The following is a 226917-nucleotide window of genomic DNA, read 5'->3' on the forward strand; positions in this document are numbered from 1 at the left end:
AGCCCCCAGACACACACCGGCCGGCCGTGGCCAGTGTAGAGTTTGAGCCCCTGTCTCTTTGTTAGGATAGGAAGGGCCCTGCAAGGGGTAACGCGGCTCTGCACGGCGCCTGGATGGCAAAGCGCCCTTGTCACACAGGAGGCTGATTTTAAGGGAACTGTTAAAGTTTCTCTCTCTGGGGAATAAACATCTTGCTCCGTGAATCAACGAGCCATTGGCAGCCTGGCTTATCCCTTTTTAACTCTACCTCGTTCACTCTGGTGGACCTTCTACTAGTACAAAACAACCAAGGGACACAATGATCACATGAAATGCTCCTTTAAAAATAATGGCTGCACTCTCGCATACAGTTTTTTTCCTCTAAAAGCTATCAATACTGCCATTGTGGGAGAGCAAGAGGAACTCTGCTGGAACAGGCTGGAGGGGTTAGGAGACTTGGGGATTTGTTGTTTGTCTGAAAGGCAGAGTGGGAACTAGTAAATATTTTGCTCAGAAAAGAGACCTTTGACTTATAAGCAGGGCTGCCAACTGCCAGACATCTGATTTTGACTTGTTGCATGTCTAATCCTGCTTTGTATTGTTGGGCTCACACTAGAGTCAATGGTGAGCAGTGACAATTGTAGTAGCAGCCATAAACCCCCCCATATAGGCTGCAGCATGGCTGGACCAGAAGGCAAATCAAAGTAATGCATTATTTTTTGAGGCCTGATTCCTTGATGTTTAAGGGCTGGCAATTCTGAAACTGACACAAATATAAACTGAGGGCTGATCTACTCTAGACAGTGAGGTCAACCTAACTATGTTGCTCAGGGGTGTGAAAAATTCACATCCCTGAGAGATGTAGTTAAGCTGACCTAAACCCAGTGTAGACAGGGCTAAACTGATGGAAGAATTATTCCATCAACATAACTACAGCTTCTGGGGGGATAGATTTACTGCAGTAAAGAACCCTTCTGTCACCATAGTATATGTCTGCACAGCATCATAGCTGCAGCGCTGCAATTGTGCCGCTGTAGAGTTTCTAGCATATACGGACCCTGACCCTCCCAAAGTGCCCAATACTCCTCTGAGGGATGTCTATGCAAGTATGTCAGCCACTCAGACTATGTCCACACTAGAAATGCTGCAGCTGCAGTGCTTGCTGTAGTAAATTCACCTCTCTAAGAGGCAGTAGAAGAATTCTTCCATTGACCTAGCGATGTCAACACGGGGCTTTGGTCAACTTAACTAGACGTTGAGTGCCGTGAAAAATTTCACACCCTGTTCAATGTAGTTAATCTGACCTAACTTTGTAGCGTAGACCAGCCCTTGGTTTCTGCAGCTCTGAGGTCTCACTCTGCCTCGTCTTGCCCTACACTTTCCCCAGGTTTTGCTGCTGGCCTGTAACTCCACTGGTTGACAGACCTCCACAGCCTTCTCTCAAGGTTTTCCTGGCCTCACATGACTTTTGCTAAGTACCATTGCTCTCCACAATCTATCTTTCACCCCCACAGTTAGTTGCATGTTTTAGTTTAATTCACATAAAAGTAACACTAACATGGCTGCTACTCTGAAATCTCTCCTGACATAGGTTACCTTCATACTAAGGCTTTGAGAGACACTGGGTCCAACTGCGAAAAGGGAACAGATAAAGAGAAGTCATTTTGAGAAGCTGGTTAAAAGAGTTTAGGACTGACAGCATGGAATATGTTTTCTCTAAAACGATCAGCAGCATATACTGGAATCTTTGGAACTGATTTATTGGGAAGTAGGGGAGACAGATGATACATTTCAAATAAGGATAATAATTTATGTTTTCTTGTCAAGAGGGGGGTTGGTGGAGACACCAGGCAGCACAAAGGTTTTCACCATTCTAGAAAATGTATGTATCTATTCCAGACCCGATCAAATTAGATAAGGCTTGTATTTCTGCACTGCGAGTTCTTCCGAAAGAAAAACTGTACACCTTTCTGCTTTCTCCCATGCTGTCCCTCACCCATGGGAGGAGCTCCCTGTAAACATCTGCAAAGCATCTCATTGTCCTTCCAGTCCCTCCTTAAACTGTCTTCTGACATGATGCATACAAAAACAGGACAGTGGTTAGGCATCCGCTGTGCTGTGTGACGACTGTTTTCCATTGCTGACCAGTATTGTCTCATTTTGTGGCACTTGTCTATTTGTTGTAACCACTTGTCTCTTTAGGTCAGGAATAGTCTCTTTATTCTGTGTTTATACTGCACTGTGGGGCCATGATCCACGATAGGGCCCATCAGTGCAATCACAACGCAAATGATAAGTATGAACAAATTTTAACATAACCAAAATGTGCCACTGATGTATCTAGTAGCCTCTTGCCAACATTAAGAATAAATATCTGTACTAAAGAAATGGTATTCACCTCATAATATGTCATGCTGTCTGGAGTGGTTCAAGATCATGAGTGCCAACTTGAGGGCAGACTGTCAAAAAGCAGGGCAGACACCCCACTCTGGTGGTGTGTTCTATTATTAGATTTCACCAACCCAGTAACAAATGTTAACTCCTGGCATAGGTGCCAACTCTGTGGGTGCTCTGGGGCTGGAGCACCCATGGGAAAAAATTGGTGGGTGCTCTGCACCCACTGGCAGCTCCCCGCCCCACCCCAGCTCACCTCTGCCTCCGCTCCGCCTCCTCCCCTGAGCGCGCTGCCACGTCCTGCTTCTCCCCTGGCTCCCAGTGCTTGCGCTGTTTTTGCAGCAGCAAGTGCTGGGAGGGAGGGGGATGAGGGGCAACGCAGCATGCTCAGGGGAGGAGGCGGGGCTGGGGCAGGGATTTGGGGAGGGGTCCGATAGGGGCATGGAGGGAGCGGAGTTGGGGTGGGGACTTTGGGGAAGGGGTTGGAATGGGGGCAGGGCAGGGGTGGAGTCAGGGTGGGGCCGGGGGGGGGGGGCACGAGCACCCACCAGTGCTGGGAAATGTTGGCACCTGTAACTCCTGAATCACTGTAACAGCTTTACCATCGAGTCAGAGACGGTCCCCTTGAACACTGCAGTATATCTTGCCACGCAGGCAAGATGGACATAATGATAAATGGTCACTTACTCCAAAAATCAGAAAATACTTGGGTTGCTCCCAGTCTCAGGAGACCAGTCACTTTCCCCAGATCAATTTGTACCTGAGATCTCACATCAAAGACAATGCTGGTAGCCAATTCTATAGTAAACCATTTATTAACTAGGAAAAAGAAATGAGAGAGTTATTTATAGGTTAAAGCAAACAACATATAAACACAAGATGAGTCACAGTCTTATGTTCCAAAAAGTGACAGAGATGTAGAAACTGGAAAAATACGCCCCTCTGGCCGACACCCTGAGAGCGAAGGGCTACGAGGTGCAGCTGGACGCCCTGATTGTCGGAGCCCTGGGCGCTTGGGACCCCTGCAACGAGCGTGTGCTGCGGACCTGCGGGATCGGTAGACGCTACGCACGACTCATGCGGCGCCTCATGGTCTCGGACACCATCCGATGGTCCAGGGACATCTATATCGAGCACATCACCGGCCACCGACAGTACCAGGAGGAGTGAGCCGGTACGACACTGTGCACACACTGTGGGAAAGAGACTGAGAGGCCTTCCCCATCGGACCGTATGAACTGGAACCGTAAACCCGCTGAACATTAAACCCCACCATATGAGGGTAGACCCATCCCCACCCCCGGATTCACTCACTATACCCAGCATACCAAATGTAGCTGTTGTGTGGATAACTTACCCCATATCTCGATGTCTGTACTCTGACCGGTTAAACTTTTCCCCCAGTCGGGGAATTTGCAGATTATTATGTGATCCTTGCTCCACCAGCTCCTAAATCGCATTTTGCACCCCTCGATAATCTGTACTTATCCCCTGACGACCAGAAACTCCTATGCTTGAACTCTGTACCGTTCCTTATTTCAACATTATCTCAAATAAAATTATTAAGTCTGTCCTCTGAGTGTCTTTTAGGGCTAACCCAGGTTGATCCTCGAGAACTCTTCTTTTGTTTCTTTGCTCCAGCCCTTGTGAGAGTCCAAACAGCAAAGAGAGAACCATTTCTTCTGTGAGCATCTTTATATGCCCTTCCCCCAGAGTTCAAACGGATGGAAGGAGAGCTCCTGCCCATAACTTTTTCATGGGTGAATGGGGCAATCAACAAAGTTTTTGTCCTACAATTGCCCATTTAGTCTTGATAGTCCTTCTTGATGGGAGGGGGAGAACCACTCTTCCTGCCTAGGTTCACAAGCTCAGAGTAGGCATTTTTACAATTATAAAGCAAAACATTGATATTACCTTATAGCATGGGATACAGACATTACAAGTAAGATTAATGCATGCAGCAACTTATAATGTTTTATAGAGACTACACACATTTTTACAAGTCTAATGCCTATCTTGAACAATATTAACACAGGTGAGCTTCTCTGGTTTCCAGCTATGAATTTGTCAGTGCTCAGCTAACACCTACAGCCTTGACAAGAACAGGCACCTCATTTACCAGCATCACAATATAAGTATCAAATTAAATACATTTAAATTTCCTTTTTGTTTTGGAATTTGGTTTGGTGTTTCTTTTTTAATCAGTGTTTGGAAAATAGAAAAAAACATATAAAAAGATTCCTTTATAATTACAAAGGTAATTCAGGACCTATTATCCCAAATTAAAGGATAATTTTGCATAGTATTCAGACTTAATTGTTTTAATGCCTTTGTAGCATACATATTGTCCACCATTACTTGGGAAAGGCAGGTAAAGACTAGTAGTTCTGTAGCATAAATATCCTTCAAGACCAGAAAAAGGAAAGGAAAAAAAATAAGCATATTTGGTTTAAGTATCAGGGGGTAGCCATGTTAGCCTGTATCCACAAAAACAACAAGGAGTCCGGCGGCACCTTCAAGACTAACAGAGCTTATACCCTAATAAATCTGTTAGTCTTTAAGGTGCCACCGGACTCCTTGTCATATTTGGTTCAGGTATTTTACATATCAGTGTAATTTCAAAGCAACATTGTCAATTTTTTTTTTAAACAGGAAATAGTGAAAGAGCATCATTATTAAAAAAACATGATTATTTTAAAAAGTACATAACATAGGAAATAAAGTATATACAGATCAAGGTGCAAGACATAAATCTACTCAGGAAATGAAGTAAAATCTTGTTATTTCACACACTGTAATTTGCACAAAAAGTAGTACTCTTCGCTTGTCTGCAAAGACTTATTAGCAGTGAATTGCAGCAAACTCATATTACAAAGATTTTTTTCCTTATAAAATATACTACACTTTGTTTACTGTTTATAGTACTTCACAATATACTAAATGAGAACTTAAATTGTCAGAATAGATCAGCAAGATTAATTTTGCGATGTCCTCTTCTTTCTTTTTTCCTTCTTTCATTTAGAGCCAGATTCAGATACCAATAATCATGTCAAACAGTACCTTGCTCCACAAATAGTCCCATTGACTCCGGAATAAACTGTTACCCAACAGCATTAAAGGTATGAGAATTGGGCCCTTATTTTCTAATTTGCAAAGGGGATCAGCAAAGATTCTGCTGTATTATATGATATTTAGGGCCTGATCCTGCAAACCCTTTAATCTCTACTTGGCTTCAGTAGTCAGGCAAAAAATGTTTTTAGGTTCTGCCCCTCAGGCTCTGATCCCACAATCATTTCTGTGATTAGTTCCAGTGAAGTCAATCAAGGGCAATGGAACAATTCAAATGAACAAATGTTCCCAGGACAGGTTTTTTAGTTTATACCCTTTTCCTCAATAATGTTATCAACCTATTTTAGTTTGGTTTTATTTTCTTTCTAGTCTCCGCTTAAAGGATAAAGGAGGGGGATATATGGGGAGCTGTTGAAATGATTAACATTGTGAGCCTGCTGTTTTCAAGATTTAATGTGTTCTAAGAACAGTTCCCAGATACCTATAAATGTATTTATTTTCATCGCTTTGTAGTCAGCAGTCTGCTCTTTCATGTGAGATTACTTCTGCCAGTGCAGAGCTCACTCATTTTCTGAGTGTTTTAATTCATCTTTAGTGTCTGAGTAAGATTAATTTGGCTCTCACAAATGATGCTGGAAACACTCTGGCCCCATTGTGAAACACTGAGGTAGCAGATACACTGCTGGCATGGCAAACTTGATAGTTCCCATTACCAAACATTTATTTAAAAATGCTATATAACTGACAGGTAAAATACTTAGTCTCATATATCACTAGCGGGCCTGACTCACCTCCACAGAAACAAATGGGAATACTTAAATTTTCTGATGTAGGTTTGAATCAGGCCCTTCATCTGCTCTTGGTTGAGAGCAGCACCAGCATTTACTTTACTCTCATTGCAATATAAATGGTGTCTATTATCAATTCTGCAATAATTGACTGTATCAGCTTTAGATATGACTTGGACTATACTGAGTGTCAGGTTCCAATCAGTGATGGAATGGTATCTTTGGAAGTACAAGCACTGTAAATCCACTTCTTGAAATATATTAAATAAGGGAGGAGAAGGTAATGATGGCTGCTTGGGTCTCAATGAAGTTCAGTAATTTATAAAAATTGTGTGTAGACAAACAGCTCTTGTGTTTTTATTTTTCATAGTTTTTCTACCTTCGTTCAACTTTAGTAATATAATCCACTTACTCTTTGATCCTGGAATCAGCAGTTCTTAAGGCAATATCTTCTATTTATAGATGCCCACACTGGAGATATCTTAGTCTGAATCAAACCTCTAAGAAGTTTGCAATAAGGCGTTAAGGGGTTGGTCGCAGATCTCCTCTTGCCCACTCAGACTCAGGGAGTCAACTGCATTTGCATCCTGAACTCTGAGGGGATGGGGTCTGTGCTGCATTAACTGTTCTATGCTCCTTCTCTTTTAGCCCTGGTCTACACTAGGACTTTAGGTTGAATTTAGCAGCGTTAAATCGATGTAAACCTGCACCCGTCCACATGATGAAGCCCTTTATTGTGACTTAAAGGGCTCTTAAAATTGATTTCCTTACTCCACCCCTGACAAGTGGATTAGCGCTTAAATCGGCCTTGCCGTGTTGAATTTGGAGTACTGTGGACACAATTTGACGGTATTGGCCTCCAGGAGCTATCCCAGAGTGCTCCATTGTGACCGCTCTGGACAGCACTCTCAACTCAGATGCACTGGTCAGGTAGACAGGAAAAAAACCGCGAACTTTTGAATCTCATTTCCTGTTTGGCCAGTGTGGCAAGCTGCAGGTGACTATGCAGAGCTCATCAGCAGAGGTGACCATGATGGAGTCCCAGAATCGCAAAAGAGCTCCAGCATGGACTGAATGGGAGGTACGGGATCTGATCGCTGTATGGGGAGAGGAATCCGTGCTATCAGAACTCCGTTCCAGTTTTCGAAATGCCAAAACCTTTGTCAAAATCTCCCAGGGCATGAAGGACAGAGGCCATAACAGGGACCCGAAGCAGTGCCACATGAAACTTAAGGAGCTGAGGCAAGCCTACCAGAAAACCAGAGAGGCGAACGGCCGCTCCGTGTCAGAGCCCCAAACATGCCGCTTCTATGATGAGCTGCATGCCATTTTACGGGGTTCAGCCACCACTACCCCAGCCATGTTTTTTGACTCCTTCAATGGAGATGGAGGCAACACGGAAGCAGGTTTTGGGGACGAAGAAGATGATGACGATGATGAGGTTGTAGATAGCTCACAGCAAGAAAGCAGAGAAACCGCTTTTCCCGACAGCGAGGAACTGTTTCTCACCCTGGACCTGGAGCCAGTACCCCCTGAACCCACCCAAGGCTGCCTCCTGGACCCGGCAGGCGGAGAAGGGACCTCCGGTGAGTGTACCTTTTAAAATACTATACATGGTTTAAAAGCAAGCATGTGAAAGGATTAATTTGCCCTGGCATTCGCGGCTCTCCTGGATGTACTCCCAAAGCCTTTGCAAAAGGTTTCTGGGGAGGGCAGCCTTATTGCATCCTCCATGGTAGGACACTTTACCACTCCAGGCCAGTAACATGTACTCGGGAATAATTGTACAACAAAGCATTGCAGTGTATGTTTGCTAGCGTTCAAACAACATTCGTTCTGTATCTCTCTGTGTTATCCTCAGGAGAGTGAGATATCATTCATAGTCACCTGGTTGAAACAGGGTGCTTTTCTTCAGGGGACACTCAGAGGAGCCCGTTCCTGCTGGGCTGTTTGCCTATGGCTGAACAGAAATGTTCCCCGCTGTTAGCCACGGGGAGGGGGGAGGGTTGAAGGGGTAGCCACGTGGTGGGGGGAGGCAAAATGCAAACTTGTAACGAAAGCACATGTGCTATGTATGTAATGTTAACAGCAAGGTTTACCCTGAAAAAGTGTAGCCACTGTTTTATAAAATGTGTCTTTTTAAATACTGCTGTCCCTTTTTTTTTTCTCCACCAGCTGCATGTGTTTCAGTGATCACAGGATCTTCTCCTTCCCAGAGGCTAGTGAAGATTAGAAAAAAAAAACGCACTTGTGATGAAATGTTCTCTGAGCTCATGCTGTCCTCCCACACTGGAGAGGTGGCGGGCTGAAGAGAGTAAGTGGCGGGTTGAAGACAGGGCTGAAGCTCAAATGTGGTGGCAGCGTGATGAGAGGAGACAGGATTCAATGCTGAGGCTTTTGGAGGATCAAACCAGTATGCTCCAGTGTATGGTTGAGCTACAGCAAAGGCAGCTGGAGCACAGACTGCCACTACAGCCCCTGTGTAACCAACCGCCCTCCTCCCCAAGTTCCATAGCCTCCACACCCAGACACCCAAGAACGCGGTGGGGGGGCCACCGGCCAACCAGCCACTCCACCACAGAGGATTGCCCAAAAAACAGAAGGCTGGCATTCCATAAATTTTAAAGTTGTAAACTTTTAAAGTGCTGTGTGGCATTTTCCTTCCCTCCTCCACCACCCCTCCTGGGCTACCTTGGCAGTCATCCCCCTATTTGTGTGATGAATGAATAAAGAATGTATGATTGTGAAGCAACAATGACTTTATTGCCTCTGCAAGCGGTGATCGAAGGGAGGTGGGGAGGGTGGTTAGCTTACAGGGAAGTACAGTGAACCAAGGGGCGGGGGGTTTCATCAAGGAGAAACAAACAGAACTTTCACACCGTAGCCTGGCCAGTCATGAAACTGTTTTTCAAAGTTTCTCTGATGCGCACCGTGCCCTCCTGTGCTCTTCTAACCGCCCTGGTGTCTGGCTGCGCGTAACCAGCAGCCAGGCGATTTGCCTCAACCTCCCACCCTGCCATAAACGTCTCCCCCTTACTCTCACAGAGATTGTGGAGCACACAGCAAGCAGTAATAACAGTGGGAAGATTGGTTTCGCTGAGGTCTAAGCGAGTCAGTAAACTGCGCCAGCGCGCCTTTAAACGTCCAAATGCACATTCTACCACCATTCTGCACTTGCTCAGCCTGTAGTTGAACAGCTCCTGACTACTGTCCAGGCTGCCTGTGTACGGCTTCATGAGCCATGGCATTAAGGGGTAGGCTGGGTCCCCAAGGATAACTATAGGCATTTCAACATCCCCAATGGTTATTTTCTGGTCTGCGAATAAAGTCCCTTCCTGCAGCTTTTGAAACAGACCAGAGTTCCTGAAGATGCGAGCGTCATGTACCTTTCCTGGCCATCCCACGTTGATGTTGGTGAAACGTCTCTTGTGATCCACCAGAGCTTGCAGCACTATTGAAAAGTACCCCTTGCGGTTTATGTACTCGGCGGCTTGGTGCTCCGGTGCCAAGATAGGGATATGGGTTCCGTCTATGGCCCCACCACAGTTAGGGAATCCCATTGCAGCAAAGCCATCCACTATGACCTGCACATTTCCCAGGGTCACTACCCTTGATATCAGCAGATCTTTGATTGCATGGGCTACTTGCATCACAGCAGCCTCCACAGTAGATTTGCCCACTCCAAATTGATTCCCAACTGACTGGTAGCTGTCTGGCGTTGCAAGCTTCCACAGGGCTATTGCCACTCGCTTCTCAACTGTGAGGGCTGCTCTCATCTTGGAATTCATGCGCTTCAGGGCAGGGGAAAGCAAGTCACAAAGTTCCATGAAAGTGCCCTTACACATGCGAAAGTTTCGCAGCCACTGGGAATCGTCGGACCTGCAACACTATGCGGTCCCACTAGTCTGTGCTTGTTTCCTGAGCCCAGAATCCGCGTTCCACAGCATGAACCTGCCCCATTAGCACCATGATGCATGCATTGCCAGGGCCCATGCTTTCAGAAAAATCTGTGTCCATGTCCTGATCACTCACGTGACTGCACTGACGTCGCCTCCTTGCCTGGTATTGCTTTGCCAGGTTCTGATGCTGCATATACTGCTGGATAATGCGTGTGGTGTTTAATGTGCTCCTAATTGCCAAAGTGAGCTGAGCGGCCTCCATGCTTGCCTTGGTATGGTGTCCGCACAGAAAAAAGGCGTGGAACGATTGTCTGCCATTGCTCTGACGGAGGGAGGGGCGACTGACGACATGGCTTACAGGGTTGGCTTCAGGGAGCTAAAGTCAACAAAGGGGGTGGCTTTACATCAAGGAGTATTTCAGGTAGGACTTCACGGAGGGTTCCAATAAGAAATGGTGCACCTAAGTTATTGTTTTTATTGGAACAAGGAGGTTAGTCTGGCCTCTGATTGATACCTGGCTAGATTTACCTCGCTGCACCTTCTCTGTGACTGCAGTGTGACCTAGAGGAATGAGTACCCTAGATGGGGGAGGGGGTGGAGGCAAATGAATACAAAACAAATCTGGTCTATTTCTTGTTTTGATCCACTCCATCTATCTTTTACATCTTTGTCTGGCAGCAGACGGTGCAGAAGGACTGCATGCCATCCACATCTCATGGCTGCTCGGCAGAAGATGGTACAATAGGACTGCTAGCCATTCTCATCTCTTGCCTGCCCGGCAGAAGATGATGCAATAGGACTGCTAGCAATCCGTATCGTCTGCCTGCTCACCATAAGATGGTTCAATAGGACTGACTGCAGGACTAAAGAGAATGACTTGATCAAGTCACTCCAAATTTAGTCCCTGCGCCCATGTCTGCCCAGGAGCACCTCGGACATGACGATGACAGCTACCAGTCCTATTGCACCGTCTCCTGCCACAAGGCAATGGGTTGCTGCTACTGTGTAGCAATGCAGTACCGCGTGTGCCAGCACCCAGGAGACATACCGTGACAGTGAGCTGAGCGGGCTCCATGCTTGCCGTGGTATGGCGTCTGCACAGGTAACTCAGGAAAAAAGGCACGAAACGATTGTCTGCCCTTGCTTTCACGGAGGGAGGGAGGGAATGGGGGCCTGACGATATGTACCCAGAACCACCTGAGACAATGTTTTAGCCCCATCAGGCATTGGGATCTCAACCCAGAATTCCAATGGGCAGCGGAGACTGCGGGAACTGTGGGATAGCTACCCACAGTGCAACGCTCCGGAAGTCGACTCTAGCCTCGGTACTGTGGAAGCACTCCGCCAAGTTAATGCACTTAATGCACTGAGAGCATTTTCTGTGGGGACACACACACTCAAATATATAAAACCGATTTCTAAAAAACTGACTTCTATAAATTCAACCTAATTTCATAGTGTAGACATACCCTAAGTGTGTGTGTGGTCTGAGGCTGCATTAAGTGTTCTGTGCTCCTTCCCTTTTAGAGAGAGTGTGTATTTGCACACAAGCATGCACACTGCAGGGAAAGTCATCCTGCCAGAGAGACAGAGGGGAGGAGTTTCAGAGTAGCAGCCGTGTTAGTCTGTATCCGCAAAAAGAAAAGGAGGACTTGTGGCACCTTAGAGACTAACACATTTATTTGAGCATAAGCTTTTGTGAGCTACAGCTCACTTCATCAGATGCAAGCAGTGGAAAACACAGTGGGGAGATTTTATATACACAGAGAACATGAAACAATGGGTGTTACCATACACACTGTAATGAGAGTGATCAGATAAGGTGAGCTGTTACCAGCAGGAGAGAAAAAAAACCTTTTGTAGTGATAATCAACGTGGGCCATTTCCAGGAGTTGACAAGAACGTCTGAGAACGGGGGGGGGGGGGGGGTTGAGGGGGGGGGTTGCGGGGAGGAGAATAAACACGGGGAAATAGTTTTACTTTGAGTAATGACACATCCTCTCTCAGTCTTTATTCAAGCCTAAGTTAATGGTGTCCAGTTTGCAATTCAAGAGGTGGAGGGAACTCACCACCAAACTAAATCATCTGGGGAAAACTCCGCAAGGGGGATCTGCAGTTTCCTCCCTCCCCAACGAAGCCCCTCCTGTAGATTCTTCCATGGGTTAAGCACAACGCACAAAGCAATATTCAAAAGACAAATGTTTATTAGATACACAGAACTTAATTTAAAAAAAAGAGAATTATGCAAGAAATACATTTAAATATAACAAGTACATAACATGTTATTGAAATTCTTTGCTACATTACAAAAAGGCATCTTTTTCCACTGCCAACATAATATGAAGATCTCTAAAACTGGGTTTGTGCAAGGTAATATTCAGCTGATTCTGGTACATGTTAAGTGGTCTGTACTTTTGTTCAGATCTGATTTGTGCTGTACCAATTTGTTCCTGAAAACGACATTAGCTCTTGGAGGAACAAAATGTTTTACTGTTCTGTACATAAGGAAACTGGCCAAACTCCCCCCACCCCCCACCAAAAAAAACCCCAACCCAAGCGAAAACAAAACAACAATGAACTGCTTCCAAAAAGGAAAACACAAAACATAACCCCAGGTGAGGAAAATATATCTGTTGTTTAATGGGTGTATTCTCTTTCCCTGGAGAGGTAATGCCTATTAATGTGATTCAAAGTTATTATGTGGGTGTGCACTGAAAGGAGAATAGACCCTTATGTCATGTGCTCACCCATATGAAATGCATACCAATACATCTTATTCAAGTCTCTTGGTCTCACTTATTGCCATGCTGCATTATACAGTTGCTTCATATTACATTCTTTGGGGGGGAGAGGGGAGGGAATTGTGTTGTCCTAAACAAGATATTTCTGACAGAAATTTCAGCCAATGTCCTGAACTAAGATACTAATAAAAAATGCACTGTACACATTAAGGACAGTTGGCTAAAAACAGCAACATTACTCTCCTTTGTCACAGTGGGAGTTCTGGAAACAGAAAATAGAGAATGGAAAAAGCACACTATTACATCCCCCCATCAAATAAATCCCCCATCACTTTTTAAAAAAACAAAGTTTACATATTCTGCATAAACTGATTTAATTGTGCTTTAAATTAATGAATGTATAGATTGCTGTCATTGACAAGGACATTACTATTCTGGGCAGTAAAACTGACAGTCACAAAATATTCAGCAGGAACAATATAAGCTCAGACTGAAAGTAGATGAAATATTAGTGAGTTCAAGGCACACATATTTTGGTAACTTTAAACACACTCTTTTCTTTGGAACCAGTAGTACAAAAGAAGCTGCAATTACATATCTGCCACCATCACTTAAGTACAGCTACTTACATGCTCCACACAGTGACTTTACCTATTTATCATTTTTGTAAAAGATCGTCATAAGCAGTATCATAAAATGATCAGAAAATGTAATCACACACACATAATACAAACACACAAATCATTAAAAATATTGACTGAAGCATTATGATATGATAAAGAGGAGAATTTCCTGTAAATAAAACTCTCAGGCAATGTTATCTATGGATACACACTCCTAAGTTACCTGGACTCTTGTACGTAACATCAGTTATGAAAAACTGCTGCCATGTGTTGTTAGTGCCTTAAGAACTTGTGACTGACAAATCTGACCTGGAGGGACAATGGGAGGCTGGCTACTATTTTTGCATTAGTATTGATTGAATCTAGACATTCAGAAAAAGCTAAGATTGCAGTGGATTTTTATAGAGGCTACCTGAAGTCTAGTCTATGTAAAAAAAACCCCAAACTTGTATGTAAGACGTGAATATAAATATTTGGCTCCATGCCAGATATCAAACTTCTACATAAAATTATACCTTGCCTAACAGATTCTCTTTCAGTACATAGGACAGAGACTTTTTAATCAGACACACCAGCCAATTTAATTTGTACCTTCTCATGTGCAAAAGAGTCTAAGTTCAAATGAAAACATCTGCTTTGCTTCTGAATGACAAAGTCTAGCAAGTTTTATAATCCTCTTGAATTGGCTATTGCCATCTTCAACAGTAAAGAAAATGTTGTCAAAATTGAGCAAGTAAGAAAACTCAACCCTTCTGTCTTTCCTGAGCTTCATCACTACAAGGATCACAAGTATATGAACATGTGCATCTTTTTCTCCGAAGCTGAAGATAATGAACAGCTAAACATGATGCCATTTTGTTAAATGAGTCAGTATCTGAGATCATGAACTGTAAGAATGTCTAGAAAGTCCTGGTTAGAGCAACCTCAACTACCAAATGAATGCACTGGAATTTATCTGTTACCTCTCCCACCCATCTATTCAGATTCTATTAATTTTCTTCTGAACTGGAAAGAGAATTAGTTTATAACTCCATCGCCTCCCCTTTATGGTAGGGAACAATGAAGGCCCAGTGCACCATCAACTCATTGTGGAGGAGGAGAAGAGTCTTAAATAGTAAGAAATTGATTATTTCTCATCTTGGGTCCTTGCACTTATCCATTTAAGCAGGATAACCTGACTAATCACACAAGATAAGGCAGTGAACTCAGTCTGTCTTCTAGAATAGCTAACAATCATCAGTGTCTCCTGCTTTCAAGCACAGATGTCCAAAGTTTCCTCTTTGAACTTCTCCTCTGTGAAGATGAACACTTCCTTTTCCTCCATCGTCAGCCTTTCCCTGAAGCTGCAGAGTGTTGAAAATCCTATAAAAATTCTGGGTGAATTAATATAGGAGGAGTCCATATCAACCTCTCCTGAGTTAAAGGCATCTGTGTGCCAAGGACTAAGAATATCAAAGCAATTTTTAATGCTGTTGTATTAGTGGATGAGTCAAAAATCAGTAATATGTTGAACTCCCACTGTTAGAAGAGAAAACATAGTGCTTAATCCTTGGATCATATAGGATGCATACACTGCAAGATGAACTATCAGATGGTACAAATGGAAGAGGTCCCACAAGTTCAGCCAACCCTGAAGGCATATGGGGTATGAAGGAACCGACCAGAACACGAGCAACTGCTAGACTCTAGGAAATGTAACGTGCTGATGACTATAAAACTGATGTCATGCATGGTGTGTTTAAAAGCAAAAGGTTGTAGACCTCTCTAGGATGCACTACTCAAATTATTTAGATGGTACCTTCTTGACAGTCAAGTTGCAATTAAGTACCAATGTTCTTTTCAGTCAATGCCAAGATTCTGAAGATTGGCGTGACAAAGCTCATGAACATCAAAACTCAGAAGGAAAATATTTAATCTAGCTTCTTTTAAAGCTATGAGAATTTAAGGAAATTACTTATCTCTGTTAGCTAACTATTAGGTAAACTCTTAACAGTGAGTTTTTAAATAGCTGGAACAGCTAGAAAAGATTTTGCCTTGCTTCCCAAGCATAGCTATTTTGAAGTTATATCCTTGAGCAGATCTCATTCCCTGGGAGCTAGCACAAGTTGTGACTTTTCATCATGAAGAGCTTTTGATTACACTGAAAGGCACTTCAGTATTTTCTCTCAAGGAATGCAAATCGATTTTTTTTTGTCCATCAGGGCACGTAAGATCCAATCCAATGGGTTTGCATCATGGTGAATCTTTGAATCCATCTGTCCCTAAATGAAATATCTTGGAGAACAAGTGACCCAGGAAAGTGGTTCCATATATAATAGATCCCTCTAGAACATGTTAGATTTTCAATAACAAGTAGTTTTCTTTTACATTTTAAAAATTATTTTGACAGAATGGGTGATAACTTCAACTATATTTGTACTGAGTCAAAAATATAAAATATTGACTGTTCACTTAAAAGAAATTACTGCAAAAATAACTTCTGCCATTTTAGCTATACTCAACACACTAATTCTTCCATTACTGGTACAGGGTCTAAAAAGCTGCATGCAAAAAAGTTTCTTCTACATCTAAATGTCTGCATTTACTGGTACAGTAAACAGCTACTTTCAAAATTAATATGTAACAGTAACAAGATACATGTAAACAGTTAACATAGAAAAGACAACATTCTAGACTATACACTGAATCTTCATACACATGGAAAGCAATGTGTTTGTATTTACAGAGTCTTCTGAACACAAATCAAAAGTAATCGCCACACAAATAACATTATATATCTACAAAATAAAAAACATTTCAGAACAGCTTACTATAAGGATCAACATTCAGTATCTTAATACAAAAAGGAAGGAAGTTGGGGGAAATGGAAATCTATCTTATTTCTAATCAGGTGCTCCTTCCATAATTACATTTTCACTTACAATGATGCACAAACTATTTACCATGTTACTACAAAACAGTTACTGTGCAACTACCATTGCTGTCAATGGACCTTATTCACGGGTGCTGGAATTATATTTTCAAAGTCAGGCTTGGTGAACCGGGAGCCAAGAAACCCAGAAAAGGATTCATTTATCTGATTCACTTTTCTTACACTACTCCATTTCCTCCAATTTAGGACCACCTGGGTGTATATACTTATGGACTGATTCGCTAGTTACCTCAGTAATATGCTGTGACGTTACTGACATAAACTGGGACCGTATAGATCATTGTTGCAACCAAGGTCCTGTAGTGGCACCAAATATTGTATAAAGGGGGTCAAATGAGGTGTCTAAAACAAGGTTATGGTTTGCTGGTTATGATTATGTGATCTATATGCATGTATCATTTTTGTATTTAAAGTTATAAGTATTGGCTCTATACTGTCTGTATTTCAAACTTGTGCTCTGCTTCTGGGTGATATCTCAGACAAGTTGGTGTCAGCTCTGCCTCGCCTGTTTGATGGCCCATTAAGGATCATCAGATATACAACTGACCCACTGAGAGAAGGCAGACATGCCATGGGACTCAGCAAGGTATGCAGGGACATGCCTATCGACTGAACTCTGAGGTTTTTCCATGCCATATGATGGACAGCTTGTCTTTGGAACAAAGAAAGAAAAATCACATGGCAAGAGATTATAAAAAGCTGCTGCAGCTCCTCCATCTTGTCTTCAATCCTGCTTCATACCTCTGGAGGAACTTTGCTTCACTGAAGATTTGAACCAAGGACTGAAAGACCCATCCCAGCTGTGGATGTACTCCAGAGACTTGATTTGAACCTGAAGTTTATTCTATCACTGCTGCAAGCCTGAACCAAGAACTTTGCCATTACTGTATGTAATTGATTCCATCTAACCAATTCTAGCTCTCATCTACATATTTTCCTTTTATGAATAAACTTTTAGACTTTAGATTCTAAAGGATTGGCAACAGCGTGATTTGTGGGTAAGATCTGATTTGTATATTGACCTGGGTCTGGGGCTTGGTCCTTTGGGATCGAGAGAACCTTTTTTCTTTTACTGGGGTATTGGTTTTCATAGCCATTTGTCCCCATAATGAGTGGCACTGGTGGTGATACTGGGAAATGGGATGTCTAAAGGAATTGCTTGTGTGACTTGTGGTTAGCCAGTGGGGTAAAACTAAAGTCTTCTCTGTTTGGCTGATTTGGTTTGCCTTGGTGTGCACAGAAACCCCAGCCTTGGGCTGTAACTGCCCTGCTTTAAGCAATTTGTCCTGAATTGGCACTCTCAGTTGGGTCCTGCCAGAATCAGCATTGTTACATATGCATATAATTTTATTTAATCAATATACCTAATATACACTATCAGTGTTTGGTATTTTGCTAGCAATTGAAGTCTGCATACATTCCTGAGGTTACAAAAGAAATGGCACAATGCGCAGTTAACCGCTCAGTGCTCCTTTATAATGTCACCACTAACTCAGTACTGAAAATGATGACTCTCTAAAGGAGACATATCCACACCAAGAGCCAGAATACCCATTTAATGGAAAAACGTGTGGGAAGGAGATGGAGAAGAAATTCCAAGGAGAACAGATTATGTTCCAGACATGTGGTTTGCTCCTATTTCCTACAGACTGAACAAAGAGTTCAGAACCTATAAATCTCCTGGGTCTGCTAGAGATTAGGGTTGTCCTTGAAGAGGCCCTTTGTGTTCATCTGCTCCAGTATTGTCTGTTTTCCCGGCTGGCAGCTATCCTCACAATTCCTCATAAAGGGAGTTCAAGGTAAAGAGAGGCTTTACGGGGATAGAGGATATGGTGTCACTCCCTGCCTTCTGGTAGGAAATTGGTGCATGGAGCAAGTGCCCCTTCCACATGCAAACTCCAAAGCGCTATGTACAGATTCATGAATTTGTGCCCCAACTATACAAGCATATAGTTCTGTTACAGAGATCTAAGTAGGAATTGGAGGAATATCTTCAGCAAGATTTTCAGCTTCATTGAAAAGCAATGGGCCAAAATTTGGGAGGATATTTTGGAAGTCTCTAAGCCTTCAAAATTAAAACAAGTAAAAATATGCTACTTTACAGTCATTTGGCTAAATGGACAGGTCCCTGGGTAGTGTTCTGGTGATGTGGGGGAACTGTCAGGTCCACACATGCCCCCTATAGGGTTTACAGGAGCTCAATAGCGCTGGAAAAGGTGATTGTCTGAAAAATCTGTAGAAACAGAGTTGGCAGATATCCTGGAACTTTGCATAAATGAGGTACCACAAAGATCAATTTATAAAACAGCAGAGTTAGAAAGACCCAGGGACTACAGGCCTATCAACACAGAGTTTACACTGTAGAATTCATGAAGTTAGAATATCCCCTTGACTAGGGGTCTATTCATGCAGAAGAATGATGAAAGGTACCTTGCAGTTAGCAAAGAACGATACCAGGAATTAGCTGACTTCAGCTCTACAATTTAAGGAGGTCAGAACTGGGATATAAAACTGCTTCACAAAAGTGTGCCTATGCTGCAAGGGTCATTATTTTTTCCATATGCATGTAGTCCAGTATTTGTAGGACTTCTAATAAATTATTAGCAACACTAAGGTCTGTTACTATGAAAACGATAGTTACTGAAACTTTTTGCAGTAGCTCAATGAACAACCATGATGCCACTGTATTCCCTATCCATTTACAGAGGAAAATTATTTCTCAAAGGTTTTAATATTTATTTCCTATGAAGCATTACATTAAAAAAATTCTATAGTAGTGGGTGATCATGAAATAAAGTCTATTTGGTAAGCCAAGCAATTTTCTGATAAAAGAACATCAAGGTGGGTGAGATAATATCTTCTATTGGGCCAACTTCTCCTGGCGAGAGACAAGCTTTTGAACTTACACACCAACAGAAGTTGGCCAATAAAAGATATTACCTTCACCCACCCTGTCTCTCTAATATCCTGGGACCAACATGGCTACAACAACACTGCATCATGCCTGTTAATCAGAATGATATGCACTCTTTTAAACTAGCACATTTTTTGTAGGTCGACTTGGTTAAATATTTTCAGTTAATAGACTCTGAAATAACTGAAAAAATAATACAGACATCAATCCTTAAGATATAGGCACAGCTACTTGTGAAGGCACATTCCCTACACAACATACAAGATTTTAATTACTGATCACAAAGAAGGGGAAAACAATGTAAATATTAGTTCACGGCTATCATGCGAGAAATGGCTGAACAGTTCATGGATATGTTTGTAGATTTTTTTTACCTTTTAATTAATTGAAAACATTTTGTTTTAAAAGGCACATGGATATTTAGTTTCATATGGCACTGAGGGAAAAGCCAGTTTCCCATTTTAGGAATCTTTGAAATCCTGTCCTGTACCAAGGCACTGCATTCTTTCATAAGATTTCCTTTCTTTACAGTTTAAAGCCTTTTTCATTGTATCTATGAATAGTCACACAGCCATGATACGATACTGGCCTGGGCATGGCTGCTACTCCCGTGATGATGCCTGTTGCAGGATCATAACAAAGAATGGTGTCTGTGGCTTCTCCATTTTCTCGTCTTCCACCAAGGATATAGATTTTGCCATTACACACAGACATGCCACAGTTTTCCTGTTTATCAAATACACAAACAAATGCATGACTATTTACAAAACCCAAACCCTATTCAAGGTTGGAGAGATGGTACAGCATTTTGGCTACCAAAAGGAGATAGCTTGGTGCTATATTATTTCCTTCTGTTACTGCCCACTGGAGAAAGCAGGACCTTTGCTCTTCTGGGGGAAGTAGCAGCATGATAATCCTGAAGACTTGGGCTATTCAGGCATCAGGCCTATGAAGGGTTGAAGCAGCTAAGTGTGGCTGATTCAGACTCTGTACATGAGATATCCAGCATTTGGGGATAGTACAATTAAGCAGCTAAGATAAGAAAACAGTGGAGAGAATGGAGGGATTGAAAGAAGAGAGAAAAGTAGAAAGACTAAATGTAGCAAATGTGGAATGGGAACAGGGAGAGAGGTTAAAGGAACAGAAGTAGGTAACAATTAGTGGTTAGAAAAAGGGAAAGGAAGACAGACCCAGGGATAGAGTAAATAAGAGACAAAGAAAGGAGATGCTGGGCTCTAGAGGAAAAAAGGGAGGCTAGGAGTTATTTTTTCCTAAAGGAGAGACAGAAAGAGGGAGTCAAAGCAAAAACACTATGCAGAAAATGGTAAAAGGAAGAGATAGAAAGTGGGGGGAACGGGCAGAAGCAGATCTCTTTTTCCCCTCCATTTTTCATTAGCAGATTTTCAAAAAATATGAAAATATGATGAAATTTATTGCTAAAGCATGACATATAAATAGTATCCCAAGGGGAAGGACACACACTGAAATTCTGTTCAGAAGGCTCATTCACACATTGCTGTGACACTGCTCTCTGCTGCTTTTAGATCTAAACAGACCAGTTTTATGCTCTCTTTAAAACATTTTCCTACAACATTTTGTAGTTCTGATCAATTTCAAGGAAACAATATTTTGACTAAGCGAAAGGATCCAATTTAATTTAGTATAAATCCATGTTTGGATGTGTTAAATTGGGGTAGTGGTTTCCAATCAGTAGACTGCCCATTCTAACATACTGGCACTCACCTGAAGTGTTACTTTTAGATATTTCACGGTTTGTTTGAGTGTCTAGCCTATAATGAGTAAGGATACAATTTTGTCATGGAGGTCATGAATTCTGTGACTTTAACAGACCTCCATGACTTCTTTGGCTTCAGCCCCCACCAGAGCAGCAGGGCTGAAGCAGCCATCTGGCCCTGCTGCACGAACAGCGCCAGGGCTGGAGCAGCAGCATCCAGGGTGGACTTCAGGGCTGGAGCAACCACAGGGGCTGGGCTGGAGTAGCAGTTGGGGGCTGGAGCAGTAGCTGGGGGCTGGGTGTGGAGCAGAGGCCAGGACTGGGTCCTGGGCTGGAGCAGTTGCCTGGGCTGGAGTAGCAGCTGGGGCTGGAGCACCGCCCAGACTAGAGCAGTGGCCAGGGCTGGTTCAGCCCCTTGGGGCTGGAGCAGTGGCTGGGGCAATGGCAACGGCTGGGGCAGCCACCTGGGGGCTGGTTTCAGCCGCCAGGGGCCAGAGCAGTGGCCAGGGCTGGAAAGTCAGGGACAGGTTGTGGGCTTCCATAACTTTTTGTTTATTGCCCACGACCTGTCCGTGACTTTTACTAAAAATACCCATGACAAAATCTTAACCTTAATAAATGAAAAGCTAAAACTAGTGAATCTGAGAGATGTAATTTAACAGAGTTTCATATCAAACTCATTTCATATTAAATTATTAATACAAGGAAGATAAAATACATTTTTTAGACGTTTCCAAGTATTTTTAGTGTTTATTACCTGTCTGCTGAATGTATTCTGTACATGCATCCAATAATCCTCAACTGGATCATAGCAGTAAATTGCCTTGGTGAGCCCTCCCGCAACATAGATTAGATTGTTTAGAGATACAGCTGTTATGCATCTCTTTGCAATGGGGATAGTTGCACGGAGCAACCAAGAATTAGTATCAGGATCATATGATTGAACCTGAAAACAAGTAAACACATTTTAGGTTTAACACCGCAACTGAACAAAAATCAAACTTATTATCTGAGGTACACACAGAAGTTTTGATTCAAAGAGATTAAAGGTAACTATCTATTTGGAGTGCTTCACAAAAAACCCAAAGTAACTCAAGATATTGCTATGTCAAAAACATACACCTTGTTCCTATTGTACATCTACAACATTAAAAACAAAAAATATTAAACAGCAGTAGCTTACATAATAAATTATATAGTATATTACATTATTTACTTAAATATGCAGTTTCATTAAGAACTTGAATAGCTCTTAATACACAAAGCGAAAGATGATGTGACTATGACAAAGACTGTATTAATGGCATAACTGTGCTTTATTTAATTAGCTTTTTCTACTGTGAGATATATACTTTGCATTCAGACAATAGACTGGGCCGGGAGATTTGTAATTCAGTTGAAAAATCTCTCTGTATAATTTACATTTTTAGCAGTATTATTAAGATACATAGAAAGGAAATAACTAACTTTGTCAGAGCACGTGTTGTCATCAGGACCTCCACCAATCACAAACAATTTGCCTACACAGCTGGTTACTGCTGGAGAACTCACTGCTTCTTTAAGTGGAGCTACCTCTGTCCATCGATTGGAAAATGAATCGTAACATTCTACACTGCTGAGTCGACTTTGCCCATCATACCCTCCAACTACATACACCTATGCAAAACAAAGAGAAAATAGCATCTTCTTTATCTTTATCTTCAGTTTTAATTAATCAAGTATAGGATTAAACTCATTCAAAGCTTCAGTGCCTCAGTTCTGTTTTGCTGTCTTTTTGAATGCATAGGTTTTCCCCCCAGAAAACTTCTATGCAGAAGAAGAGGAATATTGCCTTTTAAGATACTGAGCTAAAGAATCTCAAGAGAGCAGCCATACATTGGTATGTAGGGATACTGGAGCCAATGGACACCTGAACATATGTTACAAATATGGACATTAGATTCTTACTTGAACATGCTCTATAAGCAATCTCTATGATTATCTTCACTGATATTACAAATTATATTCAGAAATAAAAAAAACTCCATGTTAACTTAACGCTTTTTTCCTCAATTTTTTACTTCTTACTTTCCTACTGTCTAAAATGACATTCTTTCCTCTGATTTACTTTTTGATCACATATTTTCTTACCTGGCTGCCTATCACATAAGTTTAAGAAAAAGAGACTCATAAGAAAGTAAGAATGGCCATACTGGGTCAGATCAAAGGTCCATCCAGCCCAGTATCCTGTCTGCCGACAGTGGCCAATGCCAGGTTCCCCAGAGGGAGTGAACCCTAACAGATAATGATCAAGTGATCTCTCTCCTGCCATCCATCTCCCCCTCTGACAAACAGAGGCTATGGACTCCATTCCTTACCCATCCTGGCTAATAGCCATTAATGGACTTAACCTCCATGAATTTATCTAGTTCTCTTTTAAACCCTGTTATAGTCCTAGCCTTCACAACCTCCTCAGGCAAGTTCCTTGCGCTGTGTGAAGAAGAACTTCCTTTTATTTTAAACCTGCTGCCCATTAATTTCATTTGGTGGCCCCTAGTTCTTATATTATGGAAATAAGTAAATAACTTTTCCTTATTCACTTTCTCGACACCACTCATGATTTTATATACCACTGTCATATCCCCCCTTAGTCTCCTCTTTTCCAAGATGAAAAGTCCTAGCCTCTTTAATCTCTCCTCATATGGGCCCCATTCCAAACCCCTTTTCATTTTAGTTGCCCTTCTCTGAACCTTTTCTAATGCCAGTATATCTTTTTTGAGATGAGGAGACCACATCTGTATGCAGTATTCAAGATGTGGGCGTACCAAGGACAATAAGATATTCTCCGTCTTATTCTCTATTCCTTTTTAAATGATTCCTAACATCCTGTTTGCTTTTTTGACTGCCACTGCACACTGCGTGGACGTCTTCAGAGAACTAGCCATGATGACTCCAAGATCTCATTCCTGATTAGTTGTAGCTAAATTAGTCCCCATCATATTGTATGTATAGTTGGGGTTATTTTTTCCAATGTGCATTACTTTACATTTATCCACATTAAATTTCATTTGCCATTTTGTTGCCCAATTACTTAGTTTTGTGAGATCTTTTTGAAGTTCTTCACAGTCTGCTTTGGTCTTAACTATCTTGATTCATAAATATATTAACATTATCATATTGACAAATATACTGTCTCTGCTCAATTTGTTCACCTCAGGTCAATCCCAACTTGAAGCAGGTGCTGTTATCTTTAAGAAGTTACATACTACACTTAACTGATAAGCGTATATATCACCACTCACACTCATGAATGAAACCTGTTCATAAATAAAATAGGCCTTTGGAAATGCAGCAAGAATAAGAGTTTCTTTATTGATTTATATTTTGATTTAAATGTTCAATATACATGCAGAATATTAAATAAAAAGGCCCTGATATTCTGCTAAAGTCATGATCAATTTGAATTAGTGGCTGCATAAGTGAAGGATTTGCAGATAAAAATGTCTGAGGTCCAGTTTTATTTTATGTATCAAATCACTGTTGGACACATGCTTAACCTCTGTGTTTATGAAGAGGTGTAATTTGCTGCTCATTTGTACCCATAACATTTAATCTCCTTTTAGTTCTTCCACAATGTACCAGAACAGTGCTCCATTGCAAAACAAACAAACAAAAACAGTTACTCAGCTTCTCCTAACTGTTGTTCTTTGAGACGTGTTGTTCATGTCCATTCCAATCAGATGTGTAGAATGGACAAGAACAACACATCTTGAAGAACAGTTATGAGAAGCACTTCTTCGAGTGCTTGTTCATGTCAATTCCAATCAGGTGACTCCCAAGCTCCACCCCGGAGATGGGGTCGGAGTTAAGGAAATGCTGATTGGAGCACGGCTCTGCCAAATGCTGCATCATCTCTAGTGTGCTGGGTAATAGTATAATGAGCGGTGAATGTATGCACTGAGGACCACGTTGCTTCCCTGCAAATTTCTTGTTATCGGGACCTAGGCCAGGAACGCTGTTGACGAGGCCTGTGCCCTCCTGCAATGTGCTGTAAGTGCAAGGGCTGGGACCTTAGCCAGCTTGTAGCATGTGTGGATGCAGGACATGATCCAGGAAGATACTCTTTGAGATGAGATAGGGAGCCCTTTCATCTGGTCTGCTACCATTACGAACAGCTAGTTCAACTTCCTGAACGGCTTAGTGTGCTCGATGTAGAATGCTAGCGCTTGCCAAACACCCAATGAGTGTAGCCTCCGCTCTCGACTACTGGCATGAGGCTTAGGATAGAAGACAGGTAGAAAAATGTCTTGGCTAGTATGAAAGAGTGACACTACCTTGGGAAGAAAGGTTGGGTGAGGCCTGAGCTGCACCTTATCCTTGTGGAAGATTGTGCAGGGTGGATTGGAGGTAAGGGCCTTTAGCTCTGACATCCTTCTAGCTGATGTGATGGTCACCAGGAAGACTACCTTCCACGATAGATAGAGAAGGGAGCAAGTCGCTACTGGCTCAAAAGTGGGCCCCATTAATTTGGAGAGGACAAGATTGAGGTCCCATACTGGGACAGGCTGTCTGGTCTGAGGATGTAGGTGTTCCAAACCCTTGAGGAAACGGTCTACCATGGGGTTAGCAAATACCAATCGACTGGACGCTCCTGGGTTGAACGCTGAGACAGCAGCGAGATGTACTTTGATGGATGACGCTGCCAGTAATTCTTGTTTCAGGTACAGAAGATACTCTAGAATGAGTGGTATAGATGCCTGTAGTGGTGTATGCTGCTGGGCACACCAGCAAGTGAACCTTTTCCACTTAGCTAGATATGTGGCTCTAGTAGATGGTTTTCCTACTGCCAAGTAGGACCTGCCTTACTGGTTCTGAGCACAGAAGCTCCATGGGGTTTAACCATGAAGCTTCCAGGCTGTGAGATGGAGGGACTGGAGATCCAGGTGGTGAAGGCAACTGTGGTCCTGAATGATCAGATCGGGATTCAGAGATAACTCAATGGGATAGATACAGTTCCAGTTCCAGGAGGGTGGTGTACCATTGTTGTCAGGGCCACCAGAAATACCCCTGCTCTATCCCTGCAGACCTTGAGAAGTATCTTGTGCATGAGAGGAATCGGGGGAAAGGCATACAACAGGCGGCCTCCCCAGGGAAGCAGAAATGCGTCCGTGATTGAACCAAGACTGTGATGCTGGAAGGAGCAGAACATTGGACACTTCCTGTTGTTCCTGGTTGCAAACAGGTCGAACTGGGGAAACCCCCACCCTTGGAAGATGGAGTGTATTACATCTGGATGGATGGACCACTCATGATTTTGGAACTATCTGCTGAGGTGATCTGCTAGTTTGTTCTGCACTCCTGGGAAATAGGACGCCTCCAGGTGAATGGAGTGGGCTATGCAGAACTCCGACAGCTGGAGGGCTTCTTGACATGGGGGGAAGAATGGGATCCACCCTGCTTGTTGAGGTAAAACATGGCAGTGGTGTTGTCCGCCATGCACTGACCTCGTAGCTGGGCCTGCAAGGTTTGGCATGCTAACCATACTGTCCTGAGCTTCTTGATGTTGATATAAAGGGGAAGCTGCTCCCATGACCATAGGCCCTGTGTTTGTAGGTCTCCCCATCCCAGAGCCAATGCGTCTGTTACAAGGGACAAGGAGGGCTGGGGGCTGTTGAATGGAACTCCCTTACAGACTGCCCGGGGGTCGAACCACCATTGGAGGGACTTGAGTACTTGCCCTGGCATCATGAACACTACATCCAGACTGTTGCGTCCCAGGCAGTAGGCCGAAGCGAGCCACTCCTGGAGTGGCCTGAGCCTTAATCTGGCATGGTGGATCATGTAAGTGCAGGCTGTCATGTGGCAGAGGAGACTCAGGCATCCCCTTGCTGTGGTGGTCGGGAATTGCCTGAGGCCTTGAATAATGTCTGTCATGACCTGGAATCAGGTCTCTAGCAAAAATGCTATTGCCCATACTGAGTCCAGCAGCGCCCCGATGAACTCTACTCCTTGGGTCGGTGACAAGGTTGACTTGTTCACATTGAGGAGAAGACCCAGTCTGTTGAAAGTAGATCTGACTAATTGGACTTGAGACTTCACCTTCTCACTGATGTGGCCCCTGAGCAGCCAGTCATCGAGGTTTGGGTATACCTGCACCTGCCTCCTTTGAAGGAAGGCTGCTACGATGGACATGCACTTAGTGAACATTCAGGGGCTGCTAACAGGCCAAAGGGGACAACTGTGAACTGATAATGTTTTTGGTCGACCACAAACCAGAGAAATCGTCTGTGTGCCGGTCAAATGGCTATGTGAAAATAGGCAACTTTCATGTCTAGGGCAGTGTACCAGTCCCCCAGATCTAGAGAAGGGATAATTGTACTTAGGGAGACTAGGCGGAACTTCAACTTTATCATTAATTTGTTGAGTCCTAGCAGGTCTAGGATAGGTCTGAGACATCCCTTGGCTTTGGGGATTAGGAAATAATGGGAATAGAATCTCTTGCCCCTTAGCTCCTGAGGAACCTTCTCCATTGCTCCTGTTGCAAGGAGCACTTGCACCTCCTGGATAAGGAGTTGCTTGTGTAAAAGGTTCCTGAAGAGGGATGGGGAAGGGGGTTGGGAGGGAGGAGCAGAATTGGAGAGAATATCCCACCTCTACCGTGTGAAGAACCCAGCAGTCCGATGTTATTTGGGACCACACACGGTAAAAGTAGGATAGACGATTCATAAAACAGGGGGAAGGATCCAATGTCATGGTGAGTAAGCCATCCTCAGGCATCCCTGCAAAAGGCCTTTTTAGAGCCAGATAAAGGTTTGGTTGGGCTTTGGCCCTGCCCTGAAGTGGGACTGGAAGGTTTGTGCCTGTTGTTCCTGCCCCTATGCCTATGAAAATCCTGACTCGGCCGAGGAGGATATGGGCTATGTTGTAGTAGTTGGCGCTTGAAATGCTGTCGTTGGGTTGCCGGGGTGTGCATACCCAACGACTTCATAGTCGTCCGGGAGTCTTTGAGACGGTGCAGCTTGGATTCTGCTCTGAAAATAACCCTGTGCCTTCGATTGGTAGGTCCTGGAGGCTTTGCTGCAGCTCCAGGGGCAACTCGGTTGCCTGTAGCCATGAGTTCCTCCTCATGGCTACTCCTGAGGAAAGGGTGCGGGCAGCTGAGTCCAATGAAGCCTGGAGGGAGGTTTGCACCACTGCCTTCTCTTCATCAATGATAGCCGAGAACTCAGCTCTGGAGTCTGGTGGAATCAGCTCCTTAAGCTTCAACATGGAGGACCACGTTGTACCTGCTGAGGATAGCTTGCTGGTTAGCTATCCTCAGCTGCAGGACCCCAGTTGCGTAGATTTTCCTGCCGAAAAGGTCCATCCTTTTCGGCTCCTTAGATTTAGGGGCCGGCTCTTGCTGCCCCGTCTCTCTTTCTCATTGACCGCCAATACTACAAGGGAGTATGGTTGTGGGTGAGAGAACAGGTATTCGTATCCCTTGGAGGGAACGAAGTACTTGTGCTCTACCCCCCCACTGGTGGGTGGGATTGAGGAAGGAGTCTGCCACAGAGTCTTAATATTGCTCTGGATAGATTTTATTACTGGCAGACCTACCCTGGACGGTCCCTCTGGTGCAAGGATGTCGACCATGGGGACTTCGGGTTCGACCACCTCCTCCACCTGTAACCCCATGTTACGGGCAATCCTTCATCGAAGGTCCTGGTGGGCCCTGTGGTCAATTGGAGAAGGGCCCGAGGTTGAAGATCCCGCCACCGCTTCATCTGGGGATGAAGATGAGGAGACCAGAGGTGATACGGGATCCTCCTGACTCTCCGGCTCCCTGACCTCCTCCTCTTCAGCATCTGGGGCCTCTGTGGCGACTGTAGCCTGGCCTTGCAATGGGTTGTGCCTCAGAGTTGCCTTGGTGGCAACCTGGGCCGGCTGTGGGGCTTGCGCCAAGGTCGCCTCGGAACCACGGAGCATAGGCCAACCTTTGCCTTTCTGGAGTGGTCTGGGCTCCGAGGCCACCAAACGGAAGCCCCTGGAAAAGGAGCCCTGTGCCTGATGGTAAGCCCAGGGGGTCCAGAAAGGCCATTGCGCCAGAGGCCTCCCATTGGTGCCTCCCTCCAACGCTTGTCAGATCTATGCCTACTGCGATGGAACTAGTACGAGTCACCATCTGAGTCCAAAGACATGGATCTCGACTGAGATGACCAGGGTGGTGCTGCATGATACTGCGCTGGGGACCTGTGCCAATGATGCAAGGGACAGGTGTCGAGATTCCCAGGCTGGGAACCGAAACCAGGAATCCAGTGTCAGGGGGTCCAGTGCTGAGGGACCAGTGCCGAGAGTCCAGTGCCGATTTTCTCTCGGAGCCGGAGACTGCTGCTCCCTTGTTGGTGCCGGGGAGCGTTGTGCCGCTGGTGCTGGGGAACCCCTCATGGAGTCTGGTGCCGGAGAGCGGTGCCTTGAGGATGGCGATCTGGAGCCATGCCGAGGCGAACAGTGCCGGGCAGGAGAGGGTGACCGCTGCATCATGGCCGGCTTGCCTCTAGATGGCAACTGTCGTGGTGATGCCGGGGGCTTATCTCTGAGCACCAGGGGCTGAGGAGCCGTCATCATTAGTAAGTCTCTGGAGGCTTCAAAAATGTCCGGGGTGGAGGGTAACTCCAACTCCTCCACCTGGCACTGCCCATCCCAGGAGTCGCTGTGTGCCAGACTCGACAGTCCCCTCATGGGAACTGAAGTCGATGGCACCCACTCTTGCTGTCTGTATAACGAGAGCTTCACGGGACGCCCTGGTACTGTGCCTGCAGGTCCCGCTGTTTTCTGCTCTGGGGAGCATCCTCTGTCAGCTTTTCTATGCCGCTTGTGTGGCATTGGTGAATGTGAGAAGTGCCGGGTTGTCTGTGCATCCTGAGGTGCTGGAGAGCTCTTAGACGAGAGTCCTTCCTTGAAACTGTGTCACGTACTGATTCTGGGGCACTCCGTATGGATGCACTCGGTGCGGGGTCCTGGCAGTCTGCAGCAGACTGGGGATGAAGGGCAGTTCCATAAGCAACTGCTTCGATTGGAATTCTCACTCCTTTTCAGTTCTGAGGTGGAAAACCCTACAGATTTTGCAACTTTCTGTCTGGTGTGCCTCCCCCAGACACTTCAGACATGAGTTGTGGGGGTCGCTTGCTGGAACAGGCTTGCTGCAGGTTCTGCAGGGTTTAAAGCCTTGGGCTCGCGGCATGCCCTGGAGCCCAAGGGGGGGGAGGAGTTTTGGGGAAACCCCGCTCCCAAATCTCACTATATACAATATATACACTAACAACTAAGACTAACTACAACTAAACTAGGCTAAGCTAACTCTACGAAAGAACGCTAAGGGAAGCACTTGCTAAGCAAGTGATCGCAGTTTCAGTAACGGTCACTGGTGGTAAGAAGGAACTGAGGAGGGGCTGGGTCGGCAGGGTCATATATTGAGCGCCATGAAGGTGCCACTCCAGGGGGCTCCACAGCCGACCCAACGGGAGCTGCTAAAGGAAAACTTTCCCACGACTGTGCATGCGGTGCACACACACCTGATTGGAACTGACATGAACAAGCACTCGAAGAAGAATCAAAAGTTCGGGAAACGTCAGTTTAACTTCTATGGACACTGCCAACCTGACTGAGCCCATAATTCACTGGTTATTAAAAGCAATAGAAGTTGATGGGGAATGCAGTCTAACTGTAATAGTTACACATCGTTTTACATTTAAGTTTTGCTTATATTTGGGAAATGTATTAGCTACAATAAGTAATAAACTTTTTCTCTTACTTTACCAAGAAGGACAGCCATTTTATGACGCCATCTGCCTTTGTTTAGGGAAGCAACTCTGATCCAAATGTTAAGCTGAGAGTTATAAATCCACACATCACGGCTGTTAATTCTTCCACCTTTAAAATTATGAAAAAAGACAGAAAAAAAACAATGTATCTTTGACTAAGGAAGTTATTAAATAAGAGATGCTGGATACTGACATATTCCTCTGCAGTAGACCATGGAAAATGTCACATCCTATACATCTGATGTAGACTCATCTGTAATTATATAAATTTCAGTAGATAAAGGTTTTCAGATGTTCTTGGTCACTGTGTAAAGGAAGTGCATCTCTTATAAAGTGAAGTCTCCCAAAACAATAATCTCTTCCAACCCCTTCCCCCAAAATACCATCTACCATAATGATCTACACCATTCTTCTCCCCACCCGCTACAAAGTACAATCTCCCATGATCTATCTCAAATAAGGCACCTATCACTGTGGTATCTTCATGCTGTACAGAAATTGGAGAGATCTGTTTCCTAGATGGCAATTCTCAAAGCCTCCTTTGTTTCTGATGTGCATGTTTGTTTGCTCTTGCCTTCTATTTGCTAGTTGCTGGTGGTTCCTTAGAAGATGTCACTGCTGGAGAAAAGTCTAACAAAGAGGCAAGGCCTGCATTTTAATCTAAATAACCACTGTCCTCCACTTTAAGACAACAGATCCTTTGTTAATTATAACTTAGACAAACAATTCTAATAAGTCTCTCACAGATAATTAATACTAAAAAGTAACGCTTTTATCTTAATTGTTAAGTCAGTATTGAGAAGGATATTATCAGCTATTTTTGACACTGGATCTCATTCTGCTGTGTCATAAAACATTACATTTCAATAAGGCAGTTGTTCAGAAGTAGACTGAGAGGTAGACTCAGCAAACATCATTCTGAGATGTATTAGCAGGAGTGTTGTAAGCAAGACACGAGAAGTAATTCTTCCACTCCACTCCGCACTGATTAGGCCTCAAAAGGAGTATTGTGTCCAGTTCTGGGAGCCACATTTCAGGAAAGTTGTGGACAAATTGGAGAAAGTCCAGAGAAGAGCAACAAAAATGATTAAAGGTCTAGAAAACATGACCTATGAGGGAAGATTGAAAATATTGGGTTTGTTTAGTTTGGAAAAAAGAAGACCGAGAGGGGACATGATAACAGTTTTTAAGTACATAAAAGGTTGTTACAAGGAGGAGGGAGAAGAATTGTTCTTCTTAACCTCTGAGGATAGGACAAGAAGCACTGGGCTTAAATTGCAGCAAGGGAGGTTGCAGAATCTCAATCACTGGAGACTTTTCAGAACAGGTTAGACAAACATGTCAGGGATGGTCTAGATAATACTTAGTCCTGCCATGAGTGCGGGGGACTGGACTAGATGACCTCTTGAGGTCCCTTCCAGTTCTGTGATTCTATGAAATGTTAATATTAATAAATATTTTCAAACATGAAAATACACGAGAAATACATCCCATTGTGCAAACCTTTCAAAATAATATGCTGAGCAAAATACATGCATTTTTTTGTGATAAGACATCACACAAACAGATTTTTTAATGTTGGGTAATATTTCAATGACTTTCTCCACACTCTTTAGACTTCTTTGAGCACCACTGCATGGATGAACCACTGGAAAGGAAATCTTTAAGATGTATATGCTATGAGGCATGTACATAATACTGGCTGTTTTCCTCTACAGGGTTCATGCATATGTCCCCCTCTCAGTTTTACTGTCTGTAATGGGGGAAATAGATAGTTCCAGGACAGGAGTTAGTATCCAGTTAAGCCTGTCACCATTGGTCCAGATGACAGACATGGACCCAAATAACTATTTTTTTGTCTGAACTTCAGAGGTGCTGAGCATCTACAACTGCCACTGACTTCACTGGGAGATGCAGGTGCTCAGCATCTCCAGGTCAGTATTTAAGAAGGGTGAGGTATTTGCCTCTACTCTGTATTTCTATGCTGAAAAAAGGTTTGATCTGTTTTCACTGCAGAATCTGAGCACTAATATTTAAAAACTGCATACTTAACTGGTATGGAGGAGAACATATTGGATTGTGGGTCAGTTCATATAGTCATTTAGCTCTAAGCTCCACTCATATCAATATTATATCCCCAGATCTCCTTGATGAAACTTCAGCCGTGGCTGTAATAATTAATGATTAAAAACAAAACAATAAGAGAAAAATATCTGTGGCTACCAAATATAGGCACAGGGTTTATGCTCAAGACATACGGAGGGAGATGATTTGGTAAGCAACACATAGGCTAGAGGGGGTGAAATTCGTGAAATTTTCATTTCAGCAGCTTCTGGAAATTCAAAGCACAACGATCTCCTAAAGAACTGTAAACTATCCAAGGACGTTCCTGCTGTCATCACGATACTAAGCTTCCTGGAATTATTTACCTGAAACAAGAATATCGTTCCGTAAAGCACACACTGCATATTCAGACTTGGTAAATTCTGGGAGCTTAGCCAGTGACTTCCATTCTCCTGTCACAGGATCGTAGCATTCAGTGTATGGCAGATTAAACCCCCCAACTCGTTCACAACCTCCGACAATGACTATCACCTCAGAATAACCAGTTGATCTAAAAGAATGAAAACAGAAAGACAAAATAGATGCTTATTAAAGCATATGTAGCGAACAATATCAGCTTGAAAAACCAAGGTCATACAGTTTTAAAATCTGAAAATCTATTATTTAATGTGATACTGACTTCTACAGCAATAATTATTTCCTTACAAAATGGTTAAGCGTTTTCACTGTATTTCCAGCCGTCCCACTGTGTGCCAGGTAACCATGCCAATAAGTAACCTTTTTTTTTTTTTTTTAATAAATGGTGGAGTTATATTGTATGATTGTTCCATGAAAAAATCAATTTTAAAAAAAGAAAGCCCTTAAACTTGAAGATTGTTTTCCTCCTCTGACTGAAAATGCAGAAATATCAGAGGTAAAGCTGAAGCCATGTGTGAGAATTTTATATATGCAGTTTTGGAAGTTTCATATAAAATCCATCATATTGAAAACAGTCTTCTGCAAAATTACAAATATCACAAAGACTCCTATGACAGTTTACACCACATTAATATTTCACAAATTTAGAACTAAATATCTTCCAAGTGTTACAGAAAATTTCTTTTTAAAAAAGTTTTAAACTTATGGATCAGATAAAAACGTTATTAGACAGGATGTATGGTTGCAAATACGTATCAGTAATGTGAAAGTGGGTGTGGTAATGGAGGGAAACTTTAAAGAAGGTTGAAATAATAAAACCAAGTACCAAAGCCAGCAAATTCAAAGTTAATGTTACACTTATCCAAAAAACAAAATAAAATCCAATATCAAATCCAAACATTTGAAAATATGGAAATGCAGAGTTAAAGAAGCTTAGACATTAACTCTTCTCCATATTCCTGCTCACTTTCCAGTCAAATTCTTAAGAAAACCTGGTACCTGCAGATTATATTTCTATAGTTATAATATAAAATAAACATACCTCACTACAATATCTCATTCCATATATGAATGGATAGAAAGGACCAACCAGCTACTATATATGAGCCTACCAAATCATTAGTCCCTCCCTCAAATTCACTTTTGCTCATGAGCCACCTATAAAAACCTCTCTCCATTTAAGCTTCTCTAGTTTAGGGAAATTTGCACCCATGTAATTACATCAATGCAGGGGCTGCCTGAGTTGCCCGGGGCTAAGCGCACCAGCCACTGCAGAAGTCACAGAGGTCATGGAATCAGTGACTTCCATGACAACTGGCATCCTTATACAGGATTGCAAATCTTTTTTAAATTAAGAAATAAATGAGCCAATATCCGTGGTTCGAAAATACTGCCTGAGAGGGGTGATGCATAGTTTTGCTCTCTCTGAAGGAGAATTGATTTACTAAAATATTTTAAATCCAGAACTGGATTTAAAAATAAACAAATCACACCTCTGGATGGTCACACGTGTGGAGATTAGGGTCTGATCTACACAAGAAAATTAGGTTAACATAAGTACGTCATTTAGGGGTATGAAAAATCCACACCCCTGCCAACTTAATTATCTAGTGCAGACCAGGCGTCTGTGTAGACAGCTCTAAGCTAGGTCAATGAAAGATTTCTTCCGTTCACCGAGCTACCACCTCTCAGAGAGGTGGATTACCTACATCAAAAGGACAATGCCTCCTGTTGGCATATTCAGTCTCAACACTGAAGTGCTGCTGCTGTAGCATTTCAAATGCAGACAAGTCCCAAGAGGCAGTAGCTAGGTCGACAGAAGAATTTATCCATTGACACAGTACTGTCTACACTAGGTGTTAGGTCAGCTTAACCACACTACACAGAGGGGTGGATTTTTCGCACCCAAATCCACCCCGAGCTACGTACTTGACAACTTAATTTTCTAGTGTAGACCAGACCTTAGAATTTTTTGCAAGTAGGACAGTGTGCTGTGAATAAAGATAATAGGGATCACATTCAAAAATAAAGAGGCAAGCACAAAATACAATTAGGCATAGGCTGTTAATAGTAACAGTTAACTATTGAAACAAAATGCAAATGGAGGTAATTAGAGCTGTGGTTCTCAAACTGTGGCCTATGGACCAGCAGTAGTCCAAAGATTCCTTCTGTCAGTCTAGAAAATGAAATACTGTGAGAAGCAAGAAGGGTGGGCCCAGGAGATGGCATGGAAGGTGGTCCATGAGATCTCTGTCATTACGTGGTCCCCAAAATAGAAAAAATGGAGAACCACATTACTAAAGTAACATTCATAGATACTAAGGTCAGAAGGGACCATTATGATCATCTAGTCCGACCTCCTGCACAACGCAGGCCACGGAATCTCACCCACCCACTCCTGCGAAAAACCTCTCACCTATGTCTGAGCTACTGAAGTCCTCAAATCGTGGTTTAAAGACTTCAAGGAGCAGAGAATCCTCCAGCAAGTGACCCCGTGCCCCATGCTACACAGGAAGGCGAAAAAACTCCAGGGCCTCCTCGAATCTGCCCTGGAGTAAAATTCCTTCCCGACCCCAAATATGGCGATCAGCTAAACCCTGAGCATATGGGCAAGATTCACCAGCCGATACCCAGGAAAGAATTAAATCCAGTGCTTTCACAGAAGAAATTAAAAATCAGATTTCTGATGTACTTCACACAGGAAACTATACAGCTCTCATGACATTATTTGAAGAAGCTGAATTAAACAATATAGACCAACAAATGGCTGCCTGGGTAGCAGTCCTTTAATCAGTTCAAAGAAAATCTGTTAAAAAAAAATTAAAAATTTCCACAGACAGAAATTCTGAGGTATTTTGAAAAATCAGGAATTTTGTCTGTTAAAGCATCCGCCATATTTGGGTGCTGCATAAAAAATAATAGCCAGCAGTGCAGTAGTTAAATACAAAGTAATTCACTTAAGAGCAAAAAATTACTGAATTCTTACTTTAAAAAAAAAAAGTAGTTGAGAAGAACTGGTTGAAATGGATAATATGATAATAACCAATTAAAAGTACATCTGGATATATTTTTATTAGATAGGTCTAGTGGGTCTGTGAACTGAAATAAGCAACAACTGTAAGACAGTCTAAAGATATTCAAAGCTTATGGTATGCAATTCATATTTTGTTTTGAATACACAGGAGTCCACCCACTAGAACAGGGGTGGACAAACTTCTTTGGCCTGAGGACCGCATCTGGGTATGGAAATTGTATGGTGGGCCATGAATGTCTAGTGGGGGAGGGGGACTCTATGGGGTGTAACGTGGGGGAGGGCTCTATAAGGGATGTTACCGAGGTGGGGGGAGGAGGGACTTATGTGGTGTCGTACCAGAGATTCCTAGGGGCCCTGCCAGCAGCGGCACCAAGGCGGCCATACCAGGCCTTGCCATGGGTGGAGGCACCCTAGCTGAGATGGGTAGGGCTGCTGAAGACCGGGAGGGGATTGGGCGTTCTGCTGCATTGGGGGGGCTGCCGCGTAGGGGCGGGGTTCTGATACCGGAAACAGCATAGTGAAGTCACACCTGCACAGTGTGGCTCTGCGTGTTGGAAGATGGTGCTCATCAAGCTGGGGAGCGCCGGGTGGGTGGAATGGGGCATGCCCCCAACCCTCGGTTGGAGTGCCAGAGTGGGCCAAGTCCATGACCATGCTCCCTGGCGGGAGCTTGAGGGCCAGATAAGAACATCTGACGGGCCGGAAGCAGCCTGAGGGCCGTAGTTTGCCCACCCCTGCAACATAACCACTAGATGTCACTGAGAAGCTTAATGGAAATATGAGAGACAACCTCAAGATGTCAGTGCAACTGTATTCAGTTATCTGGCTCTCACATCCCCACTTTGTTCTACAAAGAAATCTTAGGGCAGGAGTAGTCAATAGGCCAACCGCAGGCCAAATCCTGACAATCAGACACTTTTGAACAGAATCCAAAATCTTTATTTACTTATTATTATCATTATTGTAGTTATTTTTATTATTTTTCTTCCCTGGAGTCTGGACCTTCACTATACCTTGACCAAGAAATTTGGGCCTTGACAAAAAAAAATTGACCACCCCTGGCTTAGGGGGCATAAGGGACAAGAAGGGAGGATCAACAGCTATCAACCCAAGTGTCATAAACATAAAGGGAAGGGTAACCACCTTTCTGTATACAGCGCTATAAAATCCCTCCTGGCCAGAGGCAACATCCTGTTACCTGTAAAGGCTTAAGAAGCTCAGCTAACCTGGCTGGCACCTGACCCAAAGGACCAATAAGGGAACAAGATACTTTCAAATCTTGGGCGGGGAAGGGCTTTTGTTTGTCCTCTTTGTTTAGTGTTTGTTCTCTCTTGGGACTGAGAGAGGCCAGACAGAAATCCATCTTCTCCAACCCATCCTAATCCAAGTCTCCAATATTGCAACCAGTATAGGTAAGCCAGGCATGGCGGATTAGTTTATCTTTTGTTTTATGTGAATTTTCCCTGTGTTAAGAGGGAGGTTTATTCCTGTTTTCTGTACTTAACTCTAGCTATACCTGAGAGTTAGGAAAAAAAAACAAAAAACTTGTGAATTTCCCTGCAGGTGGTTAACTACCCTGCCTTTAGGTAGAGAAAACTCCAGCTCAAAAAGAAAAATCCCTTTGTAAAAAAACTAACACCTCTGTCTCCAGGCAAATAGACAGAAAACCCTCTAGCTGCTCTCAGCGTAAAAAACCAACCTCTTCAGGTCTGTGCTTTTGGTTCAAAATGATCTCTAGTTCAAAATGATCCCACCGCTCTGCCACCATGTCAGGGTTCCTTCCCCACTCTGAACTCGAGGTACAGATGTGGGGACCTGCATGAAAGACCCCCCTAAGCTTATTCTTAAGAGCTTAGGTTAAAAACTTCCCCAAGGTACAAACTTTGCCTTGGCCTTGAACAGTATGCTGCCACCACCAAGCGTTTTAAACAAAGAACAGGGAAAGAGACCACCTGGAGACAGCCCTACACCCCCTTTCCCCCTCCCTAGGGGACTACTCATTACCCTCTGGGCAAAACCTTATAAAGTTACAGAAAAGAGGAAAAAACCTCCCTCTTAACACAGGGAAAATTCACATAAAACAAAAGATAAACTAATCTGCCTTGCCTGGCTTACCTATGCTGGTTGCAATATTGGAGACTTGGATTAGGATGGGTTGGAGAAGATGGATTTCTGTCTGACCTCTCTCAGTCCCAAGAGAGAACAAACACTAAACAAAGAGCACAAGCAAAAGCCTCTCGCCCCAAGATTTAAAAGTATCTTGTTCCCTTATTGGTCCTTTGGGTCAGGTGCCAACCAGATTAGCTGAGCTTCTTAAGCCTTTATAGGTAACAGGAGGTTGCCTCTTGCCAGGAGGGATTTTATAGCACTGTATGCAGAAAGGTGGCTACCCTTCCCTTTATATTTATGACACCAAGTTTTAAACGTGCAGTGACATCAGACAATTTTTCAAATTTTTCTTGCTTCAAAAGAACTCAGACCAGAATCCCACAGTTTTTGAACAGCTAGTCAGAAACCAGTTTAAGTATAGAAACATACTGATACATATGCACACACAATCCCCAGAAAAGTTCGCCAGAAAAGTTTGAGTAGAAACATTAATTCTGGTATATAAAACTTTCAGTCGGTTCTATGCTTTTTCCTCACTAACAAAGTTTACATAAAAGCAAAGCAGGAGAAAGAAGAGGCAGCAATACATGGAACATAGGGAGGGAATGGGGAAAGGAGCTACCAAAACCCCATTTTAGAAGAAATAGAAGGGGAAAGCATGGAGGAGGCTGGGAGGAATCTGGTAACTTTATCCATTTTTGCATCAGAATCAAATGACAAGGAACTATCCCTTGACAAGGAACTATCTCTTGAATTTAATAATAGATACAGAGAAAAATCATTGCTGGGAGACCAGACAGCTTCTCTCTTTATAAATTACTCCTCTTGTTGCTGCATTCATGATTCAGTGTTTATTTTCGTCTTAAATTTAGTAACAAAAACCCTGCTCAGAAAATGTCTCTGTTAAACATAAGTAGTGGAGTGGAGGTGGGTGTCTCCTTTTTCAGTTCTCCAGTGCAGCATTACAGGTAGCCAACTAACCTTCTCAAGTACCTATGTTATGTTTGGCAGAATTTCCAGGCTTAAACATTTTAGTTTTCCTTCTTTACCATTCTTTCAAGAATGTAATGTTTTTAGCAATTACCTGGGAAGGTATATGGCAGAATCCAAAAGAAATCTCCATAACCAACAGTTCCCAAAATACCACCATTGGCATTTTTTCTCATTTCCTCCTGTAGCTTACAGCAGCAATTTCCAGTTTTATTATGGGATAGTAAGAAGTAATGTTTTCAAATAAAAAAAAACCAGGTTACAATATTTAAACTTAAAATATTTTCTGTAGCTACTATGTAATTCTGTAAATATATATATTTGTTTTGTTATTTCATCTCTAAATCTGTTATATAATTCTAGAACTGTATTACTAATCCTGTAAAGTGTTTTATTAAACCTGTAAAGTGTTTTGTGGTGTAACAATGGGATTTTCAAAGCAGTCGCTGTTGCCCTGACTGAAAAATGCCACCCAGCTCCTTGATAAGTGTACAATACATTATTATTTTACACTGTAAAAATGAAATAATTATGAAATGTAGTGGATTAATGGCTGCATTGTAATGAGCTGGAATGAAAGCTGCTGCAAGTGGCTTAACTGGGCAACTAGTGGAAAGGGCTTAGGATCTCATCCTGCCAACATCTACACCTGTGAGTAACTTACTGATGTAAAAGTCCCTCCTACTGAATTCTAGGGGACTACTCATCAGTAAAGTTACATATATGTGTGAATAAGATTACTCAATGGCCTACTTAAAGTTAAGAATGTGAGGTGACCAGGCTTTTGTGTGGATAAGGCAGTAAAAATGCAGAACTCAGTAACACAAAATAAAAGACACTTTCAAATTTTTCTTCTCTATGCTGCAGTCTTGGTTACAGTTCATATCCACTAGACAAACAGGTAAAAAAATCTGCATACAAACAATGTTCTTCTAGGGCATATCAGAAAAACAGTAAAAAAACCCTCTCACCTGCGTGGTCTAGTTCTTGGGGACATCATTTCATTTCCAAGTATGTGGTATCTTCTTGCTTCATGCAGCAGCTGATAACACTCTGGAGAATTCTGAATCAGCTGTTCCACTTCCACTGTCTGTACAAAATAGTTAGGATGTAATAAAGGGAGTCTCACATGCGTCAGAAGTTCCTGTAACACTGGCCTTCTCAGATCAACAGCACGGTAAACCCAGCGCATAACTGCTTCAAAAACCATCTCTTCTTTACTAATCACCAACTCATCACTACAAATATAATCAATAAGCTCATCTTTCCCAAGCTCGAGAAATTCTTCATGCTGAGAAACATCCTCAAATGTCTGCAGTGCAAAATTTCTGCATTTGGTGAAGAGTGTCTTTAGTGAGTGTGTATCAGCAAAACGCTGGATTCCCAGGCAGTTACAAGGATCCAGCTGCTCTTCCAGGAACTTGGCACAAGCATCACGCAGAACACTAATTTGAAAGAGACTTGATGTTTCAAAGATATATTGCACATTTTCTGTCGTGATTTTCACCTTGCCAGTGTACACGTACTGTAAAAAGCAATCCATAGCTTCAGCAAAAATGCCATTGATCTCCACTAACATTTCTCTGCTTTCTCTGTGATCATTGCAAAACATAGCTCTGAAGTAGCTACTGCAGGCTGAGAGAACAGCTCGATGGCAGGGAAACTCTCTTCCTTCCACACAGATAATTACATCTGTGAACAAGCGGCTGTCTCTAAACTCATTGAAAATCTGGAGTATGCTTTCAGCATGGGATGATCCTGAAGAGAAGTCAAAAAACTCATGACTTGATAAGGACTTTGGGTCCATTTCAAAAACTTTACGTTTGGTTGCAGGGGAATCACGGACCCCGCTATCCTCTCTATTCAGTCTGCGGCCCAGTATTAGTACCATTGTTACATCCGTTGACTATAGAATCATTGAGAAAAGATTTCTGAGTGTCTTCTTTACGGTGCTATGGCTAGAAGAATTAAAACATTTTAGTACCCAACCAATCAATTCTGACAGTTAATGCCATGAAAGAATTATGAAATTTATGAAACTTACATAATACAAAACAAATAGCCTGATCAGTCTAAAATCAGTGTAACTTACACTACTCTAGTAAAGGTCAAAAGTTGTTATTTGACAAATGATATGTGACATCATGCAATGCAGTGAAATATATCCCACTGTCATGCATACACGCAAAGAACAGAGTTAAGGCTGCTGTGGGAACCATAATTATGAATACCCTAGCCTTTGTTTACTTGAAGTATCACCCTTATATCAAGCTTAAAAATGTCAAGAGGCTAAATCCTAAATTCCTTACTCAAGCAAATCTCTCGGTTGGTATCAGCAGGAGTTTGCCCAAGTAATGACCTCCGGATTTTGCTATACAGATTTTTAAACTGCTTCTTACTATGTGTTTACACAGCCCCTAGCACAATGTAACTCTGATCTCAGGGCCTCCAGGTGCTCCTGTAATACTGCTAATAAAAGTAATATTAAAGAAGACTGAAAATTTTAAACTAGAAAAATTGCAGAGGGAGGCTACAAATCACATCTCCATCTTCAGTATACATCAGTACCACAATGCAATCTATGGAGTTTAATGATTTTGTTTTCCAAGTGACCATTCTTGATCAGCAAAAGCAAATGTCTTAGCTCTTCTTTCTAATCAGCAAAACAATCAGTTAATCAATATGCTAAGGTGAAATTAAAAATTAATACAAGTTGCTAATGTGCATTTTGGAAAAAATACTTAAAATTCATGTTGAAGCATAATGTAGATACCGCAGAAAAAAGGCAACGACGTGAATAAGTATCAAATAATAATTATGTATATTTGTGAGAAATCCATTATGCAAGCAAATGAATAAGGAGTCTTTGCATCTGGAAGTAAGAAGTGGGGGCTACCTAGTGAGTTAAAGGAGAATTTCTGTTTTCTGACCTTAGTTAACTCCTATCTAAAATTTATAAGCAAAGACTATAGTCGAAAGCATTGTATCATCATCAATATATACAGCTCTCTCACTCAAACGCAAATTATGTTGAAAGAACATTATTAAGATTGCGAAGTCAAACACTCAAAGGTTAGGAAATGAATTAAGGTAGCCTGTGAACATAATACGATTAATTTGCCTAGACATGGTGAAAGTATATATGATGATCATCCCTATAAGCATAGCTCAATTGGTATATCTTTTGATTCCCGATTTTTAAAACCAACTGGACTAAAACCCTACCAAAAAAACCCAAAAAACAAACAAAACAAAACAAAAAACCCCACGCCCCACTGGGAAGCACTCCTGCACTAACTTCCATAATTCTAAGTGCATGGATTTATTTTTAAACTTCCAGGAAGATGTGTCTCAAATTATTTTAAAACTTGTGCAAAAAGGTTCTTTAAAAAAAAAAAAAGGATTCTAAGAGATTATGTTAATTTCCTCTCATTACCCAGAGACAGTACAGAGACAGTAAATGCTGTTTCTAACACTAATTTTATTTCCTGACTGCCCAGCATCTTCAGAGCTGCATATTACTGGACCAAAGTCTGGCTACACCATCTCTTAATATAGAACAAAATGAACCATACTTTTTTTTAAACAGGCTTTTTATAAAGCCTTTTTAGAAGATACTATTCTTGACTGTATTCTGTAGTACAGTTTCCTCACTCAGACAATTTTAAAAAGGAACACTATAAATATACCAAACATGTCATACTGTTGCTTTTACATAGGGCTCAAATCTATTTCAGACAGAATTTAATGAAAACCTTTAGAAATTATTTACAAGGTAGAAAATACTTTTGATAAAGTCATATCAAGGCTACAAAATAATTATCCTTAATTTGGATTAACACATGGATTACATGTCAATTTATTGCCTAAAGAATACTGTTGAATTCAATGTAACATTTTCAATAAAGCCTGCTAAAGCACGCAGTTAATATTGTGTCACTTGATATTCTAATCTGTATCTCTATAGTCTATCCAATTTATTTTGCACGTTTTACCCAGTAATGACATCTCCTGGGCCAGATGAAAATATTAAACTCACCAGTTATACTGTTTTCTAAGGAACTAAAATATGAAATTGCAGAACTACTAACTGTGGTATGTAACCTATTGCTTAAATCAGCATGTGTACCAGATGACTGGCAGATAGCTAATGTAACACTGATTTTTTAAAAAGGCTCCAGAGGCAATCCTGGCAATTACAGTCCAATAAGCCTAACTTCAGTAGCATGCAAACTGGTTGAAACTATAATAAAGAACAGAATTATCAGATGCATAGAGGAATGTGATTTGTTGAGGAAGAGTCAATATGACGTTTGTAAAGGGAAATCATGGCCCACCAATATACTAGGATTCTTTGAGGGTGTCAACAAACATGTAAACAAGGATAATCCAGTTCATTGATAATCCTGAACTTTCAGAAAGCCTTTGACAAGATCCCTTACCAAAGGCTCTTAAGCAAAGTAAGCAGTTATGGAATAAGAGGGAAACTCCTCATGTATTAGTAATAGGTTAAAAGATAGGTAATAAAGGGTCGGCATAAATGTCAGTTTTCACAGTGGAGAAAGGCAAAAAGCGGGGTCCCCCAAAGATCTGTACTGGGACCAGTGATTTTCGAGATATTCATAAATGATCTGGACAAGGGGGTAAACATTGTGGTAGCAAAGTTTGCAAACAATTCAAAATTACTAAAGATAATTAAATCCAAAGCTGACTGCGAAGAGTTACAAAGGGATCTCAAAAAACTGGATGACTGGGTAACTGGACACTGGATTTATGGCTAAGGCTTCAAGTTTGTCACGGAGGTCACGGATTCCATGACTTTCCATGACCTCTGCAGTGGCTGATGCACCTGGCTCAGGGCAGCTCAGGCAGCCCCTGCGCCAGCCGTACCAGCTGGTGCTCAGGCAGTCTTGGGCCACTGTGCCTCCCCCTGCCCCCGCCCACCAGCAGCAGAGTTTGGGTGTGGGAGGGGGCAGGGGCACAGGACAGGGTGAGCCAGGCTCTGGGCAGTGCTTACCTGGGGGGTTCCCTGGAAGCGGCAACATCCCCATCGCTCAGCTGCTACGCGGAGGTGTGGCCAGGAAGCTTTGCACCCTGACTCTGCATGCAGGCACCACCTCCGCAACTCCCACTGGCCACGGTTCCTGGCCAACGGGAGCCACAAAGCCAGCACGCTGGGCGGAGGCAACTCGTAACCCTCCCACCCCCTGCAGCACTAGCGGGGGTCCCAGGCTGTGTGCCGCTGTCTGCCCCACTCCAGCACCCAGGCCACCCTCCCCCAGTTTTAGTCACGGGTATTTTTAGTAAAAGTCATGGACAGGTCACGGGCAGTGAATTTTTGTTTACTGCCTGTGACCTGTCCGTGACTTTTACTAAAAATACCTGTGACTAAAACGTAGCCTTATTACAACAATCTGTAACCCAGTAATCCCCTCATTTTGTCCTATGACTGCAGAAGTTTTAACTGGCCACTGTACCTTCAATGGTCCCTTACAATATGTGCTAACTACTTATGCTAAACAATCTTTTCCCATTTAGTTTAGTTTGGACACTCGACATATCTTTCCCAGACCTCAAGAAGAGCTCTGTGTGGCTTGAAAGCTTGTCTCTCACCAACAGAAATTGATCCAATAGAAGATATTACCTCACTCATCTTGTCTCTAATATCCTGGCACCGACATGGCTACAACTACCAATGGGTAACCAAATGTCAGATGAAATTGAATGTTGATAAACTCTTGTGAATTGGAAAACATAATCCCAACTGTACTTACAAAATGATGGGGTCTAAATAGCTGCTAGCAGTCAAGAAAAATCTTGGAATCACTGTGGATAGTCCTCTTAAAAAATCTGCTTAAAGTGCAGCAGCAGTCTAAAAAGCTAAGAGAGTATTAGGAAAGGGATAGATAATAAGATAGAAAATACCATAATGCCATTATATAAATCTATTATATGCCTACACCTGGAATATTGCATGCGGTTCTGGTTGCCCTATCTCAAAAAAGATATATTAAAATTGTAAAAATTACAGAGAAGGGCAACAAAAATGATTAGGAATAATGGAAGAGTTTTCAGATAAGGCGAGATTAAAAAGACAGTGTTCATCTTAGAAAAGAGATGACTAAAGGGGGGAACGTGATAGAAGTCTATAAAATCATGACTAGTGTGCAGAAAGTGAGTAAGGAAATGTTATTTACTCCCTCACATAACACAAGAATCAGGGGTCACCTGATGAAATTAATAGACAGCAGGTTTACAACAAACAAAAAGGAAGTACTTCTACACACATCACACAGTCAACTTGTGGAATGTTGTGAAGGTTAAAAGGATAACTAGGTTAAAACAAATTAGATAAGTCCATGAAGGATAAGTCCATCAATGGCTATTAGCCAAGATAGTCAGGGATGCAACTCTGTGGTCTGAGTGTCCTTAAATCTCTGACGGCCAGAAACTGGGACTGGATGACAGAGATGGATCACTTGCTAAATTCACTTGAAGGATCTCGCACCAGCCAATGTCAGATGACAGGATACTGGGCTAAAAGGACCATTGGTATGAATCAGTATGGTTATTCTTATGTTCTTATATTGAGGGCCTAATCCTGCTACATTTACTCATATTGGGACTAATTGTACAGTAAATTCAGGCTACTCAGCATAAGAAAGTGTGGCAGAATTGGGATTTACATCAGCAGTAAAAAAGGAAAGTGCAACTGTGAGAATATAACTATAAACCTAAAGGCCTGATTTTGATATAACTGATGTAAATAAGAAATAACTTCAAAGAAGCTGGTAGAGTTATACCAAGGTAAAACTAGCATGTAAACAGAATCATGGCCTTCGTGTATAGCATAACAGGGTAAAATTCTGTTCATCTTATTCCTGTGAGCAATCTTATTGATTTCAATGGAATTATTCACATAAGTAAAGAAAGCAGGATTTGGTTCTTATTAAATTGACAATGTTAAGTTTTAGCATGCAATATGCCGTGTAATTCATAATACTCGTTAATTGCTTAATAAGGGGCATTGTGTTTTCAAGCCATATACCTCAACCAACAGTTCTCAAACTTCATTGCATCGCAACTCCCTTTTGACAACAAAAATTACTATACGACCCCAGGAATGGGGACCGAAGCAACCCACTTTGGAGTCCCGAAACACAGTTTGAAAACCCCTGACCAAAAATGTTCAATCCTTGAGGAAGGCAATGTGTCTCTTCTATACTTTGTACAGGGATGAGGACAAATGTCAGCAATCAATTAGTAAAATAATAATAATGTGATAAATAATAAAATACAGCTTCATAAAAGTGCATGGTACTTTAAAGACATGTTCTCAAGAGCTACCAGACTTCTTTCATTTTTTTAAAGTACCATACACTTTTATGAACCGTATTTTATTATTTATCACATTATTATTAGTAACAAAGTATATCACACAAATTATACCAAAGGGGGGAAGAAATTAGGGAGAAGAGCAAATTACAACAAACAAATATTAGAATTCACTGCTTTTAAATGTATTAGATTGCAATCCTTGTCCTGCTGAATTAAAAGGCTATATTTCCACTAACTGCAGTGGGAACAGGAATTAGTTCCTAGAATTCATACGTACTGTCCTTTCTATGGCCTTGTTTAGGTAATATCAGAAAAATACTCCCATTGGTGCTACCACCCATTCAGTTGCATTAGTGTTAACAGGGAGAATGGGGGTGGGCCCTAAGGCTTGTCTACACTTGAAAGTTAACATAGGTAAATTAGGGTGTGAATGTGAAGTGCAACAGCTGTTCCTGACTAACTCCATGTTACTGGATTCAAAGTGGATTAAACTAAACAGGAACAAGGCACTATTGTTCCTGAATAAACCTAGGTCTACACTTAAAATTTAGATCGACCTAGCTACATCTTTCAGGGTTGTGAAAAATTCCCACATCTAAGTGCCAAAGTTAAGATGACCTAACCCCCGATGTACGTGCAGCTAGGTCCACTGACCTATCTATGCTGCTCAGAGAAGTGGACTAACTTCTATCACTGTAGCGCCTGTAGTGTAGACATGGCTTAAGAGTGACCACACTATTCCTGAATATCTCCATGTGTACACAAACCCTAAGTGTTGAGTTTCAGGTTCTCTGCAACAAATTAAGCTAAAGAGACAGAAAAGAACAATCCCACAAAGAGTGAAGTTTCTAAGCAGCCCCTACATCTCCAAAATGACACTATGCAGAGAAGAAAATAATGGCAAAACCTTGTGTAAATCTTTATTTACATGGAGCGTCACATGGAGGTAACTGGACTACTTGTGAGAGTAAAGATGACTTGCATGAGGAAGGTTTGGCGAGACTGGGCCTTAAACCAGCACAAAGAAGGTATGTTCATTTATTGAATCAGAAAGAACAATCAATTTTGAGGTCACTTTAATATTTAGGCCTGATCCTGCAATAAGCTATGTGTAGGCAAACCCCGGAGCCAGGCAGAGCTCACTGGAGAACCCAGCTCATAAATTTTCACTGTTCCAGTACAGCAGTCTTTCATGTCACTTTTATAATCCCGTGTTATGAAGTGCACTATACATCAACTGTAAAACGCTGCTTTGGTTTATAAGATTTGTGTAGTGGGTTAATTTTTTTTAAACCACATTTTAATCCATAATTTGGATACGCTTAAAATTATATGAAAGGAAAAGTTTGACAGATGTAACATACTTTTTGTGCTTCTGTAACTAAAACTGGCAAGAAAGTTGCTCCCTAACATAATCTTAATTACTTGTATTGCACAAGGGGACCTAAAACCTTGAAAACCCCAGGTACTTCATAATAAAAAAAGTTTTACTTAAGCCTAGCCAAAGGTTAACTGAAAAAGGCAAAAAGCTGTTCCAACTTGTTTTTATCTATTCATCTTTGGTATTCATATAGTACCAATCACTGTTGTAGCTGGCATTTTTCTGGTGGCCCTACCATTTTCTGTCAAAAATAAATACTGTAAATGTTTAGCCTTACAGTTGTGAAGAAAACTTCTGGAATGTGAACCACTGTGCTTCTTTTCCTGAGTCTGCAGACAACCTGAAACAATAGATTGGAGAGATGTGAATTTCCCCATTCGTCTAAACTCTTTGGGGCAGGGACCATCTCATACAGCTCCCCCATAAGCTTCGATTTCACTACATTAGCACATATTAAAGTCTGTGCTGTCTAAGGGCTATGTTACACGTGGCCTGATTTAGGAACAACTGTTCCTGAATAACTCCATGGGGTAGGCCTGATCTCTACTACAAATTTACGCCAGCATAATTATATTGGCTAAGAGTGTAAAAAATCATACCCATAGCCAATACAGCTATGCTGGAAAAAAAAACAGTCCAGTGTAAACCCAATTATTCCAACCAAAGAGTACTTCTGTCAGCACAGCTGATGTTGTTCGGGGTGGTGGTATTAGGGCTGGTCTACACTAGAAACAGGTTGACCTAGCTACATTCATCAGGATTGTGAAAAAGCCACACCCTCAAAGATGTAGTTAAAACAACCTAAGCCCCAGTATAGACAGTGCTAGATCAACAGAAGAACCTGTTTGTTGCTATAGTAAGTGTCCATAGCTATATATACCCTCCCTAAATGGTGTAAGCTACACCATATGAAGATTCTTTTGCAGGATAAACTGCATCTACATGGGTTTTTTTTGCCAGCATGTTGGCTAGGGGGATGATTTTTTCATATTCTAACTGACATAAGTTGTGCAGGCAAAACTTTGTAATGTAGACTTGGCCCATGTGTAGACAAGCCCTAAGGCCAGGTCTACATTATAAAAGGTTTGCCAGGTTGACCACTAAGCCCGACCTGATCTTGGAAGTCATTGAATAGGAGTTTCTGTATTGTTATTCATATGTTAAAATAAATGAAGCTGCTTAAGAAAAGTTTTTATAAAGGTAGGGGACACACACTATAAGGAATTCTTTCAAATAGGCTTTGCTATCAGCAGTAGACCTACTGAGACCTAGCAGTTAGCATAAGCAGTTGACGTAAGTTAGCTTGAGTGTTTGGTTTAGGTTATAAGGACTTTTGCAACACAGATCTTGTAATAAATAAGTAAACCGCAAAAGAACAAAAACTAGGGGGACTTTTAGTATGTGTAGTCATAAAGTTAACTGCATTCATGCATTAGAAATATTAGGAAATGTACTGAGGCATATGGCTTGTGTCAACAATCAGAACCCCAGTTATGGTTTTCTGGATAGCTCTACATGAACCTTAGGCTGGAAAACAATCTAAATATGGTTCCTACATGTGTGGGTGCTCAAGGAAAAGGAGTATAAAAAAAGATGTATGGCCAACCTCTGGTGTGTGCATCAGGGTGATCAGATGGTGGAAGCCGGGAGCATTACACCCCACTTATGATGTTCTGCACTGACTGTTTCTGCTATCTTCACCAGTCTCTGTTATATTGTGAAAAGAAAAGGAGTACTTGTGGCACCTTAGAGACTAAGGTTAGTCTCTAAGGTGCCACAAGTACTCCTTTTCTTTTTGCGAATACGGACTAACACGGCTGCTACTCTGAAACCTGTTATATTGTGAGTATGTCAGCAGAGACTACTTTATTCTTTATACGTGTTTTCTGTGTATTAATGCTTATTAGGGCTGTTGATTAATGGCAGTTAACTCACACAATTAAAAATTAATCACGATTAATAACATTAATCGTGATTAATCGCCGTTTTAATCACACTGTTAAACAATAGAATACCAATTTAAAATTATTTCATATTTTGGATGTTTCTTCTACATTTTCAAATATTTGATTTCAATTTACAACACAGAATACAAATTGTACAGTGCTCACTTTATTTTTGATTACAAATATTTGCAGTGTAAAAATGATCATAAAAAGAAATAGTATTTTTCAATTCACCTCATACAAGCACTGTAGTGCAATCTCTTAATTAGGAAAGTTGAACTTACAAATATACAATTATGTACAAAAAAACCCCTGCACTCAAAAATAAAACAAGTCCACTCAGGCCTACTTCTTGTTCAGCCACACACTAAGACAAACACGTTTGTTTACATTTACGGGAGATAATACTGCCTGCTTCTTATTTATATCACCTGACAATGAGAATAGGTGTTCACATGGCACTATGGTAGTCGGCATTGCTAGGTATTTAAGTGCAAGATGTGCTAAACATTCATAAATGCCTTCATGCTTTGGCCACCACTCCAGAGGACACGCTTCCATGCCGATGATGCTTGTTAAAAAAATAATACGTTTATTAAGTTTGTGACTGAACTCCTTGCGGGAGAATTGTATGTCTCCTGTTCTCTTTTACCTGCATTCTTCCATATATTTCATGTTATGGCAGACTTGGATGATGACCCAGCACATGTTATTCGATTTAAGAACACTTTCACTGCAGATCTGACAATATGCAAAGAAGGTACCAACGTGAGATTTCTAAAGATAGGTACAGCACTTGTCACAAGGTTTAAGAATTTGAAGTGCAGTCCAAAAACTGAGAGGGACGAGGTGTAGAGCATGTTTTCAGAAGTCTTAAAAGAGCAACACTCCGATGAGGAAACTACAGAACCCGAACCACCAAAAAAGAAAATCAACCTTCTGCTGGTGGCATCTGACTCAGATGATGAAAATGAACATGTGTCGATCCGCTCTGTTTTGGATCGTTATTGAGCAGAACCTGTCATCAGCATGGACGTGTCCTCTGAAATGGTGCTTGAAGCATGAAGGGACATATGAATCTTTAGCGCATCTGGCACACAAATATCTTGTGGCGCTGGCTACCACAGTCCCATGTGAATGCCTGTTCTCACTTTCAGGTGACATTGTAAACAAGAAGCGAGCAGCATTATCTCCTGCAAATTGTAACCAAACTTGATTGTCTGTAGCAATTGGCTGAACAAGAAGTAGGACTGAGTGGACTTGTAGGCACTAAAGTTTTACATTGTTCTAGTTTTGAGTGCAGGTTTTTTTTTGGTACATAATTCTACATTTGTAAGTTCAACTTTCCTGATAAAGAGACTGCACTACAGTTCTTGTATGAGGTGAACTGAAAAATTCTATTTCTTTTATCATTTTACAATGCAAATATTTGTACTAAAAATAAATATAAAGTGAGCACTGTACACTTTGTATTCTGCATTGTAATTGAAATAATATATTTGAAAACGTAGAAAATATCCAAAAATATTTAAATAAATGGTATTCTATTATTAACAGAGCAATTAATTGCGATTATTTTTTTTAATCGCTTGACAGCCCTAATGATTATACTTGGATTTATTTGGATAATTCAAGTTTCTATTGTGACCTACCAATCTCGTAATTAATAATTTAAAGTAGCCATCTGACTAAAGAACCTGTCATTAGTGACTTGTATAATCTGCAACCCAAATTAATGAAAGACTACGGTCAGTATACCTCTACTGGCAAACCCATTTAGTGTACATACAGCTTGCCCTGGCAAAAATTGCTTTTGTCAGAATAGCTTATACTGGTTCCCTGAGCAAAATAAGACACATGGGCAAAAGCACTTTTATGCCAATATAACTGCATCTACACTAGGGCTTTTGCCAGCATAGAAATGTCATAAGAAAAAGATCATACCCCTACCAACATTACTACATTGGCAAAAGTTGCTAATGTTAGGGTGATCAGATGTCCCAATTTTATAGGGATAGTTCCAGTATTTGTGGGTTTTTCTTATATAGACACCTATTACCCCCTACCGCCATCCCGATTTTTTACACTTGCTATGTTGTCACCCTAGCTAATGTAAACATGGCCTGAAGCCTTGTCCTTACCAGGAAAACAGGTGTTTTTTTACCACATTACTATCACATGGTAAAAACAAACAAAATCCAAATCCAAGGTCTGGCTGCACCCTAGGAGTTTTGGGACATGTGTAGTACTAGGTGTTATATAACCTCTTCTAATAACACACCTTTAATCCTAGTCAAGATAAAGCTTGTGTGTTTGTGTAGCACCCTCCCAGTATAATGACCTGGGTTGGCCTCTATTGTAATACAAATAAATAAATAATAAAACCACCCGTGTTTACGCTGAAGCCTAATAACTGCATTTTAATTCACATTCTAATTATTTTAATGATTATTTTAACAAACACATCCAGTGGATGTGCTTTATTCCACATTGTTGGACATCATAAATCACATACAGAAAAGACAGTTCATCTACTCCATCCTTCTGACCAAATAGGATTGTCCCTGCAGTATATTCTCTAACTTTTGTTGGGTCTACTTTTAAAAAGTGATGTGCAAAAGGGGGGAAATGTTTCTTTTTTTTTGTTTCTGTGTGACATAAGAAAGGTCTAAAAAGTTTCAGGGATTTTTAAGAGTTTTTTTCTGCTTGTTATTTTATACTAGAAATTCAGGTCTTGCATGCTCTTGAAAACAGTGACTGAAGAACTGACGTGCAGTACACTAAAACCACTCCTAATGCCTTAGTTCAATGGGATTTCCTTATGTCACATCCTTATGTGGTAGTTTTGAGCGTGTAACAATGGGAAGATTGGTTTTAGACATATGCTTATACACTTAAATATTTCTTTGTTAAAAAGATCCCATAAAAACAAAGAAATAGAAAAAAGATGCACTGTACCATCAAGGCTGTAAAAATAATGGACAAACGCCAGGAAATTGAAGGCTGATATGGTCCTAAATTTACACTGTTGACTTTTTCCTGTTTACAGCCACTTGAGTCAATGGGGGAACTTGAGTTACTGGCTTTTGTCTAAAAAGCTACAGCTCACTAGCTCACGAAAGCTTATGCTCAAATAAATTTGTTAGTCCCTAAGGTGCCACAAAAAGAAAAGGAGTACTTGTGGCACCTTAGAGACTAACCAATTTATTTGAGCATGAGCTTTCGTGAGCTACCCATCCGATGAAGTGAGCTGTAGCTCACGAAAGCTCATGCTCAAATAAATTGGTTAGTCTCTAAGGTGCCACAAGTACTCTTTTTGCGAATACAGACTAACACGGCTGTTACTCTGAAACCTGTCATTAAGATGCCACAAGCACTCCTTTTCTTTTTGCGAATAAAGACTAACACAGCTGCTACTCTGAAACCTGGCTTTTGTCTGATTGCATCACAGCCCTAATGTTATTTAAATACATATTTTGCATATGTTATAAATGTATTTCCTGAAACTTGTGTGCTATTTCATCAGGTATTGTCAGAAGGATTCTATTTATACTTTGTGCCCTGAGGGCTAACTGCTTACTAGCAGTTACAATCGAAAAGTGCTTTAAGGTTGTTGTTCCCCACCCCCTTTCCCCATACACACACACACACAGACACGCACACGAGTGAAATGTCAAAAAATGCTACAAAGTATTGCAACATAAAGGCCTACCGAGGTCAACTGGAGTTTTGCCTAAGTGAGTTGTGAGGCCCATATGGCAATATTCCCAGGCTGAGGCAATATACTCATAACTTGTTTACTCTATGTACTGTCAGTATGAATAATACTACAAAAATAGAAGTCTGGTACCAGTCTTCCCAGTGCTTGATTTACCAGGCTCTAGATTATTTGCAATAGAAACAATATATATTAAAGAGACACAGTTGTGTTGCTGTGTCACTGTCAACTAAGTGACCCCTCTGTTCTAATCTCTGTGATTTGGAATTATTTAGGACAATCAGTGTGGGACAGAAATCATTTAACTGCTTTGAGAAGAACTGCCAAATATCTCACGTTAGTACTCTTTTAATCCCACTTTGGACTTGTCTATACTAGAAATTTAAAAAACCCTTTTTTAAATAGGCACAGTTGTATACGTTTTTAAAATGGTTTAAATGGCATTTCAGACCTAACAAATGCATTTCCAAACTAGTTCAGACTAACATGCAATTCAGGGTCTGTCTATATCGGAGAGATTCTGTTCTGCAAAAGAGGGTCAAGGCTTTACCTAGGGCACGTCTTTACCAGCAACGTTAAAGCGCTTTAAAGTGGCTCGTGTAGTCGTGACACAGCGCTGGGAGAGAGCTAGTGCAGCACAGTGCTGGTAGCTGTTCCCCTCCTGGCGGTGGTTTTTTAATAGCACCAGGAGAGCTTTAACGTTGCTAGGGAAGACGTACCCTAGATTCTCCACAAAGAGTTGTTCCAGGTCAAAGAAAGCCATGTTTGCGGAGTTTCTAGTGTTTACCTCGAGCTAGGTAACTGGCAATCTGTTACCTGGAATCAGAACACAGGGGCGCTTGCAGCTACAGGCGCTGTGCGCGTACCACTGCCGGGGCCACAGGGGGGAGGCACAAAGGGGACAGCAGCCCCGGGCCCCCCTACTTGAGACGGCCTCCACAGCTGGCACTTCCCGGCCGAAGCCCGCTCCACACAACTACTCTAGGCGGTTTGGGGGGGGGGGGGGGCTACTGCCTGGCCCGCCCGCCCGGCCCCTTCCCTCAGGCTCCGGGTGGAGACCGTCCGGCGGCGAACCAAGGGGATGGGGGGAGGGGGCGCCTCAGACTGGCGCCAGAGACGATAACCATCCCGACCTCCGCAGGCCACCGCATGGTGTGCGCATGCGTATTACCACAACGGGCTCCCTCAAGGCACCACCAGCATCATGAGCTGCCACGTATGCGCACGCGCGCGCCCTCCAGCTCACCTTCACCCGAGGCAGCCTTAGCGACAAGCCACCTCCCCTCCCGAATATTTCTACCCAATCAGACCGAGGCAGCACCAAAGTCCCGCCTCCTGCTCCCTTTTTATCCAATCGCCAGTACCTTTAATCCCCCCCAACACTATTGTTATTATGAGAAGGAGGACAAGGAAGGAAGGATCCAAAGTACTAAATACCAGGGGAGGCAGCGCCACCCCTTCCCTCCGTTGTGGTTTGCCCCAGTCCACATACACCCAGGGGCGGGGAAGAAAAAACGTTACTGCCCTCTCTAGGCCCTGCACTACCCTGGCCGGGCCCGGAGGGGTTAATGTGATGGGGGGACAGTACCCTTCCCCCAGAGAAAGGGTCACCCCCCTGTGATTGGCTCAACCACAACGACTCCCCCACCGTTCCCGGCCGCTGTCCCGCCGCGGCTGACACAGCCGGCGCAAGGTGGCACCGGGCGCGGAGCCCGGTTCTCTGTGGCCCCGCGCCTGGGGTCAGGCGTGTCCCCGTGCGGCCGAGCCCCGCGCCCCCTCCCCGTCAGGCTGGGGACCGCTCCGTACCTAGACACCGGATGCTGGGGAAGGGGAACTTGACACCCACCTGTGGAGAAGGGGGGACGTTACTAGGCTCCCAGAGAGCGGCCGGCTCAGCCTCCTGCTACCTTGGCCATGATCTGTGGGGTTAGGGGTCTGTTACAGCAGTGGATGGGCGAGGCTCCGTGGCCTGCCATGGGCAGGAGGTCAGACAAGATGAGCATGATGGTTCCTTCTGGGCCTAAAGTCTATGGTCCCTGCCCCAGGCTGCTTTACACCCGTCCCCGCTGGCAGCAGGCAACCTGGTGTGCTGTGACAGGGCCCCTGGCCCCATCCCCTAGAGCCCCCCCAACACACAGGGTGACTGCCGCTGTGATTCGCTGACAGCCACGCACAGACACCCGTTACCTCTCTCAGTCCTGCCTCCCGCAGATTTCCTGGTGCTGGGAAGTGGGGCTGCTGCTTGCGCTCTTGCTTTGCCTTTTTTGTTTTAGATCTGTGTCTCTAGCTCCAGCTCAACTCAAAACAAAGGAGACCCTGAGAAACATGTGACCTGCCAAAGCCAAAACACATGATGTCAGTGACACGCCAGCCAGTGGGATCACAGCGGCAGAAGTACTTGGGAGATGTAGTTCAAAGAGACCACAGCGGTGCAAACATCCGTGTCACGTCGTTTGCCTGCCCATTTTAGTCCATGGTCAGAGTTGAAGTTGCTATTTTAAACCATTAGCAACTATCAAGGGGCCAACTTCCCGAAAATAATTGCACCACCCACCTAAAAGATAGATACACCCAGGCACTTGTTGGCATGTATAATTTACACATTAATTTTCTGAATGGAACCAGAACTGAATAGTCCTAACTGCAGTGAGAATTTAGTCCTTAGTTGTAACTTGAGGTAATATTTTCAGAAGGCCACTTCCAAAAATGAGCCCACAATCTTGGTGAGTGCAACCATCAATGCTCACAAAAGTTCTGATTTATGCCCCTGGGCCCTTTTTCATTTATTCAAACTTTTAACATGTGGAGGAGACCTTCAGTAGTTTGGCTTTTTCTGTCTGTTAAAAGACTACTGACTGTTTAGGACATTATATATTGGGAAATGATTGATATGTGAAATTTTTAAACTAGATTTCTTGTTCGATAGTCAATGTTTCAATACTGATTTAGTTGAAAGAAGAAAAAACTAGTGAAGAGGAAACTGGAAACAGAACAGGCAAGAAGAAAATGAGAGGCTCAGTGAAAAATATTCTCCAACAGCCACTGATATACAGTGTAGCAGCCTTACAAAATTATCGTGTAATTATAGCAGCCTAAATTCAAAATTTACTCAACTCCCTTTATCAAGATTATAATGAAAAAACCCAACAACTTATATTTTACTCCTCTGACAAAAAAAATTAACCTTCACCCCAAGTACAATTTTGAAATATGACAGTACTGTATCTTTCAAATTAAAGCACTGTTTTCTCTTCAGCTGTTGCATTTTGTATCTGATGCTTTTGTGTCCCCTGAAATCTACAAATTTACTTTTGGGGCCTACCCAGTACATATTAGGAAAATACACATCTGACTAATGAATATGGCAATGTCCATGCAACTGTCCTCTCATAAATAGGCCCCCAAACAGGAAATAGTTAATAAAAAAAAAAAGAGAGAGAGAGAGGATCCTTACTTCATCTACTCCAGCTACAATTTCCCCTAATTCCTCTCTGTTCTCCAATATACAAAGTGTTGTCAGTAGGGTTGATTTACTTGTGTTTAACACAAATTTCAGGATTTTTCTTTCTTGCTCACTTCAGGAAAAGCTGTAATTTTGGCAAGGTTGGCTCCAAGGACAGTGTGAGAACAACACTGCCCTGATACTGTTGGATTTCTAAGGCACCTGAGTGCATAGCTAGTTCACTGCATGAGGAAAACAGGGGCCAAGGTGTTACTCAGACTCTCCCTCCCACTCTGTAGAGATGGGGAGAAGAGGAAATAGTATAATTCCTGGTCATATATAGGTAGTAGTTTCTTTGCATGCTCAGCTCTTCACAATCTGCCATGTCCTCACCTCCTACCAGTGCTAGTGAACCAGTAACAGCCGAGAGATGTGCTGGCTGCGGCTTCCCGCAGCCTCCTTTGGCCTGGAAAGGCAAACTGTGGCCAGCGGGAGCCACGATCAGCCGAACCTGCGGAATCGGCAGGTAAACAATCCTGCCCGGCCCGCCAGGGAGCTTACCCTGGCAGGCCGCATGCTAAAGGTTGCAGATCCCTGGGCTAGCTATACCTTGCAGCCAATTAGCAGGATCTTGGATCCTTATCTGGTATCTATCATCTGGGGGTTAGAAGGGAAAGATAGTGTACTTCCCTATCCCATGATGCCAGTGGATAAAGAAGAGAAAAGAATAAAGTAAACAGATAACAGCTTTATTTCAAACAAATAACTTAATAAAAGATAACAGTGAGTTGTGGTTTGACAGTTTGGGTCTAAAACCCAGGCCCAACCAAATAGGTACCTTGGCAATAAACAAATAAACCTAAAACAAAATACCCCAGATACTGCAGTGTTTCTAGGTGTCGATAGGCAGTAGATGGGTACTAAACCGTTATCACAGGCAACTGATGAATCCTGGGTCTCAACCACTTCTTAGCGGGAGATCAACAGGATGTGCTGATGCTGAAGAGAGGCCTGGCTCTGTGATCACTCGAGGGTGAGCGATCAACAGGACCTCTGTACCTTTCTCTGAAAATGATGTGGAGTTCAGAGATTGGTAAGCACAGTCTCAGTTCTTAATGCTGATGTCTTCAGATGCTGATCTTCTGGTCCACGTGGCTGCGCAAATACAACAATACCATGGCTGTCTCTAGGACGGACAGCAGCTAGGCAGCAGGTCCACAAGCGCGCCAAAGTTCTGAGGTAAAACTGGCAGCTCTCCTGCTGGAACCTGTTTGAACCAGTTCTATGCTGACCGTTGGCTGCCGTTCCTGCCAAAGTTCCAAAAGGGTGCAAAACTTCAACAAGAAGCTAAACAAAGATGGAGTCGAGCTGTTGTTTGGCAGGCATGCCATTTTGAATTTTAGGCTCCATATCTAATACATGGTCAAATACCTTAACCAAATGTAAAGGCATAAAGTATAACTTATTCTAAAGCACAAACAATTTATAATCTCTATTTCATATACAAAAACACGTTACAGTATGGAGGGTATCTGGAGTGTGGCAAGAGGGCAGGCTGACATCTTTCTCTTGCCCCATTCTCCTGGGGAGAGAGAGAAGCAAAGTAGATTCTCCTTCTCAACAGGAATAAAAGGGGACTGAATTCAACCTGAATCACACACACGGCAGATCAACTGATGCTTCTCCCTAATTTCAGAAATCACAGGACCCACAAGCAAGGGGTTTGAGGTGTGCCTGCTGTCTCCTGCACAGTGAAGGGAAGTGTTGCTGAGTGTAGGTAAGGTTATTGGCTGTGCTAATATAAAATCTGCCTCTTGAATGAATAAATCTATAGTGATTTTCCTGGCCCACGAACAGTTTGTGAATAATTTGAGACAGGAAGGACTCTGGATGAAGGAGTCTTTTGTTCTAGTTTTCCTCTTGTTTCCTTCTGCTACTAAAGTAGCTTTTCCAGTGCCCCCCTGCCCTTCCTTCACAGTGACCCTAGTGCCTGATCTCTCCCATTATGGGAACATAGTTCCTGCTGTCAGGATGATTCCGCTGGGCTGCAAGAACCCAAATGGGAGGCATGATATGTCATTCCAATGCCAGGATTATTTGGTTCTAAGTAACTGTGAACCACCCTTGAACCTGGTGTTAAAGGACCACATAGATGGGACAGATTATACAGTGTTTGCTACCTCTGAAAATATTAAATGTTTCCTGCGTGGAGACCCTGGTCATTTGAGAGGTTCCTGCCCATGCACTGCCGGCTTGGGGGCGCCTGGTAAGAATGTGGGATCCCGGGGTAGTGGAGAAGAGGTTGGGATATCAAGAAACCAGCAGGAGACAGAGCCTGCATCTGTACCGCCAGATTCTATCCTCCCACGCGCCATATGTGATCTGCTGTTGTCTAGGGAGCAGCCTCCCCAGAGGAAGCCTCTGTTGTGATCCCATCACTTGTGCCTGGAAAGAAGCAAGTCCTGGAGGTCGAGGAGCACCTCCCTGCAGAGGAGGCAGAGACAGGTTCTAGAGATGGGGGTGAAGAGTACACCGATGAGATGGATTTATGTGGGACTGTTTCTAAAGGGGCTAAGACGGGTGGGCAAACTTTCTGGCCCGAGGGCCACATCAGAGTTGTGAAACAGTATGGAGCGCTGGGTAGGGAAGGCTGTGCCTCCCCAAACAGCCTGGCCCCCGTGCCCTATCCGCCCCCTCCCATTTCCCACCCCCTGACTACCTCCCTCAGAACCCCCGACCCATCCAACCCTCCCGCTCCTTGTCTCCTGACCACCACCTCTGAGGACCCCCCACCCTGACCACCGCCTCTGGGGACCCCCACCCTATCTAAGCCCCCCTGCTCCTTGTCCACTGACTGCCCTGACCCCTATCCACACCTCTTCCCCCGACAGGCCCCCCAGGACCCCTGACCCATCCACCCCCCACTTCTTGTCCCCTGACCGTCCCCTCCCAGGACCCCTGTCCCTAACTGCCCTCCCCAGGACCCCACCCCTTATCCAACGCCCCCTGCTCCCTGTCTCCTGACTGCCCCCCTTCCTGAACCTCTGCCCCATCCAACCACCCCCTGTCTCCTGACTGCCCTCCGGGATCTCCTGCCCCTCCCTCTCCCCGCCCCCTTATCAGGCCGCTCAGAGCAGGAGGACTGGCTTGTTGGAAAGCCTGGGAGGTGGGTGGGTGCAAGCCACTCTGCTCGTGTGGCAGCATGGCTATGGGGGAGGGGGAACAATGGGGGAGGGGCCGGGGCGAGCCTCCCGGGCCGGGAGCTTAGGGGCCGGGCAGGACGGTCCTGTGGGCTGGATGTGGCCCGCAGGCTATATGTTGCCCACCTCTGGGCTAAGACTTTGGAGGAACAAGAGATTCTGATAGCGATTGAGGATGGAGCTGTGTGCCCTGAGAAGGAGGATAGCATTGTGCTAGGGGATAGCTCCATGCCTAGAGTTCTCAGTGGGGTGCTGTCTTCCCCTCAGATGGTATGTCCTCAAGTCCATGATCATGCGTACTGCAGAGATGACACTATGTTCCAGCCTGGGACTGTACTGCCTTTCACTCTTGGGAAAATGGATACGCCAGATGCTCCTACTGAATCTCTCTCCTTCGCAAATGAGAATTTTACAATATTAGCTCAATGTTCTTCTGAGCTGGCAGAGTCTGAGGGAGATAGAAGAGATTGTTGATGATCTATTTGACTCGTCACTGGTTCCTGATGCCCCAGCCAGTCAGCTACCTAGGAAGGGTGCGTAGAGTATGCAAGAGATTAGTGACCTTTTGGATAGCACTAAAGGAAAGTGGAGATTTGAGGTTGAGGCCTATTTCCCTGATTTCCCTAGCCTCTGTTTGCCAGAAGCTTCCACTGGCCATGGTTCACCATTCTAGGCCAATGGAGGCTGCGGGAAGCAGTGTGGCCGAGGGATGTGCTAGCCACCACTTCCCATAGCCCCCATTGGCCTAGAATGGCGAACCACGGCAAGTGGGAGCTGCAATTGGCCAAACCTCCGGACGCGGCAGGTAAACAAACCAGCCCAGCCCGCCAGGGGGCTTACCCTGGCAGGCCCCATGCCAAAGGTTGTCAATCCTTGACTTAATGATTACCTGTTCTGTTCATTCCCTCTGGGGCACCTGGCATTGGCTACCGTCAGAAGACAGGATACTGGGCTAGATGGACCTCTGGTCTGATGCAGTATGGCCATTCTTATGTTCTTACGATTTACAGTACTTTGTTCACTTAGCTGCCCTTGTCTTGAAAGATACCTCTGTTGATCGCAGGAAATGTTTTCTTCTCAAAAAGTTGTTGAGCAAGGTAAGGAAGTATGCTGGGATTGTTCAAGATATATTGGCCTCCCAGTGGTTCATTTTTTCCCAGATACTTCCACTTTCCAATGTTTCTCTCTGCTCTTTGACTCTCTCCATCCAGTCTTCATGGTGCTGCTCTACCTTGCCTCTCTAAATATTAATGGTTGCAGGGGGTCATAAAAGGGCACAACTCTTTGAATTTCTCAGACAAAAATGGCCTGATCTGGTCCTTTTGCAAGAGACCCACTCAGACCCTGATAATCAGGGGAACTGGTTGAAGGAATGGAAAGGGGAAGTTTTCTTGAGCCATGACTCTAATTTCACTGCTGTGGTAGCTGTTCTCTTTTCCTGGGGAGCAGGGGCGCAGATCCTGTCTGTAGAGAAGATTGTGCAGGGCTGGTTTCTCCAGCTGGGGAGACATACTAGCATTGTTTTTAATCTTTTTACTGTGTATGTCCCTACTGTGGAGTGAGATTGTCTCTCCTTTCTGCAGACACTTGCCCATTCCATGCTTGGCTGTGAACCCGATACTATTATTGTCCTGGGAGGAGATTTCAATTGCTATGTAGATTATGTTTTAGATAGGAACCGTGAGGAACTACACCCTGAGGCAACCAGGGAAGTGTGTTGTCTCCTGCAGACCTTTGGGCTAGTAGATGTTTGGAGGTTCTCTCACCTCACTGTTAGGCAGTACTCTTGGGTGAAGGCTACTCCCAAACACAACTCAGGTGCTAGATTAGATCACTTTTATACTATGAAGGACAGTGTGAATGTTTGTTTGGTCCTTGGTATTTCCCACTCACTTGTCTGATCAGTGTATTTCTCCCTCTTCCTGCCTGTGCTTCTCAGTGGTGCTTTAACAGTAAATTATTAAAGGACTTGAATTTCACCCAGATATTCACTGTGGTTTGGGAGCTTGGCGGCAGCAAAAGCCCCTGTACGAACCCCTAAGACAGCCGTGGGGTGTCGAGAAGGTCCAGATACAACTGTTCTGCCAGCAGCATATCCAGGCCTCCACATGGTCCTTGCATCAGGCCATGAGTTCCCTGGAATGAGATATCTTGGACCTTCATGACAACCTTGCAGATGGCAACCATGGTGACCTTGGAACAGATTCACCAAACTCTAAATGAGATGTACTGACTCCTGAGATAGTTGTTGGAAGAGAAGATGCAGGGGGTCCTAAGATGGGCCCATTTTATCCAGCTACATGATACTCATGTTCCCAGAAGGTTTTTTTTACAGGTTGAAGAAAAAAGACAACAGACCATCAGCAGATCTCTTGTCCTTGGCTGCTGGATGGTCATTTGATGACTGACCCTGCTGAGATCCAGAAAGCAACTGTTTCCTTTTACAGTACTCTGTATTCGTCCGAAACCTGTGATATGCTGGTACTGGTAGAGCTCCAACAGCTCTCTACAGGCAAGGCCCCAGGTATTTATGGGCTGCCATCTGAATTCTACAAATATTTCCGACATCTTATTGGTCCTGACTTTTTTCCACTGGTGCTGGAGTGTATCCAGGAGAAAGAGCTGCCTCTCAGTTGCCCCAGAGCAGTGATTTCCTGTTGCACAGAAAAGGGAACCTCTGTGATTTACAGAATTGGAGACCTATTTTCCCTTCTCTGCTCTGATTATAAGATTATATCCAGGGTCGTAGTCAACTGACTGAAGGACTGCCTGGACTCTTTGATACACCCTGATCAAATATATCCTATTCCTAACAGCTGTATTTTTGATAATTTGTTCTTAATTCATGATGTTTTTATTGTTAGCAAACTTTCTAATCTGGATGTAGGGCTTGTTTCAGTGGACCAGGAGGAGGTCTTTGATAAAGTTAACCATAGTTATCTTTTAAAAATGTTAGACACTTTAGGGATTGGGCTAGTGTTCATGTCATATTTTTATTGTACCATGACTTTTTTTAGTGTCTTAATGATTAATGGGGGTCTTAGCTGCTGCTCCCCAGTCTGGAGGGTCATATGTCAAGGTGCCCTCTGTCTGAGAAGTTATATTCCTGGTGTCTGGAGCCATTTCTGCACCTCCTTAGAAGCTGTTTGACTGGCTTGATCTATGCCAGGGATGCTGATGATTTCCTGGTTTATCTGTTGGCCTGTGCAGACGACATCTCAGTTTTCATCATGTCTGAAGGTAACATGCAGGCGCTTTGTGCTTGTTCACAAATATACAAACAAGTGTCCTCTGTTTTAATTATCTGGAGTAAGAGTAATTAGATTTTATGGAGCTCTTGGCAATACAGCAGTCCCTGACTGCTGCCCCAACAATTACAATGGGGCACCTCTGGGATTAAGGTGTTGGGGATTTTGTTTTGATCTGAACAATACATGGGAAGGCGCAGAGGAGAAGATGCAGGGCTACCTGCAGAGATAGCATTGGTTCCTTCCTGGACTCTCTTTTCAGGGATGGGTTTTGATTGCTAACAGCCTTGACACCTCCCCCAGGTCTCCTGGACCAGATTCAGAAGCATGTGAATCACTTTTTTGGGGGTCTGTTCCACAGCTGCTGTGCTCTGACTCCCTTGCCCTCTCTCCTCCACCGTGCTGGGGGAATGGGTTTTGACCTTTACTTGTTTTTGTTAGCACCTGGTCAAGTACAGAGTCTAGATTTGCTTCCATTCTTTTTTTAGCCTGTGGCTCTTGGAAGAGACACTGTTTTTAATCCACTTTCCCCACTCTGAAGCTCTTTCCTCCAGGAGGCTGCTTTTTCTTTCTTTACTCAAGGTGGCTTGACCAAGCTGTCCCACCTGATTGTTCCACGTGGGTCATGCTGGAAATTGGCAGCAGCTCTTGCTGCTCAGACCAGAATCTGGACTGTGTGTATTTTGGATAAGGTTCTCACTAAATTCCAGGCGGCGCTCCCTCAATGGGCTGCTCTGGTAGTTGCAGGGAGTTTTTGCAAGGACTGTCCTTTTGCGGGGAATCCTCTGTTCCCCTCACTGATTGTTTCCCCTTCCACCGAGGAGATCCTTGTGCAGCCAGGCAGATTATTGTCCTGGAAGGGTCTGGTAAATGTTCCTTTTGTAGCCATGACCAAGCAGCAGCTTTACGGTGTGTGTGCAAGGTGCAGCATTATGCCATCATCTGTGATCTCCCCAATACAACCTGGAGGATGGCTCTGTCCCTGAGTGATTCTATGGCCCTGGCTTGAAGTTTGCTGTAATAAACCTCCTTTTGTCTAGGCACTCCGAGTGACTTGCAGTGGAGGGTCCTGCACAGCATTGTAGCAACCAATTGTTTTGTGAAACCATATCACCCCATAGTGTCTGCACAGTGCCTTTTCCGTCCTGCTTCAGAAACGATGTTTCATTTTTTCCTTCATTACCCACATTTGATTCCTCTTGTTGATTTTTTGCCCAGCTTTGCAGCAGTCTGTTTGTTCTGGGAGCGAGATACAGTGCTGGTGTTCAGCTGGTTTCCTGTCTGGCTAACTTTCTGCTAGATCAGGCAAAACTAATTGTTCTGAAATCTCACCAGAACAGAGTGACTGAGATAGAAGGGTGTGACGTGCTAGGGCTATTCCATGCACTGATGGTGGCCCAGCTGTGAATTGATTACACCTTTTATAAATTGACTTATAACCTGTACACTTTTCAGTTGACTTGACATCTTAACAATATTTTGAGTAAGATGAGTGATGACAGTGGTTTAGTGATCCATATCCAATGTTTGCTTAAGATGTGTTTTGTTTTATTTCATTCATATCTTTCTTTATGTATATTCTGTGACAAAGCTCTGTCCTTGCCTCCGTGGGTCCCACATTTCCTGGCGGATTTCGCTAGCCTCAGAGGCTCACTGTGACCCTCCATGTAACCCTTCTCTCTCTAGAGGCAAGGGTCACAGTCTACTGGGCCATTTTCATCATAAGCCAGTGAGGGAGGTGAGGAGAAGTTATCCTTCCTTGCACAGTCTCTGTTGCCTCCCAGTCTCAGTGATTAATCAGGGGGCAAAGGTGTGGGGGAGTGGGAGCCTGGGCCCACCCTCTACTCGGGGCTCCAGCCCAGGGACCCTAATAGTATCAGCTATGGTAGCTGACCTTTTAGAAACATAACATGTACAATTCCCTGGGCTACTTCCTCCACAGCAGCCCTCACTTCCTCAAGCTCCACTTCACCCTTACCTCAGGGCCTCCTTCCTTGTGCCTGATATGGTGTGTACTACTCAGCCTTTCCAACAGCACAACTTCCTCCCACAGCTCCTGACATGCACACCCACCTGACTAACTGGGAGGCTTTTAACTAGTTTCAGCCAGCCCCTGATTGGCTTCAGGTGTCCCAATCAACCTAGCCTTCTCCCTGCCTTCTGGAAAGTTCTTAATTAGCCCCAGGTGTCTTAATTGACCTGGAGCAGCTGCTATTTCACTTATCCTAGTACCAGGGATTTGTTTAGCCTGGAGCTAATATATCTATCTCCCCCTACTTTTCCATAGCCATCTGGCCTTGCCCCGTCACAATTCATAGAATCATAGAATCATAGAATATCAGGGTTGGAAGGGACCTCAGGAGGTCATCTAGTCCAACCCCCTGCTCAAAACAGGACCAATCCCCAACCAAATCATCCCAGCCAGGGCTTTCTCAAGCCTGACATTAAAAGCTTCTAAGGAACGAGATTCCACGACCTCCCTAGGTAACGCATTCCAGTGTTTCACCACCCTCCTAGTGAAAAAGTTTTTCCTAATATCCAACCTAAACCTCCCCAACTGCAACTTGAGACCATTACTCCTTGTTCTGTCATCTGCTACCACTGAGAACAGTCTAGATCCACCCTCTTTGGAACCCCCTTTCAGGTAGTTGAAAGCAGCTATCAAATCCCCACTCATTCTTCTCTTCCGCAGACTAAACAATCCCAGTTCCCTCAGCCTCTCCTCATAAGTCATGTGTTCCAGTCCCCTAATAATTTTTGTTGCCCTCCGCTGAACACTTTCCAATTTTTCCACACAGTACTCCAGATGAGGCCTCACCAATGTCGAATAGAGGGGAACAATCACGTCTCTCGATCTGCTGGCAATGCCCCTACTTATACAGCCCAAAATGCCATTGGCCTTCTTGGCAACAAGGGCACACTGTTGACTCATATCCAGCTTCTTGTCCACTGTAACCCCTAGGTCCTTTTCTGCAGAACTGCTGCCTAGCCATTCGGTCCCTAGTCTGTAGTGGTGCATGGTATTCTTCCGTCCTAAGTGCAGGACTCTGCCCTTGTCCTTGTTGAACCTCATCAGATTTCTTTTGGCCCAATCTTCTAATTTATCTAGGTCCCTCTGTATCCTATCCCTACCCTCCAACATATCTACCACTCCTCCCAGTTTAGTGTCATATGCAAACTTGCTGAGGGTGCAATCCACACCATCCTCCACAACATTAATGAAGATATTGAACAAAACCGGCCGACCCGACCCTTGGGGCACTCCACTTGATACTGGCTGCCAACTAGACATGGAGCCATTGATCACTAACCGCTGAGCCTGACAATCTAGCCAGCTTTCTATCCACCTTATCGTCCATTCATCCAGCCCATACTTCTTTAACTTGCTGGCAAGAATACTGTGGGAGACAGTGTCAAAAGCTTTGCTAAAGTCAAAGAACAACACGTCCACTGCTTTCCCCTTATCCACAGAGCCAGTTATCTTGTCATAGAAGGCAATTAGATTAGTCAGGCATGACTTGCCCTTAGTGAATCCATGCTGACTGTTCCTGATCACTTTCCTCTCATGTAAGTGCTTCAGAATTGATTCCTTGAGGACCTGCTCCATGATTTTTCTCGGGACTGAGGTGAGGCTGACTGGCCTGTAGCTCCCCAGATCCTCCTCCTTCCCTTTTTTAAAGATGGGCACTACATTAGCCTTTTTTTAGTCATCTGGGACCTCCCCCAATCACCATGAGTTTTCAAAGATAACGGCCAATGGCTCTGCAATCACATCCGCCAACTCCTTTAGCACTCTTGGATGCAGTGCATCCGGCCCCATGGACTTGTGCTCATCCAGCTTTTCTAAATAGTCCCGAACCACTTCTTTCTTCACAGAGGGCTGGTCACCTCCTCCCCATGCTGTGCTGCCCAGTGCAGCAGTCTGGGAGCTGACCTTGTTCGTGAAGACAGAGGCAAAAAAAGCATTGAATACATTAGCTTTTTCAACATCCTCTGTCACTAGGTTGCCTCCCTCATTCAGTAAGGGGCCCACACTTTCCTTGACTTTCTTCTTTTTGCTAACATGCCTGAAGAAACCCTTCTTGTTACTCTTAACATCTCTTGCTAGCTGCAACTCCAGGTGTGACTTGGTCTTCCTGATTTCACTCCTGCATGCCCAAGCAATATTTTTATATTCTTCCCTGGTCATTTGTCCAATCTTCCACTTCTTGTAGCTTCTTTTTTGTGTTTAAGATCAGCAAGGATTTCACTGATAAGCCAAGCTGGTCGCCTGCCATATTTACTATTCTTTCTACACATCGGGATGGTTTGTCCCTGTAACCTCAATAAGGATTCTTTAAAATATAGCCAGCTCTCATGGACTCTTTTCCCCCTCATGTTATTCTCCCAGGGGATCCTGCCCATCAGTTCCCTGAGGTTGTCAAAGTCTGCTTTTCTGAAGTCTAGGGTCCATATTCTGCTGCTCTCCTTTCTTCCTTGTGTCAGGATCCTGAACTTGACCATCTCATGGTCACTGCCTCCCAGGTTCCCATCCACTTTTGCTTTCCCTACTAATTCTTCCCGGTTTGTGAGCAGCAGGTCAAGAAGAGCTCTGCCTCTAGTTGGTTCCTCCATCACTTGCACCAGGAAATTGTCCCCTACACTTTCCAAAAACTTCCTGGATTGTCCGTGCACCGCTGTATTGCTCTCCCAGCAGATTTCAGGGTGATTGAAGTCTCCCATAAGAACCAGGGCCTGCTATCTAGTAACTTTCGTTAGTTGCCGGAAGAAAGCCTTGTCCACCTCATCCCCCTGGTCCGGTGGCCTATAGCAGACTCCCACCACGACATCACCCTGTTGCTCATGCTTCTAAACTTAATCCAGAGACACTCAGGTTTTTCTGCAGTTTAATACCGACCTCTGAGCAGTCATACTGCTCTCTTACATACAATGCAACTCCCCCACCTTTTCTGCCCTGCCTGTCTTTCCTGAACAGTACTTCAGTTCAGTACTCCAGTCATGTGAGTTATCCTACCAAGTCTCTGTTATTCCAATCACATCATAATTCCTTGACTGTGCCAGGACTTCTAGTTCTCCCTGCTTGTTTCCCAGGCTTCTTGCATTTGTGTACAGGCACTTGAGATAACTTGCTGTTTGTCCTGCTTTCTTAGTATGAGGCAGGAGCCCTCCCCTTTCACGTTCTCCTGCTCTTGCTTCCTCCCGGTATCCCACGTCCCCACTTACCTCAGGGCTTTGGTCTCCTTCCCCCGGTGAACCTAGTTTAAAGCCCTCCTCACTAGGTCAGCCAGCCTGCTTGCAGAGATGCTCTTCCCTCTCTTTCTTAGGTGGAGCCTGTCTCTGCCTAGCACTCCTCCTTCTTGGAACACCATCCCATGGTCAAAGAATCCAAAGCCTTCTCTTCGACACCACCTGTGTAGCCATTCGTTGACTTCCACGATTCGACGGTCTCTACCCAGGCCTTTTCCTTCTACGGGGAGGATGGACAAAAACACCACTTGCGCCTCAAACTCCTTTATCCTTCTTCCCAGAGCCACGTAGTCCTCAGTGATCAGCTCAAGATCATTCTTAGCAGTATCATTGGTGCCCACGTGGAGACGCAGGAAGGGGTAGCGACCCGAGCGCTTGATGAGTGTCGGCAGACTCTCCATCACATCGTGAATCCTAGCTCCTGGCAAGCGGCAGACTTCTTGGTTTTCCCAGTCGGGGCGGCAGATAGATGACTCAGTCCCCCTGAGGAGAGAGTCCCTGACCACCACCACCCACCTCCTCCTCTTGGGAGCGGTGGTCGTGGAACCCCCATCCCTAGGACAGTGCATCTCATGCCTTCCAATCGGCGGAGTCTGCTTCTGTTCCCTTCCTTCAGATGTATCATCTAGTCCACTCTCCGCATTAATACCTGTGGAGAGAACATGAAAACGGTTGCTTACCTGTATCTGTGCTGCTGGTACATGGATGCTCCCCTTTCTTCTTCTGGAGGTCACATGCTGTCAATTTTCTTCACCGTCCTCCTGTCCCCGCTGCACAGCCTGCTCTGAATCTTCAGAACATTGTGCCCGTAGAAGCGTATCCTGACGTCTGTCCAGGAAATCTTCAGTTTCTCTTATGCAACGCAGGGTCGATACTTGTTTTTCCAGACCTTGAACCTTCTCTTCCAGTATGGAGAACAGCTTGCACTTTGTACAGACAAAGTCACTTCTGTCCTGTGGGAGAAAGACAAACAATATTGTGATTTTATAACATTTTAAAATAGTTTTCAATGTGATTTTATATGAATAAAGGTGATTTTCATTTCATCTCTCTCTCTCTTCACATACACACACACCCCTGTCAGAAATTACAGCTGCTTGTCCTGCGGTAAATATCTTGTTGGGTTGCTATTAGCTGCTGTTAGCCTTTATTATTGCATTACCAAGCTTGTTTGGCATTTCTCAAGCTGTCCTTAGCATTTCTCTCAAAATAAGTTTTTGTATGTTGCCTAAGAAGTTGAAGTCAACGATTAATAATTACTCATTTCTATAATAGCTTCATTAATTATTATTTTTCAAAGATCTAAGTAGGTGCTAAGCACGTAGGCCAACATTTTCAGAAGTTACCACTGATTTTGTGGCTGGCCAACTTGAGACAGCTGGATATGAAAACAACAAAAATCAAAGCACAGTAATGATACTCCTTTAGCAATTTTTTTTTCTGGTTAATTACTGAAACCAATACTTACCTGCTTTTGCACAACAGTATAATTGGTTGATTTATGCAATCATAATAAACAGGTAATTCCAAATCAAACAAAATTCTCAACCTGACCCAGTTTGAGGGTACAGTTAGGGTCCAGAAATGCATTGAAGTAATGGGATTTAAGCACCTGTTTTGCTGAATTGGGGCCTTAATCTGAATGATTCCTGGGTGCAAAATATTTCCAAGGAAAATAATAGTCTGCTTCCCTCAGTTCCCTTCAAAATGCAGGGCCAGATCCTAGTCACTTCTGGACTTCACTCTTGAATAAAGCTTTGTAATATGAAGAAAGGAAAGAAAATAGCAGCTACACTGATCCTAGAAAAACACATTTAACAAAAGTGGGAATTTTGCCACTTTTAATAGACAGAATTTGTGTTTTACTGTCTGATTCTACTCTTTTCTCAGATCTATCCAATACAAAAGCAGCCTAATTTGGCAGAAAAATTTTAAAAATAGTATTTGTGAGACAGTATGGATTTCTGACAAAAAACACTACTTTGTGCTAGCTCATTGTTCACCGTATGGCTTTTCCAGTATAAATCTGATCACTATGTTGCTGAATCTATAGAAGGAAATGGAAGATAAAAAATTGTTATCACTAGGTGCATAGAACTCCTTGGCCGTTTAAGCTATAGAATATTAACTTTTATGTACATGTGAAAGAGGAGTTTTTAGTAGTTTTAGAAGGATAGGGGAAGTGAAATGAAGAACAGGTCATTACTGTAGACAGGAAGCAATAAAAAGGCAAATACAAATGGCTTTGTTATGTCTTCTTTCTTTAGATGGTTGTAGTTTTATTTTTGTTATTTCTACAAACATATTTTTGAACAAACAAAATATAAAAAAATCTAATAATGTCCATCTCTTCTCCTATGAGGAAGGGTAAACAGGGTGGGAATCTATCAGCCTGGATAAAATTCTCAGACTTTCCAATCTCTCATTGGAGACAGCTATCATAGAAACGGAACGTCCACTAGAAGACTTTTTTTTTTTTAAAAAAAAAGCTCTCCCTCTTACTTTTCAACAGGAACAGTATTACTTTTTTAAAAATCAATTTAAGTTAGGAGGAGAATGTTTTTAGCATTTTTTAAGTATGGGACACATGGATTAGAAGTGATGAGCCCTTAGATTTTATAAGCATTTTCAAGCCTCTCATGACTTTTCGGTCACCATTCTCTCTGGAATGAAACTCCTCAAAATCACACCTACTCAGAAACACCGCTGATCACTTCAGAGCATCAGCAACTCTCAACATAGCCAGCTGGGCTCCACTTTCATGTACTCCTGGAGAGATCCTAAGTTTAAAACAGGGACCGGCAACCTTTGGCACACGGCCCGCCAGGGTAAGCCCCCTGGTGGGCCAGGCAGGTTTGTTTACCAGCTGGTGTCTGCAGGTTTGGCTGATCATGGCTCCGACTGGTCGCGGTTCGCCGTTCCAGGCCAATGGGGGCTGTGGGAAGCAGTGGCCAGCACATCCCTTCGCCCATGCCATTCCCGCAGCCCCCATTGTCCTGGAATGGCGAAACGCGGCCAGGGGGAGCCATGGTTGGCCAAACCTGTGGACGCGGCAGGTAAACAAACCAGCCCAGCCCGCCAGGGGGCTTACACTGGCGGGCCGTGTGCCAAAGGTTGCCGATCACTAGTTTAAAAGTTCAGAGTACTTGCAGAGCTCCAAAACTCCATAGTCTTTCCTTGACTTCTGCAGCTGTCCTAGTGCCCCTGTTTACCTCCCTACAGGCTTCTTGATCCACAAAATCTTTAGTGGAGTCCCCATCAGGTCCATAGTTCCTGCTGACCTACTAAGATTCTGCTGAAAACCTGTGGACTTCAGTAGGTCCACAGGGAAGCCAAGGTGGGAGGGAGGCAGAACAGGAATTAAGCTGTGGCACTTGTGGGCAGGCATTCTCATATATTGTATGAAATTCTATAGCTTGTGTTATGCAGGAGGTCAGACTAGATGATCATGGTCTCTTCTGGTCTTGGAATCTATGAATCTATAATATCCATTGAATAAAAGCCTACATTTATGCTCAACTTAGGTTACTCTAATCAAATTAAAACATATAAATAATGCCTTACAATCTGAGAAATATAAAGTTAAGGAATTCTCAAAAAATGTCCTTTCTATGTCCAGAAATATTTCAATCTTTTTCAGCAATTCTACCTTTCATTTTTGTATCGGTACACTTCCTTTAATGATACTAACTACTGAATTACAATATATTTCCAACAATAAGTCAGAATTATGTATAATCAAGATAGTAATATTTCTATTATTTTGATAATTGGTAAGATTTACATTTCCACAGTGTATCCCCCACACAGAATAATATAAAAATGAGTGTATGTATATATGTTAGGGCTGTCAATTAATTGCAGTTAACTCACACGATTAACTCAAAAAAATTAATTGTGATTAATTGCACTGTTAAACAATAGAATACCAATTGACATTTATTCAATATTTTTGGATGTTTTCTACATTTTCAAATGTATTGATTTCAATTACAACATAGAATACAAAGTGTACAGTGCTCATTTTATATTTTAGTACAAATATTTTCACTGTAAAAATGGTAAAAGAAATAGTATTTTTCAATTCAACTCATCCAAGTACTGTAGTGCAATCTCTTTATCAGGAAAGTTGAACTTACAAATGTAGAATTATGTACAAAAAAATAACTGCATTCAAAAGTAATACAATGTAAAACTTTCGAGCCTAAAAGTCCACTCAGTCCTACTTCAGCCAATCGCTCAGACAAACAAGTTTGGTTAAAATTTGCAGGGGATAATACTGCCCGCTTCTTGTTTACAATGTCACCTGAAAGTGAGAACAGGCATTCGCATGGCACTTTTGTAGCTGGCATTGCAAGGTATTTACATGTCAGATATGCTAAACATTCGTATGCCTAACCATTCCAGAGGAGATGCTTCCCTGCTGATGATGCTTGTTAAAAAAAATAATGTGTTAATTATATTTGTGACTGAACTGCTTGCGGGAGAATTGTATGTCTCCTGTTCTGTTTTACCTGCATTCTGCCATATATTTCATGTCATAGCAGTCTTGGAGAATGACACAGCCAGCACATGTTCATTTTAAGAACACTTTCACTGCAGATTTGACAAAACGCAAAGAAGGTACCGATGTGAGATTTCTAAAAATAACTACAGCATTCGACCCAAGGTTTAAGAATCTGAAGTGCCATCCAAAATCTGAGATGGACGAGGTGTGGAGCATGCTTTCAGAAGATTTAAAAGAGCAACACTCAGATGTGGAAACTACAGAACCCAAACCACCAAAAAAGAAAATCAACCTTCTGCTGGTGGCATCTGACTCAGATGATAAAAATGAACATACATCAGTTTGCACTGCTTTGGATTGTTATCGAGCAGAACCCGTCATCAGCATGGACGTGTCCTCTGGAATGGTGGTTGAAACATGAAGGGACATATGAATCTTTAGCGCATCTGGCACGTAAATATCTTGTGGCACCGGCTACAACAGTCCCATGTGAACGTCTGTTCTCACTTTCAGGTGACATTGTAAACAAGAAGCGGGGAGCATTATCTCCTGCAAATTGTAACCAAACTTGTTTGTCTGAGCGATTGGACTTGCAGGCTCTAAAAGTTTACATGGTTTTATTTTTGAATGCAGTTTTTTTGTATATAATTCTACATTTGTAAGTTCTACTTTCATGATAAAGAGATTGCACTATAGTACTTGTATTAGGTGAATTGAAAAATGCTATTTCTTTTGGTTTTTTACAGTGCAAATAATTGTAATAAAAATAAATATAAAATGAGCAGTGTACACTTTAAAAAAAGAAAAGGAGTATTTGTGGCACCTTAGAGACTAACAAATTTATTTGAGCATAAGCTTTCGTGAGCTACACCTCACTTCATCGGCTGCATACAGTGGAAAATACAGTGGGGAGATTTTATATACACAGAGAACATGAAACAATAGGTGTTACCATACACACTGTAATGAGAGTGATCAGGTAAGGTTAGTGATTACCAGCAGGAGAGAAAAAAAACCTTTTGTAGTGATAATCAAGGTGGGCCATTTCCAGCAGTGGACAAGAACGTGTGATGAACAGTGGGGGATGGGGGGGAATAAACATGGGGAAATAGTTTTACTTTGTGTAATGACCCATCCACTCACAGTCTTTATTCAAACCTAATTTAATGGTGTCCAGTTTGCAAATTAATTCCAATTCAGCAATCTCTCATTGGAGTCTGTTTTTGAAGCTTTTTTGTTGAGAATTGCGACTTTTAAGTCTGCAATTGAGTGACCAGAAAGATTGAAGTGTTCTCCCACTGGTTTTTGAATGTTATAATTCTTGATGTCTGATTTGTGTCCATTTATTCTTTTACGTAGAGACTGTCCAGTTTGGCCAATGTACATGGCAGAGGGGCATTGCTGGCACATGATGGCATATATCATATTGGTAGATGTGCAGGTGAACGAGCCTCTAATAGTGTGGCTGATGTGATTAGGCCCTATGATGGTGTCCCCTGAATAGATATGGGGACACAGTTGGCAACGGGCTTTATTGCAAGGATAGGTTCCTGGGTTAGTGTTTTTGTTGTGTGGTGTGTGGTTGCTGGTGAGTATTTGCTTCCGGTTGGGGGGCTGTCTGTAAGCAAGGACTGGCCTGTTTCTGAAGATCTGTGAGAGTGATGGGACGTCCTTCACTTTGTATTCTGTGTTGTAATTGAAATAATATATTTGAAAATGTAGAAAACATCCAAAAATATTCAAATAAATGGTATTCTATTATTGTTTAACAGTGTGATTAATCGCACGATTAATCGTGATTAATTTTTTTAATTGTGCGATTAATTATGATTATTTTTTAATAACTTGACAGCCCTAATATATATATATATATATGTGTGTGTGTGTGTGTGTATTTTGGTTTAATTATGGTACTTACATTTCTCCAAAAACTTTAGGAAGTTGTGAAGTACTGCATTTACTCTGTCCTTTGTTGCACTGTTTTCTTAGTGTAGAGTCAGAGTTAGGGTTATAGGCTCAAATCCACAAAGGTATTTCAGGATTTAATGGAAATTAGGAGCCATAGATACTATGGATGTATGATGATATTCCGGTAATGAGCACATGAGGAGTAACAATGTAACCCAAGGTCAAGTCCGAAAGTGTGTTAGATTCCTTGCAAAAGGGGGACAAAAACAAAGCCCTCTTCAGCAAAAACATTTATTTTGCAACAGGTATTATAAACTTTCTGGAACTTGTTTCTTTTTGGAAGTCATATAACCCAAACACCCAAAATCCACAATTATCCAAGAATGATAATCTGTTTTCATTGTATTAAGTTATTATGATTATTTGTATTTTCCTAGTGCCTAGGAGCCCCTGTCACTGGACCATTCTCTTCACTGTCGAGTTGAAGATCTTTAATGCATAATGTAGTGCTAAATAAAATAGCTCTACAGGCAAAAATAAAGGGAAATATGCCATAAATAGAGAATCAGACAGACACACAAATTAAAAACAGCACTTCTACCAAGAATTATCTGTTTATTGTTTTAAATATTTTAGGCTTCATGGCTGGACATGCACCCCTTCCCCTCTTTGCTCCTGTACTTTCCCCCAGCGATGACACTGCTGCAGCTTTCAACAGCCAGTCACCACAATTACGAAGCTTGCAGTTTTCACTTTTTATTAAATCAAAAAGGGAAGCCAGAAGCATTAAATAGCCAAAGATTTGATTGTCCAACTAAAAAAAACCTGACCAAGCATGTTAATATCTGGAGAGCTGGTCTTGTTTCTCAGAGAATGAGGCTGGAACTATGTAAGTGATCCCGAGTTAGCTAGCACCACAAGTTAACTTTACTCCTACTGGAGACAGCAATTAAATATAATTAATGATGATGAAATTGTACGTTATCATTAGTCACAGGGGCTCATGGGCCTGATGCTATTCTTGTTGAATAGGAAAACTTCCATTTGGCTTCAGTCATGTGGGATTGGGCTCTATGTGACCCTTTTCTTTGGTTTTGGTCCATGTGTGTTTGCACCAAGGCAGATTCAAGCATACACGGCCTGGATGTTGGTAAGTGTGATATTCTGATAGCAAATGGAGCATTGCATTGGCCTCCCTTCTTCTTGCCTCCTCAGCAAATCAAGGTAATTGTAAATGTGTCTAAATAGCCTGTCGGAGTTGGAAACTTTTGTTATAAACTAATGAAATTCTATCAGCTGGCAATGACAGACCCAGCATTTCTGTGACACCATTTAAGCCTGTGGTCACACCTTTGGGCCAAATGAACCCCCAAAATCAAAGCAACGTATAGGCAAAACTTCTGAGTTTCACTTTTGATGTGAACTCATCTGTCAAGTAGGTTTACTCACAACTGGCTGAGATTTACGAACAGTAATAAAACTTGAAACTCAGCACAGGATTGATCTGCAGGTCTGCCATGAAATCTGAAACTGGGTATGTTTCCTGTGGTTTGGGGTTCCATTGCACAACTGCATGTGAAGTCCCATACCCAGCTAGATTGCACAAATGCTCCCTGAGCCACTCATGAATCACACAGAGAAAGCAAATCACCAGCAAATCTCCCAAGCCCCGAGCCTTGCACACCTGGAATATACCATCTTGCCCTGCTCAGAAACCCGACCAGTATAAATTTATTACCCCATCCAACCCTCCCTCAATGTGGCAAGGAGGCACACTAGCCTTTGTAAAAAAAAAAAAAAACAACAAAAAAAAACTTAGCTGAGATTTCCCTAGCACTTCAAGCAAAACACACGGTTTTAGGTAAAATATAAAACAGATTTATTAACTACAGAAAGATAGATTTTAAGTGATTTTAAGTGGTAGGCACAAAAGGTTAGAGGTAGTTACCAAAGAAAATAAAAGGTAAGTGCACAGTCTAAAACTTAAACCTTATTACACTAGGCAGTATTTAGATCAAGCAGTTTTTCTCACCCCACTGGATGTTGCAGGTAGGTTATAGTTCTTCATACACAGGCTTCCCCTTTTAGCCTGGGACCAGTCTCCTCAGTTTGTCTTTGTCTTCCCAGCATTCTTGCTGCTTCCAGCATAGGTATGGGGGCCGGGGAGGGGGGGCAAAGAAAGGCCAAAGCATGATGCCATTGTCCCCTATTTTATATCCTCAGTCCATGTGCCTGGAAAACACTAGCCCAGACATGTCCTGGTGGGCTTTGCTGAGTCACAAGGTTGAGCAATCCTCCATTGTGTGATGCTTGGGCAGCCCTATTACAGTATTTTAAAGCCCTTGTTTACAACTCCCCTGCTGATTAGTGGTCACTTAACATCCTCCTGGGAGTGGATCACCACCTAGCAGTAGAGACTCTCAAACTTACAACATATATTAGTAACAACCATACAGCAAAATCTCATAACTTCATACACACTAACGATATACATATTTGGACAGAACAATGGGTGTCAGCAGATCATGACCTTCCATATATCTTACATGGCATGCTTTGTATGAAATATATCATAATTATATTACAGGGGTGAATATGGGGGTTCCAAAGTGCTGCTACGAGGTACAGAGTGGTACACAGGTAAGTTTGCTCAGAATCGGCTGAGGTTTACAAACAGTAATTAAACTTAAAACTCAGCATAGGATTGATCTGCAGCTCTGCCATAAAATCTGAAACCAGGTGCGTTTCCTGTGGTTTGGGGTTCAAGTTCCCCTCATTTACATCACACTCCCTCTTGAAATGTCAAACATTCATATACTTCATCACAAACTGCAAGCACCTCCATTGTACAGCTTTCTACACATACCATCTTTTATTCATCTGAATAGGGTGACCAGATGTCCTGTTTTTGAAGGGACAGTCCCGTATTTAAGCTCTACAGCAGGTGTCCTGACTTTTTCTTAATAACGGGCCAAATATCCCTATTTTCTGTCTCCTCACCGCCCCATCAGTACTGGTGGGTACTGCTGCTGGCTGGATCCCTGCTTGCCAGCTGCCATTCCAGCAGCAGTGAGTGGGGGTGTCCAGTAGCTGACGATGGGGGTGGGTGTGCAAGGCTGGTGGTGGGGCGAAAATGCCGCGCACGTGGCCAGCCACTCCTCTTGCTGGTCTGTCAGCTCAGCCCCCGCTGCATGCCAGCTCTCGGCCATCAGGGCCCTTCCCCCCATCCCATTTCCGGATGGCACTGGCTGTGAGCTTTGGTGACTGGTGAGTGTGGGCAGGCGCCAGTCAGCAGCCAGTTACATTTCACCTCTGCTACCCACTCATCAGCCCTTTATGTGTTCTGCCTCTCACTATCCTCTCCCTGCTTTGCTCCTCTGCCCTCCAACCCTGCTGCTCCTACAGATCCCCCCCAGCAGGGCATGCCCTGCTCCCAGCACTGTGCAGAGAACCAGCCTCTGGTTGGAGCACTCAGCTCACCAACAGCCTGGCAGACAGGCTCCTTCCTTCCCCCACTGCCTCTGGCTGGGCAGGTACCCCGGGAAAGCCCAAGACCCTGTGGCCTGGGGCGCTGGTCAGGAGGAGCCAAGTCCTACATGTGCCAAACCCCTGCACAGCGCTGGCGTGGGGTAGCCTCTCTGCCCCTCAGCTAAGTTCTGGAGTGGCGGCATGGTGGGGGAGGGGTGGCGTGGTGGGGAGAGGAGAAGCTGAGCCACATCTCTGGCCAGGTTCCCTGAAGCCCCTGCAGTCAAGTTCCCTGGGCCCTAGTGCACACCGCATCCATAGGGCTTCACCCCTTCCTGTCTGCGCTGTAGTTGGGGGACAGGAGGCGGCTGGGTTATGTCAGTGGTCAGCAGCAGCCTGGAGGTGTTAGCTGCCTTTCAACATGTGTGGGCAGGAAGGGACAAGCTGCTTCCAGCCACAGGAGATGGGGGGGGGGGGGGGAAGTGGGGGAAGAGATGAGCTCTGCAAAGACACGGGCCAGGTCCTCCCTTCCCCCCTCCTCCCCGTGTGAAACCGAAAGCCTTAAAGATAAGAAGGTAAATAAAAAGAATCCAACTACCGTAGTATTTATTTTTAACAGGGGCTCAGCCAACTTGATGTTAATTTGAACGTTTGCACTGCATAGTTCTGATTGATTGCTGTTGAACTTGCATGAATACAAGTAATTTTACCAGGTGTCTCATATTTAATATAGGGAAATATGGTCATCCTACATCTGAAGAGCTGCGGTTCCTGTTCTGGTGAGCGTGGTCTACTCAGTCACTAAACTGGTGGCAAAGCTGTACTTACTTTCCTTATTGGAGCTACCTTTCTGACATTTCACTCTTGGGGCCAGAACCAGACTTCAATGAAAGTTTGAGGTGCACAAGGAATACAAAATCAAACCATTCTTGAGGACAACCGTCCTCTTTTTTCCCAGTGTGGCCTCAACTCTTTCTGTCCACTTATAGAGATCAGAGGTGTCATTTATTTGGAGGAAGAAGTATTCAAACATAAGTGGCCATGCTCCAGCAACCGGGAGAGAAACAGCTGCTTTCAAATCCAAATAGATGCCATGGCAGCTAGCACTAGAAAAGCATCTCGGATTGCCAATTTTGGTTGGCTATATTCCTGGAGGTTTCATCACATGACATAATCTTTAATTAAAGATTAATCTTTAATTCCTGGACCCTTCAGGACAATCCTGGAGAGCTGGGACCCCTACAAGTGTCCGGGACAGCTTGTTATTTATGTATTTAAATAAATTAAAGCAGGAGGGAGCCTGATATTAAAGAGAGAGCCTGTTTGTGACTCACATAGTGCAGAAATTGTTTGAAGAGCCACCTTCACGTTGAGGACTAGTTTAAAACAAAAGATGGCTGCACTCTTTTTTTAAAAGTGGCCCTCACTTTAAGGGTCTCATTTCTCTTCCTGTTTTCAAGTACAAGGCCCACACAATTAGACTGTCCTATCTCAGGGCGACGGGGACCCCACTGCTGCTCTTTCTCTTTTGAAGACCCAGTGCCCTAAAAGACCGAGGGAAGGGGAGCATCTATGTCTCCTCCTCAAGGATCTGTAGCAAGTCAAAGGAATAGAGGAAAGAACCTCCTCCTCCCAGGAGAAGGGACAGACCACTCTGTGGGGAAGGCTGGTAGGTAGGGACATCTGCAGTCATATAGTTGGTCTATGTTTCTTATTACTGTTTCCCTGATCTACCTCCGCATACCCCTGTTCTTTCCACCAACTTGTTGCATCTTCTCTTAGATGGTAAACTCTTCAAACACAGAGTAAAAGACTTTGACTGTACAGCAATCAGCACAATGGTCCTCAGGGACAATTTCCTGGTGCAAGTGCTGGAGGAACCAAATAGGGGCAGAGCTCTTCTTGACTTTCTGCTCACAAACTGGGAAGAATTAGTAGGGGAAGCAAAAGTGGATGGAAACCTGGGAGGCAGTGACCATGAGATGGTGGAGTTCAGGATCTGACACAAGGAAGAAAGGAGAGCAGCAGAATATGGACCCTAGACTTCAGACTTTGACTCCCTCAGGGAACTGATGGGCAGGATCCCCTGGGAGAATAACATGAGGGGGAAAGGAGCCCAGGAGAGCTGGCTGTATTTTAAAGAATTCTTATTGAGGTTACAGAGACAAACCATCCCGATGTGTAGAAAGAATAGTAAATACGGCAGGCGACCAGCTTGGCTTAACAGTGAAATCCTTGCTGATCTTAAACACAAAAAAGAAGCTTACAAGAAGTGGAAGATTGGACAAATGACCAGGGAAGAGTATAAAAATATTGTTCAGGCATACAGGAGTGAAATCAGGACGGCCAAGTCACACCTGGAGTTGCAGCTAGCAAGAGATGTTAAGAGTAACAAGAAGGGTTTCTTCAGGCATGTTAGCAAAAAGAAGAAAGTCAAGGAAAGTGTGGGCCTCTTACTGAATTAGGTAGGCAACCTAGTGACAGAGGATGTTGAAAAAGCTAATGTACTCAATGCTTTTTTTGCCTCTGTCTTCACGAACAAGGTCAGCTCCCAGACTGCTGCACTGGGCAGCACAGCAAGGGGAGGAGGTGACCAACCCTCTGTGGAGAAAGAAGTGGTTCGGGACTATTTAGAAAAGCTGGACAAGCACACGTCCATGGGGCTGGATGCGCTGCATCAAGAGTGCTAAAGGAGTTGGTGTATGTGATTGCAGAGACATTGGCCATTATCTTTGAAAACTCATGGCGATCGGGGGAGGTCCTGGACGACTGGAAAAAGGCTAATGTAGTGCCCATCTTTAAAAAAGGGAAGGAGGAGGATCTGGGGAACTACAGGCCAGTCAGCCTCACCTCAGTCCCTGGAAAAATCATGGAGCAGGTCCTCAAGGAATCAATTCTGAAGCACTTACATGAGAGGAAAGTGATCAGGAACAGTCAGCATGGATTCACCAAGGGCAAGTCATGCCTGACTAATCTAATTGCCTTCCATGATGAGATAACTGGCTCTGTGGATGAGGGGAAAGCTGTGGACGTGTTATTCCTTGACTTTAGCAAAGCTTTTGACACTGTCTCCCACAGTATTCTTGCCAGCAAGTTAAAGAAGTATGGGCTGGATGAATGGACTATAAGGTGGATAGAAAGCTGGCTAGATCGTCGGGCTCAACAGGTAGTGATCAATGGCTCCATGTCTAGTTGGCAGCTGGTATCAAGCAGAGTGTCCTAAGGGTCAATCCTGGGGCCAGTTTTGTTCAATATCTTCATTAATGTTGTGGAGGATGGTGTGGATTGCACCCTCAGCAAGTTTGCATATGACACTAAACTGGGAGGAGAGGTAAATACGCTGGAGGGTAGGGCTAGGATACAGAGGGACCTAGACAAATTAGAGGATTGGGCCAAAAGAAATCTGATGAGGTTTAACAAGGACAAGTGCAGAGTCCTGCACTTAGGACAGAAGAATCCCACGCACTGCTACAGACTAGGGACCGACCAGCTAGGCAGCAGTTCCACAGAAAAGGACCTAGGGGTTACAGAGGACAAGAAGCTGGATATGAGTCAACAGTGTGCCCTTGTTGCCAAGAAGGCTAACGGCATTTTGGGCTGTATAATTACGGGCATTGCCAGCAGATCGAGGGACGTGATCGTTCCCCTCTATTCGACATTGGTGAGGCCTCATCTGGAGTACTGTGTCCAGTTTTGGGCCCCACACTGCAAGAAAGATGTGAAAAAATTGGAAAGCGTCCAGAGGAGGGCAACAAAAATGATTAGGGGACTGGAACACATGACTTATGAGGAGAGGCTGAGGGAATTGGGATTGTTTAGTCTGTGGAAGAGAAGAATGAGGGGGGATTTGATAGCTGCTTTCAACTACCTGAAAGGGGGTTCCAAAGAGAATGGATCTAGACTGTTCTCAGTGGTAGCAGATGACAGAACGAGGAGTAATGGTCTCAAGTTGCAGTGGGGGAGGTTTAGGTTGGATATTAGGAAAATCTTTTTCACCAGGAGGGTGGTGAAGCACTGGAATGTGTTACCTAGGGAGGTCGTGGAATCTTCTTCCTTTGAAGTTTTTAAGGTCAGGCTTGAGAAAGCCCTGGCTGGGATGATTTAGTTGGGGATTGGCCCTGCTTTGAGCAGGGGGTTGGACTAGATGACCTCCTGAGGTCCCTTCCAACCCTGATGTTCTATGAGTCTATGATTCCTGGCTCTGAATGTGGCTTGTGGCAGCTACTTTGCTACAAGTACAACAATTAATAATGCTATTCTGCTTCTTTAAATGTGAAAACAATATATTTTATTTCTATAGCAGTATTTCTCCCCACCCAAAGTGCTCTGGGTGCCATACAACTGAATAAAACAAACACTGTGAAATAAGAACCTCTTGAAATACAAGCATAAACAAACAGATGGGAAGGAAAGGGAATACAGGTACGGCTGGGAATGCTAATTTATACTAAAAAAAAAAAGTTGTGTGCTTTTCAAAAGTGAGGAGGGGGGGCCAAAAATGAGGTGCAATTTGGGGCAGAGCGAGTTAGGGCCCGTACCAACAAAAGAACAATTGCCTGACAACTTCAGACAATGACCAGAGGAATGGTGCAGACACTATCTCAATACAAGGCTCAAGGATGGGGTCATAAAATGGACAGTGACTCCAGGTTAGAAAGAGTAAACTATGAAAGGACTCCAAGATGACTCAGACAAGCCAATTACTAGAAGTTTGTATAAAGCTAGGTCCACAAGTGTCAAGTGTAATTTTAAAAACAATTCCCCTACAAAAATCCCATGTGTCCCCCTGGTTAAAATGGAGACTTCCTATTTTCAGCTAAAAGAAAAGGAGTACTTGTGGCACCTTAGAGACTAACCAATTTATTTGAGCATGAGCTTTCGTGAGCTACAGCTCACTTCATCGGATGCATACTGTGGAAAGTGTAGAAGATCTTTTTCTCATGAAAGCTTATGCTCAAATAAATTGGTTAGTCTCTAAGGTGCCACAAGTACTCCTTTTCTTTTTGCGAATACAGACTAACACGGCTGTTACTCTGAAACCTATTTTCAGCTAGTGGATGTTGGGTCAAACCTACTGAAAACACAGGCAAGGAACTCAGCAGTTCTTGAGTATTGACAAGATCATCTTAGTTTCCACCAAATTAACAGGTTCATTTAAATGGCAATTAGTTAATTCATGAGAAAAGAAGGACTGCAGCCAGAGCAAGTTATGAAGGCCAAAAAGAGAGCGCTCTTTTTGGAAGCCATTACTAGAAAGTAAACACAGAAAGAATGGGCCAGGATTAAGGAATAGATCATTGTAGTGGTCTAGGTCACATAACAGGGTCTCATTCATTGAAATTACAGGTGATCTGTTAAACCATTAAAAACCAGCCTGTTTTAACGAGATCAAAGCAAAACCAAGTGTCTGGATGGCTTCAGATATCTTAAAAATGGTTCTTTGATTATTTTGTTCCGTTAATCTACAGTAATCTGTTACTGTGTAACTGCCTGATGATGCTACTGCCCATGCAAGTAATCACAAACCACGAACAACCAATCACTTAATTTGGTGTGAATCTTTCCTCATGGACCAAGGGATTCTGGCACTATTAAGCATTCCTACAAAGGCAGACTCTTACTGTGATGAGGAAATAGAGGAGAGCTGCTTGGTAGAAAAGATAAGATTTGTAACAGTTGAAGATACAGCACATGTGTTGGCAATGGCATAGATGGAGATAAGACTGGTATAGAGATACCAATCAATGTTAGTGCAATTCAACACCGCCAAAGCTGCTGGAGCCTTCCCCGTGTCACCCATACTCATTGGTGAGCTAGTAACATCACTGTTCTCCACTGACCTATAGCTATGGCATCGTTTCATTTTGTAGTGTTAATGGGACCCTAACCCAAAGGTCGTATTCACTGCTGCCCATCCTGGCAATTTAACTCCAAGTTTGCTGTTTTTCTTAAAGCTCCAGCTCCTGGGCTCAGGTGCTTACATGAGAATCTCAGCTTTCATTTTAAAAGAAAATAAAGTTTCTAGCCCTCATGGTATAGAGAAAAGCATGATAATGAGAACCCGAAGGGTCAGAAACCAGAAGGTAAATAAAAAGAATCTAACATTTATTATGGTTAAAATATCATTTTTATGGGACTGACTCATGGTTTTTGAACATATGGAGCTGGCAATACTGCGTATTAGTGACACGGATGGGGCCTAAGTGGAGAGGAATTCACAGCCACAAGAAGTAGCAACAGCAACACCAACCTCTGCATTTCTGCTCTGAGATCATGAAGGAGCAAATAAAGAATGAGTAGAATTATGCAGAAATGACAGACGATGAATGCAGCAGACAGGGGAGAAGAGGAGGGAGATTTCTGGCTTCCTTTCTCTCCACCCTTGCAGCCTGCACAAGGGCCAGTCAAAATCTAGCCCTATCTCAGCACTACTGTTCGTTTCCCTCCATTTGTAAAGTCAGGCTCCTTTAATAGCATGGGCCCAATTCTCCAGACCTTGAAAGGAGAGAGAAAAACAACTAATGCATTTTGGAAACCTAAAACTCTAAACTCTAAAAGCTCTAAAACACCATTTCTGTAAATAACATTGTCACAGATTCAAGGTGTGCTTATCACGGTTAGAAACATTAAAATGGAGGATTTCCCAGTTCCCCGTGGCTATAAAATTCCTAGTTGAGATTTTCCAAAGCCAATGACAGGATTTAGCCACCCAGCTCCCATTACTTTCAACTGGATTCTGTGGCTAAATCCTCTAGCTAGCTTTCAAAATCTTTCTTTCTGTTCCTAGTCGTTGGATCTTAAACCTGTCAAAGTCTAAGGCCTAATATTGCCTGTCCTGCATCTCAAAGCAGTAATTTTTGGGGGAATCTATTCCACATTGGAGAGGAAAGAATGAAACATCTCTTTGGAGTCTGCTTAAAGAGGCTCAGAGGTTTGGAATTTTAGTAGTAACTCTGGCAGAGATGGATTGGTGGACAGAGTGCTGGTCAGATAATCAAAGCAATGCAGTTCAGTTTCAATTAAAAGCACAGAATTAAAAAGCAGATTTTTATAGCAGAAGTCTTACAAACAAAGTAGGTTTCTCAACCTATAACCCTTACCAGTCTTCATCTCCTTGTTCATGAAGGCCTCCAAAAAGAAATGCCATTCTTAAAGTTCTTCCCATTAGGGATTCTAATGTCTAAGCATCTTCAGGCCTTCTCTTTAGAGCTGAACAAAAAAGTAGGGGGGAAAAAATCCAAACATTTTTGAAATTGTTTCCATTTTGCAGGGTTCAAAACTAAACATTTTTTCCTCAAAAGTTTCAAAAAAGTTTCCCATTTTAATTCCCCCCCTTCCTGGCACCAACAGAATAAATTATGTATAGGGTTGGATTTTTCATTTTTTTCAGTTTGCTACTGTTTGTGATGCTTCCTCAACTTTGGAAAAGCTTAAGTAGCAGAAGGAAAAATGGAAGAAAAAAAAAATCCCAACCAAAAGCCCTGGACATCGCTCACTTTATTGTATTCAGTGGAAAAAGGGAAAATTTTTCCTTTCCCAGCCAACTCTATCTTTGACCTTAGCACAGACTTTGGATAGAAGGACAAGTGAAGAACACAGAGGGGATCTGTGTAGCAGTGAGTCTTCTGACTCCTTTCTTCCTCAGCTTTTTTCTATCCTGCCCCAAACCCCTTGTGTCCTGTGGGGCACAGAGTTGCATACAGTTCAGCTCCTGGTGTGCACCCCATAATCCTATCCTCTCCTGGGGGGTGAGGGGGAGGCCACACCCATATTGCTGTCAGGTGCTACAGAGGCAGGAAAAGAATTTGTCTCTTACTTGGTAACTCAAAATAAAATAATTCTCAATGAGACTCCTCCGTTGCTAGAGGAAATTAGTGAACTTCTGGTGTATTTACTGAATCAGAGAATGTATTAAATGATGATGACTCTTCAAACAGCACCTGGAAAAAGGAAACTAACTCTGGTACTGTGTAACTTTTCAAACCTTCCTCCACTTTGGAAAAGCTACTGTGGCAAAAGAGAAAAGGAAAAAATAGAAAACCCCCTAGACACCATTCATCCTATTGCATTCAGTGACAAAAAGGAATAAAGAAAAAAGGAAACAAGGGGGAGGAAGGTGAAAAAACAAAATACTAAAATTTCAAAAATTTGAAATTTCAAAATGTCAAATTCTAAAATTTATTGGTTTTGACAAAAGAATTAAAAAAACTAAAAAAAAAAAAACAACCAAAACCAAAAACAAACAAACAAACAAAAAAAACCACCCCAAAACCCACCAACAAAGCTTTTCAGAAAAGTTTTCAGTTTTGGAAAAAAGTCTCTTTTTCATCAAAAAATGCTGTAAATGAAAAACTTCAGCCAACTTTACTTATCTGGTTCTTGTTCCCTCTTGGCTGGACTTCTGGGCTCCTCTGGTGTCCCATGATATGCTAAAGCAAGAAGACACACTGAATGTATTAATCTGTTCCATCACTTGCCTGACAGCTTGACTAAGACTGGGACTCTAGGATTTAGTGATTTACTGCTCAACTAGTTCCATGCTCAAAATTCATCCAAGTATCTATCATTCCTGCATTATCCTATGGGTGGATGTAGCCTCCCAATTCAGCGGGTGCACGTCTCCTCTTGCCTTGCTAAAGGGGAACCAACCACCTGCAGCAGTAGCCTATGCCCTGACAGAGCACCCCTAATCCCAGCCCAGTGGGGAGGGGAGGGCCCGGGGAAGGAGAGATTGAACCTGCCCTGCACTCACTCCACAGCTGTGCCTTCTGTCCTGTGAAGCTAGACCCAGCTCCTTACTCCAGGTGTTGTGCCTAGTGCACAGAGCCACAACACCACTCACTCAAATTTGGCCCGGCCAGCTCTCCATCATGATGGAGGGGCAGCTGGGCCAAGCGTGAGATGGGAGCCCCATGGAAATGCACCCTCTGCACATTGGTTAATCCAGGACTGATTTCTGTGGGTGCAATTGTACTATGGACCCTCAGTAAAGCTGCCAGTGTATTATCTCCTGTGTGACTCTGAAAAGGAAAAAAGACTTGGGGTTTCTATGTATCTAGAAGATAGTGTAGTGTGAATACTTCCTTTTGGAGGGGTTGAGGGGTAGTTCTTTTGGCAGTCCTTTAATAAATGATGATTTGAAACCAATACCACTATTTATAGTGAAATAATAACACTGTGTGTGTGTATCTATATATACAATTATTGGTATCACCATAGCACGTGTGAGCCCCAGTCATGGACCAGGACCCCCCTGTGCTAGCTGCTGTACAAACACAGAACCAAAAGATGGTCCCTGCCCCAAGGAGCTTGTAATCTGGGTATAAACCAGGAGACAATAGGTGAGTATAGGCAGATGAGGGAACACAATGAAACAACAATATTTGTGTGTAAACTCTTCAAGTACTTTGCAAAATATTAAGCTTCAACAGCCATGAAAGTTAGGTATTATACTCATGTTACCAATGGAGAAACTGAGGCACAGACAGGTTAACTAACTTGCTCAAGATCTAATGGCATGTTAGTGGTAGGGTTGGGAATAGAATCTACAAGTTCCAATTCTTTTCTTTACTTCCTTTTGTAGATTTATCATCATTCTTCAGATATTTGAGTTAAGTGTCTCTTATCCAAGGGTATGAGTCTACAGTGAAGGAGGACAGCTGAATAAGAATTTAAAGATTGTATCACAATGAAACTAAACAGCTATTCCATGGCCCAGCCCCGCAGCTTCATAATAGCAAAATGTAAAGTGAGGAATCTATAAAGTGTAAAAATACTGGGGGTAACCCTTTATTGAGATTTTCTTGTGCTTTATGGGCCAGCTCTTCAGTTCACCCAGTTCCACTGATTTATTTAGATTTATAAAAATGCTAAAAAAAGCATTTAGGGGGCGTGGAGGGAGTGCCACACAGCTCCACTCTGCTCCCAGCTCTGCTCCGGCTCTGCTCCCAGCCACGGTCCCAGCTCCCAGCCCTGTGCCCGGCACGCCCCATGCCCCCAGCCATGGCCCCTGACTTGGCCATGGCTCTGTTCCCGGGCCAAGACCCACACCCAGCTGAGGCCCCAACCTCAGCACCCTTACCCCTGTCCGTGCCCCCCCAAGAACTGCAGCCCTGCTCCCAGTCCCAGTTCGGGTGTGGGGGACATGACCCTGAAAAGTGTGGGGACCACTGCTTTAGACACTGTAGATATAGTTTAAAAATCCCTCCTAAGTGCAGCCATTTAAGATAACCTACCTTAGCTCTCCCTCAGAGAGTTCCTTATCCCTACAACTGCAGTTCTCCACCCCCAGCCCCCATTTTCAGATAGCTGAAGGGAAAAAAAAAAGAGATAAGACACAGTTTACCTTGAAGATCATCAGATATGTGCTATTTGACACTGTCCATTGACTTTGAGAGAGCTATGCCAATTTATATCAACTGAGAATCTAGCTCCATATATCTCGTTTATTCAAATGCTTCTTCACATTGAAACTAAAAATGAAATATTGCTGATGTACAGCATCTATTACCTAATGAGGGGCAGCAGTACCCATCAGCTGGTATTTTTGAATATGTGAGTATAAAGTAAACATGTTATAGATGGCAGCTCAGGTATTAGCATTTAAAATGATAAATTGTATAATTGTAAAAGTGAGAATTTCGGTCTGACAACAGAAGTTTCACACTGACAGCACTCACTGCCAGTGGATGGGACCTTGTATCCATAAAGTGCATCTTTCATTTTGGATAAGTAGATCCGGATAATAATAAAGGGCCAGTTTCAGGATGGAGAGAGGTCTTCCCCATCACTTGTAATCTTCTCACATTCAGAAGCATCTTAAGTCTTTTCTAAGCATGTCGATATTGCCTGAAATTCACAGAACCTTCCCCCCTCCACAGCCTTTGTTTGTGTTAACAGGATGAGAAAGTGCAAGGCTTCCTGTTATGTGTGTGTGACAGCTGTAGATAAGCGGAGAGCCCTGGACAGGAAATCCGCTTAACTTCGGCAGTGTAACTCATCTGAAGCTTAGGAACTCTTTTAGAGCGAAGCCCCAACGGAATGACACGGTGCTGGTTTAAACATGGGGGACATGGTGGAGAAAAGTTCTGAAGAACCTTTGGTCTCTTTGGACAATGAGTGCTCCAGGAAGATGGGGGAACTTGTGGAAGTCTCAAGTGGTGACAAGGTTAAGTTTGATGACACTGGGCTCTCTATGGTGCTTCAGAATGGCCTGGAGAACCTCAGGCTGGAAAACTCTCTTACAGACGTCATCCTGTGTGTGGACAGCATGGAATTCTCTTGCCACCGTGTGGTCCTTGCTGCAGCAAGCAATTATTTCAGGTAAGGCAGTTTTAAAAACAAAAGCCTTTTTCACTCAATACATTTAGGCTGGGAATTTCCAAGGAGCCTAACGTTGGGTGCCCAGCTCCTACTGACTTTCAGTGGGTTTTGGACCCCTAACTCCTTTACCTCCTTTGATAGTTGGAGCCTTAAACTAGGAAAGCAACAGTGTCAAACATTGGATTTTTATGTATCAACATTTGTCACGTGTACTTGAGACAGACAGACGGAAAGAAAACAGTTGGCAGGTGAAGCGATGGAAAAATAAAATCAGCCATATATTCTGACCATTGTTGGTGGTTACCCCTCATTGAATGTGGCCATGTATCAGGCAAAGAGGAAGATTCACTGCGATCATGGGGTAGTTTTATTTTAGTGTGACTTCATTTCTGGAAGTTGTCTTTTCCCCCCACCCCACTATTACTATGCAGTAGAGCACACATTCTGTAAACCCATTGAGAAGGAAAGAAGATGTGTGTCCTATATCCTGTCTTTTCCAGGATTACTGTAAAATCAATTGAGAGATGGAAACCCCCTATGTGGAAGAATTTTTAAAAAAACAAAGACTCCACCTTTAGTTCTTTTAAAACCACAGTGAACTGCCCACTTTACGCTACTCACTGAAAGAAACAAATTTGAGACCTGTGGAGAAACATAGTATTGGATATCACACCTTTTCCATCATCATTTAGACCTTCACATTTGCATGACTGAGAATTTTTTTTTTTAAACTGTTGAGATGGCCTCTTGACTGACTACAATGGAAACTGGAGGGAAACAAATCTACGATCATTTGTGATATGAGTAGGAAGTGCCAGTTTCATGGAGGCTTAGTAAATTTTACTCACAGAGATCATAACAGAAGTGCTATTTTAGGGATCTGATACTAAAGCTAATACAAAATAATATTTACATGTGAAACTCATGCAGCTAAAAGCAGTGCCCCAGTGTTTCTCACAGTAGGGCCATATGGAAAAGGGAAAATAAACAAAGAATTAAAATATGAATTAAAATAATGTAACTGAAAAAATGGTTAACTGTTAAGAAGTATTATGTGTTATCGGGGGACAACAGATCCCTCCAGCCAGAGGGATCCCCAGTGCAACACGAGCGGCTGTCAGCATAGAACACAGCTGATTGCTGTCAACCAGTCACCTGCTGTTGGCCAAGGACTCTGGGAGGATGAAATGCCCCTTGGGTCTATGATGCCCCCTCACCCCTTTGGGACATTTCACAAGATGACCCAATGAAAAGAGGGTGGATACTGACTGGGTGCTGTCATGTTAAGAGCAGAGACAAATACCCAAAGAAACTAAAAGCCCATGAGGCCTTTGTTGATGTATCTCACAAGGGTTCATTGGATGTTGAATGTCTGCAGGGAACAAATAGATCCCAGAATTATTCCTATGCTGGGATTTCACTGATTTGTCATGCTGAATTGGGGTCTTTAGGTCTGTACAGGGCCTAGCACATTTTGGGTGCTAACATAATATAAATAATTAATGCTAAATTCACACTTTAAACAGGAGTTGAGCAGAGGCCAGGCAGAGGTATCAACCTTCAGTCCTTCCTCAGTTATTATTGAAGAGCATACATAACATAATGCTTCTGATGGAGTCCTGTATCCTGAAACATGCCTTAATTCTGCACTACTGCTGCGCAAAGTTAATGATGCAAAGAGGGCACCAAATCAGAAGAGTAGCATTTTACACCTGATTTGCACGTGGTAGTGAAGAAAGAGGTCCACAGAGGTTAAGGTCAACATTTTCAGAAGCACTCAGTAGTTGGGGGAGCCCAAAATTTGCCAAGGTTTTTGAACATGGGTGCTTAATCTTACACTTGCAAATCCAAATTTAGGCACCTAAGTGGTTTGATATTCAAAATTGCTGGGCAGACTGCAGTTCCCATTTCCTGGGTATTTAAATTTGGACTTGGAAGCTTTACTTTAGACATCCATTTTTGACAATTTGAGTCCGAAGCAGTGGCGTGCTGTCCATGTCTGTCAGGTATGCCCTGCATTCCCAGTCAGGAGTGCATTCTCTAGCTGGTAGCCTGCAGGATGTTTCTGTCTGGCCCCATGGAGGACACCATTTTGTAGAACAAAATGGCATCCTTTGCATCACATGACCTAGCACGCACCGTATTCGCGTGAGGCCATGCCACATGGAGGATGCCATTTTGGACAGCCTCAGGCATGCAAGTGAGTTGCTGCATGCCTTCCTGTAACTGTCACAGCATGTCACTAGTCCTACGGCTTCATTTACTTCTGAGAGGGGCTCAGCACCTCTGGAAGTCAGGCCTCTGATGGCTCACTGGGTTGGGCACCAGAAAAGAGAGGCATCCTTCCTTAGTGGCCACTTCTGAAAATTTGGTGTTAAGTGACTTGGCCAAGGACACAGAAAATCAGGACCATGGTGGGGGTTAGAATCCAGGTGTTCTGATTTTAAATCATGTGCTCAATCAATGAAAGTGCCGCTTCTCCTGCATATGTACATCTGCGGTATCTATACATGCACACAGATATACAAATACCTACAATCATGCCCCCCCTGCCATGTAATTATGAGGCAAATCCTGAGGTATAAGTTAGCCCTTCAATCCCACAGAGGGGAGTTCTGCACCAGCCTGATCCATGCTGAAGAGCCTGAAGACGATGGTATGGAAGGGGGTGAGGAGCAGGAGCTCCGCAGCTGGAACCTCCAAAGCAGACAGGAATCTCAAACTATCTATGGATCCTGAACTTCCTCTCTTCATCCCTACCCAGGCCCAGTGGAAGTTACTGCCCTGGGGCTACAATGGACCCTGCAAGTGAGGGGGAGGCAGAGTTGCCTGGGAATATGTCTCCCTTCCTGTCAGTCAAGCAGGGAGAGACTGGCCACAGTAGGAGTGCTGTAGGAAAGGCCAGCAGTCCTTTAGTTACATCCCTTTCTCCCCGCCCCCTCCCCCTCCGGCCATGACTTTCAGGGAGGAGTGATGTGGTTTTGCCCAGTGCCTTTCAGCTCAGGGGCTCAGCACACATCACACACAGTGAACAAGTCTCCTGCCCACCTCCCTCATGAGGCAGATGGGGGAAGTATTATCACCTCCATTTTAAAGATTAGAAAGGTGCAGCAACTTGTCCAAGATCAGCGAGTCAGTGTCACAGCTGGGGCAAGAATCCAAAAGCAAGATCCTGAACTCACCTATGGGAGTGGAAAGCCACTGTAACTCCACTGAGTTACTCCAGTTTCATTATGATGATGTACGTGAGATCAGAGCTGTGTCTCCCCTGACTATCAGGGCCATGAACTTACCACAAGACCGCAGTCACAGATCTATGAGATAAAGGAGTGAGGGCACAGAACAGCTGCATCCAAGGACAACAGCCAGTTTCTCACTCACATGAGAAGCATTTCCACCACCCACACGTGCAGTATGTGCCCCTTAATTCTTTACCTTTTTGTACAGAACTCCTCTCTCTGTAGTGTGTGCTGGGTGCTTTTGTTCTCAAATGCCTGCCTGCTTGGAACACCCCAGATTTAGTCTCACCAGAGTGCAGCACCCTGCTATAGAATGACAGAGTGAAAAATATAGATGTAATGAGAGCCTAATTCCAGCTCCTGTTGACATTAATGGCTGTTTTGCCATTGACTTCAATGGGAGAAAGATTGGACCATAGTAGAAATCAGTGAACAGAAAAATGCTAAATAGCTGTGATGTCGGTGCAGTGAAAATGAGAACGTGGCCATTCCTTACAATATCATATCTGCCCAAGCCTTCTGCTCAAAGGCTGTGTCTTCCCTGCCATACACAGCAGAATAACTAACGTGGGTTGACTACCTTGCTGTAAAATCCCAGTGGAGACAAGGTGCTAGTCATTTTTACTGCAATGTATCTAGGAGAGGTCAACAGCATAGTCCCTGCCTGTGGCTCACCTCACCTAGGTACTTTGAGGTAAAAACTACAGCGCCTTGTCTCCACTAGGGTTTTACAGAGCGATAGATAATCTATGTTCGTTATGCCCCTGGAAACATACACCTTTTCTGGCTTGAAGACTTTGGCCCGCAAGACAATTATTCACTTCTCATGACACACTGTCCTCCTAACATTGCACTGTCTGTAGTCCTCACTTATCTAGAAAGATTTGGCATTCAGGGTTAACAGCAGATAGAATTACATTTGAGACTCACACATGTTTTCCTCTGGCTCTAGGCAAAAGCAGGCTCTGGTACTTCTAATCTTACTGCATCTTCATATCTTCTACTTATTGCATCTTCTTTGGAATCTGGCACATGGCCTCTAAATGATATCTGAACTCAGTGATCAAGATCAGGATAATCAGCAGGTATTTAAGGTCCATAAACCAGAATTACACGGGAGTGAGAAACCATTCACTGGTAGTAAATTCACCCTACAGAAGAAAATTGCTGGAGGAGAGGCTCAAAAATAAAAGATGGATTAAAAAATTAAAGGAAGATAAATGTATCATCAAACAGCGATGAGGAAGCAAAGCGCATCTAGATGGCTCTTAGGTAATTCTGTGGCTTATATCCCTCACAAAATACTCTAAGGATTGAGATTGTACAAGTGTCTTTCCCTTCAAACCTAACATCAGTGACCTAAGGAAATTGCCATTTAAGGCAATACTAATAGCCAAGCCAGCCACAATTCAGATTCATTACTGTCCACATACCCTTATATCCAAACACACAGACCTCTCAACTCCACAACAAACTCCATGATTGTTACTCCCGGGGGGGGGTAACAGTATATGTGTTTGGAACTATATGATGGGAAGTTAGAGTGAGGCAGAGTTATCAATGAGACTGGGGTTTAGTGCTGGAGAGTGAGGCTGATTACAGCAGCTATCAATGGGGCTCCCACCTGACACCTGCTGCCCACTGAGTCCACACCTCTAGTGAAGAGGCCAGTTCACTGGCCCAATGACAAACCTGCTTCCTTAGTTCCATGGGCCCACCTCCATTCCCCAGCCCTTTAACTCGTTGCCTGTCCCTCTCCCAGGGATGGAAGATGACGAAGTTCCTTGTGTCCTCTCCTCCTTCTGGACCAGGCACAATTTAGCCCTTGATGTTTGTGAAGTGTTTTGGTGAGCGTAGATAAAGAATTATCATCATTACCATTATGATTTAACAGATCTATTCTGCCCATTTCATTTCATCTTCTGATGCACTGGCAGGCCATTATTTTAAGAAGTTTACTCCTGAATCAAGTGTCTATTTAAAAAAGCTTCAGTCTATTTCTGCAGACTGTATGTTTCATTTTACAGAATAGAGAGTGTGACCCTTTAGCAGCTCTATGCTTTTATCATCAGATATTCTCTGAACTGGGCTCCATTGTATAATAACCAGGCAAATATATATTTTAAAATCTAGCACTACAATGGTATGAAAATAATTGACAAAGAATTTTCTTTGTAGTTTTGCTACAATATTAATTGTGTACATACAAAGCAATCAGAAGAATCCTGCATTGATAGAACATATTGATACTGGTAGGTTCAAACCTGGTAGCTATATTTTTTTCAGAATGCGTGATCCTTCTTGGGTAACCAATGAACAGCTGTTGTTTCAGGGCCATGTTCTGCAATGATTTAAAAGAGAAGTATGAAGAAAAAATCATCATTCAAGGAGTTGATGCAACAACCATGCAGATGCTGTTGGACTACACTTACACAAGCCAGGTGCTGATCACAAAGCAAAACGTACAGAAAGTCTTAGAAGCTGCCAGCCTTTTTCAGGTTAGTGAAAAAGCACCTTCAGCACATGGACTAATGGAAACACATTGTTTCAGTCATTGCTTCCAGGATGCTACAATTCAGCACACATGATCAAAGCGCTACACACTTCTTTGATTTGTCACACCCGTTAGAGATCTTCGGCTTTCATATTATTTATTTGTATTACGGTCGCATCTAGGAGCCCCAGCCATGGACCAGGACCATTGTGCTGGGCTCTGTACTAATGGACCATTTTGCTGCCTGAAAGCTCATGGTATTATACCCTTAGTGCAGAGGTGGGCAAACTACGGCCCGTGGGCCCTGAGCTCCTGGCCCAGGAGGCTCACCTGCGGCGCCTCCCTCACTGTCCCCCCTTCCCCGCAGCCTCAGTGTCCTGGCGCCGGTGCAACGCTCTGGGCGGCCGGGCAGTGCAGTTGCAGAGCCGCAGCCTGACCCGGTGCTCTGGGTGGTGTGGGTGTAGTGTCGCCAGCCACCCACCGGTGCTCCAGGCAGCGTGGTAAGGGGGTAGGGTGGATAGAGGGCAGGGGAGTTCGAGGGGGTGGTCAGGGGGCAGGGGTGTGGATAGGGGTCGGAGTGGTCAGAGGGCAGGGAACAGGGGGGTTGGGCGGGCAGGGGTCCCGGGGGGCAGTCAGGAAGGAGAGGGGGGGTTGGATGGGGCGGCAGGGGGCAATCGAGGCAGGGGTTCCGGGGGCGGTCAGGGGACAGCGAGAAGGTGTGGTTGGATGGGGCAAGGGTCCCGGGGGGCAAGTCAGGAATGAGAGGACGTTGGATGGGGCGGCAGGGGGCAGGCACGGGTGGGGGGTCCAGGAGTGGTCAGGGGAAAGGGAGCAGGGGGTGATGGATGGGGTAGGAGATCCTGGGGGCCGTCAGGGGACAGGTGGAGTTGGATGGGGCAGGAGTCCCAGGGGAGCCGTCAGGGCATGAGAAGCGGCCAGTGGGTGGGGGGGGGGGGGGGAGGAGAGTGTCAGATAGCAGGCGGGGGTCGGGCCACGCCTGGCTGTATGGGGAGACACAGCCTCCCCTAACTGGCTCTCCATACAACTTTGGAAACCCGATGTGTGGTCAGGCCAAAAAGTTTGCCCTGCCTTAGTGGGACTACATTCTAATCATGATGCAGATGGATCTATAAATGGGCTGCATTATTCACAGCAGGTCAGTCTAGATGATCAAAATGGTCCCTTCTGTCCTTAAAACCTATGAATCTCACAAATGTGTCCTGAGATTAACCAATTACCTTTAGAATAATAGGAGCTGGTATTTACTCTGGAGAGGTGTGCTTGTTAGGAAAGTACCTCCACACAGCAAAAGGTAATTTAATTTCAGTAAAAGGCAATTTTTACTTCTCATCCCTCTCTCTCTTCCCCGCAACCCCATGGCCTGAGTGGAATGGCCCATAGATGTTTTCAGCATTCCAGTATTGCAAACCCCAAGCATTACAAACTCAGAACATTTTAAAAAAAATTCTGGGCTATTTTTATTCTTCTTCTGTTTTTTTGATCTCTCAGGGTCAGTTTTCAGGCTTTACTCTGAAACCTTGAGGACACTTTTTTTTTAAATGAAAGTTTAAGGGGCTTTAAGTAAAACACCAAATATCCTGAGACTTGTGGTAAAATCCTGAGAATTGACAACGCTGTAATATCCTCAGTTCCAAACTAGAATGTTTAACGGACAGTATCAGTCCTGGCACTGGCCTTTAGAAGAAATTCTGCTACATCCTGCAAACCTGCTGCAGCATTAATGTACACTGATGGGCGCTGGACTGGAGAATACTCCAGTTCTGTATAAGAGTTAACACAATGTGTTGCTTTTGTCTCTCTTTTGGTATTGTCCCAGCCCCCCAACAGCCTCTTCGCCCTCCAAGTCTGTCCCAGGCCCTACCCCTTATCTCACCGCAATGTACAGGACTATGAGCAGCTGGTAGTTTTATCTGCGTGTTGCTGTCAGAGCCTCGGCTGCCCCTCTGTGCTGTGATAGAAAGCTCCTCGTCACCCAATCTCCCTGAGCATTGATCTTAGGGCCCCTGCCAGCCTCTCCCTGCCCCTCACTGTACCCAGCAGGCATCACACCTCTCTGTTAGAAGGGCTGGGAGCAGGTGTCCTTTCTGCTCCCAACAGAACAGAACAGGGAGCTGTCAGAGAAGCTGCTGCTGTGCAGAAGCAAAGAAAACAACCTTATCTCCGAGGGCAGAGGTGGCTGAGGGTGGTCCTCCTGATTACCCTGGGTACCCACTTAGCCTTGGGGAACTACAGTGTCCCCAAGAAGGTGGAAATTGATGTTTTGTGGGATTTTTCTTTTAAATTAAGGCTTAAGTGAAGGTGCAAAATCCAGATGGCAGGGTTTGGAGCAATGGGGAGCAGGCAATCCTGGTTGAAATAATTTTGACCTGTTGAAGATTTACAGTTTTCTCCATTCCTTGTGTGTGATTTGCTTTCCCTATATGCACCACACACTTCTGCAACCTTCTGTCAATAGATGCAACCACACTGTATAATTAACAGTGCTCTCCACCCACACATGAGCCTTTTAGGCCCAAAATATAGACCATCCTATTGACATCACTTTTGTGCACTTGTGTGCATATCTACGTTACACTTAATAGGCTATGTATAAATAGACTGAGCATAGTTCAGTGGTTAGCCCACAGGCTGGGGAGTCAGGAGTTCTAGGTTCTTTCCCAGCCATATGAGTGACTTGATGAGTAATCTTGGGCAAGTCACTCATCTTCTTTGTACCTCGGTTTCTCCCATCTGTAAAATGGCGATAATACTTACCTGCCCGTTGGGAGGTAGAAAGCAGGGGAGGCTGTGAGGGTTAATCAGTATTTGCAAAGTGCTTTGAGATCTTTGGAGGAAAGCACTACTGTAAGTGGAAAGTATTAGTATTAATAGACAGTGATAGGCCAATGGAGAAATTCAATAGCCCTGGGACAGACAAGGTAACACTGAAACTATAGACCTCTAGAGTGGCGTCATGGCACACTGCTGACATTTTTAGAACAAAAGCTGTAGCAACAACCACAGTATTTTGATTTTTAATGTAGCCCTGTTCATTAGTCAGTTGCGTTTCTCCAATCTCTTGACCACATGTAAATGCAAAACAGGAACCAGATATCTGTGACCAATGCCTGTAATTTTTCAACTTTAGTAAACAGTCTACATATGTCAACAGGATACAGGTCTGCCCAGAAAATTCTGCCCTGATTACTTAAACAAATCTAAATACGATGCCATTTAAAGGTGGGTTTACTGTGTTTCACTTCTCTTTCTCTTTCAATTACAGTTATAAAACGCTCCCTACAATGGAGAACAATAAAGTTAAAATGGCCAATCTATTGCCATTAAATAGAAAAAAAATGAGGACACTACTTTGAATTATTCATAGTATCTCCTTTTATTTATCTTTTCTGCACTCATTCTTTATCAGAATGATGTTAAATACCAGGGTGCTACTTCCCTTTTAAATCAGCTAGGCAAGAAAAAGCAAAGCATGAGGGTTATTTGCAATCACTTGTGCTCAGAAAGGGTTGTCCATTTGTTGAGCTAATCACCTGGAGACTAATCTTGCTCACATCATAGTCAGTGGATACGGAGATTAACAGGATTGGGGCCCTAATGTAATGGTAATTAGCAAAATCAAAAGGCATCCGTCATAGCAGTTCTGATGCTTTATTTACTGAATCATCCTTTTGATTTAAAATGTCAACTAGAAAATCGTATTTCTGTCTGATGTTTTTTAAATCTGTTGAAATGACAACACTTAGAGGTTAGTGTTTTCCTCAGGGCGTCTACTCTGTGCCTTTGACAGCCCATTTTGTAAGTCAAGGTCACTGTTTTGCTGATGTTTAGTCTCGCTTCCTGTCTCATCCACCAGCAAGATGACATCATGCTCACTCGGGGCTGAGAAGGGAGTTCACAAGCTTGCTCTTCCACTGGCCTAGCAAGACCTCCCCCCCACTAGGACTATTAGACAAAAGTTTCCCTGCAAGGCAGCAATGGTGGGAGTACTAATATAGGCAGGGTGTTGGTGGCCACCTGCATTTCCACCCCCACGTCATCTAGACCTGCTCTGAGCCAAGGGCCTAGAAATGCCTGCAGCCCTGGGAAGCTCGACCACACTAACTCTCCAACAGGCGGAGAGGAACTGGTGGCAGCAATGGTGGGGAATCTCTCACAAAAGTCTAGTGTAAACACAGCCCAAGTGGAGGTTTTTGCCAGTAACAAAGCAGCAGAGCTGCTACTATTTCTGAGCTTAGGATCAGGAAGGTGACTCCTTCTCTTGGGACTGCTGCATGGAGCAACAGGAGCCAGGGAAGGTGGTGACTGGGAGAACCCCCTTCTTTACTTCCCAGACCTCTGCTTGTGGCTGGAGAGCAATGGAGACAGGGTGGAGCAGGGAGCCTTCTTTATTCCTGGATGGGGAGAGGAAGCAATTAAAATTTGGGGGTGGTGGGGGAGATGAGGAGACCCGCTCTTCTTCCCCCAGCCTCCTGCAAAGGGAGCAACCGGCATGTGGGGCTGGGGCAGCGCAAGACAAATGTTTCCACTCTCTAAGACTGTGAAGATTCTAGGAGGAACTCAGAGCTGGTCTACACTGAAAACGTACACTGAAAAATCCACCCCCCCCGAGAGTAGACAGCGCTCAGTTGATGGAAGAATTCTTCTGTCGACCTAGTTGCCACCTCTCAGGGAGGTGGATTCACTACAGCAGTGGGAGAACCCCTCCCGTCACTGTGGTGTCTACAGTGACGAACTGTAGCATTTTAGGTGTAGACATGCCTTCAGTGATGGTGGTGCTGCTGTTGATCAGGCAGGCACAAGTTGTGCTGGGGAAGGTGGAGGCCTGAGGAACATCTGCTAGGGTTGCTCTTTGGCCCCATCTATTTTTGCCTCCCTGAAAAGACCCTTCGGGACATCAGCAGGGGAGCAGAGAAACCCCCAACACTTTTTTTAAATTAAAAAAAAATTCAGGGCATATTATTTAATGGGCGATCTCTCGGAACCTGGGATTTACTCTTCAATTTGACAGTGTCCCTTTAAATTACAGTGATTCTTGCATGGTTAAAACAGAGCTGAAGCCAGGTAGGAGAGGAAGACCATATGAAAGTACTGCTGTAAAACAAACAGCAGTTTCAGAATAATGGGTCAGATGGTGGTAAATAAGAAAGTGTTATTTACTTCTTCATAACAGAGCAACTCGGGGTCACCAAATGAAATGAATAGGCAGCAGGTTAAAAACAAATAAAAGGAAGTATTTCTTCACACAACGCACAGTCAACCTGTGGAACTCTTTGCCAGAGGATGTTGTGACGGCCAAGACTATAACAGGGTTCAAAAAAGAACTAGATACATTTATAGATAGGTCCATCAATGGCTATTAGCCAGAATGGGCAGGGATGGTGTCCCTAGCCTCTGTTTGCCAGAAGCTGGGAATGGGTGACAGGGGATGGATCACTTGATGATAACCTGTCTGTTCATTCCTCTGGGGCACCTGGCATTTGCCACTGTCAGAGGACAGGATACTGGGCTAGATGGACCTTTAGTCGGACCCAATATGGCCATTCTTTATGTTTTTATGTACTCCATGGGTGTAACTGAGATCAGAATCAGTCCCACTGCAGACATTTTTTTAATGTCTCATGAAACACTGTCAAATAAAGTTCAAAGACTGTATGGCTTCCTCCACCCAGATCCTGGCTGTAGTCCGAAGGGACGTTTAATTTGATGGCCTCATCACCAAACCACCACAAAAGTGACAGAACTGGATCAGCACAGGATGTGTTACTCTCACAGGTCCATCTGCACCTCCCCGATTCAGAAGCCCAATTTATATCCTTCTCTTATGCCACTACCAATGCCTGGAGTTCTCTCCCTCTCCTTGTGAGCCAGTTGGTCACCTTCTGTCCATTTAAATCTCCCTTCAAACTCACTTCCTTTGGTAAGGCCTTACATACGTGATGGGCCTGGATTTTCAGAGGTGGTGAGCACCAGCAGTTCCCACCAGCTTTAACTGGCATTGTCTGCACTCAGCTCTTCAGAACACTAGTCCCTAAACACCAATTTTTGTATCTCATAGGTCCAAGCTGTATTGTCTGCGCCTGATTTAAATCATTAGCTGCTTACCAAGCATTCTCACCAAGTAAATAAACAATGATAAGGGCAGAAAGAATGGTCTAATGGATAGGGCCCTGGACTGGCACTCATGAGACTCAGGTTTAATTCCTGGGTGAGCCACAGACTCCCTGTGTGACTTGGGCAAGTCACTTAATCTACTCTGTGCCTCAGTTCCCCATCCACAATATAAATTGGAGTATACAATATAAATGTAGGGATAAATACTTCCCTACATCACAAAAGTGTTGTGGGAATAAACTCCACTCATGACTATTAGGTGCTCAAATTCTGTGGTGCTGAGGGCCATATATGCTACCTTTGATTATCCTCCTTAAAAGTCTCCTTTGTTATGATACCTACAAAAAAAACTGGACATTGGTTAGGCTGCTGGTGCGCTCCCTGAGACCGCTGCTTGTCCTACTGTATTGTCTCATTCTTTCCTTGTGCTCATCGGTCTGTCTGTATCTGGATATTATCTAGTGTTTTATACTCAGATTGTAAGCTCTTGAGGGCAAGGATCTCTCTTTGTTTTGTGTTTGTCCAGTGTCTATCACAAGGGGGGCCTGGCCCTTAACTGGGGCTCCTCCATGCTACCACAATACAAATATAAAATAACTGCACAGTACCTTACATGCCTCTTGTGTCTGTAGTTTCTGCGGATGGTGGATGCTTGTGCCAGTTTCCTCACCGAAGCCCTCCATCCGGAAAACTGTGTTGGGATTCTGAGGCTGGCCGACACTCATTCTCTGGAGAATCTGAAGCAGCAAGTCCAGAGCTACATTATCCAGAACTTCGCTCAAGTGCTGCACTGTGAGGAATTTCTGGAGATCCCCGGTGACGTTCTCTACAACACGCTAAAGAGCGATGACCTCTATGTCACTGAAGAGGCACAGGTTTTTGAGACTGTTATGAACTGGGTTCGATACAAAGAGTCTGAACGGTTTCATCTCCTACCCTACGTTCTTGAGAATGTCCGGCTACCGCTTCTGGACCCTTGGTATTTTGTAGAGACAGTTGAAGCCGATCAACTCATTAGACAGTGTCCTGATGTCTTCCCTCTGCTTCAAGAAGCAAGAATGTACCATCTGTCAGGCAATGAGGTAAGTAACAAATGAAAATACTTAGTAAACGGGAGTTGGGGGGAACTGAACCAATTCTAATTAAGGAATATTTCAGATTGGCAATCACAGAACTCAGTATGGATTTTGGAGGTGGAAAAAGATATTTACAAGATAGTTCACAAATTACTACTTCTGAAATATAAGATAATCACGATCAGTTACCGTGGAGATTTAACTGTGAAATCTGAGAGGTTTCCAGACAGCTTATTTTAACATAAAAGCATTTCAGAAAATGTTCATGAATCTCTGAAAGGAGAGAGAACCTCTCACACACAATTCTGTCCGATACCAAACTAAGGTTAATCAATATTCCTTGATGTGTTCCCTAGTAAAAAGGCAAATCAAAGGTATTACTTTGGACATTGCTTTCTTATTTAATATTGGTATCCCAATTAAAATAGTCATCTATAACATCAAATATTGCTAAGCATTCCAATGGATCACTTAGGGTAAGCAGTACCATACTTACATAAACAGTTATCTATGTCTACTTTCCCTGCTAAAATTTACTCTCTTTATAGTTGTACTGTTGAGCCTAAAGGTCCAATTGCCAATAAAATTTTTATGGGTTTGATGCAGCAGTTCCTGGCTGAAATGATCTGGTCTGGGTTATGCAGTAGGTCAGACTAGATGATAATAATGGTCCCCTCTGGCCTTAGAATGTAGGAGCTATTAAAATATAAGAGAGGAGGAACAGCCTGACTGGAAATACGTATGAGCTAGGTTTGTTAAAGCATTCCCTGTGTTCTTGAGAATGACCGTCTGCCGATGCCTTCGCTCATACCCTCTATCCAGACGGAATCTCTTGAGTATGTTATTCTTCACATCCCCTCCTAAATAACTGTTGTGTGATGTTATGGATGTAGGCTGACACGTGTGCTCCACCTCAAAGATGGCTTTGCTTAGTGTTGGGTGACGTGATTCCCTTTCGAAGCATGCTGTACGCTGCCTGTATACTTGGGATGGGGGCTGTATAAATCAAGTATGATTCTGGTAACTTTTTAAAAACCTGCCGCTGTCCGTGTATGTATTGTATATCCTTGTACTGATTAGAGTGTGTAGCACATCAGCTCAAGCAGTGCTAGCTGTCTTTATAGCACAAAAAAGGCTCAAGTGTAGGGCCGCTATTCAAATTTGCTCTGAAATGATCCTGCGCAGGGCCAGCTAGACAGAGGCATTCAAGAATTTCAGTGTGGGTGTGAGAAGATGCAGTGTCTACCTTTATTAGTTACCAGGGAACCTTTTAAGGAAAGGAAAAACCAGCTCTGAAAAACACAGGTTTGATCTCAGGGACAGAATCCTAAACAGAAGTCTGTATAGCCTATTCATTAGCACAGGATGTGACATACGCTTGTGCCTAACCTGCAAGCCACAGTCCCATACCCTGTTCCAGCCATGATCCCACCTCAGCCCAGGTGTAACAGGCAAAGGTGGAAAAGGAATTTCCTAATTGATCCCTCCCCAACTTGGAAAGTTACGCTTCAGTCCTATTTCCTGGCCCACAAAAAGGGGTCATCAGCTGTCAAAATTTCACAGTCAAGAATGAGAGAGACAGTGTGCTTGTGATTCCCCACAGCCTGAGGAGTGTCAGGAGAGGGCAGCAGGCTGTCAGAGGTCTGTCACAGGTGCAAAGATATTGGTGGAACCCTGTGTTTGGAGGGGAAGGGGCTAGATAGGCTCCCTGGCTAGGAGCCTGCATAGGGCATTGCAAAACACAGGCAGGCCCTGACTATAAAGGTGATTAGCAATTCAGGCCAGCCAGCAGGTGACCCAATGGCAGTGCCTTGTACTGCCTTGCTAGAGATCTGGGTTCAGTCTTCAGTCCCAGTGTCTGGCTGTCTGAGCCAGCAGTCGATGGCAGTGCTGTTGGGCCAGTGGGGTTGTGCAAAGAGAGTGGCACCCATCACTCAACAGGTATTTCCCTGGATGCTGAAGGGGCAGAATGTGTGTGCTCTTGAAAGTCCCGTCCAATGCTGATGGCTAAGATGAAGGACTGTGAGGCTGGCAGAGGGGTTAAAATAGGGATTATGAGGCATCCACAGAGCTCTGACTCAGATGCTGAGACTTGCTGACAGTTTAGTAAATTATACTGAGCAAACACAGAAAGGAATTTTACATCTGCAAGACCCTGCTTTTTAATTTAGATTGTTTATGCCAGTTTATAGAAACACACCGTAAATTAGTTTTAAAAGTCCAAGAAAAACATCGAGTGTTGTTTGACAGGGCAGAAATTTCAAATAAATGATAAATTCCTGTATGCTATAAAAAGCTTTCCTTGAAATTTCCACTGCATTCATTCCAATATGACTAATGGTGTATCTACTAGGAACAAAGGAAGTCATGCCACCTGCACTTCAGTGAGACGCAGCTAATCAATAACACCTCTCAACTTAGAATCGTGACTAACTCCCCTTGTAAATATTCTCCTAGGAACAGCAGAGAGCTTTGACGCTTTTATCGTTGACACAGGAACAGTTTACTAGAACCAGGATCACTCTGCAACTGCAACACAGCATTTTAGATTTGTGCACTGGCTGTAGAGAAGCAGAGTGGTTAGTGCTCTAGCCTAGGACTTGGGAGCCTTGGGTTCGATTCCCCGAACTGCAGCATACTTCCTGCGTGACCTTGGGCAAATCATTTGGTCTCTCTGTGCCCCAGTTCTCCACCTGTAAAATAAGAATAATAGTACACCCCTACCTCACAGAAGCGTTGAGAGAACAGATCCATTAAAGACTGGGAGGTGCTCAGGTATCACAGCAATAGGGACCATATAAATACCTAAGATAGGCACTGACTAATTTTTTCAGGTGGGTGGTCCACCCCTGCTCTGCCCTGATGTCCTGCCCCCACTCCACCCCAGGCCCCACCTTCTCTTCACCACTTCCTGACCCTGCTCTGTCCCCTCCCCTGAGGCCCCACCCACACGCCACCTCTTCCTGCCCTCTCCCCCCAAATCCTTCCAGTCCCTGAACAGCTGATAGGTGAGTCGCCAAACCGCTGTGGCTGGTGGGTGCTGAGCACCAACAAATTTTTTGCATGGGTGCTCCAGCTCTGGAGCACCCCCAGAGTCAGCACCTATGGATAGAGCACTGTGCTCCTGGGGCTGGCTAATACCGTGTGAGAGGAAGCTCTTTTCAATGTGCTATAGGCAAAATCTGGCCAAAGAACTGAACCAATGGGAGCTAAATTCGTGAGCTCCTCATGCCACAGGGTATAATGCTGTTTTTAACCACACATGTGACACACCCTGAGTATTCATTCTATATTGCTTGTGTCTAGATTATTTCAGAAAGAACCAAGCCCCGGATGCATGAGTTCCAGTCCGAGGTGTTTATGATCATAGGTGGTTGCACAAAAGATGAAAAATTTGTCGCAGAAGTAACTTGCCTGGATCCTTTGAGGCGGAGCCGTTTGGAGGTGGCAAAATTACCAATCACAGAACAGGAAATGGAGAGTGAGAATAAAAAATGGGTGGAGTTTGCATGTATTACGCTAAAAAATGAAGTCTACATATCAGGTAAGGAGCAAGATAATGCCAATGGAACTAAGAGAAGAGAACACAGGAGTCTTATAAACAAGGGAGGGGAAATAGGTACAGCTTTTATGAAGACCAGCAGCTCTCAACCTGTCCAGTCGACTGTACTCCTTTCAGGAGGCTGATTTGTCTTGTGTACCCCAAATTTCACCTCACTTAAAATATTATTTGCTTACAAAATCAGATATACAAATACAAAAGTGTCATAGCCATACTGTTACTGAAAATTTTCTCATTTTTACCATATTGGTATAAAATACATCAATTGGAATATAAACGTACTTACATTTCAGTGTAGAGTATATAGAGCAGTATAAACAAGTCATTGTATGTGTGAAATTTTAGTTTGTAGTGCCTTCCCTAGTGCTTTTTATGTAGCCTGTTGTAAAACTAGGCATATATCGAGATGAGTTAACGTAGCCCCTGGAAGACCTCTGCGTACCCCCAGGGGTACATGTGCCCTTGGTTGAGAACCAGGGATGTAGAACATATACTATGCTTTGTAAATTGACATAAACAGCTAGTGTTAGAGCATTTCAGGGATTGCCTTTGAAAGGGGCTCCTCACATACATTGCCGTGGTTGAGGGACAGGCTACTGAGAAGCACTGGGTTGAGTAGTGGCAGTGCTGAGCCTCTTAGAATATTAACATGGGTTCAGTTTTCAAACAAATGCAAAACGATATTTGACTGGATTGGTGTGCATGCCCAGTGTTGGCATACCAAAGTGTCAGGAATGATAGTTACAGAAAGGCCTCTTACAGCTGCATACGCAGCATACAATCAACAGTAGCTACCGCAAAGCTTTTCTGGAAGACCCCCAATAGGAGTTCTGCATGAATAAGCAACAGTTGATAGTTTGCAAACAGTAATGGTAATTGTGTTGCTTGGGATTGAAAATCCTATTTTCAGGAGCACTTCAATAGTGCAGAAGGTGGGACTCTAAAAAACAATCATTTACTGAAAGCAAAGTTAATTGCCATTACCGCCGTGAGGCCCAAGAGTCCTTGTACAAGGCAGCAGTGTGAATGTGTGATTGTGGATCACAGTTTGAATGGATTCAGAAGAGAAATGTAACTTCTATAAATACCTGCTCCATACTAACCCCTATGAAGACAAGGAAGACTCTGGCTTGCTTAGGGGATTGGCAATGGAATACAGAACCTTGTATTTCAAACTCACAAGTTCAAAGGCAGGTCAGCTTGGTAGTGACTCGTTACCAGCTGGCAGCTATTTTGATGACCTATTGGAAATGAATTTGGTGATCTCATTCCATTTCCTAGGGGAAAGGTGCCCACTGGCTCAAAGCCACCCTCACAACGGCCACATCCTAGTTGCCAGTCCAAGTGGAGAGGTTACAGAGTGAATGGAGGCTACAGGTTTCCACAATGTGAGATGAAGGGTGGGGCTGTGCGGGGAAAGTTGAGCAGCCAATGCCAATACTGTCCTGGTGCTGTGGGTAGGAGACATCATTCTGCAGAGTTCTCAATCAGGCAGCTTTCCCAAATGCAACCTTTACTTCAAAAATGAGTGAAGTAGAATGGGGGGAGAGAGTGGGGGAGGGTTGGGGTGTCAAATGGGAACATTCTGCCTAGAAGATGATGCTGGTCTAAAATATCTCCCATTGCAGTCTGCATTTAGGACTACCTGGATTTTAACAAGCTCGCTCCAACTAAGGGCTTGGCTACACTTGCAGATGTAGAGCGCTGGGAGTTAAACCAGCCTTCGTAGACCGCGGCAGGGAAAACGCTGCCGTGTGTTTACACTGTCAGCTGCAAGCGCACTGGTGTGGCCACATTAGCAGCTCTTGTAACGCCACAGAGAGCAGTGCATTGTGGTAGCTATCCCAGTGTGCAAGTGGCTGCAGCGTGCTTTTCAAATGGGGGGGTGTGGGGAGTGTGACAGGGAGTGTTGTGTGTGTGTGTGGGGAGAGACAGTGTGTTTTGGGGGACAGAGAGTGTATCAGCATCCGGTCTTGTAAGTTCAGACAGCAGCAGACCCCCCTCCCCCCGCCTTTCTCTCTCACACACACTCACAGCAGCAGCATTCCACAGTAATGGTTTGCTTTGTCCCAGAGCAGATAAGCATGACGGCTGTCAGAAACGGAGCTTTGAAAGGGGATATCCGCATGCCTGCAGCCGAGTTCAAAACAATGACCAGAGTGGCCACTTGACTTCAGGGGATTATGGGATGTTTCCAGAGGCCAATCACAGCGCAGTAGTGCAACATGTCATCCATACTGACACCTGGGCATTTCAGCCAGGGCACAGCAAGCTTTATGCTTCTTATGTAGGTGGATTACCAGGAGCGCTCCAGCTGCAGAGTCTAGGCGCTCAAAGTGCCTTGCAGTGTGGACACTTCAGGAGTTAGGGCGCCCAGGCCTGCTTTAATGCTCTATAACTTGCAAATGTAGCCAAGCCCTTAGTCTTTATTAAATCTCCTTGTTCTGGGGCCAGGATTCATTCTCCTTCACTCCCCATTAGTTTAAGGAAAGGAAGTTCTCTTTTCATCCTACCATTACATTCTGCTCTTTATTTCTTCAGAGCTTCTCCCTTTGTTCAGTAGTCCTCAGCGGGGGCATCAACGCCAACATTCCAACAGGGAATGTTTAACAAACACGTCCCCCCAGTTCTTTGCACCTGTTGCACTCAGAGAGCTCATTACTGGCTGCCTTTAATCTCTCAGTCTGTCCCCTTAGCCCCAGGCCTTTTGCCTCCCATCATCTCTGGCTTCTTCTCTCATTCTTTCTATCTCCTAAACTGAACTTTCTCTAGACATGCCTATAGATGCCCTACTATGAAAGAACTGCTTACTTTGATCAGACTGGCACTCTAACTAGCATCCCTCCTCCCCTTCATCTACTCACTTCCTTGACCTCTTCACCTCCTTGGTCCCCTCAAATCTGCTTTTCACCCTTTCTACTCCAACCAAGCTGCACTGGCCAAGGTTATTAATTGTTTCCTCCTAGCTAAATCAAAGGGGGGCACTTATCTATGCTTATTCTTCCTGATCAGCCTGCTGTCTCTGACACTGTTTATCACTTTCTACTTCTCTATTTTCTTCCTTCTCTTGGCTTCTGTGACTTGGTTCTTTTCTACCTTGCTATCCACTTCTTCAGTATCTCTGCATCCTCATCCCTCTACCTGCTGGTTTCCCTCAGGGCACTGTTGGAGGTCTCAGTCTCCTCATTTACTGCAGTTACTGCTCTTAATGAAGAGAGAATATCAATGCACCATTTCCCATAAAGTTTAGAACAAGGCGTTTAAATACCTACAGTTCTCTCAAAAATCTCACCCTCCCCCATGATGTAGACAGAATTCAAAAGCATGGTTTAGTTCAGATTCCTGTCAGGGCTGTTTTCTAATGCAGGAGAGAACAAACTGTAATGTAAATGGGAAGGTTGCGACAATGTGTGGTTGGAACACCTGCTGTCTCTGAAGACTACTGCAGATAAGAATTCTGGCATTCCGCATTCATACACTTCACCTGCTTGAGCGCAAATAAAACAACATAGATATATGAAAAATTCATAGACAGAAAGGCATTACCAACGAATCTTTCTAGCATGCTAATTATCTCCTATTCAATCTGTTATTTGGCCCAGAGATGAGTTCCATCAATTTGCAGTGATCTGGCTGTGGTACAGCATACAAATGAGTGCAGACAATTCTGTAATAGAATATGAATCCTCCTTGTGAAATGATTGCATAGCTGGACTGTAGGTTATGCAGTGAAGCTTCTCAGACTGTGCAATGGGTTTCACACTCAACTAGTTCTGTTTGTATTCCGGTTATGAATAAAAATGACACGGAAACTAACGTACTGGCGAAAATGCTGCTAGGCTTTTTGAATGAGTGAGACTCATTTGCAAACTTACTCTGGGGATTAAACTATTGGGCTTGATTCTGGTCTCCTGGTGTAAATAAGGAGCAATTTCACCGAAATCATTCTACTCCTAATACTACTGAAGCCAGGGCTCTGAGACCCTCCCCTCTTGCCAGGTGTCAGAGCCCGGGCTATGTCTACGCTCCTATTTGTAGTCCAGAAGTGCAAGTCCGAGTTACTTGACCTGAGCTCTGAGGCTCGCTGCTGCGAGTTATTTATTTTTTTTGCAGCGTAGCCAGCCCCAGAGTCAGATGAAGAGACGTGAGATCACAGCCAGGCCCCTTCATGTTCAAGAAACAATAGACCCAATGCTGAATTTTTCACTCTGGAAAAGCTTCCTGGAAGACTTCAGTGAGAGAATTTCATGGAGTACAGGATCAGGCCCCCTGTTCGTATTTTGGAAGTCAGTGGACCAGCTGGCTAGATCATCCCTATGTAATAGCAGCTCCACCAGTGCAAATCTGGTTTACCTGTCCCCAGCAGGACCTTCTTGGCCCAGGGGGATTCTCAAGTGGCTGACTATGTGATGCAGAGCTTTAGTTTTTTAATTGATATCATGTTTGTTTATTCACCAATTCTTAACAAAAACAAGGCTGAGAGGGGATATGATTGTTCTCTATAAATACGTTAAGGGGTAAATAGCAGGGAAGGTGAAGAGTTATTTAAGCCAAAGGAAAGTGTTGGCACAAGAGCAAATGAGTATAAACTTGCCATCAACAAATTCAGGGTAAAAATTAGAGGAAGTTTTCTAACCATCACGGGGGTGAGATTCTGGAATAGCCTCCAAGTGGGAGTTGTAGGGGTAAACAACTTAATTAGTTTTAAGAGAGCTGGACACATTTATGAATGCAATTGTATGACAGAGTTGCTTGAGATGGTGATGGTGGTGGTGCAGGGGGACTCGCTTCTGGTTTGTGTCTTATGTTCCTAAAGCTCATGCTTCAGGGTTTCAGCTAGCCCCTTGAAAGTGGTCAGGAAAGGCTCCCCCTCTTCCCATTTATTATGCTTTCTTTGTTTTCCTCAAATTTCCTTCCTCTGAAGCATCAGTGATGGCCATGGCTGGAGATGGGACATAGGACGGTGAAGGCCAGGTTTCTGAGCTGGTACTGACCATTCTCTCTCTCAGGTGCTTGGCTGGCTGGTTCTTGATCACATGCTCAGGGTCTAACTCATTGCCATATTTAGGGTGGGGAAGGGACTTTCCTCCAGATCAGATTGGCAGTGACGTTGTGGGTTTTTTGCCTTCTTCTGCAACGTGTGGGTGTGGGCCACTTGCCAGGATTATTTGGCTATGGTTTACTTAATACATTTCCTGCCACTGAGGGGGCCTCAGCAGTGGTGCACATTGGTCCCTATTCTCTGCCTGTGGCATAAAATAGTCTAGTCTCTTGTGGGTCTCAGTTGAGTTGTTGGATTTAGTGTGCAGGTGCTCGGGGTGGGGCGGTCTTGCTGGCCTGCAACATACAGGAGGTCAGACTAGATAATCTGGTGGTCCCGTCTGGCTTTAAACTCTATGTCTAACTTTCTACAATCAGGAACAAGTCTCATTCCTGAGATTCTTCTGCACATCATTACAAGCCATCGGCCACTGACTATATTAAAGTTACAAACGTGAAAGAAAAGGTGGTAGGACAGCTGAAACATGAATAGTGATTCATGTCTGGGAAAGAGATGACTTGTAAAATAACCCCCAGGAATTTCTCTGCCCTCTCCAAAGTATAGTAATGCAAATTTAACCAGAGGAACTTTAAGCTTGCAAGTTGTCTTCCTTTAAAGCAAGTACTATTCTGCTGAAGATGTGCTTCCAGAGCAAATGCCATGAACCAATGGTTTTTGTTTCTTGTATGACAAATAGAACATACTAGAAGTTCTGAGCAAACACAGGTCATGCCAATTATGTCACTTACATGTATTGTGTACCTCGCAGGTGGGAAAGAAACACAACATGATGTCTGGAAATACAATTCCTCCATCAACAAATGGATCCAGATTGAATATTTAAACATCGGGCGATGGAGGCACAAAATGGCTGTGCTAGGCGGCAAAGTGTACGTGGTTGGAGGTTTTGATGGCATACAGAGAATCAACAGCGTAGAAACATACGATCCTTTCCATAACTGCTGGTCAGAGGTAAAATACAGTCACACTTTTCTGTTTCATGCAACACTAATGAAACAAATTGAAATCAGGGAGTTTTATTAGGTATTTATTGTACCTCAAAATAAATGAGCTAAATTCTACTACATACCTCCCCCCAGAATCTAGTAGTTGCGCATTCAAGTTGAAAATGCAGACTTCAAGGGAAGGAGGATCAAAGAAAGAATCAGTTCTGCCATCCTGACTCCTGCTGAACAGTTTCTTATACTACAACCATTTCCTTGAAGCCAATGGGATTACTCACAGAATAAAATAATACTCAGAAGGCATCAAGGTGGCAGAATTAGCCCTACATCTGTGGAAGACACCAAGCAGGTGTAAAGGAAACTACTAATCGGTTAGCTCTAGAAGGGTATATGCAGACCAGCATCTCATACATTTCAACACAAGTGTAAAACAGGCTTGGGGATTAGAAATAATCTCAGAGGATAAACATTATATGGGTCAATTAAGGAGATATCGGAACAAGGAGGAGTTGCTGGTAGTGGTGAAACACAGACCCAGGAAATGATTAGCAGGAAGGTGCATTACAGCTGCATTGTCCAGTGTAAGTTTAGGAGAGAGACCAGAAGGTATCCAGTCGTTTTTATGTATGACTTGCTGGGGACCTCAGTATTTGACTACGCGGAAAATTACTAGTGCTTTGCATTTTTATTGTGCTTTCATCTGAGAATCTCAAAGCACTTTACAAATGTAAAGGACCTGATTGTGTTAAAGCCATGGCTTGTGCTGGAGAGGGGAAAGGAGCATATTGCATTGTAGAGGGAGCCATCTGGAAGAATTCTGGCTGACTCATTTAGAATTCCTCTTGAGCTTCCGAGGGAGCACACATTGTAGCCACAGCTCTGCCACCCTTTCAACGGATGCTGGATATGCATCCCCTACAGCAGCCCAAATCTGCTGAGTGGGCACCAAGCCCTCTTTTGAGTCAGGGTCAGGGCCTTTGCTCTCCTATGGGCTTGTGCCTGACCCTTGCAGAGAGATGCAAAGGTGGAGGAAGCCTCCTTGCACTCTCCTCTACTGCCTGTCCCCCATTTTTGCACCCACACAGGATGGATAGCACGGAGTTTTGGTTAAACATTGAGATGGTGGTAAGAGTCCAAAGAGACAAGGAAGGCCAGTGGGTTCAGCTGAATAGAAAGGGAGTCAGATCTGTGGCTACTTAGGAAAGCAGAGACGGATAATGGGACAGGACTAAAATTTTCAAGATGATAAAGATGAGGGTGGACATAACCCAGGGTAAAGCCAAAGCACTCAGAAGACAAAAGGGAAAAGAAGCAGAAGATAAAGCAAATTTGTGCTGGGCCTTTCAACCCAGAACATGTGCAGCACACGCAGCTCTGACCAAGTCCAAGCTGAAGCAGAGGAGCTGTGGGACAAGAGCTTTCAAGAAATCCCCTTAGATAGAGTGACCACTTCACTTATGTAAATGTACGCTGCCCTGTAAGTAGTGGTTGCAACTGACTGTGGGCAGTTGGTAGGATGGGGTTGTATTTTAGGCCTGTATCTCAAAGGCCCAGAACAGATGTTAAATTTCCTTGAAAAAGAAACTGCTATAAGTGTCAAGTCCCTTGACGCTCAGAAATGGTCACTTGTTCTACTTTTCTTCTTTCATGCTACTCCTTAAGGGATGAAAGAAAAATGTTTTCTATTTAAGGAAATCTGTGAGTGCTCCAGTTTTGCTGTTCATACCATTAGTATATTTGAGGAGATGAATTAACAGGCCCAGTAAATCACACCCAACCACTTCCCACACAGATTGGGAACTGGTCATTTGTGTAACCTGGCTCTTTTGCACAGCGAAAACACAGGCAATCAGGTTATTTCTTGTGGTAGCTGGCCTCCTGAAACCTGCTGATACTCCACTGTAGGTCAAAGAGAGCTGAGGGTAAGGCTGGGCTAATGGCTTGAAGACCACAGACTAAACTGAACTCAGCATGACAAATTCAAACTTGATGAAATCAAAGCAGTTACCTTGCACCACAGTAGCTTGCATCCATGGGCGGTGGATATTATAGGCTGGGGGAGGCTGTGCCTCCCCAAACAACCAGGCATGGCCCCGCCTACACTTCGCCCCCAGACTCCCCTCCACGGCTCTCCCATGCGGTGGCCCCGGCTCAGGCTGTGCAGCCTGGAGGGGCCAGGGCCGTGCCGCCTGCCCTCCCGGCGATCGGCAGGTGCTAGCCTGGGGCAGGGGCTGGCAGCCGTGGCGGGGGGTTCTGGGCTCCAGTGGGGCCGTGGGCAGAAGGGGCAGGGCTGGGGGCTAGCCTCCCCCAGCTGGCAGTTCATGTGCTTCCATGCCGGCATTGCATCATCATCCCAGTCTGACATGGCTCCAGAGGAGCTCTGCTCTCCAGAAATATGTTCCCCTGCTGCTTCCCCATGCAGCTAAGCTCTTCTCCCGCCACCTACTTTCCATTCCCAGGGCATGGGGCAAGTATGACACTGCACTGAGGATGACGACGGAGGATGCAACAGTTTCAACCTCTGAAAACAATTACTTTACCCATACTGCACCAGCTTAATAGTCCCTCCAGCTAGGGTCCCAGTGGAGTTCACTCATTTTCTAACAGGTTTAAAAGGAAAACGTTTACTGACGTCAGTTTAAAACAAGAACACAATAATCCACGCAGACAGCTACAGTATTTCTGTTCAAGAGAGCAGAGGAAATTCCCCTGCCATTGCACATGGTACATTATGTAACTGGAGATGCACCTATAAGGCACTTTTTACAAACTGCACCTCTCCGAGTCAGCATGGGCCACAGCTCCCCAGGGGGAGGACAGGTAATGTGTCCACTATTGCCGTCTCAGGGGTTCCCCTTTCAGAGAGTGCATCTACACGGGGAGCTGGATGCTGATACATCCCAGGAAATCAATTGGGCTAAGGGTGGGTCCAGCCGCTACAGTAGGGATGCGCCAGATCAGTGCATTTCCAGCTGCTTAGCTATGCTCCTCTGCTCCCTCCACACCACAATGGGGCAGCATGTCCATGCACCATTGCAATGCAATCCCAAATGCTGAAGCTGCACGTTATAGACTTTGGCACCCTAACTTTTCATATCTGAACAAAGTGTACCCTTTGCAAAAGGGACACCATCAAGGTTGACGGGCCTAAAATCAGACCTCTCTCTTTTGTGTTAGGTTTTAGGCAAAGCATGTGCTCATCAGGACGCCCCTCCCATTCTGTTTGCTCCCTCTCCATTCCTGCTAACATACAAGGTCTTGGCACCGCAATTCCGCTCCCCAGGGTGATATTGTTTTAAAGTTAGTAGCTTCTTGATACACTGGGAAGGAATGGAATGTTTCAGACCCAGTCTGGACCCCAGCCAGAGCTAGTGGCCCAAAAGTCAGACTTCCAGGGAGTGCCCTAGTTGGAGCTCCCTATTGCCCCTCTTCTCTCTGACAGCAGTACAGACACGCAGCTCAGTGGTGTGAGTTCCTCTCAGGACGAATGCATGGCAGCTTCTAGGAACATCAATGCATGGTGGGCTCCGAGAGAATACAGAGCAATGCATGACTATCTACATTCAAAAGAAAAGAAATCACCAGCCTATAGGACATGAAATCCAAATGACTATTCAGTGGGTTGTTAATTATTTGTTTTTTAATGGTGACCCAGGCAGCTCCCCTCATGGTCAATGTGAGCTCATTTGCTGCAGCCAGCTACAAGAAGAAGCTCTATGTGATTGGGGGAGGACCCAATGGAAAACTAGCTACAGACAAAACGCAATGTTATGACCCAGCTACGAACAACTGGAGCTTGAAATCACCCATGCCAGTTGAAGCAAAATGCATCAATGCTGTGAGTTTCCGTGACCACATCTATGTTGTGGGTAGGTAAACCAGTGATGTTCTTTTTTCTCTAGACTGAGTTCAGCTTATTTTTGACTAATTCCTGGAACCCTACAGAGAAGCATAAGCAAATGATCATTACCCTGTGCTCTTCTTTAAGATTCTAGATGGGAGATGGGAACCCAGAACACTCAGACACTGTTACTCCTACTCTAGTCTACAGTTCAATATAGATGCAGACAGTTGGTTACAGGAAATGTATTGCGCAGGAGGTGCATATTGGGCTGTGAATTTTGCTATGGGCTTCAATGGGATCAGAGCCAGGAGGACCCAATGCTCCAGCTTTCATCACAAGATTACATTCCGGGTTGATTACACTAATTAGCAGATTTGTGATGTAAGTTGAAAAAGGATCAGCTAAACTGTATATCATCCTTAAATGTCAGTGGGAACACTCCAAACTCATATTGCAACTTCACTAGCAGCCAAAGAGTTCAGTACGCAGACATCTGGGCATATCTATGGGAAGATGGGTTACCCCAGAGCACTGACCAGTCTCCTGTGACAGCCGTCCCACTGCAGGAGATGAGGAAGCACTGCTGCATCTAGCATTACAGAGATTGCTCCCTTCTGGGCAAAGTCGGTAGAGGATGGGGGAGCTGTCAGTGGAACACAGGGAAGCAGGAGAGTAGGAAAGGGGGATACTTAAAAAATAATGTGACTGCTTTTCTGGGCAGTCTCCAGCTACCTCTTCTAGCATGGGTACGCAGAACAGAGCGCTACTGAATCAGCGTGAAATTCGCCCCATACAGAGGCCTAGCACAAAGCCTGCGGCATCACTGAAGCCCTATTTTGTGGTCCTAAGTAGGATTTCAGAGGTGCATATAGAGCCTTGGGCTGTGCCTATGCACCGGTATGCAATTCACCCTCTATGAGCAGGAGGGATGAGAGAGACAGACAGCAGGTCTCACCAGTTTGTGATGAGTTGACATCTTTGTGCCTCTGAGTTAAAATTCAACGCCAAGTAGCATAGGATCTTGCCCACAAACCAACTGTTTCAACCTGTTATAGCATGCTAATTACATCACAGAAAGTCCCCAAAGTACCACAGGCTCTGAAGTGAAAAGCCATGTGACAGATCAACCCCCCTGCCCTCCCAGGCTTTTGTGGAAAATTGGCTAAATAAGAAAAGCAGCAAGCACTTGCAAAAGAACCTCCCTCCCCCACTAACCTTCCGCAGCACCAATTAAATCAGAAACCCAGTAGAGTTTTTATTTGGGACAGAAATCAGCCAACACTGAGGGATTCGGGAGGCACGTTGTCTGTTAGGCTGATTTTGTCACAACCAAAATCATGTTGTCATACAATAGAACTGTTTATAAATACCTCTCTCACCCCTTTCCCTACATGAAGGGTTCAGGACATTGCAGGACAATAAAACCCAGACTATCAGGTCTACCTACCACTTCCATATAGAGCAGTTCTGGAGAAAGCGCACCATTCCTGAAAACAGCAAGGCAGGACCCCCAGTGCCTTTTAAATGGAATGGTACCATTGTCTTGAGAGGAAATATGGCTCCAGAGCAAGGGCCGGAAAACTTTTTGGCCTGAGGGCCGCATCGGGTTTCTGAAATTGTATGGAAGGTTGGTTAGGGGAGGCTGCGCCTCCCCAAACAGCCAGCCGTGGCCCAGCCCCCACCCCCTATCCGACCCCCCTGCTTCTCGCCCCCTGACGGCCACCCCCCCCGGGGACCCATGACCTATCCACACCCCCTGCTCTCGGTCCCCTGACCACCCCCAGAACCCCCGCCCCAGACTGCCCCCCACCGCCCAATCCAACTCCCCCCCTTCCTGACTGTCCCCCGGAACCCCTTCCTCATCCAATCACCCCTTCTCCCTGACCGCCCCCAGGCCCCCACCCCTAACTGCCCCCCACCGCCCCATCCAACCCCCCCTCTCCTTCCTGACTGCCCCTCCAGGACCCCTGCCCCCATTCAACCCCCCTGTTCCCCACCCTTTGACTGCCCCGACCCCTATCCACATCCCCGGCCCCTGACCACCCCCGAACTCCCCTGCCTTCTATCCAACCCCCCCTCACTCCCCACTTACTGTGCTGCCTGGAGCATCGGTAGCTGGTGGTGCGCTGCACCAGGACAGACAGCCGCGCCCCGTGCAGCACAGAGCAGCGGGTCAGGCCGGGCTCTGCAGAGCGCTGCCCCAGGAGCTCACAGCCCTGCCGCCCAGACCATTGCACCGGCGGTGCAGTGAGCTGAGGCTGCGGGGGAGGGGGACAACAGGGGAGGGGCCGGGGGCGAGCCTCCCGGGCCAGGCGCTCAGGGGCCGGGCAGGACAGTCCTGGACTGTAGTGTGCCCACCTCTGCTCCAGGGCCTGCCTTGGATACTTGGAGATTAGTTGTCAGAATCCTTTCAAAAAGGAGTTGAAAAATGAGAAAGGGTTCAGAAAAGAGCTACAGGAATGATTAGCGGTTTGGAAAACCTGCCTTACATTGACAGTCTACAGCAGCTCAATCTGTTTTGTTTCTTCGAGAGACGATTAAGAGGTGACTTGATCATGGTCTATCAAATACCTATATGAAGGAAGAGTACGATATGTACACAAGAGTATGATAGTACACAAGTCGTTAATTTAGCAGAAAAAGGTGTAACAAGATCCAGTGGTTGGAAGCTGAAGTTAGAGAAATTCTGACTAGAAATAAGACCAAAAAAAAAAAAAAATTTACAGCGTGGCTAATTAACCATTAGTAAAACTTTCCTAGGGACATGGTAGATTGTCTCACTGGCCTGTGTTATGCAAAAGGTCAGACTGGATGATCACAATGGTCCCATAAAATCGATGGAGCTATGAAAAATAAGTGGCCCTTTGTAGGTCTTTCAGAGCAGTCTTGTTTTGCCCTGTAGTCTTGTTTTGACTTTACCTTGGGGGTAAAGTGTTCTCATAAGTGTCAGTGATGGAACTCTGTTGAAATGTCTAATTTGGATAGGAACTAGAGGAACTAATGGCAGGAGCAAACCAATTTCTGTTTCTGTTGCAGGTGGGGCAATGAAAGCACTGTACTCGTACAGCCCCCTTCAGGACACATGGTGCCTAGTGACTCAGTTCACTCATGAGAGAGCAAGTTGCGGGATTTCCCCTTGCAACAACAAGTTGTTCATCACAGGGGGCCGGGATGAGAAGAACGAAGTCATCGCCACGGTGCTGTGCTGGGACCCCGAGATCCAGAGGTTAACAGAGGAGTGCGTCCTACCTCGTGGGGTGTCCCATCATGGCAGCGTCACCCTGAGGAAGTCCTACACACACATCCGCAGGATAGTGCCTGGAGCAGTTTCTGTCTGACTTTGGGAGAGAAAAGAGAACCACAGATGATATCCAAATACCTCAGTTCCCCTAAGGAGACAATGGCTGAATAAACTGCATTGAAAAGATAATTTTAAATGCAAAGAGTGTTGGGTGGAACTACTGCTACTAGGGTCCTTTCAGGAAATAGCTGTATATGTCCTCGGCCTCCTTGAAATCAGGAGGAAATCTCATTTCCTCTGTACAGGACATGCCTTAAATTATCTTAATTCCTTCCCCACCCAAAAAATGATGGGATAATCTGGAGTTTACTCTTAATGTACAGAACCTCCAGGCATACACGGAAACATGATCGGTAGGTGTATGTCTGCCTTTTATCCTACTGCAAGTAGGATAGTCATGCCAAATTTCAGCCCACCTCTGGCCTGATGTTGCTATATTATTTATTACTATTAGCCTCAGACTACTGGACTTGCAGCATCACCCAAAGAAAAGGAGAAGTTGTATATGGAATGGAAGAGTTGCATCACTAGCAAAACTCATGTGGCTTCCTTGTAAGTTACACTTCTTTTTGATGGATGGCACGTTACATGCAGCAAAAGGATGTCATTTTAGAAAAAGATATCCTTTCATTTCACATCACCAAAAAAATCTAACCCAGCTGACATCCCTGGCTGACAATCCCAGCTGAGATACCAATAAAAGCCACAACAATGTATTTCACCTCTGGATTTGTTTACTCTTCTAGCTAAAAAAAATCCCAACAAAATTAGAAAGTACATAAAAAACAGGCCACAAACAACCCAGAATGGCAACTAATAAACAGACCTAGCATGGATAACAGTAACAACAATGATCCCGTCAGGTAGAAGGGCACAAGACAGGACAGGTGTTCCTACCCGATGGTATGGACTGCGTTTAAAAAGTACGAGATATCATTTGATCCTTCCCCACCAGTGTTTAAAGACAGATTTGATCAGATTCAATCTAAAACCCTTGTTGCTGTTCAGTGATTGCTAGAGAGGAATTCACTAATAAGCTGGTCTAGGGGGTTGAACCTTAGACCAGGTGCAGGGAGAGTTGTGACAAAAGACAATGCAGAGGGTGTGGCAGATGAAACAGCAGTGAGTTTCTCCACTCTTCACTAAGAGCTGAAATCACTAAGAACCGGGCTCAGCGGCAGAACCTCAGAGTACAGCATCGCCACTAGAGGCTGAAACTGCAGAGATGACAGTGATAGCGGTGGGCATTGGCATTGGCATTGCTCGCCTCCTGCTTTCAGGGGTGGGTGCTGAACCCCCATGATGGCACTCCTGAATTCTGGGACTTCACTGGCCTCAGATAACCCACTGAGATTGGGGTGCAGTGAAGGGAAAGGGGAGTGGCATGTTAAGGGGATGTTCCTCCGTCAGACTTTCACACTGCAACGTGGGAAACAGACAAAAGACCACTGCCCAAGCTATTGTGGGGCAGGTGTTTACTTATTGTTTGCATACTTTTGAATCGTTGTCAGGATGTTTTCCCAAACTGATGCTGTGTTCCCTCTCCTTTTAATAAAAGTTTTCTTTTGTTATACACAGACTCATTGCTTGCGAGTAGGGAAACATTGGCTCGTCGAGGTGCCCAGGGATGGTGCTTAGTTTTCTCAGATTTCTGGCTGGGGGCTCAAGACAGTACTATCTTGGAAGGTTAAGAGAGACTCTTAGATACTGAAGCTGGCCCTTGCTGCCCCCGACCCCACCTGGCAGAAGGATTGTATCTGTAATTCACTCACTCCCACAACAGAGTCTACATTTGTTAAACTTCAAGACTTACCTTTCTATGACCATCATTTTGCCAAGGGCACTGAATGCTGATGGCATTCAACGGGAGGTTGGTTGTTTTTCATGGGCTTTTGTTTTTGATCTAGAGGTTACTGGCCAGGCAGGCTGGCTGTGTTTAATTCTGTTTGGGGGCATTATCCCGGTTTTTCTATTTAAATTGGCTGAGTGGCATCAAAAGTTGCAGGCCCCAAAGGACAGTATGTTTTAGGGATGGAACACTGCATGGGGAGGAAGCAAGATTATATACTCAGATAAAAAGCTATGTTAATATCCTTGAATGCAAAACAACCCCCCCTCGTCTTTGTTTACCTTCCGCTCTGTGCAAAAACTTTCTTGCAAAAACTCCCCCATCTTTCTCCTGAGTGCTGTTTCTTCCCCTTGCCCAAATGTCCTTGTCTTCCCACACCCTGCCTCCCACATTCCACTAGCGCTGTTTGCTCACAGCACCACCTAAGCAGGAAGAGAAAGAAATGCACCAGCTGGGCTTAGTGCAAGGTTTCCTCTCCCCTTGCAGGTCGCAGAGCAGGGCGAATAGAAGGGGTAGGCAGTGGGACTTAGCTGGAGAGACATTCAGAGGGGGCAGGATGCTGCTGGCAGGGACAGTGGCATTGTTCCCTTTCCCGACGGGCTGGAAGCTAGGGGACAGGAACCATTTCCTCAACTCCGGTCTTCCCCTATGATTGCACTCATAGGTATGACTTTAACTTCCAAATGAATGGGCAAATATTTGCAACATGTTAACATGGGGATCCTGGCTTCTCCAAAATGGATTGTTCCCTCCACTGTAGTCGCCCACTCCTGTACATTTGGATTTTCTGTCTCTGAGCTGCTTCCATCTCCACATTTTCCCCAGTAGGTGGCAGCATTACACCAGGCTTTTGCTTCCCTGTAGGTTTTTATTTCCTGGAATGCAAAGGAACAGAACAATCTGTTGAGAAGGAAAACAATTCTACGGATCTGGATGCGATTTCCAGGAGATGGAGAGATCATGCACACAAAAGGCAACAGGCAGCACTGACAGGTGGGCCAGAATCTCTCAGGCACAGCATGCCGGCCAGTTCAGAAACAAAAACAACTATGGAAGGGGTCAGGGCTGGGTTGGCTCCTAGCCAAAGGCTGGGAACATTTTCAGATTGTTTTTCCCCTGCTGGAAACAGCCAAGTCACAAATCAAAAAGATACAAACATGGAACAAAGCAAACATTCTGTGAAATACTATATTAGCAACTACACTGATAGCCACCATCCTCCGGATTAAATGTCTTCTCTCCCTGTCCCCCCTAAACACTGCTGTGCCCTTTTGTTTATTTCTGCCCCTGTTTGTCTGGTAAACCCCTAGCTGCCAAGGATGCAGAGATGTCACTGTGCTGGAAGCTTGCTTGGAACCTCGCAGTCACAGCAGGGGAATCCTCTTGCTCCAAAGAGGCAGGCCTCACCCTGGAGCTAAAGGAGACACAGCCTCTTCTGGTGTGAGCAGCACAGCCTGGCCCCAGCTGAGCAGTTAGCTCTGTCCCAGGGAAGGCAGCAGCGCGCACAAGCACACACACAGGCCAGTTCACTACAGTATTTCCCCTCAAAGTCTGTTAGAAATGTTCATTTTCTTCCTAAAATCCCCCTCCTCCCCTCAAGACTCCCTTTCTGCAATCCCAACTCTCCCCCAGTATTTTCACCCTTAATGCTCTCTTCTTTCTTTTCTATTCCACTCTCTCTCCCCGCATCCCTACTTCCTCTGGTCCCTTTCTTTCTCCAGTGTCCATGGGAGCTCTCTTCCCTCTTCACTCCTTCCTCCCACTGTTCCTGTCTCCTCTGCCAGGCACTGTGCTCTCTGCAGGGAAGAGGTAGCAGCACCAACCTGCATATGGTAAACCCTCTCAACCCCCTCACCCATATGGCCCAGGATCCAGTCGGGGGTGGGGGCTGCCTGTTCTTTAGCGAGCTTGACGAGACCATAGCCAAGCACACGGACTTGGCCTTACCTTAGTGTAGGCAGTGTGGCTAAAACATGAGTCTCCCATATTGGCGCTGGGCTCCATTCCCAGCTATACCAGAAGTGACCTTGTGGGACTTCTGTAGTCCTCACTTATCCCTGCAGCAAGAGGCTGGGAACGATACGTCCCTCTCTCTGAGGGCAGGGGCATGAGGCCTTGCTCGATAACACAGGCTCTGAAGTACAGAGGGTTCTTAATGCTGCTTGGTGACCGAGGTGCCATTAGGACTCCTGGCTGCCAGCCTATCACTCCTTCCCCCAGGCAAAGGGTATTTTTATAGGAGTAAGTGGTTCAATGTGTGGGCAAAAGAAAAGGAGTACTAGTGGCTCCTTAGAGATTAACCAATTTATTTGAGCATGAGCTTTCGTGAGCTACAGCTTTCTTTTTGCGAATACAGACTAACACGGCTGCTACTCTGAAATGTGTGGGAAGTCTCCCTCTGGTGGGGACTTTTCCATTACTGCTCCCAGTCCTCCGCTAAGTGCCAAGAGAGCTTTCCCCGAATCCTGCGTGGGCTAGGGGTAGCTCAATTTCTCCAAACTTCTTAGCTGGTTAAGGGAACCCTCACTAGGCAGGGGGACCTGACGTGGGAAGAGGCAGGATAAGCTGGAGTCTGCTTACAGGTGGAGCAGCATTAGCATCTGACAAGTGACATGGTGCCCCTGCTGGGAGCTCCCCAGCTGCCCCTTGGCTCACCCTCCCCTCCAGGGGGAAGACCAAAAATTAAAACTTTTCATACATTGAAGCTCATAAAATCTGCTACAGTGCAGGAAACTGCACTGGGCATTACACTTTCCCAGGTAGCCTCCACTCTACCCAGATGCCATTTTCATTTCTATTGACTTCAGTACAGATCCTCTCATCCTGATCAAGGCTAAAATGTTGGAGTTTATAGAACTGGGCTAGGAATGATGCACAGTCACACCCAGCCACCCACCCGCACTGACGTTGCTTGACTGGCAGCTGATCTGCTGCTTAGGAATTTAAGTTCCTTTCAGATACACTCTCTGGTCCATTTACACTCTGCACTGATTGTCCTGGTATAAAAGTATAGATAAGATAAGAGAATGGGAACATCTAATCTCAGTGTGTTGCATCCCTTCACCACAAGATGATGCAACTACATGTCATCACATGAGGCTGAGACCTACAACAACAGACACCAGTCTGTGCTCCTTTTTGGGTCTCCTTCCACAGCACCCCTTAGGTCAGAAGCTGTGAAGTGTCTCTGTTTAGCTCACACTGTGCCATTCTGATAACAGCAGCAACATTTGGTTGTGTAGAAAGAAGCTTCCAGACAAATCCCAAAACACATTCATTTCTCACTCTGTTTAGCAGACAAGAACAAAACAATCCCCACAAAACACTATTTTTAGCAAGCTGTAGCCTGTTTAGTTAAAAGAAAAGCAGTATTTGTGGCACCTTAGAGACTAACCAATTTATTTGAGCATAAGCTTTCGTGAGCTACAGCTCACTTCACGAAAGGTTATGGTCAAATAAATTGGTTAGTCTCTGAGGTGCCACAAGTACTCCTTTTCTTTTTGCGAATACAGACTAACACAGCTGTTACTCTGAAACCTGTTTAGTTAATGATTCTTCTGTTCCTCACTGGTATAATGATAGACAGGTTGCCATGGGGAAACATCCCTGTATTAATATAGACCCTGCCACAATCTGGTTTATGAGTTTGCTATTAGCTTAGCTGTGTGTGTCAACAGAACATTATAAACGCACATATGCACCACTGACTGAAATGGATTGACCAAAAATGATTTACCCTTCCTGCGCTGCAGTTTGATTCTTAATGTGGTTGCGGAAACTAAACTATTTTACAAAGGATTAGAGGATGAACTGGCTATTTATTTTTCTCCTTCCCACTAATGGACGATATTTTTGTTATTGCCTTGAAAGGATTCTTTGAAGCGATACAGTAAGTAATCCTTTCATTCGGATGTACATTTTCTTTGGTGCAAGTGTAGGGCTCAGTTCTGCTCCCACTGAAGTCATTGAGATTTTCGTTTTGATTTTAATATTATTAGTGGTTTCACAGCACCTAGAAACACTAGTCCTGGAGCAGGACCCTTTTGTGCCAGGAGCTGTATAAATGCTGCAAGGAGCTTACAATCTCAGTAGAAGCAGGCCCTTAAAGTAATATTTGTCCATTTGTGTGTGACGCTGATGAACACAGGTACTTACCTTAGCTGAAAATCTAATTTTTTTCTAATTTAAAAACCTAGAGAGTTTTATTTTGTGGGCAGCAACTATACAGCTAGATAGAAACAGATTACCTACGCTATGTTCACACAGAGTCAATGTGAGGTGTGTTATATTAAATCTCCCTTCAGAAGTTAGACAGCAGATAGAGTTAGCCATTCAAGGAACAGACACACTTAATGTAAAGTATCAAACCTCCAGGAGTTTAATTAGTTTAACGGAGCAATTAGCAAAATTTTAACAAGTGTATTTTTTAAAATACTATATGATTGTTTACCTATATGGCTATTATTAACACCACATGACATTGAAATTGATCTAAATTTGAGACATTACTCCAAATACTAATTGGATTATTTTTCAAGTAATGGATGACATAAGATGACCTCTAGGAATTCAAGTCTGACCTCATTCAAAATTTCCACATTATATATAGATAATAGTCAACTGCAATATAAATTTAGGAAGAAAAATCTCTCAAGTAAAAATATTCAGATGTATTGTTTTAGGTGTCCTGGAAACTTTGGCTTTATTACTGAAAAGCACAGTAATGTTATGTGAATTGCATCCAGCTATAGCAAATTATTTGAATTAATTGACTAGTGTGAAACAGTGGGATGACTGGCTTCCTTTTATCATCCCATGACAGCAGGAACACTGAGTGGTAGAGCCATCTCCATGGTAGGAAAAAAAAAATCACATAAAGCACTCTTCAGCTAACATAAATTGGGCCCAGTCCTAGCTCCTTTAACTTCTTCTGATCCCATTGTGGCCCCATTGCAAAGTCACCTCCACCAATACTTGCACAGTAAAACAAAGGAGCTAACACACAGAGTTCAATACCCAGTGTGAAGGCTCTTCATCTGCTCTTAACTTGGCCCCCCTCACCACTGTCATCTTCTGCCAGCTGGTCCTCCAGGAACCTAACCTCTTGGCACTCTCATCCTCACCAGCCTGGTGTGGCTTGTTTACCAGGGTAGAGCCTAGCTCCTCACAGAAGAGGTAGGTTGTTTGGAAATCTCAGAAGACAAAGTTTATATTTTTAATCTGAAGATCTCGAAGCTCTTTACAATCATGTCATGAATTAGGTCTCCTAACATTTGTATGGTAGATAGGGATTTCCTCATGTCCCAAACAGGAGACTGATCAGAGAAATGCAGTTATTTGCCCAAAATTACATGCCTAGGAAGGGCCTGATTCTTTTCTCCCACCTCATGTAGTCATTTACACCAGCTCAAAGTGATTTGGTAGCATTTTACACCCACTTTGCATGGGTGAAAATGATTGCACATGGTGCAGAGCAGTGCAGAATCACATCTTACATCTCTGGCAAAGCCAGGAATAAAACCCAGTAAAACTGATCGTGCTCATACCAGTTTGGAAAGTGGACCAACTATGCAAAACCTATTTCCAAGCTGTTTTGGGGGGTTGGTTGGTGAGGTTTTTATTTAAAAGGCCTGTTCTTTATTTATCATTAGTCTTGGAAGGATTGGCTTTTTACTGGAAGGTGTCTGTGAACGTTGATTTGACTGTACACACGCACAAAGAGGTGAAAGAACATCTCCATCGATAATCACAATTCACAGTGAGGCAAAGAAAGAAAAATGCTGCCTGAGAACTTAGTAAAGTTTGATTTAAGGGTATTTACTTAGTATATTTTGACCTGGGATGATGATAATTTGTGTTTTAATTGCTATAAAGCTTTAAATCTTTGAATCTCAGTGTCTACTGTCAATAAATAATTGTCTGACACCCCCCCCCCGACCAATTTCCCACAACTCTGAATATTGAAATCCATTAAAAATGCTAAAAAATAAGCACTGATCTTATCTGTCAGAATCACAAGAATCAAAGCCTGGCAAGCCTCTTTATAATGTACAGCAAAACCCAAGAGAACCTAATGAAAAAGTTAAATTTCCCCCTTGGGACGCTAATAGACCACTATAAAAATCCCCTATAAAAAGCCAGACAAACCTGGAGCAAAACAATGTGTAGCTAGAGAGAAAAACACTTCTCCCCAGATACATAGTAAAACCTTCACACTACCACCCTCTTATTAGGGTCTCTCCTGGATTCTGTTAATATTTAGTGTTCAGGAGATTCTGATTTAAAATATGTGTTCCACCCTTACTGCTCACATTATTGAAGAACTTGGTTCCATATTTAAATGACAGTCTTTCTACAAATGTGGCTAGTACAATAAACGTCTATGGGATCTATAACTAAGGAAAAATAAAAGCATTCAGCACAGAGCATATGATAGGCAATTTTTTTTTATTGAAAAGCTTACGCAAACAGATATTTGCAGTGGACCCAGTACTTGCGATTTTAAAGTTCAGTTTTGGACAAGATACCCAGAGAAACATGCAGCCATCAATAAAAGAAACTCTGCTATATCTTAGAGTTTATTCACTTCAAAATACTTTGGGCCTGATTTTCCACTGCCTCACCCTTGGTGTAGTCCTTTACAGCTGTGTCAAGTGAGTGCAAAGTACATATTAGTCATGTTTATTCCAGTGATTAGCCCTTAGAAACTAAGAATGGGACTGCATGGTGCTAGGCACCCTACAAACACAGAGTAGTAGATGGCGCCTGTCCGAAGAACTTGCAATCAAACAGACGCTGAACACACAAGTAGAGTGAACAATGTGATGGTAAACATTGTTTGTTTGTTTGGTGTGAGTTTAGATAGAAGAGATTCAACTAAATGGAAAGAAAAGGAAATGGGAGGAGAGGGTAGCAGGGACAGGTCTGAAGTGAATAGACTGTCAAGGAGGGGGCAGGGAAAGGGAGAAGGTTGGAGCAAATAGGCAATCTGCACAGGGCAGAGGAAGTCCAGTCAAAACTATTGAAAGTTCTTTGAAGGTCCAGAAGTCCCTGCTTGGGCTGCTGCTACTCTAGCAGCTGGAGTCTCTGGCTGTAAAATGCTACCACGCTGCACTCTTTTTGCATTAGGGTCTACAGAACTACAGAAAGTGGAGAATCTGTATACTGATACAGAGACAAGTGACACACAGAGTGTAATCAAGGTACAGTGTTTTAAAAGCCAATCAAAAAATTGTGGTGTACATAAAATTTAAAAAGCTCAAACAATATAATCTTTTGAAATACTGGAAGCTTTTCACAGAGTTCGATAAACAGAGCTTCCCCACACTGCCCTCCAATGCTTGTCTGCTTAAGAGGACTTGGCTTCCCTTGAGATCTGAAATACCATCCATTTATTTTATCCAGTAGTCAGTCACCTGTGCACTTCTCTGATGAGAAAAGAATTAAAAGACAGACTGACTATTGTAGAACATCATTGCACATTGATTACTGTCTGCTAGATGCTGATCCAAGACCATTCCACTTCTGTACGACATTTGATGAAAAGCCATTGTTTTGTACATTGTTAGACTTAATCCATTTGACTGATAATGCATTGACATACGAGAAGTAGCATAGGATGTCATTGAATAGAGCATTTGTCATACCCAAGGTATTTTAATGTGCTTTACAAAACAGTCAACTGGATACCAGTCTTGCAGTAACTCCTCTGAAGGTGAATGCAATAGTCATTATGCACACAGCACCAGCACAGGGTATGTCTACACTGCAATGGAAGCCCATGTTTAGTGGGACTTGAGTCAGCTGACCTGTGGTTGAGTGTCTACATCATATTATGTTGCAGTGTACATGTTCCCTCAGGCACACACTTGGGCACTCACTTTATTGAGGGGCAATGTTGGCCAAGCCAGCCAAGATTAGCCATTGGTCTTTGTTGCACTGGCTTTTTATTTTTAACTTTGACCCCTCCAATACAGATGGGCAGAAATGACCTCTGTTTAATGTCTCCTCCAAAGAATGTCACTTCCAGCAATGGAGCAAGCTCTAGTTCTACATGCAGTGCACTGAGTATGGTCCCATGTTGTGGTGTAGTCAAGATGTGCAACCTTCTGATAGTGAGGAGACAGTAGGACTACCCCACCACAGCAATGCCTTTGACACCTGCAAATAAAGATCTAGGTAGCTGGTGAGATGCTTACCTATTGCGAGAGGGCAAATACAGCCCCTTTCAACTTACTCTCGTGTAGGTACATTCTGCCTCTCTTTATGGCGATGCAACAGGTGACACAAGACTAAGGCGCTTCATTCTGAAAATGAATTTGAGAGAGGACGATATCTCCCTATATCGAAGCCCATATAGATAAGGCAACAAAGCTTTTGGCAGAACAATCAGGACATTGCAGATTGTTAGAGACATCCATATTCCTGTCCGTAGTCCAATGACAGCATTGATGTAAAGTAATGTTTCCACCACAAGGGCCAGAAGTGGAGAGAAGTAAAAGAATAATATAGTGTGATGCATCAAGAATGTCACGCTAGCTCTAGAGAAAATGCTTTCCCATATGCCCGATTGTCTTGTTTTAAGATACAGGATAATATAACAACCATGTATTAAAGCCAAGCAGAGAAAGAGGACAGCAACTGAAAGCACATAACAGAGCTTCACAGCATCGTCTCCATTCAGAGTCATGACCAGTATTATTGGCACAGAGCATGTGTTCATGGGACACGGTGTGGGCTTTTGAGTCACCATCAGCACCAAGTAGATGATCCCTGGGAAAACCCCAGAAGAGAGCCATATGAGTATGATCAGTTTTTTCGTTCGTGAAGGTGGCAAAATGGCAACGTAGCGCAAAGGAAACAAAATGGCCAAAAATATATCCAGTACCATGGCAGCAGCTGTGAGCAATCCCCCGCAGTAAGTCACCGCCAGCAAAAACAACAGAAGCACACAAGCATACTTGGGGAGTGTAAGGTTCTCACCACTGAGAACGGCGGAGAGGGTGTAGAAGATTAAGTACATCAGATCACAAAGTAAAGTATTCCCCAGCAGCAGGTACCTTGTTTCCTGGCGGATGCTGAAGCTGGAGAAAATCACAAACAAGATGGAGGGAATTACCAGGATGGCTGCCACAAGGCAGACAACTGGTGGGATCAGGAACATTTTCATGTCTATATATGGAGGGGAGATAATCCATTCTTGCAACATGTATGTGGAAGGCTCATCCAAATCCAAGGTCCTGTTGGAATCAATCTCCCTCAGGGTTGCATTCAGAATCTTTGCAGAGACGCAGGCTAAGAAGTTCATTTCCTTAGGATTTTTTGGAGGACTGATCAACTTGGACAAACCAAGCTCTGCGTTGAATCTAACCTTGCAAAAGCTGATGCAGTGGATGTAATGAGCCTGGAAAAGCAAAAAACCTTTTGTAGACAACTCAATACCAGCATCCCCTGGTAAGACCCAAGGACAGATTGCTGAAATTCTGTAGTGCCCAAAGGTGCTTCCACAAAGTGGAATATTTTCTTTTCTTTCTGCAAAAAGTAATGGTGCGTAAGGAAACAAAACAAACTTTCCCGTGCTTTAAACTTCAAACCCTCTGTGAGCTCTTTGATCAGGAAATATACGGGTTGCTTGTTATTAGCAACTGGAGTTTGTTCTCATTCTATTACCACACCAAAGAGACAGATGGACTAGAGCTTGATTAAACAGATGTGATAGTGACATTCCAAGTGTACTGATGTACTAAAGTCATAAAAGTGATCAGATGATATTTTGTATCAATTCACAGGGAACAGCACAATTGACTGATTTGAGGGGATCAGTAAAAACGTCTCTCTTAGCTCCTGTTGTAAAATAGCGTCAAGATGGGTGTGTTTAATGAAATCATCTTATTTATAGATGGTACACATTTTTGACTGGCAGCTCCTCAGACATGTTTTTGTTAAGCATGATACAAAGACTGCGTCCTTTTCAGTTATCACAAACTTTCAACCAGTGTGTATGGTTGATTAGATGTGTAGTTTTATAAATAAGCAGTATCACATGCTCACGTGCCATACAATATACGGACATCATTGCAGCATGCAATCCCAAAGTCCATTTGGATGCTAATTCCTGTTTGTTGTTGCCCCACAGAGCATTGCACTGCCATTTGTAGGGCAGAAGTACTATTACTGATCTCAATCTCATTTATATGGTCTTGGAGTGCAATGAAAGCAGAGCATATGGCCCTTGGTTTGTGAGAAGGGAACCCCTCATGTTTTTTTCCAAGAGGGCCTCACCTGGCTGAAAGAGCAAAAGCATCCATGAGGTCTGAGTGGAGTATTGTTCAGTCATCTCTCCTCTGTCAGAAAGACTGCAGCTGATAGGTGCTGTTTCAGGTTGTGTAGTGTAAAGCGGGGACAGGCCTGGTGGGGGCAGGCTGTCCTTTGAGCATAGAAGTTCTTCATCTCCTAAAGGAAAATTGTGTGTGTGTGAGTGTGTGTACACTGTATTTTATATTCAGATGCCCTAAGTGGCAGTAAGCAGTCATAAAAAAACCCCCATGTATTGTTATGACAGGGCAAGATGTCAATGGGGATGGAAAATGTCAGAAAGAAAAGAGTGTACTTGTTAAAAATCTTGTCTCACTAGGACCCAGAGCTCAGAGAAAGGCGAGTCAGAGTCTCCTTTTCACGCCAGTGTTTGGAGACCTCCCAACTTTCGGAGAAGACTGAACAAAGGGTCTCAATAAGGCAGCTTACCTTGTTACCTGACAATGAACTGTGGCAGTGCCTAGGAGCCCCAATCATGGGGCAAGATCCCATTGTACTAGGCTCTGTACAAACACAGAACAAAGACAGCTCCTGCCCCATAGAGCAGAATGGCTTCCCAGTTCAGACTGGTATGAGAGGGACTTCAGAGTGTCTAGCCACTCTGACAGGGTATAGAAAGTGAAGGTCTGGTTGTCTCTCAGCTTGAGTAAACCACAGAGCATGCAGGGAAAGAGGTGGAGTCTGGCGGCCTTAAATACACAGTCTCAACTTTCCATTTTGGGAGGAGAACTGGGAATAGCAAAGAGGATGCAGGTGGCTGGATGAGACAACTCTGGGAAGGAAAGTTAAGTGGGGAAGAGGGATTAAAATAGTTGGGGAGAGAAAAAAGCCTCCCCAGTATTATGTCTATTAGTAGGGTACATGCTACTGGCTGATATGCGCTATTTATTAGGGCCATTGGTATGTTTTATTTGGACTAGTGGCCTGACTCACCACTGCCATGCAGTCATTTACACCTATGCAAAGTAGGACCAAATGGTACTAAATCAGAACGATATAATACACCTGCTCTGCACAGGCATAAGTGACTGCAGAATGTACAAGACAGGGGAGAAGCACGGTGCCTAGCTTCTCTTAAAATCTTGAATTTCCTGGTGATTCATTTTAACCCCATGTGTCTATGGTGAGCAGGGGCAACCTGAGACATTGGACTCAGTGCCCTGTGTGTGACAAGATTAAAGGGTAAAGATAAGACTTAATTAATCATGAATGTGAAAAGAACATGGGCAATATTTAGAAAAATGGGTACCCAAATGTAGGGGTTTTAATCGACATTTAGGCACCGAGATAAGTAGCCAGTGAAAACTGCTAGCTGCTCATTGTCATCTCAGCTGATGGAAAAAACAACACAAATTTGAAATAAGTTGAGCTGTTGCACATGCACACATTTACAGGGCTGCCTTTATCAGCCTAGTGCGTCACGGATTGATGGTACATATCAATCAAAAGTTGTATCTTGGGGAGTAACACCACAATATTATTACTTGTATGCAGTGTTGTTGTACCTTGTTGGTCCCAAGATATTAGAGAGACAAGGCAGGGGAGGTAGTATCTTTTATTCAACTAATTTCTGTTGGTGAGAGAGACAAGCCTTTGAGCTTGTACACAGACCTGAAGAAGAGCTCTGTGTAAGCTTGAAAGCTTGTCTATTTTACGAACAGAAGTTGGTCCAATAAAAGATATTCCTTGTACTAACTTCTCTCTCTCCAATCTTATTACTTGACATCCAGGGCTCTAAGACCCATATTTTTCCTGTAAATGCACAGTTCGGCCTTCTGAGCCTAGCTGGTTTTTCACCTGACCCTTGAAGATGGCATCCAGGTAGAAGACCTGTTCCTCTCCCCAGTGTAAAAAGCTGTATATGTTTTGGGCTAGATGCTCTGCATTATCTGGCCACTTTATGCCACTCAGGTGATGCAAAGTGGCTAGAATCAGGTTGTAAAGAGCAAACAGAGTTCGTCTTGTGGAAGGGAGCTCTACTGGCTTAAATATATGCTGAGACAGGAGGCTGCTTCCACCAGACTGTCAAAGCAGGGAAGAAAAAGTGGGTGAAGGAATATTCTTTGTTGGACCAACTTCTGTTGTTGAGAGAAACAAGCTTTCGAGCTACACAGAGCTCTTCTTCAGGTCTGGGAAAGGTACTCAGAGTGTTACAGCTAAATACAAGGTGGAACAGACTGTTTAGCATAAGTAGTTAACATATATTCTAAGGGACCATTCAAGGTGAAGTGGTTCAGTAGCAACCCTGAAGTCAAAGGACAAAAAAAAAAAAAAAAAAGGAGGGTTAGTGGGTTACAGATGGTTGCAATAAGCCATAAATCCAGTGTCTGTGAGAGCAAGATTTTTAATGTCAAGCAAAGTTATTAATTTAAGCTCCCGGGCTCATCTTTTGAAGGCTTTATGAACTATGAACCAAGAACCACAGAAAACCCCTGTGTGGGGTTTGAAGGACTGTTCACTTGCCAGAGCCCTTGTTGGGGTTGAGGTGATCTCCGGTAAGCTTATTAGCATGTGCGTAGGTCCTTTTATTGTTCTTAATCTGTGTTCTCTATCATGCTTTTACCTTCAGAATAAATGTGCTTGCTTAGAAAGAGCTGTGTGGTAATTTAACTGTGCGAAATTGCACTGTTTATAGGTTCTGAGGAGAAAAAGCAAAGCAGGCCTACTTATGCACTTTGACCTGCTGGGGAACTCACAGTATAAGCACGGAACAGAGCAGCCTGGAAAAATCCTGGTCAGGAAGGGGAGAGACGCATATCTCCACCCAAGATAGGTAATGGCTGGGGAACTGGAAGCCTGACAGTGGGTGCCCTCGGTGGACCATAGAGGGGGAATACAGGTGCAGTTGCCCACATCTGTGAAAGGCTGTAGTGCTTTAACTAAGCCAACGTAGTTAAAATGGCACAACTTGTGTGTTTAGACAAGGCCTAAGTTTTGCAAAATTGGGAAATAGCAAATAACTTGAACAATCAGACTCAGGTCTTAGCCCAAGTCATGTAACTCAAGTTTTAACAGGAGTCCTACAATTGCCCAATGCATGACTGCTGGATTTTTAAAACCTTGTGTGCCTTGACATACAGGTCTGCAGATATCTTAGCTGGTACCTGAGCCTCTTTGACCATCAGTGGATTTCCTTAAGCTTAGATGTTATTGCAGTATGTTGCTTGACAGACCAAGGACACAGAGGCACTGAAGACTGTTCCTGTAGAAGATAATGAATTTTGGAGGCTGCCTTGCCATTGTGTCCCAAAATACCATACGTACTGCTTGTGATTGAATGCTCAATATTTTGTGATGCCGACCTGAATGATTCTCCCCATTTCCTGCAATCCTGGCCTCAATGTTCTAGTTATTGATTCATCTGTGTTACTCTCCGGTAAATTTATGTTATGCAGAAGCACTTCCTATGTCTCTGCCTTGTTCAGAACAACCAGTATTAAAGATTCTTCCCCTTCTGGCTCCTATTTTACAATCTGTATTGAATTGCACACACCATTAATTACTTTATTTATTGGTAATCTTACCTGAGTCTCCAGTAGAAAGCCAAGGTGAACTGTGCTTTTGCATCGTTCTTGCATTTTCAAGTCAGGAGCTAATCAATAGGGTTGAATTCAGGAGGCCCATGCAAAGTAAAGTGTATGATAAGCAACACTATAATTCAAGTACTGGAGACAGTGCAGTATATTTATATGCTGTTGCCATGTAATAAGATGCTGCTACATAGAATACAAAGAACTATCCATTATTATTCTTTGTAGTACAATAGTGCTTAGAGATTGAAGCCCTATCGGAGATTGAAGCCCTATTGTTCTAGGCACTGGACAAACGCAAGATAGTCCCCTGCCCCAGGAACAGCTAATTTGAGTGAACGAGACAAATAAGCACTCTCTTTTCACACCTGTTCAACCAGTTTCTCAACTATGATGGAATAAATGCATCACAGTTCCAGTGTATTTTGGTTCACTGCCTAAAAATTAACACTGGTAGCACTACACTAGTTTGAATTCAAGGCTTCTGTGACTCAAGAACCCCTCAGTGCCAACTGGCAAGGGAGTTGCAAGAATGTCCTAATTCTGGTATGTAGATTCTAGTTCACCAAAGAATGTTGTGTGAGGTCTTAAAATGAAAGCCAGGATCATGCTGGTTGTTAATATCATTGTGAAATTATGCATATAGATACTATGTAGCAGTTATTTATGTATATTGAAAATATGTTCTTAGGTTGTGGGTCACAGCAGAGGTGGAGAAACAGATTTTCTGTCAGACAAAAGAGGTTTATTCACTTTTGCATTAAGCACTGTTAAGCAACACAAGGGAGGCACATTTACATATAATGTCAGCAGAAGGATGTGAAATCAACAGGGAAGGAGGAGGATACAGGAAAAACAAGTGACGGGAGGGGGGGAAGTGTCTGACACTCTGCCCCATATTCATCATAGTGGTATGATTATAATATGATTATGACAGGGCCGCCTGGAGGATTCAGGGGACCTGGGGATAATTCTGGCGGCGGGGGTCCTTCCACTCCGGGTCTTCGGGGCACTTCACTGAAGACATGGAGCAGAAGGACCCCCTGCCGCCGAATTGCCGCAGAAGACCCAGAGCAGAAGAAGCAGCGGCTGGCCATTCACTCCGGGTGTGTTCGGTGGCACTGAAGGACCCCCTGCCGCCGAAGTACCACCGAAAACTCTCATGGGGGCCCCTGAAAACTCTCGTGGGTGCCCCTGCGGGGCCTGGGGCAAATTGCCCCACTCCCCCCCACCCCGGGCGGCCTGCATTATGACATAATTATGATGCATTTTGAGCAAAGTGTGTCACGTAAGGCAGTGGCTCTCAACCTTTTCAGTCTACTGTACCCCTTTCAGGAGTCTGATTTGTCTTGCGTACCCCCAAGTTTCACCTCATTTAAAAACTACTTGCTTACAAAAATCAGACATAAAATACAGAAGTGTCACAGCACACTAGTACTGAAAAATTGCTGACTTTACCATGTAATAAAATAAATCAACTGGAATATAAATATTGTACTTATATTTCAGTGTATACTATATGCAGCACTGTAAAGAAGTCATTGTATGCCATTTTAATTTGTACCAACTTTGCAAGGGCTTTTTATGTAGCCTGTTGTAAAACTAGGTAAATATCTAGATGAGTTGATGTACCCCTGGAGGACCTCTGAGTACCTCTGGTTGGGAACCACTGATGTAAGGTGTCTATGGAAAAGTTATAATTTGCTGAATATGATTATCCTAGTTGTATGTAGGTATCATTTTTGTGTCTGGAGTTATGAATATTGACTATGTATTTGTATTTCAAACCCGCTGTCATGTTGGATTATAACAGGGCCTGAAGGGGCTGACTATGTGTCACCAGCAGAGCAGAGGGAGAGCCCAACCCAGCCGAATAGTTAGGGGGCACAGTGGTTCCAACTGCTTCCAGGATTCACCCCGGGGGTATAGCCCATCACAGGTTTTTTTTTTTTAAATTATCTGAATACGATGAATTTTGGGGATATAAGTAGATGGCAACAAAGATACCCATTATCCTGCACCTAGGAAGTAAGTGGACAGTGTGGTAATGTTCATGAAAATGTGATCTCAATGCTGCAGAGGATACCTGGGGTGAGATAAAACTTCTTTAGACAGGAGGTTAGCCTGTTAAGTTTAGTCTCTAGAAAGCATAGTACAATTTTGTTTTTATATGTAACCTGTTTTCCTCACTCGTTATCCCTTGAATCTTTGATAAACTTATGCTTGTTTTCACTATAAATATATCTCAGTGCTGGGGTATTAAGCCAAGTGGTGATCCTGAGTTGAATCCTACAAGCTGGTGTGTACACTGTTCCCCTGGGGACAGCAGACCTGGTATTTCCATGAGTGTTCAGTGGAGAAGGTGCTGGACACTACAGGGGAATGCTTCAAAGGAGCTTGGGAACTGGGATGCACCAATTGTTAACCTGTAAGGCACAATAAGGGCTGGCAGAAAGCAAAGGAGAATGCATGAGTGCTAATAAGCTGGTGGCGTCAGGGATCTGACACCCAGTTAAGCACAAGCCAGTCTCCCTCAAGGTGGAGGCAGGGGGCTAACAAAGTGACTCATGGCCCTGGGTACCCTGAGAATTACCATGACAGCTTCTGATTCAAAACATCCACACTGCCATATATCAAAACGTATTCTACATGCAGAATGAAGGAACAAACTGGACTAACATCATAATCCAGTGGTGTGAATCAGGGAAGTCACATGTTCAGTGGTTACGTGCTTAGATTGCAAGCTTTTGAGGGCGGGGCCCTTCTCTTTTATGTGTTTGTACAGTGCCTAGCGCAATGGTGCCATGGTCTCTAGGTGCTACCGCAGTATAAGTAACAATGTTATAAGGGCCTGAGAGGCTAGTTAGTTCTGGGGGGACATTGTGAGATGACTATTATATAGGAGTGTTTGGGTGTTGGAGGGATGATAGCCTCTTTGGGCGAGGTGTATGTCAAGGGTGGTTATGCTGCCACCTTGCAGGAAACCTACCAATGCTGACTCCCCCAGCCCCCATACACTAAAGTTTACAGAGCTTCCAATAGGTCAGTGGGGGAACACCCTAATTTAGGGATAAATCTTCCTCTGACTGGCTACCTTTCCCCTGAGGAAGGGAAGTTAATCAGAACAATGTCAGGGCTGCCAGAGTCTCCTTGGTTCCAAGAGTCTGGGGAAAGGGAAGCTGGCTGTAGGATTGAATGGAACATTAAACACAAAGCAATGCCTTGAGCTTTTGTGCTTAGTCTGGGCCCAGTCCGTTGAGGTACTGGGTAAAACATGCTCAGAACTCTCCATTACAATTGAAATCAAGAGGCAGAGTCTTTCTATGGTGACCAGTCCCACTGAAGTTACTAGAGTTGCAGAATCTGGTCCAACTGAAGACTCTCAGCCCCTTGCAAGGTTGAGAGAGGAAAATGGAGGACTCAAACAGCAATTAAATGCCAGTTCCATTAGAATGCTGAGACAAAGAATTAACCTGAACAGAACTACACTTCTGCTAGGTTCCAAATTTGTTTTCAACGGTATGAGATTTCCCCTGGAAGAACTTTGGGACCTGCTCTCTAGGTTTCACTCAGTGCTCACTGAGGCAAAGTTCCTGGTAGCTTGACAGAGGATTTTGCTTGCAAAAAGGTTGAGGGCAGCAGGGCTATATGCTCTTTGGTGGCTGGACTGTCTCTTGGTACGTTTAATAGGGTCCCAATCTCAGTGGAGGTCTCTAGGTGTTACTGTACTACCAAGAACAATAAGAAATGGACTATTGCCAGTGATCGCCACCTTTTAGCTAGCTCTGTCTCCTGTTGCACCCAGAGGTACTGAAAGCTGTTCAGTGTCTCATTTGTCATTCTGTGGTGAGAAGATCTTAAATCTACAGTGGCCCACAAGCTGTTCCTGCAGCTGTACAAAGTCCAGAAACCAGGTACAATTGCTGCTAAAAATAAAGCAGCAAAGAAAGAGGTGTGAAAAGTGGGTCCAGGTTGCAATGATTTTAAAGGTCAAGGAACTTGGAACAAAGAAAGAGAAAAGGTGGGGAGGACTGGCTTGAAGATGTTTTGATGAGGCTCCAAAATGAAATGGGAGACAGCATAAGGAAGAGAGGATGATTCAGAGAGAAGCCTCTGAATAATTTTTAAATTCCAAATACCACAGGGCCATAATAGAACATGTTATTGTGAGTCAGAAAGTGAAGGTAGGTCTTGTGGAAGATAGACTCTGCAGGTGCAAGATTCAAGGTTAAACGGGATATCTGGGTAGCAGAACGAACAAGAATATTTTGAAGTCTTTCAAAAAGATTTATATAAAGGAAGAAACAATGGGGTCAGAGAAATAATCGTAACTTGAGGGGGAAAAAGGAACACATTTGGTTCCAAACAGTTTACCCTCCTACTGCAGGGTCACTGCTAGGAGCTGCAGCCATGTAAACAACTTCATTTCCTGCCCCACACAATGAAAAGCAAACCTGGTTTCCTCTCCTATCTTTGTGCTTCCTTCAGTGTGAAATGACTTACATGATTCAACCAGCAATGCTTTATTATGAGTCAGGCTTCAGATACTTCTGGAGGTGTACAAAAACAAGCAGATTTATGTGGTCATATTTTTTACACAAGTAATTACAGTGCCTTATGAGAAATCATTCTGGATTTTTTCCCGCTTTGATTTAATAATCTTTCCTTCCCTCCTGCCTCCTATAATGAGGTATTTATGCAACAGCCAGGAATGACTTGGGTAAATAATGCCAACTTTTAAAATATTCACAAAAAGAAAAGTAGTACCTGTGGCACATTAGAGACTAACCAATTTATTTGAGCATAAGCTTTCGTGAGCTACAGCTCACTTCATCGGATGCATGTTGTGGAAAGTGTAGAAGATCTTATTATGTACACAGAAAAAGCATGAAAAAATACCTCCTCCCACCCCACTCTCCTGCTGGTAATAGCTTATCTAAAGTGACCACTCTCCTTACAATGTGTATGATAATCAAGGTGGGGGTCCAGTCCACACAAGAGATCCACTTCCTGGACACCACAGTGCTAATAAACAATGGTCACATAAACACCACCCTATACCGGAAACCTACTGACCGCTATTCCTACCTACATGCCTCCAGCTTTCACCCTGACCACACCACACGATCCATCGTCTACAGCCAAGCTCTGCGATACAACCGCATTGGCTCCAACCCCTCAGACAGAGACAAACACCTACAAGATCTCTATCAAGCATTCTTAAAACTACAATACCCACCTGCGGAACTGAAGAAACAGATTGATAGAGCCAGAAGAGTTCCCAGAAGTCACCTACTACAGGACAGGCCTAACAAAGAAAATAACAGAACGCCACTAGCCGTCACCTTCAGCCCCCAACTAAAACCCCTCCAACGCATTATTAAGGATCTACAACCTATCCTGAAGGATGACCCAACACTCTCACAAATCTTGGGAGACAGGCCAGTCCTTGCCTACAGACAGCCCCCAAACCTGAAGCAATACTCACCAACAACCACATACCACACAACAGAACCACTAACCCAGGAACCTATCCTTGCAACAAAGCCTGTTGCCAACTGTGCCCACATATCTATTCAGGGGACACCATCACAGGGCCTAATCACATCAGCCACGCTATCAGAGGCTCGTTCACCTGCACATCCACCAATGTGATATATGCCATCATGTGCCAGCAATGCCCCTCTGCCATGTACTTTGGTCAGACTGGACAGTCTCTACGTAAAAGAGTAAATGGACACAAATCAGATGTCAAGAATTATAACATTCATAAACCAGTCGGAGCACACTTCAATCTCTCTGGTCACGCGATTACAGACATGAAAGTCGCTATTTTACAACAAAAAAACTTCAAATCCAGACTCCAGCGAGAAACTGCTGAATTGGAATTCATTTGCAAATTGGATACAATTAACTTAGGCTTGAATAGAGACTGGGAGTGGCTTAGTCATTATGCAAGGTAGCCTATTTCCCCTTGTTTTTTCCTACCCTCCCCCCCAGACGTTCTTGTTAAACCCTGGATTTGTGCTGGAAATGGCCCACCTTGATTATCATACACACTGTAAGGAGAGTGGTCACTTTAGATAAGCTATTACCAGCAGGAGAGTGGGGTGGGAGGAGGTATTTCTTCATGCTTTTTGTGTGTATATAATAAGATCTTCTACACTTTCCACAGCATGCATCCGATGAAGTGAGCTGTAGCTCACGAAAGCTTATGCTCAAATAAATTGGTTAGTCTCTAAGGTGCCACAAGTACTCCTTTTCTTTTTGCGAATACAGACTAACACGGCTGTTACTCTGAAACCTTTTAAAATATTAGCTCTCTTTTCTAAAGCAGCTTAATTTGTATAAAGAAATTATTTATGTTTTTAGGTTTCTAATGGCACTGCAAAAATCAATCAATCCCATGTTAGTGCTAATAGGAAGCACCTGTATAAATCCTACATACACAAGAACTGTGGGACTAGAACCTGGGATTATGGGTTGATGATGCTTGTGCCTTCTGACTGGAAGCTTCAGTTAGGTTTCTGCTGGGGGAGCCTGTGAAGGTAGGCACTGCAGGAAGTACTGTCCCGTGGGATCTGAGTGACAGCCCCCACTGCCCATTGACTGGCTTATGCTGGCATATAAACCATAAAGCCATCACCGGGAGTGGTCTGAGCCACAGTGCGGCTTGCTTCCTTGCATCTGCTCCAGACCTTATTTCACTATAGACCCTAGAATCTGGCTTCTGACCCTGGTTTGTCCTCAACTTTGCTGTTTGCGTGGTGTCTATAACCTGGTGCCTGACTGACTTCCTGGTATCCTGACCTGACTTGGCTCCAACTCTGCTGTTTGCAACTTGATGCCTGAACCTGAGTTCCTGGTATCCTGAGCTGGCCCAACTCTGACTCTGCTATTTGCTTGCCACCTACAAAGCTGGTGCATGACCCTGATTTCCTGGTATCCTGACCCTGCTACTCATCTCCAGACTGCAACTTAGTAGCTAACCGGTGCACACAGGCTGCCCATGGCCTGGCCCTAACAATATGCTTTGTAGAGATGACAACATCAATTTGTCCATAGTGGAAGATTATCACCCATTTTATATGGTTGAATGCTTTGCCAAGATCACACAGTGAGTCAGTGACAGCGATGGGATCAGGAGGTTCCTGTCTACTGCTCTAATCACTAGTTGATAATGCTCTTCCTTCCAGCGAGAGTTTGAGCTAAGCTGGTGTATGCATACAGCTATGCCATTACAGCGCTTTTCCTCACAGGCCCTTTCATTATGTAGATGGCTAGCACCTGAGCTATTCCAGCTCAGCCCTGCCTCACACACAGTGGGGGTAATCTCCAGCATCCACTGGAAGGGAAGCATGGGATTGTTACAGGAAGGCTCCAGACAGAAGAAGGATCCCGTGCAGCCTAGCATTGGCCTATTTTGTCTCTCTTGTAATGCAAGACAGGATGTGCTGCAAGGGTTGGGGTTGTCAGGAATAAGATTTCCCAGCAGGATGAAGGCTTGGCAAGTGGGATGGGTGACTGGAAGATGGATGAAATAGCCTGGGTGAGAAAGGATAGGATTAATGTGTAGAAGGAAAGGTTGAGTAGTACTGGTGGTTTAGTGGCCAGGTCACCTGACTGAGGCTTCTGACTCAGACACAGATTTCCTGGCTGACCTTGGGCAACTCACTTAATCTACCCTGTGTCTCCATGCCCCATGTGTAAAATAAGGATACCACTTCCCTCCCTTACAGGGTTGTTGAGAGGATAAAATCCATTGATGACTGTGAGATGCTCAGCTACTACAGTAGATGGGGTCCCAGGAGCAGACAAAAATGGGGAGAGGAGAGAGAAAGTGAGCGGAAGAAATGGAGGGAAAGAAAATACTGGAGAATGGGAGAGAAGAATCCAAAGCAGCACAGGGTCTGTAGGACAGAAAGTGCCGCCACCAGAAGAGGCAATGCAGTGGCTTGGAGTTGTCCTGGGGAGGCTCACCTAAGGGCAGGAAAATAGAGACTGATTAAAGAGACAAATGATATAAGGTTTCCCTTTTCAAAGGGGAGGGAAGGCTGGTTAGAAGGTTCCATTTCCAGACCTGGTTTTTCACTCTCTAAGATAACGGGGTCGTAAGGCAGCACTGCAGTGAGTGCCCAGAGGTAAGGGAAGAACTACTCCACGGTGACACCTCCATCCAGTGAAGGAGTGATGCTGGACTTCAGACAGCATCTTGCTGATCCTCTTCAATGGATTGTAGTGTGGAGAGGGGGTTTCTATATGCAGACCCATGAAGGTTAACAGGATGCAGAAGGCCCCTTGTGTGAGCAAAGCTCGCTCCCTTGGAGCTGTGGGCATGGTGATTAGGGAATGGGGAAGTACCACCTCACAGTTGCTGATGGAGTACCATCTATGCGCAGCCCCAGTCTTATATCCAATATCCAGGCACTACAAGACTGGGAGGGAACAGTCCCATTGCTCTGAGACACCGTTGCAGTAATATAGTAATGTCTCTTTAAGGCTCAGCGGCAACAAGGGGGAAACAAAACCAGGGGATGCATCAGTGAAAGCACAGGAAAGATTCCGACTGTGCAGAATCTTCTTGTCAAGCCCTTTCACATGATGGATTGTCATCAGATCAGTTCAGTGTGCTCTGCCTCCCTTCACAGCACGAGTGAGATACAGGCGGAGCACCATCAAGTTACGGATGGCGTTTCACTGCTACAGCCAACATGCTGATTTCTAGCTCACAGCACTGTGCCTGAGGACTTCCATGGTCCCTGGACAACAATCTGAAACCCCGTTGATGCTCCAAATGATCTACACCCATTGGCTGACAATGACCTGGCCTCATGCTGCTGAAGCAGGTGCTAGGTATGGCAGCACATATGGTGTGAAAGATTAATGGACAGAGTGTGCTGAGAATCACAACTTACATTAACATCAAGAAAGACTCCACACTGTGGGAACCTTTAGAATATCTAGTATTGCCCACAAACATACAGTAACTGCTGTTTCTTCCCAATGTTTCCTGGCGAGTTTTCCACTGCTTGTGTATTTAGAAATGGGATTTTTTTCCAATCACAAAACCCGTCGTCCCATTGGCCTCTGAATGTAGCATCTGTGCCACTGCCCCATAGGTACTGTCAACCAGGAGATTTTGATTTCATTGCAGGAGCAGCAGAAGTGGATGCTAGGTTTGTGAGGGAAGAAACTTATTCAAATGCAAATGTTCCCATAGTAGCCAAAGAAATACAGAAGATTTCTTGGCAAAATAAGTCCACCCAGGTGTAACTACTTGAATGATCTGCTCTCCCACCAACCAGGTCCTGCTTACACCAGCACAGCTTATGTCAGTCATTTACTGCATTTCTTGTCTGTTGGTGAAATTGTAGCTGGTGACAGATGGAGACTGAGCCCAAGTACAGTGTTGCTGAAAGCAGCTCACAAACATGGACATGTGCTAAATGGATTTGTTTTTATTTTTACTTTACTTGGTGATTTATTCTGATTAAAAAAAGGCACCATGGGCTTGTTTGGATCCGGATACACAAACACCTCCTCTCTCTTCGCTTCCCTCTTCCTTTGCTACTTATTGTTTGTATCACATTTATACCTAGTGGCCCACAACAAGTGGGACCCTGATGTGCCAGGTGCTTCAGACAACATACAGTTTGTAATCTAAATAGCCTGTATCAGGGACAAGACGGACAGGAAGTATCATCTCCATTTTGCAGCTAGGGAACTGAGGCACAGAGAGATTAAGCGATTTGTCTACGGTCACAGAGAAAGTCTGTGACAGAGCTGGGAACTGAACTCACCTCTGAGTCCCAAGCCAGGTTCTTAATCACAAAACCATCTTATTTCCATTTCAGTCTCTTTACAACTTGATACTTGTAATAAGCGTGCGACATGCATAGAAATACTTGTTAGAAATAATCTGTTTCCTGGCCCCCATTACACGATCTGACTCAGGATTGTAAAGGCAATGCCATAAGAGTTGTCAGTACCCATTAACACCAGGGGCTAATTTTACAATTTTTGGTATCTGCTTCTCCAAACAGTCTCGCTGATTTCAAAATTCATGTACTAGAGTAGCCTTCTCCATCAACAATCCAGCAGTCCCTTTCTCTGATGAGAAAGTGCTGGAGCTAATGTTCCCTGTGCCAATCCAACAGAAATGAGAACAATTGCAAACATTCTTGCAAATAAAGAGAATTTAAAACTCTTTTATTCGTCTCAATTTCCATGATCTGTGAAACACTGAGGGGAGAGGGGACAGTCCTTACTGGTCAATTCAATACGGTTTCAGAGGTGCAAACTCTTCTGCAGGTTCTGTCCCTCTTTTGTGGCTCCGGTCTCTGAGCACTGCCACTAGGGCTCTTTGCATTCAGATTGAACTGCTCATACGAATGCCACCTGCTCCTCAATTTCTCCTCTCTTGACATGCTTAGTTCCACTGGGAAATGTCAACTCTCCACCACAACATTCAAATCACCACCATTCATTAGTGCTGGCTATGGCATTAGAACAATGTCTGCGGAATTATCCGCCCTGTCCCTAAAGATATAGCTCAGCCTTTCCCGTCTACGTCTGTTTATCTGCTGCCGACGATCATGCTGACAGCTTTGGTGTAACATTCACAATTATGCAAAAAGGAAAGGAGGATTTGTGGCACCTTAGAGGCTAACCAATTTTTTTGAGCATAAGCTTTCGTGAGCTACAGTCAAGCCTGTCATTGTATCAAGCAACTGGAGATTCAAAACAAGGGGTAGCTTCTGTACTTCCATTGTGTGACCCCAGTACAGAGCATCAGCTAGCTCAAGCTGTGCACACCATCTGGACATTTTGTAAGTCACATACTATTCACGTTAGCTGATCTAGCAGTAGCATATTGTGAGGTCAGGGCTCAACTCTCAGAATGAGTCCTTCACCCTCATGGTACTGGGAACTAGAAGCATAGCAAATGCAGTGCTGAGCCCCTGCGGAGAAGGAGACTTGACAACATGAACATAAAGAACAGAGGGTACTGGAGGGTCTTCTGAGAGGGCTGCCGCTGCCGCTCCCACACCAAGCTGTCAACTGGCAAGATTGCCAGGTCAGCCAGCTCACTGAACCTCAAGTTCTTTCCCTTACTGCAATACATATAGAGGTCCTAGGGGTAATCAGTCTCTGATCATCCTCAGTTGAGGGGGCGGGGAGAGATGTACCATGATCATTAAGCCAATCCTTTCTTCCTGCATGCGTGTCAACTGCAAGGGACTTGAGCCACCAGTTAACACTCTCTCTGTGTGCCAGATCCAGAATAGAGAAGGACTCTACGCTGGCACACAATGCTATAGATTTTTTAAAAAAAACATTTTGTGGGGTCCTTTCCTATCACATTGAAACCCTTGGGGGCTTTCCTTGTGTTCTGCTTTTTTAGCACTTCAGGTGTTAAATTAATATAATAGTTTTGCCAGAACAGCTTCTTTGATAATGCCTGCATGTTCAAGGCCTATTTCCTAGCAGCACAAACAGCAAACACAGCTCTGGGCTATTAACCAATTCATTACATTTGCTCTCAGAGAATATGTTAACCTAGCAATAAGCAACCTGATCATTCTAGTTTAGACTTAAAAAAACCTGTTAAAACACTTCTGCAACAGATCAGAAGCCATCTTGTTGGCTAGCAAGAAGAGCCAACATTGCTTCTGAACTTATTGCACTTTATTTAGTACATGTTCCAGAATAGCTTTTATTACGTGTACCAGTTTTATCAAAAAAAGAAAAGGAGTACTTGTGGCACCTTAGAGACTAACCAATTTATTTGAGCATAAGCTTTCGTGAGCTACAAGATCATCTGTAAGTCACATATATCTATAAGCCTCCCAACAGCTTCCACTACAATAATTAACAGCAAAACAGAACTTTTAAGTGCACATTTTCAGAGTACAGATAAAAGCTAAGCCACTAAGTGATATTCATATCCACGACATGATTGTTATATTTAAAGGTGACACTGAAAACAATCTTTAATTTTGAGCGCCATCTGGTGGAAAAAGAAAAGGAGTACTTGTGGCACCTTAGAGACTAACCAATTTATTTGAGCATAAGCTTTCGTGAGCTACAGCTCGCTTCATCGGATGCATACTGTGGAAACTGCAGAAGACATTATATACACAGAGACCATGAAACAATACCTCCTCCCACCCCACTCTCCTGCTGGTAATAGCTTATCTAAAGTGATCACCCTCCTTACAATGTATATGATAATCAAGTTGGGCCATTTCCAGCACAAATCCAGGTTTTCTCACCCTCCGCCCCCCCCCCCCTCCAAACTCATTCTCCTGCTGGTAATAGCCCATCCAAAGTGACCACTCTCTTTACAATGTGTATGATAATCAAGGTGGGCCATTTCCAGCATAAATCCAAGTTTAACCAGAACGTCGGGGGGGGGGGGGGTGGGAGTAGGAAAAAACAAGGGGAAATAGGCTACCTTGCATAATGACTTAGCCACTCCCAATCTCTGTTTAAGCCAAAATTAATAGTATCCAATTTGCAAATGAATTCCAATTCAGCAGTTTCTCACTGAAGTCTGAATTTGAAGTTTTTTTGTTGTAAGATAACGATCTTCATGTCTGTAATTGCGTGACCAGAGAGATTGAAGTGTTCTCCGACTGGTTTATGAATGTTATAATTCTTGACGTCTGATTTGTGTCCATTTATTCTTTTACGTAGAGACTGTCCAGTTTGACCAACGTACATGGCAGAGGGGCATTGCTGGCACATGATGGCATATATCACATTGGTGGATGTGCAGGTGAACGAGCCTCTGATAGCGTGGCTGATGTGATTAGGCCCTGTGATGGTGTCCCCTGAATAGATATGTGGGCATAGTTGACAACGGGCTTTGTTGTAAGGATAGGTTCCTGGGTTAGTGGTTCTGTTGTGTGGTATGTGGTTGTTGGTGAGTATTTGCTTCAGGTTCGGGGGCTGTCTGTAGGCAAGGACTGGCCTGTCTCCCAAGATTTGTGAGAGTGTTGGGTCATCCTTCAGAATAGGTTGTAGATCCTTAATAATGCGTTGGAGGGGTTTTAGTTGGGGGCTGAAGGTGACGGCTAGTGGCGTTCTGTTATTTTTTTTGTTAGGCCTGTCCTGTAGTAGGTGACTTCTGGGAACTCTTCTGGCTCTATCAATCTGTTTCTTCAGTTCCGCAGGTGGGTATTGTAGTTGTAAGAATGCTTGATAGAGATTTTGTAGGTGTTTGTCTCTGTCTGAGGGGTTGGAGCCAATGCGGTTGTATCGCAGAGCTTGGCTGTAGACGATGGATCGTGTGGTGTGGTCAGGGTGAAAGCTGGAGGCATGTAGGTAGGAATAGCGGTCAGTAGGTTTCCGGTATAGGGTGGTGTTTATGTGACCATTGTTTATTAGCACTGTGGTGTCCAGGAAGTGGATCTCTTGTGTGGACTGGACCAGGCTGAGGTTGATGGTGGGATGGAAATTGTTGAAATCATGGTGGAATTCCTCAAGGGCTTCTTTTCCATGGGTCCAGATGATGAAGATGTCATCAATATAGCGCAAGTAGAGTAGGGGCGTTAGGGGACGAGAGCTGAGGAAGCGTTGTTCTAAATCAGCCATAAAACCCATAACTATCTTACCCATAAATATTTTACATTTGGGGACAAAGTATACCTTCAGATCAGCGGCACTGCTATGGGTACCCGCATGGCCCCACAGTATGCCAACATTTTTATGGCTGATTTAGAACAACGCTTCCTCAGCTCTCGTCCCCTAACGCCCCTACTCTACTTGCGCTATATTGATGACATCATCATCATCTGGACCGAGTCAGTAAACTGCACCAGCGCACCTTTAAACATCCAAATGCACATTCTACACCATTCTGCACTTGCTCAGCCTGTAGTTGAACAGCTCCTGACTACTGTCCAGGCTGCCTGTGTACGGCTTCACGAGCCATGGCATTAAGGGGTAGGCTGGGTCCCCAAGGATAACTATAGGCATTTCAACATCCCCAACTGTTATTTTCTGGTCTGGGAATAAAGTCCCTTCCTGCAGCTTTTGAAACAGACCAGAGTTCCTGAAGATGCGAGCGTCATGCACCTTTCCCGGCCATCCCACGTTGATGTTGGTGAAACGTCCCTTGTGATCCACCAGTGCTTGCAGCACTATTGAAAAGTACCCCTTGCGGTTTATGTACTCGGCGGCTTGGTGCTCCGGTGCCAAGATAGGGATATGGGTTCCGTCTATGGCCCCACTACAGTTAGGGAATCCCATTGCAGCAGAGCCATCCACTATGACCTGCACATTTCCCAGGGTCACTACCCTTGATATCAGCAGATCTTTGATTGCGTGGGCTACTTGCATCACAGCAGCCCCCACAGTAGATTTGCCCACTCCAAATTGATTCCCAACTGACCGGTAGCTGTCTGGCATTGCAAGCTTCCACAGGGCTATTGCCACTCGCTTCTCAACTGTGAGGGCTGCTCTCATCTTGGTATTCTTGCGCCTCAGGGCAGGGGAAAGCAAGTCACAAAGTTCCAAGAAAGTGCCCTTATGCATGCAAAAGTTTCGCAGCCACTGGGAATCGTCCCAGACATGCAACACTATGTGGTCCCACCAATCTGTGCTTGTTTCCCGAGCCCAGAATCGGCGTTCCACTGCATGAACCTGCCCCATTAGCACCATGATGCCCACATTGCCAGGGCCCGTGCTTTGGGAGAAGTCTGTGTCCATGTCCTCATCACTCACGTCACCGCGCTGACATCGCCTACTCGCCCGGTATTGGTTTGCCAGGTTCTGGTGCTGCATATACTGCTGAATAATGCGTGTGGTGTTTAATGTGCTCCTAATTGCCAAAGAGATCTGAGCGGGCTCCATGCTTGCTGTGGTATGGCGTCTGCACAGAAAAAAGGCACAGAACAATTGTCTGCCATTGCCCTGATGGAGGGATGGGTGACTGACGACATGGCTTACAGGGTTGGCTTACAGGGAATTAAAATCAACAAAGGGGGTGGCTTTGCGAGAAACTGAATGGCCCCCTCAAGGATAGAACTCAAAACCTCAAGGATAGAACTCAAAACTGGGTTTAGCAGGCCATTGATTTCACGGAGGGAGGGAGAGAGGAGAAATGAATACAAAACAAATCTGGTCTATTTCTTGCTTTGAGCCACCTTATCTATCTTTATGCATCTTGCTGGCAGCAGACTGCTAGCCATCGTCAACACCTGGGTGCTCGGCAGAAGACGGTGCAGTATGAGTGCTGGCCATCATCTCCTGCTAGCTGCACATTAAAAGACAGTGCAGGACTGAATCGCCACAAGAAGAAACAAGGGAAATGACCTGGCTGAGTTACTCCCATGTTTGCCCAGGCGCCCGGTTAAAAGAGCACCCAGGACTACGTCGATGATGGCTACCAGTCATTCTGCACTGTCTGCTGCCAAAAGGCAATAAACTTCTGCTGTATAGCAATGCAGTACCACGTCTGCCAGCACCCAGGAGACATATGGTGACGGTTAGCTGAGCGGGCTCCATGCTTGTCGTGGTATGGTGTCTGCAAAGGTAACTCAGGAAAAAAGGCGCAAAACAATTGTCTGCCCTTGCTTTCACGGAGGGAAGGAGGGAACGGGGGCCTGACGATATGTACCCAGAACCACCCGCGACAATGTTTTAGCCCCATCAGGCACTGGGATTTCTACCCAGAATTCAAATGGGCAGCGGAGAATGCAGGAACTGTGGGATAGCCACCCACAGTGCAACGCTCCGAAAGTCGACTTTTGCCTCGGTACTGTGGACACACTCCGCCGACTACATGCACTTAGAGCATTTGTGTGGGGACACACACAATCAACTACATAAAAATGCTTTCTACAAAACCGACTACTATAAATTCGACCTAATTTCGTAGTGTAGACATACCCTCAGTCAGGTTCAAATGGTGTAGGCTCTGTGTGAAATATTGAGTGCATAATGTCTGCAGCTATTGACTACGCAGTCCATATATGACCACTCTAGCTCAGGGCTTTGTGAGCTCTTGGAGTATGAAAAGCATTGCTGAAGTACAAAGCCATGCATCCAAGGCCTGATTTTCAAAACCAGCTAGTAATATTTGGGGTCCAGCCTGACATACCTTAAAGGGGCCTGATTTTTAGAAAGTGCTGGGCCCCCAGCCTTCTGAAAAACTGCACCTCTTTAGGGTTGTGACAGGTTGGATCACAGGAACCCCCAACTGATGTGCCAAGACTTCCTCTGCCCCTGCTTTCCCTGCCAGCTTGGGACTCCAGAGCCCTACCTGGCTGTGCCAGATACATTTGCCAGCCACAAACACAGACCCAGGTCTGAACCACGTCCACAATCAGCAAGCTTAATTGAAAGCAGCTTAAGAAGTGTTCCTGTTTTTAATACTCAGATGCCCAACTCCCAATGGGGTCCAAACCCCCAAATAAATCTGTTTTACCCTATATAAAACTTATACAGGGTAAACTCATAAATTGCTTGCCCTCTATAATGCTGATAGAGAGATATGCACAGCTGTTTGCAGCCCCCCTCCCGGTATTAATACATACTCTGGGTTAAACAATAAGTAAAAAGTGATTTTATTAAAATACAGAAAGTAGGATTTAAGTGATTCCAAGTAGTAACAGACAGAACAAAGTGAATTACCAAGTAAAATAAAACAAAACACTCAAGTCTAAGCCTAATACAGTAATAAAACTGAATACAGATAAAATCTCACCCTCAGAGATGTTTCAATAAGTTTCTTTCACAGACTGGATGCCTTCCTAGTCTGGGCACAGTCCTTTCCCCTGGTACAGCCCTTTTTCCAGCTCAGGTGGTAGCTAGGGGATTTCTCATGACTTCAGCCCCCTTTGTTCTGTTCCACACCCTTACATGGCTTTGGTGAAAGGCAGGAATCTTTTGTTTCTCTGGGTCCCCACCCCTCCTTCTCAATGGAAAAGCACCAGGTTTAAGATGGATTTCAGTACCAGGTGACTGGTCACATTTTCTGTGAGACTCCAAGGGCTTGGCTACACTTGCGCGTAAGAGCTCATTAAAGCAGCCCCGGGTACCCTAACTCACAACCTGTCCACACTGGCAAAGCACTTAGAGAGCCTGGACTCTGCAGCGGGAGTGCTCCTGGTAATCCACCTCCACCAGAAGCATAATGCTTGGTGCGTCTCGCCTGAAAGGCCCCAGCATCAGTGTGCATAAGGTGTTGCATTACTGCCCTCTGATCAGCCTCAGGAAACGTCCCATAATCCCCTTAAGTCAAGTGGCCACTCTTGTCATTGTTTGGAATTGGCTGGAGGAATGTGGATATGCCCTTTCAAAGATCTGTTTCTTACAGCCGGCATGCTTATCTGCTCCGGGACAAAGCAACCATTAGTGTGGAATGTTGCTTGAGAGGCAGGGGGAGGGGGGGGGTCTGTTGCTGTCTGAATTTACAAGACAGTGTGCTGACATGCTCTCAGCCCCCAAAAACCCACTCTCCCCTCACATACACACAACACACTCCCTGTCACACTCCACCCCCCATGTGAAAAGCATGTTGCAGCCACTTTCATGCTGGGATACTACCACAATGCACTGCTCTCTGTGGCCGTTGCAAGAGCTGCTAACGTGGTCATGCCAGTGCACTTGAATTTGACAGTGTGGGCACACTGCAGTGCTTTCTCTACTGTGCTCTCCGAGGGCTGGTTTAACTCACAGTGCTCTACAGCTGTAAGTGTAGCCATGCCCCAAGTCTTCGTTCCTCCCAGCCTGACTCACAGGAAGGCCTGCCTGCAAACAGAGTCATCCACAATCAGTTGTCCTGGCTGATGGGAAGCATCAAGATTCCAAAACACCATTAAATGGCCCACACTTTGCATAATTATAATAGGCCCTCAGAGTTATATTTCCAGTTTCAGATACAAGAGTGATACATTTATACAAATAGAATGATCACGCTCAGTAGATTATAAGCTTTGTAATGATACCTTACAAGAGACCTTTTGCATGAAGCCTATTCCAGTTACATTATAGTCATACTCATCAGCATATATTAATAAAATCATATAGAGTGCAATGTCACAAGTGTATCTTAAATTGGATACCCAGAAACTGAGGTACTCAAAACACACGTTTGACTACTTAGGCCACAGTACATTATCTGTAGGGCAAGAAGTCCCAGGATCAGTGTATTTCAAGCTCCAAAACCCATTTCTAAGTGATTTTCTTAAATAAAGCTATCTTGGCACATTACATCTCTTAACAAAAGCAGGAAGGACATACAGGCAACACCAGAGTAATATATTGCCACTTTCCCATCCCCAGGTGAGTTCAGCTTTCAATGTACTCCCAGCATTCTCTCCTGTCTCCCAGCGACCACACTATCACATGTATCATTGATGCATCTGCTATTCATGAGAAGAGGCTGCATGTTAAGAAAAGCCATCTATAACATTGTAGTATAGGCTCAGCACCACTAAGCCAGAACAGATGGTCTGAAAGCATTAATAATCACCTGTCCAAAAATCAGAAACCCAGGGAGAGAGGAGTTTGTCATTGTTACACAGTACCTTGGAGCCTGCAAGGCTGTGACTGGGTACAGATAGCAATGCTCAGCACATCACCCCAGTCTAAATGGCCTGCCAGCTGGAAGGCTCATAAAATACTGTATGTTAATACCTGCTGATAACTACTGTAGCTCCAACCCCAGTGCTGACCTTGACATTGTCAATAACCATGATACATTAACCAAATGTCTCTTAGCAAGCTCAGTGACTTCAGCGTCACTGCTTATTTACTGTAATTGTGAAAACAAATTTGGCTCCTTCCTGGAGCACCCTCGTGCAGAAGAACAGGCCTGCTGGCCCCAGTTTCCCCTTTCAGAATCACCAGCAACTTCACTTCAACCTCTCTTGCTTAAATAACACCCCTCCTTACGGTTGGTTTATTACCAAATGTAGTTAAAATAACCCCCAACAAAAATCCCAAATACAGCCCATACCAAGTACATGTGGTCCTTGAAACCCCACTCTTCCCAGCAGAATTACCCCCCATTTCTCCCAAAGGTTCTCTGCTGGGAGTCTTTCCATACCATACTCCAGTGTCTTCTGCCACAATTACGCTCTTTTTCAGTCTTCTTCTGTCCCTCTGCCAGGACAGCCAGCTGGATGAAACCCAGCTCTTCCCAGCCAGAATCCCCCACCACCTCTCTGCTGTAGGATCATCCTCACCCAGGGAGCATCCCTCACTCCCCCTGGCCTTTCCACTGTCCCCCTGGATTCAGCTTTCTAGTGTGGAGACATTAGAATCTGCTGCCCAGCCCTCCCCCGCTCTTCATGCCTCTGTGGTGACCAGTTTCAGTTTTCCAATTTAAAAGTCAGCAGGCAATGCCCTCTGCTACTCTCTGGCTCTCAGCCCTCTGGCCCTGGATCTCTGTCTTGGCGAGGTTAGCCAGCAAACCCCTATTGCTGCTCTCCTGCCTTTAGCCTTCCTCCAGGAACCAACAACCACTTCCAACTGGAACCTTCCACAGTCCCTCTCTGGCCTCTAGCAGCTCTCACATGCCCTTTTCCAGACTGACTCAGTCCATGCTCTAAGGCGACCCTCTCTCACCAGGTCATGTGGTGGGAACCCACATGGGCTCAGGTCCCCTCTTTTAAGCCCAACTTGAGGTAGTGGATGAGTCACAGGTGCACAGGCTGTGTTCTCTCAGAGGCTGTGTTTTACACAGCCCATGGCAGCGAGCCTCCTAGCACAGGCTGACAGGGCTTGTGCTAGTGCTCTAAAAATAGCTGTGTAGACAGCACGTTGAAGTTGCGGCTTGGGCTCTGAAGCCCACCCCATCCCTAGGCTTCAGAGCCCGAGCCGCAACTCCAACGTGCTGTCTACACAGTACATTTTAGAGTGCTTGCCCCTCTAGCGTGAGCCTGTGGACCTGGGCTGGCAGGCTCACTGATATAGGCTATGTAGACAGACCTTTAAAGAGACACCGTCACCCTGTTGTTGCCAGCACCCAGTGCCAGAGGCAAGCAACAGCAGGGGTTCGTTGCCCGGTATGCTTCACCCAGTAAACACAACGGGGTGGAGAAGCAGAGAGATTTATTTGGAGCTCCAAATAGGGCACAGGGAGACTGAGCTGTCTCAAATCCTGCCCACAGAGCAGGAAGTTACACGGGCTTTTATACATCCTTTCTTCAGCATACTTATCCAATAGCAAGCTGCCCTAAGTATCCATATAGCCAGCCAATCCAGTTACCAGCTAGTTCCCTTGTTTTCTGTACCATCTATTAAACTATAGATATAAAGCTGCTTTGTCCAGCATTGTTCTGCCATATCTGCCCTGTTTGGCCTTTGTCATAAATATAAAGGGAAGGGTAAACCCCTTTGAAATCCCTCCTGGCCAGGGGAAAGCTCCTTTCACCTGTAAAGGGTTAAGAAGCTAAAGGTAACCTCGCTGGCACCTGACCAAAATGACCAATGAGGAGACAAGATACTTTCAAAAACTGGGAGGAGGGAGAGAAACAAAGGGTCTGTGTGTCTGTCTATATTCTGTCTTGGCCGGGGATAGACCAGGAATGGAGTCTTAGAACTTTTAGTAAGTAATCTAGCTAGGTACGTGTTAGATTATGAGTTCTTTAAATGGCTGAGAAAAGAACTGTGCTGAATAGAATAACTATTTCTGTCTGTGTATCCTTTTTGTAACTTAAGGTTTTGCCTAGAGGGGTTCTCTATGTTTTGAATCTAATTACCCTGTAAGGTATCTACCATCCTGATTTTACAGGGGGGATTTCTTTATTTCTATTTACTTCTATTTTTATTAAAAGTCTTCTTGTAAGAAAACTGAATGCTTTTTCATTGTTCTCAGATCCAAGGGTTTGGGTCTGTGGTCACCTATGCAAATTGGTGAGGCTTTTTATCCAACATTTCCCAGGGAAGGGGGGGGGGTGCAAGTGTTGGGAGGATTGTTCATTGTTCTTAAGATCCAAGGGTCTGGGTCTGTAGTCACCTAGGCAAATTGGTGAGGCTTTTTACCAAACCTTGTCCAGGAAGTGGGGTGCAAGGTTTTGGGAAGTATTTTGGGGGAAAGATGTGTCCAAACAGCTCTTCCCCAGTAACCAGTATTAGTTTGGGGGTGGTAGCGGCCAATCCAAGGACAAAGGGTGGAATATTTTGTACCTTGGGGAAGTTTTGACCTAAGCTGGTAAAGATAAGCTTAGGAGGTTTTTCATGCAGGTCCCCACATCTGTACCCTAGAGTTCAGAGTGGGGGAGGAACCTTGACAGCCTTGTTTAGTTTCAGGCAGTCTGACTTTGCAACATATTGTTGTAAAATCCCCAGCATGACTGCTGCGAGTGCCTCCGGGCGGGGGGCGGGGGGGCAAGGACACTTGGGCCTAGTGCGATGTGGGCTTCATCGACACTCGTGGTCTTCCATCCCCTTGAATTACCTAGTGGCCATGCCCAGTGTCCCCAACACTGTGACATGATCATGCCTAAACTACACCCTGTTGAACATCAGGAATGAGATAAAGGGCCCATATTTAGAATTCTATTTGTATTTAATATTTATATGGCTGTGCCTATATAGTCACGTGGGCGTTGCTGTTGTATGTGTACTGTAATTTGTAATTTGTAGTTAGTGTAATTTGCTACTACTGTGCTACAGGGTCCTGTGAATGTTCATGATTTTTATTAGCGAGTTGTAAAGTCATTTGGGGGCTTTCTAATACAGCTGTACATTTCTGAAGTAGAAATGCTGCAGGCTGGCTTTTTAAAGTGAGCAGTTGTGAGTAGAGCTGGTCAAAACATTTCTGTTTTAAAGGAAGTTTGATGAACATCAAAAAAATTTATGAGAAGGTTTGGAGGAAAAAAAATGTACATTTTCTTTTCTCCTCTTCTAGTGACAGTCGCCAGAATGACAACACTGAAAATGTAATGACTCCGGCCTGGAGGCACAAGTACCCCTTCATGTTCACCTAGTCCACCATTATTGGCAGACTGAAGTCCGTCTGAAAGGCAGGAAACCCCAGAGTTCTAATTCTGATGTCAGCAGCGACCCCAGGTTAACCACTTAACCTCTCTGCCTCAGCCTCCTTCGCTGCAACATGGAGATAATAGAACTTCACAACTGGTGTGAGGGAACAGGAGATTTTTGACATAGTTGTTTGTGAAGACAAACAAGTTGATATGTAACTGATAAGCATTGTTTCTGTTAGGAACAATGGGCGATTGTAATTTGTGCAACAGACATTTGTTCACTAACTACTGAAATGAGACCAGCAATTAGCCTCAGGTAATGCTGAAGAGTAGTTAGCTAGTAACAATGCCTGTTTGCTTCCAGCCTCAGTCAGACTCATGTTAGTGACCTGTAGGTGAAGGGCTCTATATCCCATTACCAACACTCTAAGGGCTAGTCTACACTGGCAATATTAAAGTGCTGCTGCTGTGGCTTGTGTAGCGTGGCGTGAGGGGGATGGCTCCCAGCGCTGGTGCACGGTCTACACTGGCACCTTACAGCGCTGAAACTTGCCGCGCTCAGGGGGGTGTTTTTTGACACCCCTGAGGGCGAAAGTTGCAGCTCTATAAAGTGCCAGTGTAGACAAGCCCTTAGACACAAAAATCACTGAATACTGATAATGTATGAATAATTAAGTTTTAGCTGATGTTAGCAGAAAACTCAGCTGGAGATCGTTATGTTATACCAATAAAATAAAAACCAGCAGGATCTTATTAAAGGGAATAAGGCAAAATGCCACATTTATTGTGAATACAGAAAGAATCATAGTAAGCAGTTAGTTATAGCTATAACATTCCATTCCATCTCATACTTATTCACACATTCATTCACACACACACACAGGTTCTGCAAGGTTGTTATCATAGTTACGAGCCTTAGAGTTGCTTGTGCCAAGCCCCTGGCCAGGTGGCCTGGACACAAGGAGGGAGCAGGGCCTTGTCAGATGCTCATCTGATGCTCCTGGAAGTTGGTTTGCAGAATCAGACCCCAAAGTTCTCAGTTTCTAGAGTCCATTTTTATAGGAATTTATTCCTATGCCAGTCTATGGGAATTGCTTCATCATGCTGTTGCTGAATCAATCAGCAGATGGCACATTCCTGACGGCTCCGTGCTGCCAGATGTTATCTTGTTCTTCTGTTCTCCCATCCTTGAGGCTGTTGGGTGGATTCAAGTCTGCTCTCCGGAGGTCCTCTGGTTATTTCCACTTGACACCTTCTTCGGCCGATGAACACTGAATTCTTAGGCTGGCACCTCCCTGATCATCATTTATTATACACACCAAGCATCCATCACACACATCCTCTATCTCTATTTTAATCACAATTATTAACAAAGCGAGATAAATACAACAAAAGGGCGGGGAGTCTGTGTGCGGTTTCTGTTGTTACAAAGTATTGCTTTGAGTCTCTCTCTGTGAGAGTAGTTGTTACAAAGTATTGCTTTGAGAACAGACTCTGTCTTAGGATGTACTAACACAATTAGCAGCTTGCAAGTTTCACACAGAGAGGGAGAGCACAGTAAAATCAAAACAAGAGACCTCTTAATTAGTAATACCCTGGAATTTAAACTATGGGGAATCAAACTCATTTGTGATTTAAATACAGAACTTCTTTAATATGATCCAAAAATTATAGTCTCAATTTTTAGAGATTTGAAGTGTTGGCAGGATATATCCTGGGCCACTTTCACCCATGGTATAATTCCTTTGTCTTAAACTGAATTATGCCAGTGACTTTTTTCTGCTCCATAGGTCTATTTTACTGAAATACTAGCTGCCTACTTCTGCCGACAGATGATTTTGAAACAGCATAGTTTGCCTTTGAGTTGTAACGGACTGACAATATGGTGCAATATCCTGGATAAATTTTATGGAATTAAGTTAAACTTTATTCAATGAAGTTTAATACCTTTGGGGTCCATTGTATTAAAATGCATTTGTTTATGTGTTATTGTACATAACTTCTCTAGGAGACTGAAAATGCAATCTCTGGAAAATATTAGGAATTTCAAAGGGATTTTTTGGGACAATGTGTGTGAAGTGGGTTTCCTAGGAAGTACTTGGAAAGAGGGAAATGCAAATTCTCCTCTCCAAAGCCAGCCTTTTGAAGCTATGCCCTGTGAAGAGAGACCCACAGTTTACTATTTACCTGTTCCTGGAAACTCCAGATCAAAGCCTCCCAAACTGTATAAAGAACGGTCCAAAGTTGTCATGAATGTGCTAGTTCTGAGAGGAGGCTGTTATGAACTTGTGACCATAAGAGACGCCCCTTTGGGGGTTTTTGAAGGACTGCTCCCGCCAGAGCCTATGTTAGAGAGTTGGGGGGAGGGGGTTGATTTTTGGAAGCTTATTAGCATACATGTAGGTTCTTTTATTGTTTTGAATGTTTTCTCTCCAATGCTTTCATCCAAAGAATAAGCTGGCATAGAAAGAGCTGTATGGTAACTATAACTGAGGGCAGTTACACTGTTATCAGCTTCTAAAAAGAAAGCAAGCAGGTCAGTTTAGGCAGCCTGTCTGTTGCTAGGAACAACACAGTGAAGGCAGGGAACTGTTCAGCCTGGGAATATCCCTGGCAGGAGGGAGCGAGATGCGGGTCTCTCCACCTAAGAAAGGCAACAATCCCAGAGCCAGAAGCCTGAGAGTGGATGCACTTGCTGGGTCATAGGAGGGGAATACCAGTGCAGTTCCCCTGAATGGTGACATATAGCAGTGGTTCTCAACCTTTCCAGACTACTGTACCCCTTTCAAGAGTCTGATTTGTGTTGTGTACCCCCAAATTTCATCTCACTTAAAAACTACTTGCTTACAAAATCAGTGATAAAAATACAAAGGTGTCACAGCACACTCTTACTGAAAAATTGCTTACTTTCTCATTTTTACCAAATAATTATACAATAAATCAATTGGAATCTAAATACTGTACTTCCATTTCAGAGCAATATAAACAAATAATTGTCTATGAAATTTTATTTTGTACTGACTTCCCTAGTGCTTTTTATGTAGCCTGTTGTAAAACTATGCAAATATCTAGGTGAGTTGATGTACCCCTGGAAGATCTCTAAGTACCTCTGGTTGAGAACGACTGACACACAGCAACCTAATAACTACCCTCAATAATTTGGCTTCCGTGTTCGCTACTTAAGTTTGTGATCTATGGATAAATATTTTGGGATTGACAATTAAGCAGTGACGTGGTGATAAGAAAAGAATAGCTTATAAAACTGAAATATTTTACAACTTTTTGGAAAGGTGAGTTATATGCAACATATATAGGCCCTGATTTTCCTGCAATGTAGCTCAATGGGAGTTTTACCAATGGCTAACCTGGGAGCAGGATTGGGCCCAAAATATTACTATGGCAACACTATATTTAACTAATGTGCTTGATAATTCATAATTCCCATTTCCTTCCCCCCTATGACAGGGACCTGACAGGCCCTGAAGAAGGCACTCCTAGCGAAACTTGATCAAGAAAGTGAACTCCTCAGGAGCTGAAATCCCCTCATCTCTGGAGCTATGTGAGCCTTGGACCCATCCCAAATGGTTCTGAGCGTGCCCTGGACAGCCCCTGGAACGGAGATTCTGAATTACGAGACTTGAGTCCATCCTCCAGATCTGAAGGACGATCTCCACTTCTCCCTCCAGGGAAGAATGGGCATCAGGTGGAAGATGAAGGGGTGACTATTGAGAGGCCTACTCCAACTCCAAAAGAAGGGAGAGACAGATTTCATCCTAGGAACTGACAGTACTGGAAAGGCCTGAGGGGCAACGCTCCTGGAACCAACACCATGTGTGTCTGCCCCGCTCTCCCTACACCCATGGTGAGGATTTGTCTTCCTCTTCTGTGATGGCACATGAAGTATGGTCTACTTTGTGCTTTTACAAACTTAACACTGCAGCTTTGTTTCATGCTGCCTGTGTGTTGTGGATGGTATCACACACCATCACCCAAGTACAGACCTTTAGAATTATATGCAACAATTGCACATGTAAAAATGCAGCTCAGTAATCATGCATGCTGATTTTATGCAGACATTTTTGCAGACACAGATCTAAACCCCCTGATCTTTCTTGGGGCATTGAGAACCTTGAACTTCAGCAATGAATCAACTTCAGCATGAAGCACGTGACCTCTGATTGATCTGCAATATCTGCCAGCATTTTAACATGCACTAACTTCATTTAGAGAAAGAAAGGGCTTGAAAACCCTTTAACGTTTTCTCATCCCTCATTAGAACACACTAAGTGAGGGCTCCTCAAAGCCAAGATCTGTGTAGCAAGCTTTCACCATCTGAAATCAGAACTCAATACATATTAATATTTCATGCGAAGCCAAAAATACCAGACCATGCAAATCCATTCCCATTTCACATGGCTTTCTTCACAATTGCTCTTAACCCAATTTCCAGAGCTATTAGTGTTCAAACACAGTTTGCTCATTCACAGGCCAGCTCCTGCTAGCTGATCCTTCTGTGAACTCATAGCCAGGGCTTTGGAATCAGTGCAAGTCTGAGCCTCTGTCTTGTAGGGTATTCCTCCATATTGAGTAATATGCAAGGTATCTAAAGAAATCTCATACCTTACCAAGACCATATCACTGTGCATAGGCACTGACTTCTTCTCTACCCAGGGGTGCTCAACCCTCCCCACTCCACCCCTTCCCCCAAGCCCCCACCCCGCATCTTCCCATCCCTGCTCTAGACTCATCCCCACCCTCACTCCATGCCTTTCAAGGCCCCACCTCTTCTCACCCAGTCCCGCCCCTTTCCACCCCCTCCCCTGTGCCCACCCCATCCCTGCTCCTCCTCCTCACTCCCAACACCTCCTGCACACTGCAGAACAGCTGATCATGGCGGGTGGGAGGCGCTGGGAGGGATAGGGAGGAGTTGATCAGCAGGGCCACCGGTGATGGGAGGCACTGGGTGAGAGGGAGGAGCTGGCTGCCGGTCGGTGCTAAGCACCCACTAATGTTTTTCCATGGGTGCTCCAGCCCTGGGGCATCCACAGAATCAGTACTTATGTCACTGAGAGATATATGAATGGGTAATATTTAAGGAGTAATGTTACCATATTGAAAGTATGCAGTTTTGTTGAAGCTGTGTCAGTCCCAAGACATTAGAGAGACAAGGTGGGTGAGGTAAAATCTTATTTGACCATCTTCTGTTGTTGAGACAGAGACTTTAACGCTACACAGAGCTCTTCTTCAGGTCTGGGAAAGGTACCAAGAGTGTCACAGCTAAATACAGGATCGAACAGATTTGCTAAACTATCTGAAGAACTCTATGTGGCTTGAAAGCTTGTCTCGCTCACCAACAGAAGTTGGTCCAATAAAATATATTACCTCACCCACCTTGTCTATCAGTAAAAGCGTGGTTACCCAGCATGTTGGGGGGAATGGGCGTGCTGGTAAGTAAAAAATTCTGGTTACCTAAGAGGAAGGGAGTTTGGGTGTGGGAGGGGACTCAGGGCTGGAGCGCAGGACAAGGCAGCATGCAGGGCTGTCTAGATGTGCCTCTGCCTAGGAGCAGCAGGGACAGGTTGGTGCTTGCAGGAAGCTGCCCGAGGGGAGCACCACCTGGATCCAGCACCCTGAAACACCTCCCGCACTCTGCACCCCTGCCCTGAGCCCCCTCCCACACCCAAACTCCCTTCCAGAGCCTGCACCCCTCACCCTCTCCCGCACCCCAACCCCAGCCCCACACTAACTGGACTACAAACCAGACTTTCAATTAAGATCAGAAATGCCGGTTTATGGAGCTTTCTGTTGGTAAAGTACCAGATAACACAGCTTTTACTGTATATTGAAAGTATTTTTTTTTTGGACTTGGAGTAAAAGCTAATCACCAGGGGATAATGTATCGTGGTGATGGCCCACTCAAACAGGAGTGGGTTGTCACCCTTCCATTTACAGGCACTGTAAAGCAAGATTCAGTTGTCCATCCCAAGACTTGCAGTGAAAAACCATCAGAGACCATCGCAAATGATCGAAAGCACCTGGGGAAAAAAAGGAACATTACAAAAGACAGGAGAGCACCCTGTCTCTGAATAAAGACAAATGACTGTTTCCGTCTGACACAGGGTGGGAACAGGCTTTCTGTATCCGGTCACTGGAGAAACAACTTGCAGAGTGGGAGTGTTTCTCATGGAAGTTTGGATCCTGTGAAGTCATCTAACTGTGCAACAGACTGAATTTTGGAAGGAAAACCTACTGTATTAGATAGGAAAGGTAACTATTAAGCGTAGCCCCCTCCTACATTGTGCTTTATGATTTTGTTTTGCATTGTAACCATTAGTTTCTGCTGCTCGCTCTTGGCTTTAGTTGAATCCCTGTTCTTTCTTAAATAAACCTTCTCTTATTTTATTACAAATGCTGTGGGGTTTAAGGTAAAATAGGGGCACACTGCTCCTTTGGGGGCAAAGGATCTGGGATTCCTGTGAATAGCCAGTGTCAGGGCCTGGATATCACAGGGGAATGATTCAGAGGGACTTGGGGATTGGGGCACACCTCTTGTTAGCCTGTAAGGTGAAGACAGGGCTGGCACAGCCCAGAGGAGGGCACTTAAATGACTATTAGGCTTGTGGTGTTAGGGAGCTAACACCCAGCCATCATGGGCAAGACTCTCTCTCCCTAGAGGGAGGGGTAACAAGGCTCACTAAGAACAGTCACACCTACATATAAAGTACAGTCCAAAGCTACAGCTCACACTAGTGTTACTGGAGGGTTTTAGACCATCACGTATAAGCACTGTTCTGTTTTTAGGAGAATCCTTGTATGAGAATCCCTGTCAGGCCCCAAACTGGGAAGCTGCTACAACCAAGGGGAGAGGAGAAGGGAAAGGCAGAGGTTAAGGCCAGGATAAGAGGTACTGGGGATCAAGGTGGCAAAATTAACTTCCCTTTAAAAATATGGGATTCTGCCCAATTTTCAACCCCTCCATTGCTAGAGTATTTTTTTGCGGGGGAGAAGAGAAGAGAGGGAGAGGATCTAGCTTAATACTGACAAGGAATTTAAGCCCCAATATTTTGATATTAAGCTAATTTCCATAACAGATTATGATATGATACATAGGTGCTGGAACTAGAGGTGCAGGGGGTGCTGCAGAACCCCCCCCCCCGACTTGAAGTGGTTTCCATTATATACAGGGTTTACAGTTTGCTGCTGAGAGCCACTGACCCCCCCCCTATACACATTATTCCAGCACCCTTGATATAACTCCCAGTTTTGCCTTCACTGCAGAAGCAAGCAAAAACTGGATTGACTTACTAAGGAAAGCGGGTTAAAACAAAACATGTTCAGTGACTAAAAAAAACCCCCACTTAAGACACATACTAGCCAATTACATTTTTGGGTATAAATATTCCCTCTCCTCCTGTCCCCAGTTTGCTCCAGTGTGAGATTCCTTCTTTAATATCAGAAGTCAGAGAGGCACTGACTCTCTCCATAACAGTCCCCTTTAAATCACTTCTTCAAAGGGTGATACACTTCAATAACCTTAATACATGTTGAACAGTGATGCATTGCAATAACCTAGAAGTATCTGCTAAGACTGGTCTTTTTGTATTCCAGTTAGCTATGAAAATTGGTGGGAGAAATACAAATTACAATAATTGTGCTCCTGAATTATTCCAAACCTGGTATGTGTGTAGCTGGCTGTGAGCTCACTAGTTTACCTTCAATTTTTGACCCTGAGCAAAGGAAGCATTTACTTGCTACCAAACAGATGGCTGAAACAAACATCTTTCCTAAATCACGCTGCACAGGGAAACCTAGAATCTATGTAGGGTACAACAAGCTACAAGCTAGAAGGATTGGGGGGTGGGGGAGGAGGGGAGGAGGAGGAGGAAAAGATAGGAGGTGGAGAATGCCAGTGGAGAGCAGTAGTAGAACAGCCCCTCAGAGTCTGAAAAGCATCACAGGAGCCTCTGGATAAAGATACGCATCCTCAGCAACAAGACTATAGTAGAGAGGATTACTGCTGAATGGTGAAACATGGTGAGTAAGATTTTTGTCATTTGCCTTATTAGCCATTCGTGCAATGGAATTCCTTTTGCTCCGACACCTACAATGAGACTCCAAGGGAGAGACTGTTATTTTGGGATGATTGCTTGTTTTGACACTAGCATGGAGCACTGATTTTCCTGTATTTCTTTTCTTATACATTTTTGATGTACACATTCAATCTATTTTAAAGCAATAACTAACTGAAAGTGTCAAGGGCTGGCAAGGTTAACACTTTACTGTTTGATGCAATAGGCTGCTGGACACAGCAAGTAATAAATGCAGTTTCCCTTTTTCAGATACACAGCAGAGATTTCTGTGCAGCGGTTTTCTCCCTGGAAATAGGTTAATGGTTAAATAGCTCACTGTGCTGGAGTTTATTCGACTCTCCCACAAGGTGTACGGAAAATGTTTCAAGCCAGTACCTTTCTCTCCGCTTCAGGTGAGAAAGAAAAACTGAGCCGTGCAGGATAATGCAAAGGTTTTGCCGTGAAGGGTGTCTCCTTTTGTAACGAATTCACCCCTCTCCCACATTCCTCAGTGTAGTTCTCCCCCTGTTTTCCCTTGGCAGAGAGCTGCAAGTGCTAGTAATTACTGAAACTGTTCAGATGACTAATCAAAGGAATGAAGCTGGTGGCTAGGAGCTAGCCATTGTGCTGAACATGTAGAGATTCTACAGCTTACATGCCCTGTACAATGAACGGGGGGAAAAGAATGCTTGTTTTTCTTCACCCTTTTTGATCTTTTATATGTACCCAGCACGTTTAAACACACAAAACTGCAGAGCTCTGCATACCAAGGGGTTTAATTTTACTACTGACATCTCAGCTTTACTGAGCAATTGGCAGTGATTAATTTAAGGTTCAGACTTTCCTGTAGCACATTGCGAATAAGATTAAACATTTAATTACAGATCCTTATAGTATTTGGATATGATGTGTAAGATTTTATTGTGTGTGCATGATAGTGTTTCTTTAGGTCTTTTAGTGATAAAAAGCAGAACCTGACCTAAATCTATATTAGATAATGCAAATTATTAGGTATTCTGGGTTACCCAAGAGAGGCAGGTGATAAAGAGGAATGATAGCATGTAACCACTAATAATGACAAGAATACTCCAAGCAGGTGGTATGATCTCAGTATAAGGCTGCATGTCAGAGGTTTATTTAAAAACAAACCTCCCTCTGTAACATGAATTGTTAGTGCCACTTATCTCCATTTAAAAAAAAGGAGAAATAGAATAAGATACTGGCAGAGTAATCAGTTTAAGAAGTGAGAAGATAAGCAATGCTTTAAAATCTTCTTTGGTTTCCCCTGTGAGGAAACGTTATGTCTGTCTGCCTTTAAGAAACAGAATTGCATATTACAGTTACTGCAGACAGAATATCATCATGGTTCAGCAGGGAACTTCTTTGATTTTAATTAAAAATATTCAAATAGTGAAAAAGAACTGCATATTCCTAATAATAGGAAAATTTTCCACTGGCTTTATTTTGTGACTTTTAGTGAAGGGAATTAAGTGTTTGTGAAAGTAACTAAATTCTATTCTCCCAAACAGAGCCCCTTCAGTAAGATTATATACTCTGCTTTATGCTCTGTTAATTGATCTAGAACAAGTGCTAAGCATTTTTAATATCCATTGATTTTAAACAGGAATCATGGGCACTAAGCCCCTTACACTTGTTTGTTAATCTTTTTTTAGGGTTTTGGATTGGCACCCATCACCATAGTAGCTCAGCATATCCCTAAATTAATTAGCCAGCATGGCAAGGTCTCTAGTAGGCTTCCTGGAGCCTTCAGTTCCATGCCATTTCCTATTCTTCAAATTCTTCATTAAAAATTTGAGAATAAGTTTCACTTCAGTGTTTTCTGTTTAAAAAACTCCAAAAATAATTTAAGTAAGTACACGTTCCATTATATTCTTGTCCATTCATACTACAGTTTTCATTTTGGAGCAAGCAATACATTTTCAAAAAGCAACCAAGTCCCATTTTCAAAAGTGACTTTGACACTCAGGTGCGTAAGTCCACTGTGCTGAAGTCACTTTTGAAAATGGGACTTAGACACCTCAAACATTTTACCCTAAAAACATGCATGCTTATTTTTAATCTCAGTTTTAAAAAATATCAGCAATTAAAAAGAATATTGTGCATAAAAGAATTTGTCAATGGATTTAATTAATAAGATCAAACCCTAGGAAAGGGGCAAGTTTAGACACTATATAGTATGTGGTTGGGAAAGGCACCTCCTTCTCATGGTGTTACTGTTTAAGAATAAACTATTACATTAAATATAAACAAAAGAGAAATAAAAAACTCCCATAAAATAAATAAAAACTCTCCCTAACTTTGCTCATTTGTAGTCTCCAGTGAAAACCCATCACAAGTATATATATGACCAGAGAGTCTTCACCTAGACAGCTAATAAGATTTTGGAACAAATGCTACATAAGGATAGTACTCCTTTTTCCTTGCCTAGGAGAAGCAACATTGATTCAAGCTTCTATGCCAAGAGTTGATCTAAATTTCTAGTTCCTAAGCCAGTTTCTGCTATTAATGATAGCTATGCTACCTCACTGATGTCAACACTCATCTCCAAATGGGTTGATTTTCCCAGGGTTGCACCCAAGAGAATTGATATTTTTGCCAAAATTATGTGGCCCTCAGGAATAATTTTTCCATTTCTGTAGAAAATGCAAGGCAGAAATATTTTCCAGTAAGAGAGCAACTAAAAGTAATTAACATCCACCCTTAAAGTCAAAGCAATTCTTCTAACATCTCTACAGAAAGGCAGTGTGCTGGGATTATTCCCAAACCATGGGAACACTGGTCTTCCTCACACTTCCAGCATCTCTCTTTTGCTAATACTCAAAGAGTAAACCCATTATTATCCATTCTGCCTAAATCATAAGAGATCTAACACTCAGTGTAAACTAGTGCATAAAAGACTGTCCTTATAAGTTTGATGATGGCGTGTCTTTGAATTTTAAAAACAATATTCTCCAAATCCAGAATGGTGTTTACTCCAAGACTTTATTTCTATTATACTTGCCAGCCTAACCTTTGGATTTAATTGCTTTTTTAGAAGCCTGTGAAACCTTAAGACTAAGTGGTGTGCATGGTCAAGACCCGTAAGTATGTGTCATTCTAGCAACATCATAGATGGGAAAAGCAGTTTCCCCACAACAGCAGCATAACATTTCTTTAGCTGCAGAAAGGTCTGCATCTGAGACCGTGGTGGATGATAATTTAACTGTAGTCCAGCAAAGATTTATGGCTCTCTTACTTAAATGAATTGCATAAGTAATCCACTGATGCCAGAAGAAAGGAGATGGGGCAATTTGAAGGAAAAGTACACACAGAGTCTTGTTGAAAGCATAATGGATTTATTCTTGGTGGGCTGGCAGCCAGTTCCAAAGATTTCTGTCATTCTGAGTGAATTTTAATGGCAAAACATATTTCCTTTACAAAGATGGAAATCATTCCCCAGATATATATTTTTATTCTAGTAGAAGTACAAGATAAAAAAGTGGAAATTAAATGTAAGGGTGAAATAATGGAAAATATGTATTGCTATTCTGTATTTGGAAAGAAGCAGAATGACTTGTATGACTTAAGGATGAAGAAGTACTTTCCAGTCTGTTAGTCAGTCCAAGGAGGTTGTTAGACAACATGTATGAGGGATAAATGTTTTTAAAATGACCAGGGCCAGATAACTTGTACCCAAGAGTCCTAAAAGAGTTGGCTAAGGAGATATCTGGCCCACTGATGGCAACTTTTAATAAATCTTGGAATACCAAGGAGATTCCAGAAGACTAGAAGAGTGCTAGTATTACACCAAATGATCTAAATGACAAGCAGAATGACCCAGGTAACAAGTGGGTGCTTAGCTTGTCATCAATCCCAGGCAAAATAATGGATGTGGGATTCAGTTAATAAAGAATTAAGGACAGAAATACAAGTATGCCAGTCAATGTGGTTATATGGAAGATAGTTTTTGTCAAAGAAGCCAAATTTCATTCTTTGAGATTACAAGTTTGGTGGATAAAGATAACTGTAGATGTAGTTTACTTAGACTTTTATAAGGTGCTTGACTTGATACGGTATGACATGCTGATTTCAAAAGTAGAACTACAGAGAATCAATTAAATGCATTAAGAACTAGCTGACAGATCTCAAAACAGAGTTGTCAATGGAGAATCTTTGAATGGTAGTGTTTCTAGCTGGGTTCTGGGTTTTATATTTGTTTCCGGATCATTGCTGAAATTTAACATGTTCAGCAATGATCTGGAAACAAATATAAAATAACTGCTGATAAAATTTGCAGATGATACTGATTGGCAAAATAGTAAATAATAATTATAAAGGGTAGGGCAGTCATGCAGAGAGATATAGATGACTTGGGAGACTGGACCATTCAAACAATATGCCTTTTAATACAGCCAAATGCAAAGTTATGCATCTTGAATAAAGGATTATCATCTTGGTTTGTAGCATTAGTTAGACAGATATCAGATTATTGTATACAGTTCTGATGTCCACATTTTAAAACTGGAGAGGGTACAGAAAAGAGTCACAAAAATGATTTGAGAACTTTTTCAATGAGAGACTTTAAGACCTCAATCCCTTTATCTTATCAAAAAGAAGATGGAGTGGTGATTTCATTGCAGTGTATTCTTTGCTTCACAAGGAGCTAGTAACAGGTGCTAAAGGATTTTAATCTATCAGAGAAAAGCATAACAAAAACCCATGGATGGAAGCTGAAACCAGAAATATTCAAATGGGAAAGTAGGCACAAATGTTAACAGCGAGGGTGATTAATCACAGGAATAAGCTACCAAGGGAAGTGGTGGATTCTCCTCCTCTTATGTCTTCAGATCAGGCCTGGATTCCTTTCTGGAACTTATACTTTAGTACAACAAGTTAAAGGGCTCAATACAGCAGTAAATGGGTGAAATTTAATGGCCTGTGATATACAGGAGATCAGACTAGATGATGTAATTGTCCATCTGGCTTCAAACTCTACAAATCTATGAAAACCTTTCAGCCTTTCCTGTCCTGGTTACCAGACCAGCCATGCCTTAGACAGCTTTTGTCCCTCTCAAGTGTGCCCCTTTGGGACAGGTTTTGCTACCATCCCTCTCTTTGGGTGCCCACATGGTTCTAACACTCTTAACCTGAGAGGCCCAACTGGGTTTGATACCCATAAGCCTTTTAATCTGCTGTTTTCACAGACCTATGGAGGTAAAGTGACTCAAAAACAGCTTGTCCAAAACATTCCTCATTGTGCTAGGCAGTGAACATATATGTAGTGAGTGCATCTCTGCCTCCAACTTAATTCAACCTTCACCTTTGATCACCTTAGTTGCTCTCAGGCCACCAATCCAGAGAAGACTTATTCTAATACTCCAAACCCAAGAGCAGTTTCAAACAGCTACCTTTCTCAATATGCCAATCTGCAGGAAAAAAAATGTTCCTTTCTTCCCTAAATGTGGCATTTCCTCCAAAACAATCCCTGCCCAAGGCTCAGAACAGGCAAAATCTGTCCTGGGGCAGCCAGTTTTTCTAGACATAAAAATAATACAACATTGAAGTCTTATCCTTCTGATCCTCAGCCCAGCAGGGATCTTCAAGCTGTTGAGATTTGCATTTTCCCCGGGAGACCCAGCATCTACTTCTAGCACTAGAAGAGTCTGAGATCTTGGAAACCTCAGGTTGATGATGTTATTAAGTTGCAGGAAAGCTTGCTTCAGCTATTTTTAGCAGGTTTTTATGGCTCCTTCTCAATTCTGTACAATTGGATTCATGGTAAATAACACTTCACATTGCAGCAAAGGGGTGCAAAAACATCCCAATAACCTTTTCCTAAAAACTCTAAAATATTTGTAAAGTAACTTTTCTGTAGCATCAGTGACGTGTATGAATATGCAATGGTGTAGTGAGGTAGAAAAGTATTTATTAGCATTCATTACAGATGATCTGAAGAACTCACATTTCCATCTATGAGTAACATGGCTACATCAAAATCATGCTGATAAAACCTTTATTTATCACCACACCATCATGTATTCCATACTCTACACACTGTGCATATATACAGTCACACATCACCCTAAAGTTTGCCACTATTTCCTGCCTTCCCCTGTGTTATAAATGTGCTGATTATAGGCCATACCAGAGCCTCCACTAAAAACTGCTTTATGCCACTGGATGGCCATGGATCTGGCTGCCTGAAGATTCCCTTCCCCGTTGTGGGTTCCAGGACTGGCTGCTCCAAGAAGCAGTCATTTAAGGTGTCAAGAAACTTTCTCTCTGCATCCCGTCCTGAGGTGACAAGTACCTAGTCAATATGGGTATAGTTGAAATCCCCCATTATTATTGTTTTTTATTTTAATAGCCTCTCTAATCTCCTCGAGCATTTCACAATCACTATCACCATCCTGGTCAGGTGATCGGTAGTATATCCCTACTGCTATATTCTTATTATTCAAGCATGGAATTACTGTCCCTAGAGATTCTATGGTATAGTTTGATTCATTTAAGATTTTTACTTCATTTGACTCTATGCTTTCTTTCATATATGTAGTTCCACTTCACAACCTGTTCTGTCCTTCCTTTTGTACCTTGCTATTACTGTGTCCCATTGATTATCCTTGTTCCACCAAGTTTCTGTGATGCCTGTTACATCAGTATTCTCATTCAATATGAGGCACTCAAGTTCACCCGTCTTATTATTTAGACTTACACTTGTCACTTTTTAGCTGTTTGCCATTACGGGATGTAATTGAATGGGACTTTTTCATTTGACTGTTTCTCATCAGATCCTACCTTTATTTTATCACCTTCCATCCTCTCCTCCTCACTAGGACACAGAGAATTTCCATTAATAGATCCTCCACTAAGGGATGTCTCTGTCCAAGCCATGTTCTCCTCCGCACTTACCTATCCATTGTGGGAGGATGGTCAGATTCAGCTGACAGAACATCCTCTTAAAGGCCATGGGCAGTTGCTACAATTTAGAGGAGCCCTAAGACTGCTTCAAGTTGTGTCTTCAGATTGCGCCAAGCTCATGACTCGGGGAGGGTGCATAAAAAGCTGGTTTAAAAACCACCCTTCCTGACTTGTACTGGGTGCAGAAGAGCTGGATCTGAGGCTGGTCCCATGTTTGTACACTTCCTTTGAAACACTGGCAGCTATTTATTCTGCTAGGGTAGCTGTGCATGGTTTATCAACGAGTGTTGGATGTAACACTGTGCTGCTAATGTGTCTTTTAATGCGCAGTAATGCAGTCTCAATTATTGCTTACTTTCAGGGCCCAGATGATTTTAGTTTTAGTGTATGTGTAAATGATGCAGATCTAGAGAATTTAATTCTAAACTGAGGTTTAATTCAGTGCCGATCTGAAGGGATTTTATTTTTTTATTTTTTAAAAAAAGAACAGGCCTTTGAATAAAAATCTGGGCCACTCTTTTTGTCCAATAAGAATTTTGTTTGCATGAGAGTTTGCATGATGAGTTTGATTCTGTTCTGAATTATGCAGCTATAATCTCATTGCTTTACTCCTGATTTACACTGGCGTAGGGAGGAAGAGAAACGAGTGCTGTCTATTTATGAAATAATTCCAGGGGAGTGGACTATGGCATAATACTTTCATGAATATTTTATTTAAATGTTTATGTACTGCATGAAAACATTAACTGTACTGAACAATGTAGCATACAAGTGTAGACCTCAAGTTTGCAATGAACTATGCAATGCATGTGCATTTAAAAGTAATCAATGTACAATGTGCATATGTTTTGCCAATGCATCTGTGTACTATAGTTGGTCATTGTACAGTTAAAAATGTTTGTCAAGCCAATCCAACTGTCCAGTGATATTTAGTGGTGCCTTTTATAAAAGCTACTTTTGATTTTTTATACTAAAAGTAGTACTACAGAAAACTATAGATTGCACTCTGTGATAGGGTGTAAAAATCCCCCAGGAAAGGTAGGGGTTAGAGAGCTGCTCTGTGCCCAGGTGGCCTCACCGCCCGCACCTGCTATACCTGCACAGGCTGGAGAAGGAGCTTTAAAGGGGGAGCAGAAGCAGCTCAACGTCAGGCAAATGAGCTGACCTACACGCTGGGCTCTTGAGAAGGAGCAACACAGGAGCTCTTGCTGCCTGAGGCCTGGCTGTAGTGACCTCTCCAAGCCTACAAAAAAGGGGACCTGACACACTCTGGAGGTTAGAGACTTTATTCTTGTGTTTCTCTTTTTTGCTTTACCCTGGGGGAAGAGAGGGGACTGGTGGGAAGTGATCCAGGGAAGCAGCTGCCCAGCACCCCCGGATGCAGGATATAGGTGCCTACCATTGGGCCCTGGATCTTAGCCTGGTGATCTTAGTCAGGCTCCTCTACCAACCTTTAAGGAGGGACAACTACAGAAGTTTATCCTTCAGCAGGGAACCTAGTTGTGGGGAGAAGACCCTGATGATAAAAGGATCTGGGCTGTGAGATTTCAACCCAAGACGGACAGGAGTCCTGAGGCCTCCTGCTTAATCACAAAGAGTCCTCCTCCCACTATTGGACTCTTTATACATACCCCAAAAGGCATAGACTTGCAAATGTGACCTGGCCGGAGGGCAGGGTCACTGGAAGGACAGACCACTGCAGCGCAGAACTGTGGTAATAAAAGGGGGACTCCTGATAGGAAAACAACCTGCCATACCCCCACCCAACCAGTAGGTGGTGTTAGGGGTAAGCATGTCCTTTTTTCAGAGTAACAGCCGTGTTAGTCTGTATTCGCAAAAAGAAAAGGAGTACTTGTGGCACCTTAGAGACTAACCAATTTATTTGAGCATGAGCTTTCGTGAGCAACAGCTCACTTATGCATCTGATGAAGTGAGCTGTAGCTCACGAAAGCTCATGTCCTTTTCACACACTTCAGCAGAAGCAACAGTAATTCAGTTTCCACATGCATTTCAAGCAAATGACCAGTTCACGATGCACAGGCAGGGATTGCTTTGCAGAGATTTTCCATGTAAAATGAAAATCTCTTGTGTTGTATTTTACACGCTCGGCGCTTCCCCCACTTGGGATCTTCCTCATACCTTGATCTAATCAAATACATAAGTTAATGAACGATAATTACCTCCCCAAAGCAGGCCCTTGGCATAAAAGTTCCTGGTGTATCCACCGATCCTTTGTTCTCCAGTGCCACTTCCAATATTAGAATAGCATCTGTTCCCTTTGAGCTGCTCTAGCATGGCCTTGATCCTGTATCTGAGAGCTCAGCAGCTTGACAGTTTCAAAGGCAATCAGGCCAACTAGCCACCAACCTAGAGTGACCTGTTCTTCCTGCTGATTCCTTCAGACCTTTGCAAACCTTACAAGCAACACCCCGTGTTTCACTTGAACTCATTTTCAAGCAACACCATGAGTTATTGACTGAAATCTCTTGCAAGAAATACAATCAGTTCTAATATTACTGATTCCCCCCCCTCCATTTCTCTAGATGTTCTTCAAAATATACAAGTTCTAATGGGGTTCTAGCTGTTTGGGAAACATACCTCAAATCCATACGAGTCCTTGGTTAGTTGAAAGCACACTGCTAGCCAGATTTTAAGATTTCATTCTGCTGTTTCCTCTACAGAAACAAATGTGATGAAGCAGCATGGAGCTAAGGAGAGGAAAGACCTTCATAAAATCGAGTTTGCAGCCGACTTCTGAGAAAGCGCCATTGGTGGACGTGATTCCTACAGACAAGGATGATCTAGGAAAAGACAAAAGTGTAGCAGTCGAGGGGAGCAAAAGTGATGTGGTCCTACCGGCAAGATTGGCCACACACAAAAATGACCGATTTTCTAATACAACAGCAAGGAGCGGGGCTAGTGAAAACATCTTAGCACCATCTGGGTCTTCCTACAAACTGGTAAAAAAAAGTAAAACCCATGACTGTGTGATAGGGGTAGACAAAACAGAACGATGCAGCCACAGTGATAAAGCTTACAAAGAGGGCTTTTCAGCTCCAGAAAGAAGTAAAGGGCGACTCGTCAACAGCAGCAGCTTTTCCGGGGTGGGGAGTACCCTGAATTCTAGTGGTAAGAAAGAGTCCATGTTCAGCCCAAGCCAGTCCACTTGCAGCAGTCAGCAGATGATAGATTACAGAAACTTTGTGCCACAGATGCCTTTTGTACCAGCTGTAGCAAAAAGCATTCCCAGGAAGAGGATTTCCCTTAAGAGATCTACAAAAGGGCTCCGGGATATATTTCACATGAAAAAAAACAAACCAGAGAGCCTAACACTGCTAGCTGAGAAGGGCAAGAGGCTACCTTCTCCAGCGTGGAAGAGTGAGCTGTCAGGCAGGCTTGGGAAGTATCTTTTCAAACCCAGAGAAACCTTTGCAGCTGACTGTTTGGCACAAGACCTCTCTGACAGCGAAATGCAGTCTGATTCCTCCTATGACTACTGCAATGCTCTGTGTGAAGATGTCGCTTCTCTGAAGAGCTTTGACTCTCTCACTGGATGTGGGGAAATCTTTGCAGATGAGAGCTCTGCTCATTTGGAGCTGGAGAGCAGCAAAGAAGTGCTGGTGAGGCGATCCAAGCACAAAGAGAGCCCTGTCCTGGGGTCTTTTCAAGGGGGGGTGGAACAGCTGGCATCCCCTGCCCAAAATGAAGCAGCTGACTTTGTGAAATTTTGGGACAACATCAACAAGTCGGTGCGATTACATCAGAGCGCGTTATTTGATAGGAAGTTGTTGAAGATACCCAGTCCTGATTTGGAAAAGACTAAACATGAAGCTGCTGCTTCAGTGACTGACCTGCTGGTGTCACCTGATAAAGATCCTCACAGTTCCAAAGAAAGCTCCATAGATACAGGGACACCAAAAAGTGACCACCAAGAATCCACCTCCACCAGCGATGAAGGATACTATGATTCATTCTCTCCCGGGCAGGATGATGAAATGAAGGAGGCTCAGACTCCTGGGGTTCCAGGTAGATTTCCAAGAGACAGTTACAGTGGCGATGCCCTTTATGAACTATTCTATGATCCTAATGAAGCCAAAATAAGCCCAGTCCTAGACGATGAGCTGTGTATGTCAGAAAGCATTTCAGAACAGGCCATTGAAATCCCTTTGTCAATTTACAGCTTTCACGTGGGAGCGGAGGAGAATATGGCTTCACAGCCAGCTGTTGACATCATTAGCCAAGGGTTTCTTCACAGCACATGGAAAGGTAAGGAATGCTTGTTAAAGCTCTGTGATACTGAACTTTCACTGACCATGGGGATAATAAACTGGCTGCGAAAAAACCCAGGGTTGGTTTCCCCCACAGACCCGATTAGGAGTCCCGAATCACAGCTGGAAAAAAGTGGTGATCCATTGGTCTCCTGTAGTCCCAGTCCATGCCGGAGTGAGCACATAGCAGCTGAGGAGGAAAAACAAACCAAGGGAGAAACTGATATTTCTAATCCAAATTCTTCTTTGGCTGATAACAATGACATGTCCGAGACGTGTTTAGGGGGCGTGGCTGAAAAAGACCAAAAGGAAGTTTCTTGGCCTCATACAGCTAATGGGCATTCTCAGGTAAGGGAGGAAAACTGCCCTGAGGACTCGTGTACTGAATCTGGGCTTCAGGAAGCCAACAGCACATCAGGTAATGTGCCAAGATCACAAGCTATTGGAGACACTGTAGGGACCGGTTTGTCTGAAAAAGAGAAGATGCCAGTTTCAGGAGAATGCAAGGAACCTGGAGATAAAGCCCCATTAATGGGTGACCTGAGCATGGAGCCTGCTTGCCAGAGCTCTCAAAATCCTTCGCTAAATGATAGCCAGGAAGTGGAATCCTGTTATTCTTATATGACTGCAGCAACTTCCCCAGTAGATTCCCTAGAGACAGCAGTTGGCAATAAAACAATATATCATTCTTTGTCTATTTCCTGCGACAAGCCAATGCAGCCTCTTACTCTGAGACACTTTCAAAACTACATCAGCCCCACACAAAGGGAAAGTGACACTACTATAGTGCAGCTTCTGGAACGTTGTGTCACTCAAGTTGCATCCTTAAAAATCAGCTATGAAAACAAACATCTAGAAGACAAATGCATCGGGAATGAAATGAACAACATAATTTGTAAGATGTCTCAATACAAAAACAAAATATTGTTGCAAAATGAATGCAACTGTATCACCCAGAGTTTAGAATATCCTGGTCTCCCTCACACAAACCAAGATAATTATGAGGCAAGCCTCAAAGCCAGTAATCCATATCAGTTGAAACAAAATAAGGAACTAATTTGCTCTAAAGATCAGAAACACAGAACAAATATCCTAGATCATATAAGTCAGGTCACCGGGAATAAGATAAATTTTGAATATGCCCATCTAAATAATCAAGCCCTCTCTTACATAAAAGACTTCAGACTTGAACCCAGTCCAAGTGACTCTAACAGTATGACACCCCTTACTAGGCCAACATTTTTACCTCTCTTCAACTCCGTTTGCTCGGCTGTACCCAGTGATTTTTCCCAAAACTGCACAAACAGTTCACTGGACAAACCATTGCAAAGTAATGAATCTAAGCAGTGCAGCACAATCTCATGCAGTTACACAGAGGGATACTACCAAGGTCTATTTGAAGGGGCCACTCTTCCTAGTACCCCAGAGGTGACAACCACAGAAAGAGCAGGGACTGGCAAGAACCATCAATGACACACCACTGTAACAAGGTAAGTTCTTGCAGAGAAGATTGAAATAAAATGTGAAAATATGAAGTGTTAGCCATTCCCTTTAAACAGAATTAAAGCCCATTACACCTGGTTCTACTGAGTACTTTGTGCTCCTCGCAGTTTGACCAGGTTCTTAACATCTACTTTATAGAGATAGTCAAAATAAGGAAAAAGAGTTAAAATTGCACAAACTCCCAAAGCTGAGGGCCATATATTGCCTTACCTAAGAGTCAAGTTCATGGACATGAATGAGAGCTCCATGCAAAGGTGAAGGAGAAACTGGGTCTGATTCTTCATTCAGTTAAACCACATTCACTCTCATGTAACTCCATCAAAATCAATAGTGCCTAATTGTAGAGCATTATTCTACACATGTACATTGGGTTGTTAAAACAGTGTAATATATGGTACTAGTGAGTAGTTCACAGGGATTGTTGCACATATTTACCTAGCAATTTTCCAGAAGGTACGGAAAATTCAGGAACATTCCTGATCACAACTGCAGAAACTGACATATCTGATACTGGATGTCAAAACATGGCGGCCATATAGTAAGTGTACAGAAAACTGCATTCATCGCATAATGCTAGATTTTACAAAAGTTCCCTCCAATATTGACAATACAGCTTTATTTGCAGATTCCCCTCCACTACAGAGCATCACTACAAGAAGTTAAAGTAGTCTGGATATCTTGCTTGCACATGGAACATTAATTGCATTTTCTGAGTTCTAACATTTTTAACTCTAATGTCCTTGAAAAGTAACATGGCCTCAAACCACAGATTATTTATCATGTTGAGAACAGCAGGGCTTAGGGGTCAGATGAGAAAGGGGCCCCATTGCGGTAGGTGCTGTACCAACAGGAGAAACTGTCCCTGTCTCGAAGAACTTACAGTGTCCAGCAACCTGAACTCCTCAGCAGTGACAATTTGAGAGTTTATTCCTTATTTTTTTAAATAACCATAAAATGGGACTGGGGAGGGAAAGAAGTTTTGGAGAGGGATTGCCTTCTTCAGGTCTGTAAAGGGGGACCTCACTAAATGTGCATCTCTTAAGATCCTTAGGAGGGAACCTTCTTCTAGGGACCCAAGGAGGTGTGCGTCAGAGGAGGCTCTGCCTGGCACTGACCTTCTGAAGAGCTTTGTGATGCTTGTTGGGACTGCACAATTTATGCCTTGTAATACCCCTTTACAAGGTTTTATGCTTGGGGGGTCTCCTGGGAGCCATCAGAGCTTGTGCAGTGTGTGCAAGAGGGCTGCAGAGAGAAGAAAGGGTCAGGGGAAGGAGCAAAGGAGAAGCTCAGTGCTTCAGAAGAAGGAACTGAAGAACCCTAGCACTTCTTTGGCTTCTGCAGCAGGCAAGGGTTCTGTAGCTCACAGCAGCAGGAGTCCCCTCTGCTTAACCCCAGGTGGTTTGTCAAGTAGAGAAGGCAAGGAAGGGAGAGTGCTCTTCCATGTACGAGTCCTAGGCTTGTAGAGTTCCTGCCCCTCCCAACCCTTTGGAAGCTCAGTCGCACCTTGCTACCCTTTTGACAAGCATCCCAACAGTAGCCAGAGGGTAGCACATTTTGAAAGCTCTCAGAAAAGAAAAGGGCCAAAGACTTCCTCCCCTTCCCCATACAGTAAAAACCTAGGTCTCCAGCAGTCATTTGATGTACTCTGCGACTATAATTGCTAGTTAATAACTTCTGAAATATACTTTATTTTACAAAATTTTGGTGATGGGCACTAGATCTTAATCAAGTAAGGTAAGGTGCTTTTTAACTCCTGCTGCTTTACATTTTTTTTTGTCAAATGGTTTTAGAAAAAGGTGGTTGTGGTACTTTTTTGAGCAGCTCTATTTTCAGAGTGCCATAATTCAGGAAATCCCTTTCTCCAATGATTTTTACATTTTGTAGAAAATTTTTACCTCAGGCCCAGGGCTAAAACTGCTGATTTTGAGGCCAATGTGACTGTGGATTCTGAAGGGGGGCCAAAATCAGTTATGTAAAGCATCCTAACTATGGACCTACCATCGTCACTCCAATAACCAAAAAGAAAAAAATAATCTTGTATCGATTGGCCCAGCTCATCATCAGCGAAGTGTTCTGCTCTCTGCTATTGTACTTGTAATGACAACCCAAGATGGCTTCTTTTTCCACTATAATTCCCATAATTTCAGTTTGCACCTAGCCATGAAAGAACAGACTGTAGCTCTTGGAACTAGCTGCTGCTGTGAGATTCATAATTAAAAATTCATAATAAAAAAAGGAAGGATTAGCAGTCAGAGTTGCAACAGATAAGTCCCCAATGCTGGCCATATCTACCTAGCATTAGATCAGTGGACCAATATTTACGTTTGCTTGCTGTTTCTACTTTATAGTTGAAATTCACTCGTAAGGCTCTGCTATGCAGATCCATTAGTTCTCAAGCTTGGACAGTTTGAAGAAATTCTATTTCTGATGCAGGAAACAATCACTGTCTGCTAGAAAGGGAGGGCAGAATTGTAGCTGATGTAACTGTCAGAAGTGGTAATATCCTGTATTGAAACACGATATGAGATATACTGCAAGTAGACATTACTGGTCTCAGGGCATTTTCTACTGCATCATATCAAATGGCAGCTGCTATATGCCACCACTTGTCAGTGTGGATACTTGCAGCATTAGGGATATAATAGAGTTCATATGCCATAGCCCATGCCCCAAAGAGGTGGTAATATTTGCTCTTTGCAAAAGGGATATGCTAGTTTGTGACAGAAGATTTGTCTAACAAACGAATAGCATACACATTTAACCAATTTAAAATGTAGATGGAATTTGCATATTTGTGGGTTGTGTGATCAAACACATAATTTCAGGGAATCATTTTGCTACAGCCTCCTTCATGGTTATTACACTCTTACTGAAAATGAATTTACACAATTATTAAAATGGTATTTAGCATGGATGTTAGAAATAACGGTGGTGGTAGCTATTAACTGTGTATCATGGAGTTTTCCTTTCTGGACTCATCTTCCCTGGTTGTTCTAGATCCCACATTAACAGATGGCTTGTGGGTTCATTTTGGATTTTAATATTTTGGAAGATGACTGAAGATCTCTACCATATTGATGAAGGTGGGAGTGGGAGAAGGGCAGAAAATAAATGCTACAGAGAAATACAACAATAAGAAAATATGCCTGCTCTGGGCAGGACTGCTTAAACCTAGAGAGTTTACGCATGACAAAAGCTCTAAGGCTGCGATAATCTCACTATTCTAAAATGTCATGCTTGGGAAAGGCACTGCAATGACAGTCCTAGAGATTGAAGTCCTTCGTATAGCCACCGAACAAACGCTGCACTGGCAGCATCAGTGCAGGCTTCCTACCGATAATCTTCCACCCTGACCTGCATGCAACCTTCATGCATCCACCAAGCATGGAGATGTTCAAACCTGGTGATGATGGTACTTGAGATCTTCAGCTACATGCACCCCACCTGCACATGTTCCAGTTTCCCCAATGACGAATGACCCTTTGCTCCTCCCTCTCTCCAAACTGGCACATGCTTTCTCCTCAGCCAGGTGAGACCAAATACACTGCTAGCTCTCTTCCTGAATTCTCTACCAACACAGGACCTCCCTGTACCAGCAGCTCTCCTTCTCACCCTCACCTCCCAGCCACTGAAGCCTGATGACTTTGGCAATGAGCATGACAACTGGGAGAAACCGCTCCAGAGCCTCTTCATTCTCCCCCTCAATTCATGGTGTGAATTTGCAAATCCCATTTGTAAGTTACACATCAGTGGAACACGACCAGTAAGTCCTAGCACAATAGATCTGCACCTAAAGCAGGAAGGGAGTGGTTTAACATCCTTGTTTTGAGATGTAGAACATGGGTGTGCACCAGTGGAAGTTACAAGTAAGAAATACTCGGCAAGAGATTGACAAAAGTATTAAACAGTTTATGGGTCAGTGAATAGACACAACCTTACATGGCACTCTAAATTTGGGTTCTGAGGGGTCATGAGAGCAGGCAGGTTCCAGACATTTGGGCCTTCCTCTGAGAACACCCTGGCACTGAAGGTTCTGAAGCAGCAATCCCTCAGTTTGAACAGGAGGAGCTGCTGGGATGGCATTCTCCTGGAGGGGAGTTGTCAGGGTTCCCTCCCCACACTGAACTCTGAGGTACAGATGTGGGGACCAGCATAAAAGACCCCCTAAGCTTATTTCTACCAGCTTCCCTAAGGCACAAATCCTTTCCTTGTCCTTGGACGGTACTGCTGCCACCACCAAGTGATTTAGCCAAAGATTCAGGAAAAGGGCCACTTGGAGTCCCTGTTTCCCCAAAATATTTCCCCAAGTCCCTTCACCCCCTTTCCTGGGGAGGCTTGAGAAGAATATACTAACCAATAGATTAACAAAGCGAGCACAGACCAAACCCTCGGGCTTTTAGGACACTAAAAATCTATCAGGTTCTTAAAAGAAGAACTTTATTATCAAGAAAAAAGTAAAAGAATCACATCTGCAAAATCAGGATGGAAGGTAACTTTACAGGGTAATAAAAATTTAAAACACAGAGGACTCTCCTCTGGACTCAACTTCACAGTTACAAAAACCAGGAATAAAACTACCTCTTAGCATAGGGAAAATTCACAAGCTAAAACAAAAGATAATCTAACGCATTTCCTTGCCTTTACTTACAATTTCTGTAAATTGAGATGTATCATTTCAGGTATCTCTTTAGGAGCTGGTTTACCTGCTTGGTCTCTCTGTGTGTCCTGAGAGGAAACAAAAAGAGAGCACAAGCAAAACCTTCCCTTCTCCCCAGATTTGAAAGCATCTTCTTTCCCTATTGGTCCTTCTGGTCAGGTGCCAACTAGGTTAATTGAACTGATTAACCCCTTACAGGTAAGTGATTCTGTATCTCTGTCCAGGAGGAATTTTCGGTTACTGTATACATAAAGGTTGTTACCCTTCCCTTTATATTTATGACAGGAGACCACACCCCAGGAATTGACAGCAAGAGCAGATTATGCCACCATGACTGGACACAAGTAGAGAGAGGTCAGCTCTCAGATTACTGGGCCCACATTTCTTTTGGGATTCATAGATCTTAACATATATTTGGAACTGCCCTCTTAAATGAAGAGGTAGATAGGGCAGAGTACCAAGCACTTGTAAGTGCTCATAATAGCTCATCTCATTCAAATGCTAAGCCCTTGCATCATATATCGGCTGATACGTTTGGGTGCCTTTCAAGGATATCATAGAGTACATTACAATAATCTAGTTTTAGGATTAGAAAGGAAGAGATGATTGCAACAAAGTCCATATCAAAGAGGAATGGCCATGCATCTTGGCCAAGTATATATATATATAAATAAATAAAATAAAAGACGACGGTCCAGCGCAAGCCATAGCGGTCATCTAGCAAGCAAGAAGAAGCAATGGGTATAATATGACCCAGATACAGCAAAGTGATATTGTAAAGGTCAGATATACATCTCCAATAGAAGGCATATTCATGGCTAACTCTAGTGTTTTCCCTTACCGATCATCTTCACTTCCATCCTCTCTACCTTAAACTAGGCAGTTGGCTCCCCTGAATACACCCTTGTATCCTTAAGGCACAGGAAAAGCAGAGATGCAATATTTGGGTTTGACAGAGAGGAGATGTAGATTTGAGTCTCATCTAGATATTGGCAACACGGTGGGCTAAAATATACCATTATAATCCCTAGTGGCTGTAGCTACATATTTAACAGGTGGAAAGAAAAAGATGGAACCCTGAGGAAATGCACCTGAGAGCCCTTGAGCAGGGAAAGAGTGTAGTTACACCTTCAAAGGCCTTCCCCTCCACTTCCATATGATTCCACAGCTGAGTAAACTGAATCTTGTGGACAACAGCAGTATCCAACACAACTGAGAGATCTAACAAAATCAGTATGGCTATGTTAGCCATGTCCTTTACCAGTAGAGACGGGGAGAATGAATGCTAGAGATGAGCCCTACTCAAAGAGAATGCCATGGCAGCAATAGCTCCCTGCTTGAAATGACAATTCTTTTGCTTGAGAGCCCTCATTGATGGTAGCATAGAACAGGGAAACAGGTGATCTAAAATAATGGATCTGTGCTCCAATGTTGGCAAGAAGAATGTGCATTTCAACAGAAATGCCTCCTTTTCTGAGGCTTATGGATTTATAAATTGAGCTACCCAAACCTGTTTGCATGCAAGAAGCAGATTCTAAAAATCTCATCTGACAGAATAAGACACACCCCACTCCTGAGACAAAACGTGTCATCATCAGGTACAAATTTACTGCTAGAGACATATGGTACCATGTAACAAGAGAAAATGGAGAGTAAGGTGATGGGCCACTGCCTTTACTAGTGCATTTGAATGTTAGTCACCATGTGCCCAGGCACTAGAGCTAGATGCTAAATTAAACAATTTTCTTCTTCATTAAACATTATGGCTTCCGGACTTGGCTCTGTATCACTCTACTGTCTGCATCTGACTTTTCCACGGATCTTTACTGTGTGTAAAATCAGAGCTTCGTCAGAAAGGGGAAGAGAAGGATTTCACCAGCGTATTTACCAGGAAAGATTTTTAGACATACAGTTCTCAACAAAGATGCTCTCTCTCAGAGGACAGATGCTCTATAACAGTGTTAAATTTGTTTCATTTTGAAGCAGAAGAGATTGATTTGCCATTCTGCCCATGACTGCAGTAGCAGGGTTTCCATGGTTACAGTCTGATAGAGATTCTTTTTCTCCCTGGCAGCCGTAGAGGGCTAAATTATGATCTCAGCTGCACCAGTATAAATCTGAAGGCACTGGAATTACTCCAGATTTGCACTGACAGCAGAATTTAGCTTCTAGTGTTCTGCAGCCCTGTAATCAGGATTTTCACTGACGGGGAACCAGGTTCTGTATTCAGCAGGTGTGGCTAAGGCACAGCGCAAGCACAGCAAACCACTGTGTGTTACAAATGAGAAGTGCAGATGAGCCAAAACCCAAAATATAAAAACACATCAACTGCCTGTTCAATGGCTTAGCAGACCCTCCTGCCAGTTAACTGCAAAAATTCAGGTCTGGTTTTGGCTACCCAAATGAATTACCTCATAATATCTGCCTTGGATTGGACCAAATATTGTTTCATGGGAAAAAGAAGGGAGGGGAGTGTTCTTCAAACTACAGCAATTATTTTTAATACTGATGAAACATAGGAAGGCACAGAGGAAAAAAAAATCAATGTCAGTATCGAATCTATTGAGCAGACATTTTAACCAATACCAGTATATAAGAGGATTGAACAGAGCAGCTGGCTCATAGAGAGAGTAGAGCAGAAGGACTGGCTGAGGCATATTCTGTAGCTGTTTGATTTTGTAGTGACCAGCCAGCTAGTAGCAAACAAAGGAATTTTGTTGTTTTTTTCTTGGGAGGGCAGGCAAGGAGGAGAGTTTTCAGTCTCTCTTTTAGAGTAACAGCCGTGTTGGTCAGTTTCTCTGTATTCATCTGTAAAGTCCCTACCCCGCCTCTATTTTTAAGTTCCTTTTAAAAGCCCACTTCCATTGTGCTCTCTATATAAATTTTTGTTGATTTGTACCAAACTTTCCATTTGGAGGTACTCCCCTTTCCTGACCTTTGTCTGCTTGTCTGTGCGGTCATCCTTAGACTGTGCGCTCCTCGTGGCAGGGGCTTACGTTTCAACATAACTGCACCTGTATTTTCCTGCAGTCCTCCCTTGAAGACACCCACCTAAGGTTTCTGGCTCCCAGCCATCACCACTTCTGGGCAGATACCTGCATCTTTCGCTCTCCTGACCGGGTTTTTTTTTAAGGCTCCACAACTCCCTGCCTTACGTTATGGTATCCCCAGCAAGCCCTTCTGCCTTAAGGCTAGCACCTATGCTTTGCTTTCTCTCGGAGGGCAGTGAACAGTTGCAAGTGACCATACAGCTCTATCTAAGCAAGCTCCTTTATTCTTAAGGAAAAAAAAACCAGAAAACATGTTAATAACCAATTACGGTTCCTATACACATACTAAGAGCTTAGCAGGAGTCACCCATCAGTCTTATGGGGTCCTAGTAGGCCAAAAATCTTTCTAAGGGTTATCCGTTTGTTGGATCAGAGAGAAGGCCCCAAGTCAGTTTAAAGACAAACTTTTTACATCAAAAGCCCTTTCTTTGTCTGTTGGTTGCTGGAAAAAACAATCAGAACCAGTATATGCAAGCCTTCCCAGGGAGAGGTACATCCCTGGAGAAGTTTATTATTTAAGCGCTTCACCTTAATCACCCCCTACTGTTTTTAATTCCTGGAGGAGCTGTGGCAACCTTCCCCCTCTCCCCCTACGAGTTACACATAATCCCTGGCTCACAGTGGTACATAGGCGTTCATACACTTAATACAAAATGGTCTTCATAGATATTTCATGGGGTTGTAATGTGTGTGACGGGCCACACCTTGTTGTGTATTTGGCATAGAAGAGGCACAGATGTACGCTGTTCAGTGCGGATACCAGATTAGCGATTAGCAGAATGCTAATGCAATACAATACAGAATACCTCACAAATTAATTAGACTGGTGGTGGTGTTTCAGAGAGATCACTTGCACAGCAGTGCTAGGTGACATTGGAGAATACTGTTTTCACATTTTTCTTGTGTGGCAGGGGGAACCCACCAAGCCCCCATAAAGACAACATTTTAAATAAAACCAAAACCCCTAGGCCTGCTTCAAAGGTTTAGTACTGCTCACTGAGAAGCCTCCTCTATTCACTGTTCCTCCCCACCCCTGAGGGTCTCACTAACCTGCAATTGAAGCTTGGATAGAGCATACCGGTGCTATCTTTTCCTGGGCCAGCATGGCTAAAAATAGCAGCGTAGTTGCAGCAGTGCAGGCTTCGGCGTAGGCTGTAGAAGCAGGACATAGACCCTGGTATGTAGTTGTGTTCCTGAACCCTGTGCTGCCGCATCAATACTGCTAATTTTAGCCATGCGAGCCCAAGTACATCTACCCGAGCTGCAATCACGCCTCAGATCTCAGTATAGATCTACTTTGAATCACTATTCTAGTCTCTGCTGGTTTTCTTTAGCCGAGTTTGAGGGTCTCCTGATGCAATTTGGGGAGCACAAGTTTTGTCACGACATTCCTCATTTTCATTGTTTGGTTATTTCCTTTAAAAGCAGGTCACCTCTGGTTGAGAGCTAGAAAAAGGGGAGATCGTGTGGGAGTAGACAACATAGCAAAAGTAGTACTTCTGTCTGCAATGGGAAAGTTTTGCTAGCAGGTAGCAGAATACTTCAGTGGGTAACTTTCTTCCTGAACATGTAGCTATTTTATTCTAGAAGTTTCAGTAAAACGTAAGTCAGGATGTATCTGAAATGGTAGGTATCATAACTAGAGCGATGAGGCATTGTTGTAATCATGAGTCAGTGATGGCCAGTTGTAGCACAGGAAGCATGCATAATTAACTGTACTTAAAAAGAAAAGGAGTACTTGTGGCACCTTAGAGACTAACCAATTTATTTGAGCATAAGCTTTCATTTCTCACGAAAGCTTATGCTCAAATAAATTGGTTAGTCTCTAAGGTGCCACAAGTACTCCTTTTCTTTTTGCGAATACAGACTAACACGGCTGTTACTCTGATAACTGTACTTAATGTTCCTATCTAAAGGGAGCACCCAAAATTGAGCACGATTCTCCATCACCTTTATTAAGAAACAATTCTAGTCAATCCCTTTAGCGGCCACTTACGAAAGGTTTCAGTGTGTATATATAGCTATGACTTGGCAAGTCTCTCTCTACTCTGTTCCAAATCAAGGCATGTGTGTCTCATTTAGTAACATCTGTGGCTGTGGAGGCAGGTTCTAAGTCCTTTATCTTATACCAGCGCTTGGACTCTGATGCTGACAGTATGGGGAGTGGATAGTCCCTTTACTGCATGAGGCATTAAAGCACGGCTCTTCTGTCCCTCTGTGAGCTCTTTGGATGAGGGTTAAAAATGTCATGGCAATGTTACTGAATGTGACAGGAGACAGTGGTGGCTGTTGCCTAAATTAAATAGTGGGTCTTCAGGTAACAAAGGGCCTTTTCCCCATAACCTCTTCCCCTCTCTTGAAGGCTGATTGATATTTTCAAAGGAAAAACTGGGACATTATGATGGGGTGTCACAGGGAAGCATTTTGGGGGCATATGGGAGATGTGGGAAGGAAGAGGCTTCCACTTTTTCTTCCTATTTCCCCATTCAAAATAAAAAACAAACACTGGGACATTTTACAATCAAGGACAAGGTATGAGGAAACAGTATTTATCCCTCTGTCACCTCTTCACTGATCTCTTAGCCTCAACCTTTCCCCCTTCCCCACATCTGGCTCTAACCCTCCCATCTCCTCCATGCCCACCAGTTCTCCTGCTCTCATTAACCAACTGTGCTCAGCTCTCCCATCTCACAAGGTCAGTTCCCTCAGCTCCCTCCTATCCAATCCCCACCTGCTCAGAAGCCCCCCTCCTCCATACCTATCCCCTCAAGGCTGAGAAAACCAGCTTGGAAAACACCCCCTCAGCCCTGGACCATCTCCCAGAAAACCCTCCAGGACTCTGACAAATCATCCCGGGGCTCAGAAGCCTTCCCTCTCCTACATAACACCCACCACCCCCAGGCTCAGAAGGCCTCTCCATCCCCAATTCCTACTATTTCTGAGCCTGAAGTTGCACAGGCAGCAGGGAAGGATTGTTTTGCACAGGGTGGGAAATGCATAAAACTAAACTGTACAATTGCTACAACAGGCCAGCTGTAATAGATGCATGGTTCTTTTCTTAAATTATTTATTATTATTATTATTACTACTACTACACTAGAGATATGTGCTGACTTTGTGGAATCCCACCCTGTAGCAAACTGCAAATGATTGTGCATGAAATGAAAATGCAGAGGTCTGCGCACCAGGAGAATACAGCTAGCCCTGCACACTAACTACAGTGCTGTAGCCACAAAAGCCAACCAAGTTCAGACAATTAAACCCTACAAGGCAACAACAAAACCAAACTTAGCACTGTGTTCTCAGTTCACATTTGCACAGGGGTAGATGACTATACAAGGTGCAAGGCAGTGGAGAATCAGACCCCAAGATTCAGCAAGACTAAGGGTTATTTTTCCTCCATTGCTGTGTATTGAATGTGTCATGGGCACGTTTCTCTCCTTATTAGAAACAAACAAAGGTGGCCTCTGGACTACACTGTTCAAGAGATCAGATGATAAAAGGACCTAAGTTCTTTAAAGAGTAGCTATAATATAAGGCACTTACACAGCAAATTATTCTTGAACGGTTAACTAATGAATTAACATGAACAGTTTGTTACTTGCTTATGTTTGCAATATAGTTGGTTAAAAACAGGAACATTTTTCATGAAAACTGAACATAATGAAACTTTTCCTTGACATTTCAAAACCTGGAAATTTTTCACAGCTCTAGTTTGCAGTAAATTTTAGTTTTCCATAGCACTTCAGCTCATTTGTGCTCTCTGATCGAAAGGAAACCCATCAATAATTTTCCCAACATCACTTAATGCAAATGTCAGGCATCAATTCAAATTTTCATGCCTTTCAGACGTGTTCTTTTTTCAGAAAGATTTGTGCTAGTGAATATTTGCTCATAGGAATGCTCACGGATATAAAGCAATTTATTTTTGCATATTTACAGTACTTTTCTTGCAATATTTCCCAGCTCTAATCATTAACAAAAAGTGTAAGGCATAGGCTTATTTAATACTGCAGCCTGATCCTGCTCTCATCGAGCTCAATGGCAAAACAAACTATTATTGACTTCACTGGAAACAGGGTAGAGTACCGTTTATAATTGCAGACATTCACTGTAAATAATACAGCAAGAAACTGCACAAGAAATTGTCACAACTGCAACTTTGAAAGAGATGTTTTGTATTTTGCATTCTCAACTATGCTTTTAAAGAAATATTCCCTGGGTGGTGGTTAACTCTGCTTGCTGATGCTGCACCTTGGAACTGAGAAATGCTGGCACATCATCTTATGTTTTGTTTTCTGTAAACGTCAAAAGAAGCCCTTTTGTGGCAGAAAATAGAAAACAATTCAGGAAAATAGGAGCTGCTGTTCAGTCCATTACTATTGAATACAGGATGCTGCAGTTCACAGCACTCAGACAGACAGAGGTTGGATTTCCTTTCCTTTCCCTTCCCATTCTTTCTTGCTTTGAATGTACAATGAAGTTGGTTTTTGCTCTGAAAGCATTAAGCAGACTGTTGCTATAGCAACCAACTCCCTGAAACCCTTATTATAAAAAGGATGGTAGTCTAACAGACCACAAAAATAGGTCTTAAGAAAAACAAGACTTACAGCTTCCTGGCTAATATTTTTAAACTCTAAAAATAATTTTTATCTGAACCGGGCAAGGTTGTTTAAGTTATTTGGCAGCAGAGATTTTTGTATTGAGAAGTATTTCACTCAGTAGCTCAGGTGATAAAAATATACAACAACCCACCATAACTGCATTTGCCAAGAAATAGCAGGGACGTCATTTAAGATTTCTGCTTGATTTTTACCAAGTCTTGATCAATAAAGGGATAGTGCTTGAATCATCTGATAATCTCAAAAGTGCTCTTGGAATATCATCAGTAAAATCTCAGGACACTAAATCAGTCCTCCATTGACTAATTTAACAATATTTCTAGCTTCTTTCAGAATTCAAAAGCTGCTTCATTTTCAGTTCATGTGAAAACACTGATGGCCCAATTTTCTGTTGGGGAAAGGAATTATAATGATATGAAGATGATTCCCCCGTCCCGCCCCCCAGCGTTTATTAAAATGGATGCCAGCTAGACTCTAGGGCAGGAGTGTCACAAGTGAAACACCAGTTAGGAGCAGATTAATCTAAATCTTTATTTAAAAAAAATAAAAAAAGAGTGCAGATCCAGGGCTATGCAATATCGCAATATTAAACTTTCACATTTGTACCAGCAAATCCTTGCAAGCTCTCATTTTCACCTGACATAGCCCTGGATCTGCACTCAATATTTTTTTTAAATAAAGATTTAGATTAATCTGCTCCTAACTGGTGTTTCACTTGTGACACTCCTGCTCTAGAGTCTAGGGGCAATCTGGGTGCGGGCAGCTCAGTGGGGGATCTAGATGCACAGGGGCTTGTTGAGGGGTTCTGGGTGCAATGGTAATGAATTCTGCAGGGGGGTCCAGGTGAAGGTGGTTGGGGCTCAGCGGGGGGGTCTGAGTGTGTGGCAGAAAAGAGCTCAGCAGCGGAGTCTGGGTGTGTGTGGGGGCTCACTGGGGCGGGGATCCAGATGCTGGGGGAGTGGGACTCAGTGGGGTTGGGATCCAGGCGGAGCTGGTTGGGGCTCAATAGGGTGGGGATCTGGGTGTGGTTGGCTTATCGGGGTGGTCCAGGTGCAGGGGGAGTGGAGCTCGTTGGGGTGGTTCTGTCTACGGCGGGATCTGGATGCAGAGAGGTTGGATGGATGGGGGAGCAATTCCTCCTTGTACAGCGATCCCTCCCTCTGCAGTTGAGGAGCGATGGGTGCAGGAAGCGCAGGGTTGGGGAAAGGAGTTCGTAGAGCTTCCTAAAGCTGGGGGAGATAACCTGGGCTGACAGCAATGGAGTGTGCCTTGCACCTGGAAAAGAATGTGAACCAGTCACTCCTTGATCTGCACAAGCTGGCAACTGACAAGAATGACCCTCATTTGTGTGACTTCATTGAAAACCTGGGGGTACGTCTGACCTGGCCCCAGATACTGTGCAGGGGAAGAGGAAGTTCTGTTCTCCCCAGCCTAGCCAGGACTAGCACTGAGCCTGGTACAGGTTAGGAGCCCCCAGCCATGTCTTCCCCAGTCCTGCCCCCACCCCACAGTGATTTACCTCTCAGCTGACTGCCCTGGGCACCTGAAACATACTGCTGGGGAGGGTCTCATGACCGCTTTTGTGGCTTCCCTTTGCTTCCCCATCAGACAGTCATTGGGGGACATAAATTCTTCACATATTCAGTGGTGCAGAATCCACCCAGAAGTATTCTATTACCCCTTGTTACTGAGGTCCCCTTCAGAATGCCTCTCCCCCTTTGGTGCTCATGTCTCTTCCTCTAGTCACTCATTAGGGAAAATATATTTCTATAGGGCCAAATCTTGCAGTCTATTTTCAGCCAAACACCAATTGAAGCCAACAGGGATTTTGACCGATTAAAACTCTGCAGGATATTGAATTTCTTTCCTCATAAAACCAACCCCACCAGCTTCCCTCTTTCATATTGTTCCTTTCTGAATTCTTTCCAATTTGTTATCTTTCTGATACAGAAGCACACAGCACAGTATTCAGTGATCTAGGTTAGACTGAGCTGTGTTGTATCGAGTTGTACTATCCTCTCTCTGGTCCTACAGTGAAGGATTCTTTGTTGTTGTGAAATAGCATGTAAACTAAAATAATAGAATATCAGTGTTGGAAGGGACCTCTGGAGGTCATCTAGTCCAACCCCCTGCCCAGAGCAGGACCAATCCCCAACTAAATCATCCCAGTCAGGGCTTTCTCAAGCCTGACCTTAAAAACTTCTAAGGAAGGGGATTCCACCACCTCCCTAGGTAACGCATTCCAGTGTTTCACCACCCTCCTAGTAAAAAAAAGTTTTCCCTAATATCCAACCTAAATCTCCCCCACTGCAACTTGAGACCATTACTCCTTGTCCTGTCATCTGCTATCACTGAGAATAGTCTAGATCCATCCTCTTTGGATCCACCTTTCAGGTAGTTAAAAGCAGCTATCAAATCCCCCCTCATTCTTCTCTTCTGTAGACTAAACAATCCCCGTTCCCTCAGCCTCTCCTCATAAGTCATGTGTTCCAGACCCCTAATCATTTTTGTTGCCCCTCGCTGGACTCTCTCCAATTTCTCCACATCCTCCTTGTAGTGTGGGGCCCAAAACTGGACATAGTACTCCAGATGAGGCCTCACCAATGTTGAATAGAGGGGAATGATCACGTCCCTCGATCTGCTGGCAATGCCCCTACTTATACACCCCAAAATGCCATTGGCCTTCTTGGCAACAAGGGCACACTGTTGAGTCATATCCAGCTTCTCGTCCACTGTCACCCTACGTCCTTCTCTGCAGAACTGCTGCCGAACCTTTCGGTCCCTAGTCTGTAGCGGTGCATTAGATTCTTCCGTCCTAAGTGCAGGACTCTGCACTTGTCCTTGTTGACCCTCATCAGATTTCTTTTGGACCAATCCTCCAATTTGTCTAGGTCCCTCTGTATCCTATCCCTACCCTCCAGCGTATCAACCACTCCTCCCAGTTTAGTGTCATCCGCAAACTTGCTGAGGGTGCAATCCACACCATCCTCCAGATAATTAATGAAGATATTGAACAAAACCGGCCCCAGGACCGACCCTTGGGGCACTCCACTAGATACCAGCTGCCAACTAGACATGGAGCCATTGATCACTACCCGTTGAGCCCGACAATCTAGCCAGCTTTCTACCCACCTTGTAGTGCATCCATCCAGCCCATACTTCTTTAACTTGCTGACAAGAATAGTGTGGGAAACCATGTCAAAAGCTTTGCTAAAGTCAACGAATAACATGTCCACTGCTTTCCCTTCATCCACAGAACCAGTTATCTCATCATAGAAGGCAATTAGATTAGTCAGGCATGACTTTCCCTTGGTGGATCCATGCTGACTGTTCCTGATCACTTTCCTCTTGTCTAAGTGCTTCAGAATTGATTCCTTGAGGACATGCTCCATGATTTTTCCGGGGACTGAGGTGAGGCTGACTGGCCTGTAGTTCTCAGGATCCTCCTCCTTCCCTTTTTTAAAGATTGGCACTACACTAGCCTTTTTCCAGTCTTCCGGGACTTCCCCTGATCACCATGAGTTTTGAAAGATAATGGCCAATGGCTCTGCAATCACATCCGCCAATTCCTTTAGCACTCTCAGATGCAATGCATCCGGCCCCATGGACTTGTGCATGTCCAGCTTTTCTAAATAGTCCTGAACCACTTCCTTCTTCACAGAGGGCTGGCCACCTCCTCCCCATGCTGTGCTGCCCAGTGCAGTAGTCTGGGAGCTGACCTTGTTCGTGAAGACAGAGACAAAAAAAGCATCGAGTACATTAGCTTTTTCCACATCCATCCTAAGAGAGGTGCTACATTCCCTTACGTTACTAAAAGAAGTTCTCTCTGTCTGTATCGGATATCAAATGCTTTATTGGGCTAACCCCACACAGCAGATAGTGTGCAGTGATATTTTGGCAATGCTTCAGGTAGACAGCTGAGTAGCCAACATGCCCATACTATCAAAGTGAAAGTGCTTTGGCAAAAGACTCAGGGCCTGTTTCTCCATTCCCTCAGACTAGTGATATGCCATGTGACTGCCATGAGGGAGTGGAGAATCAGGCCCTGGGTGTGACAATACATAAATCAGCTAGGCAGAGTGTAGACCATAATTATGATTTTTGACTTAGCAATGGATGAAGACAATGACTTCTTTTTATCTAGGCTAAAAACATTTTATATTTACCAATCAAGTATTTCACCTCTATTTTATGCACTGAAGTTTAAAGAACTATCCTAAAAAGGTACAGCGAGTCTCTTGAAGGACTGCGCTAAAGAGTCAGACACTAATGACTGGCAGCGAAGAAAAGGCTTAATAATAGATGAGGACCCAGAGAGGGACAAGGGGACTAACCCCAGCACCACTTGGCTGTTCTTTGCTTGTACTCTGAAGCAAGCAGGGTGACCATGAGCATGACACTGAGAGCTATGCACAATCTCCACGTACGTGATGCATCCTTTGGCTTGGGCAGGACAAAAGTTTTATCTCTAGTCAATAAAGAAGCCAATAGTCAAGTTCCAACACAAAGCATGGTCACACTTCCTGCTGCCAGCTATAAATACCTCAACATCTCCTCACTTTTACAGGTGCAATTAAAATATAATGCAGATTGGAGTAAATTTAAAGGGACACCCAACTGTATAATACTTTAAAAAGTAACTTTACCTTACAAGTGCCTGGGAAGCTCAAAACTGAAATCTGTTCAAATCAGTTGCAGTGAATCAGTTTTGCACGTTTTAAAATTAATATTTCTAAAAACAGAAGCAGCTTCGATGCACACACCCTGGCACTTGCTGCTTCGTCAGCATTAGCATGATGGTACCATTTGCAGCACAAAATTTGCAATCATATGTGCTCTCGAGGGCCAAATCCTGTTTCCCTGCACATAGCCCATTTGTTCTGGGTAAGGGTAGGGGATTGCCTCAGAGATTTTGGGAAAGAGAATCCTCCCCAATCTTCAGAGCAACAGCCTCTGTGCTCTCCCAAGGCGCAGGTTTCAGTCAGTGAATCCATGTAGCTGCAGACCCCCTGGCACTTCCACACCTTTCACCTGACCCACTGTCACTTCTTTTTAGCACTGTGGTAGCAAGCTGCCACAGAGTGCTGCTACCTAGAGCGTGCAGGATGTGCATAGTCCCCTTCTAGCCCTTTCCGTGGCCTACTCCGCCACTCCCCAGCTGTTCTATTTCTTTGTGGTTCCTGCATGCCCACACAATGGAGGGAGCACAGGATTTGGCCCTAAAATAAGTCTTGCACTCAACTGAGCTGATAGGTCTTTGGAGCTAGTATTATTAATAAATGTACTGTTTGTTGTTGTGATTTATAATGGGATGTGTTGTGTATAAAGAGAATAAGCTCTCCATGTATCCTCCAATTAGTTTGGAAGCATTTTCTGGTTCTTTGCCTGGGAGATTTCAGACAACAGGAGCATTGTTAGGAATGAATTGCTACTCCTTAATGTTCAGTTACAAGCATTACTGGCTGAGTAAATAACTACTGACCATCGTCATCTTAGTTTCTTTTTAAAGATTCATGAAACCTTTGAAAAATTCAATTGAAAAAAGGTGTCTGAAAGTCTGACAGAGAATGTATCAGAAGAGAGTGAGTGAGTAAGTAAGTAAAATGGACAAGCTGACTTGCAATACCATACTATTATGGTATTACCATTTAGAGTAAGGGGGCAGTACCCTACCTGGCATGTGCATACCTCTAAGATCGGCTCCACAACTGTTCTGCTAAAGGCTAGTTCAGCAAAAACAGGCTTTTTGCAACCATTCCCAGTCCTCAAGGCCTGTCCGTTAGGATGCTGTGCCAGGTTTCCTTCCTTATGGGCATGTAGTCGCCAATTGTCTGTCGCACATACAGTCCGGGAACACTGATTTATGTCTGTGCTGCTGAGAAACTGGCTGGCTCTCACCCTGCTCTGCTTCTAATTTAATCAGGCCCAGGACTGGCCATGAGGCGAACTGAGGTGACTGCCTCAGATGCCAGACTCTGTGTGTGTGTGTGTGTCACTAGAACCCAAAAATTAGTGTCTGCTGCTGGTGCAGATGTATTCTCTCTGCTCTAGATGCACAGAGATGGTGGAGTGCTGTGCTGGAGGAAGGAGGGCACAAGAGACAACAGGAAGGCAGGTGAAAAGATGAGAGGGAATAACAGAAAGCAGCAGGAGCCTCTTATGTACCTCTCTAGCACCCCCAGGAGCCTGGACTCATTAACACCAGCTTCTCAGGGAGCTTCCTGTTTCCTGCTGCTTCCCTGAACCCACTTGAGGGGAACAGGCAGGCAACTGAAGTAGTAGGAGCCAGTTAGGCCCTTAGGATGCTGATATCTTCCCTCATTCAGGCCCTGCTACCAGCCTGCTAATCTGTCCCCTTCAACTGAGCGTTAGTGTTGAGAGCCACTATAGCTGGCACAGAACAGCAGTCATGAGGGAAAGAAGAAAACGCCCCTCTGGGACAGCATTCAGAAGAATGAAAGAAAGCAAAAGGAAGCTTTTCTATCTAAGCAGGAAGGAGCTCTCCCGAGATACACAGACACAAACATTCACGGTGAGCCTTCTGGCCCCAGTGAGGATGTGAGTGGTGAGGAGATGCCCGATCTTCCAGTTAGTCAGAGTGTAGGTGACCTGGCAGCTACTGCACCATCCATATCTCCATCTCAAATGGATGTAACCATGCACATTCCTGAATGAAAGTGTAGATCAGAGAAGAGTGTGGTGGAGGCGCAAGAAACAGCTGCTGCATTTAGTTCCTTAAGTTGAGATGATCCAGGACGGTGGACCCACTTGAGCAGTAGCCTGAGAGACTTCCTTGTACTGCATGGGCCACAGCAAGTAAAAAACTTCATGTTCCCCAAAGACAATGAAAATAGAAGTTTCCATCCAGCACACTGCTGACGTGAAATCCCCAAGGGTGACAAAGTGGAGAGGCCATGGCTTATGTACTCAAAAACCCAGAATGCTGCATCCTGTTTTTGTTGCAAGCTCTTCCAGTCTAATGTTCCAGCCACATTGGATTCTACAGGAACAAAAGGACTGGAAAAATCTGGCTAGAAATCTGGCATGCCATGAGAAGGCAGCAAATCACCGGAGAGCTTGAGATGAGACTAAGGTTCAAGGCCCCCATAGATGATCAGCATCAAGAGAAGATTGCATCAGAGTCTCTTTACCTGCAAAATGTTCTGAAAAGGCTCATGGTCATTGTGAGAATATTTGCTACCCAAAACCTAGTACTGCGTGGCACTTCAGATCAGCTGTATGTGCCAAACAATGGAAACTTCCTTAAAATTTTGGAGCGGATGGCTGAGTTTGATGCTGTACTCCAGGAGCATCTAAGAAGAGTCACCACCCAAGAAATGTACACACACCACTACCTTGGAAAAACAATTCAAAATGAGATCATAGAGTTACTGGCAACAGAAGTCAAGCAGAAGATTGTGGCAGATCTGAAGTCAGCAAGATATTACTCTGTTATTCTGGACTGCACACTTGACATCAGCCATACTGAACAAATGACTTTAATGGTGCATTTTGTAACAACAACAGAACCTAGTGAAAATGTCCCTGCAATGGTGACTGTCAGAGCATTTTCTAGAATTTATTGACATTGATGATACTACAGGAGCTGGTATGGCAAACGTGCTTCTTAAAAAGCTGAAAGATATGGGAGTTGCAATAGCTGACACGAGAGGTCAGGGCTACGATAACAGCGCCAACATGAGAGGTAAGAACAGAGGAGTGCAGACATGGATCCGAGAGTTAAACCCCGAGAGTTAAACCTTTTTTTGTCCCATGCAGTTCTCATTCATTGAACTTGGTGGTCAGTGATCAAGGCCACTCTACAGGTTTTGCCGCCCCAAGCAGTGACCAAAACAAAAAAAAAAAAAACTGCCACCATGGACAGCAAAGGGAAGAAGCTGCTGCTGAATTGCTGCTGCTGGACAAACTGCCGCCCCTTTCTACCTGCCGCCCCAAGCACCTGCTTGGAATGCTGGTGCCTGGAGCTGGCCCCGTCAGTGATGCAGCATCAGCTTCTAGTGAGGCTGCTGAATTTTTTAATTTAATTCAAAGCATCTATGTATTTTTCTCTGCATCAACTCTTCAATGGCAAATTTTGAAGAAACATCTGGGAACATCCTCTCTGACACTGAAACCACAGAGCCACATGATGGGAAAGTCAACTGCAGGCGATAAAGCCTATCCAACACCAAATTGGGAAGATAGATGATGTCATAGTTGCCATTATGGAGGATAATGCTGTGACAGGAACTGTTCATGGGAGAAAAGCGGCAAAGGGAAATGGAATCACCAGAAACGTACGTAACTTCACATTGCTGTGTGCTTAGTGTTGTGGCATGACATACTATTTGAAATAAAATGTTGTAAGCAAGAGACTCCAAGGTGTTGACCTTGATATATCTGGAGCAATGGAACAACTGGACAAAGTCATAATACAGTCTTACTGGTCAGATGAGAGATGTGAAAACATTCTGAAGAGTGCACAGAAGTTGGCAGAGGAACTTCACACTGAAGCTATTTTCCCACCCATTCAAGAATACAAGTGTCACCGAAGATGATGACATTTTGATTACGAGGCACGGGATAATCCCATAAGAGACCCCAAACAACAATTCAAAGTTGAATTCTTTAACCAGGTGCTAGATTGTGCAATACAGTGAGTTGAACGTTTCATGCAGCTCAAGGAACACAGCAGTATATTTGGAATGTTGTATGATATTCCAAAACTCCTCACTATACCTGAGGAAGCCCTACACCAGCAATGCAGGGCACTACAGATAGTGTTGACACATGATGACATGCACAATATGGATGCAAATGATTTAGGTGAACCGAAAGCCCTTTTAAGATATATTCCAGAACAGCCTTTGGAGTTGATCCTGCTGAAATGTAAGTGCACAAATAAGATGACCACGCTTTCCAAATGCTTTGTTGCTCTGCGCATACTTCTAACACTTCCTGTAACAGTTGCCAGTGGAGAACGCAGCTTCTCCAAGCTGAATAAAAACACATCTACACTCCACAATGACACAGGAGAGGCTGGTTGGCCTTGCAACCATCTCAATAGAGTATGAGCTGGCCCAGACTGTGGACATTCAGCAGGAATCAGTTCAAATCTTTGCAACCAAGAAGGCACAGAAAGCATCACTTTGATTATTCAAACAGATAAAAATGCCGGTGTTTACTATGCAGACAAGAAAAGTTAACTTTCAAACGCCTAAACAGTAAATGTAAGTGTTAATTAAAATTTTTGAGGCATTTTAAGTTGTTCTCCTTTATTGGGGTAGGTAGCAGAGCAGTTCCATGAGAGGAGTAGAACAGGAAGAAGGCAGAACTGAGACCTTTCAACATTTGGGCCCAAGCGAGGGGGCATCATTTGAGCTTCCCAGCTCAGGTGCCAAAATGTTGTGGGCCGGCCCTCATCAGGCCATCCACAAATAGGTGGCGTCTGAAACAATGTAATAAAGATGTTTCCAACATACATCCTTGCCCACATTGTACATTCTTGACATGGCAAATACTTGCTTCCACAGTAGAATATACCTTGGCAGTCAACAGGACAAACCATTTATTTTTTTAACACAGGAGTCAAAAGAATAATTTTTTTGGTTGGAAATTCAAATATATGAGCAAGAACAGAGAAATTTGTATTTATTTGCCTAATAATTATACTTCACAGTTATATCTCCATTCATCCAAGGATTTCAAATAAGTTTTTAAACATTAATAATCTTCACAGCCAGAAAGTAGTTATGTAATGTCATCCCCAGGAAATTGGAAAGTCAGGCCCTTAGTGTTTGACCTGGCCACCCCAGAACTGGAGGCACCAAACATTCATGGGCGTTTTAAAATTTAGGCCTACGTTCCTTGCTGACGAGGAGACAGCAAGTCAGTAGCAGAACCAGGAATAGAACCCAAAATTTCTGACTCCTGCTTCCACATTCTAACCAGTCAACAATAATCCATGAAGATATATTAGGTGAAAATTACAACTGGCATAATCCACTGCAACTCCATTGAAACCAATGGAGTTACATATTGGATTGTGCCAGTGGTAACACTGGCCCTTTATTTTTGGTTAAGATGCTTAGGATAAGCTACTTAAATTAGAGTTCAGATTCTCCATATTGAAGTAGAGAATGTTGCTGGATCACGTGGTCTGCTCATATCTCATAGGTTAAAGGACCAACTAACAATACAGAACTTTCACCTAAATGTTACTGAACTCCCACACATGACCACACTTCCAAGGAAGCTTTTCTGAGCATGCAAGATATGAACATCTCACTTTACCATAAAACTAAGACCTTAAAGTCAATTGTGAAACACAATTAGAACACAGGCAAGAAGTCAAATCGCAGAAGAGGCTCCAGAGATGGCAATTACAGGCTGCTAAGCCTAACTCCAATACCAGGAAAACTGGCTGAAACAAACACACACCAGAATTATCAGATATGTAGATGAATGTGATATGTTTGGGAAAAGTCAATACAACGTTTGTAAAGGGAAATTGTGCCTCACCACTCTATTTGAATTCTAGAGGGGGCAAACAAACATGTAGACTAGTGTGATCCATTGATATAGTATACTTGGACTTTCAGAAAGCTTTTGACAAGGTCCCTCACCAAAGGCTCTCAAGCAAAGTAAGCTGTCATGGGCAGGTCCTCTCATGGATCAATAACTAATTAAAAGATAGGAAAAAAGGGTAGGAATAAATGGTCAGTTTTCAGAATGGAGAGAGGTCCATAGTGGCGTTCCCCAGAGGTCTGTACTAAGGCCATGTCCTATTCAACATATTCATAAATGATCTGGAAAAAGGGGTAAACAGTGAGGTGGCAAAATTTGCAGAGGATACAAAACTACTCAAGATAGTTAAGTCCAAAGTTGACTGTGAAGAGTCACAAAACTGTGTGACTAGGCAACAAAATGGCAGATGAAATTCAATGTTGATAGATGCAAAGTAAAGCACCCTGGAAAACATAAGCCCACTATACATACAAAATGATGGGGTCTAAATTAACTGATACCACTCAAGAAAGAACTATCCACAATTACTCCAAGATCTTTGAAAACATCTCCTCAATTTGCCACTGCACTCAAAAAAGGAACCATAAGAAAAGGAAAGAAAAAAATATCATAATCCTTGATATAAATCCATGGTACACCCACACCTTGAATACTGTGTCCAGTTCTGGTTGCCCCACTTCAAAAAGATATATTAGAATTGGAAAAGGTACAGAAAAGGGCAACAAAATGATTAGTGGGTATGGAACAACTTCCATATGAGGAGACATTAAAAAGATGACTAGGATTATTCAGCTTAGAAAAGAGACAACTAAGGGTTGGATATATGATAGAGGGCAATAGAATCATGAATGGTGGAGAAAGTAAGTGTTATTTACACCTTCTTATAACACAAGAACCAGGGCTCACCAATGAAACTAATAGGTAGCTGTCAGAGTTCCTTCCCCACTCTGAACTCTGGGGTACAGATGTGGGGACCCGCATGAAAGACCCCCTAAGCTTATTTTTACCAGTGTAGGTTAAAAACTTTCCCGAGGCACAAATTCCACCTTGTCCTTGAACAATATGCTGCCACCACCAAGTGATTTAGACAAAGAACCAGGAAAAGGACCACTTGGAATCCTATTCCCCTAAGCCCTACACCCCCTTTCCTGGGGAAGGCTTGAGAATAACATCCTCACCAATTGGTACAGGTGAACACAGACCCAAACCCTTGGATCTTAAGAACAATGAAAAAAAATCAATCAGGTTTTTAAAAGAAGAATTTTATTTAAAGAAAAGGGAAAGAATCACCTCTGTAAAATCAGGATGGTAAATACTTTACAGGGTAATGTGATTCAAAACACAGAGCATTCCCCTCTAGGCAAAAACTTTAAAGTTACCAAAAAAACCAGGATAAACTTCCCTCTAGCAAAGGGAAAATTCACAAGTTGAAAACAAAAGGTAATCTAACGCACCTTGCCTTATTTACTTACTCTTTTTGTAATATCAGAGACTTGTACAGGATGGTTTATAGAAGGAGTTTTTTGACCTGATGCTTCTCTGCTTTCCCCAGAGAACACAACAAGAAACCTCCCCCCCCCCCCCCAAGATTTGAAAGTATCTTCTTTCCCCATTGGTCCTTTTGGTCAGGTTCCAACCAGGTTATTTGAGCTTCTTAACCCCTTACAGGTAAGAAGGAATTCTAGGCTACTCGTAGCCGTATGGTTATGTCAGTAGCAGGTTTAAAACAAACAAAAAGGAAGTGCTGTGCATTGTTTAAAGAAGTCAACTTGTGGAACTCGTGGCCAGGGAATGTTGTGAAGGTCAAAAGTATACGTGTGGGTTCAAAAAAGAATTAGATAAGCTCATGGAGTTAGCTCCATCAATGGCTATTGTCCAAGATGGTCAGGGATGCAACCCCATGCTCTGGGTGTCCCTAAACCTCTGACTGCCAGAAGCTGGGACTAGACAACAGGGGGAGGATCACTTGATAAGTTCATTTCCTCTGAAGCACCTGGCACAGGCCACAGTCAGAAGACAAGATACTGGGATAGATGGACTACCGGTCTGACCCTATATGGCCATTCTTATTTTCTTATCAAAGGCTTACCTCAGGGGTTTGGGGGAAGAGGACATGCCCTCTAGCACCTGAGGATTCATGAAGAAAGAAAGTTCCAAATCCAGAGAGACCATCCCTCCACAACTCTGCCTTGCCTCTCCTGGTCCCACTAGCTCCTCCATCTTTGTCTTTTGATGCTTCCCGGTGCAAGGTTGCTGCAGGCAGAGAGCATAAACAGTTTTGCTAGAACCAGCATTAACCTTTGTGTGGACAGCTGTTCATCTAGGAATGGAATATGTTGTGGAAAGTGGCTGCTTCCTGTTCCACTCCCCACATCACTCCACACATACACTAAGCCAGAGATGCTTGATTGCTACGAAGGGCGACTCCCCACCTTCTGCTGCTTTTGGTGTTTTTAACTCTTCTCTCTCTATTCCTTGGAGCTGAAGAGAGCACATGCATCCCTTGCAGAGGGCATGCGCCCTTCAGGTGATGTAGGCTCAACCCCGATTCTATTAAATTGGCCTAGTAAATCAGTAACAATTGTTATCTAATAAAAGTCTGACAATAATCAACAACACATAAAATCAATAAACTCCAAACAACAATTTGTCACCAGTCATGTCATTCATCATTTATATTTCCTGTCCAGTGCTATAATTAAATGGAGGCTCTGTAAATTAAGAGAAAAACAATAAAAATATGAACAGGCCTATTTGAACAAAATCTCATAATGATGAAAAAATCCTACCCCAAACAGAGCTCTTTCTAACAAAGGAAGAAGAACTAGACAAATCATGAAATCCACCAGGGACTTGGTTATCAACCCTAATTCATGCAGATGGCACTCATACAAGTGCAAAGGGCAGCATTACTAAGCCATCAGATAGACTTCTGACAGTTTTAGGAAAGATTTTCTTGATGCTGGATCATGGAAAGAAATCTATTCCTGGGTGAACACTCAAATTGATACAATAACATCTAACATCAAAACTAGTTTACACAGCTATAATTTTACACATTCAGATCAGTATGAAGGACCATCTGTCTTTTTGGTAAACATGACTGAAAATCCATTTCGGTTTAGACATTTTGAATATACTCATCTGCGTTAAGCCAAATATAAGAAAAGTTTAGTGTAACAATTTCATTCTGTTTCTTTTCCTTTTCACTTGTTCAGTTCCCATAAATTGTACAGTCACATTGGAAATTTATTGTGTTAATATCTTGCTATTAGAACATTTGTAAAATTTCTTTGAGTGTACGTTCATTCTTCCTTTCTGCTAGGTGATAAAATGCATAACCTTTAGTCAGTCACGATAGCAACTATAACACACACACAGAAGTATATGATTCTTTTGACAGGCAGTATTGCGGTACCTGCATCTTTGCTGAAAAAACAGTTTCAATTTGCAAGCTTTCAGGTAAACATTTTTTGTTTTTCTTCCCCCCCCCCACAGATTTCTACAGTTTGAGTTTTTCATGTTTCAGGATTAGACAACGCTTGCCCAGCCCCAACCTCTGTTGGTTTGCAGTGAAAGCATAAATCACCCCAATTTAGGTTGTGATGGACCCAGTTTTGCTTGAAAGACTCAGACAATTTGACAAATCTTGCCCTTGATTAGCCACTGCTTCACACACTGTAGTCATTTACACTATGAAGTCAGAATTTTCCACTAAGTTACACCATTGGTGACATTTCACACCCACCTTTCCACAACACAAATGACTGCACAAAGTTCTAAAAAGCTGGTGCCCATTCATTCCTTTTTAATAAATCACATCCATATGCTATATAGATTTCTAATGAAAATTTAATGATCCTTAATTGAATCATCTGCATGAATTAAGTTATTGACCCATCATAACAGATGCTAGTCATGTTTTTAATCGATCAGCACTTCCCTTCCCTCCCACACTGATAGTCAATATACACAAAAGTTATATTTAGACTTATTACGATGCAATGTTACTCACACCATCTTCTTTCCTAGATACCCCAATCCATTCCATGTTTGCATATAGGAATGTGCGCCATTTAATGGATGTCCAAGGTTACACCAAGAAATAACAGCTTCTTCGACTCCCAAACTTAAAAACCAAGGGGACTGCAAAACAAGGTTTGATTAACTGGGTGCAAACAGACCTGCTCAAATGGATGCACTGTAATGGGCCTTTAAGCCCTGGTCTACACTAGGACTTTAGGTCGAATTTAGCAGCGTTAAATCGACGTAAACCTGCACCCGTCCACACGATGAAGCCCTTTTTTTTTTTTTTTGGACTTAAAGGGCTCTTAAAATCAATTTCCTTACTCCACCCCTGACAAGTGGATTAGTGCTTAAATTAGCCTTGCCGGGTTGAATTTGGGGTACTGAGGACACAATTTGATGGTATTGGCCTCCGGGAGCTATTCCAGAGTGCTCCATTGTGACCGCTCTGGACAGCACTCTCAACTCAGATACACTGGCCAGGTAGACAGGAAAAGAACCACGAACTTTTGAATCTCATTTCCTCAAGAAAAAAGGCGCGAAACGATTGTCTGCTGCTGCTTACTCGGAGGGAGGGAGGGAACGGGGGCCTGACGATATGTACCCAGAACCACCTGCGACAATGTTTTAGCCCCATCAGGCATTGGGATCTCAACCTAGAATTCCAATGGGCAGCGGAGACTGCGGGAACTGTGGGATAGCTACCCACAGTGCAACACTCCAGAAGTCGATGCTTGCCTCAGTACTGTGGAAGCACTCTGCCGAGTTAATGCACTTAATGCACTTAGAGCATTTTCTGTGGGGACACACACACTCGAATATATAAAAACGATTTCTAAAAAACTGACTTCTATAAATTCAACCTAATTTCGTAGTGTAGACATACCCTAAGAGATGCTAAGTGAACTCTGTTAAATGGTGCAGTCAAGACGATTATAAATTCTTGTCGTTGCTGTGATACAAAGCAGCTAGAAACTCTGTGGACTCAAGTCCTTGAAGATTGCCTGTCTGTACTGGAAATCTCCACGTGGCTTAGAGCCAGAGAAAAGGGGATGTTCGTAAAAGAAGGGGGCATACCTGGGGTTTGCTTATGCTTTGGTGACCCCGCAGCTGCCAGAATGGCCTCCTATGATTTTAGCCAGCAGGACATAAGAATAGCTTTCACTGGCTGCAGAAATGGAGGAATGTAAAGATTTTCTTCACACTGATCCTGTGGGGAGCACGGCTTGTCTGGATTAGAGAATTTGGGCTCAGAGTATTTACACTATGTACAGGGGCAAACACAGCAAAGGAAGCATGTGAAATAAAAGCATAATACGCAGAAATCACTGAAAACTTGTATGCCAAAGAATACTTAAGCAGATTCAAAAGCAGATTCAAAAGCAGTTTCCACAACCCCTACTGGACAAACAACCCCCTTTTATTTTTGAATTTCAATGTGACATTTCAGAACGCAAATGTTACAATTTCTTGAGGATTCATTGTAATTTCTCCTGGTAACATTCATTACTTTTTGTAGGAGGTCAAGGCATCTTGTTTATAGTGCCCCGAGTTTCTTTAGCAGAAAGAAGTGTGGTCTAATGGTAGAGTTGGTCAAAAATGCTAGAAAAACAGCAAAAATTGTCAACGTTTGAGGGTGGGTAGGTTTTTGTTTTGGCTTTTTTTGGGTAAAAAACTGTCAAAAAAATCAAATTCCAGAAAATTTTGAGCAGCTGTAACTCAGAGCTAGGAACTCTGGAGTCTGGATCTATCAAAATATTCCTCTATCACCTTCATCAAGTCATTTAGATCAAAATTTTTAGCCTTGGGTGACTAACTCCACATTTTAAACCTGTATCCAAAATTTTAACCTCAACCTATCTGCCTCAATATGTATATTCAGTGGGTTGGGATATCAAATTATAAAACAAGGATATTGTCTCAAGTTGTAATCATGTTTGTCCAGAAGTCAAAGAATAATTAAAAAGCTAAATCTTATTGACCTAATTATATATAACACAGAGGATTAAGATCAGGCAATCAATAATGGCATAAGGAGACTCCTGGAAAAATATAGGCATAGCACAGTCTTATGTATTAGTGTTGTATTAATTTAGACAGAATACGTGAGCCCAAAGAGTCAAATCTGTTAACATGACACTGAAATGGTCCAACATTAAAGAGTTTTAAACAAGGTTCGGGGTTTGGTATACAGGGACCTCAGCCTGCTTAGTTCCATGACAAACACACCAGTAACAAGTGTTTTAATCTTTTATTAAAGATACAGAAAAAGGAAAAACAGTTAAAGCATTTCAAATTTAAAGAATTAAGTAATCATGCAGTGTTGTAGCTGTGTTGGACCCAGGATATTGGAGAGACAGGGTGGGTGAGGTAATCTCTTTTATTGGACCGACTTCCGTTGGTGAGAGAGACAAGCTTTCGAGTTTGCACAGTGCTCTTCTTCAGGACTTAAGTAAGGCTTTCATTTAAACATTTTATTCCCTTTAGCTAGAGAGAATTTTTAGAAGGAAATTCCCCCAATATGACAGTGTCTTAGAGGGTATTAAAGATATTAACAACGGTCTGTTCAGGGAAAAGAGAATAAGTTAGTTGAAATGAGCAGAAGCTGTGGTTATTGCTACCTGATCCTGTTTCCTAGAAGACAAAACAAGACCTATGCACACAAAAAAAAAGGAAGGAAGAGAACAGCAAAGAAAAATAATGTAGCTTCCGGCTCTGGTGTTGACTTTTATGTGCAACCTTGCTGCTGGAGAAAGAAAGGCATGGTACATGATCTTATCAGCCACTCTGAGACCTAGCAAACTTGTACCAGCATTGGGCTGTTTAAGGTATTGCTTTTACCTGCCTCTTTCTGGTCACAGTCTTACAGCAGCATTGCAAAATATGCAGACTTAGCTGGCAAAGCCAGACTCTTGTCACACAGAAGGAAAAACAAGAGGGACAACAAAGTGAAGAAATAAAAGTGGGGAAGAAAAAGGATGCATGGTGGCGAGGGTCTCACATCCCAGGTGGTAGATGGGATTTAGACAGAGCCAGTGGAGGTATTGATTTTATCTGGGTCCCTCTCTTTGGCCTAGTCTGGAAAACATCTCCCAGGATGAGGACGACAAAGACCCAGCAGTGTTACAGTGTATCCCAGGGTCTTAAGAGATGGCAGCCATGAAGCTTGTTCTTTTCTGTTCTCCTGTCTTTCAGTCAGCCAGTGTTTGCCAATTTCCTCCACAAAACATCTCTTTTTGAGAGTCTCAAAGGGAGTGGTGTGTGAAATAGCCCCTCCCCTCATTATTTTATTCACCAATTAGGTGTCATTTCTGACACCAATTTTGGTCAATTGATTTCTGGTCCCACACTTCTCTTGTTTACCAGGCATGATCTTAACACAGTCCTTGAACTATATTTAAGCCTTTTCCCTTTTGCACCTATCCCCCCCATCAACGTTTATTATTATAGGTTATTGTGACACCTTTTTCGAAAAGTGGATAAAAGTTTATAGTTAGGCTCACAATTGGGCTAGGCCTACTAGGTCCCAATTATTACCCCATATTCATATTTTATTAGGGACTAAGCTATTATCTTCTGATAGCTGTCCCGTGGCCTATATGAAACGAGTCGTGGGCTCTTTTTCCTCATAGACAGGTATCTAGGTCACAAAATTCAGTATCACAATTGGCACCCCTTTGGGAAGTCTCGAGCTGAATGGAGATGGAGATGGAACCGGGGTAGTTCAGGGCTGAGTCACAGACGTAGGTAGGGTGGAAGCCTGCATTGCTGTTGCACATGCTGTACCGGTTATGTGGAGAAGGATGACTTAAGTCTACATGGCACTTAACAAGCAATACATCCAGTATAGGCCCGAATCCAGGATTTGTTAAAGTTAAGCCTGGCAAAACTCAAATTTTATTTTTTGCATAATTTTAGAGGGTAACATCAATGTATATTTTTAAGCATTTTTAATTTTTATTCATTTATATTTTCACGGTTGCAGACAGTTATGGGTTGGTCAGACAGTTATTAAATGACAGACGCTGAGATTCAAAGAGTTAAAGCTTTATACCCATTAAGACATAAGTTGTATTTTTTCAACATGTGATGTTGACATAGTAAATGTCTATAAATCAAACTAATAAGTTCTCAAGGAGCTTTTGTCTTACTTCACCTATCTATGAAAATTTTATTATTAATGAAAATATTGTTTTGTCAGTGGGGGGGGAGGGGAGAGTGAAAATATCAATGTTGACTGACATTTAGCAATACAAATCTAATCCTTCCAAGGCTAGTTAAAGTCAGTGGAAAGACTTCATTGCCAGACCTTCATTGCACCTGATGCAAAGCCCATTCAAGTCAATGGAAGTCTTTCTGTTGGCTTGAATGGGCTTTACATCAGGTGCTATAAAGACTTCCATTGACTTTAAGGGGTTTTGGATCAGGCCCTAAAATGTTTAAAAGACAAGGTTTTGAGAATTCTATAAAAGGAAAGGCCTATAACTGCAGTACTTTTAGCTTTTTTATTCAAAAGTAAAAACAGTGGAATGGAAACCATGTAAAAACATTCTTGAAGCCCCACTGTTCGATCCTGGCTGTAACCAGTGCTTTTTGATCTACTCATGTGGAACTCTCAGTTCAAGAAGGATTTCTTTTTTCCTTTTACTGAGTTGCTGCTAACCAAATAGAACTAGAAAGCTGTCCAGGCATCCTCCCAGATACTTGCTGAAGTTGCACTGTGAAAAGTTCAAAGCCAGTGGGGAAAAAAGTTGTCTAATTCAAAGTCAACATCAGTCTCAGTACTGCAGGACAGAAGCTGGGCTCATTTCTATTTATGCACAGGTGAAATGCAAAGGTGCCTCATCCTATTCAGAGTCTAGGGCTGCTGTGAGACCCAACATCTTCAGCAAGGATGATTTTGGTTAATACTGCTCCAGGGCAGGACCTTTACTGAGGATTAATGACCAGCCAGAGAAGCCAATGGCACTACTGAAGGCCATTTTCCCAAGCTGATCATTAATCCCTAGAAATGCCCTGCACAGGCATTTTTATTGCTATCTAACTAAATACGAGAAGCAAAAACATTCTAAATACTTTTTTCATGCTGTTTTTAAAATGGCATGGATACCTCTACCTGGAGTGTAGCACCCAGGAGGTCTGAGACTTAATAGCTGAACAGTGTTAACGAATGAACACCCTGGCTATTTTAAATTTTTTAGGTTTCAGAGTAACAGCCGTGTTAGTCTGTATTCGCAAAAAGAAAAGGAGTATTTGTGGCACCTTAGAGACTAACCAATTTATTTGAGCATAAGCTTTTGTGAGCTACACCGAGCATCCGATGAAGTGAGCTGTAGCTCACGAAAGCTTATGCTCAAATAAATTGGTTAGTCTCTAAGGTGCCACAAGTACTCCTTTAATTTTTTTATTGAGCTTATGATTGGTCACTAGCTATAATATATACACGGTTTCCTGCTCCCTCAAGTCTGCTACCTTGTGTTTGTCCAGTTGTATTTCCTGATCTTCTGAATTATATGAAACTCCCTCCGTTACTTAAGTTAAATCTCAATGATTTTTGGAAAAGGCCCCCAAAACGGCTAAACATTCTAAGCCATAACATTTTAAGCCTAATTCATTTCCCACTCCAAAGCACTTTTCATTTGTTATTTTCATTCTTCTTAACCGAACAAGTCATTTATGTGAGTAATGAAAATAATCTTACCATGCAGCTTCCAATCTATTATTCAGCAGCAAAACACAAAGTAAAAACTGCTATCGCTATCAATAATTCAACTCTACCACAGTTTTAGTGCTAATGCAGCCGCTCAGCTGAACCCCAGACTAGTGCCTCATCCATTTTTAATTCCTAGGCTGTCTGCATCATGTGAGGTCAAGCATGTGAAATGTGGTTAAAAATATGGTTGTGAAGTGTGGGAAGGTCAACTAAAGTCAATTTACCTATTTGACAACATCCAGCTAATACAAATTAGAACTTGAATATATGTTAATGAGATTGAAAAAAGAAAATTCCATTGCAGGATAGCAGGTGCCTGTCTGACTTGGCAAAGAGCACAACTAATAAGAGCTTGAAGAAGCCTAAAACAAAACAAAAAAACACCAGTGCAGCACGGAGAGTCTGAGTTTGTAAAGACAAAATCAGGAGCTCTCTACATTCCCACTGCACTTCTACAGATTTTATTAGATGGCAGAGGTGGCCACATGTTCTAATCTCTTCCTAGCTGTTCTCTTCAGTTTTACTTCTGGAGGAGAGTTCTTAAAGAGCTGCTCAGACTTCATGAGAACCTTTTTAAAACATCCATTGTTTCTCTAGGCTACATTTTCTTTATTTTTCTGAGTAGGATGTCGGCAAGGAAAACAGAGGTTTGCTACCGAAGAGTTTTCATCAGCTCCCACTGCTAATTTCCCTCTTGAAGTCAATCATTCTCTCTGACACCACAGTTAGTTGCTGTGGAAGTCATCATTATGTCATAAATATGGTTAAGGAACCCTGAGGTAAATCATCCCCTATGACCTTGACAAGTAAGGAAGGGCAGGAACCCCAAAAAATCCCATATCAATCTCTTCCTGGGGTGCCAAACGGGTCTTTCCATCCTTCCTAGGTAGTGGCAGAGCTGGCATAGCTGATCTATTCATCCCGCTTCCCCATACAGGGTGAGCACTGGAGAATAAGTCACTTCATCACTATCTGCATTGGTAATATGACCAGGGATCTGCTGGCCATTGAGGCAAGCACTGGAAGGATGGGGACCCTCTTTTCCCTCCCATGCCCTGGAGAAATAGAAAAGCACCTCCTCCCCTTATTCTTCCTTTAGGTTGTTTAATTGGAACTGATAGTCCCAATCAATGAGAGATTATACACTTGCTTACTGGCCAACATGTTAGCTGCAAAGGTTTGGAATTTGAAATTGTGCTAATTTATTTTGTCCTCTTTGAAAATTTCACCTGCTCCAATGCTCTGAAAGAAGAGTGGAGGATTTGCCTTATTTCTTCATGGCTAAAAGATGCAGCTTGTGAAATTATATGGACTACCTTGCAGTCTCTCTTCAGGTTTATTTCTTGCTACCTGACCTTTGTCAATGAAACAGACTGAAATTCATTTGACCCTGGGAGTGAAAGTGTTAATTTTAAGTTAATTGTTCCAGAAGGAAAAGTGGGCTGGACAAAGGTTTCTGCATGGGTCAGGGCACTACTTCATTAAAAAGAAAAGGAGTACTTGTGGCACCTTAGAGACTAACCAATTTATTTGAGCATAAGCTTTCGTGAGCTACAGCTCACTTCATCGGATGCATACTGTGGAAAGTGTAGAAGACATTATATACACAGAGACCATGATACCATGAAACAATACCTCCTCCCACCCCACTCTCCTGCTGGTAATAGCTTATCTAAAGTGATCACTCTCCTTACAATGTGTGTGAAAATCAAGGTGGGCCATTTCTAGCACAAATCCAGGTTCTCTCACCCCCCTACCCCCCAAAATACACACACACACAAACTCACTCTCCTGCTGGTAATAGCTCATCCAAACTGACCACTCTCCTTACAATGTGTATGATAATCAAGGTGGGCCATTTCCAGCATAAATCCAAGTTTAACCAGAACGTCGGGGGGGTGGGGGTAGGGGTAGGAAAAAACAAGGGGAAATAGCCACTCCTAGTCTCTATTTAAGCCTAAATTAATAGTATCCAATTTGCAAATGAATTCCAATTCAGCAGTTTCTCACTGGAATCTGGATTTGAAGTTTTTTTTGTTGTAAGATAGCGACCTTCATGTCTGTAATTGTCTGACCAGAGAGATTGAAGTGTTCTCCGACTGGTTTATGAATGCTATAATTCTTGACATCTGATTTGTGTCCATTTATTCTTTTACGTAGAGACTGTCCAGTTTGACCAATGTACATGGCAGAGGGGCATTGCTGGCACATGATGGCATATATCACATTGGTGGATGTGCAGGTGAACGAGCCTCTGATAGTGTGGCTGATGTGATTAGGCCCTGTGATGGTGTCCCCTGAATAGATATGTGGGCACAGTTGACAACGGGCTTTGTTGCAAGGATAGGTTCCTGGGTTAGTGGTTCTGTTGTGTGGTATGTGGTTGTTGGTGAGTATTTGCTTCAGGTTGTGGGGCTGTCTGTAGGCAAGGACTGGCCTGTCTCCCAAGATTTGTGAGAGTGTTGGGTCATCCTTCAGGATAGGTTGTAGATCCTTAATAATGCGTTGGAGGGGTTTTAGTTGGGGGCTGAAGGTGACGGCTAGTGGCGTTCTGTTATTTTCTTTGTTAGGCCTGTCCTGTAGTAGGTGACTTCTGGGAACTCTTCTGGCTCTATCAATCTGTTTCTTCACTTCTGCAGGTGGGTATTGTAGTTGTAAGAATGCTTGACAGAGATCTTGTAGGTGTTTGTCTCTGTCTGAGGGGTTGGAGCCAATGCGGTTGTATCGCAGAGCTTGGCTGTAGACGATGGAGCGTGTGGTGTGGTCAGGGTGAAGGCTGGAGGCACATAGGTAGGAATAGCAGTCAGTAGGTTTCCGGTATAGGGTGGTGTTTATGTGACCATTGTTTATTAGCACTGTGGTGTCCAGGAAGTGGATCTCTTGTGTGGACTGGACCAGGCTGAGGTTGATGGTGGGATGGAAATTGTTGAAATCATGGTGGAATTCCTCAAGGGCTTCTTTTCCAGGGGTCCAGATGATGAAGACGTCATAAATATAGCACGAGTAGGGGCGTTAGGAGACGAGAGCTGAGGAAGCGTTGTTCTAAATCAGCCATAAAAATGTTGGCATACTGTGGGGCCATGCGGGTACCCATAGCAGTGCCGCTGATCTGAAGGTATACATTGTCCCCAAATGTAAAATAGTTATGGGTAACGACAAAGTCACAAAGTTCAGCCACCAGGTTAGCCGTGATATTATCGGGGATAGCGTTCTTGACGGCTTGTAGTCCATCTTTGTGTGGAATGTTGGTGTAGAGGGCTTCTACATCCATAGTGGCCAGGATGGTGTTATCAGGAAGATCACCGATGGATTGTAGTTTCCTCAGGAAGTCAGTGGTGTCTCGAAGGTAGCTGGGAGTGCTGGTAGCATAGGGCCTGAGGAGGGAGTCTACATAGCCAGACAATCCTGCTGTCAGGGTGCCAATGCCTGAGATGATGGGGCGCCCAGGATTTCCAGGTTTATGGATCTTGGGTAGTAGATAGAATATCCCAGGTCGGGGTTCCAGGGGTGTGTCTGTGCGGTTTTGATCTTGTGCTTTTTCAGGAAGTTTCTTGAGCAAATGCTGTAATTGCTTTTGGTAACTCTCAGTGGGATCATAGGGTAATGGCTTGTAGAAAGTGGTGTTGGAGAGCTGCCGAGTAGCCTCTTGTTCATATTTCGACCTATTCATGACGACAACAGCACCTCCTTTGTCAGCCTTTTTGATTATGATGTCAGAGTTGTTTCTGAGGCTGTGGATGGCATTGTGTTCTGCACGGCTGAGGTTATGGGGCAAGCGATATATGTAGAAGTCTATGTAGAAGTATGCACTCTATGTAGAAGTGCAGTCTGCTGTTTTGACCTTCAGGAGGAGTCCACCTAGAATCCTTTTTTTGTAATGTTGGTGGGGAGGCCTCTGTGGATTAGTATGTTGTTCAGAGGTATTTTGGAAATATTCCTTGAGTCGGAGACGTCGAAAATAGGATTCTAGGTCACCACAGAACTGTATCATGTTCGTGGGGGTGGAGGGGCAGAAGGAGAGGCCCCGAGATAACCCAGCAGAAGCAGCTGTCCTGAGAGTATAGTTGGATAGGTTAACAATATTGCTGGGTGGGTTGAGGGAACCATTGCTGTGGCCCCTTGTAGCTTGTAGTAGTTTAGAAAGTTTAGTGTCCTTTTTCTTTTGTAGAGAATCATGTAGATCTTTATTCCTATTGCCTGTTCCTCTGATGCTTACAAAAAACTATGCATACATAAATTTGTCTATATAGAGGCTTTGTAAGTGTACTGAATAGGCAAACGTATATGGCCTTGTACAGTACAATATCCAGGCTAACAAACCAGAGGGCCTACAGTGGATTTGGTTTTTCAAAATGCTGTCGTAGAGGTTATCCTAGTCACATCTCATATATTATTATGTATTATTTATATTACTGAACCACCTTAGGAGTCCCAGTCATGGATAGGACTCCATTGTGACAGGTGCCATACAAACAAAGAACAAAAAGATGGTCCCTTCCCCACCAGAGCTGCTTATCTCAATATAAGAAAGACCACAGATGGATACAGAAACATAAATGGAGGAGTACAAGGAAGCAGAGAGACAATATTGGTCAGCATTCTAGGCAGAGGTCTTAGCCATAGGCACCAAGTTTCTAACCTGCTGAGGGGCGTGAGCCCCACAGCTCCACCCAGGCCCTGCCCCACTCCCCCCCTCCTCCCAAGGTCCCACCCCTGCGCCACCTCTTCCCGCTCCCACCCCTTCCCCCGAGCACGCTGTGCCCTCGCTCCTCCCCCCTTCCCCCAGTGCTTCCTGATACCGTGAAGCAGCTGATCCACAGCAGGCGGTAGGTGCTGGTGGGGGGGGAAGGCGCTGATTGGCGGGGCCCACTAGCAGGCAGGAGGCACTGGGGGGAGGGGGAGATTCTAGTAGAGGGGCTGCTGATGGGTGCTCAGCACCCATGATTTTTTTTCCCTGTGGGTGCTCCAGCCCTGGAGCAGCCACGGAGTCAGCACCTATGGTCTTAGCGCACCAGGGGCCTAACTGTTGTCCAGTTTTTTGTAGGCCTTACAGCAAAGGAGTGTTTTAAGGAGGGATTTGAAGGAGAACAATGAGTTAGTTTTGCAGAGATTTATGAGGGGCTCCTCCCAAGAAGGAGGGGCAGCATGAGAGAAGGCACAAAAGTTTAACAAGTGACAATTTAACAAGTGGGCAATGGAGGCTGACATTAGCCAACTGTATTCACCATTTTTATAGTGAATGAGAGATGGTAGGTACAGTGGGGACAGGCCATGAAGGGCCTTGAAAAGTGAAGACAAATAAGCAACTTATATCTGACGTGATAGAGAAGGGGTTGTCAATGGAGGGATGGCAAGCCAGGGGTGATATAGTCAAAGAAACAGACTAGGCAAACGATATTTGCAGCAGCATTCTGAATGGATACAAGCGAGGCAATTCTGAATCTGTCAAGGCCACAAAATCTGGTTGTGAGGACCTAGAGGAAGACTCGAGTCAAAGATGATGTCCAGGTTATGGGCCTCAGTAATGGCAGAATGGTGACATTGTCCACAGTGATTGAGAAAGTGGGGAGAGCTTGGTTATGAAGCTTATCCTCAGATAGACTTCTATCAGCTTGGCATAACACTGATTGCTTGTCATGTTTGCTGACCCTAATTTTCACAAGTTAACCAAACATGCCTTCAAACTCCAAGGCGAGGATCGTAGAAGTTTCAATATTATCCAAGCTGGCATGACATTGTAAACATAGCTACGTTGTATTTAACATTGAATACATTACTGGCTCTAGGTTTCATTTTTTTTTTTAAATTGGAGAATCTGGGTTACCACTTTAAATATAATACTGTTCACATCAAAATAGCAAAAAAACCCCAGCAGTGACATCACTCACATCAACATTAAGTACAAATATTACCTGTAAGATTTAAAACAGATACGGGAAGAGATTATTTAGCATCATTTTATTGCAGGTTTACTGTTAGTCACATTCACTCAGTTGTAGTGACAAAGATTTTGAGCATATGAGTTCGTCCCATCTTACAAACACAGGCTTGTGCAAGCAGCTCTCTCATGCAGAGAGATAAGAAAAAAAACCAATCAGGTTGAGGAAGACAGGGTGGAGAGATTGAAAACTGATATCTAGACTGTCAGTGACCTTGAGACTGAGATTCACTGCTAACGCAGACTGATGGACGCACAACCTGCAAACCCCACAGCAAATTGACAAAGTATGTTTAGATCCACAGCGCAGAAGGCGCAGTCTCTGAGATCGTGATGCAGTGCACATGAAATCATTTACAATGTAAGATATTTTGATTTATAGGACCCCCCCCCCCCATTGTTAAGGCACCTAACAAAGTACACAGGCTCCAAAACTACATTTTTTTCTTTGGGTACTATTTTATGGCTACTGCCCTCCAAGCCGCTGTGATCTAATGTATTAATTAATTATGATTACATTAGGACTTTCAGGGAGTCTTGCTTCAGTACCAAACGAACTGTCAAACTATACCGATAGCTACCAGCTCCATTTCTCCTGCTGTAGTCCCATTGGTTGATCACTGGCTGGTACTATTGCTCTGACTGCTCATGTAGCACTAACTGCAATCAGGTAATATGTTGGCTTGTGTCAAGGTTCCTTCCTCACTCTGAACTCTAGGGTACAGATGTGGGGACCTGCATGAAAACCTCCTAAGCTTACTTTTACCAGCTTAGGTTAAAACTTCCACCAGGTACAAACTATTTTACCTTTTGTCCTTGGACTTTTGCTGCCACCCCCAAACGTCTAACCAGTATTATTTTATTAGGAAACAGGCCGTTTGGAAATGTCTTTCCCCCCAAAATCCTCCCAAACGTTACCCCCCCTTTCCTGGGGAAGATTTGATAAAAATCCTCACCAATTTGCATAGGTGACCACAGACCCAAACCCTTGGATCTTAAGAACAATGCAAAAGCATTCAGTTTCTTAAAAGAAGAATTTTAAGAACAGAAAAAGTAAAAAGAATCACCTCTGTAAAATCAGGATGGTAAAGACCTTACAGGATAATTAGATTCAAAACACAGAGAATCCCTCTAGGCAAAACCTTAAGTTACAAAAAGACACAAAAACAGGAATATCCATTCCATTCAGCACAGCTTATTTTTCTCAGCCATTTAAAGAAATCAGAATCTAACGCATATCTAGCTAGATTACTTACTAAGTTCTAAGACTCCATTCCTGTTCTGTCCCCAGCAAAACCTTCACACAGACAGAGAAAAACCCTTTGTTTCTCCCCACCTCCAGCTTTGAAAGTATCTTGTCTCCTCCTTGGTCATTGTGGTCAGATGCCAGCGAGGTTATCCTAGCTTCTTAATCCTTTACAGGTGAAAGGGTTTTTCCTCTGGCCAGGAGGAATTTTAAAGGTGTTTACCCTTCCCTTTATATTTATGACAGCTTGTATTATGCAGGTCAAACTAGATGACCATATCTGTTCCTTCTGGCCTTAAACTCTATGGTTCTATGATTATAGAACCGGGGGGGGGGGATTTAAACCCTGCCCCTCCCTCCAGCCTTAGCCTCTGCTCTCTCCTGGATTAACATCAGATATCCCTGGATGTTTTATAAACCCCTTTTTCCATAGCCTAGACAAGGCCAAAGCATTCACAGACATTCAGGACTTTTCAGTGACAACAGTCTGAGTTTTGAGTTTCTAACTATACAAATAAACCACCAGGCAAGATTTACATTTCACATAACAGTACTTGTAACCCTTGTGGGCTCTCCCATCCCTGTCTCATGTTGGCAGTAGATAAGCAGTATAGTCTAGTGGTTAGAACCAGGGACAGGAATACAGAACTTCTGAGTCCTAGTCCCACCTCTGCCACTGACTTATGATATTTTGGACAAGACTCTTCATCTCTCTGAGCCTTAGTTTACCCAACTGTAAAACTGATGGGCAATGTGGCTTAAGTGGAAATTTTCATAAAACACAGATCCTACAATGGAAAGCTTTATAGAACTGCAGAGTATTAAACAGTGTCACAGTCTGACACAAGCACCTTCATGAGTATTCAACACATCATGAGAGCCCAGCAGAATAAATCCAAGAGAAAAAATAATTCAAATACCTTCAACTTTTAAGTTCAAGTTTTCCAACCAAAACCACTTAGTTTTGTTCTGGCAACAGTAACAAGTTACTGACTATAGGAGTTTCAGGTGCCACACCTCTGTAGTTAGTAGAAAGCATTTTCAATAGCTGGGATATGGCTAAGAAATTGTCTGCACTTGCCAGAAATAATCTGAGAGTTCATCTTGGGTGTTCATTTGATGAATTCATTAATTCAATGTGCTCAGCTCCAGCAAACTTGGCATACAAAGGCAACCCACAGGAATACATCTGTTGGAAACGTGAGCATTGCAGCAAGGACCAATTGTCCAAGTGAGGCTCTACAACTCAAAAGATGTATTGCAAACATATATCTAGCAGTTTGCAAAACGAAATGTGAATAAAAACAGATGGAGCATGAACCACTTTCAGCCACTAGATGGCAGAGTTTCACAAGCAGGGTTTGCACTTTTGGCTTTGATGTGGTGCTGTGCATAATTCACACAATGAATTCTTAACAGTTCCAGCAGTTAATGGACTAAATTTTGAGGTGCTGGATAGTGCAGATGGTTTATTCGTTATCTTGTAATCCCAGGAAAACAGTGTTCAAAACAACTAAACTGCAAAAGCTTCAGAATGTCACACAGTCACTGCCTTTGCTGGATGAGTGTTGTTGCAACTCGTGCGCATCTGCAGGGATTGGCCCTGGGTTAGCACCCCTTCCCATTAAGGATGGGCACAGGGCTCCGACAGCCGTTCTGAGAAGTCAGGAATACATCTATTCCTCACCTTTTTCAGTCTGTGTAATGAGCAGCGGCACAAGCAGGAAAGCCATTTGTGGGCTCTCCTAGAAAACCCTGGCAGGTTAGCAATGCACAGGTGGATCATTGGCATAGGGAATCGCATGTATCAAAGTGCGCTGAGAAGCTAAGAATAACCCTTTGCCCCACTGAGAATCGTCATGACAGTGTCTCCCAAATGTATGAATTTGAAATGCTAGTAAAAGTCAAGAAAAAGAGCACAAATATATTTTGGTTAGAAGTCCACACTGAGAAACTCACCACACAGAGCTCAGAGAGGTGGGAACTCTGTGGACATCTCTCTTCAAAAGAATCCCCCCCACCCCATCTATCTTCTCCTGCCCAATATACCTGACAAGTTACCTTCTGGCTCCCTCCAGTGGAATAATTCCACTCTTCCTTCCATACCTTTCCCCACTACAGGGAAAAGGTTAACATTGACAAGTGGAGAAGAAAGCCGTAAATTCTCTTCTATACTTTGAGATATGTTTAAAGGGCCAAATCTCCAAATAAGCCAGGGTCCTGGGAGCCACGCAGGGTGTGTACGTGCACATTCTGGCCAATTTTAATGACATCTGAATCATCATGGCCACAAAAACAGATCTACGTACACAGAAAATGGAGACTAATGTCTCCTGCGACCCTGCAGACATCTGCTAATATCCAGGCTTCTCTAGATCACTGGGAAAAGCAACAATATCATTTTTTTTTAAATAAGGAAAAAAATATATCCTCCTCTTTAGCTGGATCTGGACAATGATGGGTCTCAAGGATTGGCTTCTCTTTTTCCTGTCTAAGCTCTGTTCCCTTTTCTGGTCTATTCAATATCTCTCTCACTGTCATGGTGTGCATTTGGCCATGGGGCTTGTAGCAACCATGGCCCAGGCACCACACAAGTCCTGAGATTTTATAGGTACTCCCAAAAGCTTGAATTCATCCAAAAGCCTGAGACAGGCAGCCATGTTCCAGAATGAGGACTCAATTTATTATCCCCTCCCCTACCAGTGACACTACACCCCATATAGTAATCCTATCTTCACATTTAATAAGCACCATCACATCCTATGGAAATAGGGAGTCTTTTTGTACTTAGAATTTTCCCTGCTCAGTTGTGGCTCCCAAGCTGAAGTAACGGGTCTTTTCCCTTTTCATTAAGTTTTGTTCCAATTCTAGGGCTACCAAGGGAATAAAGTGAAAAAAAAAAAAATGGAAACCCAGCACCAGAGCAAACACAAAACCAGGCAAATATGCTGTAAAAACATACAGTGACAGAGGAATTTCATAAAGACTGGGGCTTGGATAAACATTCACAAGTTTGGATACTTCACTGAATCAACAGAGGCCTCCCCCCAGGCCCAGCCATCCTCCATCTCTTCACAGATCCCCTGCCTGATGGCCGACGAGATAAAATAGTGGCTTGTGAGAGAATGTAGAATGGCCAGCAATGCCACTCTGGTATGGCTGAAGGATGGCTAAAAGACCTATACCACACCTGTCCCTATCAGTATTTTGTCCCCCACTCATCTGTCTGCATCCCCAACCACACCTGTCCACCTAGGCGAAGAGGGCTATAGGAGAGGTGGTGGGGGTTGACTCCATCTCCTACCCCACCATCTCACTACAGCATTAAGTGGTGTTGTGCGTACTGTAGGGCGGTAAATGATGCTTGTATGTTTTAAATGGGAACAGAGCATCCTGGCCACCCTCTGCTTTAGTTCTACACAAAGTCACCTGCTTCCCACCTAACTCTATATTGAGTCTACTGCGATGGAACACACACTGCTGACTTCCCACTGGTCACTGCATGTACGTGCCTCATGGCACTTTGTAATGAGGAAAGAAGTTCCTGAATAATTCTGAGGAGCAGCTGGGTCTCTGGAGGCAGCCTACATAGTCTGGGGAGATTTGAGGGACTAATACCAATACATCAGTTCCCAAGGATTCAAGAGTCAGAAATACCATATGCCCCAACCCAAACAACTGCCCACCAACAGAGAAGGGGCTGGATTTCAGTGCTGAGAGCAGTATTATATCAGTACTACATCAATTGCACTGTTAAAAAAAAAATCACAACTAACAGGAGATTTTTCTGACCACGCTGCTATTTGCAGCCAATTTCTATTCTTATTTTTCTAGTTGCGCTACTGCATTTATTCTTTCAACTTATATAATAAAATAAGAATGCCTATAAAAGTGCACACTAAACACAGCTTATTTTTGTTCTGTTTTTAGAAGCAATATAAAATGAACACTCAGTATGTTTTCTGCTTATATTTCAGGTACAACACTGAAGAAACCAGTTGTAAATAATGATGGCTTCCCACCTGTGTGTTTAAATGAAGCAAGTCACAATGAGGCCAAGCTGGTGTCATAAGCAACAAGGATTTCTCACCAAGGGACCCAGTGGAGACAGTACAGGGGAAAAATCATCCTACTCTGTCATCTTAACAACAAATATTGTTGGAGCTTAGGACACACACCCTTGAATCCAGGTTTGCAAATGGACAATAAACATGCTCCATTTTTCAATTACAATGAGTTTATGGTGAAAGTTGTTCCATAACATGAATGTGTAATGAAATGAATATATTTTCTGTCATATTGCACCATATGATGAAGTCTTTCAGGCGACAAAAAATACCAGTATGTTTTTTTTTTAAAAATGCAAATATGTGCCGAATAAGCATTAACTTGGTTTAGATAATTTAGAGGATTTTCATTCTTTTGGATAATGTATATATTGTGAATTTCTACTGAACTTCACAGAAGTGCTTAATAGATTTTATTGTAATAGTTTAATCATCTTAAACTTGATCATGCAGATTACATTTGTACGCTGAGATTTACCTGGTTTAAAACATTTTGTAAATATGGAGATAAAAATAACAGGAAGTATAAAATGGTCTGCCCTATATTCTCCAAAGAAGTTTGTTTACTATGTACCCTAGTTATAGAGGGTTGTGTCTGAGAATGACTATTAAAAAGTTGTTACCTTAAAACAGAAGTAAGAAAAACACCCTGTTTAAGTATAAGACAGTGGTTTTATTTAATCCCAGAAAGACTTATTTTTCTAATTTAGAACCCAGTTAGATATACCAGTTAGATATACCACTAATCTCACTTTCATTTTCTACGAAGAAGCTTCTCAAGGTGGTTTAACTCAAGAGCCATTATTTTCAAGATAGTTCTAAGTTATGCTTAATTGCAAGAGGTCACATACTGGAAGGGCACAGGATTATACTGGATTGAAACTGGATACATAAAAATTCTATGGCCTGTACATTGGACTGTGATCTAATGGTCCCTTCTGGCCTTACAATCTATGAAAAGAATATTAGATCATCTAGTCGAGTATCCTGACTCAAATAGGGTTTGACATCTGATGCTTTGTGGAAGGAAAAAAAAAATCCATAATGCATGTAGACAATTATATGGGGTGGAGAATGAGGTGAGGGAAGAGGATTCTTTACTGACTTCCACAAGCAGTCATTTTATACCTTGAAGCATGAGATGTGGTTACCCTTTGCTTGCACAGCGGTTAGTCAAGTACTGTAGATAGATATTTTAAAGCATGGATAATGTAGTGACTATTATCTAAATTTTGCTGAATCTGAATTGGTACAAAAACAACAATGCACTGAGATCAGGGATCTGTGAAATGAAATTCAGTGTTCCAGAGATAGCATATGGTTTAAAAAATGTCTCTCATGGATAGTTATGAAGTGAAACCCTAGGATCACCCAGGTTTCCAGTACAGGTCATCTTCAGGATGAAAGCATTTGCCACGAAGAACCTGTCCTCTACAGTATAGAGGACCATTTGTGACCCTCCTTTGTTGCTGAGATATAGGTAAGGGCGGGCTGCTAAGAATTTACCATTTAGAATGTAAAAAGTCTAAAATCACAAACAAGTCATCACATAGTGTGTCACCTTAGCATTGCTGAAGAGATGCCTATTTGTGGGCTAATCAAATAATAATAAACATATGGCTCAACAGAAGAGGTTGTGTAAGAACGTGTTTTTCTTCACAAAACTGATCTCTTATTTTAGAATTATTCAACTGGCCTCTTATCTTCACAGTTTACTTCCAAACTGTCCTGCAATACTGATGGCCAATGAGAGAATTTCTCTACAATGTGACACATGCTGAACCCTCCCCTTTTCCCATGGATTCTAGGCTTAGGTAACAACGGGGGGTGGGGGGAAGCAGAAGAGAGGAACAAAGCAAGGCGATAGAAGTAAAAAAGAGCCAATACTGTAACTAGAATTAATAGAAATACAGACTACTACCAGCTTGCTCTTATGCAGCACATTCATCCATACCTCTCCTAGTGCTTCACAAAGGAGGTTAGTATCATTATCCCCATTTTACAGCTGGATAAAATGAGGCACAGGGAGGGGACATGACTAGACCAGTTCTCATGGTGCCCAGGATTGCAAGTCTCCTTGTTACTCCCTGACTCCAAAGTGAGGGAAACTTGTTTGTGCTTAGCTGGGTGTTGGCTCCTGAACACCACCAGTCTGTTAACCACTCAAGCACTTGCCTCTGGGCTATGTCAACCCTTACTTTGCCTTGCAAGTTAACAATAGGTGCACCCCAATCCCCAAGTCCTCTTTGAAGCGTTCCCATGAGATATCCAGCCCCTGAATAGCCCCTGGCTACTCACAGACATTCCAGATCCATTGTTCCCAAAGGAATAGAACACACAAGCTTATGAGATTCAGCTCATGTTCAATACTTAGCTTAATACCAGATATATATTTATTTTGAAAACATTATTAAGTTTATTATCAAAGATTCAAGTAACAGTGAAATAAATAGTTACATATAAAAAAAAAAAAAAACAGCTTTCTAGAGACTAAGCTTAACTAACAGGTTAACCTCCTGTTTAAAAAAGATCTCACCCAAAGTCTTCTGCAGTATTTTCAACCAAGGCTGGCTGAGAGCCCATTTTTATGAATGAAAGCATGCTGTCCATTTACTTTCTAGGTGCAGGATACCGGGTGTCTTCTCTGCCTCTCAGCAATACCCTCAAAGTTCACTGTCTTTACTCTTAGTCAGAAGAACTCCCACATGGCTTGTTTTTTCCTGTGTGCACCTTCCTTGCTGATTTCACATCTCTTTGTTAACATTTGACTTCATATATAAAGAGGCATCTATTGTATTAGCTTAGAATGCATAATTTACATCCTGACAGAGATACGCATTTCTTACCTCCTGTCTAGAGCAAAGCCTCCTGTCTACAGCAAAACCGCTTTTTCCACCTTTGCTGGTGACTAATACCTTGATACAGACTTTATACTGAAAATATGTTTTTTTTTATATACACACACAACTCCTGACAGAGTATCTGTACATATATTTCACAACAATATTAATGACCACTGTGACACTTACTTTCATTTGAGCCCTCACATGGCATTCTGTGGTGAACAAGAAAGCAGACACCTGCACCATGAGGTGCCTGTAACCCGTCTGCTTCCCCTTGCTGGTTGGCATTTAGTGGTTCTTGGGTCACACTCAAGCGGTACTTGTTTCTTTAACTGGTATCTGCTCTTCTCTTACTTTGGTTTTCTCCCTCCCCTATCCCACCCACTAGCTCTGCGTGGACCTCCTTGTCCCCCCTAGCTGCCTGGACTAAAAGTATCTGGTAAGTTTTTTCCCTACCGCCACACCTGTACTTTGCCTAAATGGTCTCCCCCACAGCAAAGATTCCCCTCACCTTCCCCACCCCCCATGGCTAGACCACAGAGATTTATGAGTCTACTACAACCTTATAGCTTGGGCAGTATAGGGGTACACTTTTAGACCCAGAGAGCCTGGGTTTGATTCCTGCAGTCAGCAGCCCAACCAGGGGTGCTGCATGACACATGATGGTGAAAATGCAAGCCACCAGGTCTATGCTAATTGTCTCAGAGTTGCTAGCCTCAATGGTTGCACAAATGCTGAGAGATATGCAGAAATTTTCAGCAAGGACAAGTATGTAATGGTGACACCTCATGGCTCATCTGGGGAATTAGCTCACTACTGTCCATGCCCCATCCTACAGTTAGTCAGCCCTCCTGTTGCCTGTGTCACTCACTCTATCTCTTCTGTGACTCATCCTTCCAGCTAAGTCACAATCATCTTCCCCTTCTGGGGTCTCTCTTCAGGCAGTCTCCAAACCCACTGCAACACTCCCACAGTGGATTGTAAGGGAAGTCAGGGCCCACCTGTTTCTGCACAGGTGATCATCATCCATAATTAAGCCTCATCACATCCTAGGTCTCCTTCAGGTGCAGCCTATGGCTAATTGTCCTCTCTTGCCATTAACCCTGCCAGGACTCTCATGGGGTGAATTCCCCATCAAAAATAATTAAATCCATTTTTTTTCTTTGAACATTAAAAAAATATTCAACCTTCTTGTGGCCCACCTTGAATGAGGTGGCAAACAAACATAGCTGCCACCCACTGGTTCAGCAGCAAGTATCTAGGATAACCTGGTTACATTGTGTATGCTTCATTTTCCTTGCATGTGAAGCTTCAGATGTGCTGACAAATTGAACCCATATAATGTGAATATTCATTTTAAATTGCAGTATGCTTTGAAGGAACAGGTTCCCACTTAGGTCTTTCAGTCTGTAATACATTAGTATTTCTGTTTAGTCTACACATTTTGATGGTCTACTAAATTTTAAATGACTCAAACCTAAGATGAAGGAAGGAAGCCTAATAATCTAAACCCTATACATTCTTTTGTGGCTCATTTAAACCAACTACTGTATATTGTTCCTTGTCTTATATTCTTTGCACACCCAAAGTGTGCAAGGAGTGGAGTACTGGGTCCATGGTGAGCACATGCCTATAAGACATGAATAATTCCTTAAGATTTAAAGGCAACCTGAAAAGATTAAAATAATAATACCTAACTCTAAAATAATGCTTTTTATCAATAGATTTCAAAGTGCTTCACAGTCTTTATCCTCTGTGAGATAAGTAGTTATGCCCACATTACAGGTGGGGAATAGAGAGACTAAGTGACTTACCTCCCAATCTTACACAGAACATCTCTGGCAGAGCAGGAAATCAAACCTCGGGTTTCTCAAGTCCTGATCTAATGGCCTAACCACTGCACCATCCTTTCTAAAAGTAATGGGGTTCTACTTATACTCCTTTTTTGGTTCATTACAATGTAGCCAGAAGCCATGAAAGGAAT

The 226917-nt window shown here is 43.6% G+C and overlaps 4 protein-coding genes across 20 annotated transcripts; 2 read left to right on the top strand and 2 right to left on the bottom strand.

Annotated features, from left to right (window-relative positions):
- Window positions 1–12315: 12315 nt before the first annotated feature.
- KLHL24 (kelch like family member 24) lies at window positions 12316–154777 on the bottom strand. 9 transcript variants are annotated; one of them, XM_073360078.2, is made up of 15 exons: window positions 154600–154777; window positions 102666–103100; window positions 87239–87299; window positions 85971–86079; window positions 77438–77540; window positions 75416–75651; window positions 69671–69943; window positions 56041–56185; window positions 48467–48529; window positions 40442–41428; window positions 33286–33470; window positions 30847–30965; window positions 22542–22730; window positions 21832–22020; window positions 12316–20065 (listed from the first exon to the last, which is right to left on the bottom strand). In XM_073360078.2, exons 10-15 carry the CDS (start codon window positions 41359–41361, stop codon window positions 19865–19867), a joined length of 1803 nt encoding a protein of 600 aa, XP_073216179.1. In that variant the 5' UTR covers window positions 41362–41428; window positions 48467–48529; window positions 56041–56185; window positions 69671–69943; window positions 75416–75651; window positions 77438–77540; window positions 85971–86079; window positions 87239–87299; window positions 102666–103100; window positions 154600–154777; the 3' UTR covers window positions 12316–19864. The 9 variants fall into 9 exon arrangements, with proteins under 9 accessions (XP_073216179.1, XP_073216177.1, XP_073216175.1 ...); XM_073360076.2 differs by having other exon boundaries at window positions 77438–77725; XM_073360074.2 differs by having other exon boundaries at window positions 77438–77809.
- On the top strand, window positions 89862–121374 carry KLHL6 (kelch like family member 6). The gene is made up of 7 exons (XM_073360072.1): window positions 89862–90192; window positions 95764–95929; window positions 102690–103139; window positions 106440–106677; window positions 112506–112708; window positions 116357–116570; window positions 119582–121374. Exons 1-7 carry the CDS (start codon window positions 89933–89935, stop codon window positions 119881–119883), a joined length of 1833 nt encoding a protein of 610 aa, XP_073216173.1. The 5' UTR covers window positions 89862–89932; the 3' UTR covers window positions 119884–121374.
- GPR148 (G protein-coupled receptor 148) lies at window positions 129959–131002 on the bottom strand. Its single transcript, XM_073358901.1, has one exon. The coding sequence runs from the start codon at window positions 131000–131002 to the stop codon at window positions 129959–129961; it is 1044 nt and encodes a 347-aa protein (XP_073215002.1).
- Window positions 154778–165399: 10622 nt separating the features above from the next.
- AMER3 (APC membrane recruitment protein 3) lies at window positions 165400–223720 on the top strand. 9 transcript variants are annotated; one of them, XM_073360084.2, is made up of 5 exons: window positions 165400–165517; window positions 168608–168657; window positions 173578–173748; window positions 175155–178231; window positions 222001–222088. In XM_073360084.2, the coding sequence occupies exon 4, from the start codon at window positions 175176–175178 to the stop codon at window positions 178212–178214; it is 3039 nt and encodes a 1012-aa protein (XP_073216185.1). In that variant the 5' UTR covers window positions 165400–165517; window positions 168608–168657; window positions 173578–173748; window positions 175155–175175; the 3' UTR covers window positions 178215–178231; window positions 222001–222088. The 9 variants fall into 9 exon arrangements, 8 of the variants coding, with proteins under 8 accessions (XP_073216185.1, XP_073216186.1, XP_073216197.1 ...); XM_073360085.2 differs by having other exon boundaries at window positions 168608–168653; XR_013636357.1 differs by lacking the exons at window positions 168608–168657; window positions 173578–173748 and adding an exon at window positions 204504–204562 and having other exon boundaries at window positions 222001–222078.
- Window positions 223721–226917: the final 3197 nt, after the last annotated feature.

This window comes from Lepidochelys kempii, chromosome 9, assembly GCF_965140285.1.
Source record: "Lepidochelys kempii isolate rLepKem1 chromosome 9, rLepKem1.hap1, whole genome shotgun sequence".
NCBI lineage: Eukaryota > Metazoa > Chordata > Testudines > Cheloniidae > Lepidochelys > Lepidochelys kempii.

What these genes read in the sequence shown, in the direction of transcription:
- KLHL24 (XM_073360080.2), bottom strand. Translation starts at nt 41,361, where the DNA reads ATGGTACTAATACTGGGCCGCAGACTGAATAGAGAGGATAGCGGGGTC. An exon ending in ACAACACGTGCTCTGACAAA is followed by an intron (nt 22,021 to 22,541) that starts GTTAGTTATTTC and finishes ACTTGTTTTCAG; the next exon opens with GTTCAATCATATGATCCTGA. An exon ending in AGAATACATTCAGCAGACAG is followed by an intron (nt 20,066 to 21,831) that starts GTAATAAACACT and finishes TTTGATAAACAG; the next exon opens with GAAAACTGTGGCATGTCTGT.
- GPR148 (XM_073358901.1), bottom strand. Translation starts at nt 131,002, where the DNA reads ATGAACTTCTTAGCCTGCGTCTCTGCAAAGATTCTGAATGCAACCCTG.
- AMER3 (XM_073360084.2), top strand. Translation starts at nt 175,176, where the DNA reads ATGGAGCTAAGGAGAGGAAAGACCTTCATAAAATCGAGTTTGCAGCCG.
- KLHL6 (XM_073360072.1), top strand. Translation starts at nt 89,933, where the DNA reads ATGGGGGACATGGTGGAGAAAAGTTCTGAAGAACCTTTGGTCTCTTTG. An exon ending in AAATGAAGTCTACATATCAG is followed by an intron (nt 106,678 to 112,505) that starts GTAAGGAGCAAG and finishes TGTACCTCGCAG; the next exon opens with GTGGGAAAGAAACACAACAT. An exon ending in TCCATAACTGCTGGTCAGAG is followed by an intron (nt 112,709 to 116,356) that starts GTAAAATACAGT and finishes ATGGTGACCCAG; the next exon opens with GCAGCTCCCCTCATGGTCAA.